Raw genomic sequence first — 288,358 nt, 5'->3', positions numbered from 1 at the left:
CTACTCCATTCTACTGAGGAGTCTAAGGTGCAGATAACTGTCTCCTAATTCCATTTGTCTCACAATAACTGTTAAATTCATTAGAAGTGAACTCGCCACCTTGATATGATCTTAGACATTTGATTTACAATCCAATTTCTATTTCAACCTTTTCTTTAAAGATCTTGAATTTCTCAAAGGCTTCAGACTTCTCCCTAAGAAAAGTCACCCACATCATCCTAGAATAGTCATCAATAATCAACATGAAATACCTATCACCTTGAAAGATTCTAGTCCTTGTAGGACCACATAAGTCAGTGTGAATCAAATCAAGTACATCATTAGATTTATCATGTATGCTCTTAAAATAAGTTCTAACTTGATTCCCCAATTGACATTCTTTACATATCGGACTATGAGGCTTCATAATCTTAGGTATATCTCTAACTGCCTTAGTTGAATTGATCTTAACAATACAATCAAAATTAACATGACACAACCTCTTATGCCATAGCCAACTCTCATGAATATGAGCAATCAAACATGTCTTATTACCAGTGTTCAAGTGAAAGATATTACCTCTAGTTTGAATAGTGGTTGCAATCTCCAAACCAGTCTTGTTAATGATTTTGCATTTTCTATCATTAAACTGAAGTTGGAAACCCTTGTCTACCAATTGACCAACACTCAAAAGATTATTCTTTAAACCTTCTACATAATAGACATTATCAATATTATGCTTACCATTCAGAGAAATAGTACCTCTACCTTTGATCATACATGCTTTGTCATCTCCAAATCTAACTTGACCGCCATTGTATTCTTGCAGGGACAAAAAATTTATTTTATCTCCAGTCATATGATGTGAGCATCCACTATCAATTACCCATTCATCCTTATCTTCAAATTTTGCTACTAGGGCCTTTTCTTCATTCATGATAGCCAGTTCCAATTCATCTTCCTTTAGCATAGAACACCCATTCCTTTCCACTGCTAGATCTACTAGCAAAGTCTTCTGTCGGTTCATCCCCAGAGTCATCACTTACTCCTTCATCATCCACTATGTAGCATTGTTTACTTTTCTTGAATCTATATCTGTTCTGGTTAGGCTTAAATGATTTCTTAACTCTTTCTTCAAATCTTGCATTCCTTTCAGGACATCTAGATGCAAAATGACCAATCTTATTACATGCAAAACATTTAAAAGGTACTTTTCCTTCACACTTACTTCCTGTCGGTCCTTTAGGTACTCTTCAAGCAAATAAGGCTTCAAGTTTCTCAAATTCTTCATCTTCTTTCCTCATGTCTTCCAATTCTTTTGCATATAAGGCTTTCCAATCAATTTTTCGGTAGATAATGATGCATGAAAAGCAGGTTCAGAATTTACAACTCTAGAAGATGCAAATTGTTCAAGCTCTAAAGAAGATAATTTCCCAATCTGAATGTCTCTGTTAACTAAAGTGTTTGCCATTGTTCTCAACTCATTAATTGCAGTTGCCTTCATCTTGTAAGCCGGTGGAAGGGCTCTCAAGACTTTGGAAACTATTTCATCTTCACTCAGAGATCCTCCATAATATTGAATTCCCATAACAATCTCATTTACTCTTTCCATAAATATAGAAATTCTTTCATTATCTTCCATCTTCAAGTTTTCATATCTTACCCAGTAACCATCAAGTTTAGCAATTTTGACAGTAGGATCACCTTCATTAAGAGTTTGCAATTTATCCCACATAACCTTTGCTGATGATTTATCAGTCAATCCCATGATTTGTTGATAAGTAAGTGCACACAAGAGGGCTTTTCTAGCTCTGCAATAATTTTCAATATTCTTGTCCAGGTCTGCAGGAGCAGGATTGCTAGATGTCGGATCATAAGGTGTGTATCCCTTCTCAGTGATCTCCCAAATATCCTTTTCCAAGACATCTAAGATGATTCTCCATTTGAATTTTCCATATCCCATAATTTGTTCCATCAAGCTTAGGGATTTCTCTTTTGAAGATAGTTGCTAGTGGATTAGTTGCCATAGGATCTACCTCAAGTGGTTAAGCTTCCACAAAAGAGGACCAAAGCTTTGATACCAATTTTTAGGATAATCGGTGAAAAACTGAGAGGGGGGGGTGAATCAGTTGTTAACAGATTACATCATTTAATCCAATTAATAACCTTTAACCATATTAAGTACTAGTAAAGCAGAAACAGATATCGGTAAGCAATAAAACTTAACAACGAAACAAATAATCAACACAATGCAACCATAACACATAACACCATGATTTATACATAGAAAACCCCAAAAGGGAAAAACCACAGTGGGAAGCCTACCTAGAGTCAGATGATACTTCTGTAGAAAGTATGTGATACAATGAGGGGCCTGCACATGCAGGAAGGCACACTGCCTAGAGCGCACTGCTCATTACAAAAGAGTCTCATTGACTATAGAGAGGTTATAACCACCTCAAGATATATGGATAATAATACAGCATAATGAACAACCAAAGATAGCATATACCATGCCTAGTTATAGTCCCAGTTAAGCTCAATACCAGAGGCCTTTAACCTCTTCCTTAATCCCAATTCAATCACATATGATCGACCAAATCTCTTTCGCATATGATATTGCATTTCATGACCACGACACTTCTTCCCCATAATCTACAATGAGATCTTACATCATTTTATACCAACCCTAAGGCCTAAACCAATTAGTTAGGCTACCTTAAAGATATTACAATAAGATCATTAGACAAATCCATATTACAATGATATGCCATGTCGGCTTAAAACCAAAACAACAATAACCAATCCATAGAACATCCCGAAACATCTCGGTAACATGTAGAGTACACGCTAACATGATACCGGTCCATAACCTAGATAGGTACCAGACCTATTATGGGTCCACCACACCAAACAAATGTCTTCAAGCAATTGAAGCACAATCAAAGAACATCTTCAGTATCCTAAAATCCATGTAGAAGCCGCACCAACACCACTTATGCATCCTGTCAAGATTCCTCAGTGAAAGCACTGTCGGTTAAACCTTAAACCAATGTGGGTAAGGGTTTACAAGAGTGTATGATAGCATCCAATTACCAAGTCAATACCAAAACATGCTCCAGGAACATGTAACACCTAAAATCAAACATACTCCATTGATCCAAACATGCGGAAGTGTCCAACAAATAGTCTCTTCTACCGGTAACACTAGATCTTCTACCGGTAACCAAAACCTGTCTATTGGTAACCAAAACCTATTTGTCGGCAACCAATCATAATAGCTAGTGTTGACATCAATGAAAAAAAATCAATGCAACACATAATCAATTCATCCATAATGCCAACAAGATTCACCTTGATGTTGTATTTGAATTCCGAAAAATATTTTTTTTTAAGACAATAAAATAATTTAATTCTACTATGTCACATATAGATAAAGATTAGATTAGTTAAATGCATTTTTTAAAGTGGAATCTCAATGTAATAACTTTGAGAAAAATAATATGCCTTCATCACTTTCCAAATAATATAAAAAAAATGCAAATTCGTTTTCTTTAAATTGTTTAATAATTATCAATTGATATTGTAGTTGGTCAAATTTAAATTTATAAAAATCTCATCGTGTTAGCTTAGGATTATTTTATTTATAATCTATTATTCAATAATAATAAATAAGAAAAATAAGATATTTTAAGTATTAAGGCATCAAATTTATAATTATATGATCTAGGAATTGGTAATTATATAATTCGAGAATGGATTTTCCAGGATTTAACAAATGAATAAATAGAAGAGAGTGTAATTAAGTTAGCACTAACAATCTTTGAAGAACTTTGTCTATAAATTATTGAAATTTACTAAACTTATTAGTTACATTTGGTATGTTAGCAACTTGATGAATACTTTCCTTAATATCATTAAACTTTAAAAACTTATTTTACTTTTGATATTTTGAAGGGTGGAAAGCATCTTGACTTGAAGATCCATGATTAAATGAATTTTATGTTAGAAATTTAGAGTATAATTTTTTCATGTGTATATAAATCTTTGAAAGAATAATATTTTTTAGTGTGCATTATCTTATATTGTATAAGTATCCCCTTAAAGTAGATATATTTTGTAATGTTGTGTCATGATTGAAAGGAAAGTGGAGGAGTAGAAACAACCTTCCTAATGAAAAACCCCAAGGATGGTGAATTCAAAATCTTGGCAAACCCCTGAACTATTTTCCAGATAAAAGAAAAAACACACAAATAAATTTCAGATTTAACATAAACATATGACATAGAAGATTTAACATGGGAAAACCCTTTCAAGAAAAAACCCACCACACCAAAGCACAGATCAATTGTATTACAGTTAAAAACTTTTAGAAACAATATGCAGAGTCTATGCTCTTGCAAGTGTCTTCAACTGTGATATCTAATTCCTAAATGATTCCAACAACATAATGACTTCTCTCAACAATAGTTCTCTAATTTTATTTCTACAATACTTTGTATATATAGAGTTTACAATGCACAGGAAAAAGTGCTTACTCAATAACCATCCACATTCAATATACCTTCTACATATTTTAAGAAAAATTCCTATATGCATAACCTTTGCATAAATAATATTTTAATACAAATATTATTTATCTTCTCATACAAAATATCCAAGACTTTTTTCCAAAACTTTCTAACATTTTCTCTAAGTCTTCCTACATGAAAAATTTGGTCCCTTCCCAAAAATCATGCACAAGAAAGGAAAATAAACAATGTGGCCACTTGTTGCAGGGAGGGAACCTTTGAGATCTTCCTCTCAAAGCTTCCCTTCTCATGATACATGACACACCTCTCTCTTTCTCCTCAATATTAATTGCATCCAATTTTTATTGGGCCCCACAACTTAGCTATACACTTTGGGAATATTAAATATAGGATTAATTTATAAAAAACTAAACAATAAATGACCATTAAAATCATTTAAATTTAAATTTGTCTGGGACTCCTAAGGTTGAGTCATCTTAATCCCAACAATCTCCCACTTGACAAAGACCTTAAAACAGTCATCATATCACAACTTGGACACCTAGGCCCATCGAACCAGCACACCACTTGAAATTCTCTGTGCTCACTGGCTTTGTCAATGCATCAACAATATTCACTAAAGTGTCTAATTTTTCCAACTATACCTTTCCATCTTCCACCATATCATGAACAAAATGAAACTGCACATCAATGTGCTTTGTTCTAGCATGGAAACTAGGATTTTTTGCCAAGCAAATGACACTCTGGCTATCATAATAGTTAGTGATTGGTCTTGCACCAAAACCAAGGTCTAAATATAGTATCTTAAGCCAAATGACCTCTTTACAAGCATGTGTAGTAGCCATGCACTCAACTTTAGTTATGGATAGTCACCACAACTTGCCACTTACTCATCTAACTCACTACACCACCAAACATTGTGAACACATATCCACTAGTGGATCTCCTATTGTCAATTGCGTCTACCTAATTAGAGTCTACATACCCATGAGTACACAAGGAATGTCAAGGTACAATAGGATTACCATGAAAACATAGGGAATACTTGGAAGTACCTCACAAATATCTGAACACTCTCTTCATTGCATCCCAATGCACCCGTCTAGGATTAGCCATAAACCAACTAAGGACTCCCACTGCTTGTGCAATGTCTGGCCTTGTACAGACCATACCATGCATTAAAGTCTACCAACAACATTTGCATAAGGAACTCCATGTTATATTTGTTTGAATGCTATCATTGATGTCAAACCCTATGATTTGGTTAGGACCAGATGTAGCATGCTGAGAAGCAGTGGAAGATATGTATGTATGTGATGTTGAGTAGCATTGGAAGATAGGTATGTATGTCTTATTGAGCAGCAAGATATGTATGGTTTATAGGGAGTACTTTCTAGAAGATCCTTTGCTCTAGAATCTAGTGTTTGCAAGTCATGGTTTGTATGAAGTCTATGCTCCAGAATCCGTGGCATTCATATCTTGAAGATGGAAGTTGTTGTGCTTGGAATTTTTGTATATGGGTCCATGTCTATGGGTTCGATAGACCTTTGTTTGGTGAACTAGTAATTGAAGCACATGTTCCAGTAATTAAGAAGGAAGTATGTAGAAGATCAATAAAGGTTGACTTAGTTACCCTGTTTTGATTAAGGCATATTAGAGTAGTATGTAGAATCAAGAAATGTGTTTTTTGTATAAAACTTTTGTGCTTGGATGACATATTATCTTGGTGTATATGCTTATCAGTATATGTGTGTGTGTGTGTGTGTGTGTGTGTGGATGTGTGTATAGTGTGTGTGTGTGTGTAGAATATGAACAAGAGAAGGAAGCAAATGTGCATGAGTAGCGAAGTGTGGAAAGTGTGAGTGTAGTTACAGTGTTGTAGTAATCACTTACCGGATCTGCTACAAGCAGTTGGATTGACAAATTGAAGACAGTATTGGAGTAATCCATTACTAGATTTGTTGTAAGCACTTGGATTGAAAAATTGAAGATGAGAAGTAGTAATCCCTTACTGGATTTGTTGCAAGTAGTTGTGTTGATAGGTTAGAGAAAGTGTTGTGGATATCCCTTACCAGATCTATTGTAAGTTGTTGTTTTGATATTTGAGCTTATCTTGAAACTGACCTCATTCATTTTGAGTTGCAATTTTCTTCAGTTCACTTATTTCTATTACATTGAGAATTTTGGTAGTGAGTCATGTTGTATTTCGATAGTGAGCCAGATTGTAATCAGGCAGTTAGCCACCCTTTTTTAAACACCATATAATTAGTTATATTTTCCTGAGAGTTAACCCTCTCTATGGTTTTTCCCATTTGGGTTTTCCACATATAAAAATTTGGTGTCTATCTTGTGAATATGTTTTCCATTTATTTTGCATTTATTGTTTCAGATTGATGAAATTTATTGCTAAGGTTAAAATCAATGTATCTCTGCATTTCAGACCATTCAACCATCCAACACTCTGGTCATGTCCTCCATCTTGGTAGGAGAATTTGGATAGTCTTCCATAGAAAGCTTCATCCCCTGTAGGACAAAAAAACTAAGTATCTGCAATTTGTCATGTTAAATCCCTCCAACATAGAGTTCACAACTTTCTTTGGCTAATCCAAAGCATTTAGTGAGCTCTATATCTATTGATCTCCATTACCAAAATATATCTTGCTACACCTAGATCTTTCATCTCAAAATGTTCCAACAACGAAGACTTCAAATCTGTAATCATACTCTTCCCATTCCCCATGAACAACATATCATTCACATACAGGATAATAATGAGAATATGAGCATTTCTAATTTTGTAATAAACACAATGGTAAGATTTAGTTCTCACAAATCCCAATAAAAACACATAGGTGTCAAATTTATGGTACCACATCTTAAGAGATTTCTTCAGCTTGCAAAACAAATTTTATTTTTCTTTCTTCACAAAGTGCTCTGATTGTGACATGTAAATATCTTCCTCCAAGTCACCATGAAGGAAAGTTGTATTCACATCCATCTGCTCAACTTCTAAATCATGAGTTGCTGCTAGTGATAACAAAAGTCAAATGGAGTCTAACCACCTTGCTGAAGCCATTGGGGCCTTCCAAGGTCTTAATCTTGCTAGGCGACATAACTTCAAACATGTATGGATTGAGGGTGATTCCAAAAAAATTATTCATTATCTCAAAGGTATTTCTAGGCCATCTTGGAATGTGGAAGCATGGATAAACAAATCTAGGGAAATCATTAATTATTTTGAAAATTGCATTATTTCTCATATTTATAGGGAGTCTAATGTTGTTTCGGACTACCTTGCTAACAAAGGGGTTAGTAGTGCTAGCAAAGTGACATGGACCAATGAAGACAAGGTGGATACCAATCTCTACATGCTTATCCTTCATGATAGAATTTGAGGTAGTAAGGAAAATGAGTAATATTGCTTTTATTACTAGTAGTGATTCTAGAAAGATCGTCCTCTTTATCCTTTTGGCATGTGTTGGTTGCGGACAATGTAATTATTGTGCCATTATTACACACGCTTTCTGGGTTGATATCTATTTTGTTCAGACCTATCTATTTAGAGTTGTTGTTGTGATTTCTCTGAGCATTATAGGGGGATCTAGGAAGTGGGTTGAGCCTCCGAGTTGTGAGTAGCTGAAGAATAACCATAAAGTTTGGAGGCTTCTCATGAAAGGGGGTGTTACTCCCTTCATTTAGAAAGTGCAAGGGGTTAACAAGGATGTTATTGCATATTTTGATAAGCATTGGAAGGATGGAACCATTACTCTGCATGGGCACAAGGTTACTATGGATGAGAATTTGATTGCTAAAGTTACGGGTCTTTCCTCTGACAACATGAAATAATACAGAGATAGAAATTACAAGGAGACTATGGGGCATAATTTTTTGAAATTTGAGAAGGAAAGGGGAAATTCATGAAGAAGATTGCCAACTTTTATGACATCAGTGTTCTCAAGGATGTCTGGGCCAAACTCCTGAAGGTACTCATGGATTACTTTACTCTTGATGGGCATTTTACAAGGGTTTATGGCCACCATTTTGTTCTATTAAACTATTTCTGCCATAATGTTAGGGTTTCTTTTTCTTTTTTCTTGTTGTCTTCTCTTCGAGCTAGCTTCAGAGCTCATAGGAAGAATTTGGCCAAGCACCCTATCCTTCATGAAGGGTTGCTTGTGTTGTTAATTGATAAGCATTTTCAGTCCCTTCCTGCCCCTTCTTCTTATATCCCCACTTTTTTAGATGATAATACTAGTGCTGGGGAGTCTGGGGATGAAGAATCCAGTTTGGATTCAAAGGATGAGACTTCCTCTCCTCCTAAAAAATCTAAAATTGAGAATACTCCTAAAGATAAATCTATTTTGGGCAGGGGTAAGAAGGGTTCGAAGCAAGTTGTTATCTCCTCCTCTTCTACCTCTGCTGGTAATGAGGACTCTGATTCTAGTGGCCATAGGGGGAATTATCAGGACAGTGCGATCAATAAGAGATTTATCCCAGAGCCTAGGAGTTAGAATTTTAAAATTCCCCCCTCGGTTCTTCATAAGGAGACCATCAATTTCATTGGAGTTGCGGTTCAGGAGGACCTTCATGCCAAGAGTGCTAAGCTTAATGATAAAAGAGATGACTATGAGGATATACTGGGTATGGAAAGAGACCATGCCATTGATACTTTCAGTCTTTTTAAATGGCTCTTCCATGAAATCAAAGAGGTTAAACTTAACCAAAGGGCTTTGAGTAGTAAGCTGGGAGCTTTTCCCACTTCTACTTGTTAGGATAGACTGAGTGGTGATGGTTAGTGGACTGGGGATGAGAATTTTTTTGTTGTGGATTGTACCAATAGAGATGTTGAAGGTATTGATCATATAAAGAAAGGTTTTGAAGATAGATTCACCCATGTTGAGGAGAATTACAAGAAAATTCAGGCCACCCTCATGACCATTATGTCCAATGGTCATCGAATTGTTAAGAAATCGACTAATGCTATGAATATCATGGTGAATAATCTTGACAGTGTTCAACAGGACAAGATGTTGATCAATTTGGATGATGATAAAGACATGACTCAGGGGGATTCTGGCCCTTGTAAGATGACTAGGGGGAATTTGAAAAAGAAAGCTGCTACCCAAAGTGTGGACTACAAGGAGTCGAGGTCTGTTGCTGATAATATGAGTCTTCTAGAGGTTGAGGTTGCTGAGACCTTTAAGAGCCTTATGTAGTTTCTATTCTTCATCTCTCTATTTCTATAGTTCTATCTCTTTCTTTTTGCTGGTATGTGGGTCGTTGCTAGTTTTTTGTTTCTCGTATGGCCTTATGGTGGTTCTTTGGCTACCATATGTATTGTTCTATCTTCTGCAACCTATTTTGTTTTGATGTTTTGATTATAAACCTTTTAGAATCTTCTATGTAAAGGGTTTCAGGGCCCCTTCAAAACCTATTTTTTCCTTAATCCAAGACAAAAGTCGAATGGATGTCAGTTTATCTACAAGAGATAATATCTCCCCATAATCAATTCCCCCCCCCACCTTGGAATATCCCTTCGCTACAAATCATGCCCTGTACTTCTCAACACTACCATCTAGACCAAGTTTGTTTTTCAACACCTATTTAAAACCAACGAGCTTTCATCCCTTAGGCAAAGGTACCAGATCTAATGTAGCATTCTTCTTTAATGCAACCATCTCTTCATTCATGGCTTCCATCCAATAATTTGCATCATGCATACCTATTATTTCTCTATCAGTCCTAGGCTCATCAACATTAGCAATCAAAGAAAAAATACAACTAAAATCTAACAATGAATAACCAAACCTTTCTGGTGAATAACTGTATCTTTTAGGTTCCCACCTATCATGTGTAGACCTCCTCAAAGACTAATATTGAAGATCTTGTTCCTCTTTCAAACTCTCTCAGCTGCTAGAACTCTCCTCATCATTAGGTCCTAGACGAGTACATAGTTCAACTCTCTCGAGAGTGGGTGGAATATAAACTACCTCCTTCTATTTCTATTACTTCTCTAGTTGCAAATCTACTATGGAAGGTTTTAACACTAAAGATTACACTCCTATTGTAGAGTACCTTCTCTGAAATTGGATCCCAAAGCTTGTATCCCTTCACACCAATACCATAACTAATGAAGATATACTTAACTACCTTGTTCTCCAATTTAGATCTATTTTCATTAGGCACATGAGCATATGCCTCATAGCCAAAGACTCTATGATGTCTCATCGAGGCATTTTCACCAGACCATGCTTCCATAGGGGTCTTTTCAACAAGTGTCAAAGTAGGATATCTATTTATCAGATAACATGTTGTGGCAACTGTCTCAACCTAGAACTTTTGTTCAATACCAACACCACTCATCATACTCCTATCCCTCTCCATCAACATTTTATTCATCCACTCAACAACTCCATATTTTTGTGGTGTATATGGAGTTGTCTTATGTCTTTCAATCCCATGATCCTTACAGAACCTATCAAACTCAACGGAACAAAAAACACCACTGTTATCTCTCCTCAAACATTTAATTTTCCTATTAGTCTAATTTTAAACCAAGAACTTAAATTCCTTAAATCGACTAAAAAATTCATATTTACTTATGAGGAAATAAACAAATGTACTTCTTGAATAGTCATATATGAAAGAAACAAAGTACACAGATCTATTTAATGAAGGCACATTAACTGGATGAAATACATCAAAATGAACATAGTCCAAAATTTTAGAAGACTTATGAGAATTGAAATAAAAAGAAACAAATGTTAAAACATGTGCATCCTTGGTCTCCTTGTGTTGTGCAGTGTAGTGCTCAGGTTTGTGACATGGCTTAACCACCTCCTATGGATTCTATAAGTCTAGTGGTTGTATCGGTCATTAGCAGGTTGATCTTTTGGTGCAATGGCAACTGCACTTGTAACAAGTGGTATCAGAGATTGGTCATCGGTTCAAACCCCTCGCTTGCACTAGAGGGGTGATTGTTTCTGTTAGGATTCCCACAGATACTGAGAGGGGGGGGTGAATCAACATCTAACTGGTGGATTGAATTTCTTAACTTAAAACATGTAGAACATATTATAATAGTATACCGGTATGCAAGAAATAATACAATAAACAGAATTAAAAGCATCCACATGAAAAGCACACCATGACACAAGGATTTAACAAGGAAACCCAGTGTAGGAAAAACCTCGGTGGGATTTGTGACCCACAATATTCACTTATTGGCCAATAAGAGAATATTACTTACAAGAGGGGCCTGCACATGCAGGAAAGCCAATTGCCTAGAGCTCACTGCTCAAAGAGAAGTCTCCCTAACTTACAATGTGGATTATACAAATCCAATATCTTGTACTGCTTTACAATAGCATCTATAATTCTTGATCCAGTACTGGATTCTGCTTTGTTCTTTACATAAAACCTTTAACCTATATTTTGCATAATAGGTCTGCCTAATATCTTCCTTTTTTTTGCTTCCTTCACTTACTTAATGTCTACAATGATCTCTCTTATATATAAGAGTCATTTTAAAACTTGCCAAGTTGGCTTACAAAGTTTTTACAATAATAAACAAAATATAATATATCAAAAATCCTGTCGACCTCTGTGTCGGTATGCTTCCTTTCTCTGTGCTGGTGCTGGTGGTCTAAGTGCCGGTGTAGAGTGTGATCTGTTGATTCCGGTGAACTATCTTGCCGGTGTAATGCCTTGCCGATGCCATAGGATTGTAAGGTTGCCATCAATGACAAAACCTTCAATCACCTACAATGTCTCATTGGAGTGTGCATATGCCAATAGTTTCAAGGTGTGCGCCCTTGGTCTCCTTCTTCTATGAAACACAACACTCGGGTTTGTGACATGGCTTAACTGCCTTATGTGGATTCTATAACTCTAGTGGCTATATCGAGAATTAACAAGTCGATCCTTTGGTGCAACGACAACCTCACTTATAACAACATGGTGTTACTTTCCATAAATGCAATATTTACAAAAGTCAAATTCAAGATTACAATCATCAAGGCCTTCAACAAGACTCTTATTTTTCAAGGCTCGTAATCCCTTTTCACTCATGTGGCCAAGTCTTCAGTGCCACAACATTGTCTTCTCAACTGGGAGCTTCATCTCTAAAGCATTAGCACCCTTAGGTACCTAGAAAGAATGACCATTAGATATTGATACAACAATCTTCTTCATTTCTTGATTTAATAGTGAGGATGAAGAATCCAAAGCCCTTTTCTTGGACTTCATAGAAGTTCTATTGCACTAAACTATGCATGCATCCAACTTATATAGAGTGCCAAACTGAACACCCTTAACGAGCACCATAGAACCTCTGGTCATCTTCCATCCACCTTGCAAGAAAATAGTCTGCACTCCCACATCACTTAGCTTGCTAATTTAAGGAAGGTTTCATTCCAAACCAAGAATGTGAAGTACACCATCAATATCCTTCACTCTCCCATCGGGGATTCAAATCTTGAATCTTCCACGTCCAACAATTTTCAGGTGAGAGTCATCACCCAAGTAAACCTTCCTACCATCATATTCTTCATACTTTGAGATCCAACCCTTGTGAGAGGTCATGTAGAAAGAACCACCCGAGTCAATCAACCATACATCTTCTGATGCATGGGTTGCTAAGACAACAACAAAATCATCTGCATCATCTTGAGAGGATGGGTTAAAATTAGAATTAGAGGCTTTCTTATTTTTCTTTTTCTTCTCCACTTTACAATCTTTCCAAAAATGACTAGATTTATCGCAGTTCCAACATTTAGCCTTGGAACTTTTACTAGGATACTTTGATCTCCTTTGAGATTTTGACTTTCCTTTCTTGTCCTTCTTATTGCCTTTCTCCATTGATCTACCATGAGCAAAAAGAGCCTCCTTGGCCATCTTAGAAGACATCCTCCACATTTCTTTAGACAAAAGCGAAGCAACCACATCTTCCATCTTGAAAGTGGTTGTTGTATTGCCTTTCTCCATTGATCTACCATGAGCAAAAAGAGCCTCCTTGGCCATCTTAGAAGACATCCTCCACATTTCTTTAGACAAAAGTGAAGCAACCACATCTTCCATCTTGAAAGTGGTTGTTGTGCTTCCAACAACCATAACCAAGTGGTTCCAAGAAGTAGGCAAAGAACATAATAAGAGTATGCAACATTCTTGATCATCAATTTTTACACCAATAGAGTTTAGTTGGTAAACCAACATGTTGAATGCATTTAAATGATCTGCAATAGATCCTTCTTCCTCCATTCTCAGATAATACAACTTCTTTCTTAGAAAAAAATTATATACCATGGATTTCCCTTGATAAATATTACCAATCTTTTTCCAAAATGTAGCTGCAGTCTTCTCTTCATAAATATTCAAGAGCACAGAGTTAGCCAAACAGAGACTTATCAAACCCTTATCTTTCAGATCCATTGTATCCCAAACATCTTGGGCTATAGCCTGAGGTTTTTGACCATATATCACAACCCAAAGGTCTCTATCAACGAGCATGTCCCCCATTTTGAGTTTCCACAACTCAAAATTGTTGCCATTGAATTTTTCCATTTCAATTCTTCCAGATGTGCTTGTCATCTTAAATCTCCGACTGGGCTAAGAAAATTCTACCTACTAAAACTCTCACAAAAAGGATATGCTCAAAAACCCCTACAACCCACTAAGGATAAAAAATATTGCCAAGCTCTAATACCAATTGAAAGGAAAGTAGAGGAGTGGAAACAACCTTCCTAATTCAAACCCCCAAGGAGAGTGAATGTAAATTTCTTTGCAAACCCCTAAATCACGTTACAAATAAAAGAAAAAACACAAATAAATTTTAGATTTTACATAAACACATGCCATGGAAGATTTAATGTGGGAAAACCCTTTCGGAAAAAAATCCACCACACAAAAGCACAAATCAAATGTATTACAGTAAAAATTTTTTACAAACAATACACAAAGTCTATGCTCTTGCAAGTGTCTTCAACTGTGATATCTAATTCCAGAATAATTTTGGCAACATAATGGCTTCTCTCAACAATAATTCTCTAATTTTCTTTCTATAATACTTTGTATATATAGATTTTACAATGCATAAGAAAAAGAGGTTACTCAATAACCATCCACATTCAATGTATCTTCTACATATTTTTAGAAACTTCCTATATGCATATCCTTTGCATAAATAATATTTTAATACAAATATTATTTATCTTCTCATACAAAATTTCCAAGCCTTTTTCTAGAACTTTCTAACGTTGTCTCCAAGTTTTCCTGTGTGAAAAATTTGGTCCCACCAAATTGCCTTCCCAAAAATCATGCACAAGAAAGGAAAATAAACAATGTGTCCACTTGTCGCAAGGAGGGAACTTTTGAGAGCTTCCTCTCAAAACAATTTCTCAAAACTTCTCTTCTTGTGACACATGACACACCTCTCTCTTTCTCCTTAATATTAATTGCATCCAATTTCCATTGGGCCCCACAACTTAGTTGTGCACTTTGGGAATATTAAATATAGGATCAATTTATTAAAAAACTAAACAACAACAAAGGACCATTAAAATTATTTATATTAAATATGTCTGGGACTCCTAAGATTGAGTCACCTTAATCCAACAATGTGAGGGGGTGATCAATTTAGATCCTAAAGACTAAAATTGTATGACATAATCATTAGTGTGTTTATTTGGTCCTTGGGCATACTCAAATATATTGGTAATTATTTCTTTGAGGCCCATGTTAACTTTAAATTAATTTAAGAACACTTTAATGATAGATCATCAAATGAATGTATCAACTCATAAGGAAGAAAAAAGAGCCATTCAACTTAGTATATATTATTTTAAAATTTGTGAAAATAGTTTTGGTAGTATCTTATCCTCATAAATAAAGCCTACAAATGTAGTTGCATACAATCTTATACAAGTATATTGGAATCATATTTTTCACCATGAATTTAAAATTAAGATACTATAGTGGTACCATAAAAACACATTAGTAATGAATATGTAATAATTTGATAAGTTATTGGTTTATATAAGTATCTTTGAGTTCATCACTATCTTGTCCATTTGGATTTGCATTCACTCTCTTTTCTATCTAGTCTATTTTATGAAATCATGTATCTAGGGTGGAGAAATTAATAGTAACTAATGAAGGTTGAGGACCACTTTGGTGTGTGTGGGAATAGGTATGAGAGGTGGGAGGGGTGGATAAAGTGATATCTTGGGATAATGGCATATAGGACATAAAGTACCGACGGGTGTGTATGATATGAGATGTAGTGTTGGGTGTAGAAAATGACTTGGCTAAGATGAGTAATAATAAGTCTAATAGTTCTAAATGAAAGAAAGGAGTAGTACATCATGTGGGTAATGGGTATCTCATGATGGGTATACCTAGGATCTAAGTCCTAAAGGGAAGGATAAGTAGAAAAGGGATAGATACTAGTAGTAATGGTACCATGGGGATGAGTGGTGGTGGTGAAAATGTTAATGTGAGAGGATAGATCTATGATAGAAGTATCATAAGAAGAATATGCTCTATTCATAATAGATGAGCATGATTAGAATTTATGCTTATGATGCCCCTAACCCAAATGGCTTGTTATAAAATAACTCATGAAACATATCAACTAGTTGTTTAGTATTTTCTATATTAGCTAGACTAGACAATCCATTTTTAAAAGTGTTGGTTGTCCACATTAGCATCATGGTAATAATCCTTATTATTCTCATTATGTGCATTGGAATAAACTTCATTCCCATGGGTTTTTTCCATGTTAATATTATGTGAGTACTAAATAATGAAAGATTAGGATCTTGAGTAAATCATGGTATAAATAAAAGATTATAAAATAAAGCCAAAAAGTATAATTTGAAATTGAAAAAATAGAAACAAAATTTGAATATAAGATCTAAAAGTGAAACCCCTAATATGATATATAAGGTGAAAAGGACACAAGTGAAAAAAAAATCATAGTAAAGCTCAAACCCTAGTAGAAAAAGATGTAATAAATTAAACATAATAACAATAAAAAGTCATCAAAAGTGTTGGCCATTTGGAGGAATTGATTATGTGCTGCATTGATGTATTGTCATTGATGTCAACACTAGTTGTTTTGGTTGTTTACCGATATCCTTCTGGTCCCAGTAGGTTGTTCGGTTTCTAGTTGGATTAGATCATGATGATTCGGTATGCTCTGGTATGTTTGGGTTATGGAATTGGCTTATTCATGCTACTCAGATTCATGTTCAGTCAATTGGTTTTGATCTAGTGATCAAATGCTATCTTGTATGTTGGTAAGCTTGGTTTGTTGATCCGGTGAGGGTTTCACTGGCAGAGCTTTATTGAAGATCTTTGATGATGCATAAGTGGTGTTGGTGCGGCTTCTAGTAGAGATTCAGGATGCTGATGGAGATCATGTTTGAGACTTGGTTAATTGGGATCATTGTTTTAGCATGTGTGGACCTAAATTGGGTCCGATATTGTCTAGGTTATGGACTGACTTAATGTAATGTGTTGATTGGACTTCCCGATGTGTTTCCAGGATGTCTTATGGGTTGGATATTATTTGTTTGGTCTCAGGCTGACATGTTTTGTAATTATGTAATTGCTTTATTGTCGGGTGGCCAACCTTATTGTTTGTGGTCGAGGGTTTTTATATATATGATGTAAGATCTCATTGTAGATCATGTGGGAATGATATGCAAGCGAATAATGTAATATCATTCAAGCAAATGATTTGGTTGATCATTAGTGATTGATTTGGGTTTATGTAAGAGGATTTAGTCCTCTGGTATTGAGCTTAACCAAAACTATATTCAAGCATAAGAGATGCTATCATTGCAGTTCATTCCTTCTTCTGGATTGTAGTCTAGATTTCTATGTAGTTAGTGAGACTCTTTTTGTAATGAGCAGTGTGCTCTAGGTTGTTGGCCTTCCTGCAAGTATAGGCCCCTTATTTGTAATCACATATTTACTGTAGAATTATTTTCTAACTATGGATAGGCTTCCCACCGTGGTTTTTCCCTTTACCGGGTTTTCCACATATAAATCTTGGTGTCATGTGGATGGTATTTATTCTCTAATTGTTTCTTATGCTTAATTGGTATATCTGCTATTTTGGTATTTGGTTTATGCATTCCGGTATTGATCTTTTGTTCTTAAGGTTTTGGTAATTTGGTGACAACTAATTCACCCCGCCTCTCAGTTCTCTTTCGGTATTTTTAACTGTCTAACAATTGGTATCAGAGCTCTAGTCCTCTCTGCAAAAGCTTAACCGCTTGAGGAAGATCCTATGGTGACTAACAGTTCAAGTTCATCTACCGCTATATTTCAAAGAGATATTCCTATGCTTGATGGAACAAATTACAAAGTATGGAAGATTCAGATGGAGACTCATCTGAGATGTCTCGGTAAGGAAATTTGGGAAATCACAGAGGATGGAGTTACTCCTTTTAATCTGGAATCTAGCAAGCCTCCTCCGACAAACCTAGATAAGGAGCTTGACAATGATTATAGATCAAGAGAAGCCCTTTTATGTGCACTTTTTGAAAAAAAAATAATGGGATTAACTGACAAATCATCAGCAAAGGCTATATGAGACAAGTTGGAGACTCTTAATGAAGGTGACCCTATTGTTAATATTGCTAAACTTGAGGGTTACCGGGGGAGATATGAAAACTTGAATATAGAAGAAGATGAAAGGATTACTGCATTCATGGAAAGGGTAAATGAAATTGTTATGGGAATTCAATGTTGTGGTGGAACTCCGAGTGAAGATGAAATTGTTTCTAAAGTTATGAGAGCTTTGCTATTGGCTTACAAGATGAAGGCTACTGAAATTAATGAATTGAGAACAATGGCTAATACTTTTGTCAATAGAGATACCTTGGTTGGGAAATTATCTTCTTTTGAGCTTGAAGAATTTGGACCCTCTGGTGCTGTGAAGTCTAAACCCGCTTTTCATGCATTTACATCATCAATGGGCAAGTAAGATTGGAAAGCTTTGTGTGAAAATGAATTGGATGATATGAAGAGAGAAGATGAATAATTTGAGAAACTTGAGGCTCTATTTGGTAGAAGAGTACCTAAAGGATCAGTAGGAAGTAAGTATGAAGGAAAATCACCTTTTAAATGTTTTGCATGTAATAAGATAGGTCATTTTTCATCTAGATGTCCTGAAAGGAATTCAAGATTTGAAGAGAGAGATAGAAGATCTTTTAAGCCTATGCTTGGATATATCAGAACAAGTATAAGTACAGGAAAAACTAAGATAAATAATGCTACATAGCGAATGAGGAAGGTGTGATTGATTTTGATGATGAACCGACACAAGACTCTGCTAGTGGTTCCAACAATGGAAAGGAATGGGTGTTCTTGGCTATCAAGGAAGATGTTTCGGCACTGGAAGAGAATGTACTTGAAGAGAAGGCCCTAGCTGCTAAAATTGAAGATAAGGATGAATGAGTAATTGACAGTGGATGTTCACATCATATGACTGGAGATAAAAGGTAGTTTCTATCTTTGCAAGAATTTAATGGTGGTCTAGTTAGATTTGGAGATGACAAAGCATGTATGATCAAGGGAAAATGAACTATATCATTGGATGGTAAGCACAATATGGATAATGTTTATTAAGTTGAAGGTTTAAGGCATAATCTTTTGAGTGTAGGAAAATTGGTGGATAAGGGATTTCAATTACAATTCAAGGATGGAAAATGCAAAATCATTAATAGATCTAGATTGGAGATTGCAACTGGTACTTAGACAAAAGGTAAAATATTTCATTTGAACTCTGATGAGAAGACATGTTTGATTGCACAAATTGATGAGAGTTGGCTATGTCATAAAAGGCTATGTCATGTGAATTTTGATTGCATGGTAAAGATCAGTTCAACTAAGGCAGTTAGAGATATACCTAAGATTGTAAAGTCCTATAATCTGGTATGTAAAGAATGTCAAATGGGAAAATAGGTAAGAAACTCTTTTAAGAGTATACAAGACAAATTTATTGATGTTCTTGATCTTATTCATACTGATTTGTGTGGCCCTGCTAGAATTAAAAAATTTCAAGGTGATAGATATTTTATGCTAATTATTGATGATTATTCTAGAATGATGTGGGTTACTTTTCTAAGGGAGAAATCTGAGGCTTTTGAAAAGTTTAAAATCTTTAAAGCTAAATTTGAAATTGAGAGAGGATTGAAGATTACCTATTTAAGGTCAGATCATGGTGGAGAATTCACATCCGGTGAGTTTAATTACTTTTGTGAGAAGCATGGCATAAGGAGATAATTTTCTGCTACCCTGACACCATAGTAGAATGGAGTTGTGGAAAAAAAGAACATGCTGCTATAACTATGATGATGGAAGATAATCTACCTCATCTCTACTAGAGAGAAGCAGTGAACACAATAGTTTATACATTCAATAGAGTACATATCAAAGGAGAAACTGGTAAGACACCTTATGAATTATGGTTTGACAATACACCTACAGTTAAGTATTTTAGAATCTTTGGTAGTAAATGCTATATCAAGAGAGATGATTTCATTGGAAAATTTGATCCTAGATGTGATGAAGGAATATTTCTTGGTTATTCTAATGAAAGAAAATCATATAGATGTTATAACAAGATATTGTAGAGAATTGTGGAGAGCGCTAATGTCAAGGTGGATGAGCTGAATAAAAGTCAAATTAGAGTTTATGAGCAAGAACTGGCAGTGGAAATGATCATAACTGAACCGGTAACACCTTTACTGGAACAAAATGTTGAACTAGTGACTCCAAGTGACTCTAACAGTATTAGAAAATTCAACAGTAACCAAAGAACTGGAAAGAGGAACAAAGAATCAGAAGACTCCTAGGTATGTAAGGATGAATCATTCAGAAGATCAGATCATTGGGGATAAAACCAATGGAGTGATGACAAGAAGGAGATTGGTAGCTAATGAGGTATGTTTAATTTCTCAAGTTGAACCGGTATTGATAATTGAAGAATGTAAAGATGAATGTTGGATGAAAGCTATGGATGAAGAATTGGATCAGATAGAAAAGAATAACACATGGACTTTAGTTCCCTGACCTAAAAATAAGAATGTTATTGGAACTAAATGGGTTTTTAGGAATAAATTAAATGAAGATGGACAAGTTGTAAGGAATAAAGCTAGATTGGTTTGTAAAGGATATTCTCAGAAGGAAAGAATTGATTATGGTGAAACTTTTACACCTATAGCTAGGATTGAAGCTGTAAGATTATTTCTTGCCTATGTTGCACACAAAAACTACAAGGTTTATTAGATGGATGTTAAGTATGCCTTTCTGAATGGGGATCTTGATGAGGAAGTTTATATTGAGCAACCTAATGGTTTTTCACTTTTAGATGATAGAAACATGGTTTGTGGGTTAAGGAAAGCCTTATATGGATTGAAATAGGCACCTAGAGCTTGGTATGCAAGGTTAGATAAATATCTTTTGGAGCTTGGTTTCACTAAAGGTAATGCTGACAATAATCTATATTATAAAGTCACTAATGATGATATACTGATTATTGAGGTTTTTTGTTGATGACATCATTTTTGGAGGTGAAGATAAGTTGTGCATGTAATTTTCTAAAAATATGGAGAAAGAATTTGAAATGTCTATGATTGGGGAAATGAAATTTTTCTTAGGTCTACAGATTACTCAGACTGATAAAGGTATTTTCATCTGTCAAACTATGTATGCTAGGGAATTGTTGAAGAAATTTGGTAAGGTAGACTCTAAACCGGTAAGTACTCCTATGGTTACAAGTGATAAATTGACAAGGAAAGATGAATCTGCACCGGTAAATCCTACAAGATACAAGTCTATGATTGAAGGTCTGCTATATTTGACTTAGATTAGGCTTGATATAATGAACGTTGTTTGCATTGCATCAAGATATCAAAGTGATCCTAGAGAAAATCATGAGAGTGAGGTGAAAAGAATTTTTAGATACTTGCAAGGTACATCTGAATATGGTTTGTGGTACCCTAAGGATGACGGCTTTACTCTATGTTCATGTACAGAAGCAGATTGGATAGGTGATGTTGATGACCAGGAAAATTACTTCCGGTGGAGATTTCTTTCTTGGAAAGAAGTTGGTTTCATGGATCAACAAGAAACAATCATGTACTTCTTTATCTACTATTGAAGTTGAGTATGTTGTTGCTGCTACTAACTGTACACAAGTTCTATTGATGAAGTAAATGTTGAAGGACATTAAAGTGCATTGCATTGGATCGGTAGTTATTCACCGTGATAACTATGCTGCTATAGACATATCAAAGAACCCGATATTTCACTGTAAGGCAGAGCACATATCTATCAAGTATAACTTTTGAAGGAGAAGGTGGTAGAAAATGAGGTTAGACTGGTTTATGTGAATACTAAAGAGCAGATTGCAGACATTTTCACTAAACCTTTGCCTAAAGAATCATTTGAGTACCTCGGAGACAGATTAGGGGTTTCTCTCCCTCCGACAAAAAGTTGATTGATGCTATTTGGCATCAGTTTGATATGCATTATCAGACATATTATTCATTTTGGATTGATGTGGTGATGCTACTGCTCAGGGGGCATAGCTAGCCTTGTGATTCGGTGGTTTTTGTTTTTTCTTTGATATCTATGTCAAATTCCTGGCATTGATGTCAAAGGGGGAGAGATATTCATGTGAAAAAAATAAGGGATATATACAATAGGGGGAGAAATTTGCAGAAATTAATTGTGATATCATCTATGGGGAGAGTATGGATCAGAACTTCATTGCTAGATCTTTGTGTGGGAGATTTATTTGGCATTTTGATGTTTTTCACATCTAGTGTTGCCATCAATGCCAAAGGGGAAGATTGTTGGCCATTTGGAGATATTTGATTATGTGTTGCATTGATGTTTTGTCATTGATGTCAACACTAGCTGTTTTGGTTGTTTATCGGTATCCTTCTGGTCCCAGTAGGTTGTTTGGTTTCTGGTTGGATTAGATCATGATGATCCGATATGCTCTGTTATGTTTTGGTTATGGAATTGGCTTATTCATGCTACTCAGATTCATGTTCAGTCAGTTGGTTTTGATTTGGTGATCGGATGCTATCTTGTATGCTGGTAAGCTTGGTTTGTTGATCTGATGAGGGATTCACCGACAGAGCTTTATTGAAGATCTTTGATGATATGCATAAGTGGTGTTGGTGCGGCTTCTAGTAGAGATTTAGGATGCTAACGGTGATCATGTTCGAGACTTGGTTGATTGGGATCATTGCTTTAGCGTGTGTGGACCTAAATTGGGTCCGGTATTGTCTAGGTTATGGATCGGCTTAATGTAACGTGTTGATTGGACTTCTCGATGTGTTTCCAGGATGTCTTATGAGTTGAATATTATTTGTTTGGTCTCAGGCCGACATGTTTTGTAATTATGTAATTGCTTTATTGTTTGGTGGTTGACCTTATTGTTTGTGGTCAAGGGTTTGTATATATATGATGTAAGATCTCATAGTAGATCATGTGGGAATGGTATGTGAGCGAATAATGTAATAATCATTCATGCACAGGATTTGGTCGATCATTGGTGATCGAGTTGGGTTTATGTAAGAGGATTTAGTCCTCTGATATTGAGCTTAACTAGAACTGTATTCAGGCATAGGAGATGTTATCATTGCAGTTCATTCCTTCTTCCGGATTGTAGTCTGGATTTCTATGTAGTTAGTGAGACTCCTTTTGTAATGAGCAGTGTGCTCTAGGTTGTTGGCCTTCCTGCAAGTGCAGGCCCCTCATTTGTAATCACATACTTATTGCAGAAGTATTATCTGGCTGTGGGTAGGCTTCCCGCCATGGTTTTTCCCTTTACCAGGTTTTCCACATACAAATCTTGGTGTGATGTGGATGATATTTATTCTCTAATTGTTGCTTATGCTTAATTGGTATATCTGCTATTTCGGTATTTGGTTTATGCATTCTGGTATTGATATTTTGGGTTCCGGTATTAAAGTTTTAATTGCTTAAGGTTCCGGTAATCTGGTGACAACCAATTCACCCCCCCCCCCCCCCTCTCAGTTGTCTTCCGATTATTTGAATTGTCTAACAAAAAGTTATATATATGAATTTAAAAAAAAATTTACGACATCATTTAAGGGCCCATTTATATAGATGCTACCCCTTTTAATGTACCATATGTAAGTATTTTCCTATCAATTGTTCATAGGATGAGAATGAATACTTAAGAGATAAGAAATGGTAAATGGATGTCTTTAAATACTAATATATAAAGCATCAAATTTTGTAAAATATTTACTTATTTGACTCAATGTAATAAAATAAACGAGGTAGCTAACCAAAATTTAAATTTAAATTTTAAAAAGATATGGATCAAGTTTGCAATTGTGGGTTCAACTCTACAACTACATGTCAGTAACCTAGGATAGATACACAAACATGCAAATTTATAACAACTATATTTAAATAACTATACAAATAAATGTAACAAATATTAGAGTTAAGTAAATATATCAATATTTATACATATAATATTAAGATATAGACTTTCTATACACACATAAAAAATTAAATAAAATTATACAATTTAAAAATATGTATGCATATTCTATTCTTATAATAAACAGAAAATTAAATTAAAAAAATAATATAAATCCACAAATTTCACCAGTGCAATGATATGATATTTATATATTATATAAAGATTTGTTTAAATATTATTACAAAGCCACATAAATAAGCAATTATCCACAACAAAAACAATTCCCTTGAATGTTATCCTTTCACAATGTTAAAATATTTTAAAAAGTCTAACTAAATACTTCATTATAACACCATAACTAGACAAATTGGGTGTATTTATATTATTCATAATCATTATAAAGGTTTGAAAAGCAAGCAACCAATGATTGCATGATTCCCATTTCTCTCTTTAATCACATTGCTTGTTTAAAGGAAAATTAAATAAAAAACATCCCAGGTTAATAATGTCTTGAGATAAATATCATAAATTAAAGGCATAACATAGTAAACTAAGACCAACATTATTATTAGTTTGATGTTGCTCCCAACATCTAGAATATAATTTAAAGTCCAAACATATAACAAAGCTATAAAAAAGGCAAGCATTAGAATATAGTGTAAATTCAAATTCAATCCCATAAACTTAAAAAAATGCAAACATTTCTTCCAAATAATAAAATATACCATGTCTTTCAAAAGGTTATAAAAAAAAGTAATGGTAAATATATTAACTTGGCTTCACATGAGATTTTGACTATATTAATATTCACACTTCACATCAGATTTTGACTAGATAAAAAGAAAATTATTAACCACCATGGTTTTAGGGGGATAAAAAATTGGAATTATTTAACTACTTTTGAAGATCACGAAGTGAATAGTAGTAAAGTAGCACTTAAAATGCCTTATCATTTCTTTAGAAGACCAATGCAAAGCAATTTCATTGGAGAGTCTCCATTAACTATAAAGTTGAAATGGTTGGCCATGATTGCTCCATAATTTTAATTGAGTGCTTGGTGTTTTTTTTTTTTGGGTGGGTTGCTTTCAAATGGTAAAAAGTGGATGATTGCACAATGCAAATAATTTAGGCAGTTAAAAAGGTAGTTAAATAGGGAGTGCATGTACTTTGTGTCAGAGGGAAGATAAAATAATAATAATAATAATAGGAGGAGGGGAGTCAATAAGCCCTGTCATGGAAAAGGAGGAGAGAGGAGGAGAGGTTGGTATGTTGTCCACTCCTGTCCCCTTCCATATATAGAAACCTCTGGGGACCCATTACTTACACCCTTGTCTTTTCTCCCTTATATCATGAATATACATTATCCTTATAAACCACACACCACGTTATAAACATTTGGTGCTTAGTTTGATTTTTTTGGGTATTAGTCTTGTCATTTTGTGCTTACTTTAATTTGGGAATTAGTCTTATCTTCTTCATTTTATTTTTTAAAGTGGATTAAGTAAATAGGGAGTGTGGGAAAACAATTTTGAGTTTTGGATGTTTATGGTGGAGGGTGTGTTGGTTGATGGAGATTGATGGGTAGTGTGGTTTGTAGTCAAAAAGTTTCTATCGTGAAAGATGAGGTATATATAGGAATTAAATTGTGTTTAGTTTTTTTAAAGTTTTATTATATCTTCAGGGATTTCAGATTTGATTCATAATGATGTTTTTGGTATGTTGAACGTGTTGTATTTTGGAAAATCCTTGTCTTGTGTTTCTTTTATTAATGACTTTGATCTGAATTATGGATTCAGATGACAACACCTGAGTGAGAACCTGCGATGTTGTAAATTTTGTTTACATGAACAAGAAAGCATAGAATTGAAGCAAGCCAAAAAGTGATCTATTCAATTCAAAAATCCAACATATATCAGTCCAAGGGATTCCAAGGGTCACCAACAACTCCTTGAGAATCGAAACCCAACAGTCACATCTTGTTTATTTACATAATAAAATCTAAAACTATGAAATTTTCAAAAAACTATATAAAATTTTGCCCTAACTTTAACTAGGCATAACTTTCTGCACAAGACTTGAAATTACGAGTCATTTAACTTGTTGGAAAGGTCTCCAAGAGTTGGAGGCGAAGTCCTTAAAAAAAAGCCCATGGCAATGTTCTAAAGGATAGGCCAAACTTTCAAGGGCTAAAAATGCCCCGAAGGCCTTCAAAAATGCCAATTACAAATGTATAGAAAAACTAAAAAAAATATAAAAATATTTTTCCACTATTTTAGATTTGCTAATGATCAGACTTCTTTAGATAAACATGACTATTCTTCCTCAAGCATGTATTCAAGGTATTTTAATGGAGATTTTAGATTTGATTCATAATGATGTTTTTGGTACGATGGGTGTACTGTATTTTGGAAAATTCTTGTATTGTGTTTATTTTATTAGCATCTTCTTTAGGAAAACATGAGCATTCTTCCTCAAGTATGTATTTAAGGTGATTTTGGTATTGATGGGTGTACCGTGTTTTGGAAAATTCTTGTATTGTGGTTCTTTTATTAATGATTTCTCTAGGAAAACATGAGCATCTTCATCAAGTATTTATTCAAGGTGTTTTTGGTATTATGGGTGTATTGTATTTTGGAAAATTCTTGTATTTTCATTCTTTTGTTAATGACTTCTTTAGGAAAACATGAGTATTCTTACTTAAGCATGTATTTAAGGTGTTTTTGTTATGATGGGTGTATTGTATTTTGGAAAATGCTTGTATTGTCGTTCTTTTGTTAATGACTTATCTAGGAAATCATGAGTATCTTCCTTAAATATGTATTCAAGGTGTTTTTGGTATGATGGGTGTATTGTATTTTAAAAAATTATTGTATTATGTTTCTTTTATTAATGAATTCTCTAGGAAAACATTAGTATTCTCTCTTAAGCATGTATTTAAGGTGTTTTTAGTATGTTGTATTTTGGAAAATCTTTGTATTGTGTTTCTTTTAATAATGACTTCTCTAGGAAAACTCAAAGTTGTCTTCATACGAAATTTAAATTTGATTCATAACAATGTTTATGGTAATGATGGGTGTACTCTATTTTGGAAGATTCTTGTATTGTGTTTCTTTTATTAATGACTTCCCTAGGAAAACATGAGTGTTCTTCCTCAAGTATGTATTCAAGGTGTTTCTGGTATGATGGGTGTATTGTATTTTAGAGAATTGTTGTATTATGTTTCTTTTATTAACAAATTTTCTAGGAAAATATGAGTATTCTTCCTCAAGCATATATTCAAGGTATTTTTTGTATTATAGGTGTATTGCATTTTGGAAAATCCTTGTATCATGTTTCTTTTATTAATGACTTCTCTAGGAAAACATAAGCATTTTCCTCAAGCATATATTCAAAGCTTTTTTGGTATGATGTGAGTATTTTATTTTAGAAAATTCTTTTATTTTATTTGTTTTATTAATGACTTCTCTAGGAAAACATGAATATTCTTCCTCAAGCATGTATTCTAGATGTTTTTGGTATGATGGGTGTGCTATATTTTGAAAAATTCTTGAATTGTGGTTCTTTTACTAGGGACTTCTCTAGGAAAACATGAGTATTCTTCCTTGAGCATGTATTCAAGGTGTTTTTCGTATGATGGGTATATTGTATTTTTGAAAATTATTGTATTATGTTTTTTTATTAATGGTTTATCTAGGAAAACATGAGTATTATTACTCAAGAATGTATTCAAGGTGTTTTTGGTATGATCCCAACTTATTGTGTTTTGAAAAAAATCTTCTATTGTGTTTCTTTTATTAATGAATTCTCTAGGAAAACATGAGTATTCCTCCTCAAGTATGTATTCAAGGTGTTTTTGGTATGATGGGTGTATTGTATTTAGGAAAATTCTTGTATTATGTTTTTTTATTAAGGACTTCTTGAGGAAAATATAAGTATTCTTCTTTATGTATACAAGGTGTTTTTGAGTAAATTTAAATTATAAAAATTAGGTAGAATTTATAAAAATGACTTGATATCTAATTAATATGTCTCCTACATCATTTCTTACAAGTAATTTTTAGGACTAGGAATGTCATTCACTCTACAAATCATAACTCCATGAATTATCTAGTTAATAAATAATGTGTGATCTCTAAACATCTTGTAGTAGACAAAATGGGATGCCCATGTGAGGGTGGAGACATTATTTATTTGTTTTTACTTCTCCAATATATTCTAAATATTTTGTAACAAAGCTTTGACTAGCGATGTTACATTGAAATTTTTGATGTACTACAAGAATGGGTTTTTTTGTCAAATAATCCATCTAGACAATAAATACAATAATCATGCCTTCATATACCAACCTACATGAAAATTTAAAATGAATTTTATTAAAAACATGTGTAACATTATAAATCCCATGTTAAACAACAAAATTGCAGGTAATATCCTTTATTTCAAACTGATATTTTTTTACAAGTACTTTTCCTAACAAAATAAATCAAATAATATGGAAAAACAACATTTAAAACCTTCTCTTAGCACCTTACAATCTTAGTTTCTCCCCCTAGGGCATTGGGTTCTCTTCCTTTACAAATTTTCTTTGAAAACCCTAACTTTGGTTCCCTTTCAAGGAATTCTTTTTATCACTTGGGCATTGGAAACATTCATCTTGTACGATGGAGGAATTGGAAAATTAATCACGAATCTTATCAAGACCAACCATAAGCAAAGATTCAGAAATGAAATGGAGCTCTTCCTTAAGAAATGAAAAACCTAAAAAAACATAAACAAATAAATATAAGCATTCAAGAGACGCTCAACTCCATCGTTCTCCTATCTACCAAGATCTTGTATTTGGTTATAATTGCTCTCAGATTTGCAAGCACAATGTACAAGAGGCTATGGAAGAATGGAGTTGGTTGATTGATAAAGATGATCAAGATATGGATGAAAATGTGAAGATTGTTAGGGTTCTTCAAAGTCTGCAAATGATCTCAAATGACATGAAAACATTAAATTTTGAAAGAAGCGAGAGAGAGAGAGAGAGAGCCCTAAAATTGAGAGGGAAAAATGGATTTTATAGTTGTCCTTATGGGAGATCCAAGTTTTGGGAAGGATGTAGGATAAAGAAGTGAAATGGAAAGATAAATGCTATTTATCCCCCATTTTTGAATAAATGCGATTAGTGGAGTTTGTAATGGATAAATTAAATGAATTTATGAAATGGTGGAGATTAGGAATTTATTTAAAAATGGATTTATGAAAGGGAATAGAAGGAGCTTAATGAATTAGATAAATAAATATGTATATTTATTTAAATAATAGAGGAAAAGATTTATCAATTAAATAAATAAATAATAATATCTATTTAATTAATAAAGAAATTAGGATAAAATAATTAAATAATAAAAAAAAATTTAATTAAGAGGACAATTTTATGTGTCTACATTTTGCCCCTCTTTGAGACAATGCAACCTGTCGTGTTGTTTCAAAGAAAAATTGATCAGCTGATACATGCCTCGGTGATATCCTAGTATGGAAGATGATTGATATGATATGCCCCCTCGAGAAATTGATCAGATAGATTGTGATATGATTGATCTCTTGATAGATCACGAGAAAAATATTTGATGATTGATACTGTGCAAATAATTAAGCTAAGATTCACATTGGATGAAAATGCACAACTGATAAGCGTAACTAAACAATTGATGTAAATGATCATATAGCTAGATTGATAAGATGATTAAGTGAATGTTGTAGATTGATTTATTGATCATGATTGATGCTAGCACTAGATAGTTTGACACAATGATTGATTGATTGATTAGGGAGCGATGGGATTCCATGCTAAGAAGCAAGTTGATTGATTTTATATTTGGGTTAAGAGACATGTATCAGCTGGATAAAACAATCTTGGAGAGATAAAGGATAAAGATTGAAAATGATGAAAAGAAGTTGAAAGCGATGAAGGAAATGGATGATGAGAAAAGGATATGAAGGTGATGAAAATTCTTGTGGTTTTTAAGTGCTTATATCATTGAGCTTATTATGGAAAAAGGATGAACTCATTTGGATATGGATTAGACCCAAATGAATCAACATGCCAAGTGCATGTGGGAAGACACAATAGATAGTTAAGGAATGCCCCAGTTCACATGAGACCCATACGTCCTTGATGACCTTAGAAAATCATGTCCTAAGATGAGTCATCATATTACTAAGGAACAATCAACATGCAACAAAAAAGTGAAAATGCCCCATCCTTGCCTTTCTAGTAAAATACATCCTAGAGATAAAATCTCTAGTCAGAGACATCTTCAAAAAGCTAAAAGACATGCCACCAAAGATAAAATCAAAAACAATAAAAAACCTACCAAACAAGTAGACATTATGCTTCATGCTAAATGATTCTTGTCATAGTTGATGTGTTTAATTTGATAGGTTGATAGGATGTTGTTATGTTTGCTCGATCTTGGTCCTTGTCAGCATTATGTTGTCATTGATGTCAACAATTGAGAAGATTTAATGGATACAAATGCATAGATGATTAATGCCACAGAGAACAAGTGCAACTTGACATAGAATATGCAAAGTAATAGCTCCAAAGCCATTGGTCTTAGATGAAAAGGAATGCAGAGACATCAGATTGGATAGAGATGCAAGATGATGAATGCCCCAAAGGAAGATCAGATTAGTTGGTATGGTGTTGCACCAGTGTGCAGATTGAATAACAATGCATGGAGGTTGCATAATGTCAATGGCCTCAAATAAGATAGAGATGACAATGGAGTCTACTATTGGACTTATGGGCAATTAAAGGACTGATGCCATATAGATGTGATATCATAGAGAAAACAAGTTGATCAAGAACATAAGTGTTGTTGTAGCATGATATAACACACCGTGTTAGTCCCACATGGAGATATAGAAGGAAATCATGGAATGTGCTATTGGGACTGTAAATTGGATGAAGAAGTCATCAACATTGAGTTGGTAAGGGATTGTGCAATATGGTCTAACTCAAAAAAAGTAAAGTTGCAGTTGTGTATAACACGCCATGTTAGTCGCATGTAGTTACAAGGAGTATTAGTCGCAATTATGTATAACATGTCATTTTGGTTACACAAATTTTATAGGTGGAGTGCATAACACATATGCTATCTCTATCTACGTAACTACAAAAGGAGACAAGGGATGCCAATAACACGACAATTAAATGCGACTAGGTTGTCAATAAAATAATGGGTTAGTCATGTTGGTTATGTGACATGGGATGTCAATAACATGATTGGTTATGCTACCCCACAATCCCGCACCAAGGAAGACCTCAGGCAAAATTCACTACAAGATGACATCAAAGTGAAGTGAAAAGAGTTCCCCGCTACCCTGCAAAGTGGAAAAATAGAGAGTGATGGTCCTGCGAGGTAACATGAAAAGTGAAGCCAATGAAAATCCCTGCCATCCCATGACAAAGAGGAATGGAGAAAAGTGACCTTGAGGGTTTACGCTGGAATGTGGTAGAAGATATCAATAACACGATGGTTATATGACCCCCACCACCCCGCACCATGAAAGATGAAAGAAAGGTGACCATGCGGGGTAAGGCTAACTATGATGGGGATGCACATCACATGGTAGGTTATGCTACCCAACTATCCCGCAGTAGGATTGGCTAAAGAAATGTGACCCTATGGGGTAACACAAAAGTGAGGCAAATAGTGTTCCCCGCCATTCCATGATAAGTAGGGTCAAAGTCAAGCATCATTGTGGGGAAAAAAAAAGGTGATACACATGGCATTCCCCATCATCCCACAGTGACAAAGACATGAAACAAGTGACCACGTGGGGTAACTTAAAGGCATAGGATATGGTGCACCCCCACTATCCTGCGACTAGAAAAGTTGAAGTTAAATGGTTTCGCGGGGTAATATAGAAGTGTAGCAAATGGGTCTGCCGCTATCCTGCGCTAAGGAAAACTAAAAGAAAAGTGATGAGTGAGATAACTTAGAAGCAATGCATGTGGCATCTTCTACCACCCTGCAAGGGTAAGAAGCTCAAAGTGAAACTAGTGCGTGATAGAAAATTCAAAGGGGAAACAGTGTCCTCCACCATCCTGTAGGATGGAAAAGCGAAATGCGATGGTTGCTTAGGGTAAGCAAAAACAAAGGAGCTCAAGGCTCCCCGCTATCTTGTGCTGTGTAAGATGGATGCACAATGACCTTGTGGTGGTAAGTAAGAAAAATAAAAAGGAGGTTCCCACTATCCTGCTCTGAGAAAAGCCGAAGTATGAAGACCTCATGGAGAAACAAAAGAAGAAACAAAAGGTGGATCTTGCTATCCCACAACATCAAAGACCATATACCAAATGCACTACAGGGTAACAACTAAAATGTCGATGCTTGTATCCTACCATCCTACAGTGACAAAGATTGAAGTTGGTGTGATCAGTTGAGATGACTTTGTTGACACGTTGGCAACCCAATAGACATAGGGGTTCAGGCAGTAGTTGACCAAGTTTGACTAGGTGATTTGAACGTCAAATGTGATGACATGTGGCTTCCTAGTGGTTGAAGAGGAAATTGGATACGTAGAAGTCGGTGATGATGGAGGTAGTTGTCAATCTTTTCGAGGCAGGTCGAAAGAGAATGGAGAATGCATTAATGGCGAACGCGTTGCAAGTTGTTTGTGTGGCTCGAGGAAGGATACCAGATCTCTTGAGTCAGATGAAGATTACTAAAGTTAGTAATCTATACGCAGAGAATAAATCAAGAGACATAAGGGATACGTTTATTAATGGTAGCTACCTATCCAAGAAGTACGTATAGAGGATCGAATCGCTAGCAGATTTCTTAAAGGCTCGAGAATATTTATTTTTTAATTCACTTTTGGAGGGAAAATTCTCGCGGTGTGTAGATGACCAAAAATATCAACTGTATGTAGATTACCACTAAGTGAAGTTAGTGGACAATTTAGGTATAGGAAAGAGAGGAGGTGTGCATGTGAGATAGCTCTGCAAGTAAAAATAGAGGCTATTGAATACAGTGAATTTAAGAAGGGCCATAGAAAGGCATTTTCTGCAGGTGTCAATAACACGATGTCTGAGCAATAACATTGCAAAAAAGATTACAGTCAGATTAATTTGAAGGTGAAGAGGAGATCAGAGATAGATGAAGGTCAAATTTGAAAGCAAAATATATGGGATTAAGAAGGAAGAACAAATAAGATAAAGGCTAGAAAAGGCTAGAAACATTCTAATTGCATACAAGGCTAGAAACATTCTAATTTACACCCATTTGATATACTTTATAACCCTTGTAGGAGGAAAAGGCTAGAAGAATTCTAATTGCTTCTAATCTATCTACTGGTGCAAATGTTGTTGGCATATGGACACTCCAATGAGACATTGTGTGTGATTGAAGGTTTTGTCATTGATGGCAACCTTGCAATCCTATGGCACTGGCAAAGCATTACTCAGGCAACCTTGCAATCCTATGGCACCGGCAAGACATTATACTGGCAAAGCATTACTCAAACAAGACAATGCACCGGCATCAGCAAGATCAATATACACCGACACCGGCATAGAAGATGTACACCAGCACATAAGGAAATATGTATACCGGCACAGAGGCCGACAGGATTTTTGATATGTAATATTTTGTTTATTATTGTAAGCCGACTTGGCAAATTGTAAAATGACTCTTGTATATAAAAGAGATCATTGTAGGCATTTGTAGGATATGGATAGGAAGCATAAATAAATTATAAGGCAGACCTAATGTGTGAATTGTAGGTCAAGGGTATATGTAAAGAACAGAGGAAGAACTGGTATTGAATCTGGCATTGAAGATGCTATTGTAAAGCAGTACAGAATATTGGATTTGTGTAAATCCTCATTGTAAGTCAGTGTGACTTCTTATTGAGCAGTGAGCTCTAGGCAGTTGGCCTTCCTGCATGTGCAGGCCCCTATTGTAAGTAATATTCTCTTATTGGCCAGTAAGTGAATATTGTGGGTCACAAATCCCACCGAGGTTTTTCCCACACCAGGTTTCCTTGTTAAAAATCTTGTGTTATGGTGTTCTTTTCATGTGGATGTTTTTGATTCTATTATTTGCATTAATTCTTGCATATCGATATACTGTTACTTTATGTTCTGCATATTCAGTTTTAAGAAAATTATATTACCGATTAGATACTGATTCACCCCTCCCTCTCAGTATCTGTGGGAACCCTAACAATTGGTATTAGAGCCTGGTCCTCTATTTTCAGAAGCCTAACAACTTGAGGAAGATCTTGACACCGACAAAAATGGAAAATCTGATGAAGCAACTTGAAGGAGCTCTTACTGACTATGATGCAGGGAAGTTGAGAAATATCAAATTAGAAGATGATTTAAAAGCAGCTCAGGACATTATTCAGGCACTTCAAGAAAATCTTTCTGTTACAAGAAACAAGAGAAGAGAAATTTGTGAAAAATTGCAAAATGAGAATGATGAAAAGGAATCACTAAATGATATGATAAGCAAATTGAAACAAGAGATCATGACAACAACAAATGAAATGCAGGATATGACTATGAGATTTTGCAAAGAGATTGAGGATAGAAAGAAGAATGAAGAAGAATTGACTAGAAGACTAAGTGATGCAGCAAATGAGAACACAAGACTTAGCTATGAAAATGACATATTGAAGACAGATCTGATGCATACTCAGAATGACTCAAATGAACTAATGAGACAAAAAGAAATCTTGGAAAGGGAATTGGAAACTGCAAATCAACACAAAGAAAAATTCAAGAAAAGATCAGAAGAACTTGGTACCTTATTGAAGAATCAAAAACCCAAAGGTGACACTTCTGGAGTTGGATTTGAAGTTGGAGAAAGCTCCAGTACTGCAAATGCCCAGGATCAAAGCAAACCGGTAAGACCCTCTAATACTTACAAATTCAATGGAAAATGCTTTAACTGTAATAAATATGGTCATAGGGAAAATGAATGTAGATTTAGGAATTATCAGAACATCAATCCTCCCACTGGTCAATGCACCAAATGCAACAAAATTGGTCATAACTCTGAAAATTGTAGAATGAATGTAAGATGTTATGTTTGTGGAAGATTCGGTCATTTATCAAATAAATGCAGAACACAAACCGGCATAGGTTATGGGAAATCTATTCAGAAAAATAATGTAACTTGTTATGCATGTAACAAGATTGGTCATATTGCTAAATTTTGTAGAAGTAAAGGTACACCGGTAGATAACAGAAGTACTAGCTTGAAAGGTAAAGAAAAGGTTGAAGAGGTTAAGCAAGAATTTTCAAAGCAATGGATTAGAAAAGGTGATCTAAATATTGGGGTTACTCCTCCACCGGTAGAACCAACAAATGCTTCACCGGTAGGACAATATGATGCTCCACCGATAGGACAGAGCAATACTCCACCGGCAGGATGTTCTTCATCAAATTGAACAAAATTATTTTGAGGGTTTGGCAATCAAATGACACATGTACTATTATTCCCTCGGTTAGAGAAAAGAAGTTGAAAATCTCTCATTATCGGCAAATAAAGTTGAGCTAATACATTACCGACAAGCAATTAATGTGGTAGGTAGTAGAAAAGACCTTATAAAATAAGTTTTTTGGCTCCATTTCATTTCACCGTGAATTCAAACTTTCAGAGAGCGCGAAGATTTCCAAGCTAAGGCATTTCGAGCAAAGAGGCAAAGCACTTCAGCAATCAATCCATCCAAAGGCAGAAAAAGGTATTTATCATCATGGCATCCTCCTCTGCACCTAAATTCATAGCAAACCCTACAATAGTCGAAGTTATAAAATGACCTAGGCTCGTGTTTCAGCTAGTTCCCGACGTAGCTAAGAAAGATGACAACACAGGTGCTTTTTCCCAAATTCCAAAGGGTGTTGTTTATGCAGAAGACCCTAGAATGTATATTCCTTGCAACATAGAGGAATTAGGTGATGAAGAAATCAAAAACATGTATAAATCTGTTATATGTGACAATGCTGGAAATGTGAAACCTGAACATAAAATTGTTGAAACCCTAGGATTCACTAAAATCCTCTGCATTCCTGAATTTCCCAAGGAAGTGGTTAGGATAGTTCTAAGCAGGGTACATGGCTCATTCTTTTGGCTTGACTCAGTGCATAAAATTACAAAGGTAGCTGTGAAAGCAGTAACAGGGTTACCTTCCACCGGTACCAGACCCGACAAAACCAAGAAGGTCTCCAATGACCTAGTAATGAAATTAACTGGTGCAACATCTGACAAAAGATCATTGAGGGTTAATGATGTGACCGATACAAATGTGAGATTCATTAGCATGATTCTAGGTTACAAAGCAACTCATGCTAATAGGCTTAACTTTGTTTCCAGTTTATGCATAAAAAGTGCTTATGACATGGTGAAGGACAATGTAAAAATTGATATCTATGAATGGTTAAAAGATGAGTTGATTGACAATTTGGCAAAAATCAAGAAGGATAAGAAAGGAACCTTTAGATTTGGAAATTTACTTGTATGCTTAATGCTACATATAACCAAATAGGCTCCCGGTATAGGCTATAAGGATTTTGGATTCGACATACCAGTAGGAAAACAATTGTCTGACTTATTCAACAACATGGGTGAAAACAGAGAAAAGAATATCAATGAGTATTTTCAAGCACTAAAGGTCAGAATGAATAAAAGAATCAGACTATCATAGGAAATTGTCAACAAATACAAGGATGATATATGCTTTGTAATAAAAAAGGATGAGATCTGGATGGAAGCAGTCATCCCAAGAAAAATCTGGGTTACAGAGATGGGGTATGAAATAGATGACCACATAGTGGAAACTTATGCCAAAGCACTTTTGGAAGCCCCCAATGAACCAAAGGAAGAAGTATTTGGTAGCGCTGAGACCATCAAAAGTCAAATTCAATCTAAAAAGAGAGTAAAGAAAGTTGAGGCATTTGTAAGGAAAGGAACTAGACAAGAAAAAGCCATAAAGGAAGATGTACTAAAGAAAACCGACATAACAGAAGATGAGTTGGCAGCCCAACAACCTGAAACTCATCTATCACCAGTAGATACTTCCTCAGAAGGAGATATGCCAGCAAATTTCAAAAGAGTTGTTAGGAAAAGAGACCCCTCACCGGTATCCACTCCTTCACCTAGAAGGACAAGACAAAAGCAACAAGCTGTGAGGTCTCCGGTCAAGAAAGCCACACCAAAGAACAAGCTGACCCCCAAAAAGAAGAAGAAGACAAACACTGACTTGGCCCCTTTTGACATATTACTGAATGAGATCATAGAGGAAGGTAAATTGAAAAACATAGGGAAAATCTATGACACCCTATCAGATGATGAGAAAGGACAAGTCGAGGAGAGTGTTATATTACACATGGACATGTATAAAAAGTTTTTGATGCAAGTCCTAAATGAAATTCTTGATGAATTATATAAAAGACTTGAGGCCAGAAGGAAAGGAATAGTTGAGTTGGATAAGAAGATTAAAATAGAAAAATTACCTTCAGTATACCCTGTCAACTCACCTAAGGAAATTGATGATCTGATAGCTCAGGCCAACTGGATAGTTTTTTCCACTGCACACCGGCAAATATCACTAATGGCAGTTAGAGTTACTGAAGTTTCAAAGGAAATAGAAGATGGTTGGGATACATTCTTGGTTGAAAAAGAAAAACAAGAAGAATATAGGAATCCCAAGCCCATTCTGGTATATCAAAAGGACCAAGGGAAAGGTAAAATTGGTGGACCACCAAGTATCAAAATTAGAGACAACTTACCCCCACCTTCTTTAAACACTCCATCGGTAAAAACAACAACTGCAGAAGATCAACCGGCAGCTGAGAGCATGGACACAGAGGATAATAATCCTAATCCTAAAGTCTTATATACTATGAATGTTGATACTTATAAAATCAACATAGTGGTAGATAAGGATACTACAGATAAATCAGAAAACAAAGAGCAACTGGCAACAGAAAACAAAGAGCAACTGGCAGTAGATTTAGAGAAAAAGATGGAATCTGGAACACAAACAGAGCAACCAACAGAGTTAAAGGCTCCAGAATAGATGCCACCGGTAAGAAATGATGCAGGAAAACCAGAGCTTAAAGAGATGGAGACACAAATAGACCTACCAGAGGTCAATACTAGCATGGTCACTTCCACCGGCACTCAGTTTGTTGGGTCACCATCAAATGTAATAGAGGTATTGCTCGAATCTATCAAGAAAATAACTGATTATAGCTCACAAGCTTATAAAGAGATAGATGATTCAATTCCAATTTTGAAATCAATAGCTCCCAATTGTAATATAGCCAACAAAGATTCTTTAGGCCAGTTGGATACACTTTGTAAATATATTTCTGGAAATTTTGAGCAAACAAAGGTAGAAACTATAAAAGAAAATGTAGAAAAAGAGAAACATAAATTCTTTGAGGAAGGAATAAAGAAGTGCAACAGGGAATTTGACACACTTCTACCGGAACTATGCAATTTATTGAAAGAGTACAAAACTCTATACAAAGACACCTGTAAGATAAACTTTTTGACCATGGATGTAGACAAAAAGATGAGCAAGGTACAGGAAGAGATCAATAAACTTGCTGATAATTTTGTTAACTCACTCGATACATTATCAGTTTTTGAGGAAAAGATAACAAATTTTGAGGAAGAATTGCTCAAATTAGAAAGAGAGAAAGAGAAAATAATAAACAAGGCAAAATTTTTGAGATCTAAACTAAGTCCAAGATTGGACTATTTAGCATCTCTGCGGAAGGAAATCTTAGAGGCACTAACATAGGGTAGCAAAACACTAGTAGAGCACTTGCAACATCTCACCGGTATAGTATACAGAACTGAGATAGCAATAAAGGAGAGCAAGAAGTTTATGGATGGCATAAACTTAATTTTGGGAGATATTCTTCAGATAATAACCACCCAACTACAAGGTTGAGGTTATGAATTGGTATAACTACTAAATCTACTAACCTTTGTCATTGATGCCAAAGGGGGAGTAGTAGTAGATGAGAAAAATAAAAACATAGGGATCACATGCTCAGGGGGAGCTCTCACATTTTTGGTAACATTTTTGGATATCTTTTTGAAATTTCTGATGAGTGTTGCCATCAATGCCAAAGGGGGAGATTGTTGGCATATGGACACTCCAATGAGACATTGTGTGTGATTGAAGGTTTTGTCATTGATGGTAACCTTGCAATCCTATGGCACTGGCAAGAAATTATACCAGCAAAGCATTACTCAGGAAACCTTGCAATCCTATGGTATTGGCAAGACATTATACTGGCAAAGCATTACTCAAACAAGACAATGCACCGGCATCAGCAAGATCAATCTACACCAGCACCGACATAGAAGATGTACACCGGCACAGAAAGAAATATGTATACCGACACAGAGGCCGACAGGATTTTTGATATGTAATATTTTGTTTATTATTGTAAGCCGACTTGGCAAATTGTAAAATGACTCTTGTATATAAAAGAGATCATTGTAGGCATTTGTAGGATATGGATAGGAGCATAAATAAATTATAAGGCAGACCTAATGTGCGAATTGTAGGTCAAGGGTATATGTAAAGAACAAAGCAAGAACTGGTACTGAATCTGGCATTGAAGATGCTATTGTAAAGCAGTACAGAATATTGGATTTGTGTAAATCCTCATTGTAAGTCAGTGTGACTTCTTATTGAGCAGTGAGCTCTAGGCAGTTGGCCTTCCTGCATGTGCAGGCCCCTATTGTAAGTAATATTCTCTTATTGGCCAGTAAGTGAATATTGTGGGTCACAAATCCCAGTGAGGTTTTTCCCACATCGGGTTTCCTCGTTAAACATCTTGTGTTATGGTGTTCTTTTCATGTGGATGTTTTTGATTATGTTATTTGCATTAATTCTTGCATACCAGTATACTGTTATTTTATGTTCTGCATATTCAGTTTTAAGAAAATTATATTACCGGTCAGATACTGATTCACCCCCCCCTCTCAGTATCTGTGGGAACCCTAACAAATGTTTCTTCAAAATCAATGCCCTCTACTTGAGAGTAACCCTTGCACACAAGTCTAGCTTTATGCCTAACAATTTTACCTTCTTCATTCATCTTATTCTGGTAGACCCATTTGGTTCCAATGATGTTCTTGTCTTCCGCTCTAGAGACTAATTCCCAAGTCTTGTTCTTCTCAATCTGATACAACTCTTCTTCCATGGCATCCATCCATTTCTAACTTTTGTTGGCCTCTTGAAGGTTTTAGGTTCTACTTCAGTCATGAGGCAGAAGTTGACTTGTTCATTATTCCTGGCAAGTCTTCTCCTAGTCTGTACACCATCACTCTTATTTCCTAGAATCTTCTCTTCTGGGTGGTTCATTTGCACATACCAGTTAGGAGCCTTTTTGGATGCTTCTTCTAGTTCATTGTCTGTCTGAGCTTCCTAACCTTCATCATCAGAATCATCATACTGATTTACCTATGATTGTCTTCCTTTGTGCATATCCTCATCAACTCTTACATGCACACTCTCAATGACTCTTATTAGTCTTTTGTTGTAGCATTTATAGGCCTTGTTGTTAGATGAGTAATCGAGGAATATTCCTTCATCGTTCTTGGAATCAAAACTACCTAGACCATCCATATCTCTCTTGATAAAACACTTGCTTCCAAATACCTTAAAGTGTTTGACTGGTGGTTTCTGGTTATACCACAACTCATAAGGTGTCATTTTGTTGTTTGTTCTTAGTTGAACCCAATTTAAGGTATATGCAGCAGTATGAACTACTTCCTTCCAATATATGTCCAATAAACTAGCCTCATTCAACATGGTTTTGGCCATCTCCTTGACTATCATGTTCTTCCTTTTTACCACACCATTTTGTTGTGGTGTCCTAGGGGCTGAGTATTTCCTTTTAATTCCATGTCTTTCATAGTAATATTCAAACTCATTTGATGTGAACTCTCCACCCCAGTCTGATCTTAGACATTTTAGCTTGCACCCACTTTCCTTCTCCACCATTTTCTTAAAGATCTTGAATCTGTCAAATGCTTTTGATTTATCTTGTAGGAAAGTTACCCATGTCATTCTTGAGTAGTCATCAATGAAGACCATAAAATATCTTTCACCAACAAGATCTCTTGTCCTAGTTGGACCACATATATTTGTATGTACAATTTCAAGTGGTCTTGAGGTGTTGTGTTCTTTTGTTCTGAAGCTCACCTTAGTCTGCTTCCCTTTCACACATTCATCACAAAATGTGCTTACTGGTTTGATAATGGGTAGAATATTTCTTACACACCCATTTTTTCTAACTGCAACTAAGTTATCAAAATTTATGTGGCCTAATCTTTTGTGCCACAACCAACTTTCATCCACTTGTCCCAACACACATTGGGATTCAAAATATTCTTTCAAACTGTATACATTACCATTTGTCCTCTTTCCTTCGACTACAGTCTGACTAGTACTCTCTTTCTTTATCTGGCAGCCGATAGAATCAAAGGTGAATTTGTAACCTTTGTCACACATCTGACTCACACTCAACATTTTGTGCTTTAGGCCTTCCACATAACATACATCACGTGCCTTCAGTTTTCTATCAATATTTAGAGTACCTTTTCCCTTTATTTTGATAGATGAGTTGTCTTTGAATCTTACTGAACCACCATTCCAATATTCAAGCTTGATAAATTTCTTTTTATCACCGATCATGTGGTTGGACCAACCACTATCTACAACCCATAGATTTTTTCTTTCAGCATGTAAGGCAGTTTGTACTATCAGACTTGATGCTGCCTTGTCCTTTTCTTTCTCAACCCATACCGGTTTGGTTTCCTTCTTCTTGTTAGCTTCTATTTTGTGCTCCAGTTTATCTATCGGTTCTTGATCAAGGTCTGTCCTCTTCTGCTTGATTTTCCTATTTTTATAAAACTTTGCTATATGTCCAAACTCTTGACAATTATAGTATTTCACATTTTCATTTAAGGATGAATCTTTGAAACTATTGTAGGACATCAGTTTATTCTTCCTACATTCAAAACTCCTATGACCAAATCCATTGCACTGATAACAAACAACATTCATATCCAAGAGTGCATTAAATGGATTTCTACTTTCATAACTCATAGTGGGATTATTGGTTAATCTACAGTCAGTTATCCTATGTCCAAATTTTTTACACCGGTAACAATAACCATAAAATTTTGGAACATACCGGTTAGTTTGCCTTGGTTCTACAAATGACTGCCTCACCGGGGGTCTTCCTTTCATGGTGCCAAATCCTTCATGATCAACTCTTGCATTTCTCCTTGGATATACATGTTTGTACATTGAGTGTGGCTTTCAGTTCATTGATTGTGTATACCAGTTTGTGTGGCGGTTTCTAACAACATCTGCATATATCTTCTTACCAACATCCTTGCTTACTGTGAATGTCTTCTTCTCTTCACCTTCACTTGAAAAAGTGAACTGTATCTCCTTACTGGATGTGTCCTTTTTGTTTGAACTTTGTCCTTCTTCAAATCCTAAGCCACCGGTATCTTTAGATGGCTTCTGTTTGCTCAACATCTTGTCCAAGGCTTTGGTGTTGCCTTCATATTTGCTTCTCACTTTCATTTCTTCCTTACTTTTTTCAAGCTCCTTTCTGAGCTTCACTATATCTACTTCCATATTTTCATGCTCCTTTTCCTTCTTCATCAGATAAGAGGATGTAACTTCACATATCCTCTTGTCTTCTGCCAATTGGAGTTTCAAGTTAGATATAACTTGATTGGACCGATCCAGGTATTGCTTCAAGAGTCCTTGTTCATCTACTACAGCAAGCTCAAACTTCTTGAGTTCTCCTCTTGTTTTACTTAGCTCCTCAAGAGAACTTATGAGCTCACCTTCTAGATCCACTTCGGCCTCAATGTCTTCTTCTTCCTCATCAACTAGTTCATCAAGTTCCATAAAGAGATTAACTTCTCTTTCATTCTCATGGTAGTCATCTTCTAAAGCACTTTCTTCATCCATGGCATCATCCTCCAAAGTGTATAGACTATTCAGTTTCTGGTAGCCTCTTCTTCCTTGCCGGTAGACATTTATTTCTTTGTCTTTACTAGTAGATTTGCTAAAACTTCTTGACTCATCTCCACCGGTTTCATTATAAGGACATTTTGCAACAAAGTGTCCAACTTTACCATAGTTGAAACATTTGAGTGGTAACTTTCCTTTATACTTGTTGGATCCTCTCTTGAGCTTTCCGACAAAGTTTTCTACCTCTGCATCTGAATCTTCACTGGATCCTTTATGAGCAAGCTCTTCCTTGCCCTTTTTGGTGGAGTTGAATGTTGCCTCTTTCCTTGAGGATTCTTCACTGATTGTTCTCATTTTATATGTTGTTAGTGAGCCAAATAGCTCATCCATTGTGAAGATCTTTAGATTCCTAGCTTCCTCTATGGCAAAAACCTTAGTTTCATACTTAGGTGTGAGAGATCTAAGTTCCTTCTTGACAAGAATCTCATCTGTAATCTCCAAGTCCTCTGATGGTGTTGACAGTTTCATCTATTCTATGAAGGTAGTCTATAATATTTTCTTCATCCTTCATCTTGATGCCTTCAAGTTGACCCCTTAGTGCTTGCAGCTTGGCCTCTTTGACTTTTACATCTCCTTCAAAACCTTTGCATTTTGTCCCAAGTCTCCTTGGTGGATGCACAATGCATGACCTTGACAAACTCATTATCAAACAACCCACTTAAGATAACATGTTTAGCCTTTGCATTATTCTCATACTCTTCTTGGCATCCAGATCGATGGGAGGAACACTAGGGACAATATACCCATTCCTGATAGATATCCACACATCAAAACCAAGGGAGGAAATATAGGTATCCATTCTTATGTTCTAGAAGGCATAGTTAGATCCATCAAACATGGGGGCTTTTGAGGAGGTAGACTCATTTCTTGTCATTATGTTCTAAGATCAGAATCTACCCAAGCTTTAATCAACTAGGAACCTAGGCTTTGATACCAATTGTTGAACACAATGTACCACTGAGAGGGGGGTGAATCAGTGGTTCCTAAATTATTTTTCTTTTTAAATAGCCTTGGTATACTGGTTATCACCCTAAGCACTAAACAATAAAACTAGTTAGACAAATGTGGGTATCAAAGGAGGCAAACACACAAATGCAACCCACAACACCAGATGTACGAGGAAAACCCAATATGGAAAAACCCTCAGTGAGAAATGCTGCTGGAGTCTACTGCTCCAATCTAGCCTCACAATGAAATGATGGATTACAAAGATTTAGGGCACCAACCTAAGGAGCACCAACCCCTGCACCAAGCTTAAACTTGGTGATGTATATGAAATATAATTTTGATACAGTTATAGCACCTGGTTGTAAATGAGTTCTACAACACCTAATCAATATATTTTTGCTAGTTAACAACCTCCTCTTCTTCACTAGTTCGCACATTGTCAGTTATCAAATTACTCTCTCTGATCACTCACTGGTTACTCCTAGCCTCTCTTCTATCTCCCTTAGCCTCACACCACACTATATCGCTCTCAGATGCCTTCTTGACCAATCACACCTCACCGGTTAGCTTAACTATTAGACCTGCAATACTTTACCAATTACTTTATCTCTATCGGTTAGACCCTCTCACCGATTATTCTGCTAACTCACTCTGCAAATTTATTAGAATAAACTCTAAGCAAGATGATCTTTCCCCTTTCTCAAGCTTTCTTCTCTCTCACTCTTCGCATCAAGCATCAACTGATTTTAGTCTCGAGCTCACATATTTATCTTCTAGGGTTCTCGCTAAAACAACATTCAAATAGTGTCATGTTAGGTTTTTCCTTCACCAACTCAATCCATATTGGATTTGATCATATCCGCTTTTCCAGAGAGATGATCTGCATTTCATTGATCAACACCACCAACACCTCACATTTCAATGTAAGTTTTCTATATCTGGAGGTTTGTACCATGATTTTTTGCATTTCTCTATCACACGCCATTAATGGTTCGATTGTTTCCTTCAGTGAACGGGTACGAAGATCATATCTTCTTGTAGGATAAGTTCAATTTCTTGCCAGCTTTTCTTCCTCAAGTCGCAATCTTCTGCCATCCTCCCATGACTTGCGGGTTCTTCATAAAATTTGACCTCCTTGCTAACTGTTATGTTGATGCACACTTGACTGACCTGTGCATGATCACCACCTAGCTTCCAGCTATCATCTTTGTCGAAATCCTCCTCTTCTTGGTTTTCCATGTCGGTTTGACATTCTTTGATGACCAAGATTGACTACTTGTTCAAGTCACCTTACCAGTATAACCTAACTCCATCGGTGGGCCTTCATACCTACATACCTCTTTTCTATTGGTTGATCAACTTGGCCTTCCATCAAACATGTTGGTCCTTCTACTCAGTCCATTTACCGACAACATTAATCTTCTTGGTTTACATCCTTCAGTTCTTCTTTTTCTTGCTTGCTGGCCTTACTGGTGAGCCTGCTTTACCAGAAGATGACACAATTCATGTGTACCGATAACCTTCCTTCTATCTTCTTACTCACATATGGACTGACATCATCATGTCTTACTTCTCCTATATCGGTCACCACTTCTTACTCACTAGTGACCATGCCAAACCAGTTGACATCAATGACAACTTAATGCTAATAATGCCAATAGTTATGTCATTGCTTAAGGATAGGTTTAGGTAATGACATTGATATGCCTTAGGGAATGATATTTATGTTCTTTTTTGCTTGTGATACATGCTCTTGTGATTATTATCATGAAGATTAAATGCTATCTTGTTAAGAATTGTGTTATACTTATGAGTAGTTAGTTATATGGCTGCATTAGTAAATGATTTAAAAAAAAAATTCTCTAATCTCATGTAAGTTGGTGTATTTCTCTAGGGTATTTTGGTGGGCATTACATTTCACCTAAGTCAAAATTATATATAGGACCAAGGGAAAGAACCACTTTGAGTTGTTCCCTTGGAGTGAGTACCTTTTTTCCCACCAAGGCATCATGCTCTCTACAAGAAGATAGGAACACTTTTTCTTTCACTCAAGATTCATGAATTCAAGGGGAGAGGATACTCATGCACTATCTTGGGATATACTAAAATGAATACAGAAGTGTGCAAACACACCAAAAATTATCAAACACTTGGGTCTTTTTTAAGAACCAAACAAAATTTGAAGTAATATACGACAAGAAAGGGTTCATTCACCATTTATAAAACAAAATGCAAGTCATGTATTAAAAAATAACCAAATATGCATCCACAAATCGTTAGTAGTTTTATCTCCGAGTCTTTGACATACGAGAACAAGCTGCACAACTTGTTAGTCTATTGGGATTAGTCCAAAACCCAAAAGCCAAACTAAAAATAGCTATTTAAAACTAAATATAAGCTAAAAAATAACCATTTAAACTAAATCTAAATTGAAAAATAATTGTTCAAACTAAAACCAACCTGAAAAATAAAACTGAAACCCAAAGCTAATCACAAAAAGGCATGTGAATTGTGTTGATAGGGATGCCTCAAAGATCACCCATAGCATATAAACAATGAATTATTGTTGACATGCAATAAACTGATAAAATTTCATGCAAAATATAAAAGCACAAACAATGTCAGAGTGTTTGGTAGAATGAGGCAACATACCTGATTGTTTGACAAAGTCCCTCGAAGAGATTTTATCTCAACGAATGAAATTAAATTATTGTAGGGTATGTGCAAGGTGGTAGCATTGAATGTCATCATTGTAGGATATGCCCAAATTAGATTTGTGGAAATGGCTTTCAAACTATCAAAAAATAAACGGATGATAAGGATTTAGAAACCTTCAAACAAATGCCATTTGTTGCGTAAGATTTTAGAAAATATTGAAGTAACTTTCAAAATAGAAAACAATGCACAAACTCTTTAACAAAACTCTTTAAATAAAATGATGTCATGGCTGTGATGATTTACAAGTTGTACTATTGAATGGATTTTTGAAAAGGCTTTAGAAACTTCCAATCAAATGCAATTGGTGTGTGGAAATCCAGATTAATCAAATATCATAACGATGGATCTCTTCCTCAAGAAATTGTATTCAGTTGCAATTACTCTCAGATTTGCAAGCACAATGCACAAGAGGCCATGGGAGAATAGAGTTGGATCAAGATATTAATGAAAATGTGAAGATTTCTAGGGTTCTTAAAAGCACGCAAATTATCTCAAATAGCATGAAAGAATTCAATTTTCAAAGAAGTGAGAGAGAGCCCTAAAATTGAGAGGGAAAAGTGGCTTTTATAGCTGTCCTCATGGGAGATCCAAGTTTTGGGAAGGATGTGGGATAAAGAAATGAAATGGAGAGATACATTCTATTTATCCTACATTTGTTGAATAAATGTGATTGGTGGAGTTTGAAAGGGATAAATTAAATGACTTTATGAAATGGTGAAGATTAGGAATTTATTTGCAAATGAATTTATGAAAGGGAATAGGAGTTTAATGAATTAGGTAGATAAATATATACATTTATTTAAATAATAGAGGAAAATATTTATGAATTAATTAATTAAATAATATCTATTTAATTAATAGAGGAATTAGGAGTAAAAAATGAAATAAATAAAATATTTATTTAATTAAGTGAGGACAATTTTATGTGTCTACACATCTTGGCCCTCAATAATGGTATCCAAATATACTCCATAAATGGTGTTCAAAATTCTCTTGATTTCTTGTCTACAAACTAGAAAAAATTGCATGCATGAATGCAACTCTCTCATGCTTGTTGTCCCTCCTATAACAAGTTTGGTACCCAAATATGATTAATCATTGTACATAGGCATTGGAGTTTGTCTCTGACCAAAATTTATAATCAAAATTAATTTCCCAAACTTGGGTGTTTTGTTTTCATCCTCGACATTTGGTTATATATTTGCATAGTAAATATGCATTTAATAAATTATAATTTACATATTTTATAAGCTACATAAAAATACAACATTTGTGTAAGTTTAAGCCCCTTATTTAAGCCATGGAATTGAGATTTTTACCATATTGCACTACCAAATAAAATAATTTGATTTGTTGCTTTGAAAGTGTGTTGAACCAAGTATTGAAAATCTTATCTGTGACTAAAAAAAATCAAACAAAACAAACTTTAATATTTATATAATTTTTTTGGTGATACAAAATTTTCATATACCCCTAGAAGCTTTTGCATCAAACACTCAAGGTAAGTGAAATTTTTCCATGAGTTAAAACTCATGAACATTTCAAAATATTATGTCTTCCCTTTATCCACTTGTCTTCTTTATCCATCCCTTTCTTCTTCTTCTTCACTCTATTTTGAACTCTTCTTTGTCTTCCTTCTTTCATTTCTCTCCTATTTCTCCCTTTATAAAAATTAACTCAATGTAATATAAAACCCACCATGGTTCATCTTCCCACTCTACTTCATCATCTTCAACTTGTGCATACAAATCAACGTTAATAATGACATGGAAATTAAAGAATTATATTTTTTATTTCATACCTATTTCTTTTTCACACTCATATTTCTACACATCAATTAAATAAATAATATTTTTTTGTACTTAAACTTGTGACATATTTTTCCTATACTTAACCACTTCTCTTTCTTCATATTCCTTTATTATTTCATTCAAACCAAAATCAACTTCATTATCAACATTATCAAAAAATTAAAAATATTAATTACCTCTAAAATATCCTCTTTCTCTATTGTTGAAACATCATTTCTCATCTCCTCATATCTCTATATTTTAACATTGTTATTTACATTAAATTGTCATAATCAAAGAATTCACATAATGCAGATTTTACCTCATATTTTTTATTGCAACTATTGAACACGCCCAAATATTGAGAGGTAGGTGAGGGGTGAATCAATCCTAATTAAAATATTTCCCTCTAATTAGCTACTCAATTCTCATAGATGATTAAAAAATGAAAACATAGTGAACACAAATGCACACCACAATAACACTAGATTTATGTGAAAAACCCCATAGGGAAAAAACCACAGCGAGAAATGTTGCTCAGGTCTACTACCCAAATCCTGCCTCACAAAAGATAAATAGGTTACAATAAAATTTAATGGGATGATCCCATAAGGAAGCATACACTCCCTAAAAAATTTATGGCTACACCAAAGGAGCTCACAACCACCAAAGATTACAATAATTTTACAAAAGAAGATGACATATTTGTATATAATACACTCTATTGACTAAGGCATTGAAGTGTATATATTTTCCACTCATTTCACAACTCTCATAATCTTTGATCCTTATTTTATCTTCCCTTTATATTCTTTGCAACTCCTCAAAACATCAACTAGGTCAGCCACAAGGTGACCTTTTGGATGAAACGTGTGATATCACACAAGTCAACTTCAAAACACATGAACCAAGAAAAATAGGTTTTAGTGGACCATACAAAGGGCTTAATTTACCCCAACACCATCTTATCAATTTGGCATATATCACAATTCTTAATACAAGGTCTATTCATTATCTGCAAACCCAACTATCAAGCCAAGTCAGCCTTTTGAGCATATATCACTAAAATAAAATTGATTTCGATACCGGGGGAACAAAAATAAAACCATACAGATCATGAAATGAGTGTTATAGGACTCACTAAACATCTCTAGACTTTCTTGTTACTATTTCACACTATTTTAAGCTACCACCAACATTAAGTCAATTACACATATGAGAAATAGAGCATTTCAATTCATTGTATCAAATTAGCACCTTGGAAACAAAACCTATGGAACTCTAGAATAACATCCTTTGGACATCATATCCTCAAAACCACATGAGAAAATTTTTACATGAATTAATTTGAACCATTTCAATTTCCCATGTTAACTAGTTTGTATTGTCTTCATAGTTTGAAATGATACCTTATTGTGTGGAGCAATGTGAACCAAAATATTATCTCTCAACCTTAGGATATGTATTATGAGTGCCTTGGCCAACTTTTTGACATTCTAACTATATGGAGTATATCATACTGACAAGGTATCACTATGAGTAACATTAAAACTTCCCCAAACATGTGTTCCCATATACACATCATACATAATAATTAAAAAATGATAAAATACATAACATAATAGAACGAACATGAACTTGTGTACAAAAATGGAACTTACTCCTTAACTTCATCATAACCTTACTACTAATCAACATTCTTATCATCACCACATATTTATCATTCAACATTATTATCTTAGAAACATCATTGTTCTTGAACATCACTTTTCACCTTTATACTGATCATTATCGTTATTTGAATACTTATAATCCTCATCTTAATATTTTACCATGATACCATCTCTATTGACCTTTTTTGATAAAATATATACACAATAGTCCCTCAGTTGACATTAATGACAACTTATCAACAATATCCCCCTTTGTAATCAATGGAAACACCCTGTATCAGATGCTGCATTTTTCTCTCCCCTTTGACATCAATAAAAAAGAGCATAAGATCTACGTTCATATACTTCCCATTACTGTATAAAATATGCCAAAAACACTCCCCCTAAGACGGAGATGCCCCCAAAAACTAATTCTATGTTGATAACACCTTGACCAAAAACCAAAATCGGTATAGTTAACCTCTAGATGTTTATACAAAGGAAAAAAATTCTTATTTACAACAATCCTCCTACTTAGGGTAAAATTTGCTTGTATAATACCTTTAGATGGGCAGAAGATGTGTCCAGTTTCTTCTTTGAAAAGACCAAAAGGTGTTATTGGAATTCAAAATGCATATATAGGTCCTTTTTTTTCTTAATAGAGTTTGGTAGCCTCATCTTTTATACAAGATTCTATGCTTCTGTCAAAGTACTAATTAGGGAAGCTAACCTTATGTCCACCACTTCCCTCAATTTTCCAACCTCCCCTTTGAAGTTATCTCTTTCGTCTACAAGTTGTTTTCATTGAGAGTAAAGACCATACATTTATGCCTTGATGAAACCATCCTTATCATTCATAGATTCATAATTATCAGTTGCTAGAGTTAATTGTGAGTCAATGGAGTTAATTTGACCCTTAATATGTTTAGTAGACACTGGCCACTTTAAACAGAATTGATAGAGAATAGTGTTATCCTTCAAACACTTATGAAAAAACTTAATATCTTATAAAAAGGTGTTGTATGCCTTAGCACATCTACTTGAGGCATATTCTAATCTCTTGGTATTCACATGGTCTAATGCTTTTTATTTTTCCCACTTCACCATTTGGGATGACTAATCTTTGAAAGTATCAAGCCAAAACTTTAATTTTTGTGGAGGATGAGATGTATCCCTTTTTGCTTCTAGATAATTCTCTTGCATGACCTTTTATACTTATTCCATCACTTCAACTCCTTCCACATGTTTTTGCAAGATCTCCTACCTTTCAATGGAATGAAGAATTTCTCCCAATTGTATCTTATGGAGGGGAATATGTTGGACAAATTAAATTGTCCTCCAATAGTAGGTAGCTGCAACAATTGTAGAGTAACTTTGGTTCAATTTGTATTTACTACATCAAGAATTATTTGATAGGATCAACTGTTGGTATTTTGGATATGGTGATATGGTTTTGTCATTGATGTCAACACCTATTAACACCTATCAACTCTGGCACTTTGGAGAACTGGCAATGTTCACTAACAAGATATAATGTTCACCGACACTTGGAATGACATGGAAAACACTTGGTTATGTTGAAGACATCATTTGGACCCTTTGTCTTGGAGATTTATTCATTGGTATATTTGTGTTTGCATATTTGTTGTTACCGACAAATAGGTCCAGAATAAGCATCGACAGGCTTATCTATTCTAGATCAGCATGACACGCCTTGGAGATGATTTATTATTGTTGTAAATGCATTAAGTTGACATATTGTATCTGTTATTGCATCGGTTATTGATTTATTTGTAAATTGTTTTTATTGTAATATCTTTTAGAGCTGACCTACTAAAATTGGTCTTAGGTTATGGTATATATGTAAGATCTTATTTGTAAGATCGATAAGCGATTGAAGGAAGGAATTGTAAGAAGGTATATGCAAGAATAAGAAGACCTATACACCTATACACACAAACATCATTTGAAGGTTGAAGGAAGGTTTTTGTGAAGGCATATTAGAACTACACCGGTACTGAATCCAACATATGAAGATGCTATTTTGAGTAGTACATTATTATTGGATTTAACCATCTAATTGTAGTCAGTGTGACTCCTATTTTTGTTTGAGCAGTGAGCTCTAGGCGCTTGGCCTTTCATCTGATTGTGGGTAAGGTTTCCCATCATGGTTTTTCCCCTTACAGGGTTTCCATGTACAAATATTGGTGTTATCTATTGTGGATGTTATTGTCTTTCTGTTTCATGCATTAATCTTCACTGGTACTGCAATTAACTGATACCCGTCTACCGGCATAAAGTTTGGTTTAATATTAAGCATTTGGTTTGGATAAGTTGTTTTTTGGTTTAAATTTATTAGACAACTAATTCACCCCCCCTCTCATTTGTCTCCAGGATCTAACAATTGGTATTAGAGCCTAGTCCTCTTTTTGCAGAAGTTTAACAGCTTAAGGAGATCCAATGTCTACTAACTATTTCAGGAAGGACAGTCCTAAACTTGATGGAACCAACTATGGGATATGGAAGATCAGGATGGAGACACATCTAAACTGCATTGGGAAGGACATCTGGGAAGTTACAAAGAATGGCTATATTGCTCCTACTCAGAATCAACCTAATCCACCTACCTTAGGAAAAGATTAGGAAAATGATTCTAAAGCAAGAGAAGCACTTTTCAACGCATTATCAGATCAACAAATCATGGGATTATCAGATAGATCTACTGCTAAATCTATTTGGGATCATTTCGAAACATTGAATGAAGGAGATTCCACAGTCAAAATTGCAAAACTTGAAAGCTTCTGAGTCAGGTATGAAAATCTGAAAATGGAAGAAGATGAAAGGATTTCTACTTTATGGAAAGAGTAAATGAAATTGTTTTGGGTATTAAATGTTGTGGAGGAACCTTAAGTGAAAATGAAATTGTTTCAAAAATTTTAAGAGGATTTCCACTGGCATACAAAATGAAAGTTACTGCTATAAATGAGTTAAGAACAATGCCTAATACATCAGTAACTAGAGATACATTGATTGGAAAACTTTCAGCTTATGAAATTGAGGAATTTGGTCCTATCCCTACTATAAAGATAGATTTATCTTTTAAGGCATCAACATCATCTGCACCATCATTTGACAAATCTGATTGGAAATCCTTTTATGCAAGAGAACTTGAAGAACTTGAAGCACTATTTGCAAGAAAAAAACCTAAAGGTCCATTTGGAAGTAAGTGTGAAGGTAAAGCACCCTTTAAATATTTTAACTATAATAAGATTGGTCATATGGCTTCAAGATGCCCTGATAGACATGCTATATTAATAGAAGAAGATAGAAGAACATACAAGCCTAACCTTGAATACCAGAGATACATATTTAAGAAGAATAAAGATAAATCTTGTTATCTTGCTGATGAATGAGTCACTGATGATTTTGATGAGGATCTGGCAGACAATGGATGGGTTTTTGTTGCTATAATAGAAGATCAACCCACACCTACTATTCAACTGGTAGAGCAGACCCTGGTAGCTAAAGTTGAAGTTAAGGATGAATGGATTATTGATTCAGGATGTTCACATCATATTACTGGTGATAAAAGTAAATTATTGAACTTTCAGGAATATAATGGAGGTTTAGTAAGATTTGGAGATGATAAAGCTTATTTGATAAAATGAAAAGGTACTATATCTCTTGATGGTAAGCATAATACCAACAATGTTTACTATGTAGAAGGTTTAAAACATAATCTTATGAGTGTTGGTCAATTAGTTGAAAAAGGATTTAAGTTACAATTCAAGAATGGAAAATGCAAAATTATGAATAGAACTGGTTTTGAAATTACAACTGGTAATCAAACTAGAGGTAACATCTTTCATTTGAATAATAGTGAAAAGACATGCTTGTTTGCACATATTGATGAAAGTTGGCTATGGCATAAGAGACTCTGTCATGTAAATTTTGATTGCATTGTGAAAATCAGTACAACTAAGGCAGTTAGAGATTTACCTAAGATTGTTAAACCTCACAATCTGGTATGTAAGGAATGTCAATTTGGAAAACAAGTTAGAGCATCTTTTAAAAGTATTCCAGAAAAATCCAATAATGCTCTTGACTTAATTCACACTGATTTATGTGGTCCAGCTAGAACTAAAAGCTTACAAGGTGATAGATATTTCATGCTAATCATTGATGACTATTCTAGAATGTGTTGGGTTACTTTTCTCAGAGAAAAATCAGAAGCACTTGGGAAATTCAAACTATTGAAAGCAATGGTAGAAAATGAAACTGGTAAGAAAATAAAATGTCTGAGATCAGATCAAGGAGGTGAATTTACATTTAAGGAATTTAATACATTCTATGAAGTAAATGGAATCAGAAGACAATTATCAGCACCCCGGACACCACAGCAGAATGGAGTTGTAGAAAGGAAAAATAGAACTATCTTGGATGCAGATAAAAGTATGTTATCTAAAGCAAATCTACCACATGTATATTGGAGAGATGCAGTGAGTACAACAATTTATACATTCAACAAACTTCACATCAAAGGTGAAACTGGTAAGACCCCTCATGAACTATGGTTTGGCATTACTACTACTCTTAAATATTTCAAAATATTTGGAAGTAAATGTTATATTAGAATATATGAGTATATTGGCATGTTTGATCCTAGAAGTGATGAAGGAATATTTCTTGGTTATTCATCTAAGAGAAAAGCATATAGATGTTTTAACAAAAGATTGCAAAAAATTGTTGAGAGTACAAATGTGAGAATTGATGAATAGTTTAGAGGAGCTTCAAGGTATATAGACTCTAAACCAGCAACATAGATACTGACAAATGAACTTACATTGAACCCACCGGTACAAAATGAAGATCCAGTTACACTGGTATCATTTGAAAAATTCCACTGTAAGTGAGGAATTGTAGCAAACAAAGACACCTTGGTATGTAAGATTGAACCACTCTGAAAATCAGATAATTGGGAAGAAGTATCAAGGAGTTATGACATGAGGTAGACTGGAAAATGAAGAGGTATGTCTTATTTCTCAAATTGAACCACCATCAATTAATGAGGCATGTGAAGATAAACATTGGATTAAATCTATGGAAGAAGAATTAGAACAAATTGAAAAGAATAACACATGGACATTAGTTCCCCGGCCTAAAGACAAAAATGTAATTGGAACAAAATGGGTATTTAGAAACAAACTTAATGAAGACGGTAAGGTAATTAGAAATAAAGCAAGACTAGTGTGTAAGGGATATTCTTAGAAAGAAGGAATTGATTATAATGAAATCTTTGCACCAGTAGCTAGAATTGAGGTAGTTAGATTATTCTTGGCTTTTGCAGCACACAAGAACTACAAAGTATATCAAATGGATATTAAATGTGCATTTCTGAATGGAGATCTTGAAGAAGAAGTTTACATTGAGAAACCTGATGGATTTTCTTTGAAAGATAATAAAGATATGGTTTGTAGGTTAAGGAAAGATTTGTATGGATTGAAGCAAGCTCCAAGAGCTTGGTATGCTATATTGGATAAATATCTTTTGAAGATTGGTTTTTCTAAAGGTAATGCTGACAGTAACTTATACTATAAAGTAACTAATGATGACATCTTGGTTATAAAATTTTTTGTTGATGATATAATCTTTGGAGGAGAAGATGGTTTATGTAAAAACTTTTCTATTAAAATGCAACAAGAATTTGAAATGTCTATGATCGGAGAGATAAAATTCTTTTTAGGATTGTAGATTTCACAGACTGATAAAGGTATATTATTGAGTGAATCTAAGTACTTGAAGGAGTTACTAAAGAAATTTGGGATGGAAAACTCTAAACTGGTAAGCACACCTATGACTACAAATGACAAATTATCACTAAGGGATGAATCTACACCTATTAATCTGACTAGGTACAAATCTATGATAGGAGGTTTACTGTATTTGACACAAACAAGACCTAATATTATGAATGTAGTATGTATTGTTTCAAGATTTTAGAGTAATCTTAGAGAAAATCCTGAATCATCTATAAAAAGGATTTTCTGGTACTTACAAGGCACTGCAAATCTTGGCTTATGGTATCCTAGAGATGAAAACTTTGAATTATGTGCATACACAGATGCAAATTGGGCAGGAGATGTGGATGATAGAAAAAGCACCACCGATGGAGCATTTTTTCTTGGAAGTAGACTAATTTCTTGGTTGAGTAAGAAACAAAGTTTCACATCTTTATCAACAGTAGAATTAGAATATGTTGCAGCAACAACTAATTGTACACAAGTATTATGGCTTAAGAAAATGTTGAAGGACATAAAGGTAAAATGCAAGGAACCTATAACTATCTATTTTTTAGGATTCCCAAAGATATTGAGAGGGGGGGGGGGTGAATCAGTATCTGACCGGTATAATAATTTTCTTAACTTATAATATGAAAAACATATTAAAACTATGTACCGGTAAACCATAAATAATGCAGCAAATAAGAACAACAACCACAACATGAAAAACACACCATAACACAATATTTTAATGAGAAAACCTGGTGTGGGAAAAACCTCGGTGGGATTTGTGACCCACAATATTCACTTATTGGCCAATAAGAGAATATTACTGCTTACAATAGGGGCCTACACATGTAGGAAGGCCAAGTGCCTAGAGCTCACTGCTCAGTTACAAAAGAAGTCACACTGACTTACAAAAATGGATTATACTAATCCAATGTCTTGTACTACTTTAGATTAGCATCTGCTATGCTAGATTCAGTACCGGTTTAAGCTCTGCAATATACATAAACCCTTAACCTAATAATTCGCACATTAGGTCTGTTATATTCCTTTCACCAATTGCGTCATATCATATCCTAAATGATCTACAATGATCTCATATATATATGAGTCATATTACAATCTGCCATGTCGGCTTACAAAAGATTTTACAATTAATTACAAAATATGTTTATACAAAATTGTTGTCGACCAAGATGCCGGTAATCAATCTTTTGGGTGCCGGTGAACTATATGCCAGTGTAGAGTCTGTCGGTGCCAGTGCCTGAGTCTTCTTGTCTGTATCACATGATTGTAAGGTTGCCATCAATGACAATACCTTCAATCACCTACAATTTCTCATTGGAGTGTGCATTTGCCAACAATCTCCCCCTTTGGCATTGATGGCAACACTCATGAGAAAAATCCAAAAAGAATATATCCAACAATGGTTTGCCAAAATTGTCTTACCAAAACTGTGTGCCCAAAAATGTGTGCTCCCCTTGAGCTAATGATGTCCTGTTCTGATCATTTTTCTCATCACACTACTCCCCCTTTGACATCAATGGAAAAGGTTGTCATTCGCTGTCAGTGGAGTGTGATTCCTACCTAGATTTTTGTAACCGGTGGGTTACAATCTAGAATATATCTGCCAAAACCAGATTTAAGCTATCGTTGAATCTTTTGTTTTCCTGTAATGCCTCTTGTGTTCTCTAAGTTGTACCGGTGAGTATGTGCATTTTCTGTTCCGGTGTCTTAAGTGTGGGAACCAGAGCCTTAGAGATTTTTTTTCTCAAAGAAATGAGGTAATATAGTTTAGGACCAAGTTTACATTTTAAGCTTTTTGCCTTATCCTTTATTCTTTCTTTATCCTTCTCTAACTTCTCAATTTTCTCTTCAAGATTTGTAATTTTCTTTTCTATCTCCAAAAATGAATCAGATGTACCTATCAGATTGTCAACAATATTGTTTATTTTAGTTTGAGTTTTGCTGATCTCTGAATCTATATCCTGTGTCAAGATGTCTGTTTTGCAAGTATCCCTGTACATTTTCTTAAAATCCAAAATTGTTTTTCCAAGTTCCGGTAATAAGGTGTCCATTTTCTCCTTACTCTTCTTCAAAATTTCCTCAAAGAATTTTTCTTTCTCCTTATTCATCCTTTCTTTGAATGTGTCTTCATTGATTTGATCAACTATCAAAATATTGCCGGTGATGAACTTAGACAGTGTGTCTAGTTGACCTAAAGAATCTGTATTATCCACTATGCATTTAGGTGCTACCAATTTAAGAATAGGGATTGTATCATCTATAGCCTCATAGGCTTGTGCATTGCACTCTGTGATCTTCTTTATTGAATCCAATAAGACCTCTGTCACATTTGTAGGCCATAATTATGACATTGAAGTACCAGATGTTTGCCCAACTATTTTCACAATATCCATGCTGTCGGTTGTAGTGATAACCTTTCTTGTTTCGACCTCTGGTAGGTCAGTTTATGTTTGTATTTCTATTAGCAAAGGTTTGGGCTTTTCAGTTTTAGTCGGTGGCACTATCTCTGTCTGAACTTGTGTTTCAGAAGGTTTCTCAGTTTGTACCTCTGCACTATCCATTTCCAGTTCTCTTGATTGTTTTTCAATTTTATCTATCGGTTCTTCTACTGTTTTACCTGTGGTGTCCTCTTCTGGTTGCTCTGTTAGAGTAGGTTTTTTCGTACTCATTTTTATATTGTTATTAACCTCAACCTCAACCTCAACATCTACAGCCGATGACTCAGTAGTCACTTCTTCCTTCTTATCCTCAGTGGTTTATCTATAAACCACAACATTTACTTCCTATGTGTCTATATTTACAGTGTACAAAATTTTGGACTCAGGATTTGTATCCTCTAGAGGAGTCTCCATACTCTCAGTAGTCAATTGATTATTTGTAGTTTCTACCGGTGGAGTATCCAAAGGAGGTGGGGTTAAGTTATCAGTTATTTTTAGGCTTGGAGGTCCACCTACCTTACCTTTCCCCTTATCCTTGTCCTTTTGGTATACCCTGATGGTTTTAGGTCTTAGTAGCTCTTCTTGTTTCTCTTTTTTTACAAAGAATATGTCCCATGCATCTATTGTTTCTTCAGAGACTTCATTCACTCTACCTGCCATCAGTGCTACATGCCGGTGAGCGGTTGAAAACACTGTCCGATTAGCCTCACTGATTAATTTGTATATTTCATCAGGTGAGTTAACTAGATGCACTGCAAGTAATTTTTCAATTTTTATTTTCTTATCCAGCTCAACAATGGCTACCCTTCTGGCTTCTAATCTTCTATACAAATTATTTGGTATTTCATCAATAATTTCCATCAAGAATTTCTTGTAAATGTCCAAGTGTAAAATTACACTATTTTCTATGCTTACTTTGTCATTAGCAGATAGTGTGTTGTACAGTTTGCTAATGTTTTTCAACTTTCCATCTTCTGCTATTTCACTTAAGAGTTTATCCAGTGGAGCAATATCTTTTTTTACCTTCTTTTTTTTAGGAGTCAACTTTTTCTCTGGATGCCTCACTATCTGTTTCTTTTGCCTTGTTTTCCTGGGTGTGGTTGAGGGTACTAGTGAGGGTTTTCTTTTTCTTTCTACCCTTTTGAATACCGCTGGTATTGTATATGGTGAAAATGGATAACAATAATAACAAGATTGAAAGGCTAAATGAATTCAACCACAAAACCCTAGCCTAACAATCAACAAAGATCCACCATAACATATGAAGATTACCTAAGACAATGTAAATCAAATGAAATCACAAAGATTATACCATCACATGTCCAATAGGGTTTTGATCTCCATTCTTCCTATCTCCATTGATCTTGCTTGATATATTTGCTCTCAGATTTTATATGCACAAGAGCTCAACAAAGAACGGAATGTGGTTGCAAGTAGGATCGTAGTGTAGTCAAAATGATCATTAGGGTTTGACAATGAAGGAAGCATCTCCTTATATAGAAGACACAATATGAAATGGAGGGATAAGATTGAGAGGTGTAAAAGGAGGTCAGTTATGATTAGAGGGTAGGTAAAAGAAATAATAAAATAATGAAAGAGGTAGGTAGTGTAGGAATTAAGAGATGAATGACATGTGTCATGTGTAGAAAAAGCTAATGAATTAATTAAATAAATAAAGATTTATTTAATTAATAGAAGAAGTAGGATAATTAAATAAATAAGAATATTTATTTAATTTAGGAAAAGGATAATTTAAATAAATAAATGTATTTATTTAAATGAGAAATAAGGCTAGAAGAGGATAAATGAATTAATTAAATAAATAAAGATTTATTTAATTAATAGAAGAATTAGGCTTAAGATAATTAAATAAATAAAATATTTATTTAATTAGACATGACAATTTTGGGTGTCTACATTTTGCCCCTCTTTGAGACAATGCGGCTTGTCGCGTTGTTTCAAAGAAGATAATATGAACTGATACAGAGTTGCCCCAGAATGGGAATGATATGCCCCCTCAAGAGATTGGATGAAAATGTCTGAAAAGATTGCAGACAATCTCTCTATAAGAAAGAAAGGCTAGAATGGACTAACCGAATAAAGTGACAAATTCACTGGATGAGGAAGACTGACTCGGGAAATGAAGGCTAAGGCTAGGGGTAGTCTATAAAATAGACCACAGGGGAAAATACATCCTCATTGTCATCTACACCTTCATGAGATCAAAGTGCAGAGCAAGAAAAGAGCAGCAGCAGTCAGCAGCGATGGCTTTCGTGCACAGATTCGACCACATTCGACGATTTCAGAGGCCAGCAGAGGCAGGAGAGCTGGTAAGTACCACCAAACCTCCTCGTACTTTGACGTATGTATTTTTGTCATTAATGCATGCTAGTTAGAGCAATAAATGCGCTTAGAAATAGGGTACAAAAAATTCTAAAATCGTGTAACCGCGTCTGCATCGGTGTCAGGCGCGTCTGTGTCGGTGCCAGGTGCGTTTACGTCTGGAACCGCGTTTGAGTCGAATGTGAGCGCGTCTGCGATGTGCAGGGGCATCTGCGTAGTATAGTCGCGTTTATGCACAGCCTAGGCACGTCTATGTCATATAGGCACGTCTATGTTTTTAAGGCACGCTTGTGCAATCTGTAGGCGCGTTTGTGTCAGTCAAGCGCGTTTGCGTTAAAAAAATGCAAGTTTTGGTCTCCGAGGTCAAATCGGCAGTTCTATGATGAAAATACGCTGTCGATTGGATAAGTTGTTGAGAGGATACACTCAAGCAGGTCCTCTAGGAAGACTAGGATAGATCAAGGCACTTTGTGATGAACAGTGAGCACCAAGATAGAGTACTTTGTGATGAACAGGGAGTATCCAAAGTATGAGCAGCACTTTGTGATGAATAGGGAGTGCAAATGTGAGTAACACCTTGTGATGAACAGTGAGTGTCACACACGTAGTACTTTGTGATGAATAGGGAGTACTACTAGGATAGAAGCAACATTTTGTGATGAACAGTGAGTGTCACTAGGATAGATAACCATATGCATTTAGATAAAAAGTAGCATTTTGTGATAAACAGTGAATGCCAACATGACTGACATAATTGATTGGCTTGACTGCAGGAGTATTTGCCTATGTTGGAGTCACGGGAGAGATTCCCGTCGACACAGAGACTGCGACCTGAGTTGTCATTTCAGGACAGAGCTGCCATCGAGGAGATGGGTTTGAGACATCTATTGTATGTGCCTGAGTTTCGGGCAAACATGGGTTTGCTGACTGTGCTTGCTGAGAGATGGCACTCGGAGACGTGCACCTTCCATTTGCCGATGGGTGAGATGACAGTCACCCTTGAGGATGTCTACAGGATTCTGCATATACCGATTGATGGAGATTTGATTCCATATGATCATGATGGAGATCGGGAGGCCTTGAGACGGGTGTTCCAGGATCCCAGACTGGAGATGAGGGCAGGACACGTGGCATGGGACACCATGACCGCCATAGGGTTAGCATTGCCGGCCGTGATCGGAGGAGCGATCAGTGGATTCTTGTGTCTGGACAGGGTGACACGGGGATTGGCTGTGGGCTGGGGGGGAGCACTGGAGACACTGGTGACACATCACACTAGATATGCCTGGGGACCATGTGTATTGGCCCACCTGTACTATGAGCTTCACCAGTTTGTCTATCACGGGTCAGTGGGATTGGGCTACGGGGTGACACTATTGTAGGTATGGGCTTATGAGCATCTGCCAGTGATGAGGCCGATACACTTCCGAGGCAGGGGACATGGATGCAGTTTTGTGCATTTGTATGACATGATCACCTCGCAGCCGCGGATTGGCAGGTTGGAGCATTGGCGACGGGTGCTGGATGATATCGATGTGGTCATATGTAGACCATATCTAGGCTGCGAGGAGTGGGAGGATGATGCAGTGGAGCTGCCCTACACCTTCCGGAGCAGGTACCTGATTGGGCGGATGCCCTATGTATTAGAGAGGCAGCTTGTGGACAGGGTATGCAGGCAGTATGGCAGGATCCAGAGGATGCCATGGGGCTCGGGTATGTATGCCCGCACAGTCAGAGATCAGGTGCAGTTTGGGCCTCTACTGTCATATGATCAGGCAGTCACACAGCTGGCAAAGATGGTGCCCTTACCCTGGGACATGTGGCCAGAGGTCGACGATGCCGGGATGGATGCTGAGTATTCAGCATATTGGGCGGAGCATCCATTCCCATGACTGACAGATCCAAGGGAGCTGTTGGATGGAGATGGAGGTGGGGACGATGATGATGATGGCAGAGGTGATGGGGGTAGAGGCCGACGGAGGCGGAGTGGAGTAGTTGGGGAGAGGAGGGTTGCACCTCAGAGAGAGGGTGGAGAGGAGCAGCAGGCTCGGGTGGTGAGGGGTCGCGGTGGATTACCCCTACAGGTACCAGCAGCATAGGATCCCAGGCAGAGACAAGGACAGGGACAGGTGCAGGGACAGAGGCATGTATAGAGATAGGTACCCATACAGGCACCAGTACAGGTACCGATACAGGGGCAGGCACCTACAGAGGGAGAGCCACAGGCAGAGGCAGAGGGTGGGGATCCAGAGGAGGATGAGCTGATTGAGCTCAGGGAGATCTGCTAGGGCCAGGTAGATGAGATATAGGAGCTGGAGAGGGAGAGGGATCGGCTCAGGACGAGGCTCAAAGATACTGAGCGAGAGAGAGATCAGGCTATCCAGCGCTATACAGAGGCTAAGACAACGCTGAGGGCCGAGAGACAGGCAGCGGAGGACACAGGGGCAGGATATGCATATGTCCTGCAGGCCGGAGAGGAGATAGGGTACTGGAGGGACCTCTACTACGGTGCAGTGCCAACAGATCAGTGGGCGAGGAGCTTCCATAGACCGTCGCGTACAGCGACAACTACGGGAGGGAGTCGGAGGAGGCAGACATCTAGTGGTGGGGTCATGGGTCCTCCACCACCACCAGATAGAGGGGGCAGGCAGGATGATCCTGGGGTGGGTCCTTCAGGGGCTCAGATTCCATCGAGGCCAGGCGGCTCTGAGGGAGGGAGTTCATCATAGCCTTAGAGGGCTCCCATTGTATCAGTGTTGTACCATTCTTTTGTATTGTAGACACCTGTGGGTGATTGTAGCCATATGATTTTGACATCATTGTATCATGACACTTTATATATATATATGAGATGATTCATCTTTGCGGCAACTATATGCATGTGTACCTATGTGATGAGATGTTCTTATATGATGCTTATGATATGGATGCAAATATGTATGTAATGCAATATTTTTGTTCTTTTATGTTTTAAAATGTTATGCCAATGTAAAGGTAAATGTATGTAATGCATATGAATATGATAATGCAAATGTAAATTGTGCTAACAGGTGTTGTGTGTAGAATGTGATGCAGTTGTGATATCTATATGTATGTATGAAATGCTTATATGTGGTAATGTAGGTGCAGCTACATGAAATGCAAATGTTTTTGGTGTGTCATTATATTCAGTCATGTGATAGCAGGCTACGCGGACTCGAGAAGGATGATGGAAGTCAATCAAGAAAGGGGGGATAAAAGACAGAAGATATGAAAGTGAAAGAGCTTCTTGTGCGTTATCATCATTGAGCTTTATTATGGCAAGTAGGTTATGACAATCGAGGCATATGTTCGACCCAGAAAGTCATTGTACCTGTTTGCATGGAGATAAGACAGTCACAAACAAGGAATACCCCAGTTCACACTAGACTCACAGTGTCCTCATATCCTTGGACAAGTCATAGCATTACTAAGAGACAATCCACAGACAGCAAATACAAATAGGTGACGATACCCCATCCTCGCCTTTCTAGTCAAAGACATCTTGGAGATAGAATCTCTAGTCAAAGACATCCTGGAAAAGCTAAAAGACATGTCACCAAAAGAGATGAAATCAAAAGAAAACCAAGACTCGAAACCAACATCCACTGTAGTCCTCAAGTTTAGTTTCTCTTGTCACTTATATAAGTCTTATTTGATTGTGGTCACAATGTTTACTTTCACAGAAAGGATAGATAGCACTGAACCATAATGTTGTCTGAGTCTGTTGAAAGATTTGATTTGTTGAAGCCCATTGTTTTTGCTGTCTCATTTGAAATTGACTGAATCCATGAAACTGATACTTTATTGTGGAGAAGATGAAACTTTATTGTGGATCTGTGATGCAGATGTTGCTTTTATTGCGTATTGTGCGTGAATAGACTGAAGAAAGCTGGAAGAAACTTTACTCCTTGAAACATGTGATGTTCTCGGTTCCACACCCATCACTAGACGTAGGATTTGCCTTAGCCACAGATAGGATCTGATTTATTATGGATGGAAAGGGATGTGAAAAGGGAGGTTTATTATGAATGGCTAACCAATCTTAGGTAGATAAATAACAAGCCATGATGGGACTGGGTAAGTTTATTATGGATGAATAGGTTGTGAGTGTGTGCAAAGTGAAAGGATGAAAGAGAATCCTGAAGGAGGGAGGAGCAATGTCTCTACGCATGGCACTGGTGACCCAGTTTTCACCATGGTACTTGCCTAGGGCACCACCAAAGTGGTTTTCACCGTTGGACGAAATTATTTCTCTTTACTTTTTTTGATTTTTCAATATTTTTTGTGTCACAAGGCGCCTGTTTGCCAGGTTTTCACCAAGTAACGATTTTTTTGTTTTATAATTTTTTTTTGTATTTTTGAATTAGGATACTCTGAAGAGTTATGTGTAAAACCTGCGAAGGTGCATGCTGTTGATAGGATCCTCCAAAGGTTCACCTTCTGTAGTTGAGAGCTAATATGCCCCAAATCCATAGGCTGTTGTGATGATGTAAGGACCAAGCCAATTTGGTTCGAACTTGCCCTTCTTCTCTCTGTCTTGCTGATTCTTGGGGTTTTCTTTGAGAACCAAATCACCTACCTCAAATGTGCGAGGCTTGACCTTGTGCTTGTAGCTACGACTCATTCATTGTTGGTAAGCCTTGAGATGATTAAAAGCAGTTTGTCTCCGTTCATCCAACAGTTCTAGTTCTTGTAAGCGAGAGACCCTATAGTCTTCATCAGTGATGATGTTTTGTAAAGAGACCCGTAAAGAAGGTAACTCAACCTTAATAGGCAAGATGGCTTCAGCGCCATAGACAAGTGAATAGGGTGTAGCTCCTGTAGGTGTGCGGACACTTGTGTGGTAGGCCCAAAGTGCAGGATTGAGTTGGATATGCCAATTACGGCCAGCGTCGTCGATTGTCTTTTTGAGGATTTTAAGGATTGTTTTATTAGACGCCTCAGCTTGGCCATTACCTTGGGGGTAGTACAGTGTGGAGAAACGATGGGAAATATGGAAGCGGTCACAGAGCTCATGAACATCCTGATTTTTGAAGGGACGCCCGTTATCAGTGATAATGGAAACCGGAATACCGTATCGGCAAATGATATAGTTAAGGATGAATGTAGCAATTTGTTTTCCAGTAACTTGTGTGAGAGGCACGGCTTCAATCCATTTCATAAAATACTCTGTGGCTGTGATAATGAATTTATGTCCATTAGAAGAAGGAGGGTGAATCTTGCCTATGAGATCAAGTCCCCACTGACAAAAGGGCCAAGGAGACGCAAGTGGTTGTAGTTCTTGTGCTGGCGCATGTATGAGGTCTCCATGAATTTGACATTGCTTACATTTCTTGACAAACTGATATGAGTCTTTTTCCATATTGGGCCAGTAATATCTAGTCCTAATGAGTTTCTTGGCCAAGGTAGGACCACTAGCATGTGGACCACATATCCCTTCATGCACTTCATGTAACGCAATCTGAGCTTCGTCGCTTTCTAGACATCTAAGAAGAGTGCCATCTAGACCTCGCCTGTATAGGATATCAGCTAGAATGACATATTGAGAAGATTGGCGAATGAAGGTGCGGCGTTGGTTATTTGATAGATTAGGAGGTAAAGTATTGTCGCGAAGGTATGTGAAGATGGAACCATATAACTGGGATTCAGGACCAACAACACATATCATTTCAGTAGGAGTGATCTCATATGAAGGAACCAACAAGTTATCCACCAAGAACTCATAGTAGGTCTCATTTTGAGGTAGATCAATCAATGAAGCGATTGTAGCCATGGCATCTGCGGCGCGATTCTACTCTCTTGGTATCTGCTCAAAATCTATCCTTGTGAAGTATTGTTTCAAATCATCCACCATTTGTTTGTAAGGCATTAATTTTTCATCTTTTGTTTGGTAATTATTAGTTGCTTGACGGATGACAAGTTGAGAATCCCCAAAAACACGAAGTTCCTAAATCTTCCACTGAACTGCAATTCGTAATCCAGTTGTTAATGCTTCATATTCCGCTATATTGTTAGTGAAAGGAAATGATAAGCGGTATGATTTTGGTATAGAATCTCCTTGAGGAGTTATAAAGAGAATACCAGCTCCCGCCCCATGCTGTGTATATGAGCCGTCAAAGTATAGTTGCCATGGCTTTGCATGTGACATTGTCAAAATGGATTCATCTGGAAATTCTGAATTTAGAGGAACATCATCAATCATGGGGGCATCTGCTAATTGATCCGCGATGGCTTGTCCTTTTATTGCTTTTCTGTCCACATACTCGATGTCGAATTCACGAAGGATCATTACCCATTTGGCCAGTCGCCCAGTAAGTGTTGCTTTATTGAGAAGGTATTTTAATGGATCTATCCTTGCAACTAACTTATTCTTATGAGTAAGCATGTAATGTCGTAATTTCTGTGAAGCAAAGACCACAACAAGACATGCGCACTCAATTGGCGTGTATTTTAGCTCGTATCCCACCAATGTGCGACTGATATAGTATACTGCTTTTTCCTTGCCTTCAGCGATTTGTTGTGCTAAGAGTGCCCCCAATGCTGTTGGAGTAGCTGATATGTATAGTAATAGTGGTTGATCTAGAACTGGTGGCATCAGAACTGGCGGATTTAGAAGATAATCTTTGAGCGTCTGGAAAGCCTGTTGACAGTTGTCATCCCATTTGAATTTGATGTTTTTATGTAGCAGGTGCTGAAAAGGATTACACTGATCTGCCAGTTGTGCTATGAATCTTTGGATGGACTGGAGTCTGCCTTGTAAAGATCGAAGTTGACTGATATTTCTTGGTGGTGGCATGTCCAAGATAGCCTTGACTTTTGCTGGATCGGCTTCAATTCCTCTTTTGGACACAATGAATCCTAGGAGCTTCCCGGAGGTTACTCCAAAGACACATTTCTTGGGGTTTAATCTTACTTTGTATTTTTCCAACCGATCAAAGGCAACTGAAAGTATGTCCAAATGTGTATTTCTGTCTATTGATTTGACCAAGAGGTTGTCAACATAATCTTCCACAGTTACATGCATGAGATCATGAAAGATAGTAGTCATAGCTCTTTGATATGTAGCACCTACATTCTTTAACCCGAAAGGCATGACATTCCAGCAGAAAGTTCCCCACGGACAAGTAAATGCTATTTTATGTTGATCCTCGGGTGCAATTCTTATCTGATTATAGCCAGAGAATCCATCCATTAATGATAGCATTTCATGACCTACTGTGAGATCAATAATCAAGTCAATGTTTGGTAATGGAAAGTCATCCTTTGGACAGGCTTTATTGATGTCTCTAAAATCTGTGCAAATTCTGATGCTGCGATCTGGTTTACTGACAGGTACCAAGTTAGAGATCCATTCAGGATAATCAATTGGACGTATGAATCTGACATCGAGTAATTTGTCAAGCTCTGCTTTGACTAGTAATGCCACTTGTGGATGCATTTTTCTCAATTTCTGTTTTACTGGTTTTGCCCCTGGTTTGACTGTCAGATGATGCATTACCAAATCTGGATCCAATCCAGGCATATCAGCGTATGACCAAGCGAAGTTGATTTGTCGCTCTTTGAAGAAACTTATGAATTTCGACCTTTCAGACTCTGTCAGTGATTGAGCTAGGAATATGTTGTGTGGAACCTCTTCTGTACCAATGTCTGTTTTGATAGTCTCCTCTACCAACATGGATGATTTTTCCTCATATGATGCTGGGAGAATGTCGAGCCTTCCATCTTTGGGCGCCTTAGAGAGGTTTTCACCCTCAGATACGTCCTTTCTTTTTACTTTTTTGGGGTCAGATAGCGCCACAATGTGGTTTTCGCCATAAGACCCTTGATTTGTTCTTATTTTCACATTTTTGCGACTGGAAGGTCCGACACCCTCACCAAAATATGCCATGTTGTTGAGTTCTATAGTGTATCCTGCTTTATGGTCTCCAGAGGGAAGATCATCTCGTATGCCTAGATAATCAATAAAAGCTTCATCGTTTTGGAATGTATCCAACTGTGGAGGTCCTTCATTATCCCAGTCAATGAGTTGGTGATGAACAAGGGGAAGACCGTTAATGTCTTCGAAGTTAGCGGGGCTAAGAGTGAAGATGTTGTTATATTCGGGTATGTCAAGGTAATTATCGAGGTCATCGATGGCACTCTCCTCATCAGTCTCGACCGCGAACGAATCCAAATTATCATCACTAGTAGCGCATTCCAGAACAGGTGTTCTCATCCTATGTGATTTCAACCTAGAACCTTGAGACAAGGACTGTATAGACTCCTCATGGGTTGTTTCTTGACCAACTCTGAACTTTTTATAAAATTCCTCCTCTTCTGTGGGTTCATCTGGCTCTCTGAATGTCTCGGTGAGCTCATAGTCACTGGAGGATTTGTCTGAACCCCATTCCCATTCGTTGGAGTCTGTGGAATAGCGATCCTCTTGTTGAATTTTGGCAATTTTGATTCGTGATGCCTCTTCTGTCCTTTTAGTGTGGATCTTGGAAGTCAGAAAACCAAGTCCCTTCAAGCGTTCCCTTTTTACAGTCAATTCAGGTTGTAAGGGCTTCATAACGCCTTCTTTTCGTAGCCCAAGAGGGCTTTTTCCATCATACCCGAATTTTTGTAGAATCTTGAAGCCTTTGCCATATTTCTCATAGGGTATATTGATCTGATCTTGTGTGTCATCTTCAATGTCTTTGTAGAGCATTTTATATAAACCTTCCTCTTCCAGTTCGCCCCATCTTTGAAAGGTAGTAGGATCTCATTTGAATACCATGATGGATATTTGCTTGTTAGGATGTGGCCTTCCATATTCTTTTGGAGAGCTCATGACTTGTCATAAATACATGGTCCGATTTAAAGTGTATTCTCCCATGCCTTTGTCCTGAAATCTGCCTTTAAGTTCACCTTGTTTTGATGTCGAAGGTTTCAATGACTCAGGATCAATGTATGCCGAAGAAGGAACAACTTCACGATTACTGGGAATGATGGTCTCAGTATGTGATCTCAAGTTATTGCAATATATGAACGGATTAGGAACGCCGTTAACTGTTACTTCGACTCCATTGTGAGGAAACTTAATGCATTGGTGATATGTCGATGGGACTGCTCTCATTTCATGAATCCAAGGACATCCTAGCAATATATTATAAGTGAGGTCTAGATCTAGAACTTGACAAACCACATCCTTTGTAATTGGCCCAATTCTTAGAGGTAAGGTGACTGTGCCCTTGGATGAGCGCTCTTCATCATCATATGCCTTGATGGTGATTTGATTTGTTGAATTCACAGCTTTATCGGAATATCCCAATTGTTTAATGGTGCTCAATGTACAAATGTTTAGACCAGCTCCTCCATCTATCAGGACTTGCTTTATTCGATGTTTGTGTATGAAGGCTTCAATATGTAATGGTGCATTATGTGGCTGACTTATAGAGGCGTCATCGGCTTCTGTGAATGTGAGGGAATGTGGAATGGAAAGGTATCCCACCATGGCTTGAAACTGGTCCACGTTCAGATCAGTAGGAACGGCGGTGTCTCTCAAGATTTTGTCAAGAATAGCTTTATGAGCAGGGGATATGCGTAAGAGTTCAAGTATGGAGATGAGCGCGGGTGTCTTCCCTAACTGTTCTACAAGGTCATACTCAGGTTTGGTTGATGAAGAAGCAATTTTTTTAGTGGAGGCACCTGGCAATGTAATTTTACCTCGACGAGTTGTAACATGACATTCAGAGGTAGGTCCGGAAGAAGATCCAACACCTCTTAGGACAATCTTGGGTCTCTGAGGAGGATTCTCAGGGTTTTTGTTCTTGATGGTAATAGTAGAGATATGATTGTCCATCGAGATATGATTGATAGTTGAATCATAGTTGTAAGGTGCTCTAGTATAGTTGGTCTGATCATCTGTGACTTTGGCTTTTCCCTTGTCATGTTTTGGGAATGGTTCCTTAAACATCTCATGTTCTTGATTAGACGAATGTCCCTCAATCTCAATATCACCTCTATCAATGAGATCTTGTACAATGTTCTTCAGTCGATAACAATTACCTATTTTATGACCCTTGCTCTTATGAAATTCACAATACTCATCATCATTCCACCAATTCGGCTTAACCTTTGGTTCATATGGAGGAAAATCTGGAACTGTGATCACTTTGTTTGCCACAAGCTTTTTGAAAACTGACTCAAGTCGTTCTCCCAACGGAGTGTACTTCCTTCGTGATCTGGAAGTTGTTTGAGTATTCACTTGATTGTTTGTAGAACTTGATCCTGAAAAAATGAATTTGGGTCGCACTGTGTTGGCATCAACAACACCATCATTGACTGTGTTCTTGTTTTTGTTCCAAAATCTTGGCTTGTCTTTTCCTTTAAAGTCATCTTTGTTTTCCTTGAATATCTTAATGACTCCTTGTTCAATTAGAACCTTTTCTGTCGCTAAGCCTTTTTCAATGACGTCCTTGAAGGTGGACAAACAAGCTTTTCTTAGATCATAACCAATGTCTTTGTTAACATTTTGGGTGAACATTTCTACCATTTGTTTTTGTGGAATTTCACAAGAGCATCTGCCGGCTAGATTTCTCCATCTTTGCAAAAATGATGCAAAGGACTCTCCTTCTTTTTGCTTAGTGTTGCACAAAGTAGTGACTGATATGTCTGTCTCTATATTGTAGGAGAAATGTTGAATAAATGCCTCTGCTAAGTCACCCCATGACTTAATACCAGGTGGAAGTTGGGAGAACCATTCCATAGCTTGATCACCTAAGCTTTGTGGGAATAATCTCATCAAATATGTCTCTTCTGCTGCTACCTCAATGCAAGCTGTGAAAAATTGTCTTATGTGTGCCTTAGGATCCCCTTTTCCTCTATATTTGTCAAATTTAGGTGTCACAAAATGTGTAGGAAATGGAGGCATTGGAATGCTCTTGTCAAATGGATAAGGACATATGTCTCTCATTGTGTATGTTGGCTTTGGTGCATTTATGTCCTCCATTTTCTTTTGTAAGTCTCTTATTTGTTGCTCCAAATTGCTCTTAGGTGGAGATCGACTTCTTGGACCATATCCTATGTTTGAGGTACCCATTGGAGGAGGAGCATGTTGCATATATGGATGATATTGATCATACACATGTTCATATGGAGGAGGTCTATAGTGATGCTGCATATATGGACCACTTGGTATGGATTCATGTTGAGGAACACCATATCTATTTTGCGCATGTATACCATACTCTACAGGCATGTCATGTTCTATTGTATTGCCCCCAAATTTGACATGAGGTTTCCTTGTGTCCAAATTTTGAGCATGCCTTGGAATATCCCATTGCTTTGGTGGTTGATCTTTAGCATTGATATGTGATTGAGCATATTTTTCTCCATAAGATTTCCATAATGGTCTACGAAGGTGAGTATCATATGTTTGACCATATGTATGTGGGACCTTTGGTTTTTGAAGCAAAGCTGATGGTGATTCAGGTACCATATGTGGTCCTCTATTTCCTCCACTATTAGGTCTCCTTTGATCCATATTGGAGTGAGGTTGTTGCAAAGGTCTATGTTCCATTATTTGAGACATGTCAAAATCATGAGGTATCTTGGCTCCACTTTGTGCCATCATGTGTAAGAAGTATTGTCTATCTCTCCTCATTATTTCCTCAACCAATCGATTGAAATGGGGATTCATAATGGATTCTTCCACATCTGCTGAATGTACTGAAAAGTTGTCCACATTGTCATTTTGTGTAGCATTGTTGTTTATAGTGTCCATGTTCTCAACATTTGGATTGTTTCTATAGGCATCCATGTCAGGTAATGTAGTGTGCTCCGGATTGAAAAATAAATCATTGTCATACTCATAAGAACTCATGTTTGCGGACTCTTGAGCCTCTTTAGTTTCTCTCCTAGATTTTTGAAGACGGGTTTCAACCATGAACTAGGTATTGACCAAGATGTGTGAGACTAGATGAAAAATGGAAAGAGTATGGAAGACCAAGAGTTGGATGGAATGTAAATGAGTCTGAAGTGTACTTGCAATGTCCAAAGTGTAAGACCAAGTATGTATGTAGTAGAGTAGGTGTGACTTCCAAAGAGAGGATAGTTTCTCTTGATGAGGTAAGTTGACCTTGATGAGGGACCACTTAGCAAAGTGTTGTTGTATGTAGTGTGTTGACAAAGTATGATGAGGACAAGCAAGTGACCTTTTGACTCAAGTTTAGACAAGTATGAATGTAACATGAGATGTGAAGCAATGATGGACTATGTGAGACCCAAGGACAGGTTGAATGCTAGATGAAACCTGAAGAAACAACCTAGGAAGGTCAAGTATTCCGAAACTGATTTCTTTTGTTTGCTGGACTGTGAAATTTTCTTGCAATTTTGAACACAGACGCGACTGTATACTTCACAGACGTGGTTTTCGGACACAGACGCTAATCTGTTTAACCCAGATGCGCTTCTAAGATTTTCTTGTTTATGTTTGCTGGACTGTAAAGATTTTTGCAATTCTGGACACAGACGCGACTGTATACTACACAGATGCTGTTATCTGACACATATGGGTTTATATTCAACACAGACGCTGTTATAAACACAGACGCTATTCTGCCCTTCACAGACGCGGTTAGACAATGCAGACGCTGTTAAAACAGACACAGACGCATTTCTGTAAAATTTGTGCAATTTTTCCAATCTATGAAGTCATTTTTGTTGTTACTCAATCTGACTGTTTGACTATTTTTCATGACAAGAGGACACAATGTTGATGAGGAATCAATGTTTGCTAGTGTTTAGACTCCAAAATGACTCCAAGAAAAGTGTGCTGTTTGATGTAAAAATGTTTTGCATACACTTGAAGACACAAAAGACACAATGTTTTGCTGTTTGGTCTTGAATGTTTTGAATGTTTAACATAAGTCAAGCACAATTCTTATGGCTGCCCAAGACAATAGTTGTTGATCCCACATGGGGTTTTACCCCCGAGGCTACGCTATTCAGAGCAGATACTTAGATGCTTGACCTCACTGGCTCCACCCTCGGCACTCACTTCTCGGGTCAGCCAAGCATCAGTCCCCATGAAAACTCCCCATGGCGAACTTTGTATCTCTACTAAGAACCGTATGTGTGTGGGCCGCTACCAGAGGTCCGAACTCCTGCCCCAACAACTAGAAGGATTTGGGTATCTAAAACAAAATGGTGCTAGTAAGGGCATCCGCTCGTGTGGCCATACATGCGGCACTTTCAGCTCTGTAAATACAGAAGGCTCTCAGCTGGTAGGGGTTACGCCCTACAACTGATCAAATAAATTTGATCAAACGGGTTTATGGGGAGACATAGTGTCGGTATGAACTAATCAGCACACGTTATTCATAGTTTTCACCATGAATACATTTGATTATAGTGGTTCGGATGAGGTGGGTTTTCCTCGCTACCACTTGGGTTGTCCTCTTCTCACTAGTAGTCCTAATGACCACACGGGAAGACAGGCCCTCTAAAGATTAAACAAAAAGAGCCTATTGCTCAAGACACAAAAGACAATGATTCAGTTTTAGTGCACCAATGGAAGTGTTTGCTAGTCTATGAAAACAAGGCACACAATAAAAATCCAAAACTCTTGCCAAGGACCTGCAACAAAGAGTTGTTAGTAGTTTGGGTTGTTTTCAAATGATCACCCCTCCCTGCAAGCACACAAGTTAGGTAAATTTTTAAAACCCAAAAGACTTTGTGAAAATAGGGGCCTTCAACCAAATGTTTTGCATCCAAGACAAGCTGCACCAATTTTGTTAGCTAGATCTGAAAATGTTAGTCCAAAAGTAAACCAGATCTGAAACCCTAAATGCAAAATCCAAAAACCGAATCAATAAAATTTCCAAAATTTTGAAACAAGCAATACACAGACGTGATTACCTCCTACGCAGACGCGACTCCAAAATAGAAACGTGGTTCTGTGAGACACAGACGCAATTAAGAACCACAGACGCATTTTCTGTACGCAGACGCGGGTGAATACGACACAGACGCGCTCCTGTAACACTGACGTGGATAAAAAAAGACACAGACGCACCTATCCTGGAACCTGCAAAATGAAATATTGACAAAACACAGACGCAGATAAAGTTGTCTCAGACGCGCCTGAAAATCAAAAACGCGATCCGAAAGTGTGCAGACGCGAAAATACCAAAAATGCTGCCAAAATGTCCGATCTGCAACTTCAAAACACAAGATCTGCAACAAGGAGGTTAAATGCAAAGGGACAAGAGTCTCACTGGGCGTGCCAAAATGTATATGGTGAAAATGGATAACAATAATAACAAGATTGAAAGGCTAAATGAATTCAACCACAAAACCCTAGCCTAACAATCAACAAAGATCCACCATAACATATGAAGATTACCTAAGACAATGCAAATCAAATGAAATCACAAAGATTATACCATCACATGTCCAATAGGGTTTTGATCTCCATTCTTCCTATCTCCATTGATCTTGCTTGATATATTTGCTCTCAAATTTTATATGCACAAGAGCTCAACAAAGAACGGAATGTGGTTGCAAGTAGGATCGTAGTGTAGTCAAAATGATCATTAGGGTTTGACAATGAAGGAAGCATCTCCTTATATAGAAGACACAATATGAAATGGAGGGATAAGATTGAGAGGTGTAAAAGGAGGTTGGCTATGATTAGAGGGTAGATAAAAGAAATAATAAAATAATGAAAGAGGTAGGTAGTGTAGGAATTAAGAGATGAATGACATGTGTCATGTGTAGAAAAAGCTAATGAATTAATTAAATAAATAAAGATTTATTTAATTAATAGAAGAAGTAGGATAATTAAATAAATAAGAATATTTATTTAATTTAGGAAAAGGATAATTTAAATAAATAAATGTATTTATTTAAATGAGAAATAAGGCTAGAAGAGGATAAATGAATTAATTAAATAAATAAAGATTTATTTAATTAATAGAAGAATTAGACTTAAGATAATTAAATAAATAAAATATTTATTTAATTAGACATGACAATTTTGGGTGTCTACAGGTATATCACTCTCAGAGGAAGTTTTGACCAGTGAAAGATGAGCTTCCGATTGAAGTCCTTCCAACTCACTTTCTTTTATACTAGTTTGTTTCAAGAATCTTCCTTAATTGCCTTTACCTGTCGGGTTCCTTTCCTTACTGTTTCTTCAACCTTCTTGACTATTTTCCTAGATTGAATACCACTTTCTATTGTTTTAGCACTACCAAAGACTTTCTCAGATGGTTCTTTTGGTGCTTCAAGGAGGGCTTTTGCATAAGTTTCAATAATGTTATCATTTGTCTCATAGCCCATTTCAGTTACCCAGATTGTCCTAGGGACAACTGCCTCCATCCAAATTTCACCCTTTTTAATTACAAAGAAAATTTCCTTTTGATATTTGTCTACAATAGCCTGTGACAGTCTTACTCTAGTCTTCATTCGAGCCTTCAGTGCTTGAAAATGTTCATTTATGTTTTTCTCCCTGTTTTCTCCCATGTTGTTCAATAGATCCAATAGTTGCTTTCCTACTAGTATATCAAAGCCAAAATCTCTTCTACCAATACCGGGTACTTGTTTAGTAATATACAACATTAAACATACAAGAAAATTTTCAAATCTAAAAGTTCCTTTGTTATCTCCTTTGATCTTTTTCAGATTTTCTATCAATTCATCTTTGAGCCATTCACACACATCTATTCTAGCGTTATCATTTACCATGTCATATGAACTTTTAATACATAGGCTAGATACCAAGTTCAACCTATTTGCATGTGTAGCTTTGTAGCCTAAGATCATACGGATAAATCTAACATTGATGTTCTTTACATCATTTACCCTTAGAGACCTTTTGTCAAATGTTGCACCAGTTAGATCCATCACTGTGTCATTCAAGAACCTTTTTGTTCTGTCAGGCCTGCTACCGATGGAAGGTAACCCTGTTACTGCTTTTACTACTTTTTTGGTGATCTTATGGATGGAATCCAACCAAAAGAATTCACCATGGACTCTTCTTAGAACTATTCTTATCACATCTTTGGGAAAATTAGGAATGCTAAGAATATCCACAAAGCCTAGGATTTCTATTATCTTGTATTCCGGCTTGACATTACCATCTACATCACAAATTATAGTCCTATACATGTTTTTGATCTCATCATCACCTAATTCCTCTATATGACAATGTATGTATATTCTAGGATCTTCAGCATATACTACTCCTTTAGGAATTTGAGAGAATGCACCTATGTTATCATCTTTCTTAGCTATTTCAGGAACAAGCTTGAATACAGGTCTAGAGTGCTTGATAACCTCAATTACAGTTGGGTTTGCTATAAATTTAGGAACAGAGGAGGATGCCATGTTTATAAATACCTCATTGCTTCACAGGGGAAAATGTAAACATGGCATCCTCCTCTGTTGACTAGAAAATCAATAGTGGGGTCAAAATGTGATCCAATAGGTGGCCATCCGGTTAGCGGATGCGTTTGTCTTGCGGGGAATCCTTTGGATGTTGAAAGCATTGAAGCTTTCGATCAAATCCCATGCTTTGTGGTGGTAAGATCTCATACGGATATTTTTTGTGCTGGAGATTCTCCAAATATGATTAACAACAAGTTTAGAGTCGCCTAGAACCTTTAATTTCTTTATACCCATCTTTTTTGCTAACTTTAGGTCTTGAATCAGTCCTTCGTATTCCACTTCATTGTTGGAGCATGCAAACTGTAAGCAAAAAGACTTTAGAATTTGTTCACCTGAAGGTGAAGTAAAACAAATCCCAACGCCTGAGCCTACTTTGCATCTTGCACCATCAAAATGCAGGGTCTAGAGTATAGAAGATAAATCTTTTTGGGTAAAGAGATCTTTAACTAGTTTTGGGATAACCTAGCCTTCATAAAAAATGCAGTAAGTACCAAGACCAGTGGCATGATAATTTGAATAAGGGTCAGAGTCAATGAATTCTTTGAGAAAATCATCCTATCCTAGAGAAGTGTCTCCTGTTATTTCTTCATCCTCAATAAATTCCACCATCTTTCTTTCTTCACCAGAGATTGAAGTGTGAGTGGGCTCAAAATTGAGCATAGCTTGATCCGCCACATGTATAGCTTGATCTGCCACATGTTTAGCATGGAGAGGTTCTGAGAGGATTTTGAGCTTGGCGCCCTGCTAAGTATGGAGGATAAGATGGGACCAATCTAAAGATAGGTAACCTCCTATCTTGGCAGTGAAATCTCTAGAGAGGTAGAGGCCAAAAATAGGAGGAATGTCGATAATCACTATTTCTTGAGACACTGTGATGCTAAGACATGTGAACAATATTAGTGGAAGACTTTTTAATGAGGCCCATGGTCTGTACTTTCTTTCCATCGAATTGCATAACACCATGATGTAATGGCTCATACTTAATATTTAACACCTCAGTGATTTGCTTGGGCATGACGGTAGTGTTGGCATCGGAGTCTATCATAGAATTATGCAGTAGGTTATCTGCTACTATGAGGGTCAAATAGAAAGGCTTGGGATTAGGCCTACCTTCTGATTGAGATTTCAGCGGAATGGCTTCATTTGTCAACTCTGCTGGCGAGAATGATCTATCTATTGGAGGATGAGAAGTTTGTTCGCTGACCAATGGAGAAGCAACAACTTTCCCACTAGAGGGTTTAATCTCCTCAGACAAGGCTTCTGTCAAATGAATCCTCTGCTCTGGGATGGAGAGAAGATCCCATAAAGATACATTAGCCGAGGCTTTCCTCAACTTCTCCACCACGTCCAACACTGACAGTACCAACACCTTTGTTTCTCTGGGCTTATAGGGAATATAATCTTTCTTTGGATAAGTAATAGTAGCTATGGGCTGCTTGAGAACTTTTTCGGGGGGGGGGGGGACTTCCCTTGCATGTTTACATTTTCCCCTATGAAGCACCTCTTAGATCTAAGATTATAATCTGATTGCACTTGAGGAGCCCCTGATCTTGATGGTGTCGCACCATTAGTCATCACAACATCCTCTTCTTCCATCCAAGAGAAAAGTGCATGATCTAGGGCTATTTCCTCTTCTTGCTCCATTGACATGCCTTGCATCTGTGCAATGAAAGATGCATTATGTAATGCCCCGCCAGGAAACCCCGAAGGGATAAGCCAAAATTACAAGAATAGAGTGCCAAATTTTTTTTTTTTTAAAGTTACAACACATAAGATGCAACAAGATAACAAAGATTCAGATTACATAGCGGAAGACTTCAACTAACTCCTAAAGAGTTTCCCAACGAGATTACTTAAATTTCACAATTCATTTAACTCACACAATTAATCCATTAGCTGAATATCTTAATAACGAGATAATTCATAATCAGGATAATTTCTTTTAAAGAGGGAAATATAAATCACAAGCGAAGATTCATCATTAAAATCTATTCATAAACTTCATTCAATCTTTTCATTTAGAATTACAACCCATACATCTAACATTCTAATACACTAGGATTTCATCATAACATAAGAGATCTTTCCAAGCATATTTAAATTCCTTAACAACAACTGAGTATAATTCATTACTCTAAGATACATTATTCCATATTCCAACTTATTGCATTAAAAGGACGATTTCACACATGCATTACGATAAACCGCATCTCAACCAATTATGCATTCGATCCACATGGCATTCCAGGAAAAAAAATGAATATAAGCATTAATAGTTAATTCCAATTATCCACTTAACCATTTTACATAAATTAATCATACATGATAAAGCTGAATAAAGGAAACATAAGAGAATACACCACATAACACCATAATGATCTCGGAGTTCACCCCTAAAGGGCTACATCTCCGGGTCTGCGCAACTGTAAGACCCCCTCTGATAAATAATAAAGTTACAAATACAAGAGGTTACACTATACAATCCAGCCACCAAGGCGATATATAAACAATATACAAATGACCACATCGGTCAATTAATACATAAACGATCCTTGAAAAGAACAGGATCCAGCTGAACATAATCAAAGCCAAAACAAGAGGTCCAAGAGAGCATCCATAAAACTGAACCATCACCACCCAAGGTCTAACATGAAACCGACACTCACAAGGGCAGAGACAAAGGACGACTCACAAGGGTACTCAAACAGGACAAGACGACAATACACTAGCGAACGTAGGGACAAGTGTCATCACACAACCTGGTATGGATACCATGGCAAGTCTTCATAGGTCCCGGCCCCATACACTGGTAACCCTGGCAACCTAATCCGAACTTCCGGCCCATCCAAGCCTCATGTGGACCCACACATCCTCTCGTGAAGACAAGGAAGATGGTTTGCCATTTCAGGCCTTCTCACAGCATGTCGAGTCTATGCTAGCACCCGTCCCATGTGTGAGGCACATTATCTTATTTAGAGATTATTTTCTAATCTACTTAGGTTATCACTTATTAGACTCACTTTCGACGGGTTATCCAGCAGCCACTTTGGGCATGGCCCCCAATCGAAAGCCACTTTCCCATACGACACTAGAACAAACTCAGATGAACTCAAACCACGGAATACACATGGTAAGACGAACGGAGTTCAAGAAGGAGAACAATCATCTGGTCAAACACGACTCAAAGGTAATCACTTACTGACGGTACTCTAATCTAGAGACCCGACCAACAACGGACAACCACAATCATCATTCGACTCACACACACAAGGAGGAGATGATCAAAACGACACTACCACAATGCAACAGTCAACTCGGGAATCGAGGACTAAACAAGAACACCAAATCATCCATACGACAGAGTCCTACTCAACTGGGGATAAGTTGTTCTTGGTTTTCTAATCCTAAGGTTCAAGCATTGAACAGGCAATTTAAGCCATAATGAGTTTTTTTAAACCAAATTCATAATAATCAAATTCAGACAACCATTAAACAATTAAAATAAGATATTTAATCTCCAACAAGCATCCTAGACATACTGGTCTAAAATCAATCTCTACAGATTTATAATTTCAATTCCAGTTACATAATACGGATTACGGAAATAAAAATGTAGAAAGAGAATCTAAATGGAGATAATCACTTCCAAGGCATATCGTTTAAATTCAAACACCCACGATAAATATATCACTTACTTTTCAATTACTCAACTGATATGTTCTTATATAGCATTTAACATCATCGATAGTAATTCCATCGTATTAAAACGATTTCCCAATAACAGATTGATCTCTATTATGTTTTTAAGCAATAATACCTTAATCGCACATACAATTCTAATTATACCAAACATTAAAATAACTATCATTAAAATGATATAAAATATCATATGTTTTCTTTTTGAATGATAAAAGAAAATACATTTTAAAAAAAATCATTTTATAAACTAATTTAAAACATAAAAAAAAAACACATTTAAAATAACGTTTAAAACAACTACGTTTTTTTTTTAAACTACGTTTAAAACGAAAAAATGCATTTTAACCCTTGGCGGCGAGGGCGGGCTATGCCCTAACCCTAGCCGCAGGGCATTGCCCAGGCGGCGGCGCCGCTGCGGTGCCCGCAAGCCCGCGGCAACCTGCGGCCACTGCGGCCCTGTGGCCACCGCAGTGTGCCGCGGCCGGAGGCCTTAACAGCAGCGAAGGGCGAGGGAACAAGGCACGGGCGGGTGAAGAAGAGGGAGCACGCGCGGGGGAAGGGGGGAGGAGCGGGTGGAGCTCCGCTCCCCGCCTCCAATCCCCAAAACACAGGGTTGCGCTAAACATAACGCCCAGCTCGGCTATGAGCATGAATTTCGCTTATTAAAACACAGTCCGAAATAATAACAAAAAACGCCCAGCTATGATTCGAACCAAAATGCACAGGGGGGGGGGTAAAACAATTACTTTTTTTTTAAAACAAAAATACACACAGTCCGAAAATTACCACCAACGCCCAGCACAAGTAATTTGATAAAAATTCCAATTCATTATAAATTCGAATTCAACATACAAGAATTCCATCTTTTCCTTTCAACACAGCAAACCCCATAATAATAAAACACAGTCCAATAAAGAGATTAACACTATGATTCCTCAATAACAAATCCAATTCTTTCAACCAGAATTTCTTTTGGTAACAAGAAATGATTCAGACTCCTACCTTCATTCGCAATCCTGGTAGAGATTACTGAAGAGCCCACCCTGTAAGCTCAAGAATTCCTCCTCCTTCCAGAATCCCCCAAAATCCTTCTCCCACCAAAGTTTTTCCAAAATGTCCAACCCCTCCAAAAATGTCCATCCTCCATTTTTCCCCAAATTTGGGTTATATGGAAGAGTTGACCCAAAATTTTCTATTTTTGGAATTAAAAACTTTTATTTAAAAATAATACTCAAAAATTAATTCTTTTCAACAACATATATAAAATGCATTAAATATTCGAAAACAGTCATTTAATCGAATTCACTCCCAATTTAAAACGAGCAATTCATTAACAACGAAAATCGCATAACGGAAACCAGATTAATTTAATCCATTAATCATCAATGCACAAACGCATATTTAATCACGACAATTACTAAGGACTAAATAATCAATTAACCAAACACACCAAGCACGCAAATCGAGAAGGCCAACGAAACAGACGACTCGCAAACCCAAACAAGAAGGGATTACCGACGACGACTGGCAATGCTCACTTGAGCACGACTACGGTCAACTAGGGTCTTACGACCACCTAATCCAACCCTAAGGATTAAAAGGAGGTACACTCAAACCTGCACATCCAGGTGAAGACGAACCTCGCACTCATGCGGCATTGTACCTGAAATATCCTGCAACCAAGGATCATACATGCATACATATATAAAATTTACTGAAAGCGTTAGCTCAATATTAATACCACGAGATAGGTACACTAACAACGTGCATACAATTAGAGAGAAACCACATCAATAGCTAGGCGTAAAATCAACATCTGACTATCACATGATATTACGATAAACTGATCAAGATTAAGCCAAGGTTAGAGATTGATTACAGTAGCGGTACTACATTCTCCCCCCCTAGGTTCCGACTTACTCCTGGAAGTCGTAAGGCTAGATGAAGAACATGTCGTACGCATCAGCCCTGAAACTCATTCAACAATGATCAAATTGCACATAGAAATCTTTCCATAATCATATGAAATATTATTGTAAAATCCTTAACAAACGCCATTATCCATTGGCAAGATACATCTAAAACCATACATTCCTTAAAATATTCTAGGAATTATCCACCATCATAGCAGAAAAACAAGAATTTTCTTCCTTTCATTGCACCAAATTAAAGCATTACAAGGAGGTAACCAACAATTACCATAATCATTGATCAAAAATGACAGAAAAACATGCCATAAGATCAATTTTCCTTTACCAATCCATCTTTCTCATAAAATTTTATTGAATAGAACTAGCTCAAAATATCAATTCCTATAACCAAATCAACTTTCATGAAATAAGAGCAACATAAATAACTCAATTGTTACACTTGCCAGGCATAAGAAAACCTTTCCAAAGACTATGTCCCATAACATAGTGACAAGTTAACACAATTTACTCCATGATACCATAATAACCATCCACATAACTGCAATGCATAACAGAAAAGGCCACATGTGAGCATGTCTAATGCTCGGTCAAAGGTAACATGCATGATCAACATCTCTATGCCTGATCTCAGAACAACCATACGATCATAAATATCCAAAATCTCACTCAAAGGCTTGATGGTGCTAGGTACACCATAGCGGTGCTACCTTCCATACAAGACCTTTGTGAATATCCCTTGTTGTGTAAGGTGTTTAGCCTCCAAGAGATAGTCACCACACATAGGTAGGTAGTGGATACTAGCTGCAACATAGCCTCACATACCCCCATCCTCAAGGTTCCCTATATCAACTTCCTCGCACACACTCTACCAATTCCGTATCATACGTCCTTGGAGAGGAATTTCACATCTCGACACAAGACCAGCATCCGAAAACAATAAGGATAAACCAGTTTAGCCACCAAAGTACAGATGAATAAAGATAATAAATCCTCAATTCCAACAGTAAGGTAAGAAAATAATCCGGAATTTCAACACCCAATCAAAGTGTAAAAGATCACAAGATCGTGGCTAAACCTTCACAATCAAAGTAAAATAAATTGCTGGTCCCCAAAGGAACATAAAGAATATCACAATTGCACATAACATCACTATGTGACTAACATCTAGCCACCAACGAGGAAGGAAGGAACAACTGACTAGCTATTGCAGTAGCTCATCATGTGGTGCGACATAGTCACACTATCCACATGGCATGGCGGTGTGCACCTCGACATCACCCCGCATCACGTCGTCACGTAGCATGGCAATACCCCAAGTGGAGAAAACACACAATGGACGTATCCCGCATGGTAGTGCACCTCGCGGAAAAAGCACGCGCAAGTCACATCCCGCATAGCGACGTATCTAGAAGGATACTCGCTGTAAGTCAGAGGTATACATGACTATGGTCCACCCACATGCCCACCAACACATACTAACTGGCAGCACATGTGAATAAACCTACCTTTCATGAAGACAAGGCAAAGGATCCTCCAAATCATACCATCACTATACACAAGAATCACCATCCAAACTGCTCAATTAAGGAAGAGGAATAGGCTGACACACATAAACCTATAAATAGGTTCATCAAAGGGAAAGTATTGAGTACACCTTGATACAGTTTAGAAGTACAACTATATCATTCCTCGAAGTAGAGAAGCTAAAGTCGCTTCGCGCCGACATTACTTGTACGCCAATCCATACTATTCAAGAAACGGTCGCTTCGAATACTACCCCTTAACATACCGAGTTTACCCACAACCCGAGGCTTGGTACTCAGCAGGGAAACAAATAAGCAACATCACATAGACAGTATGGTTTCCCATACTCATAAGCAACATATCCTCCATGGTTGATTACTTCACCAATCCATGGGCACATATAATAAGCACTGGTTTCTTACAATACACACAAATACACCAGCACTGGTTTAATCACATTTACGGGGAGTACTTTTCAGTACGCTAACATCTAAACAAGGAAGATTGCAATTATGCTTTCTATATAAATGACTGAATCAAATTTACTCTAGATTCAAGTACTGAAATTATTAACAATTCACAATTACATAAGGAAATAACATCATTCCTATAGCTTCCTCGAATCTCACTAACCATTCATAATTACATTACTAGCTAAACAAATTCATTTCTAAAGCTTGAGACTTTCATCTATCACTATGAAGCCAAAAGCAAACATACAATTTCACATGTTTTATAAACATTCTATTTAAATCAATGCACTCTTTATTATCATTTCTAAAAATCTCATGATTAGGCAAAGAGAAGGGAAAGAGAGTTTGATAACCAAACTATTTCCTACAAAGAAACGCAAGATCAAACAAGATCACGCTACATAATATATTTTCTCACTATAAGCCTATCATTTAAATTACACAGTTTCCATTTCGCTTCCATTTAGAAGGATGACAATTAGTCTCACAAAACATTTCCAATATTTATGGTTGCAACAAGAGGTTCTAGTTTTCCAACAAAACAAGGATCAAGAGAAGCAATCTTTTCGATAAAGCAAGACCTCTTAAGAACACTCACTTATAATAATACAATATAGACACATGTTATAATCTGCAACCTATTAGAGAAGACCACATTAGGATCAAAGATAAGCAAAGAGCTATTACCCAAATAAAACATATTAAGGCACGCACATCAAACAAGCTTTCCATTCGCACTTTCTAAACACATTAAGGTAATTTCATATACCCAAAAGCGAGTTCAATGGAGCATTTGCTAAAATACATCTTCAATCAAATTGGTTTAATGAAACACATAAAACAATCTTTCGGAAAACACATTAATATTCTCTCGAAGCTACAATAACATGCTCTTTTTAACACTTCTCCCACAACCAAGCAGTTTCACATAATTCGACTATTCGCATGGCAATGCACCTTACTAAGGTAGAATTTAATCATGCTACTCCTACTACATACACATGGAGAATTCTTTAAACGCACACATACAGTTTTCTCCCATTCACCCAAATAAATTTTAAAACCCATAGCCCTTTAATAGTCTAAAAAAAATAAGCAACATAAGGCTCATACAAGGGTTCAAGAAGTCACAACCTTTTCTCTCTTGCAAAGAGGAAAAACTCGAATCAAAGATAATTACACATATCCTATCCATTTTAATTTCCAGAAAGAGAGAGAGGAATGGTGATAATCATTTAATTTTCTATAAAATAAGCATACAATAACTGCCATATTAGTCCTTCAAGTGGACAACACTAAGCTAGATCATAATCTTTAAACGAACACAATTCGCACTTTCAGATTCAAGACAAGCACGGACCATCCCAATTGGATTAGTCTAAAGAGTACAACACTCAATAAGGGAGGTACATATGACTCTCCTTCCAAATAAGAGTAATCGTAGACCAAGACATCAATAAGCACACAAACACCAACCTCAAGAAGGCGAAAACAAGGTGTGAACACACATGCTACACACAAGCTAAGGTTTGCTCAATCACTCACATGCAAAGGAGGACAAGCATACACATAAGGTCGATACACCTCACACAGATAGAGGGCACACGCGACACCAGAGATCCCAATGTTTGCAACATGGGCTCTGATACCAAATGTAATGCCCCACCAGGAAACCCCGAAGGGATAAGCCAAAATTACAAGAATAGAGTGCCAATTTTTATTTTTTTTAAAGTTACAACACATAAGATGCAACAAGATAACAAAGATTCAGATTACATAGCGGAAGACTTCAACTAACTCCTAAAGAGTTTCCCAACGAGATTACTTAAATTTCACAATTCATTTAACTCACACAATTAATCCATTAGCTGAATATCTTAATAACGAGATAATTCATAATCAGGATAATTTCTTTTAAAGAGGGAAATATAAATCACAAGCGAAGATTCATCATTAAGATCTATTCATAAACTTCATTCAATCTTTTCATTTAGAATTACAACCCATACATCTAACATTCTAATACACTAGGATTTCATCATAACATAAGAGATCTTTCCAAGCATATTTAAATTCCTTAACAACAACTGAGTATAATTCATTACTCTAAGATACATTATTCCATATTCCAACTTATTGCATTAAAAGGACGATTTCACACATGCATTACGATAAACCGCATCTCAACCAATTATGCATTCGATCCACATGGCATTCCAGGAAAAAAAATGAATATAAGCATTAATAGTTAATTCCAATTATCCACTTAACCATTTTACATAAATTAATCATACATGATAAAGCTGAATAAAGGAAACATAAGAGAATACACCACATAACACCATAATGATCTCGGAGTTCACCCCTAAAGGGCTACATCTCCGGGTCTGCGCAACTGCAAGACCCCCTCTGATAAATAATAAAGTTACAAATACAAGAGGTTACACTATACAATCCAGCCACCAAGGCGATATATAAACAATATACAAATGACCACATCGGTCAATTAATACATAAACGATCCTTGAAAAGAACAGGATCCAGCTGAACATAATCAAAGCCAAAACAAGAGGTCCAAGAGAGCATCCATAAAACTGAACCATCACCACCCAAGGTCTAACATGAAACCGACACTCACAAGGGCAGAGACAAAGGACGACTCACAAGGGTACTCAAACAGGACAAGACGACAATACACTAGCGAACGTAGGGACAAGTGTCATCACACAACCTGGTATGGATACCATGGCAAGTCTTCATAGGTCCCGGCCCCATACACTGGTAACCCTGGCAACCTAATCCGAACTTCCGGCCCATCCAAGCCTCATGTGGACCCACACATCCTCTCGTGAAGACAAGGAAGATGGTTTGCCATTTCAGGCCTTCTCACAGCATGTCGAGTCTATGCTAGCACCCGTCCCATGTGTGAGGCACATTATCTTATTTAGAGATTATTTTCTAATCTACTTAGGTTATCACTTATTAGACTCACTTTCGACGGGTTATCCAGCAGCCACTTTGGGCACGGCCCCCAATCGAAAGCCACTTTCCCATACGACACTAGAACAAACTCAGACGAACTCAAACCACGGAATACACATGGTAAGACGAACGGAGTTCAAGAAGGAGAACAATCATCTGGTCAAACATGACTCAAAGGTAATCACTTACTGACGGTACTCTAATCTAGAGACCCGACCAACAACGGACAACCACAATCATCATTCGACTCACACACACAAGGAGGAGATGATCAAAACGACACTACCACAATGCAACAGTCAACTCGGGAATCGAGGACTAAACAGGAACACCAAATCATCCATACGACAGAGTCCTACTCAACTGGGGATAAGTTGTTCTTGGTTTTCTAATCCTAAGGTTCAAGCATTGAACAGGCAATTTAAGCCATAATGAGTTTTTTTAAACCAAATTCATAATAATCAAATTCAGACAACCATTAAACAATTAAAATAAGATATTTAATCTCCAACAAGCATCCTAGACATACTGGTCTAAAATCAATCTCTACAGATTTATAATTTCAATTCCAGTTACATAATACGGATTACGGAAATAAAAATGTAGAAAGAGAATCTAAATGGAGATAATCACTTCCAAGGCATATCGTTTAAATTCAAACACCCATGATAAATATATCACTTACTTTTCAATTACTCAACTGATATGTTCTTATATAGCATTTAACATCATCGATAGTAATTCCATCGTATTAAAACGATTTCCCAATAACAGATTGATCTCTATTATGTTTTTAAGCAATAATACCTTAATCGCACTTACAATTCTAATTATACCAAACATTAAAATAACTATCATTAAAATGATATAAAATATCATATGTTTTCTTTTTGAATGATAAAAGAAAATACATTTTAAAAAAAATCATTTTATAAACTAATTTAAAACATAAAAAAAAAACACATTTAAAATAACGTTTAAAACAACTACGTTTTTTTTTTAAACTACGTTTAAAACGAAAAAATGCATTTTAACCCTTGGCGGCGAGGGCGGGCTATGCCCTAACCCTAGCCGCAGGGCATTGCCCAGGCGGCGGCGCCGCTGCGGTGCCCGCAGGCCCGCGGCAACCTGCGGCCACCGCAGTGTGCCGCGGCCGGAGGCCTTAACAGCAGCGAAGGGCGAGGGAACAAGGCACGGGCGGGTGAAGAAGAGGGAGCACGCGCGGGGGAAGGGGGGAGGAGCGGGTGGAGCTCCGCTCCCCGCCTCCAATCCCCAAAACACAGGGTTGCGCTAAACATAACGCCCAGCTCGGCTATGAGCATAAATTTCGCTTATTGAAACACAGTCCGAAATAATAACAAAAAACGCCCAGCTATGATTCGAACCAAAATGCACAGGGGGGGGGGGGTAAAACAATTACTTTTTTTTTTAAAACGAAAATACACACAGTCCGAAAATTACCACCAACGCCCAGCACAGGTAATTTGATAAAAATTCCAATTCATTATAAATTCGAATTCAACATACAAGAATTCCATCTTTTCCTTTCAACACAGCAAACCCCATAATAATAAAACACAGTCCAATAAAGAGATTAACACTATGATTCCTCAATAACAAATCCAATTCTTTCAACCAGAATTTCTTTTGGCAACAAGAAATGATTCAGACTCCTTCCTTCATTCGCAATCCTGGTAGAGATTACTGAAGAGCCCACCCTGTAAGCTCAAGAATTCCTCCTCCTTCCAGAATCCCCCAAAATCCTTCTCCCACCAAAGTTTTTCCAAAATGTCCAACCCCTCCAAAAATGTCCATCCTCCATTTTTCCCCAAATTTGGGTTATATGGAAGAGTTGACCCAAAATTTTCTATTTTTGGAATTAAAAACTTTTATTTAAAAATAATACTCAAAAATTAATTCTTTTCAACAACATATATAAAATGCATTAAATATTCGAAAACAGTCATTTAATCGAATTCACTCCCAATTTAAAACGAGCAATTCATTAACAACGAAAATCGCATAACGGAAACCAGATTAATTTAATCCATTAATCATCAATGCACAAACGCATATTTAATCAAGACAATTACTAAGGACTAAATAATCAATTAACCAAACACACCAAGCACGCAAATCGAGAAGGCCAACCAAACAGACGACTCGCAAACCCAAACAAGAAGGGATTACCGACGACGACTGGCAATGCTCACTTGAGCACGACTACGGTCAACTAGGGTCTTACGACCACCTAATCCAACCCTAAGGATTAAAAGGAGGTACACTCAAACCTGCACATCCAGGTGAAGACGAACCTCGCACTCATGTGGCATTGTACCTGAAATATCCTGCAACCAAGGATCATACATGCATACATATATAAAATTTACTGAAAGCGTTAGCTCAATATTAATACCACGAGATAGGTACACTAACAACGTGCATACAATTAGAGAGAAACCACATCAATAGCTAGGCGTAAAATCAACATCTGACTATCACATGATATTACGATAAACTGATCAAGATTAAGCCAAGGTTAGAGATTGATTACAGTAGCGGTACTACATTCTCCCCCCCTAGGTTCCGACTTACTCCTGGAAGTCGTAAGGCTAGATGAAGAACATGTCGTACGCATCAGCCCTGAAACTCATTCAACAATGATCAAATTGCACATAGAAATCTTTCCATAATCATATGAAATATTATTGTAAAATCCTTAACAAACGCCATTATCCATTGGCAAGATACATCTAAAACCATACATTCCTTAAAATATTCTAGGAATTATCCACCATCATAGCAGAAAAACAAGAATTTTCTTCCTTTCATTGCACCAAATTAAAGCATTACAAGGAGGTAACCAACAATTACCATAATCATTGATCAAAAATGACAGAAAAACATGCCATAAGATCAATTTTCCTTTACCAATCCATCTTTCTCATAAAATTTTATTGAATAGAACTAGCTCAAAATATCAATTCCTATAACCAAATCAACTTTCATGAAATAAGAGCAACATAAATAACTCAATTGTTACACTTGCCAGGCATAAGAAAACCTTTCCAAAGACTATGTCCCATAACATAGTGACAAGTTAACACAATTTACTCCATGATACCATAATAACCATCCACATAACTGCAATGCATAACAGAAAAGGCCACATGTGAGCATGTCTAATGCTCGGTCAAAGGTAACATGCATGATCAACATCTCTATGCCTGATCTCAGAACAACCATACGATCATAAATATCCAAAATCTCACTCAAAGGCTTGATGGTGCTAGGTACACCATAGCGGTGCTACCTTCCATACAAGACCTTTGTGAATATCCCTTGTTGTGTAAGGTGTTTAGCCTCCAAGAGATAGTCACCACACATAGGTAGGTAGTGGATACTAGCTGCAACATAGCCTCACATACCCCCATCCTCAAGGTTCCCTATATCAACTTCCTCGCACACACTCTACCAATTCCGTATCATACGTCCTTGGAGAGGAATTTCACATCTCGACACAAGACCAGCATCCGAAAACAATAAGGATAAACCAGTTTAGCCACCAAAGTACAGATGAATAAAGATAATAAATCCTCAATTCCAACAGTAAGGTAAGAAAATAATCCGGAATTTCAACACCCAATCAAAGTGTAAAAGATCACAAGATCGTGGCTAAACCTTCACAATCAAAGTAAAATAAATTGCTGGTCCCCAAAGGAACATAAAGAATATCACAATTGCACATAACATCACTATGTGACTAACATCTAGCCACCAACGAGGAAGGAAGGAACAACTGACTAGCTATTGCAGTAGCTCATCATGTGGTGCGACATAGTCACACTATCCACATGGCATGGCGGTGTGCACCTCGACATCACCCCGCATCACGTCGTCACGTAGCATGGCAATACCCCAAGTGGAGAAAACACACAATGGACGTATCCCGCATGGTAGTGCACCTCGCGGAAAAAGCACGCGCAAGTCACATCCCGCATAGCGACGTATCTAGAAGGATACTCGCTGTAAGTCAGAGGTATACATGACTATGGTCCACCCACATGCCCACCAACACATACTAACTGGCAGCACATGTGAATAAACCTACCTTTCATGAAGACAAGGCAAAGGATCCTCCAAATCATACCATCACTATACACAAGAATCACCATCCAAACTGCTCAATTAAGGAAGAGGAATAGGCTGACACACATAAACCTATAAATAGGTTCATCAAAGGGAAAGTATTGAGTACACCTTGATACAGTTTAGAAGTACAACTATATCATTCCTCGAAGTAGAGAAGCTAAAGTCGCTTCGCGCCGACATTACTTGTACGCCAATCCATACTATTCAAGAAACGGTCGCTTCGAATACTACCCCTTAACATACCGAGTTTACCCACAACCCGAGGCTTGGTACTCAGCAGGGAAACAAATAAGCAACATCACATAGACAGTATGGTTTCCCATACTCATAAGCAACATATCCTCCATGGTTGATTACTTCACCAATCCATGGGCACATATAATAAGCACTGGTTTCTTACAATACACACAAATACACCAGCACTGGTTTAATCACATTTACGGGGAGTACTTTTCAGTACGCTAACATCTAAACAAGGAAGATTGCAATTATGCTTTCTATATAAATGACTGAATCAAATTTACTCTAGATTCAAGTACTGAAATTATTAACAATTCACAATTACATAAGGAAATAACATCATTCCTATAGCTTCCTCGAATCTCACTAACCATTCATAATTACATTACTAGCTAAACAAATTCATTTCTAAAGCTTGAGACTTTCATCTATCACTATGAAGCCAAAAGCAAACATACAATTTCACATGTTTTATAAACATTCTATTTAAATCAATGCACTCTTTATTATCATTTCTAAAAATCTCATGATTAGGCAAAGAGAAGGGAAAGAGAGTTTGATAACCAAACTATTTCCTACAAAGAAACGCAAGATCAAACAAGATCATGCTACATAATATATTTTCTCACTATAAGCCTATCATTTAAATTACACAGTTTCCATTTCGCTTCCATTTAGAAGGATGACAATTAGTCTCACAAAACATTTCCAATATTTATGGTTGCAACAAGAGGTTCTAGTTTTCCAACAAAACAAGGATCAAGAGAAGCAATCTTTTCGATAAAGCAAGACCTCTTAAGAACACTCACTTATAATAATACAATATAGACACATGTTATAATCTGCAACCTATTAGAGAAGACCACATTAGGATCAAAGATAAGCAAAGAGCTATTACCCAAATAAAACATATTAAGGCACGCACATCAAACAAGCTTTCCATTCGCACTTTCTAAACACATTAAGGTAATTTCATATACCCAAAAGCGAGTTCAATGGAGCATTTGCTAAAATACATCTTCAATCAAATTGGTTTAATGAAACACATAAAACAATCTTTCGGAAAACACATTAATATTCTCTCGAAGCTACAATAACATGCTCTTTTTAACACTTCTCCCACAACCAAGCAGTTTCACATAATTCGACTATTCGCATGGCAATGCACCTTACTAAGGTAGAATTTAATCATGCTACTCCTACTACATACACATGGAGAATTCTTTAAACGCACACATACAGTTTTCTCCCATTCACCCAAATAAATTTTAAAACACATAGCCCTTTAATAATCTAAAAAAAATAAGCAACATAAGGCTCATACAAGGGTTCAAGAAGTCACAACCTTTTCTCTCTTGCAAAGAGGAAAAACTCGAATCAAGGATAATTACACATATCCTATCCATTTTAATTTCCAGAAAGAGAGAGAGGAATGGTGATAATCATTTAATTTTCTATAAAATAAGCATACAATAACTGCCATATTAGTCCTTCAAGTGGACAACACTAAGCTAGATCATAATCTTTAAACGAACACAATTCGCACTTTCAGATTCAAGACAAGCACGGACCATCCCAATTGGATTAGTCTAAAGAGTACAACACTCAATAAGGGAGGTACATATGACTCTCCTTCCAAATAAGAGTAATCGTAGACCAAGACATCAATAAGCACACAAACACCAACCTCAAGAAGGCGAAAACAAGGTGTGAACACACATGCTACACACAAGCTAAGGTTTGCTCAATCACTCACATGCAAAGGAGGACAAGCATACACATAAGGTCGATACACCTCACACAGATAGAGGGCACACGCGACACCAGAGATCCCAATGTTTGCAACATGGGCTCTGATACCAAATGTAATGCCCCGCCAGGAAACCCCGAAGGGATAAGCCAAAATTACAAGAATAGAGTGCCAAATTTTTTTTTTTTTAAAGTTACAACACATAAGATGCAACAAGATAACAAAGATTCAGATTACATAGCGGAAGACTTCAACTAACTCCTAAAGAGTTTCCCAACGAGATTACTTAAATTTCACAATTCATTTAACTCACACAATTAATCCATTAGCTGAATATCTTAATAACGAGATAATTCATAATCAGGATAATTTCTTTTAAAGAGGGAAATATAAATCACAAGCGAAGATTCATCATTAAGATCTATTCATAAACTTCATTCAATCTTTTCATTTAGAATTACAACCCATACATCTAACATTCTAATACACTAGGATTTCATCATAACATAAGAGATCTTTCCAAGCATATTTAAATTCCTTAACAACAACTGAGTATAATTCATTACTCTAAGATACATTATTCCATATTCCAACTTATTGCATTAAAAGGACGATTTCACACATGCATTACGATAAACCGCATCTCAACCAATTATGCATTCGATCCACATGGCATTCCAGGAAAAAAAATGAATATAAGCATTAATAGTTAATTCCAATTATCCACTTAACCATTTTACATAAATTAATCATACATGATAAAGCTGAATAAAGGAAACATAAGAGAATACACCACATAACACCATAATGATCTCGGAGTTCACCCCTAAAGGGCTACATCTCCGGGTCTGCGCAACTGCAAGACCCCCTCTGATAAATAATAAAGTTACAAATACAAGAGGTTACACTATACAATCCAGCCACCAAGGCGATATATAAACAATATACAAATGACCACATCGGTCAATTAATACATAAACGATCCTTGAAAAGAACAGGATCCAGCTGAACATAATCAAAGCCAAAACAAGAGGTCCAAGAGAGCATCCATAAAACTGAACCATCACCACCCAAGGTCTAACATGAAACCGACACTCACAAGGGCAGAGACAAAGGACGACTCACAAGGGTACTCAAACAGGACAAGACGACAATACACTAGCGAACGTAGGGACAAGTGTCATCACACAACCTGGTATGGATACCATGGCAAGTCTTCATAGGTCCCGGCCCCATACACTGGTAACCCTGGCAACCTAATCCGAACTTCCGGCCCATCCAAGCCTCATGTGGACCCACACATCCTCTCGTGAAGACAAGGAAGATGGTTTGCCATTTCAGGCCTTCTCACAGCATGTCGAGTCTATGCTAGCACCCGTCCCATGTGTGAGGCACATTATCTTATTTAGAGATTATTTTCTAATCTACTTAGGTTATCACTTATTAGACTCACTTTCGACGGGTTATCCAGCAGCCACTTTGGGCACGGCCCCCAATCGAAAGCCACTTTCCCATACGACACTAGAACAAACTCAGACGAACTCAAACCACGGAATACACATGGTAAGACGAACGGAGTTCAAGAAGGAGAACAATCATCTGGTCAAACACGACTCAAAGGTAATCACTTACTGACGGTACTCTAATCTAGAGACCCGACCAACAACGGACAACCACAATCATCATTCGACTCACACACACAAGGAGGAGATGATCAAAACGACACTACCACAATGCAACAGTCAACTCGGGAATCGAGGACTAAACAGGAACACCAAATCATCCATACGACAGAGTCCTACTCAACTGGGGATAAGTTGTTCTTGGTTTTCTAATCCTAAGGTTCAAGCATTGAACAGGCAATTTAAGCCATAATGAGTTTTTTTAAACCAAATTCATAATAATCAAATTCAGACAACCATTAAACAATTAAAATAAGATATTTAATCTCCAACAAGCATCCTAGACATACTGGTCTAAAATCAATCTCTACAGATTTATAATTTCAATTCCAGTTACATAATACGGATTACGGAAATAAAAATGTAGAAAGAGAATCTAAATGGAGATAATCACTTCCAAGGCATATCGTTTAAATTCAAACACCCACGATAAATATATCACTTACTTTTCAATTACTCAACTGATATGTTCTTATATAGCATTTAACATCATCGATAGTAATTCCATCGTATTAAAACGATTTCCCAATAACAGATTGATCTCTATTATGTTTTTAAGCAATAATACCTTAATCGCACTTACAATTCTAATTATACCAAACATTAAAATAACTATCATTAAAATGATATAAAATATCATATGTTTTCTTTTTGAATGATAAAAGAAAATACATTTTAAAAAAAATCATTTTATAAACTAATTTAAAACATAAAAAAAAAACACATTTAAAATAACGTTTAAAACAACTACGTTTTTTTTTTAAACTACGTTTAAAACGAAAAAATGCATTTTAACCCTTGGCGGCGAGGGCGGGCTATGCCCTAACCCTAGCCGCAGGGCATTGCCCAGGCGGCGGCGCCGCTGCGGTGCCCGCAGGCCCGCGGCAACCTGCGGCCACCGCAGTGTGCCGCGGCCGGAGGCCTTAACAGCAGCGAAGGGCGAGGGAACAAGGCACGGGCGGGTGAAGAAGAGGGAGCACGCGCGGGGGAAGGGGGGAGGAGCGGGTGGAGCTCCGCTCCCCGCCTCCAATCCCCAAAACACAGGGTTGCGCTAAACATAACGCCCAGCTCGGCTATGAGCATAAATTTCGCTTATTGAAACACAGTCCGAAATAATAACAAAAAACGCCCAGCTATGATTCGAACCAAAATGCACAGGGGGGGGGGGTAAAACAATTACTTTTTTTTTTAAAACGAAAATACACACAGTCCGAAAATTACCACCAACGCCCAGCACAGGTAATTTGATAAAAATTCCAATTCATTATAAATTCGAATTCAACATACAAGAATTCCATCTTTTCCTTTCAACACAGCAAACCCCATAATAATAAAACACAGTCCAATAAAGAGATTAACACTATGATTCCTCAATAACAAATCCAATTCTTTCAACCAGAATTTCTTTTGGCAACAAGAAATGATTCAGACTCCTTCCTTCATTCGCAATCCTGGTAGAGATTACTGAAGAGCCCACCCTGTAAGCTCAAGAATTCCTCCTCCTTCCAGAATCCCCCAAAATCCTTCTCCCACCAAAGTTTTTCCAAAATGTCCAACCCCTCCAAAAATGTCCATCCTCCATTTTTCCCCAAATTTGGGTTATATGGAAGAGTTGACCCAAAATTTTCTATTTTTGGAATTAAAAACTTTTATTTAAAAATAATACTCAAAAATTAATTCTTTTCAACAACATATATAAAATGCATTAAATATTCGAAAACAGTCATTTAATCGAATTCACTCCCAATTTAAAACGAGCAATTCATTAACAACGAAAATCGCATAACGGAAACCAGATTAATTTAATCCATTAATCATCAATGCACAAACGCATATTTAATCAAGACAATTACTAAGGACTAAATAATCAATTAACCAAACACACCAAGCACGCAAATCGAGAAGGCCAACCAAACAGACGACTCGCAAACCCAAACAAGAAGGGATTACCGACGACGACTGGCAATGCTCACTTGAGCACGACTACGGTCAACTAGGGTCTTACGACCACCTAATCCAACCCTAAGGATTAAAAGGAGGTACACTCAAACCTGCACATCCAGGTGAAGACGAACCTCGCACTCATGTGGCATTGTACCTGAAATATCCTGCAACCAAGGATCATACATGCATACATATATAAAATTTACTGAAAGCGTTAGCTCAATATTAATACCACGAGATAGGTACACTAACAACGTGCATACAATTAGAGAGAAACCACATCAATAGCTAGGCGTAAAATCAACATCTGACTATCACATGATATTACGATAAACTGATCAAGATTAAGCCAAGGTTAGAGATTGATTACAGTAGCGGTACTACATTCTCCCCCCCTAGGTTCCGACTTACTCCTGGAAGTCGTAAGGCTAGATGAAGAACATGTCGTACGCATCAGCCCTGAAACTCATTCAACAATGATCAAATTGCACATAGAAATCTTTCCATAATCATATGAAATATTATTGTAAAATCCTTAACAAACGCCATTATCCATTGGCAAGATACATCTAAAACCATACATTCCTTAAAATATTCTAGGAATTATCCACCATCATAGCAGAAAAACAAGAATTTTCTTCCTTTCATTGCACCAAATTAAAGCATTACAAGGAGGTAACCAACAATTACCATAATCATTGATCAAAAATGACAGAAAAACATGCCATAAGATCAATTTTCCTTTACCAATCCATCTTTCTCATAAAATTTTATTGAATAGAACTAGCTCAAAATATCAATTCCTATAACCAAATCAACTTTCATGAAATAAGAGCAACATAAATAACTCAATTGTTACACTTGCCAGGCATAAGAAAACCTTTCCAAAGACTATGTCCCATAACATAGTGACAAGTTAACACAATTTACTCCATGATACCATAATAACCATCCACATAACTGCAATGCATAACAGAAAAGGCCACATGTGAGCATGTATAATGCTCGGTCAAAGGTAACATGCATGATCAACATCTCTATGCCTGATCTCAGAACAACCATACGATCATAAATATCCAAAATCTCACTCAAAGGCTTGATGGTGCTAGGTACACCATAGCGGTGCTACCTTCCATACAAGACCTTTGTGAATATCCCTTGTTGTGTAAGGTGTTTAGCCTCCAAGAGATAGTCACCACACATAGGTAGGTAGTGGATACTAGCTGCAACATAGCCTCACATACCCCCATCCTCAAGGTTCCCTATATCAACTTCCTCGCACACACTCTACCAATTCCGTATCATACGTCCTTGGAGAGGAATTTCACATCTCGACACAAGACCAGCATCCGAAAACAATAAGGATAAACCAGTTTAGCCACCAAAGTACAGATGAATAAAGATAATAAATCCTCAATTCCAACAGTAAGGTAAGAAAATAATCCGGAATTTCAACACCCAATCAAAGTGTAAAAGATCACAAGATCGTGGCTAAACCTTCACAATCAAAGTAAAATAAATTGCTGGTCCCCAAAGGAACATAAAGAATATCACAATTGCACATAACATCACTATGTGACTAACATCTAGCCACCAACGAGGAAGGAAGGAACAACTGACTAGCTATTGCAGTAGCTCATCATGTGGTGCGACATAGTCACACTATCCACATGGCATGGCGGTGTGCACCTCGACATCACCCCGCATCACGTCGTCATGTAGCATGGCAATACCCCAAGTGGAGAAAACACACAATGGACGTATCCCACATGGTAGTGCACCTCACGGAAAAAGCACGCGCAAGTCACATCCCGCATAGCGACGTATCTAGAAGGATACTCGCTGTAAGTCAGAGGTATACATGACTATGGTCCACCCACATGCCCACCAACACATACTAACTGGCAGCACATGTGAATAAACCTACCTTTCATGAAGACAAGGCAAAGGATCCTCCAAATCATACCATCACTATACACAAGAATCACCATCCAAACTGCTCAATTAAGGAAGAGGAATAGGCTGACACACATAAACCTATAAATAGGTTCATCAAAGGGAAAGTATTGAGTACACCTTGATACAGTTTAGAAGTACAACTATATCATTCCTCGAAGTAGAGAAGCTAAAGTCGCTTCGCGCCGACATTACTTGTACGCCAATCCATACTATTCAAGAAACGGTCGCTTCGAATACTACCCCTTAACATACCGAGTTTACCCACAACCCAAGGCTTGGTACTCAGCAGGGAAACAAATAAGCAACATCACATAGACAGTATGGTTTCCCATACTCATAAGCAACATATCCTCCATGGTTGATTACTTCACCAATCCATGGGCACATATAATAAGCACTGGTTTCTTACAATACACACAAATACACCAGCACTGGTTTAATCACATTTACGGGGAGTACTTTTCAGTACGCTAACATCTAAACAAGGAAGATTGCAATTATGCTTTCTATATAAATGACTGAATCAAATTTACTCTAGATTCAAGTACTGAAATTATTAACAATTCACAATTACATAAGGAAATAACATCATTCCTATAGCTTCCTCGAATCTCACTAAGCATTCATAATTACATTACTAGCTAAACAAATTCATTTCTAAAGCTTGAGACTTTCATCTATCACTATGAAGCCAAAAGCAAACATACAATTTCACATGTTTTATAAACATTCTATTTAAATCAATGCACTCTTTATTATCATTTCTAAAAATCTCATGATTAGGCAAAGAGAAGGGAAAGAGAGTTTGATAACCAAACTATTTCCTACAAAGAAACGCAAGATCAAACAAGATCACGCTACATAATATATTTTCTCACTATAAGCCTATCATTTAAATTACACAGTTTCCATTTCGCTTCCATTTAGAAGGATGACAATTAGTCTCACAAAACATTTCCAATATTTATGGTTGCAACAAGAGGTTCTAGTTTTCCAACAAAACAAGGATCAAGAGAAGCAATCTTTTCGATAAAGCAAGACCTCTTAAGAACACTCACTTATAATAATACAATATAGACACATGTTATAATCTGCAACCTATTAGAGAAGACCACATTAGGATAAAAGATAAGCAAAGAGCTATTACCCAAATAAAACATATTAAGGCACGCACATCAAACAAGCTTTCCATTCGCACTTTCTAAACACATTAAGGTAATTTCATATACCCAAAAGCGAGTTCAATGGAGCATTTGCTAAAATACATCTTCAATCAAATTGGTTTAATGAAACACATAAAACAATCTTTCGGAAAACACATTAATATTCTCTCGAAGCTACAATAACATGCTCTTTTTAACACTTCTCCCACAACCAAGCAGTTTCACATAATTCGACTATTTGCATGGCAATGCACCTTACTAAGGTAGAATTTAATCATGCTACTCCTACTACATACACATGGAGAATTCTTTAAACGCACACATACAGTTTTCTCCCATTCACCCAAATAAATTTTAAAACCCATAGCCCTTTAATAATCTAAAAAAAATAAGCAACATAAGGCTCATACAAGGGTTCAAGAAGTCACAACCTTTTCTCTCTTGCAAAGAGGAAAAACTCGAATCAAAGATAATTACACATATCCTATCCATTTTAATTTCCAGAAAGAGAGAGAGGAATGGTGATAATCATTTAATTTTCTATAAAATAAGCATACAATAACTGCCATATTAGTCCTTCAAGTGGACAACACTAAGCTAGATCATAATCTTTAAACGAACACAATTCGCACTTTCAGATTCAAGACAAGCACGGACCATCCCAATTGGATTAGTCTAAAGAGTACAACACTCAATAAGGGAGGTACATATGACTCTCCTTCCAAATAAGAGTAATTGTAGACCAAGACATCAATAAGCACACAAACACCAACCTCAAGAAGGCGAAAACAAGGTGTGAACACACATGCTACACACAAGCTAAGGTTTGCTCAATCACTCACATGCAAAGGAGGACAAGCATACACATAAGGTCGATACACCTCACACAGATAGAGGGCACATGCGACACTAGAGATCCCAATGTTTGCAACATGGGCTCTGATACCAAATGTAATGCCCCGCCAGGAAACCCCGAAGGGATAAGCCAAAATTACAAGAATAGAGTGCCAAAATTTTTTTTTTTTAAAGTTACAACACATAAGATGCAACAAGATAACAAAGATTCAGATTACATAGCGGAAGACTTCAACTAACTCCTAAAGAGTTTCCCAACGAGATTACTTAAATTTCACAATTCATTTAACTCACACAATTAATCCATTAGCTGAATATCTTAATAACGAGATAATTCATAATCAAGATAATTTCTTTTAAAGAGGGAAATATAAATCACAAGTGAAGATTCATCATTAAGATCTATTCATAAACTTCATTCAATCTTTTCATTTAGAATTACAACCCATACATCTAACATTCTAATACACTAGGATTTCATCATAACATAAGAGATCTTTCCAAGCATATTTAAATTCCTTAACAACAACTGAGTATAATTCATTACTCTAAGATACATTATTCCATATTCCAACTTATTGCATTAAAAGGACGATTTCACACATGCATTACGATAAACCGCATCTCAACCAATTATGCATTCGATCCACATGGCATTCCAGGAAAAAAAATGAATATAAGCATTAATAGTTAATTCCAATTATCCACTTAACCATTTTACATAAATTAATCATACATGATAAAGCTGAATAAAGGAAACATAAGAGAATACACCACATAACACCATAATGATCTCGGAGTTCACCCCTAAAGGGCTACATCTCCGGGTCTGCGCAACTGCAAGACCCCCTCTGATAAATAATAAAGTTACAAATACAAGAGGTTACACTATACAATCCAGCCACCAAGGCGATATATAAACAATATACAAATGACCACATCGGTCAATTAATACATAAACGATCCTTGAAAAGAACAGGATCCAGCTGAACATAATCAAAGCCAAAACAAGAGGTCCAAGAGAGCATCCATAAAACTGAACCATCACCACCCAAGGTCTAACATGAAACCGACACTCACAAGGGCAGAGACAAAGGACGACTCACAAGGGTACTCAAACAGGACAAGACGACAATACACTAGCGAACGTAGGGACAAGTGTCATCACACAACCTGGTATGGATACCATGGCAAGTCTTCATAGGTCCCGGCCCCATACACTGGTAACCCTGGCAACCTAATCCGAACTTCCAGCCCATCCAAGCCTCATGTGGACCCACACATCCTCTCGTGAAGACAAGGAAGATGGTTTGCCATTTCAGGCCTTCTCACAGCATGTCGAGTCTATGCTTGCACCCGTCCCATGTGTGAGGCACATTATCTTATTTAGAGATTATTTTCTAATCTACTTAGGTTATCACTTATTAGACTCACTTTCGACGGGTTATCCAGCAGCCACTTTGGGCACGGCCCCCAATCGAAAGCCACTTTCCCATACGACACTAGAACAAACTCAGACGAACTCAAACCACGGAATACACATGGTAAGACGAACGGAGTTCAAGAAGGAGAACAATCATCTGGTCAAACACGACTCAAAGGTAATCACTTACTGACGGTACTCTAATCTAGAGACCCGACCAACAACGGACAACCACAATCATCATTCGACTCACACACACAAGGAGGAGATGATCAAAACGACACTACCACAATGCAACAGTCAACTCGGGAATCGAGGACTAAACAGGAACACCAAATCATCCATACGACAGAGTCCTACTCAACTGGGGATAAGTTGTTCTTGGTTTTCTAATCCTAAGGTTCAAGCATTGAACAGGCAATTTAAGCCATAATGAGCTTTTTTAAACCAAATTCATAATAATCAAATTCAGACAACCATTAAACAATTAAAATAAGATATTTAATCTCCAACAAGCATCCTAGACATACTGGTCTAAAATCAATCTCTACAGATTTATAATTTCAATTCCAGTTACATAATACGGATTACGGAAATAAAAATGTAGAAAGAGAATCTAAATGGAGATAATCACTTCCAAGGCATATCGTTTAAATTCAAACACCCACGATAAATATATCACTTACTTTTCAATTACTCAACTGATATGTTCTTATATAGCATTTAACATCATCGATAGTAATTCCATCGTATTAAAACGATTTCCCAATAACAGATTGATCTCTATTATGTTTTTAAGCAATAATACCTTAATCGCACTTACAATTCTAATTATACCAAACATTAAAATAACTATCATTAAAATGATATAAAATATCATATGTTTTCTTTTTGAATGATAAAAGAAAATACATTTTAAAAAAAATCATTTTATAAACTAATTTAAAACATAAAAAAAAAACACATTTAAAATAACGTTTAAAACAACTACGTTTTTTTTTTAAACTACGTTTAAAACGAAAAAATGCATTTTAACCCTTGGCGGCGAGGGCGGGCTATGCCCTAACCCTAGCCGCAGGGCATTGCCCAGGCGGCGGCGCCGCTGCGGTGCCCGCAGGCCCGCGGCAACCTGCGGCCACCGCGGCCCTGCGGCCACCGCAGTGTGCCGCGGCCGGAGGCCTTAACAGCAGCGAAGGGCGAGGGAACAAGGCACGGGCGGGTGAAGAAGAGGGAGCACGCGCGGGGGAAGGGGGGAGGAGCGGGTGGAGCTCCGCTCCCCGCCTCCAATCCCCAAAACACAGGGTTGCGCTAAACATAACGCCCAGCTCGGCTATGAGCATAAATTTCGCTTATTAAAACACAGTCCGAAATAATAACAAAAAACGCCCAGCTATGATTCGAACCAAAATGCACAGGGGGGGGGGTAAAACAATTACTTTTTTTTTTAAAACAAAAATACACACAGTCCGAAAATTACCACCAACGCCCAGCACAGGTAATTTGATAAAAATTCCAATTCATTATAAATTCGAATTCAACATACAAGAATTCCATCTTTTCCTTTCAACACAGCAAACCCCATAATAATAAAACACAGTCCAATAAAGAGATTAACACTATGATTCCTCAATAACAAATCCAATTCTTTCAACCAGAATTTCTTTTGGCAACAAGAAAATGATTCAGACTCCTACCTTCATTCGCAATCCTGGTAGAGATTACTAAAGAGCCCACCCTGTAAGCTCAAGAATTCCTCCTCCTTCCAGAATCCCCCAAAATCCTTCTCCCACCAAAGTTTTTCCAAAATGTCCAACCCCTCCAAAAATGTCCATCCTCCATTTTTCCCCAAATTTGGGTTATATGGAAGAGTTGACCCAAAATTTTCTATTTTTGGAATTAAAAACTTTTATTTAAAAATAATACTCAAAAATTAATTCTTTTCAACAACATATATAAAATGCATTAAATATTCGAAAACAGTCATTTAATCGAATTCACTCCCAATTTAAAACGAGCAATTCATTAACAACGAAAATCGCATAACGGAAACCAGATTAATTTAATCCATTAATCATCAATGCACAAACGCATATTTAATCAAGACAATTACTAAGGACTAAATAATCAATTAACCAAACACACCAAGCACGCAAATCGAGAAGGCCAACCAAACAGACGACTCGCAAACCTAAACAAGAAGGGATTACCGACGATGACTGGCGATGCTCACTTGAGCATGACTACGGTCAACTAGGGTCTTACGACCACCTAATCCAACCCTAAGGATTAAAAGGAGGTACACTCAAACCTGCACATCCAGGTGAAGACGAACCTCGCACTCATGCGGCATTGTACCTGAAATATCCTGCAACCAAGGATCATACATGCATACATATATAAAATTTACTGAAAGCGTTAGCTCAATATTAATACCACGAGATAGGTACACTAACAACGTGCATACAATTAGAGAGAAACCACATCAATAGCTAGGCGTAAAATCAACATCTGACTATCACATGATATTACGATAAACTGATCAAGATTAAGCCAAGGTTAGAGATTGATTACAGTAGGGGTACTACACCTTATCCATGCTAGGGGCCACATAGGCCGAGTCATTAGTTGCCATACCTTGGCACTACTGCTCTGCAAGCTTTTGTTGTAGATTACATCTCGAAGAATTTCTTGGGGTGTGTGCACTGTTACATGGAAAACACCAAGAGTTGGTATCATCTGCTAGATTATTTTATCCCACTGTCAACTCTTTACCAGTGTTAGGGTAGACCGGTTGCAATGGATTGGGCATGGGAACTATCTAACCAGTTGATTGATTCAGAGCAACTTGATTGTTTGCATACTGGTTTTATTGATAAGTAGGTCAATTAGATTGGTAATTTTGTTGGAAAGGGGATCTAGCTGGTAAAAATTGAGATCTTTTTAGATTGACTATTTCATTTGAAAAAGATCTCAGCAAATTTTTCATATCACTGACCTCTACAGCTGAATATGAGGGAGGAGGTGGATGCACTTACTGGGGTCTGGGGTAGGTGTACATAGATTGGGGGGCGGATGAACTAGCAATAGTCAGTTCTGGGACACTTAGGCCATTTGGCTGATTGGATAGATTTGGAAAGACAAGCATAAGCAGTCGCGACAATAGCTTCCTTGCATCAATCAAGTTATTTTCTATGGAGAGGGCTAAGTTGAAAGCTTGAGGGAGAGTATTACCACCCAAAGATTGAATCATCACTGATATGTCAGAGTTGAAAGCCTTCAGATAGAAAACAAATGCCATGTCAGTGGGAGGACGAGCGGATAGAGGTATCCGCTCCCAAGTCCTCTAAAAATGTAAATTGAACTCTTTTAATGCTTCTTGTGGCACTCTCTTTATCATAATCAACTGATGCATCAAAAATGACCTATCCGCTTTGTCAGAGAATCTCTGGAAAAAATGGTCGCCCAGCTGATCCCAGCTGCCTATAGAATTTGGAGCGAGGGATCTGTACCAGTCTAGAGCTCTTCCTTTAAAAGATGCCACAAGGATTCTTAAAGCTACATTTTGTTTGGTTATACTATGGATTGTGCAGACATTGGCTATATCTTGCAAGTGTTCCCCGAGAGTTTTAGAACATTCTCCAGTAAACTTAGGAACTGCTTTTAGCGTGGTAGAGGGGATTTGGGCCCATATGATGGGTAAGACTGGAGGAATGAGAGGACTTCCATTATCCCATGTCACAAAATTTCTAGGTGGAAACTGAGCCATTACTATACTAGGAACGATGACATGAGGACTAGGAGGGTTCAGGGAAGAGGAGACAATAGATTGATGAACGCTAACCAAGGGTGGAATAAGCAAAATGGGATTCAAAGTTGTCTGGCTCCTAGTAATGAGTCTGTGGCTCATATACTAGCTTGAATTTATTGATATGTAAGTGGTCCCACCGGGTATGCCAAAAAAAGAACTGTTGACTCAAAATTTTACCTTGGAAAACAAATAGCCTTATAGGAAATTTAGTGATGGGGGACCAACTACGCAGGGTTCACTGAATGACCTCTGAGATTGAGAAGCTAACTCTTGCTTATGTTTTTGAGAAAAGGGAGAAGAAGAAAATACTCAAAGACAATAAAACTAAGCTACTGTGGTGATATGCCAGATCATTTTCTAAGAAGACATGAGTATACAAAAACCCAAATACATATGATTTTTGAGCCCATTCAACAATCTACAAGTCCGAATCAGAAACACAACTAAGATACAATCAAATTTCCTTGCAACATAAAGAAATATCCATCATGCATCTACTAGATAACAAGTGCAAAACATAGTTTAATCGGCAGAATATTAGATATGTATCCCCAAAGTTATTGGAATCTTAATAAAAGCACATAAAAGAACCATCAGAGCATATCAAAAAGAGAGATCACAAAGGCCGCATGCACAATTTGATTGATCTTTTTCAGATAACAATAACAACTTAAAAAGACCAAAATTCCCACTAAGAAAACTTAATTGTTTTTCTTAAAAGTTCTGAACCCTTACAAGAAGGAAAAAACTAACATAAATAGAGCCTTAGGATAGCTAACAAACTTGATTCCACCACCTTCCATTACATATGTCATGGCATGCCTCCAGGCCATACTCGACAAACTGCCCCTGAAGTTGTTAGTCCCATGATGTTCCACTAAAAAATGTAACTGCACAAAAAGAGAAATGCGATAAAAAAATGGCAGGCAGATCGAGAGAAAATGTCGTGTCCTGAAAACCCATGCCACGTGGCAACTCGATGCTAATACAAAACTAAAACAAGAAAGGTGAGTGATTAGAATCCCCACCAAGATGACATCTATCTCGCTTGATGTAAGAGAGGGAGAGAGATGGAAAAACAAAAAGACGGGGCCACTAAAATAGAAAATTTTGCCCACGGATAAACTCGAAATAATGTTAACAGGTCTAACGAGGTTGACATAGTTGTTGTTACCCGCAAATTGGTGTAGGTTATGGACCGACATGCATTATCTATTCCAGATCAGCACGACACATTATGGAGATGGTTTAATCAATTAATATAGTTGTTGAGACACCATGATGCATCACATCTTGACTTGTTGTAATTGATTTTATTGTATTATTCTTAATAAGCCGACCTACACATTTGGTCTTAGGTTTTGGTATATATGTAAGATCTCAATTGTGAGATTAATATGGAGGTGGTATGTAATAAGGTATTATAAGGTTGTGATATTTGGTACATGCAAATATAAGCAGAGCTACTCACGCAGACATCATTTGAAGATTCAAGAAAGGTTTGAAGAAGACAATCAGAGCTTAATTGGTACTGAATCCAACATTGGAGATGCTACTTTGAGCAGTACATTATCATTGGATTTAATCATCCAATTGTAGTCAGTGTGACTCCTATTTTGTGATTGAGTAGTGAGCTCTAGGCAACTGGCCTTTCTGCATGTGCAGACCCTATTTGTAAACACATACTATCTATAGTTGTATCATTTGATTGTGGGTAAGGTTTCCCATCGTGGTTTTTCCCCTTACAGGGTTTCCACATACAAATCTCTGTGTTATGTGTTGTGGTTATTGTTTCTCTTTCTATTTCATGCATTAAGTTTCACTGGTACTGTTATTAACTGTTAATCTATTTATCGACATTAAGTTTGGTTTACTAGTATTAAGCATTAAGTTTGGTTAAGTTGTATTTCAGGTGAAATTATTAGACAAATGATTCACCCCCCCTCTTAGTTGCCTTTGGGTCCTAATAACTGGTATCATAGCTAAGTCCTCTTTTTGCAGAAGTTTAACAACTTGAGGAGATTCTATGGCAACTAACTATTTCAGGAAGGATAGTCTAAAACTTGATAGAACTAACTATGGTATATGAAAGATCAGAGTGGAGACATGTCTGAATTGCATTGGAAGAGACATATGGGATGTTACCCAGAATGGTTATGTTACCCAGAATGGTTATGTTGATCCTACACCAGGTCAACCTAATCCACCTACATTGGCTAAGGATGAAGAGAATGATTGTAAAGCAAGAGAAGCGCTCTTGAGCACCATGTCAGATCAGAAAATCATGAGATTATCAGACCGATCTACTACTAAAGCTATTTGGGATAATTTGGAAACATTGAATGAAGGAGATACCACTGTCAAAATTGCAAAACTGGAATGCTTCTGGGTCAAGTATGAAAATTTGAAAATGGAAGAAGATGAAATAAATTTTGCTTTTATGGAAAGGGTTAATGAAATTGTTTTGGGAATACAATGTTGTGCAGGTTCCTTAATTGAAGATGAAATTGTTTCTAAAGTTTTAAGAGCATTGCCAATGACATACAAACTAAAAGTAACTGCTATTAATGAGTTAAGAACTATGCCTAATACATTAGTGTCTAGAGATACCTTGGTTGGAAAACTTTTAGCATTTGAGCTTTTGGAATTTGGTCCTGTTGCTAAAATTAAGATAGATTTAGCTTTCAAAGCATCAACATCTACATCATCTTCATCATCAGCTGATAAATCTGATTGGAAAGCACTTTATGCAAGAGAACTTGAAGACATCGGGAGGGAAAATGAAGAACTTGAAGAGCTTGAAGCACTATTTGCAAGGAAAATGCCTAAGGGTCATATTGGAAGTAAGTATGAAGGTAAAACACCTTTTAAATGTTTTAACTATAATAAAATTGGTCATATGGCATCTAGATGTCCGGATAGACATGCAAGATTGAGAGAAGAAGCTAAAAGAACATATAAGCCTAACTCTGAATATCAAAGATACAGATTTAATAAGAATAGAGACAAATCTTGTTACTATGCTGATGAAGGAGTTACCAATAATTTTGATGAAGAACCAAGAGACAATGGATGGGCTTTTGTTGCAATAATAGAAGATCAACCAGCACCTACTGTTCCATCGGTAGAATAGGCCCTGGCAGCTAAATTTGAAGAAAAGGATGAATGGATTATAGATTTTGGATGTTCACATCATATGACTAGTGATAAAAGTAAATTCTTATCTTTTCAGGAATATAATGGAGGTCTAGTAAGATTTGGAGATGACAAAGCTTGTTTGATCAGAGGAAAAGGCACTATATCCTTTGATGGTAAGCACAATATTGACAATGTTTATTATGTTGAAGGTTTAAAGCATAATCTTTTGAGTGTTGGTCAATTAGTTGAAAAAGGATTTTAGTTACAATTCAAGAATGGTAAATGCAAAATCATGAATATAACTGGTTTGGAAATTACAACTGATAATCAGACTAGAGGTAATATCTTTCATTTTAATAACATTGAAAGAACATGCTTGATTGCACACATTGATGAAAGTTGGTTATGGCATAAAAGACTCTGTCATGTGAATTTTGATTGCATTGTGAAGATTAGTTCATCTAAGGAAGTAAGGGATTTACCTAGGATTGTAAAACCTCATAATCCGATATGTAAGGAATGTCAAATGGGAAAGCAAGTTAGAACAACTTTCAAAAGTATTTCTGAGAAAACCAATGATGTTCTTGATTTAAGTCATACTGACTTATGTGGTCTGGCAAGAACAAGAAGTCTACAAGGAGATAGATACTTTATGCTAATCATTGATGATTATTCTAGAATGTTTACTTTTCTCAGGGAGAAATTAGAAGCTTTTGGGAAATTCAAATTATTCAAGGCACTTATAGAGAATGAAACCGACAAAAAAATCAAATGTTTAAGATCAGATCAAGGAGGCGAATTTACATCTAAGGAGTCCAATACATTTTGCGAAGTGAATGGAAGCAAAAGACAACTATTAGCACCCCAGACACCTCAGTAAAATGGAGTTATGGAAAGGAAGAATAGAACTATTCTAGATGCAGCTAGAAGCATGATATCAGAAGAAAATCTACCTCATGTGTATTGGAGAGAAGCAGTGAATACAACGGTTTACACTTTCAACAGAGTTCACATCAAAGGTGAAACCGGTAAGACACCCTATGAATTATGGTTTGGTAATATTCCTACTCTTAAGTACTTTAGAATATTTGGAAGCAAATGTTACATTAGGAGAGATGAGTATATTGGTAAATTTGATCCTATAAGTGATGAAGGAATATTTCTTGTGTATTCATCTAAAAGCAAAGCATATAGATGTTTTAATAAGAGATTATAGAAAATCATTGAGAGTGAAAATGTGAAGATTGATGAACACTTTAGAAGAAATTCAAGGTCTATGGATTTTGAACCAGCAGTTGAGATAATAACAAATGAACCTATACAGAGTGCACCAGTACAGAATGTTGATCCAGTCACACTGACATCATCACAGAATTCCACAGTGACTGAAGAACAACAACAAGTGGACACACCTAGGTATGAAAGATTGAATCACTCTGAAAGTCAGATAATTGGGAATAAGTATCAAGGAGTTATGACTAGAGGAAGATTGGGAAATGAAGAGGTATGTCTAATTTCTCAAATTGAAATAGCATCTGTCATTGAGGCATATGAAGATAAACATTGGATTAAGTGTAATAACCCACTTAACTTAATCCAAAAACTCAACTGATTTTTTTTTTTCATATATAAAAACATTGATTTCTTATTCTTACTTATTCTTATTTATTTTTGATTCAATCACATACTCAGGTACATCTATCCAAACAAGATAGGCATCCATCCAACCGGGATGGGCATCTAACCATATAGGTTAGGAATCTATCCATACGGGACTAGGCATCTAGCCATATAGGTTAGGCATCTGTCCATACGGGACAAGAGGTTTCATCTATCCAATCCGGGATAGGCATCTACCCAAATGGGGTAGGCATCTATTCATAAGAATAGGATATGCTCTAGCTAGAGACTTTTGACTCATCAGGACCATCCGGGTCCTGAGCCACTCTCTAAAGACTACACTCCCCTACTAGGAGTGCACCGAGGTCGCCATCCTTAGGAGTATTAAAATAATTACATAAACAATCTTGAGTTCCACCTCGGAATTTGGCCTAAAGCCTCGGGAAGTCAAGCGAATCCATACACGATTCCTTTTGAGTATGCTTTGAATTAATTTTAACCTTTCAATTATTATTTGCACCATTTGATTAAAAGACCAAGGATCTTCAAGAACCAACTACTCACCCATAATCAAATCCTAATCCCCATCCCCAAACTCCTGAGTACAAGGGACAACTTCATCCCTAGACTACCTACATACCCGTTTTGACACGGGATCAAGGCCTAAAGTATGTAGTTCTGGTTTCTAACTATGGTTTCATGTAAACTGTTTGGTGGGTATGCAACCCTTTCTAGGGTCATTGTCCCATATAGTTTCTCTGCGGTTGCTACCCACAATGGTAGCTTTATAGCAAAAAGGCTCAAGGTGGCCTTTTGCTTGTGGCTTAAAGAACTAAGACCTATTCCCTATTATATGCATCGCCCTTAATCTGTTATCATCCGATGAAATCATCAATTTAAAATAAATTCCAAGATCATAACACACAACCAACCCTAATGGGGTTTTCTAAGGTTCAACTGAGCGAATGTAAATTCCTTTTAAAACTAATCTTTTTTAGATTATCGATCCATGGGGGATTACCCACCCCTTGGATTTTAACTTCCAAATGACCATTATTTCTCCCCGGCGGTTTATAGGGACGATGCCACAGACACCGTTATTGCAGCTTTATTAGGTGTTAAGTGCAGTAGTTCAACACAATGACATTACCCGTAAGTGTGACCCAGAGGCACCATAGATACCGAACGCTGCTAAGGTTTTTGGTTTCAACTCCTCTTGTTTAGTTGTCTATCTAAGAATTTAACTATGAATTCATGAAAACATAATTATACTAAAACAACTGTGAAAAGAAATTATTACATGCAAGGAATCACTGCTTGGAATAAAACAAAAAAAACTGAGGTATAAGTATTACATGATAAACAATTCAACCATTTGGAAATAGTATTTTCTTGAAGGAAAATTATAATTGTAAAACTTAAACTATATTCATGAAAGTACTAATCGCTTGAAAACTATGATACTTATAGGAGATAGCTTACAAAAATGACCATTTCACCTTAAGTATGAATCCTAAAACTTGAAAGGTACTAAATTGCTTGAAAGAAATTTAAATGATTAAATAGCAAGACTTTGGAAAAGAATTTAACATTAACTTGTTGAAGAGAAAAACTATTAATAATAAGCTTGAGAATAACCACATTACTCATAAACCAACTAATTTTTCCATTTGAAATAGCATAAATTTTATCTTCAATTATTTTCTAGAAATGATAACCTTACGTAAATACGAATCCTTATAGTTGAAAGGCACTAGTTTGCTTGAAATAAGATTAAATGATTAAATAGCAAGACTTTGGAAAATAATTTAACATTTATCAAACTTAACACACTATACCATAATTTAAATAATTTCAAGGAACTTACATTTCATTTAATAATAAGCAAATATTTAATTAATAATAATTTATTTCATATGTTATTTGATCTCTTAATTATGATTCATCGTCAACATATTACTTATAAATAACTCCCTATCCATTTAAATCCCAAATATAAAGATTATATAGCATTTAAATAATTTTTAAATAATTAGATAGCACATGATAAGGTCAAAAGTAAGCTTTACCCAGCATCATCCAAATATGAAAAGAAATTAAATCCTTTTTTTTTTTTTGAAATAAAATTTCCAAACACTCAAATTAAAATTATTCTTTTTAATAAATATAATTTAACAAATGATTTTAAAATTAATAGCTTTAATAGGGAAAAGCAAATAAGAAAGTTTTAAAGCTTTTTAAATTAACCTACTAATTATTAAAAAAAAGAAAAGCAATCTTCAAGACAATTTTATTTCTTAATATTTTAAATTTTAATCCTCATATACTTAAATAATAAGCCGATTAAATCATTGGTTCAAAACTATTGGTACAATTTAAAATTAAGGGTGTTAATATCTATTGATAAAATAAGCAATTAATTTAATATAATTATGATTAATTTTTATACAAGAGATCATAACAATCAACAATCAAATCAATGATAAATTTACTATAATTGATTTTTATTCATTTTATCTAAATCTTATGTTTATCAACAAATAGATTACTTAATATTTGTCTTAAATAAAATTGCCTCACAAAAATGTTATCTTATATACAAAAATTAAATTTAAATATAAAGGAAAGAATTTCTTTTTATTTTAATAAATAAACAAATAAAGGAAGCAATCTCAACCCTTAGATTAGATTAATATTAGCCCTTAGATGAAGAGTTCACCCACAACCCTAAAATCTTTATACTTATACTAAAATTTAGGGCTTTCCTTCCATTTTATTGTCATGAATCTTGCAGGAAGAATGGAGAAGAGGAATGCATATAGAAGAGTTCCACAAAATCTACCATGCTTGTTTATGAGTTTGCAACCTCTAAGAATGGAGAAGAAGAATGCATACATAAAAGTTCCACAAAATCTACCATGCCTGTCTATGAGTTTGCAACCCCTTGCCATCAATCAGCTTCCTATTGGAGAAGAGGAATGCATATAGAAGAGTTCCACAAAATCTACCATGCTTGTTTATGAGTTTGCAACCTCTAAGAATGGAGAAGAAGAATGCATACATAAAAGTTCCACAAAATCTACCATGCCTGTCTATGAGTTTGCAACCCCTTGCCATCAATCAGCTTCCTATTTGAATAAAACCCTCTTGACAGGACAATTGTTTCCACTCTTATTTGTTGGTTAATATATGCAAATTATGGAGATTTTTGGAATCCCTTTTGCAAGGATTGAATGGCTGGTTTAGTTGCAGATTTTCAAGTTTAGTTTTTTTTTTCCAAAGAAAGCTTTTAAATTGATTTTTTTTTGGTTGGGTTCTATTTGAGGCTACAAACAAACCTTTCTAGAGGCTCCTCTGGGGCTGCAAACTTTCACAGGAAGTCACAGACACCCTCCCCTTCTTACAGGATTGACATGCAATTTTTATTTATTTATCGAATGGTTTTCATTTATTAAATTGTATTTTAATTTATTTTTACTAATTTATTTAATATTTCTATAATCACTGTTATTGATTTTGTCTATTATTGTTGTATCATATCATAAGCAAATGGTAATTAAAAATTGAATTTTGTATATATCTAAGATTTATCAGATCTAATACATGTATATCTATTCAGCCACATAATGCTAATCACAACATTGACTTAATATGAAGATTACTAGAATTAATATACATATGTTCTTCTAAATTTAATATATACAATTTCGAATAGATAAATAAATGAACAACTACTTAAACTCTTATGCAGTACATGAAATAAAAATAGATGTATACAATTTCACTATGATAACACCCTTTCATTCAAATATAATTTATTTGGGGTTCAAAGATTAATTAATCTAAGGGAATAAAAGGTATTAGCTAATCAAAAAGACTTTTTTTTTTTCTTTCTTTCACTTTCAAGTAATATTGCAATATATAAACTATTATGGATGTAAATTAGAAACATAAGAAGTAGAATTCATTTTTGAGAAAGAGGAGGAATGAAACCCTTATATTATTTAACTCACCCCCATTCAATTTATTTAAGAAAATAAAACTATATTTTAAAACTACATTTAACCTCAATTTTTTTTTTAATAAATTGATTATTTTTTTTGCACGAATATTTTAGAATGAATTCATTATATATTTATTTTCTCTATAAGAAATTAGAAAATAAAGAGAAGGCTTTCTAAAGGAAGATGTGAAATTAATTAATATTCACATTCCTTTGCACATTTTATTTTAAGAAGAAAACTACTAGTTCATTGATAAAAAGAAAAGGGTAAGATATACACATCTATTCACACATGCACACATATTCTTTCTATCAAAATCTAAAACAAGATGGTACATGCATATAGATTTTCTTATCAAAATCTGAAAACAAAAGAATGTAAAAACTCTATATTATGCAAATAAAACTCTCTCCCCTCTTCCTGAAGTAAACAATATCAAAATCTTTCTCCCTTAAACTACCTAATTTTCAAAGAAAAACAACATGCATGTTAATAAAAATCTCATTTCTAGAAGAAAAATATACAAGTATGGAAAGAGGGAACCTGGATCTACAAGATGAACCAAAATCTTATCAATGAATCGCCCCTTGTTCTCCCAACTATCCTTCTCTGATCCTCATATTGTAACCTGGCAAGATCTTCTCCAAAACCTCTGAAAATCCTAACTCACACAATGCAAAATTGTCTACAAAATTCATTTATATCTAACATGATTTGAAAAAAAAACTTTCTTGAGAATTCAAGAGACTACTTAATCACAAAACAATCAACTCTGCTCCCTTTTTTTGAAAATCTAGAACTCAATATATAGAAAAGAGAGTCATTTTCTCACTACAAAAGAACTAATTGATTTTCATATTCTTTTCCCAAAATAATTTCATGCAAAAATGATTAATTGTCATAGTGGGGGTTACATGCAAAAATTTGAATTGAAATTCTCTTCTAGAACCTTCTCATTTCCTCCTACAACATGTGCTAAATAGTATATTGAGAAAATAAATAATTTCTAAATTAATTTCATTAAAAAATGATTGTTGTCATAGTGGGGGTTACATTTGACCATGCATTCAAAATTCAAATTCAAACTCTCCTCCAAAAATGTATTTTGTAACTCCTTTGTCATACAAAATGCCATGAATAAAATTATTCTTGTCATAGAATAATTTTGTAACTCCCATGTCATATATTTGCTAAATCTAATATTTATTCCTTAATATTTTGAATTTAAGATTTATTTTCTAGAATCTTCTTATTTCTCCTACACCATGTGCTCAATTAAGATATTGAGAGAATAAGCAATTTTTAAATAAATTATGACCTCATGTGTGTTTCACCACTTAAATTCCTTTTTATTTAAAAACTTCAACCTTATTTCAATTTATCTTTTCTTTCTAACATTACTCATAAAATTAATATTATAATAGTAGTAGTAGTAGTAGTAGTAATAATAATAATAATAATAATAATAATAATAATAATAATAATAATAATAATAATAATAATAATAATAATAATAATAATAGCAAGTCATATCAAGGTCCAAAAAGAGGGTTATGACATCCTTCCCCCCTTAAATTGTGCATCATCCCGATGCACTAATTATAACCTTAAAAAGAGTTTGCAAATTCATAATGTTTATAACCAAAGTGAAAACATCTACTACATCATAATTGAGTCTTCCCATGTAATATTCCTTTTATCATATTAATTCCATTATACTTAAATAGAACAATCTCTTTGTTGCACAATTGGTATTGGCAGTTCTCCAAGACTCTGAATGGCTCTATCATTATTCCCCCTGATTCCTAAGAGGATCATTCCTTACTTCATCAAACCTTAGCGGATAAGTTATAATATTGTATCCATCCCTTTGATTTTGATTATGATGTGGCTTCTTTCAAATAAATTATTCTATTGATCCTTATTGAAGTTTGTGTTCCCCTTGAATTCATGCTTCCCTTTGAATGAGTGATTCTTGTTAAAATTCTATATTATCATTACTAGGGCTCAAATAGATTCCTTTCTTATTTTAAAGTTTTCTCAAGTACTTCCTTCATGCCTACGGGTCCATGCACATTGATTTTTGCCCTTATGTTGGTATTTCTAGTCCCAAAATGAACCTCTTGGTTTAACCCTTCTCATCCTTGATATGTAGGTACATACTTTATTGATTGGCGAACTTATTTCATTATTGTTGAACTATCAAAGCCCCTTGTCAAAGATTATGGAATTATGTCACCCTCTCATCGAAGACTAATTGTGATAGCCATCTTTTATGAAAATGGTGATTAAATTGATCTCATATGATTATATCCTTATTATACCCATTTATTCTTTATTATTAGTCCTCCAACTAGTTGCTTCCCATTAAGTTGATAGGAATCTAAAATACACTTAGTTCAAAGTATTTTTCCAATCTTCAACTCCTTCACCAATTTTCTCCCCCATCAAACCTGTGTGGGTTGATTTTCCTCGAATCCTTAGATAGATCCTATATATGTCATCTTTTCCTAGGTGAATGTGAGATCTTCAAAATCTCACAATCCTCTAGGCATCTCCTCTCCCAAGGAATTTTTAATTCCTTCTTATTCCTCCAATCCCCATGATTATCCCTTTTTGGAGAATTTTAAATTCCTCCTCCCCATTCTTCAAGGAATGTCACATCCCTTGCTCCTCTCAAGGCACAGTGGGAAGTCTTCCCAATGCACTTTTCTCTTCTCAAGGTACCTTGGGAAGTCTCCCCAATGTACCTTGAGGAGTGTGGAGACAAGAAATGCCTTTAAGGCATATCTCTTGGTCTCCACACCCTCTCTTGGGCCTTGTGTGAGCTCACAAGAAATCCTATCCCTTCATCTTGAATTCATCCTAGCCATCCATTCTTCCTCCCCTCTTCCTATAAATTGAGGACTCCATCCCTCCATTCTTCATCTCCAAGTTTAGTAATCTTATGCTATCCTTTTGAGCCCAGGAAATCATCTTGGCAACCTTATCATGTTCAAATCATATCTCATCCACACTTGATCATCTCATCCTGATCATCTTCCAAATCTAGTCCATTTGTGCACAACATTGGAGAGCCATCCACATCAAGCAAGCAAGCAAGAGGAGCATATCAAGTGGAGCATCACCAAGGGGCACCTTCACTTCATCAAGCTCAATCCGAGGGAGAGGTATAAGGTTTTGTGAGGTATATGCATCTTATTCATGTTTTCATGTGTTCTAGAGTTATGTCTTTGATTTCATATGATTATATGTTTGACTTGCATGCTTATTAACTAATCCACCTCACAGGTCTTTTTCCCCTCTTCATTCTGGCACTCCCGGTGGGACCCACGTCTTGAATTTAACGATTTTTTTTTGAGTTTTTTTTGTGAAGTTTATTTCTCGTAGGTTCACGACTGTTTCTGCATCAGCATGACTGTTTCTGAATCAACACGAGCGCCTGTTAATCAGTGCGAGCACCTTGGGTTCGGCATGACTATAGGAGAAATTCAAAAAAATTTGGGCGTCCGCCCATAAAATTCTTCTATCTCCTCATTCTTCCTCTTCTGCATTTTCTCACTTCTATTTATTTTCTGTTTCTGCTTCAGCACGAGCATTTTTGTAAAAAAATTTGAATATCAGCGCGACTACATTTTTTCCTTTTCTATTATCTAATCTGTTTAGTTTTAATAATCTATCTGTAAGCTGCTCTGTTTAGTTCTAATAATCTATTTAGTTTTTAATAATCTATCTGTTAGCTGCTTTGTTTAGTTTTAATAATCTGTCTATTAGTTGCTCTGTTTATTTTAGTCATCTGTTTAGTCTTAATAATCTGTCTGTCTGCAACTCTGTTTAGTTTTAAATAATTTGTCTGTCTGCACCTCTGTTTAGTTTTAATCATCTGTTTAGTTTTAAATAATCTATCTTTTGTTTGTGGAAAGTGTGAAAGTAGGAGAGTATGCTCTTGTCTCTCTAGACAATCAGAAATCCAGACCTTTGGCACTTTTCTATCTGTTTAGTGTGACTGTCTGCTTTGTCATCTGCTCTGTTATTCTATTTTTTTCATCATATCTACTTTATCTTCACTCCATTTTCCTCCAAACTTCACTATATCCCCTGCATTTCCATTTTGCACATTTCCTTCCTTGGAGGCCTTATCCCAAAATCCACTTTTTGAAGCCCGAAAACCCACATTCCTCTATTTTTAGGGTTTGCCATAACTCCTTCCCCTTTTATCCAATCACCTCCAAATTTTTCCATATTGTCCATCTCCAACTTTTTCTTCTTTGTCCCTCTTGGATGCAACAAATGAGTTTCTACTCTCAAAACTAGGGTTGACACTCATTTTCCTACAATCTTCCATTCTATGACCGAACTTATTACACCAGTGACAATAACCATGAAAATTTGGAACATACCGGTTAGGTTGTCTTGAACCCACAAACAACTACCTCACTTGGGGTCTTCCTTTCATGCCGCTCACCCTTGTGAATCCTTCATGATCAATACTTGCATTTATCCTTGGATCTGCATGTCGGTGTATTGAGTACGATCTTTGGTTCATTGATTCAACATATCGGTTTGTGTGGCGATTTCTATCAGCATCTGCATGTTTTCTTATCGGTATCCTTGCCTACCATGAATGTCTTCTTCTCCCCAGCTTTATCTGAGGAAGTGAATTATATATCCTTCTCAGATGTGTCTTTGTTGTTTGAGCTTTGACCTTCTTGAAAACCTAAGGCATTGATATCTTTGGATTGCTTCTGTTTGCTCAACATCTTGTCCAAGGCTTCAGTGATACCTTCAAATTTGCTTCTCACTTTTATTTCCTTGTGACTTTTCTCTAAGTCCTTTCAGATTTTTACTATTTCTACTTCCAGATTTTGATGTTCCTTTTCCTTTTCACTCAGACTGGTACTAGTGACTTCACACATCCTCTTGGGCTCTTCCAACTAGAGTTTTAGATTTGCAATTGTTCTCTTGGACTCTTCAAGAGATTGCTCCAGCAATTCTTGTTCTTCAGATGCATCCCTTTTTACCTTCTTTAAGTCTCTTCTTATTTTCTTTAGCTCATCTAGGGCACTAATGAGTTCTGCTTCAAGGTCTACTTCTCATTCTTGCTCTTCTTTTCCTTCTTCTTCTAGTACCGGTACTTCTTGAGCCATAAAAATATTTGCTCTGACTTCATCTCCACTACAACAATCATCTAAGGCACTTTTCTCATCTGTGGTATTATCTTCATGTGTGTAAAGACAACTCTGCTTCTAGTAGCCTTTTCTACCATGTCGATAGATGTTTTTCTTCCTATCCTTCCTAAATGATCTGCTACCATTTGATTTATCATCTTCATTCTTATCACCATAAGGACATTTAGCAGCAAAATGTACAATCTTTCCGTAGTTGAAACATTTTAAAGGTAGCTTGCCTTTATATTCGCCTGAACCTGTCTTGAGTCTTCTGACAAAGTTTTCCATGATGTCATCAGAGTCTTCACCAGTTGCATCATGAGAAGATTCTTCTTTTCCTTTTCTTGAAGTCTTGAAAGTATCTTCTTTCTTCATAGCATCAGTATCGACAGTCCTCATCTCATAAGCAGTTAGGGAGCCATACAACTCATCCATTGTAAAGACTTTCAGATCTTTTGCTTCTTCTATTGCTGAGACTATTGTATCATACTTAGATGTAAGAGATCTAAGTACTTTCTTCACCACCACCTGATCTTTTATTTCTTCTCCAAACCCTCTAATGGTATTTGTTGTTTCATCAACCCTTTGGAGATAGTCAGCTATCTTCTCTTCATCTTTCATCTTCAAACCCTCAAGCTATGCTCTCAAGGTCTGCAACTTATCTTCCTTGACTTTAGCATCACCTTCAAATATCTTTTGCAACTTATGCCAAGTATCATGTGTAGAAGAGTAGTGCATAACTTTGAAAAACTCATTATTAGACAACCCACTAAGAATGACATTCTTAGCTTTAGCATTGTTCTCATATTCCCTCTTAGCATCTGGATCAATAGGGGGATTATTAGGGACTGTATACCCATTCACAACTAACATCCATACATCAAAACCTAGAAAGGAAAAATAGGTTTCCATTCTTTTTCTCCATAAGGCATAGTTGACACCATCAAACATGGGGGCTTTTGAGGAGGCAAACTCATTTCTTGCCATTGTGAACACTTGACATGTTCTACCCAAGCTAGAGAATTCTTTTGACAAAATATGGTACCGATGCTCTAATACCAATTGTTGGACACAATGGATCACTAAGAGGGGATGAATCAGTGATTTAAACTATTTTTTCTTAACAGAGAGATACTGGTAAAGTAGAGGAAAAACTGAATGCTAATTGATAACTTAAACAATGCAAGTAGAGTGTGTGATAGGACTAGCTAAAACATTAACATGACATATAAATAAGAATACATCACACAACACCAGAAATATATGAGGAAAACCCAATGTAGGAAAAACCTCGGTGAGAATAGCTACTGGAGACCTTCTACTCCAATCCAGCCTCACAATGAAACTTTGATAACAATATTTAGGGAACCAACCCAAGGAGCACCAACCCCTGATTTATGAGCATCAACTCAAAGGAGCACCAACCCCTGCACAATTTATAGGCTACAACCTAAAGGATCTACAAATTAGTGACAACAATATGAATCTCAGATATACAAATGAAATCACTGTTACAAATGAAGTTTTGCAACCTTACAATATTTTCCTTTGTCAATTTCTCCCTTACTGTTCTGTATTATTTTCACCCACTCTGTAACTTGACTTTGCTGATAACTTTTCTAACTCTTCTATCACAATGTATTTTCACCTTCAACTCACACTTGATCACTCTTAATCAAGCACAACCTCTACCATTTTTTCACCTCTGTGATCAATGCATACTCTACTGATTGTTCCCTACACTGGTTTATACTGCTTCTCCTTATTAGTCATATCTTCACTCATAAACACTTGAAGTGTTTTTCACTTCCACTTTCAGACAACAAATATACACTTGTTTTTACTCTGCAGTAGCACCTTCAACTGTCTCAAGTCATCATATTTAAACTTGAGTTTTCCCACCAAGAAACAAAACAAACTCAGAGCATTTAGGGTTTCCTTTTCCTGACACAATCTACATGAGATCCGATCCAGTCTATCTTGGATCGATCACCTATACTCCAGGAATGCATCTGTACATGTTTTCCATTACCCAATGCATACTTACAAAAGATAGCAATCTCGTACATGATTTTCTACCTTGAAATCTGTCAGCTCTTAAAAAGCTCAACTGTTTCCTTTTTGAGATCTTCTTGCAATCTAATGTCTTTTGTTTGATCTAGGCACCACCTACTCCCTGATCTTCCTCTATTATTCTTTCTTCCTTGAGCCACATCATTTAGTTACAATCCCATGATTTATGGTTGTTTTATTAATGTTGACTAGCTATTTCAACAACCATGGCAATGGAGGCTTCAACGACCTCTACATGTTTGCCACCTCATCTCCACATGGCATCACAATGGTCAATTACTTAGCTCACACACACACAGTCAGTTCATACTTGAACCTTCTGAAAACTCATACTGGTACATGCCTTTACCGGTTAGATCTTCTCCTCTTGCTAACTGGTAGTTCACACTTCACCGATAGCACATCTTCACCTCCGATGATTTGTGATTACTTTAACATTCTTCCTCTTCATCATAAATAGGCAGCCAAAATCCAGACCAGTTTAAACTATACTAGTTATCACTCAACATGCCAACACACACATGTATCTCACCTCATACTGATGAAGTCACTGATAGTCTCAACAACTACTTATTTTTCACCATATTGCCTTCATGTTAATCTTCTCAATACCTTATTTGTCTTTCACCCTACCGGTACACTCTTCTTCATACCAGATAACATACCTCTACTAGTAGCCTGCCTACAATACTGGTTGACATCAATGATAACTCAATGCCAATAGGAAATAATTGTTGGATATCACTTGGTTTCCCAACTACACTTACTCAAAGTGGATACTTAGATGCTTGACCCCACTGGATCCACTCCATGACACTCACTTCTTCGGGGCAGCCAAGTATCAGTTCCCATGAAAAATCCCCATGGCGAACTTTGTATCTCTACTAAGAGCCGTAAGAATGTGAGATGTCATTAGAGGTTCAACCTCTTGTACCAAAAACTAGAAGGTTTTTGGTCTCTAATCACAAAGGTTTTTAGTCAAGGCATCCGTTCGGGTGGCCATACATGCAGCATTTTGCTCCGTTAAGGAGGCCTCACAGCCTATAAAGGTTGTGCTCTACAATATTTCACGTGCCACACGGGAACTGAGGGAGACTTATGTCAATATGACACATCGACACCCATTTCTTACAAATTTTTTCACAAACAAATTTATTTATAGTGGTTCGGAAGAGCTTGGTCTTAGCTTGTTACCACTTAGGTCGTTCCCTCTCACCAATGCCTGTGTGAAGAGCTAGGAAAATTGGGAGGCAGGCCCTCTAAAGGTAAAAAAACACACACTAAATGAAAAAATACAGAGAAAACATGGTGTTCTTTAACCTTTAGGAAAATGAAGTGTGCACTAAGCTAAAAATCACAAACACTTTATTTTTTAGTATAAATCTTTGACCGCATTCTGCACCAAATGTGTTCGTAGTTTTCACTTTATACTTTGAATTGTGTTTGCCACAAAGCTACCAACAATGTTAGAGACTCAATAACTATAAATCACCATCAAAATTAATCCACCAAAATTATGATTCTTTGATCTCTTAGATTAATCTATGTGAAACTTGTCCAATTTACCACCCGAGATTAATCTAGATGAAATTTGCATGAATGCAAGATTAATTTACCAACCTAAATTAATCTAGATGAAGGTTGCATGAATGCATGATAAATTTACCATCCTATATTACTCTAAATGAAAGTTTCATGAATGCATGATTAATTCACCAGCCTAAATTAATCTATGCGAAAGTTGCATGAATGCATGATTAATTCACTATCTTAGATTAGTCTAAATGAAAGTTGCATGTATGCAAGATTAATTTACCAACTTAAATTAATCTATGTGAAAGTTGCATGAATGCATGATTATTTCACCATATTAGATTAATCTATGTGAAAGTTGCATGAATGCATGATTAATTCACCATCCTAGATTAATCTATGTGAAAGTTGATGAATGTTTTTGAAATTTATGTCTTTTTACAATAGCAGAATTAAAAACACTATAACTTCCTCAATTCTTATCCAAATCACAAACCATAAAATAATCTAAAAAGGTAAAAATGAGATCTAAAAACCCTAGAAATTGTTTGATTTAATTATGTACGTAAATAATGGTGTGAGAAAATTATTAGGATGGTTTTAGAAAAAAAATTGCAATTTCTCCACGAAAAATCTGCAACTTCACAAAACCTTCAAAAAGATATTAGATCCAAGCATGTTCACTTCAGGTTCACCAAAAAATGTAACTAGAAAATTAGGCAATAAGGAAATCATAACACAAATTAGCCAACCACAGAAGCTTAAATGCTATGAAAATGCTCCTAACATATTCAATAAAGGAATGAAGACAAAACATTCAAAATAAATGCAAACCATATGCAAATGTTTCCTTCATTGACCTCCATTGTTCTTCTTTCTCCTTAAAATATGTGTAGGTATCACCTACAAAGCAAGTGTATTGAAAGCAAGATGATGAGATGATAGCAAAATAATTTAGGTAGCATAAGGATACTCGAAGTGTGGTTGTTGAAAATAAGCAATGAGAGCTCAATTTATAGAAAAATTAGGATTGATTGGATGGCTAAGATTGAAAATATTTTTGGTTAGATGAATAGACCTAACTGAGTGAACAAGAGAGCTGCCATTATGGGAAGGATGAAGATAGAAGAAAGTAAATTGGAAGATATTATGAGACTAAATAATAAAATATTTAATTATCTTCCCATAAATACCAAAGTAGCAGGCTGAAAATATTAGGAAGATTTTAATAATGAAAAATTATTAAATATCTTCATTCAAAAAGATAAATAGAAGAATTAAAAAAAATAAATGATCCTCTCACAAAAAAGAAGATTTTTGAAGATGTATACCTCATTTTTTAATTTAAAAATTAATATTAATGAGATATAATAATTTATTAATTTATTGCACATGTATTTATGAATTAGGTAATTAAATAAAATGAATTTATTTAATTAATGGACAAAGGGGACAAATAAATAAATTATTAAATTTATTTATTTAGGACTGTTGGTATTATGGATGTGTTGCATTGGTTTTGTCATTGATGTCAACACTTATCAACAGTTGTCAACACTTATCAGCACTGAAGATCTTTGGTTATGTTCACTGTCATGATTAGTGACTTATGCACAGTCACCAGTATTTAGTTCATTGGCAGGTTATATTGTTCATCGACATTGAGGATGATCTGTTATCATCTAGAGATTACTTGATTATGTCAAAGACATGGTTTGGACACTTGGTTTTGATGATTTGGTTATTGGTCTAATCGAGTTTGCATATTTGTTGTTACCGACAAATTGGTCTAGGTTATGGACCGACAAGCATTATCTATTCCAGATCAGCACGACACGTTATGGAGATGATTTATTGATTGGTTATTATTGTAAATGCATTAAGCCGACATGATGCATCACATATTAATCCATTTGTAATTGATTTAATTGTAATATTCTTAGTGAGCCGACCTACACATTTGGTCTTAGGTTTTGGTATATATGTAAGATCTCATTTGTGAGATTATGTAGAAGTTGTGGAAGAGGAATGTAATAAGGTATATGCAAATATAAGCAGAGCTACTCATGCAGACACCATTTGAAGATTCAAGGAAGGTATGAATAAGACAATTAGAGCTTAACTGGTACTGAATCCAACATATGAAGATTCTATTTTGAGCAGTACATTATCATTGGATTTAACCATCCAATTGTAGTCAGTGTGACTCTCATTTTGTGATTGAGTAGTGAGCTCTACGTAGTTGGTCTTTCTGCATGTATAGACCCCATTTGTACACACATACTATCTATAGTAGTATCATCTGATTGTGGGTAAGTTTTCCCACCATGGTTTTTTCCCTTACAGGGTTTCCATGTACAAATATTTGTGTTATGTGTTGTGGATGTTATTTGTCTTTCTGTTTCATGCATTAAACTTTACCGGTACTATTATTAACTGTTAAACTGTTAACCGACATTAAGTTTGGTTTACCGGTATTATGCATCAAGCTTGATTAAGTTATATTTGGGTTGAAATTAATAGACAACTGATTCACCGCCCCCCTCTCAGTTGCCTCTGGGTCCTAACAATTGGTATCAAAGCTAAGTCCTCTTTTTGCAGAAGTTTAACAACTTGAGGAAATTCTATGGCAACTAACTATTTCAGGAAGGACAGTCCAAAGCTTGATGGAACTAAATATGGTATATGGAAGATCAGAATGGAGACACATTTTAATTGCATTGGAAGAGACATATGGGATGTTACAAAGAACAACTATGTTGGTCCTACACAGAGTCAACTTAATCCACCAAACTTGGCTAAAGATTAGGAGAATGATTGCAAAGCAAGAGAAGCACTTTTGAGCACATTGTCAGATCAACAAATCATGGGATTATCAGACCGATCTATAGCTAAATCTATTTGGGAGAAATTGGAGACATTGAATGAAGTTGATACCACTGTCAAAATTGCAAAACCAGAATGCTTCCGGGTCAGGTATGAAAATCTAAAAATGGAAGAAGATGAAAGGATTTCTACTTTTATGGAAAAAATTAATGAAACTATTTTGGGTATACAATGTTGTGGAGGATCCTTAAGTGAAGATGAAATCATTTCTAATTTTTTAAGAGCATTGCCACCAGCATACAAAATGAAAGTAACTTCTATTAATGAATTGAGAACAATGCCTAATACATCAATATCTAGAGATACCTTGGTTGGAAAACTTTCAGCTTTTGAACTTGAGGAATTTGGTCCTGTTGCTACAATTAAGACAAATTTAGCCATCAAAGCATCATCATCTGCATCTATGAAATCTGATTGGAAATCACATTATGCAAGAGAACTTGAAGACATCAAAAGAGAAAATGAAGAATTGGAAGATCTTGAAGCACTATTTGCAAGGAAAATGCCTAAAGGTCTAGTTGGAAGTAAGTATGAAGGTAAAGCACCATTTAAATGTTTTAACTACAATAAAATTAGTCATATGGCATCTAGGTGTCCTGATAAACATGCAAGATTGAAAGAAGAAGCTAAAAGAACATATAAGCCTAACCCTGAATATCAGAGATATAGATTTAAGAAGAATAGAGACAAATCATGTTACTATACTGATGAAGGAGTTACTAATGATTCTGATGAGGAACCGACAGACAATGGATGGGATTTTGTTGCAATAACAAAAGATCAACAAACACCTACTATATAACCGGTAGAGAAGGCCGTGATAGCTAAAATTGAAGAAAATGATGAATGGATCATTGATTCTAGATGTTCACATCATATGACTGGTGATAAAAGTAAATAATTAACCTTTCAGGAATACAATGGAGGTCTAGTAATATTTGGGGATGATAAATCTTGTTTAATTAGACGAAAAGGCGCTATATCTTTTGATGGTAAGCACAATACCGACAACGTTTATTATGTTGAAGGTTTGAAGCATAATCTTTTGAGTGTTGGTCAATTAGTTGAAAAGGGATTTTAGTTACAATTCAAGAATGGTAAATACAAAATCATGAATAGAACTGGTTTGGAAATTGCAACTGATAATTAGACTAGAGGTAATATCTTTCACTTGAATAACAACGAGAAAAAATGCTTAATTGCACATATTGATGAAAGTTGGTTATGGCATAAAAGACTTTGTCATGTGAATTTTGATTGCATTGTGAAGATCAGTACAACTAAGGCAGTAAGGGATTTACCTAAGATTGTAAAACCTCACAATCCAGTATGTAAGGAATGTCTTGGAAAGCAAGTTAGAACAACTTTTAAGAGTATTCCAGAGAAATCCAATAATGTTCTTGATTTAATTCATACTAATTTATGTGGTCCGGCAAGAATTGGAAGTTTACAAGGAGATAGATATTTTATGCTAATCATTGATGATTATTCTAGAATGTATTGGGTTACTTTTCTCAGGGAGAAATCAAAAACTTTTGGGTAATTCAAAATATTCAAGGCATTGGTAGAGAATGAAACCAGCAAGAAAATCAAATGTTTAAGATCAGATCAAGGAGGTGAATTCACATCTAAAGAATTTAATACATTATGTGAAGTGAATGGAATTAGAAGACAGTTATCAGTACCTCAAACACCCCAACAAAATGGAGTTGTGGAAAGGAAGAACAAAACTATTCTGGATGTAGCTAGAAGCATGATATCAGAAGCAAACCTACCTCATGTATATTGGAGAGAAGCAGTGAATACAACGGTTTACACATTCAACAGAGTTCACATCAAACATGAAACCGGTAAGACCCCTCATGAACTATGGTTTGGTAATATTCCTACTCTTAAATATTTTAGAATATTTGGAAGCAAATGTTATATTAGGAGAGATGATTATATTGCTATATTTGATCCTAGAAGTGATGAAGGAATATTTCTTGGTTATTCATCTAAAAGAAAGACATATAGATGTTTTAATAAGAGATTGCAGAAAATCATTGAGAGTGCAAATGTGAAGATTGATGAACAGTTTAGAGGTAATTCAAGGTCTATGGACTCTGAACCGACAATTGAGATAATCACAAATAAACCTATATAGAATGCACCGGTATAAAATATTGATCCAGTCACATCGACATCATCAGAGAATTCCACAGTGATTGAAGAACAACAACAAGTGAATATACCTAGGTATGTAAGCTTGAATCACTCTGAAAGTCAGATAATTGGGAATAAGTATCAAGGTGTAATGAAAAGAGGAAGATTGACAAATGAAGAGGTATGTCTAATTTCTCAAATTGAACTAGCATCAATTAAAGAGGCATGTGAAGATAAACAGTGGATTAAAGCTATGAGAGATGAATTGGAACAAATTGAAAAGAATAACACATGGACATTGGTTCCCCAACCTAAAAGCAAAAATGTAGTTGGAACTAAATGGGTATTCAAAAATAAACTTAATCAAGATGGTAAGGTAATCATAAACAAAGAAAGATTAGTATGTAAGGGATATTCACAGAAAGAAGGAATTGATTACAATGAAACCTTTGCACCGGTAGCTAGAATTGAGGCGGTTAGACTATTTCTAGCATTTGCAGCACACAAGAACTATAAAGTATATCAAATGGATGTTAAATGTGCATTTCTGAATGGTGATCTTGAAGAGGAAGTTTACATTGAACAACTTGATGGATTTTCTTTGACAAATGACAAAGATATGGTTTGCAGGTTAAGGAAAGATTTATATGGATTGAAGCAAGCTCCTAGAGCTTGGTATGCTAGATTAGACAAATATCTTTTGAAGCTTGGTTACACTAAAGGTAATGCTGACAACAACTTATATTTCAAAGTGACTAATGATGACATCTTGGTTATTGAAGTTTTTATTGATGATATCATTTTTGGAGGAGAAGATGGATTGTGTAAAGACTTTTCTAATAAGATGCAGGAAGAATTTGAAATGTCTATGATTGGGGAGATAAAATTATTTTTAGGATTGCAAATTTCATAGATTGATAAAGGTATATTCATATGTCAATCTAAGTACTTGAAGGAACTAATAAAAAAATTGGTATGGAAAACTCTAAACTGGTAAGTACTCCTATGACTACAACTGATAAAATATCATTGAAGGATGAATCAACACTTGTTAATCTAACAAGATATAAATCTATGATTGGAGGTTTACTGTATTTGACACAAACAAGACCTGATATTATGAATGCAGTATGTATTGTTTCAATATTTCAGAGTAATCCTAAGGAAAATCATGAATCAACAATGAAAATGATTTTCCAGTATCTACAAGGCACAACAAATCTTGGCTTATGGTATCCTAAAGATGAAAATTTTGATATATGTGCATACATAGATGCTAATTGGGTAGGAGATGTAGATGACAAAAAGAGAACCACCAGTGAAACATTCTTTCTTGGTAGCAGATTGATTTCATGGTTGAGCAAGAAACAGAGTTTTACATCATTATCAACAGCAAAATCAGAATATGTTGCAGCAACAACTAATTGTACTCAGGTATTATGGATTAAGCAAATGTTGAAGGACATAAAGTTAAAATGCAAAGAACCTATAATCATTTACTATGATAATATGGCAGCAATTGATATATACAAGAATCTGATATTTCACTCTAACACTAAACATGTTTCTATTCAATTCAATTTTCTGAAAGAGAATGTTGAAGCAAAAGAAGTGAAATTGGTTTATGTGAATACTAAAGAACAGATTGCAGATATCTTTACTAAACCTTTTCCTAAGGAAACTTTTGAATATCTCAAAGAGCAGCTTGGGATAATACCATCACCGGTAGAGACTTAGAAAGTTGGAGAATGGCATCAAACCAACAGAATTAACAGAGAAATCTTTTTTCGGTTTTGATGAGGAGAGCTACCTCTCAGGGAGAGTAGTTGGTTATAACAATTGGTATTTGTAATTAGTTCTATGAACTGGTTGTATCTTTTGTAGTGCTTTGTCATTTGATGTCAAAGGGGGAGAGATATCTATGGAAATACACATTATCTTTTGGGGAGAGATTATTCATTGGGGGAGAGATATTATGTATTTTGATTTCTGGTAATTGATCTCTTCAGGAGATTGTTGGTTTTTGGTTTTTGGCATTTCTGCTTTGGCACTTAGATGGTTTTTCCATCTTGTGTTGCTATCAATACCAAAGGGGGAGATTTTTGGTATTATGGATTTGTTGCATTGGTTTTGTCATTGATGTCAACACTTATCAACACTTGTCCACACTTATCAGCACTAGAGATCTTTGGTTATGTTCACCGGCATGTTTAGTGACTTATGCACAATCACTAGTATTTAGTTCACCGATAGGTTATATTGTTCATTGGCACTGAGGATGATCTATTATCATCTAGAGATTACTTGATTATGTCGAAGACATGGTTTGGACACTTGGTTTTGATGATTTTGTTATTGGTCTAATCGAGTTTGCATATTTGTTGTTAACGACAAATTGGTCTAGGTTATGGACCGACAAGTGTTATCTATTCCAAATCAGCATGACACGTTATGGAGATGATTTATTGATTTCTTATTATTTTAAATGCATTAAGATGGCATGATGCATCACATATTGATTCATTTGTAATTAATTTAATTGTAATATTCTTAGTGAGCCGACCTACACATTTGGTCTTAGGTTTTGGTATATATGTAAGATCTCATTTGTGAGATTATGTAGAAGGTGTGGAAGAGGAATGTAATAAGGTATATGCAAATATAAGAAGAGCTACTCATGTAGACATCATTTGAAGATTCAAGGAAGGTATGAAGAAGACAATCAGAGCTTAACCGGTACTGAATCCAGCATATGAAGATGCTATTTTGAGCAATACATTATCATTGGATTTAACCAACCAATTGTAATCAATGTGACTCTCATTTTGTGATTGAGTAGTGAGCTCTGGGTAGTTGGTCTTTCTGCATGTATAGACCCCATTTGTACACACATACTATCTGTAGTAGTATCATCTGATTGTGGGTAAGGTTTCCCACAGTGGTTTTTTCCCTTACAGGGTTTCCACGTACAAATATTTGTGTTATGTGTTGTGAATGTTATTTTTCTTTCTGTTTCATGTATTAAACTTTACCGATACTATTATTAACTGTTAAACTGTTAACCAACATTAAGTTTGGTTTACCAGTATTATGCATCAAGTTTGATTAAGTTACCTTTGGGTTGAAATTAATAGACAACTAATTTACGCCCCCCCTCTTAGTTTCCTTTAGGTCCTAACAAAGACTTAGAAGAATTGTTATTAAAAGGGGGTTTGATTAATTAATTAAACCTAAGAGGCACTATGTGCATGATATGTTAAAAATAGGAGACACACGTGTTGACCATTTTTTAGTGTCTACAATGGTAGTTTAATATGTTGCGTTATTAGATGTTTAAAAAAATATTATCTCTATTTGTTAGCTAGATTAGTTTTTTTCTCTAGGGTATTTTTCGTGGGCATTACAACATGATCCATTCCCCACACCCTTTACTAAGAAAATTCTTGAATCAATTGTAGGAAGAGAGATTTATTCATTTATTGTTGGATTTTCTAGACATCATTAGATCTAAATAAGAAATATTAGCCTAAGACCACCTTTTCTACATAATGGGGCTCATTTATGTACATAGTAATGCCTTTTGGTCTCATAAACACTGTAGCAATATTCAGCCAAATTATGGTAAACACATTCAAAGATTTCATCCATGACTTCCTAGAGGTGTATCAATACATCTGGAGTGTTTATGTATTAGTAAAAGACTATGTGCAAGCACTCTAGAAAATTTTGGAAAAATGTAGAAGTATGCAAGTTTTTCTAAACAATGAAATGCATTTTTTCAATCCTATTTGGCACATTACTAGGACACATCATCTATAAAGGAGGAATAATGGTGGACCCAATAAAAAATTCACTCATCATGAATCTTCTACCACCCAAGACAATTCCCAAAGTTAAAACATTTTTTGGATATACTAGTTATCATAGGAAATTCATAAAAGGATATTCTATAATAGCTGCCCCACTAGAGGAACTATTTAAAAATTGGATGACAAATAAACCAATAGAATGGAATACCAAATTTCAACTATCCTTTGATAACCTTATGAAAAATATAGTAGAAGCCCCTATTAAAATGTTTCTAGATTGAATTTTACCATTTCATGTGCATGTAGAGCCTCTAACATAGATATAGGTGCATAACTAGCCTAGCCAAGGGGAAACAAAGATCATTTGGTAGCCTTTGCTAGCAGAAAATTGTCCAAAGAGGAAAGTAATTACACCACCATGAAAAGAGAAGCTATTGCTATGCTCTAAACCATGCATAATTTTTGACACTACTTGCTATCTACTTCATTAAGTTTATACATCAATCATGAACCCTTGAAGTTCCTTCTCAACAAACTAATGATACATGAAAGAATATGCAAATGACTCCTAATATTCTAAGAATTTAATTTTAACATCATGGTTAAGCTAAAAGGAAACAACCAAAGCTTGAATTACTAACCTAGAATTGATACTAGAGAGGATCCTAGGGATATTGATGGTGAAGACTTGCCGAAAGAATACATAGTCTAAGGTATGGCAGTATAAAAAGAATTACATGATGTATTAGAACTCTTTTTAGCAAAAAAGTATCCCCTAGGTATGTGTGCTCATGATAAAAAACTACTGTTATGAAAGTCCTTGCCTTTTAAAGTGATTGATGGGGAACTATACAAAAGAGGAAGGGACAATATCCTAAAAATAGTGGTCTATACACATGAAAGAGAACAAACTATCAAGGAGGCACATGAAGGAATAGAGGAGGGACATTGCAATGGTGATGCTACCACCTAGAAAATCCTAATCTTCAAATTACAGTGGCCAACTATATACAATTACTACAATAAATACACCAAACAATGTGATATTTTTCATAAAATAGGATGACCTTCAACTTGGGATGAGATGTCCTGACAACAAATCCTTGCACAAAATCCAAGGGAAAAATTTTGTCAACAAAACTATAAAGGACATCTTGACTAATTTTTTGATTACATATAATTGGAGTTCCCCCACCATCTACAAGCTAATGGAGCTAGCAAAGCCTTAAACAAAATCTTGGGATCAACTCTAACCAAAATGTGCAATGCAAATACGATATATTGGGACATAAAAATTCCAACAATACTATGGCCTTACCATACTACCTATAAACGAGCCACAACACATTCACCTTTTGATCTAGTCTATGGTCTGGAAGGTACATTTCTTATCAACTTTATTGTTAACAACTTCTAGACAACTCTTTGGCTTACAAAGGATGAATCCATTAAACAAAGGCTCAAGAAATTAGACGAATTGGAGGGAGATAGAAAAATTGCATAAGTTCACCTTCTAATAGAAAGAAGAAGACAAAAATCCTAACATGACTAGAATATAAGAATAAAAAAAATTAAACTTGGGGACACAATCCTTCTTTATGATAGAGAATTCAAGAAACAAGGTGTAATGGGGGAAGATTAGGGTTTCAACCAATGATGTAGTAAAACCACTAATTTTACTTAGGGACCAATTACTTTAGGGAAATATAGGAATTAGATAGATCTAAACCTAATAGATATTTATTCTGATCTAATTCCAAAGGGGTTTTAAGTGTACCTCTTCTTTCCCTTGAGTTGAATTGAATTGTTGAATATGTTGAAAATAGGGTAAATGGGCTGCAATTGAAGTAATTATGCACAAACAATGGGCTAAAGTTGTCAGATCGAGCCATGAACCTAGATCTAAGGAATATAAGAGTATTTAGACCTATTCCCATAAAGAGATACTGATTTTTTAGGACCGGGATGGTGGTCGCTCTGGTCCTCCATACTTTTTCACACTCCAAAGGGGGATTTGTTCATCACTATAAATAAAGTCAATTCTAAAGGTTGCGACTTCATAGGAATTAATCTTGAATGAAATATTGTAAATATTGAAATAAACAATGGAGAGGTATACCTCAGACCTGCAATGACTGATAATGATGATTTTCTTCTTGAATGTAATCACATACGTTGTATGAAATGGAATGAACATGACAAAACCCTAACACACACACATGCTTGCATATGAATGATATAATTTTGGTCCACAATGAAGGAATTAAGGATATGTAGCCTTGAAGATCTCTAAAAATTCTTGCTGATGAATGTTTCAATGTTTGAATGCTTTAGGTCAAATGCTTGAATGGATAGTTTATGTTACGAATGTGAATTAATCAAATAAAAAATATAACACACCAATGAGACATTGTATTAAGGAATTAATCAATAAACAAAGTAAAAGAGAACTCCCCAATGGCATCCCATTGTTCTCTATCTCCAAGGACCTTGTTGGTCTATTTATTGGCTCTCAAAAGAATGTACCTCCAAGATGACAACCTTAAGAATGCGTATATTGTACTATGATCCTATGATCTATGATAAATGATTGATGGATGATCATGATTCTAGATTAACATGGTTTCTATGATATGATCAAATAAACACTATACTAAATGCAAGAACTATGGATGCTGCTATGCTCAATATGTATGCAAAGTTTTAAAAATGCAATATTAAGGATCCTTTCATGAATTAAAAGTGGGGGTATTTATAGCTTTTCAAAGGTATGAGCCTAGGTGGCAGGATTCAATGGTCGAGATTCAACTTGGAGAGATAGATGGTGAGAGATGAAGAGGTTAGGATAGGCTTGGGGATATATGATAGTTGTCATTCTTGGAAGGAAAAGTGGCAAAGGAATCTCCAACAAATGCCACACATGTCCTACAAGAGGGAAAGTGGCATGGAGAGGGAGGACATGTAACTAGGAGGCCAAGTGTCCTTATGAGGGGAGAAACACTCCATAGGAGGTTATGATAGGGGTAGTTTAGGTTAGGAGACATGTGACCAAATTTGAATTTAAAAATTCAAATTAAGTGAGAGGGAATAATTAAATAAGACAAATTAATTAAATTTGCTCACTTAGTTAGGAAAATGGCGAAAATGATTTATGATGGGAATAATTTTGGAAAATGAACTATATAAATAAATTGTTAGAAGAATTAAAGATCCATTAATTAAATAACTTGTATTTAATTAATTCCCTCCAAGACAATTTTAAATGTATACAGATAGATTGTTAGTTAGGATAAAATTAGTTTTATCAAATGTCTTTATATATGAGATCCTAGGTCAAATTACTGATTAGGCTAATCTCCAACGGCCATATAGAGCTACCAATTTCATTTCCTACCAAAGAGATAGGTCCCATCCTCCACTTGAAAAATGGGCCCCATTAAGGGGAACCAGGGCATTGGGCGCTTTGGTCCTCCTCATTCAAGGACCAAAATTTAGGCCCAGAGAGGACGACACCCCTCTAGAGAGGCATTTGGTAGGTGTATATGGAATCAAATTGGAGTTAAGCCCTAAATGGATCCAAATAGGAGATGAGGGGGGAGAAGTTCTAAATTAGGGGCACAAATGTGAGGTGTAAATTGGCCCAGTGATAATTTACGATGCTACACAAGGTGTAAAGGAAGTAAAATTAGGGTTTCATAAGTTAATCCTTGCAAACTAGGAAATGACCTAACTTTCCAACTAAAAAATTTGTAATGCCCACCAAGAAAACCGTAGAGAATCTAACGAACTAAACATCTAACTGGAAAACTTAGAGTTAATTTTTTTTAAAGAGTTGCAAAAACTCATAAAGCTTAAAAGAAATACATACATTACATTAAAAAAAACACATAAACTTAAGTACACAAGAAAAAATAAATGTTTAATAATATCTAACTACCATTCCCTAGGGTAACTTAACACCATTACTTAAATACAACAAGGTATATATATGTGCAATTAACCATGATACATGTTATTTCCCTACTTAAGATAATGTCCATTTCATTACACATAACATAGGAAAATATTCATTTATACATTAGGATTATAATCATGAACTATGACATTTCTATCGCTTCTAAGATATTAAGTTAATTTTAATACACCATGTCAAATGTTCCTAAGTTAATTTAAACTAACATATATGATAAATTCAAAATCCCTAAGATATAGCCTATACCAATTTTCCCTTAGAATGAACCACATGTAAACACCATTTATTTACATTATACAATCATACAAGGTAATTGTTGATCTTTTTTTGTCAACAAAGTTGTAGATCCAATCTGAGAAAGAATCCTAATTATTTTCATAACTTGCGTGTTATGAATTTGTTTAGCACCATGATAAAGGGGTCTTTTCATCCTTTTTATGATCCTTGTTCTATTCTTGTGTTGATCGGGCCAACTAGTCAAATCACTTAGTGGCTACCGTTTAGAGGGTTTCCCTGTCGTTCATGGGTTGGTCTCCATTTTTGTCTTCCTATTTGTGCATACTCTTTTTTCTCTCGCAGCCTCACGGTCTTTTTTGGCTCCTTTAGCATAGTTCTATGGGTAGGTGGGCTATTAGTTTTTTTCCTCCAACCTCCCCACATTCCTTTTGGCTCCTTCTATTTTTGCACTATGGGCTGGCGGGAACCATTTAGCTCCTGCGTCCCCTTTGGGGTCCTTTTGCTTCCTCCAATCTATGTCGCAGGCCTCCAAGTTGTTGTCTTTGGTTCTTCCCATGCCCCCAAATGGTCTTCCAGCTTCTGGCTTTCATATTTTGGGCTAACAGAGTAGTTGATTTCCCTATCACCCAATTCTCTGCATTGTCTTCCAGTTGCTCCATTTTTGCTTTGTGGGTGTGCGGAATGCAGGTTTCCTTTCGCCTGCTTCCTTGCATTGTCTTCCGACTACTACAGTTTTGTGTTGCAGGTGTGTGGGAGGCTTATTAGGTATTCTCCATGCCTCCCCATGTGGTCTCTTTGGTGATACATTGCATCTCGGTGGGTTGGTGGGTGACGCGTATGTGGTGATGCTCGAATGCGATGGGCACCTTTCCTTCTTGGCGCGATCTTGATTGCCCATTTTCACTTGGATCCCAATCAGATGATTGTGACTTAATGGTGCATTCGTGATGAATACTAAGAGGGGGGGTGAATTAGTATGCCAAAAATATTTGCACTAAAACACTTACACAGTCTAAAGATAAACCGGTAAAGCAGTCTGACAATCAAACCGGTTACCACACATACAAACCAAAATGCGAATAAAACATTCACCCACAAAAGCAATACAACCATAACACAAGATATTTGACGTGGAAATCCAACTGGAAAAACCACGGTGAGATGGAACTCACAAGTCACTATCTGTAGAATAGAAACCAGACCGGTTAAGGTCAGACCGGTTAAGGTCTTACAATGTTCTTCACCAGAACAGATCCTGTTAGGAATCTCAATCTCTGTTAGGAGATAAGTCCAATTAAAGACTACCTTGTTAGAGGATTTTAGATTCACATGTGTGAACCACCTTGTTAGAGGATTTTACAAAGGCTTTGAGGCCTACCTAGTTAAGGGCTACAAACTTGTCAAAGATGTGAGTAATCAACATGTGTTTGATCTATCTAATAGCACAAACTGCTTGGTTAGATCTAGTGTTGCTCACAGCTAATGTATTCCACCATTACTTCAGTCTTCTCTATCTCTCTCAGTTACAACTTGATCTTCTCAGATAAGATCACTCTTCCAACAACTCAACATCCACCTTAAACCCTAGCTCAACATTAACCCTTTTCGCAACTTCTTCAACAACTCAAAAACCCTAGACATGATGTCCTTTTAAAGGAATCTGATTTCATGTCGGTCCAATAGGATTACATTACAATTTCCTAGGTTCAATGAATCTAGAAATACTCAGTAACATGACACAAGAATCACCGTCAATGTGTCGGCATCGTCAAACAATCGGTGGATTAGTAACTCATCACAAAATGTCGGTTGGTAACTCATCACAGAGTATTACTGGTTTATACAAAATGCTGGTTGCTGGTTTGACAAAAATGAAGATTGGTAAGAATGTGTTGTTCTGCTTTGCTTCCTCATACCACTTGTGATCTATGAACCGCTTGGGATCTGTGAACCGCTTGGGGTCGACATGCCGCTTCAGACCGGGAAACACATTCTGCAAAATCACTACTAGTCTAAAGACTAGAATACAACATACTGGTTGGAACAAATACTAGTTGAGCATGAGCTCATACATATAAAGGGGATCTCAATACAAGTGTGTGTCCATCAATGACAATCACAACATAAACATAAAAAATTCCAACAATCTCCCCCTTTGGCATTGATGGCAACACTTAGGAAAATAAAATTTTGACATCTAAGTGTTTTACAACAAGAACTTGCCATTAACAAAATTGCTCCCCCTAAGCATATATACTATCCCTTAATCAACAGAGTGTATAGCAATTTTGCATTCAAAGCATAATCATCAGAGCATATAGCATATATCACAACATATATCAAAAATTGAAAACAGATACTTCTCCCTCTGATATACTTCTCTCCCTGATATATCAAAATTTCAAAATTTTAAAACCATATACTTCTCCCCCTTTGCCAACAATGACAAAGTACCATTGAAAAAAAAAACTGTTTCCATGTATATATAAAAAGTTTATGACAATAATGAATAATACTTGTCAAAAACCGCTTTGTAGTCCTGCAAAAATTGTTTCATGGAAAGAGACCAGGACTCAAGTAGGGAGGTCACCATTTCCTTCTCTGTCTGCATTTGTGATACCTGTTCCTCCATGGCATCTATTGTGCTCAGTTCTTGGGTGACTGTCAGGGCATCCAAGTTCAGATAGCATTTCTAGAGAATTCACAGTCATGGAAGTAATACCAGTCGAAGCTCCTACAAATCCCTAGACCTTGTGCTGATCTCTTGCTCTATCTTGGCTGACTGGATCTGGAACTAGTGAATAGTTTGCCCATATGCTACAAAGGAGTCGTAAGGAGTCTTGAATGTGCTTAAGTAGGACTGTAAGTCCATTTGAATTTGTTGCTTCTTGGCTAGCACATCATCATAGAACATATGAGGTTGACAGATTTTGCTGAGTAGCAAGTTTCCCTCATCCAAAGCACTCCTTATGTCCTTTTGATCCTTTAATAGTTCAGTCCTAAGCTCATTTAATTTCTTCACGAGAGAAACATTAAGAGCCTTTTGGTGCTCTTTCTTTACATTGGCCTCTGTTGCTTCTTCTAGATCCTGCACCTGATCATCCACTAAAGTACACAAAAGTTTGAGTTGTGCTAGTGATGAATCAGTGTCAGGAAGATTAGTACCGGGGATTAAACTGGTAAGTGTGTCTACAGCTGCCTAAATGATGTCTTGTTCCTTTTTCCTGCGAATGATCTCAAGGCGCTCTTGAGCAACCTTGATGCTTTGCATAAGTTCTGACTCACTTGCAGATTGGAGATCAATAGGACTAGAAAGATCAACCGGTGAGGGTTGACTTCCGGTTGCCTTTGGAGTCTCCACCTAAGAGCTTTTGGTCACTTCTTGTTCCTTGGCTTCTTCAGCTTTCTTCTTTTCCGCTTCTCTTCTCTTTTCTTCTTCCTTATCTTCCTCTGCCTTTTTCTTCTCCTCTTCTCTCCTCTTCTACTCTTCATTTTCTTCTTCTTTCCTCTTCTTCTTCTCTGCCTCTTCCTTTTTCTTCTTCTCTTCCTCTTCCTTTTTCTTCTCTTCCTCTACCTTCTTCTTTTCCTCTTCTTTCTTCTTCTTTTCTTCCTCTTCCTTCTTTCTCTTTTCTTCTTCTTCCTTCTTCTTCTTTTCTTCCTTGTCCTCTTCTTCTTTCTTCTTCCTTTCTTCTTCTTGCTTCTTCTTCTCTTCATCTTTTCTTTTATGCTCTTCCTCTTTTTCTTGTTTCTCATCTTCATCCTTCTTCTTTTTCTCTTCCTATTCTTTTGTCGCTTATTGTGTGTCCACAGCTTGTTCACCACCCTTATTGGCCTGTTGCCCCTATTCAGTTCCCTCAGAAGGTATGTTCTGAGTGACATCTTCTATATCCAGGGCATCGACATCTATGGTGTCGATTGGTTCCTCCACCAGGTTTCCTTCCTCATCAAAAACCTCATTTGGTTTGGAAATAACCGGTTCCTTTTCCGCTTGGAGGTTGGCCATTCGAGCTTTGTGAGAGCTGATAGCATAGGCCATGTGTTGATGTGTATCCTTTTCTACATCATCAACTCTCCCTTCCAACAACCAGAGTCTTCTTCTCCTTGTGAAGAAGAGACCTTTATTTTGATCCAATACATCAAATAATTCTGAATTTGAGAGTTCGGGGAAGTACTGTGCAAAAACTTTCTCCCTAATCTCTTGTTCCTTTTCAATGGCAATTCACCATTTGTTATCCAATGCTTTAAATAATGAATCTGGTGTCTGAGATTTAATCTCTGATGGTGACCAGTCATTTTTATATAAATAAAGAATGATTTCCTGTAGTACTTCATCTTTTTCTTCACTATTGAATTCATCATAAAAATCAATTAAATCATGAAGTAACTTTCTCCTAATATTCTTTACTATTCTTTGACAATGTTTCAAAGGTTTGTAAGAGGAGATATCTATATTTACCAGTGCAGATGTTGCTGGTTCATTCTTCTTCACCTTCTTGGTCTGTCTAGCCTTCTTTGGTTGTTCATCAGACTCAGTTTCTTCGGAGTCCGGTTCATTTGCCTTAGTCTTCCTCTTTCTTTCGAAGACTTTTGCTGGTGTTACCTCTAGTTTCTTCTTTGCCGGTGATTGCTTGGTCACTCTTGGAGTCGCAGTGGTAGCCGATGCCAAAGCTGTAGGCACTGCCTTAGCTTTCTTAGCTGCCAGTTCTTTTCCCTTCTTCACCGATGGTTCTTCAACCGGTGCGATCCTCTCCAAGTAGGTTCCAGTTCACTTAGCCTTTGGATCAAGAGGCAAGGCAATAAGGGTTGAAGCATACCCTTCCAGCATGTCAAACATGACCTCATAGCCCATAGGCTCCACTTCCTCCATTCTAGGCTCAACAGCCTCCATTAGACATTTGTCCACCTGAATAGTGAAACAAATGTCATCTTCATGCTTCTTCACTATGTCACTTGAGATTCGTACCCTCTGACTCATCTTTCTTCTAAACTCATCAAAGTATTTGTTCAGTACCTCAAGGTAGCCAGTTCCAATGGCTTGCATAGTTTCCTTTATCTGCTTGGTTATCGGTTGGTCAGGGGACCACTGGACATCTCCTACACCCAGAAAGTAGCCTTGGAAATAGAAAAAAAACCCTACCAGTAGTTGTCCAAACTTAAATTTCAGTGAATTATCCTTTTTGATTGCCTTAAGGTTTGACAGGAGTTGCCTCTACATGTCGGTGCATAAGTCAAATGATTTATCCTCTATAATCATCCGGTAAGCAGCATTTACCGCTGCAGCAGATATAGAATTAATCCTGCTGGCTGAGAATGTTCTGTAGCCTATCACCATGCAGGCATATTTTACCAGTTCATCCTTGAAAGGATTAACTATCATACCTTGTGAATCACTTGTCGAACCGGTGAGCTTGGTCATTTTCATTTTGCTTACCGTTCTCAGGGCTGCCACTTCCCCTGTGTTGCAGAAACCAATGACTGCATGAATTGCCTCAGGCATGATATCATGCATTCTCTCCAGGTACATCTTGTCACCATGGACTCTACTCAAGATGATCCTGATGTGATCCTCTATGAAGTCTTCCAGAAAATACACCGCATTATGGAGTTTCTTCTTCTCTAAAATACTGAACTCTGGTTTGATCCTTTTGTCCTTTCCACAAAATAGACCTAATTGAGTATGAATGGCTAAGGACCCTAGGTCTTCTATCTTTCAATCAATATAGTCTGAAATTCCTTCTTCGACTATGACTCCATCTAGAACTTGTGACAAAGCATTATATTTTCCCTTCCTTTGAATAAAACTTTCTAACTCAATAGATGTGCTTGAACTGGTATGAGATGTGGAAGCCATTGAAGAGTATTTCAAGAACACGAAAAATACCTTTCTAACTTGAAATTAGGGCTTCCTGATTCTTCTTTACTTTGCTCTCCGTTGGATGCCAAATCACTGCTTTGAGTTCTCCACTACCGCTTGCAAACTATATTTGAATCTCTTTCAAAGCTCTCCAATTTCTCGAAATCTAAGCTCAAATCGCCTTTTCTTCACTCTGCACTTGAAAATTTTTCTTCGCTCAAAAATAGATAGTGAGAAATGATTTGAAAAATGCATTTATACATGTCTCTCACCTACCATCATTAATGCTCCTATATTAGGGCATAAACCCTAATTTTCCTTTTTACCATTTCTAGTCTTCTGCCAAGCGACAGGTGTAGCATATTGGTTAAGGTATTTTACCAGTGTTAACAGGGGGTTCCTAAGCATTTTGCCATTTTCTCCCCCTAAGCCTTTGCAACTTAGTTTGCCGGTTCTGATATTTCCACACTAGGTGCAGAAACCGGTTCCTCCTCCAATAATATTGGTTTCTTCTTCCATGTTTTCTTCATGTCTCCTTGAACTTTTTCAACATCTATTTCTCCTTCCTGAGTGATTGGTATATCATCAGATATACTTTTTCTGCTTCTGCAGAATCTTGCAATGTGACCTGGTTTGTTGCAGTGATAGCAAACAAGTCCAGGTGCTCTCCAAGGTCCATTATGCATGTTTCCATTCTTCCTTCTACATGTTGCAGCAGTGTGACCATGACCATGACAGATCATACAACTTTCTCTCTATCCATTTGCCGCTTGATGACCACCAATTCTTGACTGATGATTGAAGACATTAAACCGGTTGTGGTTCCGGTTCATAAAATATTCCGGACCAGTTCCTTGGGTCCTCTGAGGATATCTTCCAATGTTATCCATTATAGACCTGCATTCAAATGCTCTATGCCCAAACTTGTTGCATGCATAACAATGACCATTGAACTTATTGGATCTAGGTACATTGTTGATAAAATAAGGAAAATTATTGTAGGCTTTGCTCCTACATACATTGACAGTGTGCCCTTCTTTAAGACAGTTAAAGCAAATAGGTTTGAATTTTTGCTTACCTTTTCCTTTGAGTGTCAGTTTCTTCTTTGATGCTTCAGCATTTGTTCCTAAGGATTCTCCTTCCTCATGTCCAGAAAAACCAAGACCATTGGTATTCTTTTCTGGTCTAGATGACTCAAGCTTTTTCTCTAGCCTGACTATACTTTTTCCAAAGTTAGCAAGTATATCCTTTGACTCAAAGAGTTCTTTGGAGATAGCAGTGTTTGTCTCCATAAGACTTGCATTTTTAGAGATGGCAATGTTTAGTTCTCCTTGCATGTCTTCTTTTTCCATTCTACTCTCATCAAGGTGAGCAGTTAGTGCACTAATCTCATGTTTCAACTTGGAGATCTCATGATCTCTGTCTTTTACCAGATCTTCAGCTTTTCTCTGGTTCTCAAGCTCTTGGCTAAACCGAATAGTTAGTCCTTCCAACTCCTTTCTCAAATTGGAGTTTGAATCATTCAACTTATTTACTTCAGCAATCATAGCTTCCATGTTAGCTTCATCTTCAGAACTGCTTTCAGATAGTTCCATCAGCCTCTCTACATGTTTTCTTCTTTTTGCTTGAGATGCCTTGTATTTGACCATAAGATCATCATAGGCTTGCTCAGACTTAGTGAGCCGTTGAGTAAGTTCCCTCAAGGTGTATTACCCCATATCTCTTTCCAAGTGGTTAAACTTATAGAAAGGTTGGCTCTGATACCAATTGATGAATACTAAGAGGGGGGGGTGAATTAGTATGCCAAAAATCTTTGCACTAAAACACTTACACAGTCTAAAGATAAACCAGTAAAGCAGTCTGACAATTAAACCAGTTACCACACATACAAACCAAAATGTGAATAAAACATTCACCCACAAAAGTAATACAACCATAACACAAGATATTTGACGTGGAAACCCAACTAGGAAAAACCACGGTGATATGGAACTCACAAGTCACTATCTGCAAAATAGAAACCAGACCGGTTAAGGTCAAACTAGTTAAGGTCTTACAATGTTCTTCACCAGAACAGATCTTGTTAGGAATCTCAATCTCTGTTAGGAGATAAGTCTAATTAAAGACTACCTTGTTAGAGAATTTTATATTCACATGTGTGAACCACCTTGTTAGAGGATTTTACAAAGGCTTTGAGGCCTACCTGGTTAAGGGCTACAGACTTGCCAAAGATGTGAGTAATCAACAAGTGTTTGATCTATCTAATAGCACAAACTGCTTGGTTAGATCCACTATTGCTCACAGCTAATGGATTCCAGCATTACTTTAGTCTTCTCTATCTCTCTCAATTACAACTCAATCTTCTCAGATAAGATCACTCTTCCAACAACTCAACATTAACCCTTTTCGCAACTTCTTCAACAACTCAAAAACCCTAGACATGATGTCCTTTTAAAGCAATCTGATTTCATGTCGGTCCAATAGGATTATATTACAATTTCCTAGGTTTAGTGAATCTAGACATACTCAGTAACATGACACAAGAATCACCATCAATGTGTTGGCACCATCAAAGAATCGGTGGATTGGTAACTCATCACAAAATGCCGGTTGGTAACTCATCACAGAGTATTACCGGTTTATACAAAATGCCGGTTGCCAGTTTGACAAAAATGAAGACTGGTAAGAATGTGTTGTTCCGCTTTGCTTCCTCATACCACTTGTGATCTGTGAACCACTTGGGGTCAACATGCCGCTTCAGACCAGGAAACACATTCTACAAAATCACTACTAGTCTAAAGACTAGAATACAACATACCGATTGGAACAAATACCGGTTGAGCATGAGCTCATACATATAAAGGGGATCTCAATACAAGTGTGTGTCCATAAATGACAATCACAACATAAACATCAAAAATGCCAACAATTGGGCCTTTCGAGTGCTTACTCAATGAGATCTTGCGCATCCATCTGCACACCAGATCTCCCAATCAACGATGGAATTTTAATTTCATGGTGAGCATTTGGCATTCAAATCTCTGCATAGGAGCAGCTATTGACCCAATGGTTGAGGTGATTTTTTCGCTTCCCAGTGCCTATTTTTCAAACAGATTTTCATCCAGCCACTGAGGTTTTTCACCATTACTCTAAATGCAACTTTTGTAGGCCTATCTTGGATGCCACCATCCCCATTCAATGCATTTTGAATAATTTCTTACCTCTACCATGTCGCCATTGTTAGACACAATTTACCTCTGAGATGAGGGTGTATCAGTGGTTCTCAAACTTTTCTCTTTAACTATCCCTATGAAAGTATACCAATTAACAATTCTAGTTGAATGCAAACTTACCAGTTAGTGAGGAGGCTAAACACACATGCATTCACATAAAGGGACATCACATAACACCAGTATGTATGAGGAAAACCCAAGATGGGAAAAACCTTGGTGAATAATGCTGCTGGAGTCTACTACTCCAATCCAACCTCACAATGAGATCTTTGTTACAGTGTTTAGGGCACCAACCTAGGGAGATACAAACCCTAATTTAGGGCACCAACCCAAGGAGATACAACTTCTAATTTAGGGCACCAACCCAAGGAGAAACAAACCCTTATAGATTTATGGGCTACAATCCAAAGGATCTACAACCCTTGCTAGTTTATGGACACCAACCCAAAAGAGCTACAACCCCTGCATCGAGCTACAACTTAGTGATCACAATGAACATTCAAATACAAAATTAATATCCCAGTTACATATGAGTTTTGCAACCTCTGCACATAACTTCCTTCTGCCGGTGAGACACCTTCTTTGCTACACCGATTCACTCATCTGCTATTGCATTGTCGGTAAACTCTACTAGTTCACCTCTACTCTTCTTCTACTCTACTGGATCTCCTCCTCGCTACTCTTCTCTTCAGTCCTCTCAACTGTCTTCCCGCCGATACAAGATCCTACTAGTTTTGTCCTCAAATGCACTCTAGTAGCTATACCGGTTGCTCAAACCATATCGGTTAACCCTCTGTTAAACACTATCACCGGTTTAACCTTCACTCACTTAGTCACTATTCACTATTCTCTTTTTCTATTTTTACTTTGATTGATCTAACTCTCTCATGCAACACTCAATCACTTCATAGTAGCTCAATCTTCATCTATTCAAGAGCAACCTTCAATGATTTTGGCTTCCTTATTTATAACCTAGTTTTCCCACCAAAAGCCAATTCAAAAAAATGAGTGGTTAGGGTTTCCTCATCAACCTTGAGGAAAACTAAATTCAATCAGATCTTATCTGATCTAATCACCCAGACATCTGTTTGATCATCACCACCATTGTCGTACCTTCTTGACCACACCTTGTATCTTTGTCAATCTACTTTTTACCATGTCTACTAATTTCTTGGTCAAACACCAATATTGGTCTTGTGGTTTCCTTCATCTACCTTGATCACCTCAGTCATTATGAGTTGGCTCTTAGTTGTCCTCCAGACCTAGAACCACAAACCTCTGCAATGGCCTGCAACACATCCCATGATTTAGGAGATCTACCATTAATGTTGACCAACTCTGCAACTACCTCGTTGGTGCATAGTCCATCTACCACAGAATGCAAGTCTGCCACCTTGACTCCAAGTGGCATCCATGTCAACAAATTGCCAGCTTGAACGGGTGTTGGTTCAGACAAGATCACCAACCAAACACTCAACCGGTTCTTCTTTTCTACCGGTTTACTAACCCTACCGATATCTCACACTTTACCCGTTAACTCCTCATGTTTTCTCTTTGTTGAACTGTCGCTGGAACTTCTTAACCAGTCACTAGACATGTCTATCCATAATAAGCTCATTCTCATCAAGTGAGAATTTTTCTACATCTGTACCTTGTCTTCATTACCGGTGGACATTCATAGCAGTAGACATCTTGATGACACCATGTCATCATCCTTCAACTATTTTCATCTAAGACATCTGCATATCGGTTGCACTCTCTATCTACAATTTTTCAGCCTTACCTTCTTCCTCATCAGGCCGGACAACATCTCCACTAGTTTTTCAAAGTGACAAACCCATCACATTTCATCTGTTCTAGCATCCCAACATGGCTTCTCTGTCGATCCAGTGCATACCCCTAATTTCACGCATTTGAGGCATTCCTTTGTTTCACCAGTAGATCCAGTGTGAGCCTTAAGACACTTGCCTTTACCTCTTCTTCCTTATCTCATAGAACTATAATTCTCATTATGCATAATAGGAGATAAGCTCCACTTACTGGTTGACTGATACCTTGTCATTTGCATCTTGCAATGCACTCATGTGACTTCCCTATTTGTGCAACACATCTTCAAATAGGAACATGCGATCAGGTGTGGGCACATTCACTGTTAGTCATCTCTTCATATGGTGACTACATCTTCATCCAGTGGGAGTCATGTTGATCTTCAACCTCTCAACATATCGGTAATTTATGCATCCTTCTCCTCCGTTGTTGATGTTATTTAGGTAACATTTTGCCTCTTCATCACAAACAACAGCTCAAGCACCTTTCTCATCCTTCTTGTTCATTGGTCATAATCTTTTTAGTTGACAACCACTCACTTGGTTGATTTGTCTTCTCTATGTCAACACATCACTTGCCAGTTGACATACTCTCTTTGCTAGTGATACACAGTTCCGGTACCAATAAACTTACCATTTCATCCACACAAGTCAGACACTAGCTTGTGTACCAGTGACACCATCGGTCATTACTCTGAATGACATTCTCTTCATTACCTTACTAGTGTTCTACAACACAAAGGTGATATCAAAGATATCTCATCATTTACTCCTCTGTGACAATGTTGAACAAACATCTCTTCTACTAGTAGTCATCCCATACCGGTTGACATCAATGACAACACAATGCCAATAATCTCCCCCTTTGGCATTGATGTCAACTCATGTAGTCTTCGACATACTACATAATCTCTCTCCCCTTTGTATGATCCAATGGATTCTCACACATGTAGTATGTGGTATACTACATAATATTTTTTCCCCTTTTACAACAATGGCAAAGGGCACTGTCAGGATATCATTCCTTTTTGTATTTACCAGTCACTAACATAATTCTTTCTCCCCCTTTATCTTCATTGGATGCATTTCCTCCTTTGATACCACTATTTACATTTTCTCAAGTCACAACACTTAAGATGGAGGACTCAACCATCAACTAACACCAATTGAGTATGCAAATTTGATAACATTTGTTAAAACACTCAACTACAGAAGGATGTGTCAGTGACTACTACTCACCTAGCGGTCAAATTGCATCACCTCCCGTCTGATCCCAAATTTCTTTAGAATCAAATGTGATTGTAATATGAATACAACCAACCAAATGACAAGAAGATACACATAAACATGAAATTCTCCTGGGTATACCTACTGTAATTTTCATCATCTATAGTTTGTGTAGTCAGTATCTTTACAAGTTCAATTATGTCAGCTCTGCATTATAAGCACTTGAACTCCCCTTGAGTCATACATCTTAGGTCCTCATCTCCGGTTAGGTCAAATATTGAGACTCCAATAATTTCCATATACCAGTTGAACTATGCATATGTAATCATCTGATTATCTTTAGCTCCATCATATCCACCATAGCCTATGAGATGATCCCGAATCCACACAGTGCCATAAAATGACATCACCATGCCATAAATTAAACTAGAGCCCAAAAATATGCATTCCTACATGATTAATCACAGGGCCAACATATGTCATTCAGGTCTTCATCAACACTACCTGAGACATAACTTCACATTCCATGCTATTGGGGCTATTGCAATGATCTCCAACCTCATTGTCTTACATAACCTGCAAGTACCTATTATCATTCATGTCAATAACATCCTGCACATACCAATTTCATGTACTGGTCCACTATCACTACCGGAGCACCTTCTTGTGACTCATGTCATTTTGTGTCACCTTGTATTTGATTCCAATTGTTAATCTCCATCCATTGACACATGCAATAGTGACCCAACTTTCATTTGTAGGTGTGTAGTCAAGGTAGCTTCTACACACACTTATCATCTCATTTTATTCCTTCATACCAACAACATTTTGTTCTTCCACTGAGGGGGTGAATGATAAGTTCAGTGTATTACTCCCCCTAAGATCCTACATCTCCTTTAGTCTCTAGGAGATATCATTTGTACATTGAATGCACAGTGTTGGTCAATGGTCTTCTTCCTTCATACCTGCTTGGTCTCATTCTTCTTCCCATCTTCAGGCTTAGGAGTAGGTCTTACCACCTTCTATTGATGGGCCCTTTCATTCCCAGATTTTGCATCACAACCAGAGGTAGTGCTATATTAGCACACATCATTCATCCCTACTTCATGATTGGGGAATCTCTTGACAAACAGGTTTGACCACCTGCTTCTTGTCATGTTGTTGTAACTAGCAACCGAAACCGGTGGAAATCTTGCTCCTGCAGGGACATTTCTCCTTTGGTTCCATGCAGGTCTTTGAATTCTATATGCTTTGTACTCACTTTTCTATAGAGCATAGATTATATATTGACCTCCATAATACTACAAGTTCCTCTTCCTACAATCAAACTCTCTATGGCCAAATCCATTAAAGTTATAACACACAATATTTGCATTATAAGGGATAGAAAATGGATTCTTTCTAGCATAATTGGGAGAGGGGACATGCATGTTGTGTGTGTGAAAAAGTGAAATAAGTCTAATAGCTGTAGGCACAACACTTGAATTAAGTCATTACATGTATGGTTAGTAAATCAATAATCAATAAATAATAAACCATAACAAAGAAACTAATTGCCTTCTAAAAGATGCCAGTATAAGATTGCTCTCTAATTTTTATAAGCAATACCATTGACTAGACTACACCAAGATGAAGGATTTAATCTATATGAGCATGATATGGATGCAATATGGATGAATAATTCAAGCAAATAATGAATTCAAGCAATAATGGTTCAAGAAATATGGATGCAAGTAATAATGATTCAAACAATAATGGTTCAAGCAATATGGATGCAAGCAATAATGATTCAAGCAATAATGGATAAACTAAATATGGATGAAAATAATAAAAAAAGCACAAGATCTTCAATGACTCCAGAGAAAAATCAGCATAATAATAATCTCCAAGGTGTTTCTCAAATATCTCTGGGGTGATTTGAATGAGAGCTGAAGGCTGAATTTATAGAGAATTCGCAAGAGAGATAATGAAAAATCTCAATTTAGGATTAATTGAAAATAATTGAGAAATCAGGTTCAGTTAACCTTGAGATAGATTCCAATTATAGTTTAATTGAAATGCATTTAGATAGGAATTTCAAGTTGCATTAGAAATAAGAATTAATTAATTCCATGCACTTGTGATAAAAATAGATAATTCTTTGATTTATTCAAGAAAAGAGTCTTTTCAATGCAACTGAACTTCTTTTTCTCAAAAGCTTTGAGTTCCAAGTTTAGAGAATAATTCAATTTAATTGCTTTTCTGATTTCAAGTTTTAAATTTAGAAAAAGAAATAATATCTCAAGTTTAATTTCTCTCTCAATTCTTTTATTTTATTTTCAATTTAACTCTTGCTTTGTGATTAATTCCTCTTTTTAAATAAATAATTCTTTTTTGCATGATTAAATGGTAAATGTATTAATTAATTAAATATGCTAGGATATTTAATAAATTAAACAGGATAATTGATCAAAAATGATATTCTTGGAATGATTCAATTAATTAAATAAATATTTAATTAATATTGAGTAATTGACTTTCCATGTGACATTTGATGATTAAAGATTTAATAATGTGCTCAAGATTGATTTAATTGCCTTTGGTTAGGACCTTGGTGATGTTGTCGAGATTAGGGGCCCATGGTTTAGATGACCATTTTTAGGGTATTACATTTGCCCCTCTTTGAATTAATATGCGAGCAACACGTTGGTTCAAAGAATAGTTGATGTCTAGGAGATGCTAGTTTTGAACTTGATTGATCATGAACCAGATGAAGAGCAAGGTGTTTAGCTTGATTTTGAAGCAAAGAAGTGGAACATAGTTGATTAAAGCGATATCAATCCCGGACTTGATTGAACTAAGAAAGATACAGAGCAAAGACATCGAACTTGAATTTGATTGATCAAGAAGCAGATCTTACTGATCTAGAACTTGATTGAACTAGACACAGTGAATGAAGATAAAATTGATCTTGAACTTGATGGATCAAGATACGATGAGCGAAGATAAACTGTCCAGCTTGATTTGATGCGATGAAACTGAACACTTGCTTAGATTGAGCATGTGATCAAAGATACTCTTTAAACTTTTGATTGAGTTTAAACGAATAATCATCTTGATGTAAAGCGATGAAACTTATTAACATTAAGAGACTGATTCAGAAGAAGACAAATATCAGCTTGATTTGAAGTGATGAAACTGATATGCCCCTAGCGATTGATTCGATTAAGATGATCGAGAGATCTCAACTTGATATGAAGCGATGAAGCTGAGATGCCCCTTAGCAATAAGAATTTGATTTGATTTTCTTTATTTAAAAATATTTTTGCTCAACTTTTGATGAAAATTTGAAAATTTTCTCGACATTGAAGATGTGAGGTCATGAGGTCACTTGTATGCCCCCTCGGGAGTGAAATCAAAAGATAGCGAGGGTACATGATTATAGGCAATTTTTGGCGATGATAATAGTTTGAGCATAAATGATTCAGAGGAATATTTAAAAATGCGGCATTGATTGATGAGAAATTGATATTCAACGTTGATTCATGAGAAATTGGGCGCAATTTGAAGAAAGAATGAGCATTTGATGAAAAAGTGGTAAGTGGTTCAAATTTTGAAATTGACTAGGAAAATGATCTCGTATTTCGATTTCAATCACAATTTTCATGTCCATTGGAGCAAGTTGAAAAATTAGGGTTTTGGCTATATAAGGGGTAAAAGTGTCATTTTCAATTCATTTTAACCCTCCAAGTTTGAAAATTTGAAAATCCTTCTATGAAGAAAAATGGTGGTTCCCACTCGTGAGCATTGCTTTGAGCAAAAGAGATGACATAATCAACCACGAAATTATGAGCCAGTGGTAAGTGATCGATCTTAAGCCTTTTATTCATTTCAATTTTGAATTTTATGTTGTTGATTTTGTTAATTTTTAGCACGTTTAAAGTCGGCCATTCTTGTTTTGTCATGCGAGACAGGATCCTGTCTCATACGACAAATTGATGAAGTTTGTTTTGTCATTTAAGCCTACTAGTTTTGTCATTCGATGCCTACCCTTGTATCATACGACAACATTCAAAAGTCCCTTTTGTCGTCGTAAGTGTAGTCCTGTATCGTATGGGAGTCTTTTGTCGTACGAAGCCCATTCCTGACTCATACAAGTTTCTACCCTTCTGTGTTTTATCGTTTGGAAAACAGTGAGCATTTTTAAGGTGCAAACTTGAAATTTTGATTTTGCAATTGGCGTAGTTGGATTTGCATGATATTTTACTTCTCTTATAGGCTTATTTGAAATGTTTCCTGATGCTTCATTGTTTGATTTTGCAGGTTCGATTGCCTCATGTTATTTTCAGATGCATTTATCCACCGACAATGACATTAGTGCATCAGTTTCAGAGGTTGACTGGGCACATATTGATTTGTATGGATTGACCCACCTTCTTGGTTTACCTGATATCTATGTGAATCACGGTATGCTCATGACGTTAGTTGAGAGATTTCACTCTGAGAATAACACATTCCATTTTCCAGTTGGGGAGATGACCATCACTCCCAAGGATGTTTATAGGATTCTCCATATCCCTTTTGTTGGGGGTAAGGTAGATTATGATGCAGCATAGCTTCTTGGATTACAAGCTGTCAGACATGTTTTTTAGGGACCCAGATATTTTGACACATTCTATCAATTGGGACATGATGATAAGTAGGTACAATGAGGATTTTCCACTTGCTTGCGTCTTGGTAGGGTTTATCGGTTGTTTTCTTATGCCAGATAGGGGACAACAAGGATTTTTGTGTGGATGGGGTAGGATGTTGGAGAGGCTTGTTGAGACCCCTCAGAGATTAGGCTGGGGTTCTTGTATATTAGCCCACATGTATCGCGAGATGCATGAGATTGTTTATAGGGAGGGGAAGAGAATGGATGTTGGAGTATTGATCTTACAGGTATGGGCCTGGGAGCACCTCCCAGTATGTAGACTGATTGTAGATGACAGCAGAGATCCTAGTCAGCCTATTGTATATAGATATTTAGGCTATATTACTCAACCCCATCTAGGCAAGACAAATTTTTGGAGATGACAGATGGATGACTTGATAGCCGTTATATGGAGACCTTATAGGGGTTTAGAGCCATGGGATGATTGGAGGATTGTTCGAAGAGATCTTTTTGTTATGCACCTACTCATTTGCAGATCATAGACTGTGGTTGAGAAATTCATGGTTTCTCGAGTGATGAGGCAGTATGGTAGACCTTAGGGGATCTCACAGGAGTTCACTGCATACACGCGATATGTTGATGAGGAGAGGTGGGGATGGGCACTAAGGTTATCTTATGCCTTGTGATGCAGGAGCATCCAAGAGACCACATGAGACCAAGAAGATTAAAAGCATGAATGAAGACCCCAAAGCATCCTTGAAAGTGAATTGGAATGTTTTGAAGCCAATAATGGCCATTTGTAATGACCAATATGATTTTAAAGTAAAAAATCCTAAAGGTCCTGATAAAGGCCTTAGGACCAAAAATGCTATGTAAATGGGCAAATGATGCCTAGGAGTCTAGATAGATTGAATAGGGTTCTAATATGCTTTAATGGTCATATCATGTCAAAATAATTTGATTAGGATAGGTTTTAGTTGATGAAATGCTTTAGAAATAAAGTTAGAAATTCAAATTTTGAATTTTAATGGCTAGTTACAGTTTTGGAGGGAAAGTGGTTTATGAGTTGTTTTGTCACTCTAATCACTCAAACTAATTGGATTTTGGTTTGGGAAGTTAGAGGAAGGATTTATAAAGCTTTGTAATGCCATTTTGGCTGGGTTGGATGTACTGTACGGACATAGTACGGACAGAACAGTAAAATCAATAAAAACTAGTCTTTTCTTGCTTTTCCTTTGATTTTATTGATGGTTTATTGATTGGGAAGTGTTGTATGTTCATGGTGGAGGCTAAAGGAATTTAGGAATCAGTATTAAACATTGTTTTGAATGATTTTATAGAAGGTTTTGATCAGATATTATCATTTTGTGTTGGCTGTCCTAAATTTTCTGAGTGTTTCATTGGCATTGAAGGCCCAAAATGCAATTTGGAGCCCTTCTATGGATGTAATAATCTGATTCTCATAGGAGAGGATCTTCCTAACATGTATAATACATTTCTAACCCTTATAACATGCTGGAGATGTGAAGTTGCAGGTGTACACCATGGGTTTTGACTGGGAAAATACATGGTTTTGATGCCATAGTTGTAGCAGCAGAAGATCTACCTTAAGGAGGTAGTATTTTTATGTGAAAAAGAGTTAGGGGATGGTAAATGCATGGTGAATACTGAAGGAGAAGTTCTGGAAGTGAGTTTTGGGGTTTGAACAAGAAGGCCCTAGTTTTTAAGCCATTTTAAGGAGGGTTTTGGTGTTTGGGTATTTAGGAGTGCAACCAAGACTTAAAACCTTGAAAATCCTTGGATTGGGAGCCCAAATAAAGACTGTACAAAAGGTTTTAATCTGGTTGTAAGTTTGGAGGGTACTTCCTTCACAAAGTGGACCTAATTAGCCCTCTTGGGGAATGAGGACAGCGGTTTTTTGAAGGCTTTGTTCCAAAACAGCCATAGGCAATATTTTGGGATTTGATAGAGGTTTATATTGTGCATCTAAAGCAGTCATAACATTGGTCCATGTTTTGGGAAATGTGTGTGAAAAGAGCCAAAAACAGCCCAGCAGGCTACTAGGAAACTAGGCCTAGTGAAGGGCTAGATTTGGGTTTTGATATCAATTGAAGGTTTGATGGTTTGAAAACCTTTGGAACATGTTAAGTGAAGTTTTTTGAAGTGTGTGGAGGCAGGGGAAACACCTGATTAAGGTGAAGACAATTTTTGAGCCTATTGAGCATTTGAAACACCATAGGAGTGTTGGGGTTTGGGTCCATATTCCACTTTAGTTTACAAGATTGCAACTAGATCCTCTAGCCTCTGCATCAAGTGGTATCAGAGCCTAGGAGCATCCTAGGTGGTTGGATTGAGAAGAATATTTTGATTTCTTGTGGATTGAATCCTTTGTAGAAGCCTTGGAGTTGATATTCCTCTAAGAAGCCTTCCAGAGTTGATTCTCTACATCAGGGAAACAAAGATGTCTGAAGAAGAAGAGTTGCCTCTGAGGATGACAAATGTAGAGCTTGCAAAGTTGGTGAGAGAACAAATGGCAGAAAATAGAAGGATGAAAGAAGAGATGGAAAGATTGAAGAACTTGGTAGATAAAGGAGGAGAGGAAGAGCATGAAGAAGAAGAAACACCAAGAGAAGAGAGGTTGGATCCTGAAGAAGCAAGGATGGAAAAGTTACTCAAAGTAGTCAAAAGTGGAGACTCAAAGACAAGAACTGATCTACCTATGTATGAAGGTAAGATGGATGATGAAATTTTGCTTGATTGGTTTAGTGCTCTTGAAAATTACTTTGATTGTGAAGATGTAGAAGATAAGTTCAAGGTTAAGATTGCTAAGTCTAGGTTGAAGGGCCATGCATTGTTGTGGTGGGATAACTTGCAGGCAGATAGAGGAAAGAAAGGATTGCCTAAGATCACCTCATGGCCAAGGATGATGGACAAGATGAAGGACAAGTTCCTTCCAGATGATTATAAGGTGCAATTGTACAAAAAGATGCAAGGGCTGAAGCAAAAGGACATGGATGTCCAAAAGTATACTGAAGAATTTCACAAGTTAGACATACAGGCAGCACATGATGAAGATGTGGAAGAAAAGGTAGCAAGGTATCTTGGAGGTCTGAGATACAATATACAAGATGAGATGAGTATGGCTACACCAAGAACCTTAGAAGAATGTTACAAACTAGCCATGAAGGCTGAGGACAAGTTGAAGAGAAGACAAGAAAGGCAAAGTGGTAGAAAAGGCCAAACAAATAGAGGTAGAGGAGAAAGATTCCAAGAGAGTCAAGAACAAAAGGACAAGGGTAAGGAACAAGTTTCAGATCAGAAGAATGGACAAAGAGGAGGTGGCAGATTTGGGGCAGGAAGAAGCTTCCAAGGAAAGTGCTACAAGTGTGGGGAGGAAGGACATCCTTTCTACAAGTGTCCAGGGAGAGAGAACAATGCAAAGAGGACTGATAAAAGAGTGAATTTGGCACAAGGGGAAGACTACAAACAACAAGATGAGGAAGAAGGAACCTTAAGGGCATATCCTGAAGTTGGAGAGTGTCTCATGATGGGGAAAACACCTATGCAGCAGCAAGAGAAGCCCAAGGTATCAATCTTTAGAACCAATTGTAAAAGTCATGGTAAGGTTTGTAGAATGATCATAGATTCTGGTTCTTTTGATAATTTGGTATCTTATGAGATGGTAAACAAACTGAAATTAAAGAAATTTTTACTTGATAAACCCTATAGAGCATCTTGGGTAAGCAATGAACAAAATATTGTCATTAGGGAGCAAGCTTATGTTGATTTTTCAATTGGAGGGTACAGTGATAGAGTTTTGTGTGATATTGTACCAATGACATGTTGCCATATAATTCTTGGAAGGCCATGGCAAGCCTCTAGGAAGACTATTCATTATGGTCTTGAAAATGTGTATGTTGTGCATAAGGGTGGACAATCTTTCACTCTTACACCTCTCCCTAACAATTTTGATGAAGAAGGAAGTATTATTGTGTTTGGTAAAAAGGAGTATGTTGTTTTTCCAGATCAGAAGAAGGATGAATCAGGTCTGAAACATAAGTCATCATTGTTGATGGTGAAATCTCAAAATATTGACAAGGTAACAGGTTTGCAGCAGCACGTGAGTGAAGGAGTAGTTGTGGGCAAAGCTTGGTGTCCTATTGTGTCACCAAGGAAGGTTGGTGCAGATATGTCCATGAAGGGCAATGTTAAGGGTCTTTTAGATCCTCAAAGGCAACAGATAGCACATCTAAGGCAGTCTCATGATGACTGTCCCAAACAACAAGCAAACAATGCAAACCCCATTGAAGTTGGTAACAAATTTTCTTTGTTTATATCTAATGATTTGATTGCAGGTTATAAGTGTTGGAAAGATGAGATTCAGACCAGTCAAGGGACAAGTTACAGACTCCCCTCAAGAAGAATGCATGGAAGGAAGACTAAGATGTTCCACTCTTGGGACAAGAGTTCTTTTGTTGGTGGGGTGTATGATGCAGGAGCATCCAAGAGACCACATGAGACCAAGAAGATTAAAAGCATGAATGAAGACCCCAAAGCATCCTTGAAAGTGAATTGGAATGTTTTGAAGCCAATAATGGCCATTTGTAATGACCAATATGATTTTAAAGTAAAAAATCCTAAAGGTCCTGATAAAGGCCTTAGGACCAAAAATGCTATGTAAATGGGCAAATGATGCCTAGGAGTCTAGATAGATTGAATAGGGTTCTAATATGCTTTAATGGTCATATCATGTCAAAATAATTTGATTAGGATAGGTTTTAGTTGATGAAATGCTTTAGAAATAAAGTCAGAAATTCAAATTTTGAATTTTAATGGCTAGTTACAGTTTTGGAGGGAAAGTGGTTTATGATATGTTTTGTCACTCTAATCACTCAAACTAATTGGATTTCGGTTTGGGAAGTTAGAGAAAGGATTTATAAAGCTTTGTAATGCCATTTTGGCTGGGTTGGATGTACTGTAAGGACATAGTACGGATAGAACAGTAAAATCAATAAAAACTAGTCTTTTCTTGCTTTTCCTTTGATTTTATTGATGGTTTATTGATTGGGAAGTGTTGTATGTTCATGGTGGAGGCTAAAGGAATTTAGGAATCAGTATTAAACATTGTTTTGAATGATTTTATAGAAGGTTTTGGTCAGATATTATCATTTTGTGTTGGCTGTCCTAAATTTTCTGAGTGTTTCATTGGCATTGAAGGCCCAAAATGCAATTTGGAGCCCTTCTATGGATGTAATAATCTGATTCTCATAGGAGAGGCTCTGCCTAACATGTATAATACATTTCTAACCCTTATAACATGCTGGAGATGTGAAGTTGCAGGTGTACACCATGGGTTTTGACTGGGAAAATACATGGTTTTGATGCCATAGTTGTAGCAGCAGAAGATCTACCTTAAGGAGGTAGTATTTTTATGTGAAAAAGCGTTAGGGGATGGTAAATGCATGGTGAATACTGAAGGAGAAGTTCTGGAAGTGAGTTTTGGGGTTTGAACAAGAAGGCCCTAGTTTTTAAGCCATTTTAAGGAGGGTTTTGGTGTTTGGGTATTTAGGAGTGCAACCAAGACTTAAAACCTTGAAAATCCTTGGATTGGGAGCCCAAATAAAGACTGTACAAAAGGGTTTAATCTGGTTGTAAGTTTGGAGGGTACTTCCTTCACAAAGTGGACCTAATTAGCCCTCTTGGGGAATGAGGACAGCGGTTTTTTGAAGGCTTTGTTCCAAAACAGCCATAGGCAATATTTTGGGAGTTGATAGAGGTTTATATTGTGCATCTAAAGCAGTCATAACATTGGTCCATGTTTTGGGAAATGTGTGTGAAAAGAGCCAAAAACAGCCCAACAGGCTACTAGGAAACTAGGCCTAGTGAAGGGCTAGATTTGGGTTTTGATATCAATTGAAGGTTTGATGGTTTGAAAACCTTTGGAACATGTTAAGTGAAGTTTTTTGAAGTGTGTGGAGGCAGGGGAAACACCTGATTAAGGTGAAGACAATTTTTGAGCCTATTGAGCATTTGAAACACCATAGGAGTGTTGGGGTTTGGGTCCATATTCCACTTTAGTTTACAAGATTGCAACTAGATCCTCTAGCCTCTGCATCACCTTGGGTATGCAAGAGTTGACTGGATTACAGTAACTCCAGTGGGATTACATGGATGACATTGTAGATGCGGGGGTATTGCCCCAGTACAGGGATTGGTTCTAGCAACACCCTTTCCCTAGATTCACTAATCCAACAAAGAAGGCACCTTGTATTGAGGAGATTTAGGATGATACCCCCACACAAGGACAAGGATAGAGATAGAGAGTCAAGGCTCTGAGGAAGATAGGTGGTGATCTTGGTGCTAGTAGCAGCAGGTTTCCAGCTAGAGGTAGGTAGCAGAGAGGAGAGGGTGGATCCCTTGGGGCAGTGGGTGTGAAACTGAGCGGAGTGAGGGTACCTGAGGGTGGAGGTAAGGAGGAGTGAGTAGCTCCGAGATAGGTGAGACATAGACAAGAGGAGCAAGGTGGAGATGGTGGAGGAGATGTGGGAGGAGATTGGGGTGGAGAGCCTATGAGAGAGAAGGGGGTCGATGCAGCGCGGTCGATGAGAGCATGCCTAGTGGGTTTGTAGTCATATTTGATAGTGGCACATACTCAGCTAGTGGAGCGAGAACAACAACTAGCAGAGTTGAGGACTAAGAGAGATTGTCAACTTGTGGAGCTCAGAGCAGAGCACGATCATTAGGTCACGATGATGAGGACAGAGCGAGACGCTCTTCAGCAGGAGGTTTTGCACCAGACCAGTCGGGGGGCTTATTACGTTGTAGCTTACATTGTAGCTATTCTTGTAGCATAGTAGGTTGTACCCTACTCGCAGTACATGGCATGGTTAGAGGGAGCTAGGGCACCTCATTAGGATCCTGGTCAGCAGGCTCCACCTCCTCCACTAGGCGATGAGGGAGAGGCCAAGAGCTAGATATTCTTTTTGTAGCTCTGAGACTCTTTATAGACACCCATTTTTTGTAACCTATACGATTCTTGCTCCGATGGGAGTTTGTATATGTCAATTGACATCATTTTGTACTCTAAGACTTTATGATTATATATATATATATATATGAGTATTGATTGGACTTCATAGTACTTGTGTTGATTCATTTTTGAGATGCTTTCTATATGCTTTATTCTATACGTATGTATTTCTTATTTAGCATGGATGTATGTAATGTAGATGATTATGAATGTTTGTTTTTGTTTCTTTTTATTTGCAAATAAATGATGAAAATGAGTAATGAGATAAGCAAATATATATTTTTTTCTTTCTTTTTATGCAATAAGATGAATGCAAATGAGTAATAATGAAATGTATGAATTTATATAAGATGCTTATGTATGCAGCTAACATCTCAATACACAAGTACTCAATTGGAGAAATGATGAAAATGAGACCACTTAACTAAGAAATAATGATGCATCCAACTCTCATTCAGAAGATAAAGAGATTATTACCATACCGAAATCACTAAATTCACAAAATACAAAATGAAATGCAAAATGAGATGCAAAATGAAATGCAACCTAAACCTAGTCACTGGATTTAAAATACTTAAGTTTCATCACTGAGCATAACAAACATAACCGACAGATTAGAGTTCCTTTCTTTTCACGTATAATATTAATTATCTTGTCCGCAATGACCCTTTTTTTGTTCATATCCTTGGATAGATTTCGTAGGGACCCAGATTGCATGATAAAGAAATTCCCTCAAAATAGACAAAGAAATGATAGGAGCCTCCCTGTAGCATACAAATAAGCAGAGTCGAGGTATGTGTGGTGATTTCACCTTGATGTGAAGACTCTTATCACAGACACCCAACTTATTAGATGTTTCCAGGTCATCAGAATCATTCCTACAAGAAGAAAACAAAGAAAATATTATGCCCCCAATCCTTGCTCCTCTTAGTCAAGATAGACTTCCTTGAGTTACTCAGAGGGATAATAATCAAAAATAAATATAAAAGACAACATACAAAGTAAATTTTCATTCATAGCTCAAACTGTTTAGTGATTGTTTTCAATTTTGTTGTTTTTCTTGTGTACTCAGTGATAAAACTCTTAAGTAGTTAGAAGACAGGTGACTGACTCAGAGTGGATGATTAGGTTTCACTAACGTAAAGATGACTTGGTTGATACTACTTAGGACATGTAAATTGCTCTGTTGATTAACCTAAGACTAGGATATTAATCAGTTTCAAGCCATGGGGGTTCCAACAAACTGGAATGTCACAAAAGTGAATGAAATATATGTACAAGCGATAGTAAAGATACATGAAAGTGGGAAATGCCAACGTTGCATTGATAGATGGAGCGTAGAGTACAAGAGGTGCCTGTTTGCCAGGTTTTCACCTACTTGGTAGAGATTCTTTTTTTTTTACCAAGTTTTCACCAGGGCATTTTTTTCTTTTTTCTCTTTTTTTTCCTTTTTTAGGACTTTTTATGATTTTTTTTTATTTTTTCAGGACTTTTTCAGCTGTACAGGTTGTTGAAGTAGAGAATGCTAAGTGAATAATTTCTTCAAATGGATGGTGTTAATCGGTTCACGAATATTTTCTCCTTCTGATGTTGAGATATGATAGGCACCAGAGCCAAATACTGCAGTGACAATGTAGAGGCCTAGCCAGTTGGATTCAAACTTCCCTTTATTGTCTCAAAACTGTTGATTTTTAGAATTTTCTCTCAAAACTAGGTTACCACCTTGAAATTCTCTTTGTTGAACCTTCTTATTATATCCTCTGGACATTCTCTTTTGATACACTCTAAGATGATCAAACACCACTTGCCGACGTTCATCCAGCAATTCGAGCTCTTGCAATCTAGATATCCTATAGTCTTCATCAGTAACAAGACCTTGCAAAGAAACTCTTAGAGATGGTATTTCTACTTCAATAGGTAATACTGCTTTGGGTCCATGCACCAAAGAAAAAGGTGTAGCCCCAGTAGGTGTTCTGATACTTGTTCTGTAAGCCCATAATATAGGATTGAGCTGTAGATGCCAATCCTTCCTAGACCTGTTCACTGTTTTGTGTAATATAGTCAGTATATTTTTGTTAGATGCCTCAGGTTGTCCATTACCTTGAGGGTAATATAGTGATGACCAGTGTTGTTTTATTTTGAATTTCTCACAGAGCTCGTCTATATCTTTATTCTTGAACTACCCTCCATTATCAGTCATGATGGACAAAGGTATCCCATACTTACAGATGATATAGTTTAAAATAAATAGAGCTACTTCTTTACCAGTTCCTTTGATGAGAAAAACCACTTCTACCCACTTAGTGAAGTACTCAATGGTAGTTATGATAAACTTGTGTCCGTTAGATGATGTAGGATAGATCTAACCAGTGAGATCAAAGGACCATTGCTGGAAAGGCCAATGAGTGATGAAGGGTATGAGATCCCTTGCTGGAGCATGTATGATATTTCCATGTAGCTGACACTTCTCACAAGTCTTAGCAAATTTAATAGAATCTTTCTCCATGTCTGGCCAGTAGTAGCCAACTCATAGTAGTTTTTGAGCTAAAGTAAGACCATTCGAATGAGATCCACAAATACCTTCATGGACTTCCAATAATGCATGTTTAGATTCTTCAGTTTCTAGACACCTAAGTAATGTACCATCCAAACTTCATCTAAACAAATCGCTAGCAATGATGATATACTATGAAGCATTTCAGGTTAAGTTCCTTTTCTCATTATGGGTAAGATTTTCTGGAACAATTTGGTCACATAGATAAGAGCAAATATGGTTATATCGAGATGAGTCATGTCCAATAAATAGAACAGACTATCTGGGACTTAGGAGAATCATAGGTAGGGTAATGTAACTCTTCCACCAGGAATTCAAAGTGAAAATTAGATTCCTGTAACTCAGGTAGAGATGCCAAGGTGGCCATAGCATCTATTGCTTTGTTTGTTGATCTGGGAATCTGCTGGAATGATACAAAAGTAAAATAATTCTTGAGATCATCAACCATTCTCTTATAAGGCATCAATTTCTCATCTCAAGTCTGATATGTATCATTGATTTGATTGATAATTAATTGAGAATCTCCATAGATATGTAATTCAACAACCTTCCATTCAATAGCTAGTTTGATCCCGTTTGCCAAAGCTTCATATTTTGCAATGTTGTTTGTGCAAGGGAACAAAATCTTATAAGACTCTGGGATTGAATACTTTTGAAGAGTAATAAATAGTATTCCAGCACCGAAACCATTTTGAGTGAAAGACCCATCAAAGAACATTTTCCAGGGTTGTTGAGTAAGGTGCATTATTGATTCATCTAGAAACTCTATATGCAACGATTGAGTGTCTTCAAGTGGAGCTTCAGTGAGTTGATCTGCAATTACCTATCCTTTGATGGATTTGCATTCCACATATTCAATATCAAACTCTATAAGTACCATGACCCATTTTGCCAATATTCCGGTGAGTGTTGCTTTGTTGAGAAGATACTTGAGCGGATCAATCTTAGACACCAACTTGACTGAATGTGCTAACATGTAGTGTCTCAATTTTTGTGATGCAAAGAATAATGCCAAGCATTATTTTTCTATTATGGTTTAGTTCATTTCATAAGACACCAATGTTCTGCTGATGTAATATATAGCTCTCTCTTTTTTATTGTCATCATATTGTGCCAGAAGTGCCCCCAGTGATGAATCAGTTGCTAAGATCAATGGCTTACCCTAAATCAGTGGCATCAATATTGGTGGATTGGATAGGTACTATTTGATTTGCTGAAGATATTTTTCACATTCCTGATCCCAGTTGTATATTACTCCTTTCCTCAATACTTTTGTGAAAGGTTGAGCTTTGTCTTCCAGCTGAGAAATGAAGCGTCTGATTGATTGAAGACATCCCTGTAAACTTCTCATTTGACTGATGTTCTTCGGAGGTGGTATTTCCATTATAGCTTGGACCTTGATTTCCTTCTTTGAAATAATGTAGCCAAGTAGTTTACCAGATGTCACTCCGAATGCATAATTTTTTGGATTTAGCTGGAGTTTGAATTTTTCCATTCTATATAGTATAGGGCCTAGCTCTTGAATATGCATGAATCTCTTCATAGTCTTTACTAAAGTGTCATCAACATAGTCTTCCATATTCTTATGCATCATGTCATGAAAGATAGTAGTTACTGCTCTTTGATAAGTTGCTCCTGCGTTCTTCAGCCCAAATGGCATGACATTCTAGCAAAAGGTTCCCCATGCACAGGTGAAAGCTATCTTTTCTTGATCTCCAATAGCTATTTTGATATGATTATAACCGAAGAATCCTTCCATTAGTGAGTACATCTCATACCCAACAGTCATATCAACTATCATATCAATGTTTGGTAGTGGAAAGTCATCCTTCGGACAAGCTTTGTTGAGATCTCTTAAGCCTATGCAAACCCTAATAGAGTTGTCTGCATTTGACACAGGTACTATGTTTGAAATCCATTCCAAATAGTCTATAGATCTGATAAATCCATCTTTTAGCAATTTTTCTAACTCAGCTTTGACTAGTAGTGCCACATGAGGGTGCATCTTACAGAGTTTTTCCTTGACTGGTTTAACTCCTGGTGTGATAGAAAGATGATGCATGATAATATTAGGATCCAGGCCTGGCATATCAGAGTATGTTCATGCAAAATTGATCTTCTTTTTTGAAAAGAGATGAGTGAAATCTTTCAACTCTTCTACTAATAATGATTAAGCTACATGAATGATGTGTGGTGTCTCTTGACTCCCAATGTTCACTAGTTGAGTTGGCTCAATCAATATAGAAGACCTTTCCTTAAAATGACTTGGTAGTATATCAAGTATCTCACCTTCAGGCGCCTCAGAGAGGTTTTCACCCTTAGGTACGTCTTTTATTTTCTCTTTTTTAGATTCTGACACCACCAGAATGTGGTTTTCGCCATCAGATCTTTAATTTTTATTTTTCTTTTTTTTATGACTACGATACTTGATATCTGTTTCAGTCATGTTTTCACTCTGTTCACTGGTGGAAGAGTACATGGGTTCAACCGCATTTAGGTAATAGGCTAGCATATAATCATTGGCAAAAGTAGGTACATTCATGGATTGGTCTTGTAGACTACAGTCAATTAATTCAGGATGTACCAAGGATAGAGTGTGGATAGGTTTGAGGGAGTTCATGGTATTCTCATCCCAACTGCAGATTGAAAACTTGAGTTCCAAAAGGATACCTTGCGTAAATGTCTCGCGACCAAAAAAATTCAGAACATGATTATTAAAGTGCACATTAATATTTAGTCGATCTAATCCAATAGACCTACTTGTGGCATCCTTCTCTATGCTAGGCTGAACTTCATATGGAGGTTTGATAGTAACAAGATCAGTAGATAGATTTTTGCCATTTATATCAGAGGATTCAAAGTTGGATGTTGAGTAGATATTGTCAAGAATAGGACCGTTGTCAGAGTCATCAGAATCATTGGATGAATTTTCTAAGTCTTCTTCAAGTGATTTAGTGAGTATATGTATGGTATCAACACCAACATATTTAATGTTGCAAGTTCCTTCAAGATCTAGCTCATTTATCATTTGTATCTGACACACCTGTTGATATGATCTTGATGTTTCTATGATTCCCTCTCGTCTACTCCATTTAGCTTCCTTTGGACTGATGAATGGGTCTTCTTTTGTAGCTCCCAATTCTTCCTATATAGTGCTATATCTGATTTGTTCTATTTTATTGGAGGGGTATATAATAGATGAAAAACTTTCTGGTATTCTTCCTTCTTTCAATCCTTGTTCATAGTTTGCTTGTCTTTTTAGTCTGATTTCTTGTATCTCCTTTCCTAGCTTTAAGTGCATGAGCTCTTGAGTATCATCTGTGATACCACTAGACTCTTCTAGAGTTTCTATACTGGATGTATCTGAGAGGTGGTTAGGACCCCATTCATACTCATTTGAGTCAGTCTCTGAATCATCTACTTACTGCCTACCAATGTATGTGACTGGAACTTTCAGTGGTGCAAACAATTCTATAATTCTTCTACTTCGTCTCTTATATCCTATGGGACCTCAACTCCTTGTATTGTTGTAGCTGACACCATCAGAGCTTGAGTGCCGACTGTTTCTTCTTTCTTGATTGTTAATTCCTCTTTCTCTTTTACACACTCTGCTTGAGTTTGTTGAGTGTTTGTTTCCTATAATTTTGCAAGCGATATCCTTTTCTGCCACTTAGACTTAGAAGCATGTTTTTGGCCTGATGTCTTTTTTGGATTGTACCCCATTCCGGCCTTATCATTTGTTGATTTTGTTTGCAGCTGAATCAGTTCAATAATACCCTCTTGATGTTTGCCTAGAGGACCAGTACCTGAATATCCCATGCATTGAATCATCTTGTAGCCAGGACCATATTGGGTTGAGGAAATCTCACAATGTCATACTTCCTCATTTTGACTATCTTCCTTGAAAAGCAATTTAAGAATTACATCCTCTTCTATTTCATCTACTAGGGAAGTAGAAGACTATACAAAAACACCATCATATATAATATTCAGAGCTAAAGTTTGTGTTCTCATAGCCTCTGATGGTTTGCCCAACTATTTTGGTGATGGAGGGAGAGAGACTAATGAAAGTACCGGTTCTATCTTATAGCCATCCATGTCAGTATTTGTAATCTTCAATTTCTTTTCTAATTCTTTCATCAGAGCTTCTGGATTTTCATTTGTAGAAGCTTCCCTATTATGAGGTACAAAAGTATTAGCACCTTTTGTCAATGCATTATAGGGGACATTTGTATCAGCAGGAATACTAACTTCAACTCTATTGTAGACAAATTTTAAGCATTCATGGTATGTAGATGGAACTACCTTAATTTCATGAATCCATGACCTACCTAGTAAGATATCGTATGACAGAGGAAGATCAAGTGCCTATAAAATGACATCTCTTTCTACAGGTCCCACCCTGATTGGTAATGATACCAGACCTTTAGAGGTCCTTTCCTCTTCATTATAGGCTTTAATTGTTATTTTCTTGCCTGGATCACTGACATTTTCAGAAAATCCTAGTTGTGTAACTAGACTATAAGTACAGATATTCAACCCCATGCCTCCATCTATCAAAAAACGTTTGACTTTGTGTTTATGGATCATGGCATCAATGTGCAATGGCTGGTTATGTGGATGATTTAGCGAGTTGTCATCTTCTTCAGAGAAGGTTAGATAGTGAGGTGAAGTCAGATGACCCACCATGGATTGAAACCGATCAATGTCTAAATCTTTCGGAACATTAGTGGTGAGCAAGATGTTGTCTAGGATCTCTTTGTAAGCAGAAGAGATTTTTAGTAATTCAAAGATTGAGATTTGAGCATTTGTCCTTTTCAATTGTTCAACAATGCTATATCCAGAGGATGATGTTGAAGTTAGCCTTTTAGATTTATCAAATGTTGATTCTTTTGGTTTGTTTGACGAGACTGGTAGGTTTGATGTTGCTTGAGCTGGTTTTGAAGAACTAGCTCCTTGGAGAGTGACTTTCTTTTGAGAATGGGTCATAGCTCTTGCATATCGTGATTCATTTTGTTTATCCTGGACTATAGTCACATTGCAATATTCATATTGGGAAGGCTCAATCATGTTGATGATGTTGTCATTCCTGGTATAAGTATAGTTTACTTTGGCACCTCCTTTGGTCTTTGAGGATTCACCTTGTTTGTAAACAGGTAAAGGGTCCTTAAATTCTTTGTGATCAGCATTGGTTGGGTGATTCTCGACAAAATTTTTACTAGCGTCTATGAGATCTTGAATCTAATGCTTGAGCTTCATGCAATTGTTTTTGTTATGACCTTTATTATGATGGTAGTCGTAGTATTCATTTTCTCTGCACCATTTTGGTTTGACTTCTAGATCATATGGCCTGGAATTATTTGGTAACATTATCAGATTGTTTTCCAATAGAGTTTTGAAAGTGGATTCGTATGATTCTTCCAGAGGAGTAAAGTCACATTTAGGTTTGGAAAGCCAAGGTTTCTCTTTGAACCATTCTTTTTTTTCTTTGGAGGATTTTTTGTTGTAGCTTCAACTACTTTGAGTTCTTGTGTGCCACTATCCAAGTTGAATATTGTGGGCTTCGAGTTGGTTTTAATAGTGTCTACTACTCCATCATTAACAACATTCTTGCTGTTGTCTTTGCCATACTTCCAATACTTGTTCTTCTCTTTAGAGCTAGAGCCTAGTTGTGTTTCTTTCCAAGGCGAGATGTCTCATTTCTTTATAAGCACATCTTCCATTCGGATAGCATTATCTACCATTTTGTTAAATGATGGGTGTACTTGCATTTGGATACTATATCTGAATTCACAGAATAGATTATTGATGAATATATCCATTTTCTCAACATCTGGGATAGGCCGTGAATACGTAGAGAACATCATTCTCCAACATTGGAGGAAAGTAAGAAAAGGCTCCCCTATTTTCTATTTAGTATTGCAAAGCTTGATCACAGTCACAAGATGTCAAATGTTATATGAGTATTGTTGTAAAAATAGTTGGATTAGTTCTTCAAACATTTTTATTCCTTTAGGTAGACTTGAGAACCATTTCATAGCTTGTCCTCCCAAACTCCTTGGAAAAAGGCGCATGAGATACGTTTGACCATGCATGAACTCCATGTATGAAACACAAAATTATCTGACATGATCTTGAGGATCTGAGGTACCATCATATTTGTCAAATTTTGGGATCTCAACTTGTGAACGGAATGGAGGCATGTATAAGTTTTTGTCAAATGGAAATAGGCATATTGTCTCCAGAGAATATTATTTTGGGGATTAATCCTTGTTTTCTAGTTCTATGATCTCACTCCGTAAGGATAGTAATTGTCTGTGTACCATCATTATAGGTGATTCTTCCTTTTTAGTGATGAGATTCTAAATGTCATATCCAGTGGGAAGTTTGGCACCTTGTTTTGATAGCTCTAGAAAATAGTCTTCTTTATTTCTAGCCATGATAGCCTTCATCATTTTTGGAAATCCTTATCCTTTTGACATTTATGAATATCTTTTTTGGGAGACTCAAAATCTTCAGCTTCACTTGATCATTATCAGTTCTGTGAATGCTAAGGTTGTCTTTGTCATTGTGTTCTATCTCATGTATAGTGGGAGATTCAGGTTCATCAAAAATTGGTACCCCTGATGATGAAGGTTTATCAATGAGCGGGTCCTTCACATAATATGGGTTATCTTGATATGTGAAGGTTTGTCCTTTTATTTTGGCCTCTTTCTTACAAGAACTCTTGGTTTGAGTAAGCATTTTTATGGATTAGTGTGACCTAAAGCTAGTTGTGATGTAGAGGTCAAGGTCAAATTCAGAGCTAGTTGTTCGGTATTTGTTTGAGAGAAGCAACTAATATTTAGTTTGGTTTCAGGAAAGATCTATCCTATATAAGACTTTTATCTAAGTTGATTCGAGAATAGTGACTAAGATTAAGTCTTGTTTCAGGAATGATCTATCCTATATGACGTTATCTAAGTGACTTAAGTTTGATAAGTAGTTGTTTGAGCTAGCTGAAAGATGATCAACCAAATCATGCAACACAAATAGTAGAGGTACACTGTCTTGGTTTGTTTATGGTTAGGATGATGACGAAAAGTATTATGCTCACTGTAGATTTATTTTAGGCAAGTTTGACTATTCTGTTATGATAAAATCAAAGATTTGTATGATTGGTTTTAATGAGCTAGACGATAATTCAATAGCTTGAGGATGACAACAACAATGTTTCATATGAGTTGCTACCTAGTACCGTATGACAGATGAGTATGTCTAGGACGACAGAATATTCAGTGTAATTTTTTATCATACGACACATGATTCAGAATCAGACGAAAGACTATTAGGATTTGTACGACAATGTATTAGGGCTTAGATGATAAATAATTAGACTTGTACGACATAGGATATGAAGCAAGACGATAAATGAACAGATTTGTATGACTATTCACAGGACAAAGACTAAATTCTGAGTTTTCAATAGCTGAGTATGACAATTGAGTATGACCAATTTTGAGATGGAATGATTTTTGACTAGGATAGACTAGTTTTGGACAGAATTTCAACTTAGGATAGACTAGTTTTGACATAGACAGAGTTTTTGATCACTGAGTTATTTCTTGTTTTCTCTAATTTCGGTATTCCAGTTTTAGTTTGAGGGATGAAAACACAGAAAACACGTAATATAAATAGTAACTCCAATCACAACATAAAAACCCTACAAAATTTGGTGAGAGAAGAAAACCTTTGCTTGTAGACTCAGGTACACACCTAATAGCTAATCAGAACACAACTGTTGTGTCTCATGCAATGGATTCTCAATGCCGTATTATCTGACTCCAAATGCTAATGGGGGCACGAAATGACAAGTATCTTGGGAGAGTTACTATCTCTCTTGCACAAAGATTATCCCCCTTTCGGAAGTGAACCAAGTAGCTTCTAATTTTTAATTGGATCTAGTAAGGGGTTTGTTCAGCGTGTCAAGGTATAAACTCAATTAAGAGGTCTCCCAGCCTTAAAAACCAAGGTTCAATATACTCGAAGGTACTAAAAAGAGCTATTCCCGAGCACTATCGTTGACTTGATTTTTATCAAATCACATTTATTTTATAGTGGGTTGGAGTACTTGGCATTTAGCCATTCCCACTTAGGTCGTTCCCCTCACACCGGCAGTAATGTCTTTAAGAGTTTTTAAGCTCCTCGGGAGGGCAGGCCTGCTAAAGATGTACAAATCTCAAACAAAGAAAATGCCTCAAGGGTCTGGATTTCTGATGGTCTAAAAAGACAAGAGCATACTCTCCTACCTCTCAGAATTTACTTAAAACTCAAAATACAGATTTGTTCTTTAACCAGATAGCAATTTAGGTGCCTAAAAATGAATTTAAAGAATACAGGATGTTTGGTCGATTCTTCTCAGGCAACCTACAAAGACAACGAATCAGTAGTCATATTGTGTTTGTGCATCAGGCATATTCTTCGACAAGCATTCTGCAAAAATTGATTAGGCTGTGAAAAATTCTAAGATAGATAGATAAACAACCAGGGTTAGTCATCAGTATAATCAATTTGAACAGAAAACCAGAATCATAAAATTTTCTATTTTTCTCTTTTTAACCAGAAAAAATATAGAATCGTACGACAGTATTTACCAGATCGTACGATACAGGATTCTAGTTCATACGACACCTGTAATTTGTCATTTTGTCCTGTGAGAAATATCATATGATATTACGCAGAGACTGTACGGATGAAAATCTGAAAAGTCAAAATTTTGAAAAAATAACAAAAATAAAAAGTGAGTCTTGCAGGCTGAAAAAAATATAGTCTTCTGCCCCACGGTGGGCACCAGAAATGTGTGTGTGAAAAAGTGAAATAAGTCTGATAGTTTCAGGAACAGCACTTGAATTAAGTCATTACATGTATGGTTAGTAAATCAATAATCAATAAATAATAAAACATAACAAAGTGACTAATTTCCTTCTAAAAGATGCAAATATAAGATTGCTCTCAGATTTTTATAAGCAATACCAGTGACTAGACTACACCAAGATGAAGGATTTAATCTATATGAGCATGATATGGATGCAAGATGGATGAATAATTCAAGCAAATAATGAATTCAAGCAATAATGGATCAAGCAATATGGATGCAAGCAATAATGAATCAAGCAATAATGGATAAACTAAATATGGATGCAAATAATGAAAAAAGCACAAGATCTTCAATAACTCCAGAGCAAAATCAGCATAATAATAATCTCCAAGGTGTTTCTCAAATATCTCTGGTGTGATTTGAATGAGAGCTGAAGGCTGAATTTATAGAGAATTCACAAGAAAGATAATGGAAAAGCTCAATTTAAGATTAATTGAAAATAATTGAGAAATCAGGTTTTGTTAACCTTGAGATAGATTCCAATTATAGTTTAATTGAAATGCATTTAGATAGGAAGCTCAAGTTGCATTAGAAATAAGACCTAATTAATTCCATTCACTTGTGATAAAAATAGATAATTCTTTGATTTATTCAAGAAAAGAGTCTTTTCAATGCAACTGAACTTATTTTTCTCAAAAGCTTTGAGTTCCAATTTTAGAGAATAATTCAATTTAATTGCTTTTCTGATTTCAAGTTCTAAATTTAGAAAAAGAAATAATATCTCAAATTTGATTTCTCTCTCAATTCTTTTATTTTATTTTCAATTTAACTCTTTCTTTGTGATTAATTCCTCTTTTGTAATAAATTAATTCATTTTTTGCATGATTAAATGGCAAATTTATTAATTAATTAAATATGCTAGTATATTTAATAAATTAAACAGGATAACTGATCAAAAATGATATTCTTGGAATGATTCAATTAATTAAATAAATATTTAATTAATATTGAGTAATTGACTTGCCATGTGACATTTGATGATTAAAGAATTAATAATGTGCTCAAGATTGATTTATTTGCCTTTGGTTAGGACCTTGGTGATGTTGTTGAGATTAGGGGCCCATGGTTTAGATGACCATTTTTAGGGTATTACACATGTATCTACTCATGGATACATTTTTATTATATGCATGATGTCTATGAGATCCTATATTATTATTTCTAGATCTCTTTCTGCATTCCTCTGCACTATGTCCATAAGTATTACATGCAAAGCAATAACTGGTAAAGGATGGCATATGACTTACGAATTTATTCTGCCATGCATGGGGAGATCATACTGGTCTAGCATCTCCATTTCTCCTTCCTTGAGGATGGATCCTTGGTTGTCCATTTTGTGCAACCCTTCCTTCTGGTCTCTTCTTCTCCCATACTTTCTTTGTCCTGTGGGTGGTAGCATTCCTTTATCTTCTACCGGTAGGAGGTATTTCTTGCTTCCTTCTTACATTCCTTCTTCTAATGAAGCTGTCTTCTCCCATCTTCCCTTTACCTTTGGGATCTGAATTGTTCCTCCTTCTTGCAACACTAGTCTTTATTATTGTTTGCAAGTCTTCACCAGTTGTAGTTAGGTCAACCTTCTTCCGGGGGCAATTTCTAACTGTGAAGGTATGTCCCTCGTTCTCTCCATTTGAGGAGACAAACAAAATGTCATTGTGGGAGACATTCTTGCCGGTGGAGCATTCACCAGCACCACTACCTAAACCTTCAGTGTCCTTGGCATTCTTTTGCTTATTCAACATTTTGTCCAAGGCATGACTGCTGCTATCAAACCGGATTCTTACCTTGAGCTCATCCTGACATTTCTCAAGGTCATTTCAGAGAATCTCCATTTCTCCAACTAGCTGCAGATATTCTTTATCTTTAACATCTAACATAGATGCTAGATCATTACACCGACACTCCTTGGTGCCTTCTTCTTGAGAGCTCAACTTTGAGATACATTTCTCAGATTTTTCAAGGCATTAGTTAACCGGTTCTGCTCCACTATAGCAGCAATCTTGAATAGCTTGTACACCTTTCTTACTCTACTGAGTTCTTCAAGTGCATTTACAAGCTCTCCTTCAAGATCAACTTCTTCTTCATCTTCTTCTTCACCTTTACTATCAAATAGATCTTGTTGGTTAGATCTATCTACATTGTCGCCTTCTTTATCACTGCCAAACACATCATACCGATGAGATCTATCTCCATTAATCTCTTTTGATGTGTGTGTTAGCACATATTTCTATAAAATATTTTATGCTATATGGAGGCCTTTTTCTTTTATCATATGAGCATTTATTGCTGGTTTGTATGTGCAAGAACTTTATTAGCACATATAAAGTTCTCTAAGAAGATCAGTTGTTTCAGGAGTATCAAGGTATCACTTGGGAACACTAAGGGCATGCACTAAGTATAGAATGCACAAGGAATCCATTATGGAAATGTTTGTCAGTAGAGAAGTCATTATGGTATGATCTAGGATTGTCTTCTAGTATGTATCAGACCCTGTGGGAAAAGTTGGGATCACCAATATTCAGGATGGATGGCTCATTTGTGCTGGATTGAAAATTTTAATTATCGACATAAGTAATCCCGATGAAACAACATTGGCAAGAAAAAAAAAAGGGATTATCGACATGACTTATATCGATAAAATACAAGGTGGATACATTAGAGCGCTTAAAAAATACTCAGCACGGTGCACGCTTTTGAAAAATTCATACCATCGGGATAGCTTGTTCTGATGAAGCAGAAGGCAGTTGTTTTCTATCAGCATATATCACCTTATCAGCAAAACATAGAAATTGTTGTACCGATAACCTATGAAGCCATCAGTGTAACTTGTGATGATAAGGCAAAGCAGATCATGGACTTATAGTATCGAGAGATCAAAAGTAATGAGAAAAGTCTATCCTGATACTCGATGATTGAAGGGAACCGAAGGTAGGCCAATCAGAAAAAAGGACCATATCGGAGTAGTCCAGAAATGGTTAGGTCGATCCCCGATGACTTGAAGAACTGGAGGGTGAAATTATCGATATTACCTATATTGATAAAACAGACTCGGAGGTATAAAGCATAAAGGTGCATTGGAGACTTATCGGGACTTTGGAAGGAATAGAAAAAGGCTATTCTGACCCCCGATGAAGATAGAAGCACCTGCGGGGATATCGGTGTAGACTATACCGATAAATTAAACATTAAGTGAGGACTCATCAGGACATCGGAAGAAGAAATTTTATGCTATGCTGAGTCCCAATAGGACTATTAAGGCAGATGGTAAGTTGCTATGAGTTCTTCGGGATGAGTTATGTCGATAACATGGGGGACTTAGTCATAATGTAGATTAGTATATTAGATCATTAGGGCATTGGAGTGACATGAAATGAAATATGTCGATACCCGATGGGTTAAGTAAAAGAAAACCAAAGGCGAAGGCATCGAGGAGAGTTATGCCGATGGAGCATTAAAACAAAAAGCATAGCCAAAAATGAAGGAGTGCTCATCGGGATAAAGTGAACCATCGGGATAGGAAAATAATTGCCATCTCAAGACCTGATAAGTTGGTCGGGATAGATTGTGCCGATCAGAAGGTAAAAAGTGGCAAAGTCATAACAAATGGCACCAAACAATTAAATCATCAGGAAAAGTCTCACCGATTAGCCGTTGGAGGTCCTAATGTGAAAAACTGACATAATGGCTTCAATATAATGCATCTATTGAGTAGGTCCATCGCCACATGAAGAAAATCCATCAAGATTGTGGTAATTAAGTGCAAGATTGGACTCCCAGGGATATATAACCAGTGTTGCATAAAAGAATTTCTCACAGAGCTATTGCAAAAGGATATCAGGTGTTTATTGAGAAATATTTTGAGCTGCTGAGCATAGAGTAAAGAAATTTACAGAGATGGAAGGGTCAAGCTCAAAAGGGAAGTGAAAGGTTTTTGAAGTATCCAGTACCACGATGAAAAAATTGAAGGGTGAATTCAATGAGGCTTGAAGAAAATTAAACCAAGATATGATAAATCATATGGGATCTCTAGGAGCTAGGTCACGTATAGCTAAAGTAAATTTTCCTATTCACAACTAGCTGGAGGACAGATACAGAGAGATCAGAGATGTACTCACAATAGTGCATGGGCACGAGTTGTTTCTTTTTCATTACCTCTGTAGGGTGAGCCTATGCCAATTTCAAACCCATGGAGCACCAATTTAGGTAAACTCATGGTTCCCAATGTCTTTGTAAATATTGACTTATTGAAGCTCCTGGTAAGACATTATGATGCAAACAAATGATGCATTTGGTTTCCCGATGGGACTACTTTTGGTTACTTTGCAGTAGCTACAATTCAGGAAGTTTTTGTAGTGGATCAGGAGGCAAATGTGCCTTTATCATTTATGGATTTGGAAGAAGAATACAAAAAAATGGATAATACATATCAGGGTTGGAACCTCGCTATCCACAAAGTGGAGAAGGGGAAGCTAACAGAGGAAGATGGTCCTCCTTATGATATGACTATTTTCAAGAAGTATTTACAATATACATATATGGCTTATGGCCAGGTGGGAGGAGTTGAAGCTTCTGATATGGCAAACATAGGACCATTGGTTTTAGTAGCAGATATCCAGAGACATAAGGCTAGGGCTTTTGATTTTGCTTCATACCTGGTGGACAAACTGCGTGAAGGCTTCATGAACTTGAAAGATAATCCATACAAGCATTTCAAGCATTATTCGATGTTAATGCATATTATTTTATTTTATGGGAGATTCAGGGGATTATGGTCAGAGGGCTTGAATGTAAATACAGTAGGGAAAATGGACAGGATCAACCAGTGTAGTTGTGGGTTTCTTTCTGGGATTACAGATATGTGAATTCTCATTACCTCGAGTTTGAGAAATTCTTTGTTAAACAAATTTTCTTTTTCTTTGGTGAGCCTCTGTAGGGATCATTTTTGGAGGATGTTAAGAAGTTTCTTAGGCCTCACAAGAACAAAAATCCAAAGGTTAATCACAATTGGGGTGATTGGTACTCATGCCAAAACTTCACATTTTTTCGATGCTACGGATTTGAGGGTTATCCCTATGTGTTACCAAAGCCTACACTAGACATGATTATTTTTTTGGAAATTTTAAGGCAATTTAGTGTCTCTAATGCGAAGAATTTTGGAGGTGCACACAAGAAAGCCTTCCTCCCTGGTACACTTGATTTCCAAGATTTTAAAGTTGTATCTACCAGAGCATATGAAGTTATTCACAGGAAGCTGGTGGATGAATACAACTTGTTCCAACACATGTCTAGAACGCATTATGATCCTGAGGGTTACATCCATACAAGGAGGAAGAGGCAAGAGTTCAAAGATTATTTTCCTTAGGAGGATGAATTTGAAGACATGTGTAGAAATAGGGAGGTGGAGCAACTTGCGGATGTTATAGAGACCTTGGAGAAGAAACTAGAGGAGAGAAGGTAGAGATTAGAAAACATGGAGGAAGAACCAACCCAAAGTGATTCAGTGGAGAATGAAGTAGTTTCCAAGATCATCATTGCATTGAAGGCAGAAACAGATGAAAGAAAAGGATCCAAAAGCATAGGATAAGCTTCGGGCACCTAAGAAAGAAAAGGATCTAGAAGCACAAGATAAGCTTATCATTGCACTAAAGGCAGAAATAGATGAAAGAATGACATATCATGTTTCTTTTATATCAGATGATCAATTCATAAATTCTAAGGAGTTCAAATCATTTCCGTACCACTTCAAGGGTAAGAAATTAAGGGAAGTAGTGCCAAATATTACCCCTGAGAATGAAGCAAAAATTAAGAAGAGGTTGATGGAAGATATCGATAAGTAATTTGAGACTATGACCCCACAAAAGGGGAGGCAACTACTAGTAGAGGCTAGAATAATTGTGTTTCCAGGTTGGGACCTAAGTGCCTCGTTTATCTTTGATTCTTTGCTACACTCGGACAATAAGGACATGAAATTGAATATCCAAGGAGTAAAAGATATTTTCATTGGATCAAGGTATGATCCAAATGAGGATGAAATGATGTTGTGGGCCGTATACCCTCCCCATAAAGGCTGAAAATCATAGATGTGGATAAATATTTTGGTCACATGATGACCTTGAAAGTTGGAGAGGTAGATCCTATGGTCACGACTGACATAGGTATTAATATTTCAAAATTCAACAAGGCCCAAATGAAACATGAGATAGCAGAGAAGAATAAATATAAGGCCTTATATGAAGAAACCCTTAAGAGGAGTAGGCATCCTATCCCTCAAATTACTATTTCAGGAAGTCAATGGAAGAAGAAATTTAAAAAATTAGCTTTTGAGCATACTAAGTTGAAGAGGGAGATGAAGAGCATCAGGGTTAACACTACCTTTGTTTTGCTGAGTAAAAGGTATGACAATATAGAGAAGGCATTGGATGAGTTCTAGGAAGTATATAAGAGGAACATGGACAATATGGTCTCAAACACCAGAATTCGAGATAGACTTAACTTGTTGCTACAAGATGCATCGACCAGGGAAAAATTAAAGAAAAAGGTTCAGGGTTTGTTTGTCAGACATGATGAAATCACAAAGGAATTGAAAACTGAATTCAATGAGTGCCAAAAAATTGTTCACCGTGGGTTTCCCTATTTGGTAGACGAAGCAGGGGTAATTAAAGATAAGACCATATGGCTTTTGGAGTGTAAGTCTTTACTTAGTGCATCCCAAGCCATTTCCAAAATAGATATCCTTGATATGAATGACACCGACTAGTTAGAGAAATTTGACATGATGGAGAACGTAGCCAGGGATGTGATCTTCAATGCTAAAACCTACAAGGATGCGGGCTATTTGTGGCATATTAAGAAGTGTGGACAGCGGGTAAATCGAAAGTCTTATTGAATTGTTTAAGTTTTTGTAATGTAATTGATGATTTAGTTAAGTTGTTTAGTTGTTGTTCAGTTAGTTGTTAGGATAATGGAAGGGTGTGTCCTTCCATTCGTATCTCTTAGCATATATATTTATAATGATTTATTCTATATGTAAAGGCATCTAGGATTCAGAAAAACATACTGGCTGGCAAGACTGCAAGTTATATGTATTAGAGAAGTCTATAGAACAAAGAGGTATCTTTTTATGCAAACAGACTGTAATGGAGTATTTTCAAGTTTAGCTTGCGTATGAAATCATTTCTTAAAGATTAATATATGAAGGTTCATTTTTTCTTTTCTAAGTATTGTGCATACTTCTGTGTTGATGAGTTATTCTATCCTCTTGATAAATTTGTCATATGATTTGCTATGATGTGCCATCACATGTTGTTACATTAAATGTGAGATTGGATTCTTCATTGTTGTGTAACACATACTGAAACCACCATAGCTGATGATGAATATTGTCTCAGGAGTTGATAGGATTTTCTATCCACAAAGTGTCATAAATACCTCTGGATAGAGGCACTGGTCTGCTATTTATATTTTAAGGTTTTGGTTGGTCATGCATTCAAGGTCCTTGATAGAGAAACATTCTTCCTCAATTCTATATGAATTGATCTTTACATATTTCTTTTAAGTCCTAAAAGAATTCTTATTCTCAAAAATACTATTATAATCATTTTCATTTCGTTTCAAAGGCATTTACTTAAAGCACATAATAAAGCATAAATTGCAAAACAACAATTTGCCAGTTTTTGTAATTTGCTAAAAGGATTAAATCCACTTTAAACAATCTCTTTTGTGCTTGAGAGGAAGAGGTATACCCACCTAGGTTAAATGGAGCCTTAAGTGCAGAGGGATTTGATCTTGAACCATCCCTATTCATTGGCCAAGGCTAGTTGGATTAGTTGAGGATTTGGCAAACCCTTAAGTTTTCCAATCTATGGTTTTGGGAACCAACATATTGGCGACTCTGCTAGGAAATGTGATAAGAAGTATTCAAAATTTCTGGTGGTTTAATTTCAGACTCTACTAGAGGAAAGAGTTTGAAAGATTAGTAAAAGATATTGTTCCTCTTAGGAGGTGGCGACTCTACATGTAATACATGAGTAATAATTGGTATGTTGAGAAAATAAGAGAAACTCCTAGAAATTTGTCATTAAGATTTATGCAGGGGAGGAGGTCTCTGCACAAAGGACAAGAAGATCTTGTTCAATTGAGTCCCAAAAAAATGAACAAAGGGAAAAAATCAAACATGGCTTTTGAAGGATATAAGAGATTTCCTAGTAGGGAGGAAGATTCTTCATCTGCTGGCAAATTTGAGAATAGAGAGGAAAATCCTTTTTATAAAATAAATTCAAAGGATAATAGACATAGCCATGATGAGATCATGAATGCTGAGGAACAAGAAGAAAAATAGTGGGATGATCTTATTCTTAAGATGGCTGATATGAGTGTTGATGATGCCAAGATGGTGAGGGAACTTAAAAGGCAACCAGATTGGGTGTTACAGAAACTAGGAATAGAGAGAAATAATATTTCAAGCCCCAAGACAAATAAGGTAGGAGAAGAGAGAGGTGAAACAAGTAGACAAGTAGTTCCAAAATATAGTCCCCCTCATATGAGAAGAATGGACCAGCCTTTTGTAACCTATGACAAGCCATTGGTAAGTGAAAATAGAAGATGGATGGATGTGCATAGGGATAAAAGTAAAGAGAGGTAGGAGGATGGAATAAGGAATGGAGATGGGGGAAATTATGGGAACCGAATTAACACAAATAGGGGTAACCATGTAGGAAATAATGGGTGTGGCAGCAATCAAATAAATGGACAAAATAGAGGTAACAATGGCAATTATGGAAGTGGCAATGGTGGAGGTAGGAACAATGGTAATAACAGAAACTATGACAACAATAGTGGAATTATGAACAATCAGAGCAACCATCATGTTGGCAGGAAACCCTTAATCATTGAAAGGTACAGACAATTGGATTTCACCGACATTGTTGGTTACCCAAATCAGATCACTAATGATTTGAGATTAGCAATCCCAAAATTTTCCGGAAATGGAGTTGATTCAGCAAAGCAGCATGTTATTAATGTAAAAAATATCATCGAAGAATTTGAGATTCCTCATGAAGATATATTCATGAAGTTGTTGGTTCAGTCTTTGATAGAGGATGCGGGGGAATGGTATAGAAGCCTTCTTGACAGATGTATTTGCAACTAGGAGTAATTTGTGATGCTATTCTTGGAAGAATTTGGAGATCACAATGATCCTTCATTTGCATCCCATGAATTAATAAGCATAAGGAAGAATCAAAATGAATTAGTTGCTTGATTTAATAAAAGATTTAATAAAGTGTTAAATAGAATACCCAAAGATGTCAGACCAGTTGATTCATTTTTTATTAACTTTTATTTTAAGTGCTTTTGACAGCAAAACTCATTATGAGATTTTGTCTCATAGACCTAAAACTTTACAGCAAGCATTCAAAATGGCTGCTACTATTGAAAATAATAGAAAGGTGGCTGGGAAAGTTGCTAAGAGAGATGATCCAAAGCTGTACAACTCCAGGATTCCCAGGAAAGATGATCTTACTCAAATCATGGAAATGCTCAAGGACTTCAAGGATAAACAAAATCATAATGAAAGGCCACCATACATGAACAATAAGCAAATAAGTTACAATAGGTCGAGGTTGCATGACATGCCATATAACACAAATTGGAAAGATGGAAAATCAGTAAAACCAAATACCAACAAAGAGACTCCTGAACCACTAAAGAAAACCACAAACTTTGTAGATGAGTATCCATGGTGTGGTGTATGTAATCTTCCTCATGCTGCAGAATAGTGCATGATTGCCCAGGGCTTGATAGAAGAGGAAGATAAAAATAAGGATTATGAACCAACTGTGAATGCCCTCTCATCTGATCCATATTGGGGAAGGAATGAGGATTTATCTGAAGAAGAAGAAGAAGAATATTTTAATGTGCATCAAAGAAGAGAAAATTTTCAATATGGTATACAATAGGTTTTTTCTGATGATGATGAAGATATCCCCGCCTTGAGAAAATTGTTCTAGGAGGAAGTAGTGCCTTCTTTGAGAAATCCGACTGAAGAGAAGAAGAAAGCTTTCACTAATGCAGCTGTGGAATAAGTAAAAAGTAATTACCAGCTCAGGAATAGGAATGTAAATAATGAGCAGGGAAAGCCAGCAGGTATCTTTGCCAAGGTCACAAAATCGGGTGGAACCAATAGTAATGCGGCCAAGGGCAAGGATACAGGTGCCAAGAGAGGGACAAAACCGGAAAAAACTAAACAAATTGAAATGACATAATTGATCAAACCAGTCGAGAGGAAACATATCATTTGTTATCACTGATTAAAAATGGGCTTTTCTTTTCCCATGATTGGCTGTGATTTGTTGAATTTTTTGAATAGGGTGTAGTTCCAAATGCTTCAGCTTTGTTCTAGACTTCAAGGGTTTAAGGGTTTTTGATTTTAGATCCTCTTGTGTTTGTTTTAAACCCTTTGGTTTCTAATCTTTCGTTACTTTATTCACTTAAGTAGTGGGTCATGGGGTCATAGGAAGTGTCCCCCCTTGTTGTTTGCCTAGGCGGTCATGTTAATTAATCGAAAAATTTATGCCTTATATGTTTTTCACCTAAAGTTGTCGGGCCCAGTAACTAGTGCGCATCTCACGGATGGATCCACAGCTCGCGTTATTTCGCTAGGCGAAGTTGTGAAAACCACATGGCACACCACATAGACGGTCCAGCTAGTTGTTGAAAGCGAGTAAAATGGTGGCATGTGGCATAAGTCACAACAGTCAGCGGGTCGGGATTAAAGGCTAAAAGGCAGGCCCCAGAGGTGAGTCAGGTCGCAGATGGAGATGACCTGGAGGATATAGCTGTTAAGAGTTTACTGGAGCCCTGTGGTTTTCTTTCGGCAAATGAAAAAGTGCCAAGTCAGCTCCGAAAGTGACTGGACGCCAGGTGTTCACAGTGAGTCAGTGGGCCCACCCCTCCAAAGAGCCTTTTTAGATGGTTAAAAGCAGATTAACTTGAGAGATGATCCGATGGCCCGCACTATTTTGCAAGGGTAAGATGCCCGTTCTTTATACCTCATGAAATAGTGAGTGCATGAGAGCCGTCCACGTGTCATGATGGCGGCCCTGGAGGATACAGCTATTAAGAAGAAAGTGGGGCCCCATGGTTTCCTTTCACCCTATAATAGAGTGACAAGTCAGCTTCGACAGTGACTGGACACCAAGTGTTCATAGTAAGTCAGCGGGCCCACCCCTCCCGAGAGCCTTTTCAGATGGTTAAATGCCAATTAGTTTAAGAGATGATCTGACGGCCCGTGCTATTTCGCAAGGGTAAGATGCCCATTCTTTATACCCTGTGAAATAGCGAGAGTGCATGAGAGCTGTCCACGTGTCATGATGACACGTGGTCTAAGAAGAAAGTGTGGGCCCGCCAAGGTGGAACCGGTGGTATAAAGGAAAGACACACAGCCAGTGTTAAGTTGACTGCGAAGGAAGTTTCAAGGCTAATGGTTGAGTGCCACGTGGTATCATATAGCCAATAGAGAAGCGAGACCCAGCGCGGAGCCAAAGTTGTTAGTTAATCTAACGCTCGATCAAGTTTCTTTTGATCGGACGGTCGGTGCTATTTCGCAAGACTAAGCTACCTGATAGTTATGCTTCACGAAGTTGTGAAAGAGCAAAATGAAACACTTGCAAGAACATTGTGACCCGTTGGAGCGAAAAATATGAATTCTCGTATGAATTCAATTTTGAAGGGATGGCCGAAGCATGTGGAATCAATGTTGTAGTTAAGGCCCAGAGTACAAAATTTGATTTCCTATCAACCGGGTGAAGATATCTTTTAAAGGATTTTCTAGAAGAGCAGATGCAGAGTTATTTTCTTCAGGTACAGAGCAAGTCGGTTCAACTGCAGAGCAAATTCCTTCAAGTGAAGAACAGGTTCTCTCATATTCTTGTGTAAGCAATTCCTGTGTAGTGTTTTAAATAAGATAATTGATTCATCACAAAATTGTTTAGGAGTGGTATTCATTTATTACATTTTCAAAATGGCTCCTAAAAGAGAATTTTCTGGTAAGGTTAACTATTTAGAGAGGAGTGTTTGTGATGATTTTTTAGAACAGTTGACGTTGTCAACTAATCAAGCATCAAAGGCAAAAGAATTAGTACCCAAAGCTCCCTGTTTAAAGATAGGAGAAGGATTATATGACAAGGGTAACTGGTTGAGAGACCCACAGGTTGGATTGTCTGGGTTGGGGTTGTTTAAAGTTGGATTCAGAATGAGAAATTCTCCTGCCCCGCAAAACTGTATCTGGGAGTTAGATGTCGGGAAGTTAGTTGTCCCAGGGGTATTTATGGACACAGATTTGCTGACCCAAATTGCGCTCAACTATGATCCAGTCACAAGAAGCATTCGGGATGTAAATGGGAAAACCCTTGTTGAGATTAATGCTGAAGAATTCAAGACAGCTTTTGGGCTCAATGAATTCACCAATTTTTTAGAACCTATAAATTTCACATCATTGGCCCAAATTTACGGTGCACAGAGGAGTCATCTCAGGAGTGGGCCTCTCAAGGAGTTTTTTATGAAAATAGGAGGGTTAACAGTTGTAGGACCCAACACTCAACAACCCTTTTCATTAAGTATGTTCACCCTGAGGGCCAAAGGAATGTATTAGGCACTTTGCCAAGTTTTGGGAGAAGATGCTGAAGCAAATATGCCGAATCATTACTTGTTAATGATTGCTCAGATTTTGAACCCTTCTCTTGCAATTACATTTGATTATGCATCTTTCATTACTGATGCTATTCATGGAGGGTTAATAGGAATCAAGAATGGAAAGGTGGATAGGCCTTTCGGATGGTACTCACTCCTGATGCATCTCTTTCTCTTCAAAGGTGGTGATTACTTTGCCAGTGGACTGGACCTTGTTAAGGAGAAGGAAGGAGAAAAAATGTCGGTACAATTATGGAGTACTGTGTTGTCAAGGGACAAAGAGGATGCTAGTTTTTTGAAGTTTGATAAATATTTTGCATCAAAGATAAGAACTCTCCTCTGCTCTGAGAAGCCAAGAATCCCCAAAGTTCTTCTGGAATTCATGAGACCAAAAGAATTCACAGAGAACATAAAAATTGTTCATAATTGGGGTGACATTTACTTGTATCCAGTCTCCATAGTTTTTAGAGTTTTTGGTTTCAGGGGCACCCCATTTTTGTTACCTTACCAGGTCCCTCTCAAAGTGGGAATCGCGGAGATCCTTAGACAAATTGGTGGCTTGCAAGAGGCAGAATTGACAGGTTGGGGTAAAGGGACTATTTTCCCTGCAGCTACCATAGCTCACCAATTTGTAATAAAAAAAGGAGGCTGGAATTGCTTTGAGGATTTCCTCAAGCCTTATCATTTGTCCACTGCAGTGTCTAGGTGTGCTGATCCAGAAGACTTCTTCAACGGTATGTTTAGGAAGAAGGTAGCATGCAGAGGTAGGCCTCATCAATTCCAATTTCCTGAAGACCTCATCAGAAATGAGTTTGATCTAGATGAGCAGGAGCTAAGGAAAGAGAAGTGGGTGGCTTATAAGAAAGCCTTGGATTTTGTGCATCAGTTTGATGCCAGCTATGACCCATTGTCTAGCTTTTTCCCACTAGAAGAGAAAATAAAGTTTTTGATTGTCTGTTTTGAAGATGTGACATAGACACTGAAGGAGAAGAGGGAAGCTGTAATCAAGACCAACCCTGAGAAGGCAAGAATGATCCTAAGTAGATCAGCTTCCAGCAAGGCAATCTCTCCTGGTGATTACACACTGCGTAAGAAATCTAGTTATAGTGTGCTGGTGCCTACAGCAGGGGAGCCCTCTACCTCCAAAGGAAAGAGGAAGATACAAGATGTCATTGACATCCAAGAGAGCCCAAAGAAGCAAAGGATGGGGAAAGAAGTACAATCAGATACACCTTTGTATTCCCCATCCCAATCCCCTATCCATATAGGGAATGAGCAAGCAGCAGTTGAGCAACTCCTTCAGTTAGGTAGTCTAGGGGAAATTGCATACACTTATGATGAAGTGGAGGAAGGAATGCCAGAAGAACCCATCGCTGCTGAAATGGATATCACCACCACTAAACTTAAAGGCCAGGAGTGGGATCCTGAGATAAGACAGGCAAGTAGTGCCTTTTTAGCTGATAACAATTTTGTCACATTAGAAGCATTTATGTAGTTTATATGGAAACAACACATAGATAAATATAATGCTAGATGTGAAACAAGAAAGGCTGAGCAGCCCAATAAAGATCCAACCCTGGTGGAAGAAGAAATAAAGCAAGAGATGATGGAAGAATTCAAAACCATCACCCCTGAGCAGGGAAGAGATATGGTAGCACAAGCTGGAGTGCTTATCTTACCCGAATGGGATATTGCAGATGCCCTGGTATTAGATGCAGTGAGAAAAGAGACTAAACCTATGGAGGGGGTTACTTTCAATAAGGATAATGCTGCACTCGTCATGTGGTCTCTCAAGAGAAATGAGAGTAAGAAAAGCAAAGACACCCCAGGGTCAAGTTACCTTGGTGGAATGATGGTGAAGAGAGTGCAGAGTATAGGGGTGGTAGAGGCTGCTAGCACTGTGTTAGAGACTGCAAAATTTAGTGTTGCAGTAGCAGAGAAGGAAGCCAAAGAGAAAGAGGCCCTCCAAATTAAGCTGGAAACAGTTTTGAAGGCTTATAACAATGCCAAGGAGGAGGTAAGAGGTAAGGATAGCATCATTGCCAAGTTGCAGAGCCAGTTGACTGGACAATACCATCAAGGTGAGTCTTCAACACTGATGATTTCCTCTTCTCCTGCAAGACCTCCACCTACTTGCCCTATCATTGAGTTTCCACCATCTCCAACACCCTCTAGCTCTCAAGTGATTGAAATCACTCCCCAAGAATTAGAAAATTTGAAATAGGCTCAGGGCTTATATGCAAAGAAATATGAGGAGAAAGTAAGGGCAACAATTTTTAGTTTTGCAGATACAATAAATGCCTCATTGCTCTACAACAATGTAGGTAAAATTATGGAAATATGGAATGAGCTCAGGAGAGACAAGGCCATTCTGACGCCTATTTTTGACAGATGGAGGCCTAGGGAGAAAGATTTAGAGTTTATGTGTGTATCCTGCGATGAAGCAAGGGCCAATCCCAACATTAAATCCACTTCTGATGTTGCCAAAATCTTAGTACAATTAGCAGCAGAGGTGGATAATGTGGATAGGAAGGTTAATCTATGCAAGAAGGAATACACTGACCAAGTTTTTGAGTTGCTCCTAGGAGTTTTTGCTAGCCCGGATCAGTTAAAGGACAAACAAATGTGGCTTAAGGAAATAGAAGCTAAATTATCAGCAAGAGTTAAAGGAATTATTGATTTAGATGATGCTTCTTTCTTTGTTTTGACAATTCAAGAGATAGAGAAAATTAAGTCACATTATGGTTTTCTCAATTCAGAAGTCAACAAAATGAGAAATTCTTGGAAAAGGTTGACTAAGACTAAAGATAAAGTGATTAATTTCTCATGGCCGACAGAAGAGGTGTATGGTGTGTGGACAATTAAATATGCCACCCATGATCCAGAACAGTTGGAGAGCACCCCTGAAAAGGTAGAAGAGGTTGCAACTGAACAGCTTGTTGAAGAAACTGCAGAGGCCGATAAGAGCTTGTAACTGCTTTTGCGAAAATCTTGTAACCTCTTTATTTTGAAAGAAATGATTGTAACAAACACTCCTCGAGAAGTCTAAAGCTTTGTGCATCCATGTTGTTATAAATGGATACCAGGACTAGAGGAAAAGAAATCGCAAAAAATTGTAAGAAAACGCTGCAGAAATTTATCTGAGCTTTTCTAAGTCTAATGGAGAATCAAAAATTTCTTGTAATATTTCGTGAACTAAATATCAATATACAGACCATTGGTTTTGAGTAAAGATTTGTGTTGTCTTCAAGTGTGTTTGTGAATTTGTTTACTATTTTCATTCTGAATAATCCAGGGTTGTTCTGTTTGAATGGAATTGCGAAGCAATTTTAGTAAAAGTGTTCTTTAGCTTTTCTCTTTAGGAGGGAAATTAAAGATGCGGGGATCACTCATACCAGTAAACTCTTTGGAAGAGACTTTGAATCTTGATGATCATAGCTTAATTGGGGATGCATAAATTCTTGTAGGTGTTAGGCATATACAAGGATTAATAGAAACCAAGCCAACGGGATGCATAAAGATGTTTTGTTTGAGGAATATTATCTGAGTTTAGATGACTTTGTAACCTTGGATAAGGCACTGGTATTGATTGAAGGGGTTTATTGCATGTTTTGTTGATCGAAATTCTGAATCTAAGTATAGTTTCCATTCTTTATTTTCAGTTGATTTCAAGGTGAATAGATCCACTGGTTTTGTGGACTAGTTTGCTGTGGGTTTATGTTTGAAAGTGTAAATTCAATTCGCAAAGGGTATACCCACCCGGGCTCTGAGTAAGTCCGAAGTGTAGAAGGTTTAATCAAACCTTGTCATATGTTGTCTTGAGAATTTCCTTATCTTTGATGTCTCTTCTGCACCGAGCTTAGTTATATTATTTTAAGGATGTTAAAGGGAATCAAATTTTGAAGACAACAAAAGTGGCGACTTTGCTAGGGAAAGTTACAATAAACATATAAACATAGATCTATGTTGAGGCTTGTAAAGAAAATTGTTGTGTGTTTGTGGATAAGACTGCTTGTTTTCATTATTCCCATAGTTTTGTGGGTGGCGACTCTATTACTTTTGAACCAGTCCTTGTGAGATACAAATTTTCTAAAAGGAAGACAAGTGAGATGCAAGGAACAAAAAACACAAGATCATTCATGAAGAAACATCCTCGTGAAACTTTGCAAGAAGGTCTGCCAGAACAGTCACGGAGAGGCCAAAAGAGATCTGTGTTGCATAAGCCATCAAATGTTGCTTGGGTGCAGAAAAATAATAATACTGGTAAGATGCCTGATCGACCTGTCTATGCAAAGTCTAATTCATCTTCCAAAGATTCAGAGCATGATATTTTAGGTTTCCATTCAGGATTGTTTGGAAATATTGATGATGCACCTATTTTAAATCAAGATCTATCTCATGCTAGTGTTTCTGCAAAAGATAGAACTAGTTCAAATGCAATTAGGCACTATGTTCCTAGGACAATTGATGGGAACATTAGTCTGATAGACATAGATCAAGTTAATGCATCAGACTCTGAAGAAAACTTCCCTGATGAGGATAAAGTGTCTCAAGAGATTGAAGATTTAAATAGAAGAGTCCATCATTTAATATCCTTAAGAGCCCAAAAGGAGGCAAATAAGGAGAAGGAAGTTAAAGCCAAACTAATGGAAAGAGATAGGCTTCTTAGACAGATAGCTGATCTTGAAGTACTTGCTAAAGAGAAAGAAAAGAGTGATGAGGAAGGCCCTGTGATTAGAGAAATTCTAATCCCTAAAACTAAACAAGTTTGTAAGTCAGTAGCCCAGCCAACTATGGAAGTATTTAATGACTTCCAGTTTCCTAAAGCCAATCTAGATAAAGGAAAATAGAAATGGGTAGATGATGGAGTAGAATCTAAAACTGTAGAAGAGATCTCTCATAGGATTCTAGCACATGAGAGAGAGATGGAAAGGATGAGGAAAGAAAAGGAAGACCTCCAAATGGAACTGGAAAAGGCTGAGTTAGAAGCAGCGAATCAGGAAGTAAAAAGAAAGATTAATTACTTAAAGGCTCTCCCTATTACATTTCCATCAAAAGATCTTAGCAAGCCTAATCTCCAGCACATTTCCTTTCCTCAGGTTAATACTCAACCTACAGTACATGCTAATGTTGCCTCAGTAAGCCAAATACCCGTGAATAAATAGTACACGCAAGCACCTCAATCTCCAATCTCGAAAGCTAAAATGACCATGGGAAATAATAGTGCTATTACCCCTTTTCAAGGAAGGCCAATCAATCTAGAACAATATAGGCAATTGTTCTTTGATGGGATCTCGAGATATCCAAATCATGTTCCCACTAAGTTAAGAGACAGACTCCATAAATTTGCTGGGAACAATGCAATCAGTGCTGAGGAACATCTGAAATCTTTTGGGGATCTAATAAACGATTATGAGATAGTAGATGAAGATTTTATTATGAAACTGTTCGTTCAATCCCTGGTTGATGATGCAAGAGATTGGTACAGAGGTCTTCTAGTAAATAGCATAGGTTCATGGGAAGATTTTAAAAATTGCTTTCAAGAGTAGTATGGTGACAAGACAAATGTGAGTTTCATGCTAAATGAGTTCAACAATATTAGAAAATTTGAGAATGAAATGGTCACTAATTTCAATGCTAGATTCGAGAAAGCCATGCATAGATTGTATCAAGTGATGAGGCTAGATGATAATATGTGCCTTAATACATATTACAATGCATTTGATTCCAAAATGGCCTATATCTTGAGAGATAAAAATCCCCATAACCTGAGAGATTCTTTTAGAATTGCCATAAATGTAGAAAGTAACAGAAAAGCATCTGGAAAATTGGGAAGAAGGACTGATGGTAGACTATGGCAAGAAACCAAACAACAACCTAACAAAGTTGCTAAAGAGGATGATAAAATAGAGAAATTGGTTACTGCTATGAAAGATTTGACTGCCAAGGTTAACAAAAATGATAAGCCTCATTATAACTGGTAAGATAGACCTCCTAGATTACATGATATGCCATATAATACCAATTGGAAGGATGGTAAACCCCAAATTGAGAAGCCCAAAATTGCCCAAAGTCAAGACACATCGGATCCTTTGAAAGGGAAAACTGTTCATAATATAGAAAATACTCCTTGGTGCATTGCTTGTGATGGACCACATTCTCCTCATCAGTGTGCAGTGGCTCAAGCTCTGGAAGAATCTATGAGACTAGAAGCAGAGCCTAACATTAATATGTTTGAAACCATCGTAGAAAGTGATGAGGAATCTGTGCAAAGTGAATACAATGATGTGTTGGATAGTGAAAAGCTAGTGCAAGGATAGTTAGCCTTAGGTTGGCATCCTACATTGAATGTGGTAACAATTGAAGATGAAGAAGTTCATCTTAGGAGGCCTAGTGAGGAAGAAGTTAGAAATCTCACTAAGGCTGCAATTGCCAAAGCAAAACATAACTATAATTTGGGAAGCACCAAGAGAGACACTGATCAAGGTGAGCCAGGTTCTATGTTTGTAAAAGAAGTTATAAAAAGGGGGGCATCAAGCAGTGCTACTACTATTCCTAAGGTCGGTCAAGAAAAAGAGGAACAAGTTAAAGATGTACCTAAAGGCATAGATGATAAAAATGTTGGCGATGTACAAGGAGCGGAGACAATGAAAAGGGCAAGTCAATTCAGAACAGAAAAGGTTAGGGTTAATACTGAAAAATGTAATAATTCTACATTTGATATGGCCCAAGCTTTAACTCAAATAAAAGTCATTGTTCCATTAGTAGAATTGCTAAAGATTAAAGAACATAAGGATGCAGCTTTGTCTTTATTCTCTAGTATATCTGATAGTGACACAGTATTACCCACTGGTTTAGCTAAAGTTGGAAAGGATCAAGAGTTCCGAACCCCAGAGGTTTATGTTGAAACTACTATCACTCAGGAGCCTTCTCAAGTAGATCCCTTCTATGTTACTTTGTTAGTCAATAACCGGTTGATTAAAAACTGCATGATAGGTTCAGGAGCTGCTGCTAATGTAATGCCCTATGGTGTTATGAAAGAATTAGGGTTATCAGTAACCACTGTGTATGGGAAATGCTATGCCATGGATAACATAGAAGTACCTGTGATAGGTACAATGAAAAATGTAGAAGTAAAAATACTAGCATTTCTTGAAGCCACTTACAAAATGGATGTTATTGTTACTGACACTAAACCCCACTATGGTATGTTACTTTCCAGGCAATGGACAACAACAGTAGGGGGAAATGTTCAACTGGACTTATCTTATGCTACCATTCCTATTGGTGGTAATCAAGTCAAATTATACAGAGAGCCACGAGCTCCTAGGGTAATTGAAAATGTAGACCCTAGTATGCTTAATTGTATGATTGATGTAGATTTAGATAATTTTAGACTTCAACCAATTTCACCTCAATTGAAGAATACTGACCCAATTGTAGTCGAGCTACAAGCATAGCAGTATGGGTTGTGGCAGATGTATTTTGATGGAGCTTGCTCCAAAGAAGGATCTGGAGCAGGGGTTCTTTTTGTGTCCCCGTCAGGTATAACTTTCAAATACTCATTTTTATTGGCATTCCAGTGCACAAATAATACTACGGATTATGAAGCCCTGTTACTAGGACTTGAGGTTGCAAAAAGGCATGGAATCCAACTGTTGAAAGTAATGGGGGATTTAGAATTGGTTGTCTCTCAGGTGAGATCTAAATATGCATCCAAGAATGATAGATTGAAGCAATATAAGCATGCTATTTGGGATGTTATTGAGCATTTTGATGCATTTTCTATTAATTGGACAGAGCGAGCAAAAAATATTATGGCAGATTTCCTAGCTAATGTTGCTTTGAAAAATGATGATGCAATGCTAACTGGTAGTTCCACTATGGAAATAAAATCTAGGCCTGCTATTCCTGATAATGTGTACAATTGGCAAGTTTTTGCTGATGATGAAGACATTCTTAGGTTTATCCAATGTGTTGATGATTATGATGGACAAAAGATTGATTGTAATGCATTGGTGGAAGTGGTAGACAATAGAGAGACAGTGTTTGGAAATGATGTCATCCAGTTGGAAACCAATGAAATACCTAAAGGGCTGGTGGAGTTGGAGAGCATGTTTAGTTATAATGATAGTCATTTACATCAACAGTCTACCACCAAGTTGGAAGAGTTAGAGGAGGTAAACCTGGGGATAGAATCATCCCCTAATTTGATATATATTGGAAAGAAACTACCCCCTCATGTCAGGAATAACCTTATTAACTTATTGAAAAGGTATAAGCATGTTTTTGCTTGGTCTTATGAAGTCCTAAAGGCGTATAGACAAGATCTTTTTCAGCATGAAGTTCCTTTACTTCTAGATGCTAAGCCTTTCAGACAGAAACAGAGGTCTATCAATCCCTTGTTAGAAACTAAAATGCAACAAGAGTTGACCAAATTGAGAGAAGGGGGCATTATCAAACCAATAAGGCATTCTTCATGGGTCTCCAATTTGGTCCCTATGAGGAAAAATAATGGAGACATCAGATTGTGTGTAGATTTTAGGAATCTAAATGTTGCTTCCTTGAAAGATAACTACTCATCCCCAAATGTGGAAGCCATGCTACAGAGAGTGACAGGTTGTGATCTTTTATCCATGATGGATGGTTTCTTAGGATATAACCAAGTGTTGGTAAAGGAGTCTGAACAGTTTAAGACAACTTTCACTACTCCATGGGGAACTTATGTATATGTGAGAATGCCATTTGGATTAAAAAATGCAGGAGCTACATTTCAGAGAGCTATGGATGTAGCCTTCAAAGAGTTCATAAACATCATCATGGTGGTGTATCAAGATGATCTAACTTGTTTCTCTAAAAGGGCTGATGATCATTGTGGACATCTAGAGAAGGTGTTCAATAAAGCCTTGGAATTTGGTGTATCACTGAATCCCAAGAAATGTCATTTTGGGGTCACTGAAGGAAAGTTATTGGGACACATAGTCTCTAAGGAGGGGGTAAGAATAGACCCTTAGAGGATTGAAGCAATCAATAGGGTGTCTGAACCTAAAAATGTGAAAGGTATCCAATCCTTTTTAGGTAAAGAAAATTTTGTCAGGAGATTCATTGCAAACTTCACAGAGATAGTGAAGCCTATTGTTAAATTGCTTAAGAAGGATACAAAATTTCATTGGGATCAAGAGGCCTCAAAAGCTTTTGTTGAGATTAAGAAAGCAATCCAGGAGGCACCAGTGTTGAAATCTCCTGATTATAGTAAGCCTTTTTCTCTATTTTCTTTTGCTTCATATCATATGGTGGCTGCAGTATTACTACAAAAGGATAATGAAGGATATGAACATCCCATAGCCTTCTACAGTAAGTCTTTGCAGGCAGCAAAACTAAAATATGAAACCATGGAAAAACAAGCTTATGCCCTAGTTAAAGCTGTTAAGGCTTTTAGGCCATATTTAGTGAATGCAATTATCATTGCCTATGTCCCACATGCTACAGTTAAAGATATTTTGTCTCAGTCTGAGGTTACTGGAAAGAGATGTAGATGGATTAATAGAATTCAGGAATTCAACTTGGAGATAAAGATCACCAAATTGGTGAGAGGTTTAGGTTTGGCTAAGCTCATGACTGAGTCAAATCTCATGAATGTAGAAATACACAATGTTGAGGTTAGAGATGCTTTGGTCACTAGTATTGAGAGGCAACCCTGGTACACAGAGATAATTCAAGTTTTGAGAGGTGATACACTCCCAGAAGAAATGCCATACAATTAGAAAAGAACTCTGAAACTCAAGTCCCAAAAATATGTGCTCATTCGGGGTGATCTTTTCTGGAGAAAAAGAGATGGAGAGTTACTAATGTGTTTGGATGAATTTCAAGCTAAACAGGTGTTGACCGAAATGCATGATGGAGTCTGTGGAGGTCACTATTCTGCTAAGACTACTGCTGGTAAGATAATATTGGCTAGGTATTATTGGCCCACCTTATTTAAAGATACCCATGCATATGTTCGGAGGTGTGACCCATGTTAGAGATTCTCATTCAAGCTCAAGTATGAAGGAGCCTTACCCCTAAATCCAGTCTCTGTAGAAGCTCCTTTTGTCCAGTGGGGCATTGATTTTATTGGAGAAATTGTTGAGAAGTCAGGGAGAGGTCATGGATGGATCATAGTGGCCACTGATTATTTCACCAAATGGATAGAAGCCATCCCTACAAGAAGAGCTACTAGTAAAGTTGTCATTGATTTCCTGATGGATAATATTATGACTAGATTTGGAACACATGCAAAATTGGTGATGGATAATGCCATGTGTTTCAGATCAGAAGAATTTGTAGGCTTTTGTACTAGTCACGGTATACTCATGTTATACTCTTCACCTTATCACCCTCAGGGGAATGGACAAGCAGAATCTAGCAATAAAAGCCTATTGAATATCATCAAGAAAATCCTAGAAGAAAATAAAAGATCTTGGGATCAAAAGTTGAAGTTAGCTCTGTGGGCAGATAGAATAACAGTTAAGAAATCCATTGGAATGTCACCTTTTGAATTAGTTTATGGTGCCCAAGCCAGATTGTCGATAAATAACCTTCTTCCAGTGTATAAGTTTTTGCAAAATGAGGACATAGAGGTATCTGAACCAATGGAAAACATAATGATCCAAATTATAGAAATGGAGGAGCTTAGGGCTTTTGCCCATAAGAAAAATCAGAAGATCCAGTTACAGTCAAAGTATCTTTTTGATAAAAGGACATCACTAAAGAAGTTTCAAATTGATGACATGGTTCTTCAGTGGAATGCAAAAGGATAGGATAAGGGGAAGCATAAGAAATTTGAATCACTATGGATTGGCCCTTTTGTGTTTTGTAACTTAAATGGTAAGGATTCATATTTCTTGAAGAATATGGATGATGAAATGCAGGAATTTCTAGTGCATGGACAATTCCTGAAGCATTATTTCTCTTAATGTCCATGCACGGTAGGTCCTTTGTCTGTACATATTTTGTTCCTTTCCTGCTTTTCTGTTTTGGTCTGTTTCTCTAGAGTTTTTGAGTTTTCTTGTGTTGACCTTGCGATCAACCATCCCCAGTCAGAGCCGCTATTATCATTGATTAAAAATGGGCTTTTCTTTTCCCATGATTGGCTGTGATTTGTTGAATTTTTTGAATAGGGAGTAGTTCCAAATGCTTCAGCTTTGTTCTAGACTTCAAGGGTTTAAGGGTTTTTGATTTTAGATCCTCTTGTGTTTGTTTTAAACCCTCTAGTTTCTAATCTTTCATTACTTTATTCACTTAAGTAGTGGGTCATGGGGTCGTAGGAAGTGTCCCCCCTTCTTGTTTACCTAGGCGGTCATGTTAATTAATCAAAAAATTTATGCCTTATATGTTTTTCTCCTAAAGTTGTTGGGCCCAGTAACTAGTGCGCATCTCGCGGATGGATCCATGGCTCACGTTATTTTGCTAGGCGAAGTTGCGTGTAGTTTAAAACCAGCGAAGTTGCGAAAACCACATGGCACGCCACATAGACGGTCTAGCTAGTTGTTGACAGTGAGTAAAATGGTGGCATGTGGCATAAGTCACAACAGTCAGCGGGTCGGGATTAAAGGCTGAAAGGTGGGCCCCAAAGGTGAGTCAGGTCACAGATGGAGATGACCTAGAGGATACAGCTGTTAAGAGTTTACTGGAGCCCCTTGGTTTTCTTTCGGCAAATGAAAAAGTGTGAATTCAATTCGCAAAGGGTATACCCGCCTGGGCTCTAAGTAAGTCTGAAGTGTCACAAACAATTAAACAAAATGAAAACTTAATTTGGAAATTATACTTTGATGGTGCCTATAGTAAGGAAGGAAATGGAGCAGGAGTTGTACTTATTTCACCTAATGGTTTTTTTTAAATACTCTTTCTTGTTGACCTTTGAATGTACTAATAATGTTGCTGAATATGAGGCGATCTTATTAGGTCTTAAACTAGCAAATAAGAATGGTATCAAGTTACTAATGGTTTATGGTGATTCAGAATTAGCCATTTCACAAGTTAGAGGCAAATTTGCTGCAAAAAATGAAAAATTAAGAAACTATAGGAATGAAGTTTGGGATCACATTAAATTATTCGACGCCTTCTCCATCAATTGGACTAAGAGATCCAACAATATTTGGGCAGACTTCATGGCTAACTTGGCTATCAAGCACAATGACATCCCTTTAGATGACATTACCCAAGTGGAGATTAAGACCAGACCGTTAGTGCCTGATAATGTAAAATGATGGCAAGTTTTTGATGATGACAGGGATTTACTAAAAAAATTATTTTGTGAAGATCAGTATGAGCACTAGCGGATTGATTGGAACGGACTTGTGGAGGACAAAGATGATAAAGCAACTATACTTGGGCAAGAAGTATTGCAGCTAAAAATGAATAAAATCCCAAAAGGATTGATAGAGCTTGAAAGAATGTTTGAGGATAAATATGTAATGAATTTTAGGCCTAATTCAAGAGGATGTGAGGAGGTCAAAAAGGTAAAATTGGGAAGTGAAAGCAACCCAAGAGAACTGTATATAGGAAGGAAGCTCACACCAAAAATCAGAACATAATTGATTAATATGTTGAGGAAGTATAGGCATGTCTTCCCTTGGTCATATGATGACCTTAAAGCATACAGGGAAGATTTGTTCCAGCATGGGATACCTTTGAAGCTTAATGCAAAACCTTTCAGACAAAAGAAAAGGCCTATAAATCCTACCTTGGCTCCTAAGATGAAGGACGAGTTGATGAAAATGAGAAATACAGGGATTATAGAGCCTATAAGGCACTCAACATGGGTATCAAATTTAGTACCAGTAAGAAAGAAAAAATGTGATATTAGGTTATGTGTAGATTTCAAAAATCTAAATGTTTCATCTTTAAAATATAACTATGCTTTGCCTAACATGGAAGCTTTGTTGCAGAAGGTCATAGGGAATGAGTTGTTATCTATGATGGATGGCTTCTTAGGCTATAATCAAGTCAAAGTTAGGGAAGCAGAAAAGTTCAAAACTGCTTTCACTACACCTTGGGGTACCTATGTTTATGCTAGGATGCCTTTTGGATTGACAAATGTAGGATCTACATTCCAGAGAGCTATGGACGTGGCCTTTCAGGGCATGATTGATTGTATCTTAGTAGTGTATCAGGATGATATGACTGCTTAGTCTAAAAAGGCAAAAAATCATTATGATGATCTGAATTTTTTTTTATTAGAGCACTAGAATATGGCATATATTTGAATCCTAAAAAATGTCATTTTGGGGTTACTGAAGGAAAGTTATTAGGTCATATTGTCTCAAAAGATGGAATTAGAATTGATCTAGAAAGGTTTGATGCTATTGATAAAATTCAAATTCCAAAAACTGTTAAAGCAATCTAATCTTTCTTTGGTCAAATTAACTTTGTGAGAAGGTTTGTTTCAAATTTCTCTGAAATCATAAAGCCTATTGCTAAAATCTTGAAAAAGGGTGCTGAAATAAAGTGGACTAATGAATCTCATGAAGCTTTAGTAAATATCAAAACAACCATCAAGGAAGCCCATGTTTTAAAATCACCTAGTTTCTCTAAACCCTTTCAAGTATTTTCATTTTCCTCATTCCATACTATTGTTGTTGTCATGTTACAAAAGAATGATGAGGGTCATGAACAACTAGTGACATTTTTTAGAAAAAACCTTACAAGCATCAGAATTGAATTATGATTTGAATGAAAAACATGCTTATGCTCTTGTGAAAGCTGTGAAATATTTTAGACCCTATTTGGTTGTTGCACTATTATTGCCTATGTACCAAATGTTGTTGTGAAAGACATTTTCAAACAAACAGAAACTACTAGGAGAAGTTGCAGATGGATAAACCAGATCCAAGAGTTCAATATTGATCTACAAATCATAAAATTGGTAAGAGATCAAGGTCTAGCGAAGTTAATGGAAGAATCCAATCTTGAAGTAGCACAAGTAAACCAGGTAGAGCTGGAGGATGTACAAATTAGCATTGAAAGGTGTCCCTGGTATGCAAATATTGTATATTACCTAAAATACATGAAATGTCTGGCTAATTTAAATGATAGTTAGAAGAGAACTTTAAAGCTTCAAATATCTAGGTATGTATTACTTAATGGAGACCTATACTAAAGGAATAGAGATGATGTTCTTTTATTATGTTTAGATGAGTGTCAAGCCTCTGTTGTTTTAAAATATTTACATGAAGGTGTATGTGGGGGTCACTTATCATCTAAGACTACTGCTCATAAAATTCTTAATACCAGTTATTACTAGCCTCAAGTTTTCAAGGATTGTCATACTTATATCAAGAAATGTGAGGCTTGTCAAAAAATTTTAGGGAAGCTTAAGTATAATGGAGCCATTCCTCTTAGACCCATGCATACGCAAGAACCATTTCAAATGTGGGGGGGTATTGACTTTATAGGTGAGATAGAAAACAATTCTAGTGGTGGGCATAAATGGATTTTGGTGGCCATAGATTATTTTACTAAGTGGGTTGAAGTCATTCCTACAAGACAAGCTACCAACAAAGTTGTGATAAATTTTCTTTTGGAAAATATTTTGACTAGATTTGGGGTACCTCAAAAGATTGTGGTAGATAATGGGATGTGCTTCAAATCAGATGAGTCCTTTGATTTCTATAAAAACTATGGTATTACTTTGTCATATTCATCACCTTATCATCCTCAAGGAAATGGACAGGCAAAATCCAACAATAAAAACTTGTTGAAGACTATCAAAAGGATGCTAGGTAATTATAAGAAGGCTTGGGATTAAAAATTGGTCTTAGCAGTATGGGCTGACAGAGTGATAGTTAAGAAATCCATAGGATTCACTCCATATGAGCTATTATATGGCAAAGAAGCATGATTACCCTTAAACAATTTGCTCCCAATTTACAAATTTGTTACAGAGGAAGTTTCAGAAGAAGTAAACTTTATGGAAGATAGGTTGATGGCATTGGCTGAGTTGGATGAATATAGAAGGGAAGCTTAGGAGAGAAACCTACAAAGACAACAACTGGTAAAGGATTTACATGATAGGAAGGCATGTGACGGGTCTTTTAAAGAAGGGGAATGGGTGTTAAAATAGAATGCCAAAGATTAGGATAAAGGGAAGCATGCCAAGTTCGATGTGCTCTGGCTAGGACATTTCATCATTTCAAAAAAAATTGGAGAAAACTCTTATTACTTGCAGGATACTGATGGTCAAGTGCAAGAGTTCCCGGTTCATGCTCAGTATCTTAAGCATTTTTTCTATTGATGAGTAGGGAGTATTTTTGTATCATAATAGTTTAATTTTCTTATTGCTTTCTGTTCTTAATTTTCATGTTGCTCTACTTTCCAGAGATAACTAGGATCTTGCTATGTCCTTAAAGAGAACATACATCCCCAAAAAGAGCCACTGTTAGCACATATTTTTACAAAATATTTTATTCTATATGGAGGCATTTTTCTTTTATCATATGAGCATTTATTGCTGGTTTGTATGTGCAGGAACTTTATTAGCATAGATAAAGTTCTCTAAAAAGATCAGTTGTTTCAGGAGTATCAAGGTATCATTTGGGCACACTAAGGGCATGCACTAAGTATAGACTACACAAGGAATCCATTATGGAAATTTTTGTCAGCAAAGAAGTCATTATGGTATGATCTATGATTGTCTTCTAGTATGTATCAGACACTATGGGAAAGTTTGGGATCACCAATATTCAGAATGGATGGCTCATTTGTGTTGGATTGCAAAATTCAAATTATCAGCATAAGTAATCCCAACGAAACAACATTGGCAAGCAAAAAAAAGGGGATTATCGACATGACTTATACTGATAAAATAGAAGGTAGATGCATTGGAGTGCTTAAAAAATACTCAGCATGGTGCATGCTTTTGAAAAAGTCATACCATCGGGATAACTTGTTCTGATGAACCAGAAGGTGGTTATTTTCTATCAGCATATATTGGCTTATCAGCAAAACATAGAAATTGTTATACCGATAACCTATGAAGCCATCGGTGTAACTTGTGACAATAAGGCAAAGCGGATCATGGACTTATAGTATCAGGAGATCGGAATTAATGAGAAAAGTCTATCTAGATACCTGATGACTGAAGGGAATCGAAGGCAGGCCCATCAGAAAAAAGGACCATATCGGAGTAGTCCAGAAATGGTTAGGCTGATCCCTAATGACTTGAAGAATCAGAGGGTGGAACTATCGGTATTACCTATATCGATAAAACAGACTTAGAGGAATAAAGCATAAAGGTGAATCATAGACTTATCGGGACTTTGGAAGGAATAGAAAAAGGCTATTTCGACCCTTGATGAAGATAGAAGCACCTGCAGGGATATTGGTATAGACTATACTGATAAAGTAAACATTAAGTGAGGACTCATCGGGACATTGAAAGAAGAAATTTTATGCTATGTCGAGTCCCGATAGTACTGTTAAGGCGGATGGTAAGTTGCTAGGAGTTCTTCAGGATGAGTTATGTTGATAACGCGGGGGACTTAGTCAGAATGTGGATTGGTATATTGAGATCATCGGGGCATTAGAGTGACACAAAATGAAATATGTCAATACACGATGGGTTGAGTAAAAGAAAACCAAAGGCGAAGGCATCGAGGAGAGTTATGCCAATGGAGCATTAAAACAAAAAGCATAGCCAAAACTGAAGGAGTGCTCATCAGGATAAAGTGAACCATCGGGATAGGAAAAAAATTTCTATCCTGAGACCTAATAAGTTGATAGGGATAGCTTGTGTCAATCAAAAGGTAAAAAGTGGTAAAGTCATAACAAACGGTGCCAAACAATTGAATCATCGGGAAAAGTCTCGCCAATTAGCCGTTGGAGGTCTTGATGTGAAAAACTGACATAATGGCTTCAATTAAACTCCCTGGGATATATAACCAGTGTTGCATAACAACATTACACATAGAGTTATTGCAAAAGGATACCAGGTGTTTATTGAGAAATATTCCAAGGTGCTGAGCATAAAGTAAAGAAATTTACAGAGATGGAAAAGTCAAGCTCAAAAGGGAAGTGAAAGGTTGCTGAAGTATCCAATACAACAACAAAAAAAATTGAAGGGTGAATTCAGTGAGGCTCAAAGAAAATTAAACCAAGATATGATAGATTAGATGGGCTCTCCGGGAGCTAGGTCACGCAAAGGTAAAGTGAATTTTCCTATTCGCAACCAGCTAGAGAATGAAAACAAAGAGATTGGAGATGTACTCACAACAGTGCCTGGGCACGAGTTGTTTCTTTTTTATTACCTCCGCAAGGATGAGCCTAAGCCAATTTCAAACCCATGGAACACCAATTTAGGTAAACTTGTGGTACCCAATGTCTTTGTAAATATTGACTTATTGAAGCTCCTAGTAAGACATTATGATTCAAACAAATGATGCATTTTGTTGCCCGATGGGACTACTTTTGTTCACTTTGCAGTAGCTACAATTCAGGAAGTTTTTGCAGTGGATCTGGAGGCAAATGTGCCTTTATCATTTGTGGATTTCGAAGAAGAATACAAAAAAATGGATACTACATATCAAGGTTGGAACCTCGCTATCCACAAAGCAGAGAAGGGGAGGCTAACAGAGGAAGATGGTCCTCCTTATGATATGACTATTTTCAAGAAGTATTTACAATATACATATATGGCTTGTGGCCAGGTGGGAGGAGTTGAAGCTCTTGATGTAGCAAACATAGGACCGTTGGTTTTAGTAGCAGATATCTAGACACATGAGCCTAAGGATTTTGATTTTTCTTCATACCTGGTGAATAGACTGCATGAAGGCTTCATGAACATGAAAGATAATCCAGACAAGCATTTCAAGCATTATTCACTGTTAATGCATATTATTTTATTTTATGGGAGATTCAGGGGATTATGGTCAGAGGGCTTGAATGTAAATACAGTAGGGAAGAATGGGCAGGATCAACTAGTGCAGTTGTGGGTTTCTTTTAGGATTACAAATATGTGAATTCTCATTACCTCAAGTTTGAGGAATTCTTTGTTAAACCAATTTTCTTTCTCTTTGGTGAGCCTCTGTAGGGATCATTGTCTGAGGACATCAAGAATTTTCTTAGGCCTCACAAGCACAAAAATCCAAAGGTTAATCACCATTGGGGTGATTGGTACTCATGCCAAAACTTCACTTTTGTTCAATGCTACAGATTTGAGGGTTATCCCTATGTGTTACCAAAGCCTACACCAGACAGGATTGTTTTTTTGGAAATTGTAAGGCAATTAAGTGTCTCTAATGCCAAGCATTTTGGAGGTGCACACAAGAAAGCCTTCCTCCCTGGTACACTTCATTTCCAAGATTTTAAAGTTGTATCTACTAGAGCATATGAAGTTATTGACAGGAAGCTGGTGGATGAATACAACCTGTTCCAACACATGTCTAGAATGCATTATGATCCTGAGGGTTACATCCATACAAGCAGGAAGAGGCAAGAGTCGGGAGATTATTTTCATCAAGAGGATGAATTTGAAGACATGTGTAGAAATAAGGAGGTGGAACAACTTGCGGATGTTATAAAGACCTTGGAGAAGAAACTAGAGGAGAGAAGCCAGAGATTAGAAAACATGGAGGACAAACCAACCCAAAGTGATTTAGGGGAGAATGAAGTAGTTTCCAGGCTCTAGGCACTTGAGAAAGAAAAGGATGTAGAAGCACAAGATAAGCTCATCATCACACTGAAGGTAGAAACAGATGAAAGAATGATAGAGCATGTTTATTTTATATCAGATGATCAATTCATAAAGTCTAAGTAGTTCAAATCATTCCTGTACCACTTCAAGGGTAAGAAATTAAGGGAAGCAGTGCCAAATATTACACCTGAGAATGAGGTAGAAATGAAGAAGAGGTTGATGGAAGATATCGATATGGAAGTTGAGACTATGACCCCACAAAAGGAAAGGTAACTACTAGTAGAGGCTGGAATAATTGTGTTTCCAGGTTGGGACTTGAGTGCCTCATTTATCTTTGATTCTTTGCTACACTCGGACAATATGGACATGAAATTGAATATCCAAGGAGTAAAAGATATTTTTGTTGCATCAAAGTACAATCTGAATGAGGAAGAAATGTTGTTGTGGGCCTTATACCATCCCCATAAAAGGCAAAAAATCATAGATGTGGATAAATATTTTGGTCACATGATGACCCTAAAAGTTGGAGAGGTAGATCCTATGGTCACGACTAACATAGGTATTAATATTTCAAAATTCAACAAGGCCCAAATGAAACATGAGATAGCAGAGAAGAATAAATATAAGGCCTTATATGAAGAAACCCTTAAGAGGAGTGGGCATCTAATCCCTCAAATTACTAATTCAGGAGGTCAATGGAAGAAGAAATTTGAAAAATTAGCTTATGAGAATACTAAGATGAAGAGGGAGATGAAGAGGGAGATGAAGAGAATCAAGGTTGACACTACTTGTGTTTTGCTGAGTAAAAGATATGACAATATGGAGAAGTCACTGGACCAGTTCTAGGAAGTATATTAGAGGAACATGGACAATATGGTCTCAAACACCAGAATTTGAGATAGACTTAACTTGTTTCTACAAGATGCATCGACCAAGTTAAAAGTAAAGAAGAAGGTTCAGGGTTTGCTTGTCACACATGATGAAATCACAAAGGAATTGAAATCTAAATTCAACGAGTTGTAGCAAATTGTTCAGCGTGGGGTTCCCCGTTTGGTGGATGATGCAGGGGTAATTAAAGATAAGACCATATGGCTTTCAGAGTGTAAGTCTTTACTTAGTGCAGCCCAAGCCATTGCCAAAATAGATATCCTTGATATGAATGACATGACCAACCAGTTCGAGAAATTTTACATGATTGAGAATGCAGCTAGGGATGCGATCTTCAATGCTACAACCTACAAGGATGAAGGCTATTTATGGCATATTCAAAAGTGTAGACAGTGGTTGGATTGAAAGTCTTAGTGCATTGTTGAAGTTTTTGTAATGTAATTGATGATTTAGTTAAGCTGTTTAGTTATTGTTTAGTTAGTTGATAGGATAATGGAAGGGTGTGTCCTTGCATTCGTATCTCTTAGCATATATATTTATAATGATTCATTTTGTATGTAAAGGCATCTAGGATTCAGAAAAAACATGCTGCCTAGCAGGACTGCAAGTTATATGTATTAGAGAAGTCTATAGAACAAAGAGGTATCTTTTTATGCAAACAGACTATAATGGAGTATTTTCAAGTGTAGCATGCGTATGCAATCATTTCTTAAGGATCAATATATGAAGGTTCATTGTTTCTTTTCTAAGTATTGTGCATACTTCTGTGTTGATGAGTTATTTTATCCTCTTGATAAATCTATCATATGATTTGCTATGATGTGCCATCACATGATGTTACATTAAATGTGAGATTGGATTCTTCATTGTTGTGTAACACATACTAAAACCTCCATAGTTGATGATTAATATTGTCTCAGGAGTTGATAGGATTTTCTGTCCACAAAGTGTCATAAATACCCTTGGATAGAGGTACTGGTCTGCTATTTATCTTGCAAGGTTTTGGTTGGTCATGCATTCAAGGTCCTTGATAGAGAAATATTCTTCCTTAATTCTATATTAAATAATCTTTGCATATTTCTTTTAAGTATTGAAAGCATTCTTATTCTCAAAATACTATTATAATCATTTTCATTTCTTTTCAAAGGCATTTACTTAAAGCACATAATAAAGCATAAATTGCAGAACAATAATTTGTCAGTTTTTGTAATTTGCTAAAAGGCTTAAATCCACTTTAAACAATCTCTTTTTTTCTTGAGAGGAAGAGGTATACCCACCTAGGTTAAGTGGAGCCTTAAGTGTAGAGGGATTTGGTCTTTGACCATCCCTATTCATTGGCCAAGGCTAGTTGGATTAGTTGAGGATTTGGCAAACCCTTAAGTTTTTCAATCTGTGGTTTTGGGAGCCAACAATGTCATTCTCAAAGTTTGTCTCATGGTCCATGAAGAGATGAGTCTCCTCATCACCATTGCTACTACAACAATCAGATCTACCTCTGTCATTAGAACAGGTGTCTACAACATTTTTCTTCTGACTTCCACAAACTGATCTAGTGGTGCAGGGTTCATTTCCATTGAGCTTCTTTAGTCTATCCCATAGATTCTTTGTCGATCTGCACTTATCCACCTATGAGGGAACATCACCATTGAGCCCACTAAATATGGCCTTCATGGCTTCTTTATTACACATGCATCTTCTTTCTTCTTCAAAATCGGTGTGAGGATAGATATTTTAGGGAGACCATTAACAAACAACATCCATACATCAAACCCTAGAGAGGACAAGTAGACTTACATTCTACAACTCCAAATAGAATAGTTTGAACCATCACTAGAGAAGAGATAAACACTAAACAAACCATTGTGTCCTTAAGCCAAAATCTACCCAAGTGAGAGAAAGCTTGATAAACAAGGTACCTAGGCTCTAATACCAATTGTTAGACACAATGCACCACTGAGAGGGGGGTGAATCAGCGGTTCTCAAACTTTTCTCTTTAACTATCCCTATGAAAGTATACTGATTAATAGTTCTAGCTGAATGCAGACTTACTTGTTAGTGAGGAGGCTAAACACACATGCATTCACACAAAGGGACATCACATAATACTAGTATATATGAGGAAAACTCAAGATGGGAAAAACCTCGGTGAGTAATGCTGCTGGAGTCTATTACTCCAATCCAGCCTCACAATTAGATCTTTGTTACAATGTTTAGGGCACCAACCCAAGGAGCTACAACCCCTAATTTAGGGCACCAACCCAAGGAGCTACAAACCTTGATTTAGGGCACCAACCCAAGGAGAACCAACCCCTAATAGATTTATGGGCTACAACCCAAAGGAGCTACAACCCCTACTAGTTTATGGACACCAACCCAAAGGAGCTACAACCCTTGCACTGAGCTACACCTCAGTGATCGCAATGAACATTCAAATACAAAAGTAATATCCTTGTTACAAATGAGTTTTGCAACCTCTATACATAACTTCCTTGTACCGGTGAGACACCTTCTTTGCTACACTGGTTCACTCTTCTACTGGTGCATTATTAGTAAAATCTATCAGTCCACCTCTAGTCTTCTTCCACTTTGTTGGATCTCCTCCTCATTGCTTTGTTGTTCAATCCTCTCAACTGTCTTCCTGCTGGTACAAGCTCCTACCAATTTTCTCCTCAAATGCACTCTAGTTGCTATACCAGTTGCTCAAACCATACTGGTTAACCCTTTGTTAAACCCTATCACTGGTTTAACCTTCACTCATTCAGTCACTATTCACTATTCTCTTCTTCTGTTTTCACTTTGATTGATCTAACTTTCTCATGCAACACTCAATCACTTCATAGTGGCCCAATCTTCTTCTATTCAACAACAACCTTCAATGATTTTGGCTTCCTTATTTATAACCTAGTTTTCCCACCAAAATCTAATTCAAAAACATGGGCGGTTAGGGTTTCCTCGTCAACCTCAAGGGAAAATAAATCCAATCAAATCTTGTCCAATCTAATCGCCCAGACAGTTGTTTGATCATCACTTCCATTGTCGTGCCTTCTTGATCACACCTTCTATCTTTGGCAATCTGCTTTTCACCCTGTTGACTGATTTCTTGGTCAAACACCAAGATTGGTCTTGCGGTTTCCTTCATTTGCTTCAATCTCCTCAATCATTCTGAGCTGGCTCTCAATTGTCCTCCAGACTTAGAGATGCAAACCTCTATAATGGATCAACCATTAATGTTAACCAACTCTGCAACTATCTCATCGGTGCACATTCAATCTACCACAGTATGTAAGTCCGCCACCTTGCCTCCACATGGCATCCATGCTAACAAAACTGCCAGCTTGGATCAATGTCGATTTAGACAAGATCACCAACCAAACACTCAATTGATTCTTCTTTTCTGTCAGTTTACTAACCCTGTCGGTATCTCACACTTTACCAGTTAACTCCTCATGTTTTCTCTTTGTTGAACTATCGCTGGAACTTCTTAACCAGTCACTAGACATGTCTATGCACAATAAGCTCATTCTCATCAAGTGAGAATTTTTCTACATCTGTACCTTGTCTTCATTACTGGTGGACATTCATAGCAGTAGACATCTTGATGACACCATGTCATCATCCTTCAACTATTTTCATTTGAGACATCTGCATATCGGTTGCACTCTCTATCTACAATTTTTCAGCCTTGCCTTCTTCCTCATCAGGCCGAACAACATCTCCACCAGTTTGTCAAAGTGACAAACCCATCACATTTCATCTGTTCTGGCATCCCAACATGGCTTCTCTGTCAATCTAGTGCATACCCCTGATTTCACGCATTTGAGGCATTCCTTTGTTTCACTAGTAGATCCAGTGTGAGCCTTAAGACACTTGCCTTTACCTCTTCTTCCTTATCTCATATAACTATAATGCTCATTATGCATAATAGGAGATAAGCTCCACTTATTGGTGGATTGATACCTTGTCATTTGCATCTTGCAATGCACTCATGTGACTTCCATATTTGTGCAGCACATCTTCAAACATGCACATGTGATCAGGTATGGGCACATTCACTGTTAGTCATCTCTTCATATGGTGACTGCGTCTTCATATGGTGGGAGTCCTGTTGATCTGTAACCTCTCAGCATACCGGTGACCTGTACATCCTTCTCCTCTGGTGTTGATGTGATTTAGGTAACATTCTGCCTCTTCATCACAAACAATAACTCAAGCACCTTGCTCATCCTACTTGTTCACTAGTCATAATCTTGTCGGTTGACAACCACTCACTTGGTTGATTTGTCTTCTCCATGTCAACACATCACTTTCCAGTTGACATACTCTCCTTGCTGGTGATACATAGTTCTGGTATGGGTAACCTTACCATTTCATCCACACAAGTCAAACACTAACTTGTGTACCGGTGACACCCATGGTCATTACTTTGAATGACATTCTCTTCCTTACCTTACCATTGTTCTGCAACACAAGGTGATATCAAAGATATATCATCCTGTACTCCTCCATGAAATTTTTTTGCACAAACATCTCTTCTACTGGTAGTCATCCCATACCAGTTGACATCAATGACAACACAATGCCAACAACCATGTTGCACTTTCACACATAGATATCTTCCTTGTAGGGATATTTTTCTTTTTTAGAGGTAGAATACTTTTCTTAAACTGTACTCACATGCCATCAGATCGATCAATCTAATCTTCTTCCTCCCTCTTGCATATTTTTTGTAACCTAACCCTAGGAGGGTTAAGGTTTCAGTGATAGTTTTCATTTTGAGTTATGCCTCAGCTATAAAGGCATTTTTTTTGTAATTTTCCAAAGGATATTCTCTCTTTTTCTTTGCAAAATTATTATGTCTTTTGCATCTATAAAAAAAATTTGCATCTGTAAAAAAATACCTTTCTTTCACATTAATAAAATTTACTCGTATTGCTTGATTTCAATTCTTATAATGTGTGTATCTCTCTTACCTCATTGTTTGAATGAATTCTTGCTTGTTTTCTTGAGCTATAGGTGATTGTGTTAATTCCTCTTTAGGTGTTATCTGGAGAATCAACCTCACTTTTGTCAGTCCCACACTTGGGAGGTTGTTCCATGTTGCACAAGGTTGATGATCAAAGATTGTTTATCAAGCGAGTTTAGATTTGTGACAATAGATTTTGGCACGCCCAGTGGGACTAATTTTGAACTCATTTTGTACGTTAGGAAATAGGAAATCATCACAAAACAAGATAAACATAATAGCTCAATCACAAAAGCATCCATTGCAATGAATCTATCCTAAGACACACTCAATAGAGACATGAAATAAAAGCATTCAAAAGCAAAGAAATTAAGCAAACCAAAGACAAGATTTGAATGCTCCTTCATGCGGCTCCATTGTTCTTCTTTCCTCTTCAAATGGTTTGGTTGTGGATCTCACCTACAAGTGCACACACAATTGAAAGCAAGTAGACGGGATTTTTGATCAAGAGTACTAGAAGCGTAAATTCGATAGTCTGATTAAGGATTAGGGGATTGATTGAAGAAATTCATCCAATTTATAGATAAATTGGAGAAAAGACAAGATTAGCATGATTCAATTCAAATGGAAATTGCAAATCAATTATGTCAATTATGACAAATTTATGACAAATTATGCACTTTCTATGCAAAATTTGTTGATTGATAATTTATGACAAATTATGACAAACTTCTATGTCAAAAATTGATTGATTGTCAATTATGACAAATTATGACAAATTGACATGTCATTTCCATGAATTTAGGAGAGAAATAGGAGGAAATTGAAATTAGGAATTAGAAAAATTAGAAAATTAGAAATGAGGAATTAAGAAATTAGAAAATTAAGAAATTGATGGAAATTAGAATTTAGGTAAATTAGTTAATAATTTGTCATTTATTAATTAATTCACAAAGAGGAATAATTAGCCAATTAAATGAACATTTAATTGCAATGAGAAGACTTAGGACAAATAAATAATTTATTAATCCTAAAGGAAGAAATGACACACAAGGTTAAATGATGAAATCACGGAACCCTAGAAGACGAATTAGGTCTTGATGAAAGATAATTAATATCGATCATGATTCTGATTAAATGATTTGATTGATAAATATGCCAATTGACGAGGAACAATGACAAATTGATCCAAATTGACACGATTGAGACAAACAACGATCGATGATAAATTTATCGCAAGATGACAAAATTGACAAGAGGACAAGGATTGATGACAAAATAGATTGCAAGATGACAGGATTGAAAATGACCACGATTGATGACAAATCAATCGCAAAATGACAAGATCGAACATGACAATGACCGATGACAAATCGATCGTTAATCGACAAGATTGAAGGATTGATAAGGATTGATGATAAATCAATCGCCTAATGACAAGATTGATAAGAGGACAATGATCGATGACAAATCGATCGCAAGATTGACAGGAGGACAAAACCCTAATTAGGATTGACGATGTCCAAAATGATGCCAAATAAGCACGCACATTGATGCAATAGGATAAGATTGATTAAAATCATGACTGGAGATTGTTGTCGACAAGACCAAATTTGAGAGCGAGATAAATGAAGAATGTAGAGGAATGACTCGATGTTCGCAAATGATAAAAACCAAGTATGAATCATAGGAGAAATGTTAATGTGACGCAAAAACCTAAAATGAGGCAATGCGCAAATGTTAAAGTATGACTCCGCAAGCGTTGACCATTTTTAGGTGTCTACATTTTGCCCCTCTTTGAGACAATGCGATTTTAAGCGTTGTTTCAAAGAACAATAATGAAAATGCCTCAGACAATAACAATGACATATGCATGCCGCCTCGAGGAATTGGCCAGAAACATGCAGAAAAGAGGCCAATTGATCGATAAGAATGACAGGATCGAACGGACTGACAATTGGAGATCGGATGCATGAAGGACAAGCAATTGAAGATGCAAAAGACCGCGACCAATATAAGATGGAGAGGATGCATGTCCATCTATGCACTGACAAAGAGCTATAAATGAGACCAAGAGGTTGAAAATTGCTCATTTGCACTAGACAAAGAGGAGAATTTGTTGATCTGGACAAGGACACTTGCAGAGAGATGGCGAACATTCCAATGGCGGATCACCTCAAGGAACGCGTACGCACATTCAGATGACCGGACAATGCAAGAGCAGCGGTATGGATCTCAAATACCCATGTTTTCAAGTTCATGAATTTTAATTGCTTGCGGGACATTGCGGGGCCCACAGGGGATGCCGAAAAGGACTCCTGCGCTTGTGTAGGGTGAATCATGCGCTTGTGTAGGGTCTTCTGTGCTTGTGTAGGGAGACACAAGCACAGGTTACCTGACACAGGTGCAGGTTCTTTGACACAGGCGCAAGAGTGCATGGAAAACCCTAATTTTGGTCAAAATAACATGCAAATGATCCAGAAAGGGGGGACAAGGATAGGATAGGTCAAATTAGATGAAAAACACCCTGAGTAGAAATGAAAATGAGGAAAGGCAACCCATAGGAGCAAACCCTAATACTGACAAAATTTGCCCCAATTGTGATGCAGAGTCGACAATATCTGTTGATCACACGGGAAAACCGACCAGATTGCTTCATGCTACGACATAGACTCAGGAGCACAGAGAGAGATACCTTAGCAGGGCTTGGGATATACTATGTCACATTCATGCCCGAGATTAGGGCAAACATAGGACTGCTTACCGCATTGGTAGAGCGATGGCATTCAGAGACTTCCTCCTTTCATCTGGCGACTGGAGAGGCGACGGTGACACTGGAGGATGTATGGCGTATCCTCTGCATTCCGATTCATGGAGAGATGATAGAGTATGACCCAGTGATAGGGAGAGATGCATTGTACAGACTATTTGAGTGTGATACAGATGATCTAGATATCATCGAGAGAGAGATTGGCTGGGAGACCATGGCATCAGAGTATGATCGACGATACATGGTGATAGCCGTGGTGATAGCTTGCCTACTAGCAGGAGACAGACAAGGACATGGATTCCCTATTGGATTGGGAAGAGTGCTAGAGCGGATGGCGATAGAGGGGACAGTGTATGCATGGGGACCATGTGTACTGGCTATGCTCTATTTTCAGCTACATCAGATAGCATATCAGGGAGTGTAGACATTGAGTTGTGGAGTCACATTGCTACAGGTATGGGCATTTGAGCACATAGCTATATGTCGACTGATTACAGATAGACAGGTAGTACCACACCGACCATATGTGTACTGCTATGGGGGAGCACTGAGACAGGGTCCGTTTGGATACATACTATACTGGCGACATGAGCTAGACCGACTGAGAGAGTTCATATGGAGGCCATATGGTGATTGTCTGAGATGGTCAGATGACAGTGAGGAGTTACCGTATTGTAGACAGGAGAGGTACCTGATTGGGTGACCAGTGAATCGCCAGAGAGTAATTGAGTTGTACCTACCAGAGAGAGTTAGACGATAGTTTGGAGAGAGGCAGGATGTACCTAGGAGGACTGCGCACTTTGCCCGATCTCACAGAGAGACGAGTCAGTGGGGGAGTATGATTCAGCCACACACAGCATATGCAGACTTCTCACAGCTACAGCAGAGACAGTGGGATTGGAGATCAGATGTGATGGATGTTGGGATGACAGATGAGTATGATAGATGGTTTGCACGACGGCGGCCAGTGCCATTGACAGATCCGGATATTCCAGTACCGAGGCGACAGGAGGACTTCCTGCTCATAGGAGAGGAGGAGGGAGATGATGAGGATGAGGAGGATGAGGACAAGGACGAGGATGATGGAGGGGATGAGGACAGAGATGAGGATGGCGGGGATGATGAGGATAGAGATGAGGATGGGGAGCAGGAGGCATTACAGGACATACCCATAGAGCTAGAGACAGCTAGGACAGAGGAGATGGAGATATTCAGGGCTACCATAGTGAGGCAGCAGGATCACATTACGACTTTAGAGAGAGAGCATGATCAGTTCAAAGCGGAGATAGCTAGACTCACAGCGGCTCGAGATGCAATGATTGCTCAGGCACAGCGAGAGGAACAGAGAGTCACGGAGTATATTGGGTCGATTCGGGATGCTAGTGTATGGGAGCTAGGACAAATGTTGGTAGAGACCGAAGAGGAGATATGCCATTGGAGGACACTATATGAGAGTGCAGTTCCACCAGAGCAGAGAGCACCTTCATATCGGGCACGACAGAGGACAGAGAGCAGGGCACACTCTCAGAGGTCATTGAGCAGCATGGGGGTGAGTGGACCTATGAGACCACCACAGCCAGGACTAGGAGGGACATCATCTGCAAGACCTTGCAAGGATGAGGAGGACAGAGGGAGCACCCAGTGACAGAGGCACGTGCTCCTTAGACAGACAGTAGACATTATGTATTTTGACATTTTGTAGTCAGCCGGCAGGCCATACTTAGGATAGACAGTCTGATTTTGTACTCTGATATTATTGTGACATATGATATGATATGCATCGATATGATGAGATGCAAATGACTTATGTTATTTTCCATGTATGGATGGCTCATGCACTGTTTATGGATCTTTGTGGAATATGTATATATTGTTTTGCTTATGCGTTTTTGATGCATTTATAATATGAAATGGATAAGATGCTTGATGTGATGCGAATGTAATGCAAATGTACTAACCAAATGGATGCAGGATGCAGCATATGTGTGCGGGGAAATCGGAGCACTAAACCGAACTGACTATCTGAACTGACGGAAGAAATGTTAGTAAGAAGAAAATGAGACAGAAGATAGTTAAAGATGAAGAAAAACTTGCTTTCAGTAATGCACTTTGTAGGTGAGAACCTTTATTTTTATGTAGCAAAATGGATGCGTAGCATCATGGCATTGAAGGCCAGAGCTGAAATGCAACCCTTTTTGCAAAAGACAGACACATCACAGACAAACAACAATCACAAAAAAGAAAAGAAAAGGACCATGAACCATCTCGGTCACTCTAAATCACTCAGTGACATCATCGAGCAACATAGGAACATGACCGAAGCCAAAGATAAATCAGTAAAAAGATAAGATGTACAAATTCCAACAAATCAAACAAACATCTTGATCTTCATTGTCAAAAGTTGAAAGTGCTAAGAGGACGATCATTTTGTCTGGTTTCAGGACATGCGGTACCCCGTCTAAGATAGGACACAGTCTGGTTTCGAGTATACCACACCCTGTATAGGACCCATGATAGTATGCCAAGGACGAATTAATTTTGAGGTTGATTGATATGACAATGTTGATCAGTTTGAATATCTGGTTTGAGTGAAAAAGTTCATCTGTTAACGCATGATTTCATTATAGCACAATGTGTGATTGCGTGTCGTTGGATGTATGCTCAATGATCTGTCTATGCATAAAAAGAGATCCTTTATTGACAAAATGCGTGTTTTTGGATTTTAATGTTTTTGAAATGTTTTTGTGTTCATTTTTTCAGGACTTTTTATGATTTTTAGGGATTTTTTATTTTATAGTTTTTAGATATTTTTTCAGGACATTATTCAATTTTTTTGAAGATTTTTTCAGGACATTTTTCAATTTTTTATGAGATTTTTTCAGGACATTTTTCAATTTTTTTTGTTTTTTATGATTTTGCCCCCAATGTCTAGCAAGGAAAGGAATATGATAGGTGAATAAATAGGCTTGCTGAAATGATGGTGGATAGAGGGGAGACAAAGGCCTTTTATTATGGAGACAACACGGATGCAATTTCCAAGGGCTATGGCATGATGGGACAAGAGACTGGATATGACAATGTAAAGCAGGAACATGGCATGAGGGACATGTCAAGAGGTTTTTGAAACCATGTTGAAATTTTGCGTCCTTATGTCAGATCAAGATCAAGGAATGAAAAAGAGTGTATGGATAATGATAAGATATGGATAGGATAAGCAAGACCAAGAATGGATAAGGGACATGGACTGAAGGTCGAGATTGGCTAAGGGATAGTGGCAAAAAGTTGCAATAAGACAGGGAATATAGATGAAAAGTTATAATAAGCAAATGGATAAATGACCAAAAGCTATGATGGACTAAAAGCTGCAAATAAGATGCATGATGCTCATGACGATCCTCAACCTTTTCAAGATCAAAAGGTGGAAAGGGAAACTGGACATGAGGGACAATAGGATATGAAGGGTAATGACAGGGGTTCGATAGGATAATGGAAGGGCAATAGGATATTAAGGAGGAAACCTGCCCCCAAGTGTGGTGTGCAAGAAGTTCATAGATTATGCATGATGCCTGTTTGCCAGGTTTTCATCACGGTACTTGCCCAAAGTGCCTGTTTGCCAGGTTTTCACCGATGGACGAATAATTTTTGCTTTACTTTTTTTTTTCTTTTGTCTTTTTTTTTCTTTTTTTTCACTTTTTTGATTATTTTGTATTTTGACTTTTTCAATAGAAGATGGACACATGATAGGGGATGGAAGAAGGACTCAAGCGTCTTTTTTTTTGGATAGTAGCCTTGAAAAAAATGGACCATGACCTTTGAAAGTATGCTCAAGGACGTTGGTAGGATAAGGACATGGAAAATAAGATGAAACTAAGGCAAGGATTTATGCAAAGGATTGGACCAGAGGGATGGAAGGATGGAAAATATGCATTGGATAATGGATAGGGTATTGGAAGAATTGTGCTTGAGTGGACGGAAATGAAGGCAAGATCGACATTGGCACACACCTTGAGGGGTGATGGACTGATGGAGGAAAGCCGTATTTTGGATATTGAGATTTTGACGAAGGAAAGGCTATGGATTTTGGGACATAAGGGCCCAAAATGGATGAAGAAGGTGATGGAGGAATAGACTTGGAAGGTTTGGATGGAGGAATAGCAATTTTGGATGCCAAGTTGGATGTTTCTTTTTGTGCTTCAAGGAGCTTCTTAGGGATCCACATGGTTTTTTATTTTTCATTCTTTTGTGGTTCCTTGGAGTGCATTGCTTGCACAAGGGATTTAGGAACCCATATATATTTTGACTTTGCTTTATTTTTCTCAGTGGGCCTTTGTGGCCTTTTGGATATTTCTTTTTCTTTATATATCATATTGTTCTTTGTTTTGACATGTCGATTATATTGGACATGTTGATCCTTGAATACATGTGGATTGCTAGACTTATGACGTTTATACTTGACATCCAAATTGCTTGGAGGAGGAAAGGAACACATGGATGGATATGAATGAAATGGATTTCTTTTGGATGGATGAAATTTACTCAAAGATGTGTGCCTTTCCTGATGTTGCATAGGAGATGAAGGGATATAAGGACCTAAGATGGATGGAAGGTATGATGGGGAAGGGATATGTTTGGATTTTGATGGAGGGATACCAACATCTTGAGAGTGAGTTGTGTAGACATGAGCCTTAAGATCTTCTTTGATATGGAGGGATTCTTTCTCATGAAGGTCTTTTCCTTTGCCTTTATGAATATCTTGACTTGTAGGATACTCTTTTCTTTGGGAAGAAGACGCGAGTCCATTATGAGGTGGATATGATATGAGAGAAATGATGAGATCTTGAAGCGGATCGGATTGGACCAAAGTGGAAGAACCCATTATGCATGTCGAGGGTTCATGAACATCTTGCACTGACATGTTAGAATCATGAGTCGGATTAGGATCATGAGGGGGACTAGGATTGTGTTGTGGACATGGTTCAATGACAGGCTCTTCAAGAGATGGAATGGGAGAAATAATGGGATCATCAAAAGGAATGAGATCTTGGAGTGGATATGGAGCATTAAGACAAGTAGATGGAGGAACAAAAGGATCTTGTGGAGGATTTAAAGGAATAGTTTGATCTTGACAAGGAGGAAGATCATTGGAATCCTCTTTAAAGGTGATTTGCTCTTGACTTTCAATGGGATCATTGGAAAGGATGGAAGGAATATCTTGATCTTTCTCAGGAAGTGGAATGTCAATGGGATTTGAAAGGACATTTTTTTCATGAAATGGAACGGGATCATTTGGGATTGGATGAACTGGGATATCTTGATCTTGCTTGGGGAATGGAGTGTCAATAGGACTTTGGATAGGATGGACAAGAATAGGGGAATCATCATGAGTGTCTAGGAATATGGGGTCCTGGTCAACAATTGGATGGGATGATAAGGTTTCGGGATCTTGATCTTGATCTATTTCAAGACACGTTTCTTCGTGCTCTAAATTATCCTCTTGACATGAGGTTGGACTTTGGATATGCATGGAGGATTCTGACAAGGAATCAATGTTTTGGCATGAAGGAGATGCACTTTGAACATTTGTGATGGATTCTGGCAAGGAATCAATGCTTGAACATGAGGAAGAGGGACTTTGAATGGGGTCCTCTAAAATAGGTAATGGCAATAAAGTGCATGGTGGCATTGGGTCTTGTATTTCTGAAACATGACAAGGATGTGCCTCATGAATTGGATTATCGTGGCAATCAATTATGGATAGCCCTTGGATAATTGCATCTTTGGGTGTATTGTTTGATGAGGACAATATGGAAGGTTCTTGTGAAACTTCTAGAGGTGTAGGGATAGATGCCACTGGAGAGTCAATTTGTTTGCGGGGGGATGAGGCATTGCTAGACATAATTATATTATCTTGATCTTCTTCAAAGAACTCACTTGGTAATTTCCTTAAGATCATTGCAATAAAGCCACCTTTCTTTCGAGGTTTTGACATAGTTGTATCTGGAATTTGAACTTGTTTGGCAAGGAGTTGGTTCTGATCTATTGTCATGTTTTGATATTGGACTTGGTTCAATTGTTCTAACATGTTTGAAACTTGGCTTGGTGTGTGCTGCAACCTTTGTTTTTGAATGTTTGGTTGGTGTTGTTGACATTGATATTCCACCATTGGTTGAACCATTTGTGGACATTGTATAGTTGGTTGGACATATTGTTTAAATTGGACCATTGGTTGTGTTGGTTGAAAATCTGATTGATAGTAAACACCTTCTTGTTCTTGTTATGGAGGCACATAATGTTGAAATTGTTGTTGTCTCTTTTCTTGAAATTGTTTCATCATCTCTATTTGTGAGAGGAGAGCTGGTATGTCTGATTGTTCAAGAAGAGATCTTACATCAATTGGCTCAATCTTTGGATTTTGACCTAGAAATTTTTGAAACATTTTGGACATTTGTGATCTATTCTTCTCAATGTTTTTCACTCTTTGTTCCAAAATCTCATTTTCTTGAGCTAGTTTCTTCTCTAGTTTTTGTATTTGGAGATTTGTTTCATCATAAAAAGTTTGATCAATGTTGCTTTGTTGTTGGGTTGGATATAATTGTGATTGCATTGTCGGTTGATATGTCAAACTTTGTTGCATCATTGGTGCTTGGAACCTTGTTTCAATAGACATGTCACTATGCAAATGCAATATTTTTGGAATTTTTTCAAGGATAATGTATGATAAGCAACTAAATGCGAACTAAACGAATGAGAATGCAATCTATGGCAAGAATGCAACCTATGTTTTTGTTGTTTTTCAATATTTTGACAAACTGTTCGGAATGCAAATCTAAGAAAGAGACCCTTAGGAAATTGAAATGATGTCTAGACCTCAAAGGACAAAAGGACCAAGTGACAAATGGACAAATGACAACATCTCCCCTATATGCTTGGATACTAAGCTAGGTTTGACCAAATGACAATAATGACATAAAAAGAAAAGGTTTGATAAGGTCTAGACTTCTTAACAATGACTTAGGGTTTATTCAAAGATTTGGATTACTCAAGTATGACAAAACCTAGTTTTGACGCTATATGCAAAGGGACAATTAATATGCAAGTGACCCTAATATGATATGATAATGACCTAAGCTTGATGAAGAGACCTAGGGTATGCAAATGCAAATGTATGACAATGGTATGACTCTAATGCAAGAGGACATGTAAATGGATGACTTTTATTGATATGCAAAAGGAGTATGACTTAGGTGAAACCTAACCTTGGTATTTGATAATGAATTTGCAAAATGCAACCTAAGATGAACCTAAATGTAAGTGACATGAATGTTGAGACAAGATTTTGAACAATGTTTGACAACCATGTTTGAAGATGTTTTGAACCTTGTTGGATGAAATGTTCTTATGTTTAACCTTGTTTTGAATCAATTTGCCTTGTTTTTGAAATGAGATGCAATTCAACTTTTGACAAGCAAAGAAGACAAGATATTTCAACTTAGACTCAAGACAATCATGCTCATTCACACATTTCTTATGGTAGGCAAGGACATTAGGTACTTGAGAGGTAGACTCATTATGGGATTCAAGGAGAATACATAGATCCTTGACCCCATGGGCTCCCCTCCACGGCACTCACTTCTCAGGGCAGCCAAGCATCAGTCCCCATGGAAATCTCCCCATGGCAAACTTAGTATCTCTTCCAAGTATCCGAACTTGTCCTTCTCAAGCAACTAGAAGGGTTTTTGGCCTCTAAAAACAAGGTGTTTAGTAAGGATTTCTGTTAAGCATTACTCCTTGATGTCACGCAAGCGTGATTGAGACATTAAGCCCATCAAGATACCAAAAAAATGTAGTCGCACAAGCATGATTTAGACCAAGAGGCCCTACTTAGATGTTGATATGAGAAAGAGTCCAAGGGTCATCACTTCCCAAGTAACTGCAATTCCCACGTAATACTTCCTTCAAAGCTTTCGCTCATCAGGTATTTTTTTATAGTGAGTTATAATGCCAAGGAATTCTAGCCGTAGTCACTTTGGGTTGTTCCCTTCTCACGATTATCACTTGCTTGCAAAAGCAAAGTGGTCGGGAAGGCAGGCCCTCTAAAGGAGACAAACAATCAACAACACACGCATGGTATCGAAGATCTGGATTTTTGATCACCCTAAGAAGGATGAGAGCATACTCTCCTACTCCAATGTCATACTCAACAATCAAAGCAAACAAATGTTCATTCCAACCTATTTAGAAATCACTAGGTGCCTAAAAATTAAATACAAACACAAAGTTTGATTGTTTCTCCAAGGCAACCTGCAAAAACCCAAGTTAGAAGTTTGATACGCTTATTCTTTGACTTTCGAATCTGCACAAAGCATGTTAGTAGTTTGATTTATTGTCTTTGCCATGCGTATGCCAAGATTCTGCACAGATAATTAGTACCAAAATCCAAAGCACAGAAAATAGAATGCAAAAACAAAACAAATTTCAAGTAAACACTGCATTTTTTACCTCTGTTCTGGACTTTACATAGGAACAGAACCCATGACACAGGCACAAAATGCAGGACACAAGTGCAGAATGTCTTCTACATAGGCACAGAATGCTCAACACAGGCGCAGGATGCAGGACACAGGCGCAGAAGTCTCCAGAAAACCCTACATGACCCTGTTTTTGGGTTTTTTGGCCTGCAAATCAACTTGAGAGCACTCAAAACACCATAAACAGGTTAGAAGGTTAGTGTTCATGTCGGGTTCACCAATTAATGTACGTTAGGAAATAGGAAATCATCACAAAACAAGATAAACATAATAACTCAATCACAAAAGCATCCATTGCAATGAATCTATCCTAAGACACACTCAATAGAGACATGAAATAAAAGCATTCAAAAGCAAAGAAATTAAGCAAACCAAAGACACGATTTGAATGCTCCTTCATGCGGCTCCATTGTTATTCTTTCCTCTTCAAATGGTTTGGTTGTGGATCTCACCTACAAGTGCACACACAATTGAAAGCAAGTAGACGGGATTTTTGATCAAGAGTACTAGAAGCGTAAATTCGATAGTCTGATTAAGGATTAGGGGATTGATTGAAGAAATTCATCCAATTTATAGATAAATTGGAGAAAAGACAAGATTAGCATGATACAATTCAAATGGAAATTGCAAATCAATTATGTCAATTATGACAAATTTATGACAAATTATGCACTTTCTATGCAAAATTTGTTGATTGATAATTTATGACAAATTATGACAAACTTCTATGTCAAAAATTGATTGATTGTCAATTATGACAAATTATGACAAATTGACATGTCATTTCCATGAATCTAGGAGAGAAATAGGAGGAAATTGAAATAAGGAATTAGAAAAATTAGAAAATTAGAAATGAGGAATTAAGAAATTAGAAAATTAAGAAATTGATGGAAATTAGAAATTAGGTAAATTAATTAATAATTTGTCATTTATTAATTAATTCACAAAGAGGAATAATTAGCCAATTAAATGAACATTTAATTGCAATGAGAAGACTTAGGACAAATAAATAATTTATTAATCCTAAAGGAAGAAATGACACACAAGGTTAAATGATGAAATCATGGAACCCTAGAAGATGAATTAGGTCTTGATGAAAGATAATTGATATCGATCATGATTCTGATTAAATGATTTGATTGATAAATATGCCAATTGACGAGGAACAATGACAAATTGATCCAAATTGACACGATTGAGAGAGACAACAATCGATGATAAATTTATCGCAAGATGACAAAATTGACAAGAGGACCAGGATTGATGACAAAATAGATTGCAAGATGACAGGATTGAAAATGACCACGATTGATGACAAATCAATCGCAAAATGACAAGATCGAACATGACAACGACCGATGACAAATCGATCGTTAATCGACAAGATTGAAGGATTGATAAGGATTGATGATAAATCAATCGCCAGATGACAAGATTGATAAGAGGACAACGATCGATGACAAATCGATCGCAAGATTGACAGGAGGACAAAACCCTAATTAGGATTGACGATGTCCAAAATGATGACAAATAAGCACGCACATTGATGCAATAGGATAAGATTGATTAAAATCATGACTGAAGATTGTTGTCGACAAGACCAAATTCAAGAGCGAGATAAATGAAGAATGTAGAGGAATGACTCGATGTTCGCAAATGATAAAAACCAAGTACGAATCATAGGAGAAATGTTAATGCGACGCAAAAACCTAAAATGAGGCAATGCGCAAATGTTGAAGTATGACTCCGCAAGCGTTGACCATTTTTAGGTGTCTACACATTTAATAAGAATCCAGTGCTTCTCTTAGCATTGAAGACTTTGGAGGTAGTCACCCTCAAGAACTTGGTGTCTCTATACAGAGATATCTACTAGTTATAGCAGTCCAGAGCTCAAAAAAATTGAAGATTTGGTGTGACCTTGAATTTAAAGACTTTGGAGGCAATTTTTCTTCAAGCACCTAACTTCAAACAAATCTTGGTGATCTTGGTATGTCACCTTTTCTCTTTGGTAGGGAAGATGTTTTGTCGTTTTCATAGCATTTTATGTAACAAATATCATCTTTTAATGATTCAATATGAGCTCCTACCATGGGTGTAACTTCTATTCAGTGCCCCCATCTTTTTGAAAATACCAATCAACCTCCCCCATTCTATTAGCATGAACAAACTAGGTTTGCTCCTAGTTTTAGCCCAAGTAATGGCTTTGATCCAACAATAGGTGAGTATTCGACTAGTGCTTGTCTCCATCCCTATTCAACCTTCTATTTAGCCTCAACTGAGGGAGATAACCCTTCTTGCCAATTCTTGGTTTTCAAGATGGGAAGACCAAGTGTTGTCTTTTAGATAACAAATTAATGAGGTCAAACAACAGCTATGAGATCAACAATAGGAGGAGGCCTTTTACAAACAACAACAACAACAAGAGGATATTTCTTATCAAGATCAACTTCAAAAATAACAAGAGTTGAAAGCCCAATAAAATCATGAGGCCTTTATTGTAGAGTAGCTTGATTTTGCAAGGGAGGAAGAGATCAGACAATTGCTAGCCCTAGAGGTCAAAATCATGCAGAGAGGCCTCTTCTCCTATCCCCCCTAAAGGAAGATTTCTAAGTTTCAAATAGGGGAACCCTCCTAGATCTTTTGAGGAGCTTTTCCTTGAGAAGATTCATCCTTATGAGGAGCCTATCCAGGAGAGCTCTAATTTCAATGTCCCAAGTTTCATGGGAATGCCAACTATGGATGTACAAGGGCCTATTTTCTAGGCTCCTCAGTGGTCTGGACCTATTGAGATTCACCTTTATAAGGATGGACCTGTTGTCTAGAGGGAAAATGGAGCTCATCCTCCCTATAAATATACCAAGTGACCTGCTGCTAATGAAAATGGTATGGAAGAGCTAAGATGCTATAGGAAGAGATCAAAGATGATTAGTTACAACATTAAATCACCACACAATAACAAACATGCAACATGGAGGAATATTTGGTCACCTATTTTGATCACCTTCCCTCCTTCATTGAGGATGAAGAGGATCTCTCTTCACCTAAAACAATGGTGTATCCTTTGTAGGAGGAGCCTGCATTAGTGGAGGAAAATCATGAGACTATAGGGTAATGGAAGATCTCAATTCTACTCCCATTTCCATTTTTTTAAGACCTCTAAGAGAGTTGCAACAACACTCAAATCAGTCCCATTTTTTTTAAAAGTGAAGAAGAATTGCAGGAGGATTCATTTTGGGATGCTTTGGAAGGTTTTTGTTCGAATTTGGACATGTTGCAACCATGTCAACTGCAAGTCCAAGAGAAGACAAGTGAGGACTCTCAAGTTTTGGAGAGTCAAAAGGATGACTTATAGGAAATTGTTGTTCAAAGTGAACAAGAACACAAATCAAAGATGATTGATGCAAATATAAATTCTTATATCTTTGATTTTTAAAATTATGAGGTTGAGGTAGAACATGTAAAGGTTGATCGTGATTTGAATGATCACATATTATCAAATATTATCGGTTCCTTTTGTTACAACCTCAATGATGAATTCATGCCCTTGGGACAGGAGCAATCTAGTCAGCATGATCAGATTTTTGTGGAGAAGACAGTTGAACTTGAGCAAGCTAGCAGGGAAGGTTCAAATTTTGGCATATCAAGAGGCTACCCAATCAAATATCTCTCCATGATTGGGGCCAAGCATGAAGTTGCAGAGCCACATGCCTAAGCTACAAGTGAAGGATAAATCAACAATATGTCTTATCAAGCTTTTGGGGTATGTATGCTTTTTTGTGAGTTTCAGGACTTCTTGCAACTAGTTTTTGTTTTTTCCTTTATCCTCTGGCTCTGTATTTTGTTTCAGAGCCATGTAAATCACCTTTCATTATTTAGGGAGGGTAGCTACTTTAACCAATCTATGAATGATTTTTCCTAGAAACTTCAAGTTGATTGGTTAGAGTAGGGTAGTGTAGTATTTATTTTCCTCCAAGTGCTTTAGCATATTTTTTTTCTTTTCAGTTTTTCTAGCTTTCCAAGAAGTGCATCCGCACACTTTGCTCTTTCAAGACAACATAAATTTTGTTATCTTTTTACAAAATTGTAGGGGCAGAAAGTATCTATTCTTGTTTCAAGCTTTGACTTTGCGCCCAACGTACTTTCTAATAAAATTGATCTTGTGCCAAGCGGGCTTGTCATTTCCTCCAAGTCGCCAAAATGTTGACCTTTTTCTGTCAACAAAGCTGCAGATCCAATCTGAGAAAGAATCCTAATTGTTTGTGTAACCTGCATGTTATGCATTTTTTTAGGAGCATGATGAAGTTGTCTTTTCATCCTTTTCAGACTCCCTCTTCTATTCTTGTGTTAACTAGGCCAGCAGGTCAACTCACTTAATGGCTACCATTTGGAGGGTTTCCCTGTCATTGGCGGGCTTGTCTCTGTTTTTATCTTCTGGTTGGTGTGTTTTTCTCAAAATCTGATTCCCTTCTATCCTTCCTGTAAGAAATATTATGAACTATGTTTGCATATGGAGAGGACACAAAGAGAATTAGAACTCCAGAATAACATATGACAAGGTTTTAAACAAAACCTTCTACACTTCGAACTTATCCAAAGTTTAGGTGGGTATACCTTTTGTGAAAACTTTCACACTTTGAAAATCAAAACCCATAGTAAACCAATGCTAAAACCTATGGACTTCATCACCTTAACAAAATGGAACAATGAAGGAAACAATTATACTCATTTAGTATTGATCCCCAAGAGAAATAGAAAGAAAACCACAACTGATACCAGTGCCTTATCCAGGCTACAAAGTCATCTAAATCAAGCAAGGATTCAAAAAATAAACATCCCCATACATCTCATTACTTTGGCTTTTATTAACCCTATTTATGCCTGACATATATTAGGGTTCTTTCTTGTTAAACTAAACACTATCTATCAAATTCAAAGTTTCAAACAAATAATCTACTAACATAGATGTTTCATGCATATTTAATTCCTCTCCTGAAGAGAAAAGCTAAGAACAACTCCATAAAGATTGCATTACAATCCGTGTTCAGTTGAATAACCCTAGACTATTCAAATGAAACCAGTAAATTACTGAAAGCACACCAGAAGACAACATAGGTTTTAGGCTTGAAAGGTTCTAATCCATATATTGATATTCATTTTGAAAAATAACTTTACATGATTCAAAGCATTCTCTGTAATAACTAGAAAAACCTAGATATATTTCTGCAGAGTTTCTTTACAAAATTCTTGTGATCCCTTTTTCATTAGTCCCGGTATCCATTTTTAACATTATAGATGCATACAAGCTTTAGACATTCCTAAGAATAATTAGTTACAACCATAACTCCTTACAAAAAATAGTTACGAGTCCTCTTCAATCCTAGTGGCCCTTTTGGTTTGTTGCTCCTCTATAGCATCTTCTAACTACTCTGGGATTCCTTCTTCTTGCACCGCATACTTATTGGTCCGCTCTTGGAACATGTCATCAACGGGCCATGAGTAGCTAACAATTTTCTCCTTTAATTTAGATAACCTTTTCCAAGAGTTTCTCACTTTCCTAACCTCTGATTCCAAAAAGTCATAGTGTGACTTTATCTTTTCTATTTATTGAATTGTATTAACAAACAGAGATGTGTCATCTTTGTTAATGATTTCATTCACCCTTAAAGACAAATTATCTCCCAGCTCATCAAGCCATACCTATTTGTCCTTCAACTGATTTTGGTTAAAAAAACCCCCATGAAACAATTCAAATTTATGCTCAGTATATTCCTTCCTATACAAGTTAGCCTTCCTCTCTACATTGGCTCTTCCTTCTACTAGCTTGGTCATGCCTTTTGCTAACTCACATGTGGATTTAATAATTGCGTCAAATCTTGCTTCATCATAGGATGCACACATAAGTTCTAAATCCACTTCTCTTGGCATCCACTTATTCAAAATAGGCTCTAAAATAGCCTTGTCCTCATTCAACTCGCACAAAGTATCCAAAATTATTTTCATAGTAGTGTGCACAATGGGGGCCTCTACTGTATCAGCAAAACTCAAAATTGTGGCCTTTACCTTCTCTTCATATTTATTTGCAAATAGGGCTTGAGCCCATTTTAACTTTTCCAACTCATGTTGAATAGTCTTAGCTAGTTGAAAACCAGAAGGCATAGGAGAAGGGGGAAATTCTATGATAGCTCTGGTAGGTGGAGGTCTTGCTAGAGAAGATGCAATCATCAGGGTAGAGGACTCACCTCCTTGGTGTTGTCTTGCTATTTGACTCTGTAGTCTAGCAATAATACTATCCCTATTGGCTACCTCCTCTTTGGCTTCATTATAAGCCTTTAGAATTGTTTCTAATTTCACTTGGAGATTAGCTCTCTCCTTTGCTTCTTTCTCGACCACTTCTACACTGAATTTTGCATTTTCTAAAACTATGCTGGTGGCTTCTACCACCCCTGTATCCTGAACTCTCTTCACTATCATACCTCCTAAGAAAATGGATTCTAAGGTATCTTTCCTCTTTCTACTTCCATCCCTCTTCAAGGACAACATGACTAAAGCAACATTATCCTTGCTAAATGTTACTCCCTCTAGAGGCTTGCTCTCTTTCCTGACTACATCAAGTAACAAGGCATCTGCTTTATCCCATTCAGGGAGGAGTAGAATACTAGCCTTAGACACCATTTCCCATCCTACTTCAGGAGTGATGGCTTGAAATTCTGCCATCATTTCTTGTTTCACTTCCTCCTGTACTGAAATGGCATCTTTGTGAGGTTGCTCATTCTTTCTCTTTTCACACCTTGCCTTGAATTTCTCAATGTTTTGCTTCCATACAAATTGCATGAAGGCCCCTATTGTGACAAAATTGCTATCAGCTAGGAACTCTTCACTAGCTTGCTTGATAGCAGGGTATAACTCTTTACCTTTGAACTCATCTACAGTTAAGTTCATCTTGACACTAGGTGGCTCTTCTAGTATTCCCTCTTGTGTCTCTTCATATGTGTAAGAAATCTCTCTGAGGCTTCCCAACTGCAACAATTGTTCTGCTACTACTTGTTCATTTCCTATATGAATAGGGGATGAGATGGAGAGTATAGAGACTCACTTGTCTGCACTTCCTTCCCCACTCTTTGCCTTTTAGGGGAGTCTTGGATGTCAATGACATCTTCAATTGCTCTCTTCCCTCTTGAAGTAGAGGGCTCACATGTTACTAGCATCAACACATTGTATTTGGACTTCTTATGCATTACATAATTGTCTAGAGGGATGGCCTTAGCAAAGGCAAGCTTGGCTAAAACCATCTTAACCTTATCTGGATTTTCTCTTATTACAGCCTCCCTCTTTTCTTTCAGAGTTTGCATTAAATCTTCAAAATAAAGAATTAAGAATTTGATCTTTTCCTCAAAGGGATTAAAGCTAGATAGAGGGTCATAACTGTTGTCAAATTGATGAATGAAATCTAGACCTTTCTTGTAGGCTACCCACTTTTCTTTCCTCAATTCCCGCTCATCCAAATTGAACTCATTTCTAATTAGATCCTCAAGGAAATGAAATTGATGTGGCCTACCTTTTCATACTACTCTTCTCCTGAACATGTCGTTGAAAAAATCCTCAGGGTCAGCAAACCTTGTTATTGTAGTAGGCAACCTATATGGTTGAAAGAAATCTTCAAAGTACTTCCAACCACCCATGGTGATCACAAATTGATGGGCCATGGTAACAGTTGGGAAAATGGTCCCTTTTCCCATATTGGTTAGCTCTACCTCCTGCACACCTCCAATTTGCCTTAGGACCTATGCAATTCCTATCTTTAATGGGACTTGATATGGAAATAAATATGGAATTCCTCTAAAACCATAAACTCTGAAAAACTATAGAGACAAGGTACAAGTATATGTCACCCCAGTTGTGCACAATCTTGATGTCTTCAGCAAATTCCTTAGGCCTAAGGAATTCCAAAAGATCTTTGGGGATCCTAGGGTTCTCTGAACATAAAAGAATCCTAATCTTAGATGCAAAGCATCTGTCAAATTTTACATAGTTGGCATCCTCTCTATCCCAAGACAAAATAGTGCTCCACAGTTGTACAGGCATCTCTTCACCATCCTTTTCCTAGACTAAATCCATTTCACTAGCAAAGTAATCAATAACTTTGAACAAAAACATGTGCATGAGAAGAGAGTACCATCCAAATGGTCTGTCTACCTTACCAATTTTGATCTTCATTAGTCGTGCATGGATTGCATCTGTGAGATAAGGTACATAGTCAAATGTTACTGCCAGAGAGGGGTTCAGAATTTGTGCTATCATCAGCATATAATGAGTTGGCATGGTGGTTTCAGCATCTTCCCCAAATATTTGACATAGTGACCAATACATGCCTTTAGCCCTTAGAGTGAACAAATTTAGGGAGAAAGGCTCCATGGTAGTAGGGCCTACAATAGTTAACCCTCCTATTTTAACAAAAAACTCTTTCAAAGGTCCACTCCTAAGGTGATCCCTTTGTACATTGTAAACCTGAGCCAAGGTATCAAAATTTATGGGCTCTAGATAATTAGACACCTCACTGAGCTTAAACACCTTTCTAAACTCAACATCATTGATCTCCATCAGAGCTCCCCCCTTTAAATTCTTGATACATTTGGCAACTGGGTCATAATTGTGTGCAATCTGGGTTAACAAATCAACATCCATGAAAACCCCAGGGACTATGAGCTTTCCTACGTCCAATTCCCATATACTATTTATTGGGGAAAGGGCATGTCTCTGACTGAATCCTACTTTGAAAAGACCCAAACCTGATATCCCTATCTATGGATCTCTTAACTAGTTTCCCTTGTCATGCAAACCATCTCCAATCCTTAGACGGGGGGCTTTAGGTACTAATTCTTTAATTTTGGCTACAACATTCATGGACATAGTCAATTGTTCAAGGAAATCATCACATATGTTTCTATCCTGATAATTTACCTTCCCTGTGAAATCCCTTCTTGGTGCCATCTCGGTAATACAATTCTATCAATTAAGACTCAAACAAAACTCTGATGAGATAAGCACACAATAACACCTATTTTCAAACTGTAACTAGCAAGCAAGACATAAAAACCTGTTACTCGCCTGAAGGAAATTGCTCTGCACCAGCTCCTCTGCAACAAACTCATCGAAATGGTGTCGATATTGAATTTGATGCAGACCTTAATACGACAACTTGGCATTGAATTGAGACATTAACTTGCATGCTTTGGCCATCAACTCATAATTGAATTCACAATCAAATTCAAAAATGGGCTCCAACAGATCACAAGCTTTTCTGGGTTTTTCACTGTTTCGTTGTTTTGCCATTTCACGGAGCTTAAAACCCTCGCACCTTTTCTTCGCGAAGCAACGACGCTCGTCAGATCTTGGAAACTTGCACTACCTTTACTTCCCCTGGTCATTCTATATTAGTAATGGGCCCCACCCTCCCTTCGCTACTTTGCAAAGGGTAAACCTTGTGTACTTTGATCACGTGAAATAGCACTAGCCGTCTGATCAAATACCACCCGCTCGATCTTTACTGCCTATAGTGACCACTAGTCTACTTCACTAACTGCGCACAACCATACTGCTAGCAGTTTTCAATGCTTTGTGAAGGCTAACTACCCTGCATCTTTGGGCTGTGAAAAAGTGCCCATCATTGGATCCATCTCGAGATGTACAACCTTTACTACACTTAAACCTTTAAAGTGGGCCCTCGGCACGGAAACTACCTATTTTTCTCTTATCACCAGTAAATGAATCTTATGTGTTAGTCAGTTATTTGGCCAAGAACTCCATCAAGCTCCAATTTAGGACCACCATGTGTTCTACTTCACCGTGGGTTTCAACACCATTGTCGGTTAAATCAAAGCGGGCCCTCAACAATCCTTTGGAGCCACGTGTATCTGACAGACCATCCTTTACCTCAACCAAGCGATCCACCTATCCTGCCATATCATCCACCATGTGACTGCCATGTCATTTCACTACTTCGCGAATGATAAACTTCATTTGATTTGGGGTTGTGAATCAACGCATGCCATTCGATCAACTACAAGTTGATCGGTCTTTAAAACCGTGACCTGCTTATCATGTGGGTCAACCAACCTTTCATTGTTTCACTGACTTTAAACCTCCAAAAAATTCCCTTCATGATCTCACGCAGACTACTCAATCAATCTCAAGTCGATCGGTCTTTAACTGCAGGGCATGCTTACTTTTTGGGGCCCACCACCTTTTCGCTACTTCGTGAAAGGTAAAACCTTGACAACTTTCCTCCATGAATCAACGTGGACCATTAGATCCTTTCTGAGATGATTGCCTCTTACCTCTTTCGTTACCACCTTACCTGGGCCCACCACCTTTTCGCTACTTCACAAAAGGTAAATTTTGGACCACTTTTGGCTGTGAATCTACACACACCATTGGATCAATCTTAAGTTGATCTGCATTTATCCAAAGGATCTATTTACTTCTGGGACCCATCTATCCTTTCACTACTTCATGAAGGATAAAGCTCGTGTATATGTCCTTTGCAAGACCGCACACACCGTTAGATTTGCTAGAACCTGCATGCTTTTTATGTGTCTTGACAAAGAATTCAAAACTTAGGGAAAGGGTGCAAATAATTAAAAAATAATAAAGACCCACCTAGGAAATCCATAAAGGGGGGACCCTTTCACAATAGACCAACCCTTCTGATTAAGTGGAAAAAGGTAACACAAGAATAGAACACAAGGGTTTTCAAAACATAGGAAGGGTTAAATTTTTCAAAAACCTTAAACCCTCTTTGACCCAAAAAACTCAGAGGCAACATGAAAAGCCAAGCACAACCTTGTAGATTTTAGCTGATTATGGGACAAGAATACCCAATTTTCAAAACAGTGATAACAAGGTGCATACTTTTCTGGCTCCTGTGGCCCTGCGGTCTTTTTTGGATCCTTTAGCGTAACTCTACAAGAAGGAAAGCTATTAGTTTTTTTCCCCCCTCCTCCCCACATTCCTTTTGGCTCCTTCCTTTTTTGCGATGCGGTCTGGCGAGAACCATTTGGCTCTTGTGCCCCTGCGGGGTTCTTTTGCTTCCTCTGATCTACATCATGGGCCCACAGGATGTTGTCTTTGGTTCTCCCCATGCCATTGCATGGTCTTTCTAGCTTTTGGCTTTCATGTTTCAGGCCAGCGGGGTAGTTTATTTCCTCCACCCGCTTCTCTGCATTGTCTTCCGATTGCTCCAAATTTTCTTTGTGGGTGTGCAGAATGCAAGTTTCCTTTCGCTTGCTTCCTCGCATCATCTTCCAACTACTAGAGTTTCATTTTGTGGATGTGAAGGAGGCTTATTATCTATCCTCCCCACCTCCCCGCATGGTCTCTTTGGTGACACATTGCCTCTTTGTGGGTTGGCGGGCAATGTGTATGTGGTGATGCCTGAATGCAGTGGGCCCCTTCCCTTCTTGGTGCGATATCGATCGCCCATTTTCACTTGGATCCAAATTGGATGGTTGTGACTTAATGGTGCATTGGGCCTTTTGAGCACTTACTTGGTGAGATCTCACATGCCCATCTGTGCGCGAGATCTCCCAATTAATGATGGACTTTCAATTTCACGATGACAGTTTGGCATTCAAATCTCTGCACAGGGACAGTTGTCGACTTGATGGTTGAGGAAATCTTTTGGCTCGGTCGGTGCCCATTTTTCAAATTGATTTTCATACAACCATCAAGGATTTTCACAATTACTCTAGATGCAACTTTTGCAAGCCTATCTTGGACACCACCATGCCCATTCAATGCATTTTGAAGACTTTCTTGTCTCTGCCATGCCAAAATGTTGCACTTGCACACAAAGATATCTTTCTTACAGGGATATTTTGTTTTTTTAGAGGTAGAGGACTTTTCTCAGATTGTACTCACATGCCATTAGATTGATCAATCTGATCTTCTTCCTTCCTCTTGTAGATTTTTTGTAACCTAACCCTAAGAGGGTTAGGGTTTCAGCTATAATTTGCATTTTGAGTTATGCCTCATCTATAAAGACAATTTTTGTAATTTTCCAAAGGATCTTCTCTCTTTTTCTCTGCAAAATTCCTATGTTTTCTGTATTTGTAAAAAAAGTCCTTTCTTTCACATTAATTAAATTTACTGGTCCTGCCTAATTTCAGTTCTTATAATGTGTGTATCTCTCTTACCTCATTTTTTGACTGCATTCTTGCTTTTTTTCTTGATCTATAGGTGATTGTGTTAATCCCTCTTTAGATGTTATCTGTGAACTAGCTTGGTTCCTCTTTTCACCTTGTAAGAATTCTAACCTTCACTCAAACTTAGGTGATCAATTAGAATAGAAATCTGTGCATATCCTTGGGTAGTTTTATTAATTTTTTGTGCAAATAAAGGTAGGGAAGATCATCATTTTTAGTTTGGGTGCAAACCTTTTCCCCTCAAGCATTCCCTCTTTTTCCCTTTTCCCTATTAGATCAGTAGATTAGGATTTATCTATGTTAGGTTAGTCCAACACTTGCATCAAATTGGATAGGAAGTCGGCCTTCTCTGGAGACTCAACCTCACTTTTGCAAGTCCCGCACTTGGGAGGTTGTTTCCATGTTGCACAAGGTTAATGATCAAAGATTGTTCATCAAGCGAGTTCAACTTTTGTGACAACAGTAATCATTATAAATATACATTATCCATTTCAAAAAGAATATCATAATACACTAATTACATGAATAATATCCAAATTACATATTACAAAGATATTTATTGAACATGTATAATAGATCACATCTACTCCATGAATCCATAGCACAAGAACTAAAGAGAATTAGAAGCATCCATCACTCACATGAACATTTGAAAAGAAATACCAATGGAAGAAGGTATCAAACCATCCAACCATGTGGAACCAAAAAGGTCCAACCCTCATGCTCTAGAGAATGACATAAGGCCCCAAATAGATTCTAAACCTATGATGATACCTAACATCAAAGAAAACATAAAACATTTGCTAGAAAACAACAAATTGAATACTAACAATATAAGGCACATACTTAACCATAAATTATATACTCACCAAAGGCTTCCACAAACATAGGGATTAAGGTTCTAGGACACACATAGGGAAGAGTGTCATCACATGCCATCAACAAGGGTTATCTTGGAAGTCTCTCACCAGACCTTGATGACCAAGTGACACCCATGCAGAACCAACACAACCTTTTGCGAAGAGAAGGGAGTACAATCATGCCAACAAGGTCTTCCCAAACTCATCCTCAACCTAAACTAGCACTCTAGGTCATGAGTGGGGCATCATATTAATCTTGTTAATTTGAAAACTACCCAACCCCTAGATTAATTCATTAGGATTATCACTTGGTTATAACAACTTCCAACGAGATCTCCTGGAAACCACTTAAGGCCCTGACACTCACTTGGAAGCCACTCCCCCTATCATGTTGTTAAAACCTAGGGTGCAAACATAATAAAAAACATATAAAGAACTCATAATTCCACATGAAACTTGATAGATTGGTTCTATATCAAAATTTAATCCACAACATCAAATATGATTTATACATCATTTCTCAAATCTAATATGTCTCATGCAACATCAAGATAAACAAATACACAAATAAGAGAGGAAAAAAACACATAGAATCCTCAAAATCAAATAATTAGCCTATGGAAAAATCACCAAAGAAAGTTACAAACTCCAAAATAAGCTTCTGGTCTAACCCAAACTGACATGAACTTCAAAAATCAAACCAAAATAAAAAACTAAGAAACAATGCCTTTGTTATTTCTTTTAGCACACTTGACACTTTCTCTAGCGCTTTTATCAATTCTTCTAGTCCTTATGCAACTTATTTTAGCACTTTCACAACTTACTTTCTCGCATTCACTAAATTGCTTAGCTCATAAGTTCTATGTTCTAGAACTTATACTCTCTATTCTAGCATATATGTGACAGACTAAATTGCAACACAAAAACAAATTAAAATTCACCAACGGACTTCAAAAAGACTCTAGACTCAAAATATGACTCCTACCCATTCAAGAATAGGTTTTTTCCTACCCAAAACATAATTTGACAACCACAAGAATCAAAAAAAAAAAAAAGACTATATAGACATCAAAAAAAGCCTCTTAAAGAAGTGAAATAGATACACCCAACACTCTATTAAATTAAAACAATAAAATGAAAACTCAAGAGTTTTTATAGAAGTATAAAGACATATTTCCAACACACAACAAACAATCTTTATAATTTTTTTTTTTTGAAGAATACATAAATATCAGAAGGCCAAGAAGACCACCAACCTAGACAAAGAAGATTGGACAATAAGTTGAAAGAAAGATGATCCCACACAATCAGTCTAGACACATCAATAAATTCCATAGCTCGTTCAAGCTTCTCCAACACATGGACAACAAAAATGAAAGAATTCGAGAAGCACTCCAAATTCACTCCCAAGCATGCACAAGAAAACTCCTTCAAAATCCAAGTTCAAGATTCCCTCTTCGAAAACCAAATCCAAATTCTCAAAAAAATTCCTACAACATTCTAAATTTCCATCACTTGAGAAAAAACCACCATTCACCAAAAAACCCAAAATCACCAAAAATACATGTAAAACAAAAAAAAACATCCTTTTCTCTCAAATGAGAACCCAATTTGCAGCTTTCCATTTGAACACCTGATCAACCCAATCCACAAATCAAAAGAAAACATAATAATATCAATTACTAACTACAACCCCCAAATAATCATAAAATGCAAATAAATAATTAAATCTGCATATAAACATAAATACTTGAATAGCATAATACACAAAATATTATTAATATTATATTATAAGATTCACTATATAACTAATTACCCTCACATAGGGCTATTCATATAATATATTTATTAATCACCACAACCTCAAAACATAAAAAAAAATAATTAAATTAAATACATCATACCCAAACCACATGAAACCTACAAGACGACTTAAGCTTAAACACTGGAATTGACATGACACCGACTAGGTTTAGAGTATAATAAGACCTTATGTCACCTCCGATCAACGGCCATTGGGATTAGAGGCACGCTCAGACCCGTGAAACCAGGTGAATTCGATGCCTAGTACCTACATCCTGCATAACACCAAATGTCTATACACAGCATATATATAAACATAAGGTAACAAACAAGTGAAAGAGAATTGCAACATCACACCCTGCTCATATATGAGCGATGTGACATTGTCCCTTTCACATCCACAACAATATGACAATGTAATAAAGTTATAACATTATCAATAACATCAACATCATATCTAATGTAAACATAAAATAAGGGTTAGCACATGGAAAACATCTCTATAAATAAATATAAATCACATCACATGATAATGATTAAACATAAATAACCAAACATAAACCCTAGCATCATCATAAGTCTTGATTATAACATCATCCAACATAGAAACATAAAGTATCAAGAGTCACCATAAAATATATCAATATAATGAGTCTTAAAAAAGTCCATAAGTAACCATCATGTTCATCATAAAGGAGTGTGTCATGGAAGGGCACTACAAAATTGAAGGAATATATAACTCAATACATCTAGTGCAAGAATATTGAACGTAGATCAATTTTTTTCCCTTCATTTAACTAAAATTGATTTAAATGTATTTTAATCCTAGATCTAGGGTTAATGATGAAGAATTGACATGAAATATAAGAAACAACAAGCTATAGATGAGATATAGAGGCACAAAGAAAAGTGTTAATAAGATAATTAGAGAAGTACCTTTGGCAACAAGTTTGGCCTATAAGTGTGAGACTGTGGCATTTTTTTCAACCTATTCCTCCATTTTTTTCCTCTACAAAAGTTAGATCTGATGATCTCTATCCCTAACTCCTACAACTGTAACCTACACATAGAAAGAAGGAAAATGTTATCATTGATGGGGGTTTCCTTAGGTCAAATCCCAAGTTTGGAATTAACCCTTGAATTGAATTGAAATGTAACAAAAATGTTGAAGCAAAAGCTTATGTTTTGAGGATAAGGCTAAATCTAAATTTGAAATTCGCGAATTGGAACTTGATACCTTGATGAATTTTTCATTTAAGTCTTCATTCCAAGGTTGATAATGTTAGGTAGGGTGTCTTCATAAAGTCTTTATCATGGGTGCCATCATGAATGCCATCATGAATGCTTGAAATATAAACCTGATCTTTCCTTCACTACCTTGATGGTGCTTGATTTCTTGCTCACTTGAATTTGCAAAAGTGAAATTGAGAGATTGATAGAGAGATCCTAAAATGGTGAGGTTAAGATTTCTCATATACCTAACTGCACAAAATATGTTTAAAATTTTGGGGTAGACCGACATTGGGAATGTTATCTTGCCTTTGAGATGTGACTATTGTAGGGTTGAAATTTAGGCCCCTTTTGGGACAACCATGGCACCTAGGGCATCTTGGTCCTAAGACTAGGGTGCCCAGTGTTAGAATCAATGACACTCCCAAAGACACTAGGGGGGGGGGGTGAACCAGTGTCTAACCAATTAGCAAAATATTTAAACTTATTAAGAACTTTGTATCCCAAAACAGTGTACCAATAAATAAGAATTAATGCAGCAAATAAGAATAACAGAGACAACATAGATAACACACCATAACACAAGATATTTAACTAGCAAACCCGGTGTGGGAAAAACCTCAGTGGGATTTGTGATCCACAATATTCACTCACTGACCAATGAATAAATATTACTTACAATGAGGGGCATGCACATGCAGGAAGGCTAGCAGCCTAGAGCTCACTGCTCAATCACAAAACAAAAGTCACACTGACTTACAAAATGGATTATTAAAATCCAATACAATGTACTACTTTAGATCAGCATCAACTATGCCAGGTTTGGTACCAGTTTAAGCTCAGTCTATTACCAAAAATATTTGCTATCAACTATATCTCAAATATCATCCTTACTCTTTTTCTTACTTACTTTCTTGCTCAAAATGACCTATAAGATCTCATGCATATATATGAGTCTTTTAAAATATACCATTTCGGCTTTTACAAAAGATAATTACATATATAAAATAATAAACAAATATTATTTCATGTCGGCCCAAGTGTCGGTATGCATTATTGCCGTTGCTGGTGAAGTGCTTGCTAGTGTACATAGAAGTCTATTTCCGGTGCTGGTAACTGTCGGTGGGTTGACAGATGTTTGCCAGTTGGTTGCCATTGTGTGTGTGAAAAAGTGAAAAGAGTCTGATAGTTGCAGGCACAACACTTCAATTAAGTCATTACATGTATGGTTAGTAAATCAATAATCAATAAATAATAAACCATAACAAATCAACTAATTGCCTTCTAAAAGATGCAAGTATAAGATTGCTCTCAGATTTTTATAAGCAATACTAGTGACTAGACTACACCAAGATGAAGGATTTAATCTATATGAGCATGATATGGATGTATAATTCAAGCAAAAATGAATTCGAGCAATATGGATTCAAGCAATATGGATGCAAATAATAAAAAAAGCACAATGTATTCAATGACTCCAGAGCAAAGTCAGCATAATAATAATCTCCAAGCGTGTTCTCAAAAATCTCTGGGGTGTTTTGAATGAGAGTTGAAGGTTGAATTTATAGAGAATTTGCAAGAGAGATAATGAAAAATGTCAATTTAGGATTAATTGAAAATAATTGAGAAATTAGGTCCAGTTAACCTTGTGATAGATTCCAATTATAGTTTAATTGAAATGCATTTAGATAGGAAGTTCAAGTTGCATTAGAAATAAGAATTAATTAATTCCATGCATCTGTGATAAAAATAGATAATTCTTTGATTTATTCAAGAAAAGAGTCTTTTTAATGGAACTGAACTTCTTTTTCTGAAAAGTTTCGAGTTCTAATTTTAGAGAATAATTCAATTTAATTGCTTTTTTAATTTCAAGTTCTAAATTTAGAAAAAGAAATAATATCTCAAGTTTGATTTCTCTCTCAATTCTTTTATTTTATTTTCAATTCAACTCTTGCTTTGTAATTAATTCCTCTTTTGCATGATTAAGTGGCAAAATTATTAATTAATTAAATATGCTAGGATATTTAATAAATTAAATAGGATAATTGATCAAAATGATATTCTTGGAATGATTCAATTAATTAACTAAATATTTAATTAATATTGAGTAATTGACTTTCCATGCAACATTTGATGATTAAAGAATTAATAATGTGCTCAAAGTTGATTTAATTGCCTTTGTTTAGGACCTTGGTGATGTTGTTGATATTAGGGGCCCATGGTTTAGATGACCATTTTTAGGGTATTACATTTGCCCCTCTTTGAATTAATGTGCGAGCAACGTATTGATTCAAAGAATAGTTGATGTCTAGGAGATGCCAGTTATGAACTTGATTGATCACAAACCAGATGAAGAGCAAGGTGTTTATCTTGATTTGAAGCAAAGAAGTTGAGCATAGTCTGATTGAAGTGATACCGATACTGAACTTGATTGAACTGGGAACGATAGAGAGAAAAGATACCAAACTTGAACTTGATTGATCAAGAAGCGGATCTTACTAATCTAGAACTTGATTGAACTAGACATAGCGAGCGAAGATAAAATTGATCTTGAACTTGATGGATCAAGATACGATGAGCGAAGATAAACTGTCCAACTTGATTTGATGTGATGAGACTGAATAGCTACTTAGATTGAGCGTGTGATCGAAGATACTCTTTAAACTTTTGATTGAGATTAAACGAATAATTAACTTGATGAAAAGCGATGAAATTGATTAACACTAAGAGATTAATTCAGATGAAGACAAATATCAGCTTGATTTGAAGTGATGAAATTGATATGCCCCTAGCGATAAGATTTTGATTGATTTTCTTTAGTTGAAAAGATTTTTGCTTGACTTTTGATGAAGATTTGAAAATTTTCTCGACTTTGAAGATGTGAGGCCATAAGATCATGAGTGTGCCCCCTTGGGAACGAAATCAAAAGATAGAGAGGGTACATGATTATAAGCAATTTTTGGCAATGATTTTGATTTGAGCACAAATGATTCAGAGGAATTTTAAAAAATTTAGCGTTGATTGATAAGAAATTGAGCGCAAATGTGATTTATAAAATTAAATTGAGATTCAACGTTGATTGATGAAAAATTGAGAAGAATTTGAAGAAAGAATGAGCTTTTGATGAAAAGCGCTAAGTGGTCCAAATTTTGTGAAATTGACTAGCAAAATGATCTCAAATTTTGATTTTGATTTCGATCCTGGAAATAGAATCAGAATGGGGAAATTAGCTAAGGGTAAAATTTTCATGTCCATTGGAGCAAGTTGAAAATTAGGGTTTTGGCTATATAAGGGGTAAAAGTATCATTTTCAATTCATTTTAACCCTCCAAGTTTGAAAATTCAAAAAGCCTTCTGCGAAGAAAAATGCTTGTTCCCACTCATGAGCATCAATTTGAGTGCCAGATATGACACAATCTGATGAATACTAAGAGGGGGGGGGTGAATTAGTATGCCAAAAATCTCTGCACTAAAACACTTACATAGTCTAAAGATAAACCGGTAAAGCAGTCTAACAGTCAAACCGGTTACCAAACATGCAAACCAAAATGCGAATAAAGCATTCACCCACAAAAGCAATACAACCATAACACAAGATATTTGACGTGGAAACCTAACTGGGAAAAATCACGGTGAGATGGAACTCACAAGTCACTATCTGCAGAATAGAAACTAGACCGGTTAAGGTCAGATCAGTTAAGGTCTTATAATGTTCTTCATCAAAATAGATCTTGTTAGGAATCTCATGGAAGTAATACCAGTTGAAGCTCCTACAAATCCCTAGACTGTGTACTAATCTCTTGCTCCATCTTGGCTGACTGGACCTGGAACTGGTGAACAGTTTTCCCGTATGCTGCAAAGGAATCATAAGGAGTCTTGAATGTGCCCAAGTAGGACTGTAAGTCCGTTTGAAGCTATTGCTTCTTGGCTAGCACATCATCATAGAATAGGTGAGGTTGACATATTTTGCTAAGTAGCAAGTTTCCCTCATCCAAGGCATTCTTTATGTCCTTTTGATCTTTTAGTAGTTCAGTCCTAAGCTCATTCAACTTCTTCACTAGAGCAACATTAAGAGCCTTTTGGTGCTCTTTCCTTACATTGGCATCTGCTACTTCTTCCAGACTCTGCACTTGATCATCCACTATAGTACATAGAAGTTTGAGTTGTACTAGTGATGATTCAGTGTCAAGAAGATTAGTACCGGGGATTAAACCGGTAAGAGTGTCTACAGCCACCTGTATAATATCTTGTTCCCTTTCCCTGCGAATGCCTTCAAGGTGCTCTTGGGCAACCTTGATGCTCTACATAAGCTCAGACTCACTTGCAGATTGGAGGTTAATAGGACTCAAGATAGCAGCCGGTTTGGCTTGGCTACCGGTTGCCTTAGGAGTCTCCATCTGTGTGCTCTTCATCGCTTCAATTGTCTTGTCTGCTTCTTCCTTCTTTTTCTTCTCCTTTTCTTCTTTCTCTTTCTCTTCTCTCTTTTTCTTCTCTTCCTCTTCCATCTTCTTCTTGTCTTCTTCTTCTTTCTGCTTCTGCTCTGCTTCTACCTTCTTCTTTGCTTCCTCTTCCTTCTTCTTCTGTGCTTCTTCTTCCTTCTTCTTTTGTTCTTCCTCTTCCTTCTTCTTCTTCTCTTCCGCTTCCTTCTTCTTCTGTTCTTCATCTTCCTTCTTTTTCTTCTCTTCTTCTTCATTCTTCTTCTTCTCTTCTTCTTCCTTCTTTCTCTTTTCTTCCTTATCCTTTTCTTCTTTCTTTTTCCTATCATCTTCTTACTTCTTCTTTTCTTCATCTTTTCGTTTCTCCTCTTCCTCCTTTCTCTTCTCTTCCTCTTTCTTCTATTTCTCATCTTCATCCCTCTTCTTTTTCTCTTCCTGTTCCTTTGCCACTTGCTATGTGTCCTCAACTTGTTCACCACCCTGATCGACTTGTTGCCCTTGTCCAGTTCCCTCAGAAGGTATGTTCTGAGTGACATCTTCTACATCTAGGGCATCGACATTGATGGTGTCGATTGGTTCTTCCACCAGGTTTCCTTCCTCATCAAAGACCTCATCCAGTTTGGAAATAACCGATTCCTTTTCCACTTGGAGGTTGGCCATTCATGCTTTGTGAGAGCTAATAGCATGAGCCATATGCTGATGTGTATCTTTTTCAACATCATCAACTCTCCCCTCCAACAACCAGAGTCTTCTTCTCCTTGTGAAGAAGAGACCTTTATTTTGATCCAGGGCATCAAATAATTCTGAATTTGAGAGTTTGGGGAAGTACTATGCAAAGACTTTCTCCCTAATCTCCTGTTCCTTTTCAATGGAAATGTGCCATTTATTATCTAATGCTTTAAATAATGAATCCGGTGTCTAAGATTTAATCTCTGATAGTGAACGGTCATTTTTACATAAATAAAGAATGATTTCCTATAGTACTTCATCTTTTTCCTCACTATTAAATTCATCATAATAGTCTATTAAATCATGAAGTAACTTTCTACTAATATTTTTTACTGTTCTTTGACAATGTGTCAAAGGTTTGTATGAGGAGATGTCTATATTTACTGGTGCGGATGTTGTCGGTTCATTCTTCTTCATCTTCTTTGTCTGTCTTTCCTTCTTTGGTTGTTCATCAGACTTGATTTCTTTGGAGTCCGGTTCATTTTCCTTAGTCTTCCTCTTTCTTTCGAAGACTTTTGCTGGTGTTACCTCTGATTTCTTCTTTGCCGGTGACCGCTTGGTCACTCTTGGAGTTGCAGTGGTAGCTGGTGCCGATGCTGCAGGCACTGCCTTAGCTTTCTTAGCTGCCGATTCTTTTCCCTTCTTCACGGATGGTTCTTCAACCCGTGCAATCCTCTCCAAGTAGGTTCTGGTCCTCTTAGCCTTTGGATCAAGAGGCGAGTCAATAAGGGTTGAGGCATACCCTTCCAGCATGTCAAACATAACTTCATAGCCCATAGGCTCCACTTCCTCCATTCTAGGCTCAACAACCTCCAATAAACATTTGTCCACCTGAAGAGTGAAACAGATGTCATGTTCATATTTCTTCACTATGTCACCTGAGATTCTTACCCTCTGACTCATCTTTCTTCTGAAGTCATCAAAATATTTGTTCAATACCTCAGGGTAGCCGGTTCCAATGGCTTGTACGCTTTCCTTTATCTGCTTGGTTACCGGTTGGTTAGGGGACCACTGGACATCTCCTACACCCGAAAAGTAGCCTTGGAAATAAAAGAACAACCCTACCAGTAGTTGTCCAAACTTAAACCTCAGTGAGTTGTCCTATTTGATTGCCTTAAGATTTAACAGGAGTTGCCTCTGCATACCAGTGCATAAGGCAAAAGATGCATCCTCTTTTATCATTCGGTAAGCGGCATTTACCGCTGCAATAGATACAAAATTAATCATACTAGCTGAAAATGTTCTGTATCCTATCACCATGCAGGCGTATTTCACCAGATCATCCTTGATAGGATTGACTGTCATACCCCGTGAATCACTTGTTGAACCAGTGAGCTTGGTCATTTCCGTTTTGCTCACTTTCCTCAAGGCTGGCACTTCCCCTGTGTTGAAAAAACCGGTGACTGCATGAATTGCCTGAGGCGTGATATCATGCATCCTTTCCAGGTACATCTTGTCACCGTGGACTGCTCGAAACAATTTTGATATGATCCTCTGTGAAATCTTCCAGAAAATATATTGCGTTGTGGAATTTCTTCTTTTCTATGACACTAAATTCTAGTTTGATCTTTTTGTCCTTGCCGCAAAATAGACCTAACTGAGTGTGAATGGCTAAAGACCCTAGGTCTTCTATTTTGCAATCAATATAATCAGAAATTCCTTCTTCGACTATAACTCCAGCCAGAACTTGTGACAAAGCATTATATTTAGACTTCCTCTGAATAAAACTTTCCAACTCAATTGATGTACTCGAACTGGTATGTGATGCAGAAGCCATTGAAGAGTGTTTCAAGAACACGAAAAATACCTTTCAGATGCAAATTTAGGGCTTCCTGATTCTGCTTCACTTCACTCTCCGTCGGATGCCAAATCACCACTTTGTGTTCTCCACTACCGCTTGCAAACTGGATTTGAATCTCTTTCAAGGTTATTCAATTTCTTGAAATCTAAGCTCAAATCGCCTTTTCTTCGCTCTGCACTTGAAAACTTTTCTTCGCTCGAAAACAGATAGTGAGAAATGATTTGAAAAATGCATTTATACATGTCTCTCACCTATTGTCATTAATGCTCCTCTATTAGGGCGTAAACCCTAATTTGCCTTTTTACCATTTCTGGTCTTCTGCCAAGTAACAGGTATTGCATATCGGTTAAGGTCTTTTACCGATTTCAACCGGGGGTTCGAAAGCATTTCACCGTTTGCTCCCCCTAAGCCTTTAAGGCTTAGTTTGTCGGTTCCTATATTTCCACACTAGGTGCAGAAACCCGTTCCTCTTCCGACATTATTGGTTTCTTCTTCCATGTTTTCTTCATGTCTGTTTGACATTTTTCAACATTTATTTCTCCTTCTTGAGTAACTGATATATCATCAGATATACTTTTTCTGCTTCTACAGAATCTTGCAATGTGACCCAGTTTGTTGCAGTGATAGAAAACAAGTCCAGGTGCTTTCCAAGGTCCATTGTACATATTTCCATTCTTCCTTCTGCATGTTGCAGCAGTGTGACTATGACCATGATAGATCATACAACTTTCTCTCCATCCGGTTGCCATTTGATGACCACTGCTTCTTGACTGATGATTGAAGACATTAAACCCGTTGTGGTTCCAGTTCATAAAAGGTTCGGGACCAGTTCCTTGGGTCCTCTGAGGATATCTTCTAGTGTTATCCATTACAGACCTGCATTCAAATGCTCTATGCCCAAACTTTTTGCATGCATAACAATGACCATTGAACTTATTTGATCTACGTACATTGTTGATAAAGTAAGGAAAATTATTGTAGGCTTTGCTCCTACATACATTGGTAGTGTGTCCTTCTTTAAGACAGTTAAAGCAAACAAGTTTGAATTTTTGCTTACCTTTTCCTTTGAGTGTCGCTTGCTTCTTTGATGCTTCAGCATTTGTTTCTGAGGATTCTCCTTCCTCATGTCCAGAAAAACCAAGACCATTGGTATTCTTTTCCGGTCTAGATGACTCAAGCTTTTGCTCTAGCTTGACAGTACTTTTGCCAAACTTAGCAAGTATTTCCTTTGACTCAAAGAGTTCTTTGGAAATAGCAGTGTTTGTCTCCATTAGACTTGCATTTTTTGAGATGGCTATGTTCAGTTCTCCTTGCATTCTTCTTTTTCCATTCTGCTCTCATGAAGGCGAGCAGTCAGTGCACTGATCTCTTGTTTCAACTTGGATATCTCATGATCTCTATCCTTTATCCAATCTTTATCTTTTCTCTAGTTCTCAAGCTCTTGACTAAACCTAATAGTCAGTCCTTCCAACTCCTTTCTCAAATTGGAGTTTGAATCATTCAGTTTATTTACTTCAGCAATCATGGCTTCCATGTTAGCTTCATCTTTAGAATTGCTTTCAGATAGTTCCATCAGCTTCTCTGCATGTTCTCTCCTTTTTGCTTGAGATGCCTTGTATTTGACCATAAGATCATCATAGGCTTGCTCAGACTTAGTGAGCCGTTGAGTAAGTTCCCTCATGGTGTATTCCCCCATATCTCTTTCCAAGTGGTTAAACTTATAGAAAGGTAGGCTCTGATACCAATTGATGAATACTAAGAGGGGGGGGTTGAATTAGTATGCCAAAAATCTCTGCACTAAAACACTTACACAGTCTAAAGATAAACTGGTAAAGCAGTCTAACAGTCAAACCGGTTACCACACATGCAAACCAAAATTTGAATAAAGCATTCACCCACAAAAGCAATACAACCATAACACAAGATATTTGACGTGGAAACCTAACTAGGAAAAACCACGGTGAGATGGAACTCACAAGTCGCTATCTACAGAATAGAAACCAGACTAGTTAAGGTCAGACCGGTTAAGGTCTTACAATGTTCTTGATCAGAATAGATCCTGTTAGGAATCTCAATCTCTGTTAGGAGATAAGTCTGATTAAAGACTACCTTGTTAGAGGATTTTAGATTCACATGTGTGAACCACCTTGTTAGAGGATTTTAGAAAGGCTTTGAGGCCTACCCAGTTAAGGGCTACAGACTTGTCAAAGATGTGAGTAATCAACAAGTGTTTGATCTATCTAATAGCACAAACTGCTTGGTTAGATCCAGTATTGCTCATAGCTAATCTATTCCAGCATTACTTCAGTCTTCTCTCTCTCTCACATAGTTACAACTTGATCTTCTCAGATAAGATCATTCTCAACTTCCACCTTAAACCCTAGCTCGACATTAACCCTTTCAGCAACAACTTAAAACCCTAGACATGATGTCCTTTTAATGGAATCTGATTTCATGTCGGTCCAATAGGATTACATTTCAATTTCCTAGGTTCAATGAATCTAGACATACTCAGTAACATGACACAAGAAGCACCATCAATGTGTTGGCACCGTCAAACAATCAGTGGATTGGTAACTCATCACAAAATGCTAGTTGGTAACTCATCACAAAGTATTACCGGTTCATACAAAATACCGGTTTCCGGTTTGACAAAAATGAAGGCTAGTAAGAATGTGTTGTGCCACTTTTCTCCCTTGTACCACTTGTGATCTACGAACCGCTTGGGGTCGACATGCTGCTTCAGACTGAGAAACACATTCTACAAAATCACCACTAGTCTAAAGCCTAGTATACAACATACCAGTTGGAACAAATACTGGTTGAGCACAAGCTCATACATATAAAGGAGATCTCAATACAGGTGTGTGTCCATCAATGACAATCACAACATAAACAACAAAAATGCCAACATAATTGACTGTGAAATTATGAGCCAGCAGTAAGTGATCTATCTTAACCTAGTTATTCATTTCAATTTTGAATTTTTTTATTGATTTTTCAAGTTTTTGGCATGTTGAAGTCGGGCTTTCACGTTTTGTCATGTGAGACAGGATGACGGGATCCTATCTCATACGACAAACTGTTAAAGTTTGTTTTGTTCTTTAAACCTATAAGTTTTGTCATTCTAAGCTCACTCTGTATCATACAACAACATTCAAAAGAGACCATTTTGTCATCCTAGGTCTAGTCTTGTATCATATGGGAGTATTTTGTTGTACGAGGCCTATTCCTGACTCATACAAGTTTCTGCCCTTCTGTGTTTTATCGTTTGGAAAACAATCAGCATTTTTGAAAGTGTAAACTTGAAATTTTGATTTTGTAATTGATGTAGTTGAATTTGCTTGATGTTTTACTTCTCTTGTAGGCTTATTTGGAATGGTTTCTGATGCTTCATTGTTTGATTTTGTAGGTTCGATTACCTCATGTTCTTTTTAAATACGTCTATCCACCTACTATGACATTAGTATGGTAGTTGTCAAATGTTGACCAGGCACACATTGATTTGTGTGGTTTCACCCACCTTCTTGGTTTACCCGATATCCATGTGAATCATGGTATGCTCACAACATTATTTGAGAGATTTCATTCTGAGCATAACACCTTCCACTTGCCAGTTGGGGAGATGACCATCACTCCCAAGGATATTTACAGGATTCTCCATATCCCTTTTGCTAGGGGTAAGGTAGATTATGATGCAATGCATCTTCCTAGATTACAGGTTGTCAGATGTGTGTTCAGGGATCCAGACATTCTGACATGTTCTATCAGTTGGGACGTTATGATGAGTAGGTACAGTAAGTATTTTCCACTAGCTTGTGTCTTAGAAGGGTTTATCGGCTATTTTCTTATGTCAAATAGAGGACAACAGGGATTTCTTTGTGGATGGGGTAGGATGTTGGAGAGACTTATTGAGACCCCTCAGAGATTAGGTTGGGGTTCATGTATATTGGCCCACATGTATCATGAGATGCATGTGATTGTTTATAGGGAGGGGAAGAGCATGGCTGCTGGAGCTTTGATCTTACAGGTGTGGGCTTGGGAGCACCTCCCAGTATGTAGGTCGATTGTAGATGACAGAAGAGAGCCTGCTCAGCCTATTGTGTATAGATATTCTAGATATGCTACTCAGCCCCTTCTAGGCAAGACAAATTTTTGGAGATGGTAGCTAGATGATTTGATAGCCATGATATGGAGACCTTATAGGGGTTTAGAGCCATCGGATGACTGGAGGATCATATGCAGAGATCTATTTGTTACACTCCCACTCATCAGCAGATCGCAGACTTTTGTAGAGCGATTCATGGTTTTGCGAGTGATGAGGTAGTATGGTAGACCTCAGGGGATCTTGGAGGAGTTCACTGCATACTTGAGATATGCTAATGAGGAGAGGTGGGGATGGGCACCGAGGTTGTCTTATTCCTTGGGTATGTAGGAGTTGACTGGATTACAGCAAATCCAGTGGGATTGCATGGATGATATTGCAGATGTGGGGGTATTGCCCCAGTACAAGGATTGGTTCTAGCAACATCCATTCCCTAGATTCACTGATCCAGCTGAGTAGACACCTCACATTAAGGAGATTGAGGATGATGCCCCCGTATAGGGATAGGGACAAGGAAAGAGACAGGGACAAAGAGTCGAGGCTTTGAGGCAGGTAGGTGGCGATCCTGGTGCTAGTAGCAGTAGGGTTCCAGCTGGGGTTAGACAGCAGAGGGGAGAGGGTGGATCCCTAGGGAGTATTGGTGTGAGGCTAGGTGGAGCTGAGGAGGAGTGAGTAGCTCTGAGACAGGTCTGATAGAGGAGAGAGGAGTAGGGGGAGCTAGAGGCGAAGATGGAGGTGGAGATGGAGGCGGAGAGCCTGCAAGGGATGAGGGGGTCGACACAATGCGGTCGATGAGAGTACACCTAGCGAGGTTATAGTCACAGTTGACAGTATCATAGACTTAGCTAGCAGAGTGAGACCGTCAGTTAGCAGAGATGAGAGAAGAGCGAGACTCTTTGCGACGGGAGGTTCTTCATCAGATGAGTCGGGCAACCTACTATCTTGCAGCTTACAGCATAGCAGTTCAATTGGTGCAATAGGTTGTACCGTACTCATAGTACATGGCACAGTCAGAGGGAGCTTAGGTACATCATCAAGATCCCAATCAGCAGGCTCCACCTCCTCCACTAGGCGATGAGGGAGAGGCCAAGAGCTAGATATTCTTTTTGTAGCTCTGAGATTTTTTGTAGACACACCCATTTTTTGTAGCCTATACAATTCTTGCTCTGATGGGAGTTTGTAGATGTCAGTTGACATCATTTTGTACTCTGAGACTTAATGATTATATATATATGTATATATATATATATATATATAATTGGACTTCATAGTACTTTTGTTGATCGATTATGATATGTCTTCTATATATGCTTTATTCTATATGTATGCATATCTATTTAGCATGGAAATATGTAATGCAGATGAATATGAATGTTTGTTTTTGTTTATTTTCATATGCAAATAAATGATGAAAATGAGTAATGAGTAATGCAAATTTTCTTTTTCTCTATGCAATAAGATGAATGTGAATGAGTAATAATGAAATGTATGAATCTATATAAGATGCTTATGTATGTAGTTAACATCTCAAAACACAAGTACTCGATCAGAGAAATGATGAAAAAGAGACCACTTAGCTAAGAAAAAATGATGTATCCAACTCTCATTCAGAATATAAAGAGATTATTACCACAAAAAAATCACTCTAAATTCACAAAATACAGAATGAAATGTTAAATGAGATGCAAAATGAAATGCAACCTAAACCTAGTCACTGGATTTAAAATGCTTAAGTTTCATCAATGAGCATAACAAACATAACAGGCATATTAGAGTTCCTTTCTCTTCATGTGCAATATAATTATCTTGTCCGCAATGACCCTTATTTCGTTCATATCCTTGGACAAATTTCGCAGGGACCCAAATTGCGTGATAAAGAAATTCCCTCAAAATAGACAAAGAAATGATGGGAACCTCCCTGTAGCATACAAGTAAGTGGAGTCAAGGTCTGTGTGGTGATTTCACCTTGTTGTGAAGGCTCTTATCACAAACACCCAGCTTATTAGATGTTTCCAGATCATCAGAATCATTCCTACAAGCAGAAAACAAATAAAATATTATGCCCCCAATCCTTGCTCCTCTTAGTCAATATAGACTTCCTTGAGTTACTTTGAGGGATAATAATCTGAAATCAATATAAAAGACAACATACAAAGTAAATTTTCATTCATAGCTCAAAATTTTTAGTGTTTGTTTTCAATTTTGTTGTTTTGCTTGTGTACTCAATGATAAAACTCTTCGGTAGTTAGGAGACAACTAACTGAGTCAGAGTGGATGACCAGGTTTCACTGACGGAAAGATGACTTGGTTGATACTTCTTAGGACATGTAAATTGCTCTATTGATTAACCTAAGACTAGGACATTAATCAGTTTCAAGCCATGAGGGTTCCAACAAACCAGAATATCAAAAAAGTGACTGAAATATGTACAAGCAATAATAAAGATGCATGAAAGAGGGAAATTCCAATGTTACATTGATAGATGGAGCATTGAGTACAAGAGGCACTTGTTTGCTAGGTTTTCACCTACTTGGGAGAGATTCTTCATCTTCTTTTTTTTTCTTTTTTTGGACTTTTTATGATTTTTATGAGTTTTTTTAGGACATTTTTCAGTTGTACAGGTTGTTGGAGTAGAGAATTCTAAGTGAATAATTTCTTCAAATGGATGGTGTTAATTAGTTCACGGAGCTATTCTCCTTCCGATGTTGAGAGCTGATAGGCACTAGAGCCAAATACTGTAGTGATGATGTAGGGACCCAGCCAATTGGGTTCAAACTTCCCTTTGTTGTATCGAAACTGTTGATTTTTAGGATTTTCTCTCAAAACTAGGTCACCAACTTGAAATTCTCTTTGTTGAACCTTCTTGTTATATCCTCTGGACATTCTCTTTGGATACACTCTGAAATGATCAAATGCCACTTGTTGATGTTCATCCAGCAATTCAAGTTCTTGCAATCTAGATATGCTATAGTCTTCATCAGTAACAAGACCTTGCAAAGAAACTCTTAGAGATGGTATTTCGACTTCAATAGGTAATACTGCTTCGGACCCATACACCAAAGAGAAAGGTATAGCCCCAGTAGGTGTTCTGATACTTGTTCTATAAGCCCATAATGCAAGATTTAGCTGAAGATGTCAATCCTTCCCAGATTTGTTCATCGTTCTATGCAAGATAGTCAAAAGGTTTTTGTTGGATGCCTCATCTTGTCCATTACCTTGGGGGTAATATACAGATGACCAGTGTTGTCTAATTTTGAATTTCTCAAAGAGCTTGTCTAGATCTTTATTCTTGAATTGTCCTCCATTGTCAGCCATGATGGATGAAGGTATCCCATACCTGCAAATGATATGGTTTAGGATGAACAAAGCTACTTGTTTGTCGATTGCTTTGATGAGCGGAACCGCTTCTACCCACTTAGTGAAATACTCAGTGGTAGTTATGATAAATTTATGTCCATTAGATGATGCAGGATATATCCGACCAATGAGATCAAAGGCCCATTGCTGAAAAGGCCAATGTGTAATGAAAGGTATGAGATCCCTTGCTGGAGCATGTATGAGATTTCCATGTAGCTAACATTTCTCACAAGTCTTAGAAAAATTTATAGTGTCCTTCTCCATGTCTGGCCAGTAGTAGCCAACCCTTAGTAGTTTCTGAGCTAAAGTAAGACCATTTGAATGAGATCCACAAATACCTTCATGGACTTCTGATAATGCACGTTTAGACTCTTCAGTTTCTAGACACCTAAGCAATCTACCATCCAAACCTCATCTAAATAGATCACTAGCAATGATGATGTATCGTGAACCGTTTCAGGTTAGGTTTCTTTTCTCATTATGGGTAAGATTTTGTGGAACAATTTGGTCTTGTAGACAAGAGTAAATGTGGTTATATCGGGATGAGTCATGTCCAATAATAGAACAGACTATTTGGGTCTTAGGAGAATCATAGGCAGGGTAATGTAACACTTCCACTAGGAATTCAAAGCAAAAGTTGGATTCTTGTAACTCAGGTAGAGATGCTAAGGTGGCCATAGCATCTCCTGCTCTGTTTGGTGATCTTGGAATCTAGTGGAATGATACAAAAGTAAAATATTTCTTAAGATCATCCACCATTCTCTTATAAGGCATCAGTTTCTCATCTCGAGTCTGATATGTATCATTGATTTGATTGATGATCAGCTGAGAATCTCCATAGATATGTAATTCTGCAACCTTCCATTCTATATCTAGCTTTATCCCATTTACCAAAGCTTCAAATTCGGCAATGTTGTTTGTGCAAGGGAACAAAATCTTATAGGACTTTGGGATTAAATACTTCTGAGGAGTAATAAATAGCATTCCAGCACTGGAACCATTTTGAGTGAAAGACCCATCAAAGAACATCTTCCAAGGTTGTTGAGTAAGGTGCATTATTGATTCATCTAGAAACTCTATATGCAATGGTAGAGTATCTTCAAGTGGAGCTTCAGAAAGTTGATCTGCAATTATCTATCCTTTGATGGCTTTGCATTCCACATATTCAATATCAAACTCTTTAAGTACCATGACCCATTTCACCAATCCTCCGGTGAGTGTTGCTTTGTTGAGAAGATACTTAAGTTGATCAATCTTAGCCACCAACTTGACTGAATGTGCTAACATGTAGTGTCTCAATTTTTGTGATGCAAAGACTAATGCCAAGAATGCCTTTTCTATTGTAGTGTAGTTCATTTCATAAGACACCAATGTTCTGCTGATGTAATATATAGCTCTCTTTTTTATTTTCATCCTGTTGTGCCAAAAGTGCCCTTAGTGATGAATCAATGGCTTATATGTATAAGATCAATGGTTTTCCCTGAATGGGTGGCATCAACATTGGTGGATTGGACAAGTACTCTTTGATCTATTGAAGGTGTTGTTCACATTTTTGATCCCAGTTGTATATTACTCCTTTCCTCAATACTTTTGTGAAAGGTTGAGCTTTGTCTGCTAGCTGAGAAATGAAGCGTCTGATTGATTGGAGACATCCCTATAAACTTCTCATTTGACTGATGTTCTTTGGAGGTGACATTTCCATTATAGCTTGGACCTTCTCAGGATAAACCTCGATTCCCTTTTTTGAAATAATGTAACCAAGTATTTTACTAGATTGCACTATGAATGCACACTTTTTTGGATTTAGCTGGAGTTTGAATTTTTCCATTCCATCTAGTATAGGGCCTAGCTCTTGAATATGGATGGATCTCTTCATAGTTTTTACTAAAGTGTCATCAACATAGTCTTCCATATTCTTATGCATCATATCATGAAATATTGTTGTTACTGCTCTTTGATAAGTTGCTCTTGCATTTTTCAGCCCAAATGGCAAGACATTCCAGAAAAAGGTTCCCCATGCATAGGTGAAAGTTGTCTTTTCTTGATCTCCAAGAGCTATTTTGATCTGATTATAACTGGAGAATCCATCCATTAGTGAGTACATCTCATACCCAATAGTCATATTGACTATCATATCAATGTTTGGTAATGGAAAGTCATCCTTCGGACAAGCTTTGTTGAGATCTTTGAAGTCCATGCAAATCCTAATAGATTTGTCTACCTTTGACACAGGTACTATTTTTGAAATCCATTCTGCATAGTCTATAGCTCTGATAAATCCAACTTTTAGCAGTTTTTCTAGCTCAGCCTTGACTAGTAATGCCACATGAGGGTGCATCTTATGGAGTTTTTTCTTGACTGGTTTAACTCCTGGTGTGATAGAAAGATGATGCATGATAAGATCAAGATCCAGGCTTGGCATATCAGAGTATGTCCATGCAAAATTGTTCTTCTTTTCTGAAAAGAGATGAGTGAAATCTTTCAATTCTTCTACTAATAATGATTGAGCTACATAAATGATGTGTGGTGTCTCTTGACTCCCAATGTTCACTAGTTGAGTTGGCTCGATCAATATAGAAGACCTTTCCTAGAAGTGACTTGGCAGTATATCAAGTATCTCACCTTCAAGCACCTCAGAGAGGTTTTCACCTTTAGGTACGTCCTTTATTTTCTCTTTTTTAGATTTTGACACCGCCACAATGTGGTTTTCGCCATCAGATCTTTTATTTTTATTTTTCTGATTTTTGGGACTAAGATACTTGATATTTGTTTTAGTCATGTTTTCACTCTGTTCACTGGTGGAAGAGTCCATAGGTTCAACTGCATTGAGATAATAGGCTAAGGTATAGTCATTGGCAAAAGTAGGTATATTCATGGGCTAGTCTTGTAAAGTACAGTCAATTAGTTCTGGATGTACTAAGTATAGAGAGTGGACAGGTTCGAGGGAGTTCACGGTATTGTCATCACAACTGTGGATCGAAAAGTCAAGTTCCAGAAAGATACCATGCGTAAATGTCTTAAGACCAGGAAGAGTCAGAATATGATTATTAAAGTGCACATTAATATTTAGTTGACCTAATCCAATAGACATACTTGTAGTGTCGTTCTCTACTCCAGACTAGACTTCATACCGTGGTTAGATAGCCATAAGATCAGTAGACAAATTTTCATCATTTACATCAGATGATTTAGAGTTGGATGTTGAGTAGATACTTTCAAAAATAGGACTGTTGTCAGAGTCATCAGAGTCATCGGATAAAGTTTCCGAGTCTTCTTCATGTGATTTAGTGAGTATATGTATGGTATCAATACCAACATCTTTAATGTTGCAAGTTCCTTTAAGATCTAACTCATTTATCATTTGTATCTGACACACTTGTTGATATGATCTTGATGTTTCTATGATTCCCTATCGTCTACTCCATTCAACTTCCTCTGGACTGATGACTGGTTTTGCTTCTATAGCTTCCAATTCTTCTTGTGTAATCCCATACCTAATTTGTTTTGTTTTATTAGAGGGGTATATAATGGATGAAATTTTTTTTGGTGTTCTTCCTTCCTTCAGCCCTTGTTCATAGTCTGCTTTCCTTTTTCATCTGATTTCCTGTATATCCTTTTCTATCTTTAAATGCATCATCTCTTGAGTATCATCTGTGATATCACTGGACTCTTCTAGAGTTTCTGTAATAGATGTATCTGAGAGGTGATCTGGACCCCATTCATACTCATTTGAATTAGTCTCTGAATCTTCTACTTGTTGCCTACCAGTGTATGTGACTGGAACCTTTAGTGGTGCAAACAATTTTTTGATTCTTTCCACTTCGTCTCTTATATCCTCTGGGACTTCAACTCCTTGTATTGTTGTAGCTGACACCATCAGAGCTTCAGTGCTGACTATTTCTTCTTTCTTGACTGGTGATTCCTCTTTCTCTTTTACACACTCTGCTTGAGTTTGTTGAGTGTATTTCCTGTAATGTTGAAGGCAGTATCATTTTCTACCACTTAGACTTAGAAGCATATATTTGGTCTGATGTCTTTTTTAGATTGTACCCCAGTCCAGCCTTATCATTTGTTGATTTTGTTTGTAGCTGAATCGATTCAATAATACCCTCTTGATGTTTTCCCAGGGGACCAGTACTTGAATATCCCATGCATTGAATCATCTTGTAGCCAAGACCATATTGGGTTGAGGAAATCTCACAATGTTGTACTTCCTCATTTTGACTATCTTCCTTGAAAATCCATTTAAGAACTGCATCCTCTTCTATTTCATCTACCAAGGAAGCAGAAGACTGTATAAAAAGAATATCATATATGATATTCAGAGTTGAAGTTTGTGTTCTCATAGCCTCTGATGGTTTGCCCAACTATTTTTGTGATGGAGGGAGAGAGAATAATGAAAGTACCGGTTTTATCTTGTAGCCATCCATGTCATTATTTGTAATCTTCAATTTCTTTTCTAAGTCTTTCATCTGAGCTTCTAGATTTTCATTTGTAGAAGTTTCCCTATTATGAGGTATAAAGCTATCAACACCTTTTGTCAATGCATTACAAGGGACATTTGTATCAGTAGGAATACTGACTTCAACTCTATTGTAGGGAAATTTTAAGTATTGATGGTATGTAGATGGAACTGCCTTCATTTCATGAATCCACAACCTGTCCAGTAAGATATTGTATGACAAAGGAAGATCAAGTACCTCAAAAATGACATTTTCTATAGGTCCCACCCTAATTGGTAATGATACTAGACCTTTAGAGGTCATTTCCTCTTCATCATAGGATTTAATTGTTATTTTCTTGCCCGGATCAATGACATTTTCAGAAAATCCTAGCTGTGTAAGTAGACTATAAGTACAGATATTCAACCCCACACCTCCATCTATCAAAACACATTTGACTCTATGTTTATGGATCATAGCTTCAATGTGCAATGACTAGTTATGTGGATGATTTAGCAACTTATCATCTTCTTTAGAGAAGGTCAGATAGTAAGGTGAAGTCAGATGACCCACCATGGATTGAAACCGATCAATGTCTAAATCTTTTGGAACATTAGTGGTGAGCAAGGCATTGTCTAGGATCTCTTTGTGAGTAGAAGAGATTTTTAGTAATTCAAATATTGAGATTTGAGCATTTGTCCTTTTCAATTGTTCAACAATGCTATATCCGGAGGATGATGTTGAAGTTAGCCTTTTAAATTTATCAAATGTTGATTCTTTTTGTTTGTTTGACTTGGCTAGTAGGTTTGATGTTTCTTGAGCCAGAGTTGAAGAACTAGCTCCTTGTAGAGTGAATTTTTTTTGAGAACGAGTCATAGCTCTTGGATATCATGATTAATTTTATTTATCTTGGATTATAATCACATTGCAATATTCAGATTGGGAAGGCTCAATCATGTTGATGACATTATCATTGCTGGTATAAGTATAATTTACTTTGGCACCTCCTTTGGTCTTTGAGGATTCACCTTGTTCATAAACAGGTAAAGGGTACTTAAATTCTTTGTGATCAACATTGGTTGGGTGATTCCCGATAAAAATTTTACCAGTGTCTATGAGATCTTGATTCTCATTCTTGAGCTTCATGCATTTGTTTGTGTTATGACCTTTATTCTGATGGAAGTTGCAGTATTCATTTTCTCTCCACCATTTTGGTTTGACTTTGGGATCATATGGCCTAGAATTATCTGGTAATGTTATCAGATTGTTTTCCAATAGAGTTTTGAAAGCAGATTCATATGATTCTTCCAGAGGAGTGAATTCACGTCTAGGTTTCGAAAGCCAAGGTTTCTCTTTGAACCACTCTTTTTCTTTCTTCGGAGGATTTTCTGTTGTGGTTTTAGCTACTTTGAGTGCTTGTGTGCCACTAGCCAAGTTGAATATCGTGGGCTTTGAGTTGGTTTTAACAGTGTCTACTACTTCGTCATTAACAACGTTCTTATTGTTGTCTTTGCCATACTTCCAATACTTGTTCTTCTCTTTAGAGATAGACCCTTGTTGTGTTTCTTTCCAAGGTGAGATATCTCCTTTCTTTATAAGCACATCTTCCATCTAGATAGAATTATCTACCATTTTGTTAAATGTTGGGTGTACTTGCATTTGGATACTATATTTCAATTCTGGGACCAAGTTGTTGACAAATATATCCATTTTCTCAGAATTTGGGATAGGTCATGAATACCTAGAGAACATCTTTCTGCAACGTTGGAGGAAAGTAAGAAAAGGCTCCCCTATTTTCTGTTTAGTATTGCAAAGCTTGATCATAGTCATAGGATGTCGAATGTTGTATGAGTATTGTTGTAAAAATATTTGGATTAGTTCTTCAAACATTTTTATTCCTTTAGGTAGACTTGAGAACCATTCCATAGCTTGTCCCCCCAAACTCCTCAAAAAATGGTGCATGAGATACATTTGATCATGCATGAACTCCATACAGGCAGCATAAAATTCCCTGACATGATCTTGAGGATCTGAGGTACCATCATATTTGTCAAATTTTGGGATCTCAACTCGTAAAGGGAATGGAGGCATGTATAAGTTTTTATCAAATGGAAATGGGCATATTGTCTCTAGAGAATATTGTTTTGGGGATTTATCCTTATTTTTTAGTTCTATGATCTCAATTTGTAAGGCTAGTAATTGTCTGTGGACCATAATTATAGGTGATTCTTCCTAAATTTAGTGACAATAGTCTGAACGTCATATCCAGTGGGAAGTTTGGCACCTTGTTTTGCTAGCTCTAGAAAATAGTCTTCTTTTTCTCTAGCCATGATAGCCTTCACCATTTTTTGGAAATCCTTATCCTTTTGACATTTATGAATATCTTTTTCGGGAGGCTCAGAATCTTCAGCTTCACTTGATGAGGAATCATTATCAATTTTAGGAATACTAAGGTTGTCTTTTTCATTGTGTTTTGTCTCATGTATAGTGGGAGATTCAGGTTCATCAAAAATTGGTACCCCTGATGATGAAGGTTTATCAGTGAGTGGGTCCTTCACGTAATATGGGTTATCTTGATATGTGAAGGTTTGTTCTTTTCTTTTAGCCTCTTTCTTACGAGAACTCTTGGTTTGAGTAGGCATTTTTATGGATTAGTGTGACCTAAAGTTGTTTGTGATGCAGAGGTCAAGGTCAAATTCAGAGCTAGTTGTTTGATATTTGTTTGAGAGAAGCAACTAAGATTTAGTCTGGTTTCAGGAAAGATCTATCCTATATAAGATGTTTATTTAAGTTAATTCAAGAATAGTGACTAAGATTTAGTCTGGTTTCAGGAATGATCTATCCTATATGAGATGTTATCTAAGTGACTTAAGTTTGATAAGTAGTTGTTTAAACTAGCTGAAAGATGATCGACCAAATCATGCAACACAAATAGAAGAGGTACATTTTCTTGATCTGTTTATGCTTAGGATGATGATAACCATTATTATGCTCGCTATAGATTTGTTTTAGGCAAGTTTGACTGTTCCATTCTAACAAAATCAGAGATTTGTACGATAGGTTTTAATGAGCCAAATGATAATTGAATAGCTTCAGGATGACAACAATAGTGTTTCGTACGAGTTGCTGCCTAGTACCATACGACAGATGGGTATGTGTAGGATGACAAAATATTTATTGCAATTTTTTATCATACGACACAAGATTCAGCATCAGACGACAGACTTTTAGGATTCATACGACATAGTATTAGGGCTCAGATGATAAATAATCACTCGTATGACACAGGATATGAAGTAGGATGATAAATGATCAGATTCATATGACTGTTCACAAGACAAAGACTAAATTCTAAGTTTTCAATAGCTGAGTATGACAACCAAGTATGACCAATTTTGAGATGGACTGATTTTTTACTAGGATAGACTAGTTTTGGAAAGAATTTCGACTCAGGATAGACTAGTTCTGACATGGGTAGAGTTTTTGATCATTGAGTTGTTTCTTGTTTTCTCTTGTTTTTGATATTTTAGTTTTAGTTTGAGGGATGAAAACACAAAAAACATGTAATATGAATAGTAACTCCAATCACTTCATGCAAACCCTACAGAATCTGGTGAGAGAAGAAAACCTTTTCTTTTAGACTCAGGTACACACCTAATAGCTAATTAGAATACAACTATTGAGTCTCGTGCAATGGATTCTCAACATCGTATTATCCGACTCCAAATGCTAATGGGGGCACGAAATGACAAGTATCTTGGGAGAGTTACTATCTCTCTTGCACAAAGATTATCCCCCTTTCAGAGCTAAACCGGGTAGCTTCTAATTTTTAATTGGATCTAGTAAGGGGTTCGTTCGATGTGTCAAGGTATAAACTCAATTAAGAGATCTCCCAGCCTTGAAAACCAAGGTTTAATATACCCAAAGGTACTAAGGAGAGCTATTCCCGAGCACTGTCGTTGACTTGATTTTCATCAAATCACATTTATTTTATAGTGGGTTGGAGTACTTGGCATTTAGCCATTCCCACTTAGGTCATTCCCCTCACACTGGTCATAACAACTTTAAGAGTTTTTAAGCTCCTCAAGAGGGCAGGCCTGCTAAAGATGTACAAATCTCAAACAAAGAAAACACCTCAAGGGTCTGGATTTCTAATTGTCTAAAAAGACAAGAGCATACTCTCCTACCTCTCAGAATTTACTTAAAACATGAAATACAGATTTTTTCTTTAACCAAATAGCAATTTAGGTGCCTAAAAATGAATTTAAAGATTACACAATGTTTGGTCGATTCTTCCCATGCAACCTGCAAGGACAACAAATTAGTAGTCATATTGTCTTTGTGCAACAAGCATATTCTTCGACAAGCATTCTGCAAAAACTGATTAGGTTGTGAAAAAATATCAGATAGACAAATAAACAACCAAGGTTAGTCGTCAATATAATCAATTTGAACAAAAAACCTTAATCATAAAATTTGTCTTTTTTCTCTTTTTAACCAGGAAAAATACAGAATCGTACAACAGTTTTTACTAGATCGTACGATATAGGATTCCAGTTAGTACGACACCTATAGTTTGTCATTTTGGCCTGTGAGAAATGTCGTATGATATTATGCAGAGACTTTATAGATGAAAATCTGAAAAGTCAAAAATCTGAAAAAATAACAAAAATGAAAAGTGAGTCTTGGAGGCCAAAAAATGTAGTCTTCTGCCCCACGGTGGGCGCCAGAATTGTGTGTGTGAAAAAGTGAAAAGAGTCTGATAGCTACAGGAACAACACTTCAATTACGTCATTACATGTATGGTTAGTAAATCAATAATCAATAAATAATAAACCATAACAAATCGACTAATTGCCTTCTAAAAGATGTGAGTATAAGATTGCTCTCAGATTTTTATAAGCAATACCAATGACTAGACTACACCAAGACAAAGGATTTAATCTATATGAGCATGATATAGATGTATAATTCAAGCAAAAATGAATTCAAGCAATATGGATTCAAGCAATATGGATGCAAATAATAAAAAAAGCACAATGTATTCAATGACTCCAGAGCAAAGTCAGCATAATAATAATCTCCAAGCGTGTTCTCAAAAATCTCTGGGGTGTTTTGAATGAGAGTTGAAGGTTGAATTTATAGAGAATTTGCAAGAGAGATAATGAAAAATGTCAATTTAGGATTAATTGAAAATAATTGAGAAATTAGGTCCAGTTAACCTTGTGATAGATTCCAATTATAGTTTAATTGAAATGCATTTAGATAGGAAGTTCAAGTTGCATTAGAAATAAGAATTAATTAATTTCATGCATCTGTGATAAAAATAGATAATTCTTTGATTTATTCAAGAAAAGAGTCTTTTTAATGCAATTGAACTTCTTTTTCTGAAAAGCTTTGAGTTCTAATTTTAGAGAATAATTCAATTTAATTGCTTTTCTAATTTCAAGTTCTAGATTTAGAATAAGAAATAATATCTCAAGTTTGATTTCTCTCTCAATTCTTTTATTTTATTTTCAATTCAACTCTTGCTTTGTAATTAATTCCTCTTTTGCATGATTAAGTGGCAAATTTATTAATTAATTAAATATGCTAGGATATTTAATAAATTAAATAGGATAATTGATCAAAATGATATTCTTGGAATGATTCAAATAATTAAATAAATATTTAATTAATATTGAGTAATTGACTTGCCATGCAACATTTGATGATTAAAGAATTAATAATGTGCTCAAAGTTGATTTAATTGCCTTTGTTTAGGACCTTGTTGATGTTGTCGAGATTAGGGGCCCATGGTTTAGATGACCATTTTTAGGGTATTACAACCATCAATGACAACATCAACTATTCTCATAAGAGTGTAGAATGCCAACAATCTCCCCCTTTGGCATTGATGGCAACACTCATGAGAAAAATCTAAATACCTATTCCAAAAACTGAACTCCAAAAAGTTTCCAAAAATATGTGCTCCCCCTGAGCAAATGATCTCCTATGAAAATGTATTTTTCTCTCCACTACTCCCCCTTTGACATCAATGACAAAGGTTGTCAAAAATACTCAAATGAGTGCAAAATTCACCTCAAAGTTTGTAACCGATTGGTTACAATCTAAAAGATATCTGCCAAAACCAAATTCAAACTCTACTTAAACCTTTTGTTGTCCTTCAAAGTTGCCTCAGTTTGTTCGATCATGTCGGTGAGATAATGCATGTGATCTTCTGATGATCATTCTCCCTGAAGTAATGCCTTAGATATTTCTATTCTCTGGGAAATAAGATTGTCCAACTTAGGACCAAGCTTATTTTTAAGCTCTCTGGCATTAGACCTTATCCTTGCCTTTTCTTTTTCAAGTTTCTCTAATTTTTCTTCAAATCCTACCATTTATTGCTCAAAAACTGATATGTGACCAGATGAACCAATTAAATTATCTGCTATATCATCAATTTCCTTTTGTATTTTACTGACCTCCTTGTCTATGTCCTCTGCTAGAAGGTGATGTTTACATGTTTCCCTATATAGCTCTTTGTACTCCAAAATAGTAGAGTTTAGTGTCAGTAATAATGTATTCATGTATTCAGTGCACTTCTTTATAGTGTCATCAAAGAATTTGTTCTTCTCCTTTTCAACTCTGTCCTTTATTATGTCCTCATTCACTTTATCAACTGTTACTACATTGTCAACAATAAATTTGGCAATGTGTCCAATTTGCCTAAAGAATCCTTAATATGATCTATGTTACAATTAGGTGCAATCAATTTAAGAATAGGTACAGTGTTATCAATTTCTTTGTAGGCCAAAGCATTTCAATCTATTATCTTTTTTATTGAGTCCAAGAGTACCTCTGTAACATTTGTAGGTCTGAATTCACTTGAAGTGCCAGAAGTTTCACCAATTGCCTTTATTACCTTTATGCTTCCATCATTTGTAACCATTTTACTTGTGTTTACCTCCAGTGGATCAGTCTATGTTTGCATCTCAACTAGCAAGGGTTGACCAAACTGTTTTGATGTCTCAGTTGCTATTAGTTTCTCTGTCTGAGTATGTACCTCTGCCTCAATAGGTTTCTCTATAAGTTTTGTCGGTATCTCAGTCTCCGGTGGCCCTGTACCAACATCTGTTCCTTCAGTAGGTTTCTCTGTTTCTAATGATTGCTTTGTTTGGGTTGGGATCTCAACCTCAACAGTCTCTACCAGTTTCTCAACAATGTTACTATAGTCAACATTGTCATCCTTAACCTCTGCATTGTCCTTGTCGACAACAATATTCACTTTCTGAGTGTCCACATTCATGGTGAATAGTATCTCAGACTTAGAATTAGTGTCATCATGTGTGACACCTTTAGTGTCAATAACTGGTGGATTATCAGCATGTATCAGTGCAGTATCCGAAGGTGGCGGTAAATTTTTAGTGATCTTGATGTTTGGAATACCACCAACTTTACCTTTTCCCTTGTTCTTATCCTTCTGATACACTTTGAATGTTTTCTTTGGCCGGTTCATTTCCTCTTGTTTTTCCTTCTCCACAAAGAATATATCCCAGTTATCAGCAGTTTCATCTACAATCTCTTTTACTCTTCTTGCCATTAAACTTTCTTGCTAGTGTCCATTGGAAAAAATAGATCGGTTAGCCTGAGAGATTAGTTCATCAATTTCTTCTTTTGAATTCACAGGATGTATAGCTAGAAGTTTCTCAACTTTTAGTTTCTTATCCAATTCCATTACTACAATCCTTTTTGCTTCCAATCTCCTATACAGATCATTGGGTAAGTCATCCACTACTTCAATTAAAACCTTTTTGTATATATCTAGATGTAAAATTATACTGTTCTCAATGCTTTCCCTATCTAAATCATTAAATGTGTTATACAGTTGGTGTACATTGGCCAAATTTCCTTCATCAGTTATTTAATTTAGTAAATCATTTAAAGAAGGGGTGATAGGTTGTTGTTTCTTCTTTGGTGTTAATTTCTTTGGTGGTCCCCTTACTGCTTGTTGTTTCTTCCTTAAAGTCCTTGTTCTCTTGGGTGAAGGAGAGGGTACCGGTGAAGATTTTCTCTTCCTCCTTTCTACTCTCTTAAACTCTATTGCCTTGTCACTGTCGATTCCAGAAGTTGTACCAACTGGTGAAATGTGTGCCTCCGGTTGCAGTCCTTCAAGCTCACTAGCCGATATGCCACTGATGTTCATTACATTTTTCTTGATTTCCTTCACTTTGTTAGAAGCATCTTTGATAAAGTTTTCTCTTTTCTTCCTTTGCATCAATGTTTTTACATCACTTTCAATAGTTTCAGCACTACCAAAAACTTGTTCTGATGGTTCTCTCGGTGCATCTAGTAATGCTTTAGCATATGTCTCAAGAATGTTTAGATCTATCTCATATCCCATTTCAGTCACCCATACAGTCCTAAGGAGTACAACTTCCATCCATGTCTCATCTCTCTTGATAACAAAACAAATTTCTTTTTCATACTTGTCCACTACACTCTGTGGTAGCCTTTCTCTAGTTTTTATTTTAGCCTGGAAGGTTTCAAAATATTCAATTATGTTGTTGTCCTTTGTAGTTCCCATGCCGGTAAAAGCTTCCTTTAATTGTTTTCCTACCGATATATCATATCCAAAGTCTTTAGGTCCTGTACTGAGGATTTCCTTAGTGAAATACAACATTAAACATACCAAAAGATTTCCAAATTGGAATGTTCCTTTCTTATCTCCTTTAATCTTCTTCAAATTATCAATGAGTTCATCTTTTAGCCATTCACACACATCTATCATTGCATTGTTGTTGACCATCTCATAAGCACTGTTTATACAAAGAATAGAAACTGAATTTAGTCTATTAGCATGTGTAGTCTTGTAACCTAGCACCATACTCACAAATCTCACATTGATGTCTTTGATATCATTCACTCTCAGTGATCTATTGTCAGATGTTGCTCTAGTTAGGGTCATCACTTTGTTGTTAGGAATCTTCTTTATTTTGTCAAGTCTATTGTCAGTTGAGGGTAAACCAATCACTTTCCTAATTGCTTGTCGGGTAATTTTGCAGACATAATCCAACCATAGAAATTCTCCATGTGCTCTACTTAAGATAATTCTCACTACTTCCAAAAATTGGGGAAAGTTCAATATTTCCACAAAACCTAGAGTTTCTATAATCTTGTGTTCGGGTTTGATAGCACCATTTTCATCAATTCTTCAGAACCTAGTTCTTCTATATTGCAATGTATATACATCCTAGGGTTTTCAACAAAAGCTACATCTTTAGGAATTTTTGAAAATGCCCCTGTAACTAGGAATTGAGAAATCATCAAAGCAAATTGAAATTAAACTAGCTCAATCACAAAACCAGATTGCAATGATAACAAAACCTACAAACATTCAATACAGATATGGAAATGAAAAATTCAATTCAAACGCAAACCATCACAAATGCAGATGTCTCCTCCATGATTCTCCATTATCCTTATTTCTCCTTCAAATTGCTTTGTTTGTGGATCTCACCTTCAAGTGCATAAGTATAATATGAAAGCAAGATTGACAAGACAAGATGACAACAAAAGGGTACTAGAAGCGTGATTGATTCGACCAGGGCTTTGATTGAAGAAATTCATCCAATTTATAGACAAATTGGAGAAAAGACAAGATTAGCATGAAGAGATTTGAAAGGAAATTTCAAATCAAGAATGACAATTATGACAAATTATGACAAATTGACACTTTCTATGCAAAATTGATTGATTGATAATTATGACAAATTACTATGTCAAAATTGATTGTGTATACACCTAAAAATGGTCTGAAGATAGTTAATTAAATACGGAGTTATTTGATTAATTCCCCTTCTCAATTAATTGAATTCACAAGCAATTTAATTAATTTCTTTATTCATCTACTAGTAAATAAATCTACATGATTTATTTATATAGTTCATCTCACATCCCCCTTTGATTAATTAATTCTAAATTAATTAATGTCTCCCCACACTAATCAATTCTTCTAATCCCTAATTAAGGTTAACAAACTCAAGTTTGTTGAGATTAATTACCATTTTCCAATTATTTGAATTCCTAAATTCAAATGAGCACATGGCTCCTAACTTTAACCACCTAACCTAACCATCCCCTAACCTAACCCATTCAATCTAATCTTGGGTCTAACTAACCCTATCCTATCTTGCACATTCTAACCTCCTTATCCTAACCTCTCATGGTGTGGATATTCTCTCATTGAGACACATGGCACTTTTGCCACATGGCTCCTCCCTTGGACACTTGCCCTCTCATGACCAAGGCTCCTTGACACTTGTCACCACAGAGATGAAAGGTGTCCCTTCCTCCAACCTCTTCTCCAACTTCCTCAATCTTGGCCCTTGATATCTTCAGATCAAATCTGGACCGTCGATTCCTGCCACCTCAACTTTGGCCTTGGAATTCTTATAAATACCCCTCATTTTGGAGCAATACAGATCCATCTCATTTTCATCTTATGCATTGTTACTATAGGCACATCCCATCTCATATCAATTTAGGCATTGTTAATATAGGCATTTGCATTTCACTTATCTAGTAATTAGCTTTGGATTTATCATAGCATGTTCATCTAGGTTCTTAAATCATGCATTTCATATCATCTCCATAGTCAATCATGATCAATTAGCTACTCAACTCTTGAGTTGTCACTTTGGAGGTCATTGCTCTGCTGAGAGCCCATCAATCCAACACCTTCAAGGTCCTCAAGAATAGAGGAAAATGGGACATTTCAAGGAAGGCTTATGGTTCGCATCTTTGGTTTAAATTTTCAATTAATCTTTTCAATTATGTTTTCATTGTCTCATTATATGTGTATGCCTATTATACTAACCACATTTTTAGTAGCACATTAATTGGTGCCCACCGTGGGGTCTAGCCCCTTTGATGTTTAGCAAGTTTGCTTGCAGGAAATTTTATTGACAGGTTGATTAGCTCTTTCAAAGTGCAGATTAGCTCTCTTGGGCTCCCGAATCGCGTTCTTGGCATCTCTTGTAGCATTACAGCACCTCAAATGGCATTTTTGGGAGATTCCTCAACTCTGTTTTTATACTTTTCTATACTTTAGCATTTTCAGTCTATACTTTAGCATTTTTGGTATGTATGGTGGCATTTTTGGTACATTTGGCAGCATTTTCAGTCTGTTTGATAGCGTTTTTGGTTTGTAGAACAATATTTTTGGCTTGCAGAACAACGTTTCTAGTGTGCAGAGCAGCGTTCTTGGCACATATGATAGCGTTCTTGGTCAATTTGATGGCATTTTCAGTTTTTTTAAAATTAATTTTGCAAATATTGTATGTTGCATTCCTCATTTCTTCTTCTGGACTGTCATTTTCTTGAACCTAATTTGTAGATTGTTGGTTTTCCAGGTACTTATTTCGCTGTGAAAGACTGGAGTTATAAACTACTTTGCCGCCAAAGAATGCAATATAAACTACTAATTTTGTTTGCAGCTGCGGGATTTTGCACTTATATTTGTTAAATTAGGCACATAGACTAATTACAATGGAAATGAACAAACATGTCTTACGTGTCTTGATGATAGGTGAGTATGCTCTCACCTTTCTTAGGTGATCAAAAAGCTAGACTCATCCTTTGCTTTCAATTGCATATCTTTAGAGGGCTTGTCATAGTGGGAAAAAGTAATCACCTTGTGAGAATGACCCAAGTGAGTACAGCTGGACCTGAGCATTCCAACTCACTATAATAAATAGGTCTCTGATGATTAAAGTCTCAGAGAATGGGATTATTTGAGTTTTCTCTTTGAGATCTCTCATATCGGGCATTTTGTAGGGCCTCGCGGTCTCAATCACGTTTACGTGACTACAGCTTGTTTCGGTACCTTGTCGGGCTATAGGCCTCAATCATGCTTGCGTGAATTCAAGGGGTAATTTGAAACGGAATTCCTGACTAAGAACTTTAAAATAGAAGCTATCTAATTCACCTCTGAAAGGGTGATAATCTTTGTGCAAGAGAGATAGTAACTCTCCCAAGACACTTGCCATATCGTGCCCCCATTAGCGTTTGGAGTCGGATAATACAGCATTGAGAATCCATTGCGTGAGACTCAGTGGCCATATTCTGATTAGCTATTGGGTGTGTACCTAAGTCAGCAAGCAAAGGTTTTCATTCTCAGCCAATCTCCTTAGGATAGACTGATTGATGTGTTTTTAACAATTAAAAACCTTTGAAACAAAAATATAATCTGATTTCTGTGTTTGTAAGTCAAGTCAAGATATCATCCATTAAAATACAACAAACATTGAAAACTCAAACCTCAAACTATCAAATTCACAAGTTTTGCAGCAGATTAGCTCTTTCAATACAAACAGTCGCATTTGCAGTCCAAACAACTCACCTACGGTTCAAACAGTCGCATCTGCAGTCCAAACAGTCTCACCTATGGTTCAAACAGTCGCATCTGTAGTCCAAGCAGTCTCACATACGATCCAAACGGTTGCACATAAGGTCCAAACAGTCACACCTACGGTCCAAACAGTCACATCTGCAGTCCAAACAGTCTCACCTACGGTCCAAACAGTCGCATTTCCAGTCCAAACATCAGCTCTCTGGGTATGAATGTCAAGTTTCTCATAGTTTAACATAAACTCTCCAAGGTTGAGCACAATTAAAGTTTCTGGTCTAAAAAATAGAGTTCTTAGTCTAAACAATAGCTCTCTTGGTCTAAAGGTCAGCTCCTTTGGTCTAATCAACAACTCTTATGAGTTGCATATCAAATTGCTCATGTTGCAACATTAAATCTCCTAATTTGTACTTGTTAGGTCTTAATCCATTGTCTGAGTCTGAAAATCATAAAGTTGGATCAAAATTGCAATCTCCTAAGTTCAAATACTTAATTTGCTAAGTCTACACATCATTATTTGAGCTTTAGAGTCATTCTATTGTAGAACAATGTTTCTGGTCTATTTGCTAGCATTTCTGGTCTATTTGTTAGCATTTCTGGTATGCAAAGTAGCGTTTCTAGTCAGTATAGTAGCATTTTTGGTGCATTTGTCAGCGTTTCTGGTAAGTTTGTCAGCATTCCTGGTCCATTCAGTAGCGTTTTTGGTAAATTTGTCAGTGTTCCTGGTCCGTATAGCAGAGTTCCTAATCATTTTGTCAGCGTTTTTGGTAAACTGCATCAAAATCAGAAAACAAAAGCAACCCATTTCTCAAATAGTCAAACATAGAGACTAGGTCATCTTCTTGGGTCATTAAATCAGGTTATCTTCTGTCAAGACAAACTCAAGAACAAGACACACAAAGGTCTCAAGTATTCACCTCAAACAAGTTAAAGATCAAACACCTTAAAGTGCATTATCACCCTCTTTGATAAACTGATCACTCAAACATAGTTTCTCATCAGGATCAATCATCCTTTATCACGAAACTACAACTCTTGATCAAAATAACCTCATTCTTTATCATAGGATATATCATTCCTATTTGAACTTGGCCATATCAAAAATCACAAAATTTGCACTCCAAAACTAAGATCGAAAAACTTGCAAACAAGCAAATACTTGAAAAAAAAAATCATTTCCTCAACAATTGATCACTTATTGCGGCACATTAAGCAAGATTTAATCACAAAAACATTCAAAACACAATGCCCATTTTAATTAAAGCACAAAGACATAAGATTTCTGAAATATTGGAAATACCTGAAGATCATAGAAACATGGCATACCAAAGCAAAAGAAAAGAACACATAACAAGCCAACATATTAGAGAAATCAAGCAAGTCCAGAACCAAAATCCAACCATGTCAAAACTTAACAGGGATTCAAATACATATCCAAAGAAGGGTGGCTCTTTTATGCACCTCTTAAAGAGATCCCTAAAAGATTTGGATGAGAAAGATCACAATCACGCACCTATATCTAGCAATGGTTCATCCCCCCATAAGCAAATTAACTCTCCAAAGGCATCTATTCTTACGCTTCTTAAAAAAGTGCAAAAACCTTCCATAACATCCTCACCAGACAATACACCCAAAGATGATGTTCCCCAAGGGATATCCATAATGGCCATCAAACCTATTTCAGAGGATCCTATTCAAAACCCATCCACTTCATATCCAAGCATTGATTCCTTGCAACATCCCTATAACGCTTCCTTGCAAATTAAAGTCCTCATTCATAAAACGCTAGTTAAACGTGTTCTAATAGATGGGGGAGCTAGCTTAAACATTTGCTCATTGAGTCTTGTCCATGCTCTAGGTTATTCAGAAGATGCAGTTGATCCCCTGAAAAAGATCAAAATCAAAGCACATAATGAAGAAGAGAATTCCTCTAAAGGAGTTGTAGTATTACCCATCAGAGTGGGACCTTTGCAGAAAGATACATCATGCCAAGTTCTAGACATGGAATTACCATACAACATACTCTTGGGAAAACCATGGATACATGATATGTAAGCTATTCCATCAACATGCCATTAGTACCTAAAGTTTCCCTACAATGGGGAGGAAATCACTATCTCAGCAGACTCAAATCCATTGTAGTGTTGGAGCAATCTGAAATCAGCTCAAGAGATCATTGTTTCACATAACAGAGAGGAAGCATATTCAAGCACACAATCCAAGGAACAATCATTTGCATCAATTTTGTCAAACATGGAAGAACAAATGTAGCTAAAAGATCAAGGGAACAAAGAATATTCATTATCATGGAACAACAAACAAGAGAAACTTGAAATTGAAAGGGAAGAAGTAGATGTAGGTGTTGATGTAGTTCACACGTATGCAGAACAAATGCTAGGAACTAGCCTACTTGAATCAAAATCACATACAGTTGACATGGACTTAACCGAGGACGATCAGGATTTTCTTGTATAAGGTCATTTTGATGAGAGTATCATCCTAGACATGGAAATACCTATTGAAAGCTCTGACATCTCTATCATGACTCCCAATATCTCTGAAACATATCAACCTGAAGATCCTTTATCCTTAAGCTATCCTGAACCTATGGACTGGGAAAATGAAGGACATACTGACATTGATACCTTACCTAATGACCATACCATATCCTTATATCTTAATGAGATCAAACCTGCAACAACTTTCACCAAGGATTCTACTAACGTATCTTCTAATCAAGTGGGTGCCAAATCTCCTAGTCGCAAAAGTGAAAATCAAGAAAACAATATCAGGTCTAATGCTGAAAACCATTTATTGGCAACATTGGACCGAGAAAAAGTAAAAATAAAGGACGCATCTAACGATGAAAACCTCCTTGAGGCACTGAAAGATGGGAGATTTGACACCTTACAGGTCTACTATCAAGAGAAGTCATCTATCTTAATGGAGCCAGTAGTTATCATTGACACAATTGATCTACATCCAGCAGCAATCTCTTTATCAGAACCAACAAGGAAAAGATACTTGAAATCCTTCAAAAGATGGCAAAGCAATTTTACCTAGTCATATGCAGACATTCCAGGGTTCGATCCAGACTTTATAATACATCACCCAAATATCAGTCCAGGAGCAAACATCAATAATGAAACACATCATGGATCAAGAGCAAACATCACTAATGGAACACAACATGGATCAAGAGCAGACATCACTAGAGGAACACAACATAAATCAAGAGTAGGCATTCTATTTATCAAAATGGCTACAAAATGGAACATTAAACAACTTCAAGTCTTTGGAGATTGTCAACTTGTCATTAATCAAATCAATGATGACTATAAAATAAAAGATGACAAACTCATGCCTTACAAAAAGATGGTGGATGACTTCAAGAAATATTTTGTTGAAATCACTTTTGAACAAATTCCAAGAAATGATAACAAAGCAGCAGATGCTATGACACCACTTGCTTCTCTATTGCAAACACAGGAAAATCAAGAGTGTTATGAATTCCTGGTTGAAGATTTGTCATACCCTTCTCATAATTGTCTGGATTCTCAAACCCTCTGCCAACTTATTGGACATAACCACCCCATCATACCTCTTAATGTCCCATATCTGAAAGATAACACCTTACCTCTTGACCTATCAAAGAACCAAAAGAGAAACTTTATTCACCAATCCTCCCATTATACTCTCATCATCGATACCCCATTTAAACAAGGTCTAGACGGTACTCTCTTAAGATGTCTCAAACAAGAAGAATCTGAGAAGGCCTTAAATGAAGTCCATAACGGCATTTGTGGCACTCATTCAAGTGGTCTTATCCTTTCGAAAAAAATCATACGCTTGGGCTATTATTGGCCAACTATGGAATGAGACTCTTTTCAGATAGCTAGAACATGCAAACAATGTCAGATCCATGGAAACTTGATCCATGCACCAACACAAGAACTTCATGCTTTAGCAACATCTTGGCCTTTCTGCCAATGGGGACTTGATCTAGTACTAAAGAAAAATCCACGAAATCAGTCAGATCAAGAAAAGAAGGGAAAATTTGAACCAAACTAGTTGGGTCCATTTGTGGTCATAGCAGTATTTGGATCAAGAGCATATCAGTTATCAACACAAGATGGGGATCAACTCGAAGAGCCTATCAATAGCATGCATCTGAAGAAGTTTTATGTCTAAAAAATCCAAAAAACAATGAAAAAGCAGAAAAATAAAAAACTGTGAAAAATCAAAAAAATCCTAAAAAGTGAAAAAGCAGAAAATCCTAAAAAAAGTGAAAAAGCTGAAAATCCAAAAAAAAAATCAAATATGAGAAAAAGTGCAATAAAAATAGATGGTGAAAACCTGGCAAACAGGTGCTATCTGTCGGCTAGCTCTGCCATCTATTGGTTCACACATTCTTCCGCTTGCATTCGCTTCCATCAACACTATTCATATTCATATCATAAAGCCTTTTGTACATACGCAGGCATCCCAGGTGATTTCTCGTCATGGTTTGGATCATTGACTATATCATAATAAGGTTTGTTTCTAGGTTGGGGGCAAAATCATGAACCTGGCTGGGGGCAAAAAGTTTTGATCATTTTGAGCTTAATCAAAGGAGGTAGAACAATAGTCAGACAACGCTTGTCAAGCGAAAAACTGAGATACATCCAACATTGAACATAAGATCACATTGTTAACCATTAACTATCACATATCAATCTAAACATGACAAAACACATATCAATGGATGATATATCTCGACTCATGATTTTAACACTTTGGCAATAAGTGTTCAACTATTTTATTTGGATTTTCGCTATCATGATTTCTGAGTAACTTCGGGATGTCTTTGGCTAGAGGAACGAGGAAGGAACATGATATTTTTCTTGTCTACTGTCTGTAAATTAATCATTAATATGTGCAAAGTTGTCTAAGGAAATGATCACCAGAGTATCATGGAAGACATTTCGGACTTGCATATAGAAATGGTTAATACTGCCTGTTTTACGCAAGCAACACTTTGGTCATCTTGGTTCAATTATACCTTGATGCTTATGCTAACTTGAAATATCAAAACCCAGGAAAGTAGCGCTCAGGTCATCATGGTTCAATTATACCATTGATGTTTGCACTCACTTCCCACATTTTAGAGGCTCAATGATGAAACAAAGCAATGACTCCATGACCGGTCCGATCACTGCATTGCATTGCATTTAAAGATAGATTTGCATTTCATTCTGCATGGGATCATAATGCTCATCTTTTCCAAGGCCAAATCTAACATGGTGTTATCTCTTGTATTACGTGATTGAGTACATTGGACAATAACAAAAATAATCAATTCATTCATCCTGCATGACAAGTTAGTTCATCTCATGTAACCATTGCATACCAAGGCACCATTCATATAAAGCATCAAATCTTTCATTCATTTAGTAAGATCATTGCATGATATTCATAAAATCTCAAATCATATAAAATAACACCATTGCATTGCATTGCATCCATCTCATATTAACATGCATGAGAAAATCAAGAAAAAAAAATAAAAAATCATAAATATAGAAAGCATTGCAATCATACAAACATCACATAGAAATTATAAGCATCACCATACATATTTGCATTTGCATACATCATGTAAATACTGCATCATCATATATCCATCATCTAGAATTCATAAGCATATAGAAATTAAAGCATACATCATGTAAATACTGCATCATCATATATCCATCATCTAGAATTCATAAGCATATAGAAATTAAAGCATACATCATGAAAGTAACTGCACATCATAATCATATACCAAACAAAATGCATCCATCATCTCATAGGTCATGTAGAGCAAATAAGATCGACTGCATATCATATCATCAAAACAAAATCAATGTCCAAGGTACAATGATATCACAAAATATATGAGATACATCACAAATATACATCGTGGGAATCATCAATATCTCATCACAAAAGGATGTGTACATGAATACATCACTGTCTCATATCAGTGTGACCACTAAGACGTGGAGCGAAAATCAAAAATAATCAAATCATCAAAAAATCAGAATAATCAAATCATCAGTAATCATCAAAAATCAAAAAATCGTCAAAAATTTCCAAAAATCAAGTCAAAAATCTAAAAATCGTCAAAATCATCAAAATCTAAAAATCGTCAAAATCAAAATCAGAAAATCGAAAAAATCATCAATTTCAAAAAATCAAAAAAATCAAAAAATCATCAAAAACCAAAAAAAAATCAAAAAATCATCAAAAAACCAAAAAACATCAAAAATCATCAAAATCTAAAAATCGCCAAAATCAAAATCAAAAAAATCAAAAAAATCTATAAATCGAAAAAATTTCAAAAATATCAAAAAATCTAAAAATCGCCAAAATCAAAATAAATAAAAAATGAAAAAAAATCTATAAATCGAAAAAATTTCAAAAATATCGAAAAAATTGAAAAACAAAAAAACAAAAAAACAAAAATCCCCCCCCCCCCCCCCCCGCTCGCGGTGGCGCCCAAGGCACTGCTCGCGGTGCTCGCCGCTCCCGCGGTGGCACCCAAGGCGCTGCCCGCGGCGCTCGCAGCTCCCGCAGTGGCACCCAAGGCACCTCCCGCGGTGGCGCCTAAGGCACCTCCCGTGGCGCTCGCAGCTCCCGCGGTGGCGCCCAAGGCACCTCCCGTGGTGGCGCCCAAGGCGCCTCCCGCGGCGTCGGTAGTGGTGCCGACGGTGTCGCCCGCAGCGCCGGAGGAGCCCTCAGTGGCGCCCACAGCCTCCGCCTCCGCCCTCCTTTCCTCCGCTCTGCCCTTCGCTTCGCCCCGCGCCACCAGCTGAAAATCTAAAATTGCAAAAATGACATTTTTTATTTTTTTTGAAAATTGCAAAAATGAAAAACAAATTTTTTTTTGTATTTTTTTAGAAAATACATGCATGCATAAAAATTTTTTGGGAGGCGTATGGATTTTTTTTTTAAATTTGGAAAAACCCAATGCAAATCTTATGCTACTCCCCCAAATATGCCAACATCAGCATTTATGAATCTTCCTGCAACATGATATCAACAAACTGTCAGTTCTTTATCCAATCAATCTTATCAATTCTATCAATCCATCTCATCTGATCCTTTCTATCAGGTCTTATATAGGATGAATCTTTCTTGGAACCAGACATTTTGATCAAGTCTTATACAGGATATATCGTTCCTAAAACCAGATGCTTTGATCATCTTTGTCTTATACAGGAGGTGCCATTCCTGAAACCAGACTTGATCTCGATCTTATCAATCCTATCAATTCAATCAAATTCTATCAATCATCACATCAAACCACATCAAAGTGATTGAAGAACTCACACTTTCATCAACCACAGTTGCAGGAATCATCCATTAGTTTATCGGGAAATCAATTTCGCAAAGATCCAAAAACTCCAAAGGTCAATTATCTCAATTGATCTCCTGAGGGGGCATCATCGTACCGCATATCTATCAATCAGCATCTAGGGCATCATATCGGCATCATATCATCTCAAACATCAAATCCACATCATATCGGCATCATATCATCTCAAACATTGAATCCACATCATATCGGCATCATATCATTTCAAACATCGAATCAACATCTATCGAGATTTATCATCTCCAAAATCGAATCAACATCATATCGAGATTTATCATCTCCAAATCAAAATAGTATCACATCGAAACCAAATCCGCATCAAATCAAGATCGAATCTGCATCTTGTCAAAATCAATATCAGCAACATCATCAATTGAGTTTTCTTTGAACCAATGCGTCGTCACACATCGCTTCAAAGAGGGGCAAAATGTATACACCTAAAAATGGTCTGAAGATAGTTAATTAAATACGCAATTATTTGATTAATTCCCCTTCTCAATTAATTGAATTCACAAGCAATTTAATTAATTTCTTTATTCATCTACTAGTAAATAAATCTACATGATTTATTTATATAGTTCATCTCACATCCCCCTTTGATTAATTAATTCTAAATTAATTAATGTCTCTCCATACTAATCAATTCTTCTAATCCCTTATTAAGGTTAACAAACTCAAGTTTGTTGAGACTAATTACCATTTTCCAATTATTTGAATTCCTAAATTCAAATGAGCACATGGCTCCTAACTTTAACCACCTAACCTAACCATCCCCTAACCTAACCCATTCAATCTAATCTTGGGTCTAACTAACCCTATCCTATCTTGCACATTCTAACCTCCTTATCCTCACCTCTCATGGTGTGGATATTCTCTCATTGAGACACATGGCACTTTTTCCACACGGCTCCTCCCTTGGACACTTGCCCTCTCATGACCAAGGCTCCTTGACACTTGTCACCACAGAGATGACAAGTGTCCCTTCCTCCAACCTCTTCTCCAACTTCCTCAATCTTGGCCCTTGATATCTCCAGATCAAATCTGGACCGTCGATTCCTGCCACCTTAGCTTTGGCCTTGGAATTCTTATAAATACCCCTCATTTTGGAGCAATACAGATCCATCTCATTTTCATCTTATGCATTGTTACTATAGGCACATCCCATCTCATATCAATTTGGGCATTGTTACTATAGGCATTTGCATTTCACTTATCTAGTAATTAGCTTTGGATTTATCATAGCATGTTCATCTAGGTTCTTAAATCATGCATTTCATATCATCTCCATAGTCAATCATGATCAATTAGCTACTCAACTCTTGAGTTGTCACTTTGGAGGTCATTGCTCCGTTGAGAGCCCATCAATCCAACACCTTCAAGGTCCTCAAGAATAGAGGAAAATGGGACATTTCAAGGAAGGCTTAGGGTTTGCATCTTTGGTTTAAATTTTCAATTAAGCTTTTCAATTATGTTTTCATTGTCTCATTATATGTGTATGCCTATTATACTAACCACATTTTTAGCAGCACAGAATGATTGTCAATTATGACAAATTATGACAAATTTGCTATGTCATTCCCATGAATTTAGGAGAAATAGGAGAAAATAGAAAATTAGATGAATTAGAAATTAGGAAATTAGAAAATGAGGAAATTAGGAATTAAGTGAATTAATTAACAATTTTTCATTTATTAATTTAATTCACAAAAGAGGGAGGAATTAGTTAGCCAATCAAATGAACATTTAATTGTGATGAGAAGACTTAGGATAAATAAAATAAATCATTTATCCTAAAGAGAAAAATGGAGAGAAAATGACAAACAAGGTTAAATGAATAAATCATGAAACCCTAGAAGATAAATTAGAAATGCAAGGACGACAATTAGGTCTTGATGTAAGATTGATTTGATGTCGATTCGATCATGATTTTGAATTGATAAAAGACCAATGCTGATAAATGATTTGATTGATAAATGTGCCAATTGACGAGGAACAAAGACTAATTGATCCAAATTGACATGATTGAGAAGGACGACGATCGATGACAAATCAATCGCAAGATTGAAAATGACAATGATCGATGACAAATCGATCACAAAATGACAAGATTGAAAATATCAACGATCGATGACAAATCGATCGCAAGACGACAAGATTGATGACAAATTGATCGCAAAATGACAAGATTGACCAGAGGACAAGGATCGATGACGAATCGATCACAAGATGACAAGATTGAAAAGAGGACAAAACCCTAATTAGGATTGACGATGTCCAAAATAATGACAAATGAGCACGCACATTGATGCGACAGGATAAGATCGATCAAAATCATGACTGAAGATTGTTATCGACAAGACCAAATTCGAAAGCGAGACAAATGAAGAATGCAGAAGAAGGACTCGATGCTCACAAATGATAAAGACCAAGTGCGTAACATAGGAGAAATGTTAATGCGACGCAAAAACCCTAAAATAAGGCAATGCGCCAATGTTAAAATACGACTCCGCAAGCATTGACTAGTTTTAGATGTCTACAGCCCCTATGGAATCATTTTGCTTAGCTACTTCGGGAATTATTTTAAATAAGGGCCTAGGGTGTTTCACATTTTCCACAATAGTAGGGTTTCGAATAAATTTGGGAGAAGAAGAAGAAGCCATGGAAAAATACCTTTAGCTACCTTAAAGTATTTTGAATGCTTGAAAGAAATCACTCTACACCTTCACCTTGAATGCCTTTGCTCTATTTTTGTGCTCTCTGCTAATTTAAATGTTCGGTGATTTCAAAAAGAGGGAAGTTAGCTGATTTATAATGACATTTCTCTTACCAACAACATTAAATGCTCGCTAGTTAAGTGAAAACTTAACACATCTGCCGGTAAAGAAGAAATTTATCTTCTCACCATTGACCGAGGGTAATCTGCATGATTTTCAACTTACTGCAATACCCCCAAAGGGTTACTCCTCAGTTGGATGAAGAATCTCCCATCAGTGGAGGATTACTCTATTCTGCCGGTATAGAGATAGTTTCATCAACATTCTGATCTCTCTTCCTAATCCATTGTTTTGAGAATTCTTTCTTCACCTCATCTACCTTTTCTTTGCCTTTCAAACTGGATCCTTTATTATTTGTCAGTGAAGTCTTTCTTCTACAAAATTTGGCAATATGACCAATTTTGTTACAAGCATAACAAGTCACATTATTCCTTTGAATAGCCTTTCCATATCCTACATCGGTTTGTGTTCTGCATTGATTAGATAGGTGTCCATATCTTCCACAAACATAGCATTTCAGATTCATTTTGCAATTTTCTGAATTATGACCAACTTTGATGCATTTGGAACATTGACCGGTGGGTGCATTAATATTCTGATTGTTTCTAAATCTACATTGATTTACTCTATGATCATATTTGTTGCAATTGAAACATTTTCCATTAAACTTATAAGCATTAGGTTGTCTTACCAGTTTGTTCTGATCTAGATTGTTTGTAGTATCGAAACTTTCTCCAATCTCAAATCCAAGTCCATTTGTATTTCCATTAGGTTTCTGACTTTTCTTGAATTTTCCTTTGTGTTGATTTGCAGTAGCCAACTTATTTTCCAAAATTTCCTTTTGTCTCACAAGCTTAGTTTTATCATGTTGCATGTGAGTCAGATTTGTCTTCAACATATCATTTTCATGACTAAGTCTTGTATTTTCATTTCCAGCATCATTGAGTCTCCTAGTCAAATCTTCCTCATTCTTCTTCCTGTCTTCAATGTCTTTACATAGCCTCATAGTCATATCTTGCATTTCATTTTTCATATTACTATTTTCCTATCTCAATTTGTTTGCAATTTCATTAAGAGTTTCTTTTTCATCATCATCTTTTTGCATCTTCTCAAGAAGTTATTTTCTTTTATTTTGTGCTATAACAAGGTTCTCCTGAAGTCCTTTAATGAATTCATGTGCAATCCTCATATCATCTTCAAGTTTGATATTCTTCAATTTCTCTGCATGATAATCTACAAGAGCTCCTTCCAATGGTTTTCTTAAGTTCTCCATCTGTACCAGTGTCAGAATCTTCCTCAAGTTGTTAGGCTTTTGAAAATAGAAGACTAGGCTCTGATACCAATTGTTAGAATCAATGACAGTCCCAAAGACACTGAGAGGGGGGGGGGAGGTGAATCAGTGTCTAACCGGTTAGTAGAATATTTAAACTTATTAAGAACTTTGTATCCCAAAATAAGAACTAATGCATCAAATAAGAATAACAGAGACAACATAGATAACACACCATAACACAAGATATATAATGAGGAAACCGGGTGTGGAAAAAACCTTGGTGGGATTTGTGATCCATAATATTCACTCACTGGCCAATGAATAAATATTACTTACAATGAGGGACCTACACATGCAAGAAGGCTAGCAGCCTAGAGCTCACTGCGCAATCACAAAACAGAAGTCACACTGACTTACAAAATGGATTATTAAAATCCAATACAATGTGCTACTTTAGATCAGCATCAACTATGCCAGGTTCGGTACTGGTTTAAGATCAGTCTATTACCAAGAATCTTTTCTATCAACTATATCACAAATATCATCCTTACTCTTTTTCTTACTTACTTTCTTGCTCAAAATGACCTATAAGATCTCATGCATAAATATGAGTCTTTTACAATATGCCATGTCGGATTTTACAAAAGATAATTACATATATAAAACAATAAACAAAGTTTATTCCATGTCGGCCTGAGTGCCGGTATGCATTATTTCCGCTATCGGTGTATGTAGAAGTCTATTGCCAGTGTCGGTAACTGTCGGTGGGTTGACAGATGTTTGCTAGTTCGTTGCTAGTTGGTTTCCATCAATGATAACATCAACTATTCTCATAAGAGTGTAGAATGCCAACACCTAGGGCATCTTGGTCTTGCCAGTCAAGATTCAAATTTGAATAGGGTCCTACACAAGTGCAGAAAATGTTGAATATAGGTGGGTGGGAGAAGAATCAAAATAGTATCAGGGCATATCAGGTTGGAATGCAAAAGTGAGGGATAGGTGGATACAAAATTGTGCAAGGCTACAATTTATAATGCTATATCTAGTTGCCACTTTAGCGAGAGTATGATCCTACACTCGAACTCTTCGTAAAGTATAGAGTAGCATTGGAAAATTTAATCAAGACATTAAAGAGGCAAGATACACCAACCCCCAAGGACTTAGGATCTTATCAATCTAATATCAAGATAAAATGAGCCACACATGAAGATAAAAGAAATCATGACTATCTTGGCCTAGCAAGGCTTGTTCTTACTATGAGTCATGTTGAGAAGGAAAATTTTGAATTGAAAAATTGATGCAAAAGATCACAAAGAAAAAGGTTCAATTTGAAAAGTAATCAATTGCAAAATAGGTACTATAGCATGTACCAAACATGTCATGATATGTGATAAAAAGTGTACAAACCAAGTATTGTGGTGTGTGCATAAAGTGTAACAATGAGTAGAGAATATTCTCCCATGTTAAAGAAAGTGTATACACCTCAACAAGAGCAATTTCTTTAAGGTAGTATGCATGCATCTGAAATACAAGAACATTGCCAAAATGGTATGCCCCCAAGCAATGACAAATCAAAGGCAATTACCTTCAAATATAATGAGAAAACACATAAGGAATCCGCTAACTAGTGTTAGTATGTGAATTTGATAAATCATGCATATCAAGTATATTTGCATTGAATTGATCTCATCCCCCAAAGGTAGTAGAACTACAAGCATAATGGAATAAGAGAACATAAGATGAATAAACAAAAGTCTTTTTGGGTTAAAATGGTAGAGACCGAAAAGAGATCTCAACTCTTTGCATCATCCCCAAGTAGACAACACAAAAAAAATTTACCAACAATAGCACATATATGACATAACATTGATATGACATATAGAAGAATTAAGATCTAAATAGAGGAATGCCGTGACAAATTTGGCCTCTTCATTACCTTAAGAAAATAAAGAAATGAGGGTCATCCAAAGAGAAAATCCAAAAAATACAACACAACCTAGGGAGATATTTCTCCCAACTCACCTATTCAAACAAGGTGACAACTCTCCACAAACTCTCAAGAACCCTCACAAGGCTAATAGGGACTCATAAGGCTCCCATACCCCAAAAGTGAACTCACGCTTTTGAAACCTTGTCCAACCATTGACACACATTATTCTAGGCTTATCTAACTTGCCCAAGGCTAGCTTGAGATTCTCCAACCCCTAGATCACACCAAATCCTCGAAACCCCACTCACACAAGCCTATCTTCTATTACGACTCCAAACTATCCATAAACACAATTTCCATTGATCCATAAGTATTCACCAACCAAGGGTCTTCATTAAAACTTTATGGAGACTCCTCTTCATAGCCAAATCATTTTTCTTTACCCCCCCATTCACCCCAAAGGCCACAAGGAAAGCTACTATAGTGTGAGGCCCTACCTCGACCCATCCTATCTCTTCAGTTATTTTCATATTGGAACTATTATGGATGCTTGTTTTGACACACTATGGATATAGAACTTTATATGGTCCCATGAATTTGGTAATATTGATATATATTGATGCTTCATTTCTATGCCTTATGGTTATAGAATATTATATGATCCTAGAATAGGGTAACATTGTGATGATCTTTTTCATTAATACCCCAGAGAGAAGACAACAAAGGATCAGTAGAATTCTAAAGTGTAAGATTGCTGACCTTCCTGCTACCTACCTTGGTCTCCCCATGGGGATTTCCCCTCCTGACTCCTATTGGAGTTCGCTGGTTGATAAATTTCACAAAAAAATTGTAGGTTGGAAAGGGGCTCTCTTAAGTCAAGCTGGTAAGCTCCTTCTCCTTAAGGATACTCTTCAAAGTATCCCAATTTATGCTCTTAGCTTATTCAGAATTCCAGTCAAGTATGCTGAAGCTATTGAGAAAATTCAAAGAAGATTCCTATGGTCTAGGGTTGAGGAAAAGCAAAGAATGTCCCTAGTGGCATGGGATCAGGTCTGCAAGCCAAAAAGCAAAGGTGGTCTGGGGCTCAAGCGGATTCGCACCTTAAATGAATCTCTCTTGTCTAAACAAGCTTGGAGATGGTTTCACTCTGATTCTGAATGGTGCAAAATTTGGAGAAGTAAGTATTCTCTTCTATCCTCTTCTCTTTCTTCTTTTCTTAATTTGGATCTCAACATAAATGGATCCCATATCTGGAACCATGTTTCGAAATGTAAAGATGTGATTGCTAAAGGTGTGACATGGAAACTTGGAAATGGCAGAAAAGTTAGATTCTAGGAGGATCCCTGGCTTTTTGACATACCCCTTATGGATTTCTATGAGTGGGCTTCCCATGCTCCCTCCTGTATTGGCTCTTTTGGTACCTTAGTGGCTGATTACTGGGATGGGAACAATTGGCAAAACATTGATAGTATTCATCCTAGTCTCTCTAAGCTCAAAACCCAATTGTCTGCTATTTGGCTGAATAAGGAAGAGGATTCCCTGATCTAGAAATATAACCCCAAAGGTATTTTTACTATATCTTTCATGTATTGTATCCTCTCTCCCTCCCCTCCTATGAATCTCTTATGGTCTAAAGCTTAGTTAAAAGGTCTCACTCCCAATAAGATCCTCTGTTTGGGAGTGAGACCTTTTAACCAAGCTATAAGATCCTTACTATTTGTTCTTCTGGACTATTCTCCAGAATAAGATCCTTACTATTGACAACCTCAAATGCAGAGGTTTTGCCCTTCCAAATAGGTGTGTGTTGCGCTTTCATGAGGAAGAGTCAGTGGACCATCTTGCCCTCCACTGTTCTTTCTCAACCTCTATTTGGGAAAGCTTCCTCAAGAGCTTTAGTCTAGCTTGGGTGTTTCCTAGTAATATCAGAGATTTGTTCTCTTCTTGGCAAATTCATTGGACCAACTCTTTTCTGAGATGCATGTGGCAGCTCTCTCTTCCACACATTTTGTGGGGTCTTTGGAAGGTGTAAAGTGGAAAATCGCGATCGAACCCTAGTTGTACTCCCCTCTTCCAACTCCGAGGAGAGAGAAGGGAGGTTCGCTAGGATTCGATGGTTTTCACTTAGGGGAGAGACTTTACATTCAAAAGAGGGGTTGAAACCCACAAGATCCAATCCCACACAATGCAAGATTGGATGCTAAATGTGTTTCAAGGGTTAAGAAAGCAAGGCTACCCTCTTTTGTAAAGAATGTGCATAGAAGAATTAAGCTAGGAATGCATAGAAAGTGACAAAGATTCGCTTATAAACTGAGATATGGATATAGGCTGAAGCTGCGGACCTAGAATTAGCAGTAAAATGTCGATACGGCGCTGTCCTACAAATTTGAGCAAAAGTTGTCGGGATGATGGCGCCCGGCGCCACGGTCCTCCGAAAAATCCGCGAAACGGAGGGGGATCTATTCGTCTCTGCACAAGGATTCCAGATCTTCAATTTCAGCCACGTACCTGCAACCTACACACAGAAAAGTGAAGACGATTGGGGGGTTAGGGATTAGGGGTTTGCCTTTAGGTCAAACCCCGGTTTTGGAATTAACCAAGAAATGAGAAAGTGCTGTAAATGACTGTAAAACAAGTACTAATACCTTGTTCTAAGGATGTTTGTATCCTTATGTGCGAAGGTATAGATGTTGTATGTTTGTTGTAGTAGTATGTTGTATGTAGCATGTAGTATGTGATCTCCTCTTCAATGGTTGAATCCTTGTCTTGAATGCAACACTTAGCCTTGAATGGAGACTTGAAATGATAAATTGCTTGAAGGAATGCTTGAATGCTTGAATGCTTGAGTATAATTTCCATGCCTTTTCCATCATATCGAATGAAAGAGGAAAATGTCATTTATATACTTGTCAATTAGGGCTGATAGACTGATTTTCTCGACCTTAGGCCGACTAGAAAAGATAATTTTCCAATTTGCAAACATAAAGACCCGAAGTCCAAAAGAGACCGGGCCCAAAATAGGACCCAGGGACCAGGGCGCTAGGTGCCATGGTCCTGGGGACCAGGGCACTAGGCGCTCTAGTCCCACCTCCCGGGACAGCAGGGTGCAAGGAGGTTCAGGCCAGGGTGCTTGAAAAATGCAGTTTTCAGTGTCGTAATCAGGTTTCGGGGTCTCCATTCAGGTTGCGTGTTGCGTCGCCATCGTGAAGACCGAAATGCAGTTGAAATTGCAAGTGTCACAATTTTAGGACGCTACATTTAGCCCCCACTTTAGCAGGAGTATGTATGCTCATACTTCCAGTAAAGTACAAGGAAACAACATTGAAAGACTTTCACCATGTCAAGGAGGCAAGATACACCAAGCCCCCAGTGGACTAAGGATCTTACGACTTCGATTGACAAAGTAAAAGGGAAGATCACGAGGGAGAACCATGACTGTCAGTAGTAAGGTTCCCTCACTATGAGTCATGCAAGAAAGATATCAAAAATTCTCAAGGCAAGGTTAAATTTGCCAAGAAATTCTCAAGTATCTTGAAAAGATATGAACGGGATGTATGCCCCCCTACGTTAAAGCGATCGCACATGCCTCACCAGGGGTGATTGCTTTAAGGTAGTGATACATATAAGAATGAGAAAGGAAAGGAGCACGTTATCGCAAGGATTTAGCCCCCAAGTGTGAGATAAACCCAAGGATAATAGACACAAAACACAAAGCACGAGGTGACTTCGCTTTCCTTGGGGTCAGTATACTGTATGATAATTCATGTATATATATCATATGTATGTATGCATAATTGTTCTTCATTCCCCAATCAAGGAAGGTCACCTAGAAGAAGGGAACACATGTGTCTTTTGAGTCAACATGAGAGAGATCGAGAGATCTCAATGCTTTGCATCGTCCTCAAGTAGACAACACTAAGGACAACAAATAGAAGAATGAGAATAACATATAGAAGAAGTAACACAAGAGAGGAGGAGAGAATCTGCTATGCTAATGTAACTAGTCTAGCACGTCATCTACCCCCCGATCTTGCTGATCAATGTTTCGGGAAGGCAGGGAACACGCTAGAGGAGGAACATCCAACACAGCAGATGGAGCTATCACAAGATCCAAACAAGGGCTATGTTCATGTTCCAAGCCACGTTGTTCTTGTCTAGGAGCTAGGATAAGTGCTTTAGAAAATTCATTAGATAAATGGTTATCAATATCAACAAGTTCATATTCACTATCAGAAGCAAGAGGAATAACATTTTCATCATGAATAACATTTTCATCTATATCATCATCAAGATTTATAAAAATAGGATCTTTAACGTGCATAGGATCAAGACCATCATGCATCTTATGTTTAGGAGATTTAGGCTCAATGTCCGGCTGAGGAGAAAATGGAATAATGCTTGTTGAAGGTGTTTTTGGGGATTGCAAAGTTTGAGAAGCAGCTGCTTGAGCTCTAAGACGACGCTTTCATCGGCGTTCACGTGCAGAACGATTTCGTCTAGTCTTAGTAGGAAGTGGAGAAGATTGAGGAGGAGGAATGTTCTCATCCTTATCACTTGGGTGTTTAGGTTGTGGTCTCTTAGGTTGAATAATAGGAGAAGAAGAAGGTCTCTTCTCTCTATAAAAAGAAGGAGGAGGAACTGCTCCATATAAAGGAGGAATGTTTGGTTTAGGAAGGAGACCAAGTCCATCATGACGAGGAGGGATAGGTCTACTTTTAAAAGGTTTATTAGGCATAGACATAGTCACATCCATAGGGATGGGTTGGGAATCTTCTTGAGGAAAGACATTAGTTTTATCTTTCAAAGGAAGAACTTCCTTCTCAAGAATGATAGGAATGTCAAGTTTGGGTGTTCTAGGTTCACTTAAAGATAGGATCATATCTGTTTTCCACTTTTGATAAGATTTGAAAAGATGATCACTTCGCGGAGGAAGAGATTGGAATTGTTTAGGCCAAAAGTAATCAAGAGGAACGCTAGAAGTTCTTTCAGCTGGTTTAAAGAGACTATGATTGATAGTAACAACTTCACCATTATGGGGAAATTTCAAACACTTATGTATAGGAGAAGCAATAGCTTTCATGGAAGATAGCCAAGGATAGCCAAGCTTCACACGAAATTGTTCGGATGAAGGAATAATAGTAAAGTTCACATCAAGGGATTTGTTATGGACCTCAATAGGCAGTGTAATAGAACCAATTGCAGGAGAAGAAAATGCATCAAATAGTTTCACAATCACATCTGTTTTGTCATAGATCACTTGATTCAATTGCAAAGTAAAAAGAAATTCTTCAGTAATAACATTAACCATGCACGAAGGATCAATAAGCACTCCACGGCAAGGTATATTCTTGACTTTTGCAACTATGTATAAAGGACCATCAGGTGCCCTAATGGTTTCACTGGAATCAAATGTGATGGAAGGTTCTTTAGGGATTTCTTGCTGCTCTACAAAGTTAATCACATTCGGAGTCATAGACACAAGACCATCAGATGAGAGAGAGGAATCATTAGTCTCAATCGCATTAGAGGTATGAGAAGGTAATGGATCAGTGAAAATCTAAAGATTTTGGTTAGGAGGAGCTATAGATGTGTTGCCTTTATCATTCACTCCAGAAATAGAGATAGTATTATTATCAATCAAATCTTGAATTTTACCCTTTAAAGAAAAACATTTTTCAGTATCATGCCCAGGCTGACGATGAAATTGACAAAAAGCTTTGTTATCAAAATAAGGTGAAGTAATCTTTGTAGGATCAATTTGCCTTATAGGAGGAAGAGTAAGCACATTTTGTTCCAATAACTTATTCATAATACTATGCAATGATTCATTCAAAGGAGTATACTTTCTTTCTTTCTTGAAAAATTTAGAAATAGGAGGCACACCTGATGCTGCATTCACATTGTTGTTGATGATGTTTTCATTGAATTTGATGGAATCTCTGTTCAGTTTAAACTTCCCAAATGGTTGTTGACTGCTATCACCCTTATCACTCGGAGCCATAGGATGTGATTGTTCCATTTGACTCACAGTCAGTTGATAATTGTGAAGAGTCGCACACAACTGTTGGAAAGAAGTAAACTCAGAAAACAGAAGTTTGTCTCGAATATCTTTTTGCAAATTAGAAATAAAGATTCTTTGAATATCATTGTCAGGCACTGGAAAAGAAATTTGAGCATACAAATGCTTATATCTACCAATGAAATCAGTCACTTTTTCTTTAACACCTTGTTTACAATGCATTAAATCAATCAAAGTAACTTTAGGACTTATATTGTTTTGAAATTGTTGAATGAAAGCATTTGCAAGTTGTTCGAAAGAAGTAATAGAATAGGAAGGCAACGAGCAATACCATTGTAGGGATTTGTCTCTTAATGTTCTAGTGAACAGTTTTGCAAGCAACCTTTGGTCATAAGCAAAATCAGTACATATTGTTTGAAAAGTCTTAACATGTGTTA

Source organism: Cryptomeria japonica, chromosome 8 (genome assembly GCF_030272615.1).
Source record: "Cryptomeria japonica chromosome 8, Sugi_1.0, whole genome shotgun sequence".
NCBI lineage: Eukaryota > Viridiplantae > Streptophyta > Pinopsida > Cupressales > Cupressaceae > Cryptomeria > Cryptomeria japonica.
The sequence above is the reverse complement of the archived record's forward strand: the minus strand, read 5'-3'. Positions refer to the sequence as shown.